Source organism: Anolis sagrei, chromosome 2 (genome assembly GCF_037176765.1).
Source record: "Anolis sagrei isolate rAnoSag1 chromosome 2, rAnoSag1.mat, whole genome shotgun sequence".
Taxonomy (NCBI): Eukaryota; Metazoa; Chordata; class Lepidosauria; order Squamata; family Dactyloidae; genus Anolis; species Anolis sagrei.
Window position 1 is genome coordinate 152,121,401 of NC_090022.1, and position 205,591 is coordinate 152,326,991.

Here is a 205,591-nt window from a genome sequence, read left to right on the forward strand (position 1 = left end):
TATTGCTTTTTAATTTCTATGCAGATTTTTTTTGGAGAGAGGCATAAATTAAATAGAAACAGCTTGGTGTAGTGATTTGAGTGTTGGACTGAATGTGGAGACCAGTTTTCGATTCCCTGCTCAGCCATGGAAACCAACTGGCTGACCTTGGGCAAGTCACACTCTCTCAGCCTCAGAGGAAGATAAAGGCAACCCCCATCTGAACAAACCTTACCAAGAACCCACCGTTTTAGAGTCACATTGGGTCACCAGAAGTCAGAAACAACTTGAAGGTACACATCAACAAATAAACAGCCTGATAGCATTATGTACAACAGATGGAACAAGCTACAATTTGCGTAATTTTAATTGGATGTTTTTATATTTGATATTTTAATTATTTGTTGTTGAAGGCTTTCATGGCCAGAATCACTGGGTTGTTGTAGGGTTTTCGGGATGTATGGCCATGTTCTGGAAGCATTATCTCCTGACGTTTCGTCGGCATCTGTGGCAAGCAACCTCTGAGGATGCTTGCCACAGATGCAGGCGAAAAGTCAAGAGATAATGCTTCCAGAACATGGCCATACAGCCCGAAAAAGCTACAACAGCCCTTTTAATTATTTGTTTATATGTAAACTGTTATTATAATTGTACTTGGGCATCTAATGTTTGCCAGTTGTGAGGCTGCCCTGAGTCCCTCTGGAGGGGTGAGAAGGATGGGATATAAATGGATAAAATAAATAATAAATAAATATTACACCCATATTACAGATCTGCTGGTTTTCAATAGACCTTAGATAATGTCGCAGCTCAGTTACAATGCTCTTAAGGGAATACACACATTCAAAAGGATTTGATAGACAAAAACCAAGGAATAGCAGATATAAGATGGAGCGTCCAAAAACAGATGGATCCCTGGCTGTCCATCTGTTTAAAAGGCCAGTTTCCTACAAGGGAACAGGTTGGAAGAAAATTCCCTAATGCCGGTGACCTTGATCACAAATCATCCGCTGAGTAGGTTGCCTGTACATCCCACTGTGATCACTGCTAGGTATCACAACAGGGGAATAATTCAATTGTGGCACAATATGGAATTCATTCCTGCTGCTTGTGATGGTAACACGATTAATGGAACAGCCATTCAGTCTGGCTTAAGTCAACATCTGTCATGCTGTGAGATGAAGCCTGCATTTCCTTTCAAAGGCAACACGTTTTAATTCATTTTAGCCTCCTATGCCATTCTCTGAAGAGCAATCACAACCGGCTGTTAGAAACAAAAATCCCAAAGTAACAGTTATAAGTTTTTGTGTTTACTTTTGGGCAATGAATGGTTTTGGGAGAAGCCATGAACCTCTAAGCCTACTATGTTCTCACTGGCGCAGTACTCAAGGTAGGATATAGATACCTGCCCCAATGTGCAACTTCAAGACCCCATCTCTCTCTCCATTCTTATAGTTTATTTATCTTTGAGTCCTTGAACTGACTTTGAGCCCCCGGTGGCGCAGTGGGTTAAACCGCTGAGCTGCTAACCAAAAGGTCACAGGTTCAAATCCGGGGAGCAGCGTGAGCTCTTGCTGTCATCTCCAGCTTCTGCCAACCTAGCACTTCGAAAACATGCAAATGTGAGTAGGTACCACTCCAGCAGGAAGGTAACAGCTCTTTATCCGGTCATGCCAGCCATATTACCTTGGAGGTGTCTAGAAACAACACCGGCTCTTCGGCTTAGAAACTGAGATGAGCACCAACCCCCAGAGTTGGACATGACTGGACTTGATGTCAAGGGGAAAATCTTTACTACCTTGAACTGCACAACTTTTTAAAGGGGTACAAATAGAGGGGGAAAGAGAAACATGGCAAGAGGAAGGAACATCGAGAAAACCCTTGTCTTTGCTTGATGTTCCATCGGGAATGTATGTCCTCACAGTAAAAGACCATGCAGATTCAGAATAGGTCTCTACAGTCATTTGCAGACCCACCACCAAGACTCTACTTTTAGAAGACAGCCTTACTTGGCCACAAGTGATAGCCTATGACGATAATAAAGAGAATCCTTCAAATGGAGACTGTAAAATAGTACCCATGATTACCCAAATGGGCCAAGATGGGAAAATAACACACCAGTCATATGTCCACTATCCCGTATGTTGTTTGTCCATGTGTAGAGCCAAAGAAGCTTCTCCCCACCCCACATATCTCCATCTTCAGGGACCCTCCAGAACTGGGACTGAAGTCATGGAAGTGCTTTGTCACTGCTGGGCATTAGACTTGGCCACTTACACAAGAAGTTAGATAAAGGCTGTCGAGTCTAGGGAGCAACGTTCACACACTGGCAATTAGCAGTTATCTATAATTCATGTTCACTCCTTTGGCTGGTAGAGGTTAGAAGTACTGCAGAGGCAGAGCCAAAGGCCTTGGAAGCAGCAGGTGGAGGGGCCAAGAGTATCTATAGGCAGCACTTGCACAGGCAGCACCAATGATGTCTAGGCAGGAAGTGTGGCTTAGCAAGAAAAGAGGAGTGAAAATGGGCCCAAACCCATTATTTTCCCAAAGGGAAAAACACTATTTATTTATTTATCATGTCAGAAGCGAATTGAGGATACTGTTATCATGCATTTAAAAACACCCACAAAATTAAAAACTTGGCATTATACTAAATGTTCCATTACACCCACTTGGCATCCCTCTGGTGTCACTGTAAGAAGGTTCTCCACTGTGTATGTGGCAGGGCTCAGACTGCATTGTAATAGGTGGATTTACGCTTCTCCACACTCACATGTCGTGGACTCTACTTTGTAGCCCCATTTCTGAAGATTGGTTCTGCACATGGTGGTGCCAGAGCACAGTCTGTTCAGCGCCTTCCATGTAACCCAGTCTTCTGTGTGCCCAGGAGGGAGTCTCTCATCCAGTATCAGCCTGCCACTTTTGGACTCTCACTTGCTGAGGTGTTCCTGTGATTATCTCTGTAGTTCTTAGGAAGCTATTTCTTGATTTAAGGCATTGGCATGCTGGCTGATATCCAAACAGAGGATGGGCCAGAGATGTCACTGCTTTAGTCCTTTCATTATTGGCTGCTACTTCCCAATGGATGTCAGGTGGTGCAATACCAGTTAAACAATATAATTTCTTCAGCAGATAATTGTGATAATACGGCATGTCTCATTAAGAGCCACATCCACTGTTTTAATGTGGTGGGATGTATTCTACACTTGGCATGCATATTCAGCAGCAGAGTAGCAAAGCGCAAGGGCAGATTCTTCACTGTGTCTGGTTGTGATCCCCAGGGTGTGCTAGTCAGCACAATCTGATATTATTTCTAGCACCCCCTTTTTGCTTGATAATCAAGCAGTGCTTCTTGTAAGTCAGACGGCCTGCCTCAAGGGAGTGTGCTTGCTCCATCAATGTTTAATATTTACACAAATGATCAGCCACTGCCAGAAGGGACAGAGTTTCGTCTATGCTGACGATCGTGCCATCACCACCCAAGCAGGGAGCTGTGAAATGGTTGAAAAGCTCTCTGAAGCTGAAGGGGCTCTTACTGCCTATTACAGGGAAAACCAGCTGATTCCTAATCCATCTAAAACACAGGCATGTGCTTTTCTCCTTAAGGAGAAAACACTAAACCATATTAATTGGGGCCTGTCTTTTCTGAAAGACAGAAAAAAAGAACAGAAAACAGTGAGGGGCCAACTAAAGAATTTTCAGCATAATAAAAGAGAATCTTGATGAGCTAAAGGTTTTGGAATGCTTTGCTCAGAAATCCCTTCGGTTTTTATTTCAAGTTGGTATGTATAGACCATATGGAATATGCACATATAACAAGGATGTTTATGCATTATGATGTCAAGTATTAATTTTCTTAAATTATGATATGTGTTTACAAAGAAATAATTGTAAGTACCATGATTATAGCCGGAATTGTCAGCCATGTAATTTTAGAGAAAAAAATAATGAATTTCCTTATGATTCCATGAAGCTTCCAAAGAGAGGTTGAAGTGTAACTAAGTAAGCAAAACTTTATTTCTATCCTGCCCTATCTCCCCATGGGGACTCAAGGTGATTCACAACATAAAAGGCAAACATTCAATGACATAAAATACAACAATAGACTAAAAAAATTCCAAATAAATAAAACAACATTTGACAATAAATCAAGTCACAAGAGGACAATAATAACCAATTGCACAATGTTAAAACAGGGTTAAAATGTTGTTCTTTTCAGCTGATGTAGACTACCTCCCAACATCTTGAGACATGTCTCCTTTTGCTCTTTTAATATTCCGCCAGGTACAATCTGTGAATTCATTTCTTGCTAGAATTGAAACTTCTATCTGTGCTTCCCCTTAGTGCTTTTATTATTATTTTCTGTAAGTCAGGAAAAGTTCTGCAATGGGCAGCCAAAAAGACAAATAGATCCAAGAACAAATCAAACATGAACTCTTCCCTAGAATTCACAATGATTACATTGAAACATTCATATTTTGGATATATTGCAAGATGACATAACTCATTAGAAAAGACCGTAATACTTGGTAAAACTCCAACCATTGGGGGGGGGGGGATCATGTCAGGAGTGACCTGAGGAACTGCAAGTTGCTTCTGGTGTGAGAGAAGTGGCCGTCTGTAAGGACGTTGACCAGGGGATGCCCGGATGTTTTGATGTTTTTGCCATCCTTGTGGGGGGCTTCAATTCACAATTACTACATTGAAACTTTCATATTTTGGATATATTGCAAGATGACATAACTCGTTAGAAAAGACCGTAATACTTGGTAAAACACCAACAATTGGGGGGAAATCATGTCAGGAGTGATTTGAGAAACTGCAAGTTGCTTCTGGTGTGAGAGAACTGGCCGTCTGTAAGGACATTGCCCAGGGGATGCCCGGATGTTTTGATGTTTTTGCCATCCTTGTGGGAGGCTTCTCTCATGCCCCCACATGGAGAACTGGAGCTGACAGAGGGAACTCATCCATGCTCTCCCCAGATTTGAACCTCCGAGCTGTCGGTCTTCAGTCCTGCCGACACAAGGGTTTAACCCATTGTGCCACCGGGGGCTCCTATCCATAGAAATGTAGTGCCATGGTGATAATTTATTTATTAGAAATTTTGGTACAGAAAATCTAACTTGCTAAGTCAAATTTATTTATTTTAAATATATTTCTAATTTTTAAAAAAAATAAAATAATAATAATTTAATTTTAATTTATTATTCTGTCATTTTGTCTTATTGGAGATGTGTTTTTAAAGCAAATTGTGTTCAGAATAAACCAACTTGTTTCAGCAGATCCCTCAAAGGATTAGGAAGTTGGATGTCTCAGGCCATACTGTTTCATAATGTAATTCCTCCTGAACAGTTTTCAGCTGATTTTCATCCTGCCTGGATCAGAACACTCGGAAATGAGGCAGCCCCCATTGAGTCAATGACTGCCTTACAAGCAAGGATCCGCTTTGGTTGCTTTCCAAATGTCAGGAGTCCATGTAAAGGGTTTTATAATCCGAGAAGACAATTTAATACTTCTTCTCTAATATGAAAGACACAAGCTTCTAAATATACCGGATATGGTATATAATCACAGTGGGACATGGTGTGCTATTAAACAGTAAAAGGCACCATGTGATTTCAGTGCTATTTACAGGACAGGGAAAATGCCTTAAAACATGCTGCAAATGCACAGGAGACATTGGGCAAAATGAACCTTGAACGTCCCTAAAAACACAATCTCCCCCATGCTCAATAAATTTAAAAAAGCATGAGCTTTGAGCTGTAGTCGTGCATTTATCTATCTATCTAAGACTGAACAATAATCACCTTTCTTTGAGCATTGTCCAAATAAATGTAAAACATAAACTACAAAATTCAATAAAACCAAAAGCAATGCGAGATTTTTTTTAAAAAAAAAAGCCAAGACAAGAGTAAACAAAATGCATCATTTTCAGGCATCACTGAAAATATTATAAAATAGATTTCATGTTCCTTTGTGTTGTCCCTATTGAAAAAGTACTTTCATTAGATTGGAGCATTTGGATGATAACCTTGGAGCCTGGGTATATAGTAATAGACAAGACACTTTTCCAGGTAACCTGGCATCCATTTAGACTAGAGCTTTGGAGGTTAAAATCAGCACATGAATAAAAAGAAAGCACTATCGTGGGCTTGGATTTGCTGGGATTCAGAGTCTTTGCGGTGAGTAAGAAATCTATTAGCGTGATTCACTCTAAGAGTCTATGGTATTGGGTTGTTGTAGGTTTTTCGGGCTGTATGGCCATGTTCTAGAAACATTCTCTCCTGACGTTTCACCTGCATCTATGGCAGGCATCCTCAGAGGTTGTGAGGTCACAACCTCTGAGGATGCTTGCCATAGATGGAGGCGAAACATCAGGAGAGAATGTTTCTAGAACATAGCCATATAGCCCGAAAAACCTACAACAACCCAGTGATTCCAGCCATGAAAGCCTTCGGCAATAGTCTACGGTATTGCTTGGCCATAAATTCAGGAATGTTTATAGATCAATACAACTACAGTCACTACAGCTGTGATTCTCAGCCTTTGGTTCTCCCCGAATTTCTAAGCATTGGCTATTCTAGCTGGAGTTTCTGGGGCTGAAGTCCAAAACATGTGGAAGACAAAGGTCAAGAACCACTGCACTAGAAAGCCTCAGAATGCTGGAAGGTTTTCCAGTCACTAGGACTGTTAATCTTGTCAAAGCCCTAAGAGGCTGCTGACATAATTTCATCTAAACCAAACTTCTGACTGCACAGCACTTTAGCAGCATTGTTTTCCAAGGAGCTTAGATCACTCAAGGTGCTACTGTGGCCCCATCTAAAATCCAGATTATCTACTTTGAACTGGATTATATGAGTCTTTACTGCCATATAATACAGTTCAAAGCAGACAGCCTGGATTTTATATAGCAGTGCAGATGGGGCCTGAGAGGGCTAAAATAAAAAGACCTGGAATGATCAAATAATACATCGGTTATTGTTATCTTCATGGCTCCTTCCATTAGCGGTATTGGCTGCAAGGAAGCTTTTCATCTCAGCTCTTTTTAAATAAGTATAGTATTTCTCAATGGAAGTGTCTTAGGTTAATATAGTCTGGATTTTTCAGTAACCAACCTACTGTGACGCAAAGCACTTTGCTGGAAAAAAATGTTCACATCTGCTCAGATTTTACATGGGAGGTAGATTGTATGGCTATGACTGAGTTATCCCATTTGGATGGACGAGCTTCATTTGGTTGAGCCTGAGGATAGGAACAAGGTAGGAGTATAGCCAACCACACTTTTAGTAGGACATTTTCTATCCTGATTGATAAGATCCTTGTCAACATGCATTGAATATTTCTTAGCCTTTTCAGTATGCATTGAATATATGCAATCTGCATTACATTTTCTCTTGTTACATTGTGTGATGTAATGATGATGCTCTTTAATTTTTCCCCACTTGTGACCACTTTCCACCTGATCCCAATTATAGATATATAAAATAAATATCAAAATTAAACATTTACTGATAATAAATCAGCATTTGCAAGGCTTGCTAAACAGACTGCTTTTCCTTTTTATGAAGTATAGCTGAAGCATTTTCTGCTGAGTCCACTGTAAACACTGCATAAGATTCATGTAAACATCTAAACCAGCCATTAGGTATCGTTCAGAAACCTTTTACTATTGTTCAATTTTTCATGACTCCAACATTGAGTGAAGGGTCGAGACCCACAGTTTAAGAAATCATGCTGTTTTTGTTATTTATCATTTATTTACTTCATTTATATACCAGTGGGGACCCAAAGCGGTTTCCAACATATTCATGGCAAAAATTTAATGCCTAACAAACATCTAAGAATCTAGCATAAGAACAGCAATGACATACAACTATTAATTAAAGTATTAAACCATATTAAATACAAACAAACAACATTTTATTTATTTACCATATTTATACCCCACCCTTCTCACCCCTTAGGGAACTCAGAGTGGCTTACATATACTGTATAGGCAGCAATTCAATGCCTCATGACCATACTTCAAATAAAACAAAACATATAAATTAAAATAATCACTAAAAACATATCAAACATTAAAATCACTTATTTAAAATTGCTCAATCCAATACCATAATCCGAGGCCATTCTATGTTCTCTTACTGCACTGTTACTAACCGAATGCTTGGTCCCACATCCACGCCTTTAGCTTTTCCCTGAAGGTCAGGAGGGAGAAGGCAGATCTGATTTCACTCGGGAGAGAGTTGTTGTTGACACCTCCCTCCCTCCTTCTAACCAGTCTTCTGACTGGGGAGTCCTGGCCCATGTTGACTAGAACATCCTGAGAACCTCATCTTTCTTCCCTCCTTCCCTCTTGCCAAGAATACTTGACATGGGTAGCAGACAAGGAGGGCGAGACCTTCCAAAATATCTACAATCTGCTAAAAGCTTGGGAAATGTATTCTTTTTATCTGCAGTTCCCAAGATGTCCCAGTCTGCTACAGTAAGTTGTAGCAGGACCGTGTGTGTGTGTGTTGAAGAAAAACCTTATGATGGTAATTATTATGTGCAGCTGGTAATGTAGGTCAACTAGCAAACTTGGGCCACATTCGATAGGGTATTACTGTATGGGTTTTTAGAATACAGTTCTGGAGAGCTTTTTCTCTGAGGAGGTCTATGCTCAAAGGCTCTGCTCTGAGGAGCAGGTTGGAAAGAAGCCATTATGCTGCTCTAAAGGAGGCTATGGTGGAATAGCTGTTTACTCAGGTTTTATGTTTTGCTCTCTCATTTGTCTTAAGATGAAGATGCCTTATTTTGTATGACTTACAAAGACTATGTAAGTTTCTTGCACTGTTTGTTTTTTGTATGCAACATTGCAAGTTTATGTTTACCTCTGCTATTAAGAGTAAAGATATTTCTGTTCATTTTTACTCTTGTCTGTGTGTCTTGTGCATGGGACGTGGGTAAGATCCGCTTGCTACACAACACAAGCAACATGGTCTGCCCTGGTTGGGGCAATTTTGCTAGTTATAATCCAGAATAAGTAATTTTTCCAAGCTCTGCTCTTTGTCCTCAAAACATTACTGCAGAACACCACTGTTACCTCTGGCATGTGTATTTATAGCTGGGACTGCAGCTGCTGAGTGAGCAAGTGAAAGTCCTGTGGTGCTGATGGTGTTGTGTGGTTTTGTGGTGTTTCCCCAAAACAAAATATGCAGGCAGATGCACTATTTTGTATCGCAATGTGGGGAAGGCAGTGGCAGGAGAAGGCACAAGAACAAAATCCTACCCAGAAAGATTTAAAAAACTGCTCTTAGATTAATATTATTTTAACAACCACAGGAGATGCTCTTAAAATACCTAAACATTTTGTCATATCCTCTTTTGTTCAAGGTTGAAAATGAAAAATAATGGGGTATTTTTGAGAGCATTTGTACTCTTTATCTTTCCGGGCTTGTCATAAATCTGGTAAGGATTCCAAAACAAATTAAACAACTAACATTCAATGACGTGTTTCTGATGCTTAAAATACCTCTAAACTAGGTTTAAAAATAAAGCCTCCTCTATATAGTTCCCTAAGTAAAATTTAAAAAATAAAGATTAAATTAATTAAACAACATTTAAAGTAACAGCAGTATAAAGAGGTCTGAAAAGGTTTAAGGACATTATTACACAAGGTAGGCAAATTGGCATTGTCACTGGCCAGATATGTGCAATTGAGATTGCACAATGCAATGGGTCTCTTCTGCTAGTAATTGCATGATTTCTTCTCCTCTCCCACCCCTTCCCCTTTGTTATTACCAAGCCACCCTCTTTCCTTTTAGTTTATATAGTTACTTGTTTCTTTTTCAAATAGGAATTGCAAAATTGCTCTAAAATAAAAATAAAAAACTAAGTCGCAGCAGCAGTGCAGGTTACACTGATATGTAGAAGTAAGATCATGGGACCATGAACTACTAATGAATCAACACAACTGCACAATTGAAGTGAGGTGCAATATCGAAGGTGCTCATTCTGGAATAAGTCCATTAGGGATGTGCATTTGGAGAAAATTGCTCCTGAATTTTGTGCCGTTTTCTAACACCCCTCTATCCAAATTCCAGGAACATTCATTTTTCGAAATGGGTGATATACCATTTTTTGGGGTGGCAGCCGGCTTTTTGGGAGCAATCTGACCATAGGTGGCAATGGGGAGGTTTCACAGGCTCCCCTTTCTGTCATTTTTAAGGCTATCAGGATGAAAGTGGCCACACTAGGAGGACACATTTACCACTGTAAGCCTCACAAGTTTCATAGCGTTTGGGTCATCCCACCATTTTTAGTGATTTTTTAAAGTTTCCTAAAATAAATTGTCATTATTAAAAAAAAAACAAATCTCCTCCTGAAATGTATCTACAGGGAGCAGCAGCAGGGCAGAGAAAGAGTGTGTGAGTGAGTCAAAGACGTGATCATTACAAACAACTTTCAAGAGCTTTGTTTATTTTTTTGTTTTGGTTTTTTAAATAAGTGTTTGAGGTGAGGAAGGCTGCTAATGCTAGACTGGTGCCGTGGGGCAGGTAGAAGCAACCCGAGGGTACACTTGTGTGTGCACACACACACAAGCCAGATGAACTGGGGCAGCAGGGGTACACAAGCCCAAACAGGCAGGGCAGGGGAGGGAAAGAAATAAGAGAGTAAAATAGGTGATAATTTTTTTAATGTATTTTTGTGGAAGAAGGAGGGTGCAGGGCAGAGTGCAAACAGCAAGATAGATAGATAGGCCTGGGGAGGGATGGAAAAGAGATTGAAAGAAATTATTTCATGGGGACTCAAGGGAGTCAGGTAATCACCTCTACCTTCCTTTTACCACTCCCAACAAAAAGTTAAGCCTTAAAGAAACAAGCAAAGAAGCCTTTTTGAAATAGCCCCCCACCCCACCCCCCCAACAACACATCCACCCTGAACTCCCTAGCGAAATAAGGGGGAAAAGGTGGACTGAAATGATGGCAAATGGCAATCCAAAGCAGCTAAAGCCCCTTCCACACAGCTGAATAAAATTGCACATTATCTGCTTTGAACTGGGATATATGGCAGCGTGGACTCAGATAACCCAATTCAAAGCACATATTGTGGGACTTTTTTGCTTTGATATTCTGGGTTATATGGCTGTGTGGAAGGCCCCCAAGTCAATGAAAGTGAGTGCAAGCCAAGCAAATAGCAACAGAAAAGCAGAGAGAGCAACAGAGCACAGGAACATGTAACCTCTCTCACACACAGCCAGGATGAGACTGGGAAATGGAGGAGCGTTCCCCAGTATTTATGGACCCAGCTTGGGAAAAAGACACAAGAAATGGTTCCTTCTTGCAATTCGCTTAGACAGCAGTGACCTGGCTGATGCTTTTGTGGACTTGCTGTTTTGCGGATTTAAAAAAATATTAATTTAAAATATATATCTTGGTATTTTCGCTGCTTTGTGGGACTTTGCCGCTGCTTATTGTGGACTTGCTGTTTCGCAGATTTCAAAAAATATTAATTTATAATTTAAATTATTAAAATATATACCTTTGTATTTTCACTGTTTTGTGGGACTTTGCCGCCGTTTATTGTGGATTCGCTTTTTCGCGGATTTCAAAAAATATTAATTAAAAATATATATCTTGCCGCCGCCGCTCTCCAAGGTGCTTTCTCTCCTCAGTTCTTCCTCCCTCCAGCCTTGAATGCCATCTTTTTGCTATCTCCATACAAACTTATCTCTATCTCTATACTGCTTCCTCTACCTGTCTGCACTCAATTCCCTATCTGCCTTCTGTCAAAAACAAATCTCAATTGGTTGGAATTGGTTGGCATCAACCAGGCTTGCTTAACTTCAACAATTCTTGTAATGTACCTTTAAGGCATTTCCAGCTTATGGCAACCTACAGTGAACCTGTTATGGGGAATTTTCTTTTGCAAGATTTTTTCAGAAAGGGGTTGCCACTGCCTTCCTCTTAGGCTGAGAGAGTGGGATTTGTCTATTTTTCCTATTTTGGTTTTCAAGCCCTGTATGACATTATTATTATTATTATTATTATTATTATTACTGACACAAAAACACAATATGTCACAGCAAACGAGATCTCTATGCTGGATTTCGTATCACAAAAGCACAAATCGAACACTTCCCAAGCGTCAAGGACTAGGTGATGTATTTTCGAATGATGTGTGCAGATCTAAGTAAGTTGGCCTTTTGCAGTTGACAGATCGTGATTTTGTCAATGTTTATTGTTTCCCAATGCCGGCTGAGACCTTCTGACATGGTTGATGACCACTGGGACCACCTGTACTGTTTATGGCAGAGGCTTTGAAGTTCAGTTTTGAGGTCCTGATAGCGGCTGAGTTTTTCCTGTTGTTTTTCCTCAATGCAACTGTTATCCGGTATGGCGACATCAATAATCCAAACTTTTTTCTTTTCCACAATCGTGATGTCTGGCGTATTGTGTTCCAAAACTTTGTCAGTCTGGATTCGAAAGTCCCACAGTATTTTTGTGTGTTCATTTTCTACTACCTTTGAAGGTTTATGATCCCACCAGTTCTTTACTACTGGAAAGTGGTAATTGCGACATAAATTCCAGTGAATCATATGGGCCACAGAGTTGTACCTCTGTTTGTAATCCATCTGTGCAATTTTCTTGCAAAGGCTGAGGATATGATCTATGGCTTCATCAGCTTCCTTGCACAGTCTGCATTTTGGGTCATCAGCTGATTTTTCAATCCTGGCCTTAATTGCATTTGTTCTGATGGCTTGCTCCTGGGCTGCAAGAATCAGGCCTTCTGTTTCCTTCTTCAGGGTTCCATTAGTGAGCCATAACCAGGTATTATTATTATTATTATTATTATTATTATTATTTATTCATTTTTATCCCCCTAGCTTCAAACTGCCCTCCATCTTTCTCTTTATTAGTCTTTATTTTTATTAGTCTCAAAGATTCTATGGCATTCCATTATTTACTGCAGACATACTCAACCCAATACTCTAGCCATCCTTCTCCACTGTCCTGGTGCTGACACTGCTAAAAAAATCTTCCAGCTAGACAGAGGATAAGGACAAGCTAGACAGGGTTAAATAGTCATTATAAAAAGGAGTTTCACTGCCAGAGGCTTTTAAATCTGGGATATGCCTATATTTTCTTTGTTTATATGATGCCTTTCCCTTCAAGCAAGGGCACTAAGTGACTCAACTGGAATGGAAGGCATCATTATGGCAATGTCCCCTTCCTTGCCTAAAACCTTGCTGCAGACCTTTTGCTTTTGCTTTTCTTATATATAATCCAGGCTCCACCATCCCACCCCACCTCCCTAGCTGGGACATCAAATTATAACTCGGCATGAGGGCCACTTATGCCTTTCCAAATGATAGCCAGTGCCATACCAATGGGAGGAAAGCTGGAAGCTGTATTCCAATAAGGAATTAACCTAAGTGCCTCCCTGCTACTATAATCAAACACCACCTTGAAGCATCTGCAATGAAAGACAGGTTGAACATCCATTGGGACCAGAAGTGCTTGGGATTGGGTTTTTTTTTTTTCAGATCTTGACATACCTGTATTTGCATGTATGTTCATAATGACGTAGCTTTGAAATGGGACCCAAATCTAAACACAAAATTAATTGACATTTCATATACACAGCTTAAAGATAATTTTACGCACTGTTTTTCATAATGTTGTGCATAAAGAAACATAGCCTACAGTGAACCACTAGTACCATGCCTCTGAAACATGGCCATACAGCCCAGAAAAATCACACAACCCAGTAACTCCAGCCATGAAAGCCTTCAACAACACATTCATTGACGTAGATCAAAATCCTTTGACGTAGATCAAAACCTATTTACCTTGTTGCTACCTCAATGAATTTATAAACTGCTATGCATGTCAGTTACCATGAAAAGGATGGTGGAAATTCTTAGTGATTCTGCCTTGGCCTAGCTCAGGCCTCTTCTGCCATATGAAATCCAGATTATCTGTTTTGAACTGGATTATATGGCAATGTAGACTCATACAATCCAGCTCAAAGGAGATAATGTGGATTATCTGCTTTGATAATCTGGATTATATGGCAGTGTAAATATCATTATGGCCAATTTTGTTTAAATGTTAACCAAAGGTATGTTTCGTGCACTATAATAATTGAGGTCTTCTAAATAGCTAACAAGAGTAAATATTGCAGATGGGCACATTCAGCAGTGGGATATGTTGCCTCGAAGTGTGATGGGGGCTGGATCCTTGCTGCCATTTAATCCAGTTTCTGAATCTGCTTTGAACTGAGTTATATGTTGTAACTCATAGTTATATCTTATAACTATGTAACAAATTTTGAAAAAAATGTTCCTGGTTTGAAACTCTTATTTTCTGTTTAATTGTGAGGTACTTACTTTGAGCCATTCCAGACAGGCCCTTTATCCCAGGATCTGATCCCAGGTGTGGACTCAGATAACCCAGTTAAAAGCAGATATTGTGAGATTTTCTGCCTTAATATGTGCGCATTCAGAAGAAGACCTACAAGTCACTCTAAACATCTTTGCAGAAGCATAGGAGAAGCTCTGCCTGTCATTGAACATCAAGAAAATCAAAGCGCTCTTCCAGCAGTCACCAGCCAATTCCTCTCCAATGGTGTAACATTAAAAAATGTTGACAATTTCCGCTACCTTGGCAGCCACCTCTCCACAAAAGTCAACATTGGCATTGAAACACAACACCGCCTGAACTCTGCGAGTGCAGCATTTTCCCAAATGAAGTAGAGAGTGTTTGAGGACCGGGACATCCGTAGGGATATCAAGATGCTTGTTTATAAAGCTATTGTCCCCCTAATCCTGCTATATGCCTGCGAAAGATGGACAGTCTACAGACGCCACATACAACTCCTGGAATGATTCCATAAGCGCTGCCTCTGGAAAATCCTGCAAATCTCTTGGGTGGACAAGTGGACAAATGTCAGCGTGCTGGAAGAAGCAAAGACCCCCAGCACTGAAATGATGGTCCTCGGCCATCAACTCCACTGGACCAGCCATGTTGTTTGGATGCCCAACCACCATCTCCCAAAGCAGTTGCTCTACTCCGAACTCAAGAACGGAAAATTGAATATTGCTGGGCAGGAAAAGAGATTCAAAGATGGGCTCAAAGCTAACCTTAAGAACTCTGGCATGGACACTGAGAACTGGGAAGCCCTGGCCCTTGAGTGCTCCAGTTGGAGGTCAGCTATGACCAGCAGTGCTGCAGAATTTGAAGAGGCACGAATGGAGGGCGAAAGAGAGAAATGTGCCAAGAGGAAGGCATGCCAAGCCAACCCCGACCGGGACCGCCTTCCACCTGGAAACCGAAACCCTCACTGTGGGAAAAGATGCAGATCAAGAATAGGGCTCCACAGTCACCTATGGACCCACCGTCAGGATACTACACTTGGACCATCATCCTCGGATTACGAGGAATCACCTAAGTAAGTAAGTAAGTAATATCCCTGAATATCAAGGCAGAAAATCCCACAGTATCTGAGTATGGATTCAAATAATCCAGTTCTAATCAGATAATGTGGGATTTTCTACCTTGATATTCTGGAATATAGGGCTGTGTGGAAGGGCCCTGAGTTATTTGAGTTCACACTGCCATATACTGTAGCTCAAAACAGATAATGTAGGATTTTATCCAGGTGTGTTAGGGCCCTAAGGGCCCTTCCACACAGCCCTGTAGCCCAGAATATCAAGGCAGAAAATCCCACAGTATCTGCTTTGAACTGGGTTATCCACACTCAGATAATGTGGGATTTCCTGCCTTGATAGCTTGGGATCTAGGGCTGTGTGGAAGGACCCTTAGGCCCTTAACACTCCTGAATAAAATCCCACATTTATCTGTTTTGATATTCTGGGATTTAGGGCTGAGTTTGCAATGAAGAGGACTTCCTAGAGGCGCCTCCCTTTCTTTAATCAAGGCAGGGACAGTCCATCCACGGGGCAGGGGCGTGGCTATCCCGAGGTGGGCGTGGCCTCCCCGCCCTGAAGCGTGGCCCCGCCCCCTTTCCCCGCGCAGCCGGCAACCTACCTGCCGCCAATCGGGGACGGAGGCTGCACAGCGGAGGGTGACCCTCTTCTCTCGCCTGCCCGCTTGCTTGCTTGCTTGCTTGCCGGTCCAGATCTGGGGGCATCCCTGGGGCCAAGGTCAAGGTAAGCGGGGCGGCTTTGGCTAGGTTCTTCCTCGGCCGGCTGGGAAGCTTGTTTGGTTGAAGAGAAGCCACCAGAGTTTGGTTTGAGCTTTTCATAGAATCATAGAGTTGGAAGATACCTCTTGAGCCATCCAGTCCAACCCCATTCTGCCAAGAAGCAGGAAAATCGCATTCAAAACACTCCCGACAGATGGCCATCCAGCCTCTGTTTAAAAGCTTCCAAAGAAGGAGCCTCCACCACACTCCGGGGCAGAGAGTTCCACTGCTGAACGGCTCTCACAGTCAGGAAATTCTTCCTCATGTTCAGGTGGAATCTCCTTTCTTGTAGTTTGAAGCCATTGTTCCATTGCGTCCTAGTCTTTTGCACTTTTCCAGGTCGGACTGGTAAACGGACTGGAAGGGGAAGGGAAGTGCATCTTCATTGCAGTTTGTCACCAATTTAATCCTCGATGCTCTCTATAGAGAGTTGGTGATGCACCTTGTAAAACCTTGTAAAACCTCATCTCTCATGACCCTATGGGGATGACAAACTGCACCAATGTATTGTTGTTCATGGCCGGAATCACTGGGTTGCTGTGAGTTTTCTGGATTTTATGCACATGTTCCAGAAGCATTCACTCCTGACGTTTCACCTACATCTATGGCAGGCATGCTCAGAGGCTGTGAGATCTGCTGGAAACTAGGCAAGTGGGGTTTACGTATCTGTGCAGGCATGTAGCTGGGTGATCCGTGAGAAGGCCTTAACTGGTACATTATTTAAACTGTTATTTGTTTGTTTGTTTATTTACGGCATTTATATGCCACCCTTCTCAGCCGAAGGGGACTCAGAGTGGCTTACAAGATATATTTTCATACAATACATTATATTATTAGCATAGTACAATATCAGTATTATATATTACTATATTGCACTATACCATTATATAAGTAATATTATTAGTAGTATTACATATAATGTAAATATATAATTATAATATTGTATCATTATTACTAGTATTATTATGTTTATATTATTATATTGTATTATTATTATATTGTATGTTGTGTTTATTCATATCATGATCTGATCACCGTGCTCAATATATCCCATATGCATGGGGGTATTGGGATAAACTATACAAAAGGTTTGCTAGGGTAGATCTTTAACCCCCCCCCCCCCCCAAATCAAGCAAAGCCCCCCCAACCGAAACAAACTCAGCCTCCCCCCCCCCCCCCCGAATCAAAATCTTTGCTATGGGTCTGTATCTGAGGAATGTTCAGCGTGGGAGAAAGGACTCATAAAGCCCATTTTCCTGGTTTCCAACAGACCTCACAACCTCTGAGGATGCTTGCCATAGATGCAGGCGAAACGTCAGGAGAGAATGCTTCTAGAACATGGCTACATAGCCCGAAAAACTTACAACAACCCAGTGACTCCAGCCATAAAAGCCTTAGACAATACATAGAACTCTTGTCTATTGGGTGCAAGTGTGAATGTTGCAATTGGCCAAATGTGGACAATTTCAACAGAAAGGAGGAAACCATGAAAATGAACAAAATCTGGCTACCAGTATTTTAAAAACTCTAAAATCTGGACAGTAAATAAAGAGCAAAATTAAAAAAAACAGGGAAATTCCAGACAAGAATCAATCAGGGCTAACTAATACCTCCCAACAAAGGATTCCCCCCAAGCAGGAATCAGCCAGGCTTTCAAGCTGCAAGGCTATTCAGTGCTAATCAAGCTGGCCAATTGCAACATTCACACTTACCTCCCGCCCTGGACTTTACACAGATATATAAACCTCACTTGCCTAGTTTCCAGCAGATCTCCCAACCTCTGAGGATGCCTGCCATAGATGCAGGCGAAACGTCAGGAGACAATTGTTTATTTGTTTATTTGAGACATTTGTATGCCACCCTTCTCACCCAAAAGGGGACTCAGAGCGGCTTACAAGTAATATGTAAATACAATATATTATATTATTACCATAGCACAATATTAGTATTATATATTACTATATTTACTATACCATTATACTGTGATATTATCAGTAGTATTACATGTAGTATAAAATATATAATTATAGTAGCATATTATTATTAGTATTGCATTGTATTGCATTATAATATTATCAGTATTATATGTATATAAATGTATTATATTATATTATATTATATTACATTATATTATTAGCACAGTGCAGGAGGCAAGATGGAACTGTCTTTCTGGCCCCTCTCTTCACTCTGGTCTAGAATGTTTTTGGAACATGGCCGTACAGCTCAGAAAACTCACAACAAACCCACAAACTGCACTGATTCTACAGTGGAGATATATGCTTAGGATGCACCAAGGCACCCTTCCTCAGGCCCTGGCAACACAGCCAAGTGACGCTTCTGTCACCACACTACACTTTAAAGCAGTGTTTCTCAACCTTGCTAATGCCGCGACCCCTTAATACAGTTCCTCATGTTGTGGTGATCTCCAACCATCAAATTATTTTTGTTGCTATTTCATAACTGTAATTTTGCTACTGTTATGAATTGTCCTGTAAATATCTGATAAACAGGATGTATTTTCATTCACTGGACCAAATTTGGCATAAATACCCGATATGACCACATTTGAAAACTGGTTTTGTCATTTGGGAGTTGTAGTTGCTCAGATTTATAGTTTACCTACAATCAAAGATCATTCTGAACTCCACCAATGATGGAATTGAACAAACTTGGCACGCAGAACTCCCATGACCAACAGAAAATACTGGAAGGGTTGGGTGGGCATTGACCTTGAGTTTTGGAGTTGTAGTAAACCTACACCCAGAGAGCACTGTGAACTCCAACAACGATGGATCTGGAGCAAATTTGGCACAAATGCCTAATATGCAAAAAATATGAACACTGGTGGCGTTTGGGGAAAATAGACTTGACATTTGGGAGTTGTAGTTATTGGGATTTATAGCTCACCTGCAATTGATGAGCATTCTGAACCCCACCAACCAAAGTATTGAGCCAAACTTCCCACACAGAACCCCTATGACCAACAAAAAATACTGTGTTTTCCGATGGTCTTTGGTGACACCCCCTCGCAAACCCCCACCCCAGGGTTCGCAACCCCCAGGTTGAGAAATGCTGCTTTAAAGAAATGGCATTTAGAATTAAATTAAATTAGAATTTAAATTCTTCTACAGAATTCTGGTGTTTGTAGTTTAAGGAGGGGGGGCTTCCACCTTCTTAGGCCCCTTCCACACAGCCCAGTATTCCAGAATATCAAGGCAGAAAATCCCACAATATCTGTTTTGAACTGGGTTATCTGAGTCCACACTCAGATATTGTGGGATTTTCTGCCTTGATATTCTGGGATATAGGGCTGTGTGGAAGGGCCCTAAAGTGTAGTGTTGTCGTGCAAAAGGTGTGCAGAAAGAGAAGTGAAACCCTAGATAATCTGGGATAAACAGGGCTTGGGGGCCCTTCCAGACAAGCCCTATATGCCAGGATCTGATCCAAGGTTTTCTGTTTATCCCAGATTATCTGGCAATGCAGACTCATATAATTCTGTTTAAAGCAGAAAACCTGGGATCAGATCCTGGGATATAGGGCCTGTCTGGAAGGGCCCTGGGTGTCACATGTCATTCTGCACTTTAAAAAAAAAAAACCCTATCCTTGAAAATGCCAGGGGCATGTTTGGTGATTGTTTTCCGGTGGCATTTCCCCCAGTTTCTAGAGTTTTGTGAGCTTAAGGATAGTCATTTGATCTAATGGATATAAGCTTCCCAGGAACCCACTTGGATAGTGATAGGGATCAGATAGCTGTCCAAGTGGTGCTGGAGTACAACTCCCATCAGCCCCAGGCAACATCCCCAATCAGCTAGTTGTCTAGTTTCTTTGGCCTTCCAGTTGTTGTTGGACTTCCTAGCCACCATAGTTAATGGTGAGGATGATGGGATTTACTAAATAACAGAGGACTGTAGCTCACCCAGCCTGTTATTTTGGGTTTTTTTTTAAGAATATAGTCTAAAATGACCTTTGATAGAGCGCCACCATCAGCTCAGTGTAGCTGAGTTGTATCTCCTTCGCTTGACAAAACTCTCCAGGATTTCAAATGGGAATTTTCTCCAGCCATATCTGGATGTATCAGAAATTTGGACCCAAGTCTTAACATGCTGTGCCCAAGAACTGCAGTTCCCCCTTGTGTGTGGCCCCAATTCTATTGAAACAGCATACTTTCCGGGTTGTTGTAGGTTTTTTCGGGCTATATGGCCATGGTCCTGAAGCATTCTCTCCTGACGTTTCACCTGCATCTATGGCAAGCATCCTCAGAGGTAGTGAGGATGGTTGCCATAGATGCAGGCGAAATGTCAGGAGAGAATGCCTCTAGACCATGGCCATATAGCCCGAAAAAACCTACAACAACCCAGTGATTCAGGCCATGAAAGCCTTCAACAAGAGCATACTTTCCCATTATTGCTTTCAAGGGCCCTTCCACACAGCCATATAGAATATCAAGGCAGAATAGCCCATAGTATCTGCTTTGAACTGGAATATCTGAGTCCACACTGCCATATATTCCAGTTCAAAGCAGAAAATGTGGAATTGTATTCTGTTGTGTGGAAGGGGCTCAAGGCAGAGTTTGGACAGTCAGACAGATTTGCCAAGCAGAAGGGAGGAAAGCTGTCCCCACACTCCAATTGAAGGTGATCTGTCTCTTAAATAAAATATCTGGCCAAGGTGTCGTGATTTCTGGATTTAGAGAAATATGATCCCAGGTGCGGATCTGAAAGTACTTTAGCTGTGCCTGTCTGCCAGCTGGGAGCAAGGGCATAAAATATTTACAAGCAAGTGATTTCAGTTTCACAAAGATGCAGCGACCAGGCCCGGCTTGTTTTTGTTTTAAATCCAGTTGTTTAGTAAAACCAGGACTTAACACCCTGCTTGCTCTTTAGCTATATATGTGTGTGTTTACGAGGTATTGTCCAAAAGCATGTATCTGCACGAGTGGAAATGTTCAAGGCCGACCCTGCCATTGTGCAGAGAGAAGCCGGTTGGCCAAGGTAGCAAAGTTGGGCTGCAATGAAAAGACATCAAATCCTTGCTTGTTTAATTTGTTATCATTGTATTACACAGTGAGCAAATGAGGGGGAATGGTATTTGTGGTATTTGGTTCTGGTGCCAAAATAACTTAGGCCCTTCCACGCATCTGAATAAAATCCCACATTATCTGCTTTGAACTGGAATATATGGCAGTGTGGACTCGGATAACCCAGTTCAGATATTTTGGATTTTCTGTCTTGATATTTTGAGGCATATGTCTGTGTGGAAGGGCCCTTAGAAGGCTTGAAAACTATGGGTTAAATCCATTTCTCCTCCTGATTAAACTTGCTACATTCATATAAATAGAAACTTATATAAGTGATGCTTTACAAGTCACATTTATTTCCATTCTATTCTAGTAAGATCTACCATGTCTCTTGATCTAGGGCAGTGGTTCCCAGCCTTTTTTTTGATCTGGGACCACTCTCCAACATTAGTACCAAAAGTTATCCAGCTGACAAAGGCATAGGAGCAAAGCTTTTCTAAATAGACAAGGGCGACTTTACATCTCAGGGCCCTTCCACACAGCCCTATAACCCAGAATACAGTATCAAGGCAGAAGATCCCACAATATCTGCTTTGAACTGAGTGATCTGAGTCCACACTGTCATATATTCCAGTTCAAAGCAGATAATATGGGATTTTATTTAGCTGTATGGAAGGGGCCTTAGCCCACTTTAAAATAAAATAATAATAAATAACACAGCATCATGGGAGCATTGTCTTTGGAATCACAATAGTGGCAACAATAAATGCTTCATCTTTCACAGTGGATTTTACAGGGAAGGTTATGTTCTCATTTTCCTACAAGGAGGAATAGATCTGGCACTTGGAGCTCCCTTAATAGTTGTGTTGATTGGCTAAATGCTTCTTGCAAAGCAAACACCTTGAGAGATATTTGAATTTACTATGCAATATGAACGGATTCATCAAAGGGTACCATTTCCCCTCTGCAGAAGAGCCATACCTCCAGGTTTTTTGGCTGGATCCTAGACAGGTTTAATCAGCATTAAGCTCCCTAGAATGATGTCTGAGATACACTTCCCTGGGGGCTTACTTTTAAGTAACTGTGGGCAGGATTTTACCTATGGTGAAGGGATGGGAATCATGCAGCCTTGCATATTTTGATAGGCTGCACCTCACAGCATTCCAAACCATTGGCCATATGGCTGGGGCTCATGTGAATTGTAGTTTTGCAACATTTGGACAGCCATCCATTTTCAAAGTCTGCCCCACTTGCAGTTTCATTGCTTGGTAACTGCAGCAGCAAATGGCAACTTGTATGATAATATCGCTTGGAAGGTTGTGAGATGATGAAGCCATCCTAAATTGGGTAGTGGTAGGAGGATGCTCTGGGTCCCACAGCATCATTCTACCATGGCTCAGTTCTATGTGTATTTAACATAATGTCATTATGTACTTTTCCTTGCAAGACCTTTTGTCCCCCCAATGACACCTTACAGCACCAACCTATTCTACTGAGACGGTTTATATATGCAGCAAGTGAGGACAAGACATAAAGGAATCCAGTATCACCTTTGAGACAAACTAGTTTATTTTGACATACGCAGCTACTGAATTGATCTGACCCACCACATTTGGCTGCAAGGAAGTTGGTGGGGGTTTGTCCATGGAAAGATGTCATGCTGGTTTTTCCAATTATGTATCCTCCAAATGTCTTGGGTTATAGCCGCCTCCCCTGCAATCAACAGGGCCTGTAAGATAGTGGGAATTATTTTGAGCAATGGTTCCCAACCTTTTTTTTTTTTTTTTTTTGACTAGGGACTACTTGACCAGGGACTACTCTCCAACATTAGTACCAATGTTTTCTGGGCACAGTGCCGCTCTATCTCTTTTTTCCATACCCTGAGGCATGCTCCGCCCTTCACTTACACCTTCCCGGTGAGGCACCCCCTTACCTCGTCATCGGGACCGCGTTTAATCACTTCTTTCTTGAATCCTAGTGAGTGGAATTTCTTCTACCATAGTTGTACAGCACGGCCCATGCTGCTTTCATATGGTCACCACATACGGCCATTTTTGAGTTCCCCCACCATATGCAGCGACCACAGATTCTCCAGTCCTGTAAGATGACCCCGACTTTTGAGATAATTTTCCTTGGTCAAAAACTAGTCTTATATGCCAGAAAAGACAGTAATCAGTTTTTGGTCAACTTTAGATTCGGTTTCGTTATTTGGAGTGCTGATTCAGAAAAGTGCATTGGATAGACCATGTCAGCTCTAGTTTCTGATACAGAACACATGCCATCCAGCAGTCACCATCTGCTCATCCACAGAAAACCATATTTAATAAGCCTCGGCACTATAAGAGGGTTTTGCTAAACCAGCCGCTCTTGTTGCAATGATGTAATGGTGAGGCCATGGACCATATTTTAGTTCTTGCAGACCACTGGTGGTCCACAGACCACAGGTTGGGAACCACTGTTCTAGGGTAACTGCTTAATGGATGGTTTGTTATAACCAGCCATGGAACAATTACAACAGATTGGTCACCATTCTTTTTCCAGACACAATTGGAAGAGCTGCTGGTTGCTTTTAAAGCTGGAAATGGCTTTAAATTTGATACTTATGGGACTCCTCCTTCCCCATCATCTTTAGAATCAGCTCTTTCATTCTGTTCTATCTAGGATTTGTGTTGGAAATGAGAGAAGGAAGATGGAGGCTTTCTCAGAAAATGTCTCTACGTTAGAGTGCCTTTTTCCACAAAAGATAGTTCATCCGTGTCCTTGCTGTTTTTCACTAGGTGTTGAAGAATGTTTTATTTCAGTAATCTTTTGTGGGTTTTGGATCTGGCAAACTGTATTTGTATCTTTTTGCTTGCGACGATTGTCCCTGTCTCCTAGGCTGGTGGTTTTATATTGCATTTATAGAACTGTAATTTAGAAACGATGTAGGCTATCTTATCTAGTACTTTTGTACTAGATCATTTCCAAATTCCAAACTTTTGCACCAGAGAGCTATCATTATAAAGGTGTAACTAAACAACATGAGATCACAAGTAGTGAATGGGATTGCTCAAGAGACAGTTGACAGCAGTTCCATTTGGGGGGAATTAAATGTTGCAATATAGAAACTCCATATTTCTTTCATTAAAGATGAACTAAAGTGAATATCAGTTAATGTTTTTACTCAATACCTTCCTTAAGGTTTGAGAGTCAGTTTCATCTTGCCATTTTTCCTGTGGTGTTATGCACACACATGCTCGTGCGCGCGCACACACACATACATAAATTTGCACACACATATGTGCCAATGGAGGATCAATTGATTTTCTTTAAGTGTCACAAGCTTTAACAACAGTGAAGAAGAGCATACATCAGCAAGTGCAGCTTGCATGGTAAAGTACATCTGCTGTCATACAACCAGTAACACAATAGGGTACAGACAACTAGTGTAAATGAGCTCTCCAAGGTACTGAACCCTATCCTCACACCTGCTTCAGCACCATTGAGAGCTCCTTTAAAGCTCCCACCAAACCTGATAGCACCTTCCCCTGCTCTCCATAGATTGTGAACCATTTTGTTGCAGAAGCTCTGCCTTCTTTATGCTACCTTTATCCTACCTTACTTTTGCATATACTAACCAAGGCAACACTTTTCTAGATTGTTTTCTGCATTCTCTGTAACAGAAGTTTCACAATGGCTTCTGTGGAGCCCTGAAGTTCCTTGGTGAGAAGTTCAGGAGCAGTGGACATATTTCTGTGGTACACAGTTTGTTTATCAAACCCATCATCCCCTGTAATGTGCAGCCATGGAAGTGTTGGTTTTGAGCAGAACTTAGGGCCCTTCCACACAGCCCTATATCCCAGAATATCAAGGCAGAAAATCCCATATTATCTGAGTGTGGACCCAGGTCCCATCCACAAAGCCCTATATCCCAGAATATCAAGGCAGAAAATCCCACAATATCTGCTTTGACCAGGGTTATCCGAGTCCACACTCAGATAATGTGGGATTTTCTGCCTTGATATTCTGGGATATAGGGCTATGTGGAAGGGCCTCAGATAACCCAGTTCAATGCAGATATTGTGGAATTTTCTGCCTTGATATTCTGGGTTATATGACTGTGTGGAAGGACCCTTAGGCTTTGGAGACCTGAATTTAGATCTCTGCTTGGCCATGGCAACCCACTGAGTGACCTTGGGCAAGTCACATACCTTCAACCTCAGAGGAAGGCATAGGCAAAACCTCTCTGAATAAAGCTTTCAAGAAAATCTCATGATAGATTTGCCTTAAGGCTGCTATAAGTCTCAAATAACTTGAATGTATACAACAACAACAACAACAACAACAACAACAACAACAACATCAACAACAACAACTCTCAAATGTAATATGTTACAACTGGAATGTTAGTAGTGATACAACATCCTTAGGGCCCTTCCACACAGCCCTATAACCCAGAATAGGGCTGTGTGGAAGGGCCCTAAGGATGCTGTATCACTACTAACATTCCAGTTGTAACACATTATATTTGAGAGTTGTTGTTGATGTTGTTGTATACATTCATGTTATTTGTGACTTATAGCAGCCTTAAGGCAAATATATCATGAGATTTTCTTGAAAGATTTATTCAGAGAGGTTTTGCCTTTGCCTTCCTCTGAGGCTGAAAGTATGTGACTTGCCCAAGGTCACTTAGTGTGTTGCCATGGCCAAGCAGGGATCTAAATTCAAGTCTTCGGAGCCTAAGGGTCCTTCCGCACAGTCATATAACCCAGAATATCAAGGCAGAAAATTCCACAATATCTGCATTGAACTAGGTTATCTGAGTCCACACTGCCATATATTCCAATTCAAAGTAGAACATGTGAGATTTTATTCAGCTGTGTGGAAGAGGCCCCAATCCAACACTCAGGCTTATAAATCCCACTGGCTGTCTCCATTTGGGAGAAATATAGGCACAACAGCATTGTTTTTAAATGCTGTTTGTAATAGTTATAATAAGAGAACAACTGATAACATTCATATTGTTTTAGTCTGATGAATCACATCTCCTCTTACTCCCAGCACATTGCTTTGGGGGAGTCATTTTCCAAGGATGATGTGACCCTGTTGGCTACTGAATTCTATAGACATCACAAAGTACCTTCCTGTCCTCTCTCATGCCGATTCTTGCACCTGGAGTGCTTTTCTAAATGCATAATAAATAAACAGATGTTTATATCCAAAAGCATTGATCTAACTTTGGCTGTGTGGGTTTTTTGTTTTCCAGCATAGCTAAGCAAGGTTCTTGTGGGGTGATTTAGACAAAAGAGAGCCAAGGTCACTGGCGTTGAGATTAGCTAAATGCTTCTTTGTGGCTTACCTCTGTTTTGGCATGGATTTTCAGAGTAAATGTAAGTTCCTGTATCTACCACAATATGTTCGTGATCTTGGAGAAATCTGGAGCTATTTTCAGTACTATCCCCACTAAAAAGTCCATTCTTTATTCTACTGGTGAATTGATTAAGCTTTGCATGACTATGCAATGAGGACTAATTAGAATCAGATCATGGGTTCTCCCATTTTCAGAGCAACACTGCTGAGGGGTGTCAGCTCTCTTCCAGCTGAACAAAGAGGCAATAATATGATGGGGTCACCTTCCTATAGACAGGGGTTACAAGAAACAATTGACCAATGTAGGTGACCAGCTTGTGAAAAGTCTGAAAGCTTTAAAATGCTATCAGGGTGAGAGGTTATAAACAGGGTGCTACAAGGAGGAATTGATGGAAAAGTAGAGGAAAGACTTCCTGCCTTACCATCCATAAGGAAGCTTGCCCATATACCATGCTATACCATGCTTCCGGTGTAAGATTAGTTACTATTTTCCAATTCCTTGCGATTATAATTCTTGCCACTGTGAGTAAAATAATCACCAATTCTTTCTTTTCCATTTCTAAATTCAACTTTGTGGTGTCCATTAGTAATGCTAATCTAGCCTCTGGAGTAATATTTAGTCCTATAATATTACCTATTCCGATAAATGTATAGTATGGTATAGGGAGGTATGGAATGTAGCCTTAAATGATAAACTAACAACGGAAATGAGGGTTGGTCTTTATTAAATATGCTTTAGAGAGTGAAAATGGAAAACAGTATAACCCTGTTGGTCAGGAATTTTGGATATGACATTTGATTAACAGTTGATTTATAAATATATGGCAAAGGAAAGGATACTTGTTCAGGCCTTGGTGGTGAGGCTATGTGTTTGTGAAATGTTTACTGTTTTGTGTTTTGTTTACACTATCAATTGTTTATGTAAATACAATCTTTTTAAAAGAAAGGAAGCTTTCCCATATTATGGACAAAGGATCCAGACTCCCATGATTATTCAGAGACCCAGAACACTATCCACATCATGAACACATTGGGAATTTTTAGCTAGTTGCATCAGAACTTATGTTTTGCTTCTAACCGTGGTGCTATAAGCTTGTAACTACTATTAAGTAATGCCCGAGGGATGGTGCAATGTAAGATGGCTTTCTTAGATTAAAACTATTCTTTCCCACTCTCTTTACCTATGGTATGTCTTGCTCAGTATTGGATGGGATTTTCATTTCCCATGGGAAGCACAAGGGATGTTTCTGCAAAGTGAGAGGTGGAGGAAAGGCAAATACATGAAATCTCTCTATCATTACTGATTAAGTCACTGAATCTTGGGGTGCAGAACATTAGCGGCAGCTGAATATTAGGCCCCTCTCTCCTATTCATGAGCACGAGTCCAAGCCCACAACAACAGGTGGAGCTCTGTGTTCAAATAAATGATTTTTTTGTATTAGTTATTATTATTATTATTATTATTATTATTATTATTATTATTAGTCGTGTCAGGAGCGACTTGAGAAACTGCAAGTCGCTTCTGGTGTGAGAGAATTGGCCGCCTGCAAGGGCGTTGCCCAGGAGACGCCCGGATGATTTGATGTTTTTATCATCCTTGTGGGAGGCTTTTCTCCCTGCATGAGGAGCTGGAGCTGATAGAGGGAGCTCATCCGCCTCTCCCCGAATTCGAACCTGCGATCTGTCGGTCTTCAGTCCTGCCGGCACAGGGGTTTAACCCACTGCGCCACCGGGGGCTCCTTATCCTGGCATGTTATGGAAATAGACCAGTGGTTCCCAACCTTTGGTCCTCCAGGTGTTTTGGACTTCAACTTCCAAAATTTCTAACATCTGAGATTTCTGGGAATTGAAGTCCAAAACACCCGGAGGACCAAAAATGGGGAACCACTGAAACAGTCAGTGGGGAAAATACTAACATCTGCCTTTCCTATCATTGATGAATAATAGTGGAGTTGAACTTGTTGATGTATTTCAAGTTCTCTAATTTACTTCTTTCACTCCTCTTCTGAAAAAAAAGGAATCTATATTGTGGTTTTGATCATAGACAGATTTACCTAAATTTAATTTGGCTAAAAGCCAGGTGATCCATCATTTCAGAGCCTTCAGTATGATTAAAAAGTGAGAACCAATTCCGACTTTATAGTTAAGCCCAGTGCACGTTTACGTGCCAAGATATACAAACAGTTCTGTCTGCATTTGCCTGCTCCTGCACGCTTATAGAAGCCTGACATACAGGTAAAGACTTCCTTAACTTGGAGATAAGCTTTGGCACATTAATTTCTGGCATGTTTAGACTGCCATTGAAGGCACAGGAGTGACATTGGCAATAAAGCGGCACCCCATGTCTCCAGCTGCTGAATTTCCTCTTTCATGAGTACACTGCCGAGTATCAGATCTGATAGACTTAATGCACTATAATTATGCTTTATGTAATTTCCTCCCACTTGCTCTGTTTTCTTCCTGCCTGGATGCCAGATTGCTTGTAGCTGTCTGCCCTATTCCTTTGCAGAAAGATGAGGGGGAGAAAGATGAAGCATTTGATATGCATGTCCTACTGGCCAGTAACTTCTGCAAAGGATGTAATTACTCCAAAGCCTTGCAATTGTGCTGGATGATTTCACCGAGGAGCTGCTATTGGATCTTCCAGGAGAGACTAAAGTCAGTCTTGGATTTTGTAGTCCAAAATTAGTACCTGCAGGGTTTTTATTTTTCATTTCAAACCCCATCATCTCAGAGCACTCAGAAATGTAGTCCAAAACATCTGGAAGGCATCAGGTTGAAGAGGACTACTGTAATTATATCTCTGGGTTGTGCTAGTAATTAAAGGCTTATGAGGAAGGAATGCTAACAAGAGACACAGGTTCAAGGAGAAGAACTAGATTTTACCTAAAATAACACTATGTAACAAAATTTGAAAAACTGTCTGTTCCTGGTTTGAAAGTGTTATTTCCTGTTTATTCTGCGGTATTTACTTTGAACGTAGTTGTTATACTCCAGGAACTTTGTTTTTGTGGCTGTCACAAACTAGGTTGAATTGGTTGAGACTCTATGAGATATTCCTTGAAAAAACTATTGCAAAATGTGCTGCAGGATGTTCCGCAAAAACAAACTTTTTGCAGTTTAATAAATTTTTTTCATGTTTTTATAATAGAACCAATTAGGAAATGGCATTTATAAACCAGGAACAAAAATGTGTTATATAGTGTAATCAGTGCTATGGAACACGAGAATGTCAAGGACTGGTGACCTTAAATGGAAGGGCTGACTATGGATGACATGTTACATTATTTGTATAATTAAATAATTTATATAAATAATTTATATAAATAAATAAATACATTATTGAAGCTTTGCAAAAAAAAGAAAAAAGAAAAGATATCATACTTGAACTGGACATTTTAACTGATGCAGACTAAAATATATTACAGTAACCCTCCACTTTTGCACGGGATAATAGTGCAGGACCCACCCAAAAGAGGGAAAATTACATTTAATTTTTTTTTTAAACCTGAGGGTACCTCAATGTAGTCCAGCACTTCCATTGGAACTTGACCACAAAGTGGGGTTAGCAAACTTCAGAAATTCCTAAAGAGGATATATGAAGCGAGAACATATCTATCAAACTAACAATTAATCAAATCCATAAAAATGAAACCTACATGTCTGGAGGACTAAGTGTACAGCTATGAAGACTTGTACTAGATCGGGGCTTGTTAAACATTTTGCACTTGCAACCAGATTCCACTGAGAAATGTTTATATGACACCAAGTATATAAAATAGGTATAAAAATCAAACATTGACTGAAAACACAATAATAATAATAATAATAATAATAATTATAATAATAATTATTATTATTATTTATTTATTTATTTATTTATATACCGCTCCATCTCCCCAAGGGGACTCAGAGCGGTTCCCAAGTAACATCACAAAACATACAGAGTAAAAACAACATAACCATAAGATTAATAGACAAAATATAAGCATAAAAATTGTTGCCAGAACTATGTAACAAAATTTGAAAAATGTTTTGTTCCAGGTTTGAAAGTGTTAACTCTTGTTTAATTGTGTGGTACTTACTTTGAAAGTAGTTGTTATTCTCCAGAAACTTCATTTTTGTGGCTGCCACAAAATATGTTGAATTGGGTGAGACTCGATGAGAAATTCATTGAAAAACAGTAGCAAAATGTGCTGCAGGGTGTCCTGTAAAAACAAAGTTTTTGCAGTTTAATAGCTTTCCCCCCATGTTTTTATGATAGAACCAATTCGGAAATGACATTTATAACCCAGGAACAAAAATTGTGTTACGTAGTGTAATAATTCGGTATTTGCGAGGCTTGCTAAGCAGGCTGATTTTCCTTTTTATGGAGTACAACTAAAGCATTTTCTGTAAAGTAAACTATAAACACTTGATATTTTTGCTAACAGACGTGTGTAAACAGATGGCATTCAAAATCCCTTTATTGTTGCCAAATTTTTCATGACCCCAACATTGAGCGAAGGGAGACCCATCTGGGGTTGGGACCCACAGTATATATAAGAAGCAGTGGTCTAGACTGAGGTGCTGCACCAGCTACCTGCCTAAAATGGCATGTATGCATGCACACAACAGCTTATGTTGGAAAAAGGTGTTTTCAAAACTACGTGTTTGCCAACAGTCTCGAACAAACATTATCAGAGTGGAAAACAAAAGGAAGGACGCAGTATATTTTCCACCAACAGTCTCCTCAACAGATGTACACAGGTTTTTTCATCTATTTTTAGTGTACATGACCTGATAGTTGTTCTTATGTTGTACTTTTATTTTTGTTTTAAAAAGTGAAGAGATGAAGCAAAGAACTGATGTTGTGAATCTAAGTGGGGATACCGATTTTTCCACCTTCAATACAGTTGATGTACTTCGTGGTTTGTTGGATTCCCGCTCTGAAGACTAGGATGAAATCCCTGCTCAAAAATGGAAATCCACTGGATAACCTGGTCAAGTCACACTTTCTCAGCCTCAGAGGAAGGCAAAGACAAAAACATCACAAATCTTGCCAAAAAAGCCCTATAACAGAATCAGCATAGGTTCGCCGTAAGTCCGACATGCTTCAAGACACACACTACAACCTGTGTATGTTCAAGTTGCTTGCGAATTTGTGGTCGCCCCATGAATGTCATAGGCAAGAAATACTCAGAAGTGATTTTGTCAGTTCCCTTCTTTTGAAATCTACCTATCATAGAATCATAGAATCAAAGAGTTGGAAGAGACCTCATAGGCCATCCAATCCAACCCCCTGCCAAGAAGCAGGAATGTTGCGTTCAAATCACCCCTGACAGATGGCCATCCAGCCTCTGTTTAAAAGCCTCCAAAGAAGGAACCTCCACCACACTCTGGGGCAGAGAGTTCCACTGCTGAATGGCTCTCACAGTCAGGAAGTTCTTCCTCGTGTTCAGATGGAATCTCCTTTCTTGTAGTTTGAAGCCATTGTTTCACGTCCTAGTCTCCAGGGAAGCAGAAAACAAGCTTGCTCCCTCCTCCCTGTGGCTTCCTCTCACATATTTATACATGGCTATCATATCTCCTCTCAGCCTTCTCTTCTTCAGGCTAAACATGCCCAGCTCCTTAAGCCGCTCCTCATAGGGCTTGTTCTCCAGACCCTTGATCATTTTAGCCGCCCTCCTCTGGACACATTCCAGCTTGTAAATATCTCTCTTGAATTGTGGTGCCCAGAATTGGACACAATATTCCAGGTGTGGTCTAACCAACGCGGAATAGAGGGGTAGCATGACTTCCCTAGATCTAGACACTATGCTCCTATTGATGCAGGCCAAAATCCCATTGGCTTTTTTTGCCGCCACATCACATTGTTGGCTCATGTTTAACTTGTTGTCCACGAGGACTCCAAGATCTTTTTCACACGTACTGCTCTCGAGCCAGGTGTCCCCCATTTTGTATCTTTGCATTTCGTTTTTCCTGCCAAAGTGGAGTATCATATGCATATGGTATGCATTGGTGGTCTCCCATCCAAATATTAACCAGGGCTTGGCTTCCAAGATCTGAGAGTATTCTATTTAGGTATATTTTTCATGCATGACTTTGGCCCTGCATCTTGGACTTAGGCAGAAACACACATGCATTTTCAAATATTTTAATGTTCACTTGGGAATTTTTTCATTTCTCTTAATGTGTATCACTACCAATTTCAAGTGATGTTTCCACCCCCATTTATATCTCATCTAATCTCTCTCTCTCTCTCTTTCTATCTCTATATCTCTCTCTCTGCCTCGAGGTAAGAGCTCCTTCCTTGGAGGCTTTTAAATAGAGGCTGGATGGACATCTGTCAGGTTACTTTGATTGTGCTTTTCCTGCATGGCAGCAGATTGGACTAGATGACCCATGTGGTGTCTTCCAACTCTATGATTCTATTAATCAATCAGATATATTCATTCTATGATGCTATAATTCTCCCTCTCTCACACACATACACACATATTGTTAGTGTAGAGGATGTCCTCTTAGTTGCTTATCATACATGGTGGCCTATATAACTCTGGCAATCGACTCTGAGAGATATGTATTGTGTTTCCTGTAAGTAACCAAAGGCACAGAAACAGGAAAGAGGTTGAAAATACGCAAAAAAGCCATTGCCAAATATATCCAATCTATGTGAGATACAGATCTTAAAAAGGGATTTTAGATAGAACACAGCTAACACAAAGCTGTTGTTTTGTGCCTTCAAGTCACAACTGACTGATGGCGACCTTATCATGGGGTTTTCTGAATCAAGGATTTGTCCAAGGGCTACTCTGTGAAATTCTACAGTGGGGATTTCTGATGTCCTGAATTGATCGTCCAACTCCAACCACTACTCCATGTTGGCTCTCCCACACAAATGACAGGAAAACTAACCTTAACAATAAGTATCAATCTAAAGCTTCATCCTGCAGGAAGAATCAAGGAGGAAGAACAGACAAAATAGTGGTGGATTGCAGCTTCTTGTTTTTCCCCAAGTGGAGTCACAGAGGATTCATTGGAACTGCTCCTGTCAAATAAGGGCAATTGGAGGAGATCACAGAGAGAGAGAGACATTTCTGCCATACAAAACTTTCCATTTCATTTTTTTAAAAATGATATAAGTGCCTTTAAAACCTGCTTCTGTTTTTGATATGCATATTGCCAGTAACAGACTCAGAATTACTCTAATTTAACCCACGCAGCCTTATTACTTAGCATCATGCTCCAAAACATTAAGAGGAAAAGGGTGGATAACCTTCACAATAGTTTTTGACTGAGAGTGGTAGGGACAAAACTAGAATAAGCCCACGGAGTTAGTGTAATTTACATCAGTATTGATTTACCAAGTTTCCATTAATTTAGCGAGTCTACTCCGGCTGAGTCTAATATTTTAGGCCTCTTATCATGAAGCACCCTTAGTTTTCCTTAATATTGTGTAGGATTGCATTCCAGCTTCAGGTGCCTTTTGGGAACAGAGGCAGGTGTAGAGGTATGCAACACTGGGCCTCTTCCTTGGCAAGTTATAGAAAGCCAAGACCTAAATACTTCTATTTGACTCAACAACAATAGGAACTTAAATACCGACTTTCCAAGTCTCCAGCGATTCAGTGGGATTTATTTTGGTTCTTTATTTTGGCAAAGCTACTACAATTTGCAAAGATTTTTTGAGAGTCTATGTATAGTAAACCTCCACATTTGCGGTTTTGATTTTTGTGCATTTGATTATTCACAAATTTGATTTAAAGGCGCTACCAAGCCATTGAATGCAAATCAAGGTGATCAGCTGAAACATCCACAGCTAGCCCCAGCAAACAAAAGTCCTTTGTCACACCCTGGTCATTCCACAGATATATAAACCTAGTTTTTCCTAGTTTCAACAGACCTCATTACCTCTGAGGATGCTTGCCATAAATGCAGGCGAAACATCAGGAGAAAAATTGCCTCCAGAACATGGCCATATAGCCCGGAAAAACCTACAACAACCCATTGATTTAAATGGCTTGTCTAAGAATCTGTAGCTCCTTCAGTACAATTATATGGTCATCTTCTATTGGAAGTTGTTGTTGTTATTGTTGTTGCTGGGTTTTTTTGTGTTTATTTATGGTAGAGTGAGTGAAGGTGCTGGTGAACTCCTCCTTATCACAAGGCAAAATGCCAATTGGCTTTAAGGAGACAGTAGTAAGACCTTTATTAAAGAAACTGGCACTGGACTCACTCAACGGAACAACTATTGACCAATGTCAAATCTCCCCTTCCTGGGCAAGGTTCTAGAGAAGGTGATGGCCTCTCAATTCCAAAGTTTCTTGGATGAAACGGATTATCTGGATCCATTTCAATCTGGTTTCAGATCCGGCTTCGGGCAGCATTGGGCACCTTGGTGGATGGTCTATGAAGAGAGCTAGACAATGGGAGTGTGTCCCTGTTGATTCTTCCAGACCTCTCAGTGGTGTTTGATACGATCAGCCATGATATCCTTCTGGGACATCTTTCTGGAATGGAGCTAGGAGGCACTGTTTTTCAGTGGCTGTGGTCCTTCCTAAAGAGTCAGACCCAGAAGGTGATGCTGGGAGACTCCTGTTTGACTCCCTGGCCCTCAGGGTTCCATCCCATCCCCCAAGCTGATTAATATCTACATGAAACCACTGGGTGAGATCATCTGGAGTTTTGGAGCTCGGTGTCAAATATATGCAGATGACACCCAACTCTATTACTCCTTTCCCCCTAAAGCCAAAGATGCTTTCCTGGTCCTAAACTGGTGTCTGTCATCAGTCATGGACTGGATGAGAGCTAACAAGTTGAAACTAAAACCAGACAAGACAGAGATGCTCCTGGTCAGTCAGAAGGCAGATCAGGGTATAGGGTGGCAACCTGTGTTGGATGGGGTTACACTCCCCCTGAAGACACAGATCTGCAGCTTGGGGGTGATCCTGGACTTATTGCTGACCCTGGAGCCTCAGGTGTCAGCGGTGGCCAGGAGCACCTTTGCATAATTAAAACTTGTGCACCAGCAGCGCCCGTATCTTGAGACGCCAGATCTGGCCATGGTAATCCATACCTTAGTCACATCCCATTTGGACTACTGCAACACTCTCTATGTGGAGCTGCCTTTCAAGATAGTTTGGAAGTTTCAGCTGGTTCAGAGATCGGCAGCTAGATTACTAAATGGGAGAGAACCACCTCCATGTTGTGTTGGCTCCACTGGCTGCCGGTCTGTTTCCGGGCTAAATACAAAGTGCTGGTTATTACCTTTAAAGCCCTACATAGTTAGGGGCCAAACTATTTGGCAAACTGCATCTCTACCTACAAATCTGCTCAAGAACTACAGTCAGTAGAGGAGGTCCTGTTCTCGGTCCCACCCCCGTCTCAAGCACGGTTGGTGGAAATGACAGAGGGGGCCTTCTCTGTGATTGCTCCCCCGACTTTGGAACTCTCTCCCTAAAGAAATAAAAATGGTCCCCTCTTTACTATCTTTTTAAAAACTGTCTAAAATGCCTCTGTGTTCCCTAGCATTTGGAGAGGAGGAGGGTTAGTAGTCAGACTTAAAAAGGCATTTTTCTTTAGTTCGGCTGGCTGCATAAATTTTTTTAAATAATTTTAACAATTTTATACATATTTTTAGACTTGGCTAGACTTAGGTTTGTGTTTAATGTTAGATATGTTGTGGTTGTCTGGTTATGTTATTATTTTATTTTATTTATCAGTTACTTTGTTATAGTTACAAATTTACTTTTGGGATTAGGTGGAGATGTTTATTTTGTCTTTGTTTAATGTATTATGGCATTGAATGTTTGCCATTTCTTGTTGGAAGCCACCCTGAGTCCCTTTGGGGAGATAGGGCAGAATATAAATATATTATTATTGCTATTATTATTACTATTATTATTACTATTATTACCATTATTATTATACCCCTCTTTTTCTCTCCACAAAAGAAACTCAAATTGGAAGTTGACCATAGAATTGTGCTGGAGGACTTGGCCGTTCCTGAGAAGGTATTCTCTCATGTAATTTTTTTTAAAAAAAATTATGTTATTGACCAACAGTCAAGAAGCACAATTAAAATTAGTATTCACTTTGACAGAGGTCCTGTGTTCCTAACATGGAGTGCTGACAATATTTACTTAATGATCTTCCTTTTCCCCTCTCATTCATTATGGCATCAGGGCTCACCCTCCATTCTGCTCTGACTCTACTTTCAGAAGCAAATAAACTAGATTAAATGTACCCCCATCCCATTTTCCCAAGCAGCTGGGAAGGCATAATCTCATTTTGTGTTGATATGGGAACAATAACAATAATAATAACTTTATTCTTGTATCCTGCCACTATCTTCCTGAAGGGACTTGGAGCAGCTTACACACGACACAAGGTGCCTAAGAACAGAACATAAAATGAAAACAATTTAAAAATACAATTAAAAAAATAAAGACATATAAAACAACAATTAACATGCAATTAAAACAGCACTCATCAACCAATAGCAGAAAACGACTATAAATATGGCCAGACAGTAAACAATTGAGCTGGGAATAGGATAAATATTAAACTAATCCTTTTAGTCTAATTTCGAAATAGAAAAACACCTTGTGTGAATGTTTAAATGGCAAGCAGTGAGCAACTGTGGGTAATACTTAATGCATAACACTTAATTACACCAGCAAGGACCATGCCTAGATTTCAGGTTTCTACCCCAGAAACCTCAGGGCCTGGGACAATCCCAAACTGGCAACCCTAAATGAAAAGCACCTACTTAGGTCTGGATGGGCGTACTGTCCTTTATGTCTTTAATAATGAGGACTTATTATCTCTAGCAAATAACTATTATTTCTAAAGAAGGAGGGCAGTGGGGGGTGGGGATGGAATATGTATCTAGAGGAAAATATTAAATCTGGACCGGGTTGCTTGTGACAACAATCCCTTTGTGTTCTTTTTAGTGTTTGCCCACGCTAGCATTCTTCTTCCCTCTCCATTTTCATTTGGGGAGGATTGTGCATTACTGGGTTTCATTCCAAGCTCCTTTCAGGAATTTACATTGAATGGCATTGTAACACAGTCCTCTTGAAGAAGAATGATTCCAAAAAGCCAAGAAGTAATATTTGTAGGCTTGCAGCATAGTAGCCCTTCAGAAATCATCTAGAGTGCCCATGAAATAACTTTATAACTATTTTTATTTTCTTGCAAACATCTATCTTTTTGAGCTTGATTCTAAAGCCTCCTTTGAAGTTGACAATTTGAAGCAATTGAATTACAGTGTTCCTTCGCTACCTCGCGGTTCACTTTCTGCGGACTCACTGTTTCATGGGTTTTTCCTCCTGGCAATGATGGAGTGTGAAAGGGGGCTTCACCCTCCACCTTGGGAGAGAGGCAGCCAAAAGAGAGAGTGGAGAAACACAGCAATATGTAAATCATTGGTCTTATAGCCCTTTTCTTATAGCTAGCGGGGGGGGGGGGGGGGGGGAAGGTGTGCAATGCCTTTAAATCTCTCCTTGCTTCTGCCTCACCCTCTGAACATGATGTGTGTGTGTGTGTGTGTGTGTGTGTGTGTGTGTATATATATATAGCTGTACCCGCCACGCATTGCTGTGGCCAACCTTCCCTGCCTCTTTCTCTCCTTCTGTCTTTCTCTCCTTTCTTCCCTCCCTCTTTCCTTCCTTCCCTCTTTTTCTTTCCCTTCTTCTTTCTTCCTTCTCTACCTGTTTCTTTTTTCGCTTCCTTTGCTCTTTGGTTCCATCCTTCCTTGTCTCTTTCCTTCCTTCCTTCCCTCCCTCCCTCTTTCTCTCTTTCGTTCCTTCTCTCCTTCCTTCCCTCTTTCACTTTTTTATTTCCTTCTCTCCTTCCTTCCTTCTCTACCTTTCTTTCTTTGCTTCTCTCCTTCCCTATTCTTTCCCTCATTATCTCCCTCCTTCTCTCCTTCCTTCCTTCTCTCCTTCCTTCCTTCCTTCCTTCCTTCCTTCCTTCCTTCCTTCCCCCTTTCTGTGTATGTGTTTTGTGTGTGCATATGTGTGTGTATATATTTTTGTATATATTTGTGTATATGTGTATATGTGTGTGTCTGTGTACATATGTGGTTTTGCGCATGCGCTGTAATGTATTTTTTGTTTTTTTTTGGCTTTTTAAGTCTCTTCTGCTGTGTTTTTTAGTGTTTTAATGAGTGATGGTGAGCTGTTGTCCTGTTATGTGTATTGTGTACAAATTTGGTGTCATTTCGTCCAGTCGTTTTTGAGTTATGTTAATCCCACAAATGAACATTACATTTAGAGAGAGAGAGAGAGAGAGAGAGAGAGAGACCAACCAACCCCGTCCCTACTTCGCGGATTTTCACTTTTCACGGGTGATCCTGGAACGTAACACCTGCGATAAGTGAGGGAACACTGTATACCTAAAATGGACAATCTTGCTTTGAAAACCTACTCTGTGTATTTACTCACCTTGGGAATATGACTTGATCAGCACATACCAGCCTATTCAAAGAAGGTTTCCAACTTATAATCTCCATACCAGTAAACATTTTACTTCTGGACTTTCTTTTTGAATTATGTTGGGTTTTGTATGTTAATTGACATTACAACAAAATATGCATAATGTGTGAAGCTGTTGTGTGGAAAGGGTCACAAAATGATTGAAACTTTTCTAAAGGTGATACATATCCTTTGAGTTTTCATTCGTCAGTCCATCCCTTGCCTGGATCTAAATATATAAATTAGGTTGATCTTCTTCCCATTCAGAGGAGACTTTGCCAAAAAAGTAGACACTGTTAAAAGGCGTGGAGCTGTCTGCTACAGTTTGCCCCAGATGTACTTGTATAAACCTTGCTTGCTTGTGAGTCATACAGACTGTATAATAAGGGAATGCCTGTTGCCTAGAATTAATCTTGTCCACTCCCACAATGGGATTTCCTCAGAGGTTCATACCTCAGCAAGACTTGCAAACGAAAGCACTATTTAACTTCCAGTGACCAATTATACAACAAAGTATGCTCAGTGCAATTCCAAATTATTTCTGCGTGCAAGTGCATGCCTATTTTTATATGCACTTGTAACCTGGTCACCATCCTTCGAAAACATCTACAAGTAACTCTTTAAATCATCAGACAGATTGGACTATTATATTTATCTAAATGAATATGGACATTTATCCATGACTAAGAGAAGTTGTTCCTCTTTATTGTGTTTATAAGTAATAAATCTGTCATATGACAGATTTATTTGAAGTTTCAACAACAATAACATGATACTTTGTGTATTTTTATATGCTAACAAATAGTCATCAGAGTTTTTCAGTAAAAATACTTTGTTTATTCGAATCTAATGCTCACCTTCCCAAAATTAGGGTGTGCTGTCGCTCGCTGGGCCTATAGCAATTGGCTTTTGAACAGGACGTGCTCTTTGTGCCCAGCGGGAAGCCGGGGTGCCTCGGATGAGAGGCCCTATGGGTTTTCTTATACAAAGTCTTTAGAAGTCTTAAAAGTTTAACAAAGTTTCCCCTGGACTTTGTAAGAAACGAAGCTTCTCTACAGGTAGAAAACTTTCACGTCCTGTAGCTGAGCCTCCAACTGTAAGACTGTACTAAAATGGTTCCCTTTCCCTCCTGAACCTGGAAAAAATGGCGGAACTAAAATTTAACAATGATAGACAGGTGGCTAGCCCCATGACTGCAGCCTAGCAAGAACCATCCAACTGCAAAATGCATGGTCAGAACAAGCACATGCAAACGCTCAAAGAACGAAAGGGAGTTTAGAGCTCCTGGTACAACCGTACCAGCACATAGGGTGTGCATTATATCTGCGTAATATGGTAATCTTAGTGCTGAGCCAAAGCCAAAGGGGAAGCTACTTCAGGAGCAGCTAGAGCTCCCATTTGAGGGACATCGTTGCTACTTTAATTGCCATGGCTCAATGTTATGCAATCCTGAAATTTGTAGTTTGGTGAGGCATCAGCATTCTTTGGCAGCCCCCATGATCCCATACTACAGCCCCCCATGATCCCATAGCATTGAGCCAGGGCAGTTAAGGTGGGTTCATTCTACAGCAGAGATGTGTCCCAAGGTTTCCTTTTTTAGTGCGGAAAGCTTTAATATTCCAACACAGTGGTTCTCAACCTGTGGGTCCCCAGGTGTTTTGGTCTACAATTCCCAGAAATTCCAGTCAGTTTACCAGCTGTTAGGATTTCTGGGAGTTGAAGACCACTGTAATACTTTTGTTTTTAAAGAAAGAATTATAAGCAGGCAGCAACTGTAATGCACACCTTTTTTGGCCAAATGACAATGAGTGCCCTCTTTGTTGCTGCACATTACATTTTGCAACAAATACTTCTTTTTTGGTTTCAGGATTTTGAAAATTGAGATACACATTAGATTCAATGGTACATTAGACTCAAGTAAATATGGGTAAGATCTTTTATGTCATATGACTTCATTATGCAGATGGACTTTCTTTAAGTCATTCCTCCTAGTTGAGATGGGCTACTACTCCTATTCCCCGTTGGCTACTGGCAATTTTAACTGAAGTTGAGAAGAACTGATGTCCACCTAAAAAGGATAGGAATTGCTATTATAGACAGTGTGTAATTAGTCCCTCTTGCTGATCAAATGACTTCTTTCAGCAAAATGAAAATGGGAATTCAAGAACTGACCACAATGATGTCCAGGGAAGGGCAACCAAGAGAAGTTTAAGAGAGACCATGATAGCTATGTTTAAATATATTGTCGAAGGCTTTCATGGCTGGAATCACTAGGTTCTGGTGGGTTTTTTCGGGCTATAGAGCCATGTTCTAGAGGCATTTCTCCTGACGTTTCGCCTGCATCTATGGCAAGCATCCTCAGAGGTAGTGAGGTCTGTTGGAATTAGGACAATGGGTTTATATATCTATGTTTAAATATATGAAAGGATGTCATACTGAAGTCGGAACAGACTTGATTTCTGCTACTTTAGAGGCTAGGATGTGGAGCAGTGAATTTTAAATTGCAGGAAGAGAGATTCCACCTAAACGTTAAGAAAAACCTGATGATAAAGGCTGCTCAAAAGTGGGATGTGCTGCCCCAGAGTGTGGTGGACTCTCCTTCTCTGGAGGTTTTTCTAAACCAGAGGTGGGATGGCCGTATGTTGAGAGTTATTTGATTCTGTGCTTCACCAAACGGGATAGGACTGGATGTTCCTTGTGGTCTCTTCCAACTCTATAATTCTATGTTAATCTAGTAGTTATGCTGGTGTTAAGACAGCTCCATGCAATTGGGTTGATTCTATGAGCCTTCTTTGCCATTATAAAGACATTTTTAGCCTTTACAGTGGCAAAGAAGGCACATGGAATCAACCCAATTCCATGGAGCTATTTTAACACCAGCATAACTACTAGATCAATGTTTCTCAACCTTCCTAACGCCGCAGCCCCTTAATATAGCTCTTCACGTTGTGGTGACCCCCAACCATAAAATTGTTTTCATTGCTACTTCACAACTGTAGTTTTGCTACTGCTATGAATTGTAATATAAATATCTGATATGCAGGATGTATTTTCATTCACTTAACCAAATACGCCCAAATTTAAATAGTGGTGGGGATGGAGGAATTGATTTTGTCATTTGGAAGTTGCAGTTTCTGGGATGTATAGTTCACCAGCAATCAAAGAGCATTCTGAACTTCACCAACAATGGAATTGAGCCAAACGTGGCACACAGAACTCCCATGAGCAACAGAAAATACTGGAAGGGTTTGGTGGGCATTGACATTGAGTTTAGGAGTTGTAGTTCACCTACTTCCAGAGAGCCCTGTAGATTCAAACAATGATGGATCTGGACCAGGCTTGGCAGAAATAATATGCTCAAATGTGAACACTGGTGGAGTCTGGGGAAAATAGACCTTGACATTTGGGAGTTGTCGTTGCTGGGATTTATAGTTCACCTACAAAGAGCATTCTGAACCCCACCAACAATAGTATTGGTACTTTTCCCTCTGGTTTGAAGGGACTCACTGGTGTAAGCCTCACTCCATCCTTGCCCACTTTCTCTTGCATGGGCACCATGCTGTCATGCACCAAGCACGCCTGCTCTCCCCTCGCTGCTTGGAGTCTCCAAAATACACGGCAGGAGGAGGGCTTTTAGTGGGAGGATTCGTTGTCTGTTTCAAAAAAGCAAGAGAGATCTTCAGCCTTCTCTGCCAGAGGGGTTCCTAAGACCATCAGAAATATGTGTTTTCTGATGGTCTTTGGCAACCCACAGGTTGAGAAACACTGTACTAGATTGTCTTGAAGCAAAGGTTCTCAAGCAGCCAGACTCTTCTTACAGTATTACAGTAATGATTTGTGTTCCTGAAAAACTGTGGTGTGCAAAGGGCCAAGCTGCATTCCAATGGGAATGGCAGTGGATGATTGTGATGGTGGGACCTTAGACAAGGGGAATGAGTCAGTGAGAAAAGTGTATATGTATTGCAGGGCAATTGTTTTTTCTATCTCAGCCTCCCACTGTCTGAGGAACTGACGTCTGTTCCACACTTTGCTCAGGTGTATTTTTAGAACCAAAACCCTTTAAAAGGCAACCTATTGATTCCTTCCATCCTAGCTCTCACGTACTAGCCTTTCTGTTTCAGAATGATGCTCCGCTGTTCTGTAACATGACCCCAGCATCGATATTCCTATTATCTTCCGTGCGTGTGTTCTGAAATAAACCAGATCCTCCAGGGGCCACTTGCCACAGCCAAAGTGTGCCAAGTCCGGCTGCATTTTAGCATTTCAGAATATTGTCAGTGACAATTGCACCATGTCCCGCTTGCACGTAATACATGGAGGGAAGGACACAGCGCCAAAGGTATGGCGTGTGACTGGCTCCCTCAGGGGCATTCCAGTCCTCTTCCCCAAATTGCCAGCTTGTGTTTATTTAATTTTTCTTGTAAAAACATAGTCTCCAGTTCCTTTACCAAGAGACTACCATGTATTTTCATGTATAATTGGACCTCATGAAGTAGTCGAGGGCAGATTTGGAGGCCCAAATTATGTGACCCATGAATTAATAGAAGCAGTCTGTGGAGATTTCCTACCCAGGTCTTCAAAAAAGACCAGAACCTACATTGTGGTGGAGAAAGTAGAGGGAACCTATGCTTCTTTTGGGTGCTCCAGAACTCTAGCCTTTTACTACTCTACTCAGAGAAGTGGATAATAAAGACAGAGTTAAGATACAAAACTGATCCATTAATATGTTGACCCATTTTTAAGTCTATTTTTGACTAAATTCTAGACTTATACATAAGTATATACAGTCGTACTAAGAAAAATAATCTAGTACAATCCCATATCTGTGGTGGATAAACTCCAAGACCATCATCATCCCCATGGATACCTGAAACCATGATAATGGCAAATCCTATATTTTGACTATAAGTGGGTAGGAAGTATGCCATAGAATTGCACTGAAGGACTTAGAGTCAAACTTTGTGGAGGAGGGTATTTTTGGAATGTGGGTAAATGAAGCCATTAGGCTTGGTTGGTCCAAAAAAAATGGTTCTGAACTCAGTTCAGAAATTGAGGGTGCTGGTGATTCGATTCTAAGGTCATATCTGAATTCCCCCCTCCCAAAAAAATATTTGAAACTTTCCAAAACTTCCGAATCGATTTCATTAATGCAGATTCGCATACGCAGTAGGGAAAAACAGCACTGGCAATAGGGAGAATTCAGGGGATTCTCCCTTCCTCATTTTTAGACCAATCACGATGAAACTTGCTATAGTGGTAGAACACATGGACTACTGTTAGCTCAACAAATTTCATAACCTTTGACGTATCCATGGATTTTTGGTGAATTTTCAACGTTTTTATAAAAAACACTTTTAAAATATTAAAGAAAATCTGTTCCTGGTTTGAAATTATTATTCCCTGTTTCATTGGGTGGTCTTTACTTTGATAGTGGTTGTTGTACTCCAGAAACTTTGTTTGTGTGGCACAAACTGTGCTAAATTTGTAGAGAACAGTAGTCATAGTACAGACCCCAGCAAGGGACATCTAGACTGACCCCCTTCTTCTGCAGATCCAAACTCTTCTGACATCTATTTGTTTCCTCTACTGAGTTGGAGGGGACCCTCAAGACACATCCATCCGTTTATTCCTATTTGCAAATCATTTTATTTTATCATTACTTACCACAGCTGGCTGGCTGTGGCTGGTTGTCCCAGTGCCTTGTTCATGGAAATCAGGCCAAAGTAAAAGGCTCGGTTTTTTAAGCAGTTTATGTTCTCTTGGCTTTGTGAAAGTTGCTTATTGCTTTGCTACTTTCTTTAGATCTCTTTGTAGATTCCATCAGTTTATTTTATATTTAGATGAAGACTGCTACAGACAGCTATTTTTGGGTCCTTCAGTCATCATTTGGCTACTGAGCAGGTGTGCATTATGGGAAATGTAGTTTAAGAGCAGGACCTTTTGCAATCTCTACCATTAGGGGCCTGGCCTTCCCAAACTACAGTTAAGATGGCTGCGATTAGCCACACCTATCGCATCCCTTCTGGCAGCACCAGCCAAACGAATGATATTTCAAAAGTTCCCTTGCCTAATGGTTGTGAAAATTAAAATAACATTGGGAGACATCTTAACATTACAGAATAATTTTGAAAAAAAATGGGTAAGTGATTAAAAATCAGATTCCCCCCAGCCTTTCCTGCATGGTTCAAAACTCATTCGGATGTCCAAATTCATATGATTTCATCCAAATTTCAATAAATTCTGAATGTGTTTATCCAACCCTAGAAGCCATTGATGCATGGGAAGGTAGAAGGCAATAGACTCAATAAAGGAAACCACTGCCTTGATCACGCAAGACCTGAGATGGGCTGTTTATAATAGGAGGACCTGGAGGTCTCTCATTGTTAGAGTCACCATACGCTCAAGTCAACCTGATACCAGTTAACAACAACAAAAGAGAAAATATATGGGTAGTGGGTTGCTGTGAGTTTTCCGGGCTGTATGACCATGTTCCAGAAGCATTTTCTCCTGATGTTTTGCCCACATCTATGGCAGGCATCCTCAGAGGTTGTGAGGTCTGTTGAAAATCTCTGAGGAAGCCAGCCATAGATGTGGGCAAAACATCAGGAGAGAATGCTTCTGAAACATGACCATACAGCCCGGAAAACTCACAACAACCCAGTGGTTCCGGATATGGGTAATGTACTGCTAGGTTGCTCACTAAGAAGTAAAACATACGCCTATCTTCTCGTGTTCTGCTTAAAGGAAGATAAAAGCGTTGAGATTATCTCCTAACCCTGGAGCATCTTTTGTGAATTTTAAAATATATATATTAAACAACTTTAAACGAACAGGACAAGCCCTACTGTTAGGCTAGGGAAGCAGCTGTCATAGGCAGCAGTTTTAGATTGTCCTAAAGTCACAGCAGTTTATAAATTGTTAGTTATTTAATGTGTTATATTTCCCCCAGAAAATCCTGCAATAGGTTCATCATAGAGTCGCCATAAGACAGAAATGACTTGAAGGCACACAGTGATAATAATAATTTTTGCTCTTATGGAAACAAAGAGCGTGCAATTTCCTGCCAAAGTGCCCCCCTTGTTGAGGAGGGCACCATTTCTTCCTGTTCCTCAGGCAGAAAAAATGATTTGGGCTGGCCCTGTAAACAAACTGGACAGATTCAATTGGCCTTTAAGTTTATATTTTAAGATGAGTGGCATTTTAATTGTTAACACTGCCTTCTTTTGTCAGTCAGTTGAAAGAGCCTTCAGGACTGAAGTGCAGAATGTAAGAATGTTTAATAAAACAAAGATGTTTAATAAAATACATATCCTTGTTCCCCTTTCCGCTCGGAGTATGATTAAGGGCCTGGGGTAGTGACAAAAGTACAGGCATTTTTCTTCTAACAACATCTCCTTTTCACAAATCCTTTCTACACCTGCCCAGCTGGCTTGACGTTTTTGACAGCATCAGCATTGGGAGTATAGTAAAGGAGGACTAAAGGAACATATTCTGTTCTGTAAGGTGGCAGGAGCATGTTTGTAGTACAAAATGCAATAAAGCTTGAAGTGGGGAAAGAATAAGATTCTGCACTAGAGTTGATCCTATTGTCACTGTGTGCCTGTCTACAGCAGGCAAGATGAATAGCAGCTGCCCCCATAATTGCTTACTGAGCATGTCTGACAGCAAATAGAAAATAGAATCAAAAGTGTGCATTACCAACTATGCCCAGTATGTTTTTTTAATGAGTTCTGCAAGTTTGATCGCCAAAATGAAAATCATGAGAAAAGTGGAGATTGATAAAAGAAAAAGCCATGCTTATTTTGAAACAAACTTTCCATTAATCCCTTAAAAGATTAAATATGTTTTGGCTGACCTATACAAAGCTTATCTGATTAGAGGGGGACTTCCCTGGATCTAGACCCTGTACTCCTATTTATGCAGGTCAAAATCCCATTGGCATTTTAGCTGCTGCATCACATTGTTGGCTCATGTTTAACTTGTTGTCCATGAGGACTCTGAGTTCTTTTTCACACATACTGCTCTTGAGCCATGCGTCCCCCATTCTGTATCTTTGCATTTCATTTTTTCTGCCTAAGTAAAGTATTTTGCATTTGTCTCTGTTGAACTTCATTTTGTTAGTTTTGGCCCATCTCCCTAATTTGTTCATATCATTTCGAATTCTGCTCCTTTCTTCTGGAATATTAGCTATCCCTTCCAAGTTGGTGTTGTCTGCAAACTTGATGATCATGCTTTCTTTCCATGTTATTTCTGTTTCCAATACTAAATTTTGTATTAAAGAAGCAATGTTAAAGAATATATCTACTTTGTTATCTGAGTTACACCTGTATTGTTGCATTCTCATCTACCTAACTTCATTATATATATTTTTTTCTTTCAAGTATATCTTAATACATGTAGGAATACCATATATTTGTATGTGTCTTTGTAAAATATTTTATGCACACAGTGTGCTCCCTAGGGTTGTGGTCACGCTCCTCAGCAGGATGTTTGACATTCAGGAGGTGCTCAGTAGTTTGTTTAAGAAAGTTATATGCCAGTTAATAGAAAATGGACAGGTTTGTTTTTATTTCCTTTCCATAAGATCTTCCCCAGATATGGCATATGCTTCTCACTTGTTACCCAAAGTGTATGCCATCAAGACTCTTCAAAGTCAGTAGTAATGTTAACAATCAAAGAGTTACAGTTGTAGCAGAGATGGGGTTGGGATCACTTTCATTTTCCCTTCTGTGATATGTCTTGTACATCCAACTTTTGCACAATGAGTTTGGGTTATTGGACATCACTGTTAAGAGTGCTCTTGTTTGTGTACAAGTGACATTTATGTGCCATGGCAGGATTAAGTGGAATAACCAGATTGTCTAGGAGGGTCATGTAATGTCTGAAGCAGCATGGATCTATATTATATGTGGATTTTAAAGCCACAAGCTCTGTTCCAAAACTTGTTTTACCTAAAATTGGATTGTTATGTCCTTCAGAGGCCCCTACATACACACAACAGTTATATGAGAAGTCTCATCCAGGGACAGTTCTACATGGGACACCTTATCCTGGGACCGATCCAGAGTGAAGAACTCTGAATCAGTTCTGGGATTGGTTTTTCTGCCAGCCTCCTGGTTGATGTGAAGGCAGGAAGGAGATCCTTGGCCATTGTAGAGGTGGGAAGGAGTCCTGACCATCCAGTGGTGCTGAAGCCAGTTGCACACTGTTGGACCTTATTGTTCCCTTCCTGTTGTCATCATAACAGCAACTACCAGGCACAAAATGGCTGGTGTCTGTCCCTTGTCACCTGGAGTGACATTGGTTTGGACTCACAGATGAGGGGAAAGGAAAATCGATCCTTCCTTCCCCACCTTCCTTTCTCCAATCACCCTTGCACTCCAGCTCATGTCACTCCAGGCAGTAAGTTACCAGGGAGATGGCAAGTGCCATCCTGTATCCCTGGTCAGCATGGGATGGCTATGTAAACAGTTGTGGGTGGTTCTGTTTATATAAACCCAAAAATTGAGTTTGTTCCCAAGTTATGAGGAAACTGCAGAGAAACTCATGAATTTGTTAATGCGTTGACCTGACTCAGTTTACATGTCATGTAACACTGGATTGTTATGTCCTTCAGAAGCCCCTACATACACACAACAGTTATATGAGAAGTCTCATCTAGGGACAGTTCTACATGGGACACCTTATCCTGGGGCTGATCCAGAGTGAAGAACTCTGAATCAGTTCTGGGATTGGTTTTGCTGCCAGCCTTCTGGTTGCTGTGAAGGCAGGAAAGAGATCCTTGGTGCTGGCATTGGCCTATAAAGCCCTAAACGGTTCCGGCCCAAGATACCTAACTGACCGCCTCTCGGCCTATGAGCCCACGAGGACTTTGAGATCTTCCGGGGAGGCCCTGCTCTCGATCCCGCCTGCGTCACAGGCACGGCTGGTGGAGACGAGAGATAGGGCCTTCTCGGTGGTGGCTCCTTGGCTGTGGAACACCCTTCCCATGGACATCAGGCTAGCTCCCTCCCTGTTGATATTCCGCAGGAAGTTAAAGACCTGGCTGTTTAAGAAGGCATTTGAACAAGAAGTGCAATGACTGGTAATTTGACCATAGGAATGGAACAACGGAAATGATATCGGATTGTGGGTTTGACGATGAGACGACTCGGAATTGGCTTTTGTAGTAATGTTGATGTTTTGACAAGATGTTTTTCTGATAATGATGAATTGTGGATTATTTTACACTATGTTTTGTATTTTGCACCTGTTTTTCTATGTTGTACACCGCAATGAGTCGCCCTTGGGCTGAGAATTGCAGTATATAAGCGAAGTAAATAAATAAATAAATAATTGTAGAGGTGGGAAGGTGTCCTAACCATGGAGCTGGTTTTCCCCTTCTCCATTTTGGAATATTGTCTGTATAGTTGTTCCACAAAACTCCTTTCCATATTAATGCAGTTGACCCTCCACATTTGTGGTTTTAGATATGTTCTGGAAGTTGACCATAGAGTCATTCTGGAGTATCTACTCCCAGAGAGAAACCTTGCTATACATTTGTACGTTGTATAGCACAAATCTGTGCTCAGTTTTCTGTTCTCTTGGGTTTAAAAGGTGTTTTTTTTATTTTCAGGTTTTCTACTTTCACAGGGTTTCTGCATCCCTCATTCCATGATGTTACCCTTCATAATGTCACATATGGAAACCCAATATTTATCTTTCTCCTGTCATCGCATTCTGTCTATTCAGTTTCTCATGATCCCTCTCTCCCCGATCTTGTAGCACTGGCAAATAAGCAGGGAAGCTGCTATGTTTTTGTTTTGTTTTGCAGCCATGAGAAAGGGGATTCCTATAGGCTCCTGTATCAGCTGTTAATTGTCATCCTTTACAGTCACTCGTAGACTTCTCCTGTTTGAACAGGTCTAAGTATCACTCATACAAATATGGTACTCTCTGTTGTAATGCCACAATAACTATTATTAATAGAATTTTGAGAGGAGCAAACATGGTTCCATCAAAGACAGATGGTTTTGTTATGGCACCAAACCATTGCATGGATTGCCAAGCTGTTGGCGCAGATGACAGTAAACTGATGAGGTTCCATTAATTATCCTTCTTAATTGGGCTAATAGATCAGAAAGCCCTCATTTCCTCGGTATGAAGCTTCCTTATTGCAATGTTAAACTTGTCAAAATGTGCCAGAATAAAGCTGGGATTGCTTGAAATACACCCCACCCCACCCCAGAAATAACAATGATCACTCAACTGTTGCTTCCATTCTTTCTACCAGTAAATTTTCCCTAGTACCAAAGTAACCAAAATTAGGCCATTTGAGAGAAACGATCAGATAAGTAATTGACGCAATGTTGCACAGTGTAATCCTATTAAGGAGATTTGCAACGACGAAACCATGTGTTCCAGATAAAGTTGTTTTTCTTGGGTGCTGCGATGAAGAGAAAAAGAAGAAGAAAAACTAGTGTGGCGGGAATGAAGAATTGAGATGAGGTAGACCATCCATAGCAATGGTTCTCAACCTGTGGGTCCCCAGGTGTTTTGACCTACAACTTCCAGAAATCCCAGCCAGTTGTTTCCACCTCCCATGGGGTATGTGAAGGAAAGAATTTGAGGAAATGGATGCTACAATGATGGTAGTTTTCCCAGTCTAGGTGAAGACAATGCTCTCTGCTGGTGGAACAATGGATGCTAATCAGTTTGAATAGTTCCCAGGAAAAGGACAAAACATTTGGCCATTGGGCATCTTTTTGATCTCTGGTTTTCTCCATTGTTAGGTGAGTGGAGGCATTAATGTGGGAATTACAGTGATGTGGGGTATTGTTCCCTGGAGTCCAAGGTGTTGAAGCAATATTCCAATGAAATTCATGGAAGGTTACTTTTTAGGACAATTAGGAATTATCATACGGCTGGCTATATTTTCCAAGAAAGCCACGTCTTTATGATTTATATGATTTATACAATTCCTATTAGGGAAGAGTGAATCTGATTTCTTGATAACAATCACCTTTTGGGCTTCAAACCAGTTCTAGATCTCTCAATCTAATCACTTTGCCATGAAAATGGTTCCTTTTGAATTGGTTTCAAACTGAATTATAGTATCAGTGTCCTCTATCAAGGATTACAGTCCCAAGGAAATTCCTTTTACTATTCGTCTCCCATTCAAATCAGGACAACGGCAGTATTTTCCTTCCTTTCTTCTTTCTTTTGGAGTACAGTCAGCCCTCCACATTAGTTGGTGTGACTTTTGTGGATTTGATAATTCACAGATTTGATTAAAATTTTCTATCTAGGGATTTCTAGATTCTTCGGTAAAAATATATATCTTCTGGCATTTTTTAATTTGTGGCTTTGACTTTCACAAAGGTCCTGGACCCCTAATCCCAATGAATGTGGAGGGCTAGCTGTAGCAACAGAAGAAAAACCAATTTTATGCAATTAGTTTTGAGAAGAGGAAGTGCATGAAGAAAGAATTCCAGGAGAGTTCCCGACAACACAACTCCATGACAGCTTCTGTTTCTGACTTGGCCACAGTGGTACATGCTCTTGTCACATCCCGCCTGGATTACTGCAACGCTCTCTACGTGGGGCTGCTCTTAAAGACGGCCCGGAAGCTTCAGCTGGTTCAGCGCGCGGCAGCCATGCTACTAACTGGAGCGGGTGGCAGGGAGCACACAACGCCCTTGTTGTCCCAGCTCCACTGGCTGCCGATTTGCTACCGGACCCAATTTAAGGTGCTGGTTTTGGCCTACAAAGCCCTAAACGGTTCCGGCCCAAAATACCTTTCTGACCGCATCTTGGCCTACGAGCCCACGAGGACCTTGAGATCGTCTGGGGAGGCCCTTCTCTCGATCCCGCCGGCATCACAGGCACGGCTGGCGGGGACGAGGGAGAGGGCCTTCTCGGTGGTGGCCCCCCGGCTGTGGAACACTCTCCCCGCATACATCAGACAGGCGCCCTCCCTCATGTCCTTTCGAAAAAGCCTTAAGACATGGCTGTTCGAGAGGGCATTTAACTAAGTGCTAAACAACAAAGCTATATGGTAATGAGAACTGGAATGGAACAAGGAATATGAGACTGGCTATGATTCTACTAAGAGACGAAGCGGATTTTTAGTGTAGTCTGTAAATTGTTGTGTTGTTATATGTCGTTGAAACTGGCCTTTGTAATTGTCTTTTATGTGTACTGTACACCGCCATGAGTCGCCCTTATGGGCTGAGAATGGCGGTTAATAAGTGCATCAAATAATAATAAATAATAATAATATATACCTGGGATAAAAGGGAGTATTGTAGATAAACCACCAGAGGCTGATGGTTTAACTGATGATTTAGAGACGATTATGAGCTTTCTTATGGCACAAAGTGATGGGCTCTCAAGCCTGGGAAATTCAGGTCTGGAAATGATGGTTCACTGTGTTAGAAAACCAGCTCAGAAAGTGCAGGGCCTCAAGGGCATTCAGGGGAGTCAAAAGTAGCAACAGCAGATAAGGAATTGAGTGAAGATTGAAGTGATAAGGAGACTTCCCATGGGAACCCACCTGTAGCTATGAAGATCAACAAAGGTCTTCGTTTACAATTCAGAGCCGAAAATAGATTGTGTCATTCAGAGAGATTACGTGGGAAAGTTGTGAAAAAAAATTCACAGGAAATTGAATTATTTTATGGGGGTCTATTAAACAACTTTTTTTAAACCTTAAGGTCAGTTCAGACAACACTGTGTTGCCTGTGAGAAGCTAAGCCTGAGCTCTCTTGTTCCTGGTTCCTGGAAGTTTTCTATGCTCCTGTTCATGTAATCCTGTTCAAGTTTTACTAGCTAGGATTTCTTGGTTATATCTGATTTCTGGCTGTTCCTTGACTTTGTCACCTCTGGAACATTTTGAGACATTTGGATTATTGTCTGGATATCACCTGTTCCTAAACCTTTTTTGATCATATATCGTCTTTTCTTATTCCTGATTTTATACACTTTTTATATTTTTTTATAGTAAACTGTTTGCTTGGACTCTTGTGTGGTGCGGAGGTCATAAGTGCTTCCAGGCCTGAAATGTAAAGGGAGTTCAAGAAGCCTCTTGTTTTCATGTTATATTTTACTACACATTTTGCACATTGTATCCTTCCCAAAATCAAGTAAACAAATAGCACTCAAGGCAACTAACAAGCATCATTAAAATGATGTGGGAAAAGTAAGCAAAAAATCCATTTGAATCAACATCATACACAAAATAATGGAAATAATTCTAGTAAATATGAAAAAAGTGAACTGGGAGGGAAAAAACTCTACTAAAGCCCCTTTTACTCTTTGAGTTAGAAAATAACAGTTACACAACTCTTCACCCTCATCCCTAAATTAATGAGGAGAGTTGATTTTGTTGGCTCTCTTACCTTTATTTTATGCAGAGTAAGGCATCTTCACCATAGGGAAGACTGAGTGAAGGAAGATAGATGCTTTTGAATTCTGGTGTTGGAGGAAAGTGCTGAGAGTGCCTTGGACAGCGAGAAGATCCAACCTGTCCATACTTCAAGAAATAAAGCCCAACTGCTCATTGGAGGGAAGAATAGTAGAAGCCAAGATGAAGTACATTGGCCACATCATGAGAATAAAGGAAAGCTTAGAGAAGACAATGATGCTGGGGAAAATGGAAGGAAAAATGAAGAGGGGCCGACCAAGGGCAAGATGGATGAATGGCATCCTTGAAGTGACTGGATTGACCTTGAAGGAGCTGGGGGTGGTGACAATTGATAGGGAGCTCTGGCGTGGATTGGTCCATGAAGTCACGAAGAGTTGGAAACGACTGAACGAATGAACAACAACAACAAGACATCTGTAGAAAAAAATAACTGCTAAGCAGGGCACAGATGCATTGTCGTCATCTAATGTTTTATGCAAAATTTGCATTTTTACATTGTGAGAAGGAGCAAGTTATGGAACATCTTGATTTCAGATATGCAACTCTTGTTTAAAAATATAGTGTGTGGTCTAACATGTTCCATTTATATCATTATCTAACTCTTAAGATAAATAAGTCTGGATCCAGCCTGCAGCTAATTGTTATTTTTGTACTTCTTGGCCTACATTCTAAAATGACTGTATGAATGTGACCCATTACGCATTAAAAACATGTATATTGCTTCACAGCGTTCCTGAAGGAAGCATTTTCTTCAGGCACTCAAGGGGCAGAGGAAGCCACATTGTTTTGTACTGAACAGGCAGTTTTGTACTTTACTGCGGAGGCCAATCAGTCTTGTTCCTCCCATTATGGACAAACTGTGCCAGATTTTTTTCTTTCTTGGGGAGGAGAGGATTCTTGCTCTTTCATACAAAGAAGACTCCAGGCCGACCACAGGCCTGCGGTCTATTTTGCATGGATCTAGTATATAGAAAAGGTCTTCTCAGCAGCTGTAATTTGTCAAAGCTCAGCAGCACAACAATGCTCCTCTTTGTGGTTGTTGCCTGCCTTCAAGTCATTTCCAACTTATGACCAGCCTAAGACAAACCTGTCATGGGGCTTTCTTGGCAAGATTTGTGCAGAGAGAGGTTGCCTTTGCCGTCTTCTAGTCAGCTTTTATATTTTACTAGCTTGAGGACCCAGCGATGCCTGGGTTACTTGAGAAAGGCAGTTTGTTTTGGGAAGCCTGGTAATATCTCTGGATGCAGGATGAACTACAACTCCTGTGCGGGTGGGTCATCCCCTCCCCCAAAACCCCTCCAGTATGTTACGTTGGCCTGGGTTATTTGAAAAAGGCACTATTTGTTTTGGGGTGTTTGGTAATATCAGTTTGGTAATTGGTAGCTCTATTTCTTAGAAAGAAGCCAGTCTTTTCTGTTGTTTTTTTATGAATGCCCCCATTAGGAAATGCATAAGGATGTGGCTGAACTGCAATTCCCAAAATTGTGGGCCAATCACCCCAAAACCCACCACTATTCAAAGTTGGCCATGTTGGGACAGTGTGCCAGGTTTGATTCAGATCCATAGTCGACTGGGTTCAGTGCTCTCTAGATAAGGATGAACTACAATTCCCAGAGCCAAGGACAATCACCCCCAAACTCGGCCTGTAATGTACAGTTGACCATGTTGGCTTAATGTGCCAGGTTTGGTCCGGATCTATAGTTGGTGGGGTTCAGTGCTCTTTGGATAAGAGTGAACTACAACTCCCGTAGTCAAGGACAATCACCCCCAAACCAGAGATGTATGCACAGTTGACCATGTTGGGTCTTTTTGCCAAGTGTGATCCAGATGTGACATCGTCTGGGATCAGGGCACTGTGGATAAAGGTGAACTACAACTTCCAGAGCCAAGGATATTCACCCCCAAACCCCATCTGTATGCACAGTTGGCCATGTTAGGTCTGTGTACCAAGTTTGGTCCAGATCTAACGTCGGCTGGGTTCAAGGCTCTCTGGATAAGGGTGTTGGATGGAGTTAGATGGAAAACTATATCTAAGTTACACTAAGCAAAATATAATTCAAGAAGTTTCTTGATCTCTTGTTAAGAGGCCATGGCTCCACTGGACAGCTGTAAGGAGACTCCAGCAAGGGAAGAAGCTGAAGAAGGTTAGGATGCTTACCTGTAACCACCTTTATTTGAGTGGTCATCTGTGAAATTCATACCACGATGAATAAATAGAGAAACTGCCTTAAGTTTATTTGAAAATCATACTCACAATGTGAAACTCTGGGCATGATTTGCGGCAAACTTTGACCACAATTGAGGCATTGTTTTCCGATGCTTAATCATAGCAAAGTAAAATAAACCACCATTATTCATCGTGGTATCTGTGAAATGCATACCTGTGTGTGAATTTCACTGATGACCACTCAAATAAAGGCAGTTACAGGTAAGCAACCTGACTTTCTTCAGCTTCTTCAGCTTCTTCCCTTGCTGGAGTCTCCTTACAGCTGTCCAGTGGAGCCTCTTAACAAGAGTTCAAGAAACTTCTTGAATTATATTTTGCTTAGTGTAACTTAGATATAGTTTTCCATCCAACTCCATAATGTGAACCTGATGCGTTTTGTAGCAGATGCTTTCCTTTTGTTTATCCTTATTTAGCCATCAGATTTCAATGCTTAAGTACAGCTCAGGGGAGAAGGCAAGAGGGCAAGATGGAACATGGTTAAACATTTCCAAATTTTCCATTAGAGGAAATGAGGTTAACATTTGGGGTGTTTCTGTTCTTCTAAGCCAAGTGTGAGACCTGGGTTCCATCCTGGGGGAGAAAAACAAATAAACAGAAGTCGTTCCACCTTTTAAGCAGAAGAACTTTGGAAAGATCCTGACAGAGTGATCAATATGTACTGAAACGCTGAGCAATCTTCCATTGCAAGAGCATCCACTTACTTCAGCAGTTTGTTTGCAAGGGCTTGCACTTTGTAACCACGTTTGGCTTAATAAAGCACCTAGAAAACCTAAGTCAGTCAATGAGATAGTTCCAGGCAATGGGATGCACTATATTATATCCATAGGACTACTGATTGATCAATCACTTGAATGTGCTCCTTACATGGCTACTTTGCTATGTTCAGTGACCACCATTCGTTCTCAAATGTGATTTGCTGATGAAATATGTCAATTGATAAGGCAGGACCACCACATATGAAAAAATGTGGTTATCACGGGGCGGGGGGGGGGTCAAGATCTGTTCAGAAAGGGGTTTGTTTGCCTTTGCCTTCCTCTGAGGCTGAGAGAATGTGACATCCCCATTGGGTTTCTGTGATTGAATGGGAATTTCAACCATGGTCTCCAGGTTTATAGTCCATTATCAAACCCACAATCCAGGCTGTCTATTGGTATAACCCTTAAAAAATAAAAATTCAGACGAGAAAATGAATTGCTTTTGACACCATGGTCCCTTTGCCCTGAGTCCCCTCGGGAAGATAGGGCAGGATATAAATAAAGTATTATTATTATTATTATTATTATTATTATTATTATTATTGGAGTCCCCGGTGGCGCAGTGGGTTAAACCCCTGTGCCAGCAGGACTGAAGACCGACAGGTCGCAGGTTCGAATCCAGGGAGAGGCGGATGAGCTCCCTCTAGCAGCTCCAGCTCCTCATGCGGGGACATGAGAGAAGCCTCCCACAAGGATAAAACATCAAAAACCATCCAGGCGCCCCCTGGGCAACGTCGGTTTCCAGATGGAAGGCGGTCCTGGTCAGGGTTGGCTTGACGTGCCTCCCTCTTGGCACATTTTTCCCTTTCACCCTCCATTCATGCCGCTTCGAATTCTGCAGCACTGCTGGTCACAGCTGACCTCTAGTTAGAGTGCTCAAGGACCAGGGCTTCCCAGTTCTCGGTGTCGATGCTACAGTAGTAGTAGTAGTAGTAGTAGTAGTAGTTGTTGTTGTTGGACTAAGAGAGTATTTTTCAAAACTAGGTTGAGTGATGGCAACTTCCTAGTTTTAGTGTGCTTTTTCAGCATTTTTTTTTTGCAGTTTGTTAACTTCTCACTTAGCCAAGGGCCCCACAGTTGCTGTCCCATAACATAAATTATAGCTTATGTAGCTTGTGCACAAATCCAGTAAGAATTAGTGCTTTGTTGCAAGCCTGAATGCAGGAACCGCTCAGACAGTTGCCAAATGTGACAGTTTTTGCTGGGACATTTCCAGGGAGCAGTTGGCACACAGAGATCTTTAGAGGACCCATGTTCAACTTGTCAGATCCTTTATGCACCACAGTCTGGGAACAATGCTGTCACACTCTCACTGATAATAGGAGATTAAAGCTTTCAAGCCCCTTGGCTTTCGGCCAAAATGAGACTATTCACAACACCGGAAAAGTGTATAATGATCTCAGTCTGCTAAGCAAAGATTTCAGTTATTGGGCACTGTTCTTTCCCTGGCTCTCTGAAGTGCAATATTAACCAATCTGTTGTGCATAAGACAAAACACGAAGCCCAAAGGCAGACACACCTTTGTCTTTGAAAGAATAGTTGCTGAATTGTTTGTACTGTAGCAGAAGCTTGTCTCTTGGTGATCTTAAATGTCGTTTGGATGGTTTTGAACAGGGCTCTGTCAAAAGTGTCTTGCTTTGAAAGTAGCACATTTGGTGCGGCTAAACAGATTGCGAAAAATACCTTGTCTAGCTTTTCCCGATGCTTCGTTATCTCTCATCATCGTGCCACTCTTCAATGTCATATACTTCAGTCATCCCTCTTTTCTCTTGGTGGTATCAAAGTCAACCACCGATCGCAACACTCTTTCGTTGTTATATGCAGGAATCCACAGAGTCATCATATCAAACAGACTGTTTGATCATATCAAACAGACTTTTTTCTAGACTCTCATGTATAAGTCTAGAAAAAAAAATAACAAAAAGTCAACCTCAAAAATATTGGTCCATGTGAGTACTGTATCTTAGCTCTTATTTTAAAGGGGGGGAGCGATCCACTTCTCTGGGTAGAGAGACAAAAGGCAAGACCTTAGATTGCCCTGAGCAAACTGAAAAGAAGCAGCAACCACCACTATTGTGGCATCACTTCTGGCCTTTTGAATGTCTAGATGGGAAAATGACAGCAATCAGGGGCAGCTTTCCTCTCTCCACTGAATGACCCTTGACTTATCAACAGGTCATATCAAAATCTAGAATGCTGGGTCCGAAATGTGGTCTCATCTAATACACGAGATTGTTTTATACTGTACATGAGTAAATACAGAAGTATAATGATAGTTTTAATAAATCACATGGGTCACATCTAATAATTTATTATTTTATTATTTACAGAGCGGCTTACAGAACACACAGCAAACATTCAATGCTGATTATACAATTAACAAGGACAGACAACACAAACAGAGGTAAAGGTGGTTTTTCCATCTTATTTCTGGCATCTTGGAGGCTGTGCCCGATTCCGGCCATAGTGGGGAGAGGTGTGAGCTGTTGCTCCATCTTTCATGCCGAGGAGCTTTCCTCCGATCAATATCCTAAGGGCGCCTTTTTTACCTCCCTGCTAAATGTGGTACCTATTTTATCTACCTGCTTTTCTGCTTTTGACCTGCTAGGTGAGCTGGGGCTAACGGCGGGTGCTCACCCCAACCCAGGATCGAACTGCCTACCTTCTGATCAGTAAGATTTTTCTGCACCATAGCGGTTTAACCTGCTGTCTTAATCCCAGCCCCTTATAAGAATGAATCGTAATGAAAGAAAGGCAAATGACATACCAGTTTGAAAGGAACACTCCCAGTTGATTCTCTCTTGTCTTACTCTTTTATTTGCCTTTAAAATATTCCAGTTCCTGTCTCCTCATCTCCCCCCCCCCCCCGCTGTTTCTGCTTACTGCAAACAGAGGCTGGATCTACACTGCCATATGATGCAGTTTGGAACTTCATTATAAGAGGCAGCACTGACCATGCAGTTCAAACTGCATTATATGGCAGTCTAGATCCAGGCTTAGTTGAAAGTGTAAAAGTAGTCTAGGCTCTTTATGCATGACACCTTTTGCCATTTTGGCTACACTTTGTGGAAAAAAATTGAGTATAAAATTAGGGGGGAAATCATGATGTCTAAACATGACTTTTTGTCACATGTCCCCCTTAATAAAAAGCAGTAGAACATAAGGGAAGTTTTTAGTGTGAATGCCAATTCATCTCCAAAAGGGTCAGGCTTCCAAAAGGCAATGGAGATTCCTGGTTTTCCAAAACAGGTGTGCATTTCAATGCATATTTGAGTTCCTGATGTTCAGGTGGAATCTCCTTTCTTGTAGTTTGAAGTCATTGTTCTGCGTCCTAGACTCCAGGGCAGCAGAAAACAACCTTGCTCCTTCCTCCCTATGACTTCCTCTCACGTATTCATACTGTTCATGGCTGTCATGTCTCCTCTCAACCTTCTCTTCTTCAGGCTAAACATGCCCAGCTCTTTAAGCTGCTCCTCATAGGCCTTGTTCTCAAGACCCTTGATCATTTTAGTTACCCTTCTCTGGACACATTCCAGCTTGTCAACATCTCCCTTCAATTGCAGTGCCCAGAATTGGACACAGTATTCCAGATGTGGTCTAACCAAGGCAGAATAGAGCATGGGGAGCATGACACTAGACTCCTATTGATGCAAGCCAAAATCCCGTTGGCTTTTTTTGCCGCTGCATCACTTTGTTGGCTCATGATTAACTTGTTGTCCACAAGGACTCCAAGATCTTTTTCACACGTACTGTTCTCGAGCCAAGCGTTCCCCACTCTGAGACAAAAGATAGGTAGCCCTCGTTAAAAGAATCCCAGTTTATTTACTTACAAACTTCATGTATTCAGCATACAAGTACATTTCTTACTGGTTGATAGTTTAAAAAGTATAGAATCATAAAATCACAAAGTTGGAAGAGACCTTGTGGGCCATCCAGTCCAACCTCCTGCCAAGAAGCAAGAAAGTGGCATTCAAAGCTCCCCCAATAGATTCTGTTTTAGTAAGTTCTGTATAGGATTCTGTTTTAATCTCTTCTTTGTTACATACAGACTAACACTCTCTTCAGTCTAATACATTACTGAACATTGACTCAATAAAGACTGACTACTCACTGCAGCATGAGTACTGAGAATTACTGCATACTAATACTGCTGACTTCATGAACTGTACTGCTTCTGATGCAAATTCGGTCTAATGCATGCTGCACTGACTTCTAAAATGGAATCTCTAGTCTGAATAATCCCAGATCTGGTCACATGGTGTGCAGTCCCTCCCACAGCCTCAAACATAGAGTTAAGGGAAAACTGCATATCAATGATTACATACAATATAGTAAGCAATCACAAGTATATACATAACAAATAACTAGTATAGGAGGCTTGTAGAAGGCTGCTATTTCCGACAACCTGAATGCATTCTGTGCCCAAATTTCACAGTAACAGATAGATGCAAATTGGCTAGGAATGCGCATCCACATGCCCAGTGATGCCACATGCAGAAATATATTTCTACAGCCTTAAACTGAATGTGGACTTTGTGCATGGTGAAAATGTCTGACTTTTAGTGGTGGAATGTGCACATAGCTGACACAGTAGGAGGATTTCAGTTGTATTATAACTGAGGGTACATCTATACTGTAGAATTTATGCAGTTTGACGTAAGTTTTTTGCTATGGGTCAATGCTATGGGATCGTTGGAGTTGTAGTCAGGTGTACTCTTGGGCCAAAAAAGTCAAAGGCCTTGTGAAACTACAACTCATAGGATGCCGTAGCATTGAGCCATGGCAGTTAGATGAATGAATAGGTGGACTAGAAAAATAGGTGGCCATAATTTACAGACATTCAAAAATGTGTTCCTCCCCCTCCCTGCAATAAATCTAATCATCTTGTACATGGCACACTTATAGATTTATTCCCGTCATTAAAGGAAGTTTAGAAATATACATGTTAATTAAAATATTTCAGCACAAAATAGTCAAACTTTCCCCCCATTTTCTTTAGAAAGAAAGGGAGCTGCGACTATTATGCAAGGAAAAAATCAGCCCCAAGATCCTGTGGGTAGACACTCCTACCTACCTACCCACCCACCCACCCACCTATCCATCCACTAACCATTCCCTTCCAAGAACACTGCTTCAAGCAATGATTCTGGAGGGGGATGGTCAGCAAACGGATGGATGGACTGCCTGACTGACTGACAGGGTGGGTGGGCGGGCTTGTAGATGGGTTGACTGACTCGGCAAGCAGATGGGCAAGTGAGTAAGTGAAGCAGGCGGGTAGGTCTTTTGGGTGGGCAGGCAGATAGGTGAGCAGATAGAGCAGTAAATCAAGGGTGCGACTATTACATGAGGAAAACAGAAATACCTAAACTAGGACTCCAAAAATGTTGATGCCACTATTACGCAAGGGCTACCACAGGAAGTTGTTGTCTTGTGTCCTAGCAATCATTCCATATAAATGGTTATGAATACATTTAACAAGCTTCCTGTTCTAGATATCCATCTTTGTAACCATAGCAATCTTTAATGGCTGTATTTATTTGGTCTCTCTGCAGCTAGCAAGTCTCTCTTAATGTTCTAAATGGAACCTTGATTTGTGATGAATTTTTGGTTGTAAACAAATAAATGTGACTGTCTAAAACAAAACAAAAAATAACATCCTTGGGGAAAAACAATTAGCTCAAGCTCAGCAGCTCCATTCAACAAGATGTGATCAACCACTCCCAGTAGCCTGCCAGAGCAATGAATCTGCAAGTTAGATAGATTTAAATTGCTTCTGCAATATATGAAAGAAACTTTCCAGGACTGCCTCAAGAAAGAAAATCAAATCATAGCAGTTGCAAAACAGAAAGGGCTCTGTCCTTTCTAGCCACCATTCTTGGTCCAAAGAGTGAAGGCCTCCAAAAGAGATTCAAACAGCGATGTCAGTCTTGTGTTTATGAGTACATATAAAGTCACTTTTTTACTCAGAGGTATTTTGCCAGTTCCTTCACCTGAAATATTGTCAATATAATATAATATAATATAATATAATATAATATATATATAATATTGTATATTGTGTGTGTGTGTGTATATATATATATAATATTGTGTGTGTGTGTGTATGTATGTATATATATATATATATAATAGTGTATATACATGTAATAATAATATATTGTATATTGTATATACATATAATATTGATAATATAATGTAATACAATATACTACTAATAATAATAATAATATATTATACTTATATATATTATATTAAATGTAATATTACTAATAATATTACAGGATAATGTTATAGTACAATGTAATATATAATATTAATAGTGTGCTATGATAATAATATATTGTATTTACTTTTTACTTGTAAGCCGCTCTGAATCCCCTTCGGGGTACGGCATATGAATGTCGTAAATAATGCAGCACCTGGTATTTGTTGGAGGTCTCTCATCCAAGTGTCAACCAGGGTTGACCCTAATTAGCTTTCAACATCATATGGAATCTGACACCTTTAGGGTAATTCATATCTCAATAGTGTATGGGAGGTTTCTATATGGCTGAAAGAATTCTGCCTTCTATTACATAGCTCAGAAGTACCGTTTGCTATGTTGGCTGTTGATGATGGAGGTGGTCACCCAGCACAGTTCAAGGGCTTTGACCCACTGTGTGAGCCACCTTTCTCCAAACTAGTTTCTTCCAGATATGTTGGAACACAATTCCTATACTTGGCTAGTGACTGCAGTCTAGCATATCTGGATTGCATCAGATTTGAAAAGGTGGTATAAATCGAGATCTTGGACTGTCTCATATGTATAGTCAGTCTTGGACAAAAATTGGATGATTCCCTCAGACAAATGTAAACCTTGGGAGTCTCCCATTCATTTTAGTGGGGTTTTGGAACAAATGAGGTCCTATGTAATAGACCTGCATGAGTCACCTCTGTCTGCCCCTCTGCTCCCATAATGACACCATCTGAAGCAACGGCCTCCTGTCAGGGTCACCACTGCTAGTATTTATAATTATGATCCATTTATCCAGCATCTTTAATTAGCAAGAGTTTCCAAACTATAATTGGCTTTGTTTCCATTACATTATGCTCTGTGTCTTAGAACAAGAAAATTGTACTGAACATCCTTTTAAGGATCCGTTTCTTTTTCTCGTCACCCCAATAGCAAGCTCACCGACCCCCAGCTAGAAGAGACTAGACTAGAGGTATATAATATTTATGTTGAAAGAGAACAATTTGTCCCCAGATCCCCTGTATTGCAGTCTTTATAAACTTTTCTCTTTAAGTTTTGGACTTCTAAGTACCATACTCTTCTAATCCATTTTATGCATTCATAAAACTATTCTGCGAAGGCTTAAGAGGCCATTAACATCCAGCAGGGATTTTTGCTTTTTGAACTAAATTGTTCCCTCCTCCAAGCTCGTCCATTCCAGTCACACTGTGAACTCAGCCGGGAGATAAGCAAGTCTTGGAATAAACTGACCTTGCAAAGACATTTTCCAGCTGTGGGATGAAGGTAACAGCTGCATAACCTCAAACTAGTCCGAATTTTGCAAGGGACAACCCTGATTATTCCTGTGTTGTCCCCATGTTTTCAGCTTCATTAAAAAAAAATCTGTTTCTCTCTCCTACTCCCACTTCCCCCCTTTGTCCTTGGCCTACTTTAATTGTTGCAAACTGGTGCAAAATGCAAAAGTAGGAGAGAAAGGGAAGAAAGAAGGGTGTGGGAACCTGCCTTTCCCAGTAGGATCAGGCAAAAGTCAACTGCTGCCAGCTTGCCTTCCTTGTGCATTCTTCCTTATTCATCATTTTTGTCATCAAACCAACACTCTGATGTTACTCAACTCGTGTGCCCTGGTTCTCACTGAAACATTGAAGGGTACATAGTAGGCTTGTATATTTCGGCTGAACCTTGAGCCATTTCTGCTATCCAGATTTTGGTGGACCTGTAGATCTGTTTTTGTGTGTTTCCCAAAAATGGATATTTTTGGTCTGCAGCCAGAAAATGTGGTTAGATCCGGTCAATTGACAGCAACGGGTGGGGTGGTTCATAGGCTCCCCTTCCCATCATGTTTAGAGCTATCGGGATGAAAATTGCCACACACATCTACCACTGCTGGCTTGCCAAGTTTCATAACATTTGGACCATCCCCTGATTTTTAGGAACTTCTTTTCTTTCTAGAAATAAAATTTCCTTTAAAAATTCCCCTGTGGGCCCTGAGCTGTAACTTCTCCAGGAGCAGCAGAAGGGCACCAGTCCTTCTTGTCAAATGTCAAAGATGCACTTCCACATCACATAGCCCACGATTACACTTTCTTTACTAATTAAACAACAACAACAGCAACTTCTTGCAAAGCTTTTGCATTTCTTGACTTAGGAAAGTGGTGTTTTGCTGGTATAATTTGTATGAATGCAAATAATAACAATAGTCTTTAATTTCCTGAGGGAGGTTGAGGTTAGAGAGAAAGGATGGGTTCTGTTGGCTTGGCAAAGCTTCCATAGAAGCCCAAATCTTTTATTTTATTATTAGGCAGCAACAGCAAAAATATTATTATTAAATTAAATGAAGAAGGCAGAGAGCACAGAGAGAAATATAATAAAACAACAGAGAGAATTTGTGGCGAGATTGCAAAGGAAATAAATTATTAGGTATTAGTGGTAGCTATAGGTAGGTAGGTTTTTCTGAGAATGAGGCTTTTCTGTTTGCTGGAACTCTTATATTTATTAATAACAATCTTTTAAAAGTACTTTCTGAAAAAGAGGAGGGGGGGTAGATAAGAGAAGTAGCCACACTAAAAGAAAAGTACACCCACCCACAAGTCCCCAAATGCACCCATTCACCCACACTTTCCAACTCCCACTAAATAAAGAATCAATAAAATAAAGGAAAGTCAAAACGATTCAGTGCTAGAGAGAGACCAAGCCAAGCCAAAAGCTAAAGCTGAGAGTGAGCGGCAAGGCAATCAGACTGAAGCTCCTCTCTCTATAGCCAGGACACAGCTGAGCAATAGAGACACTCGCCCCATTAAATGGACACAGCTTGCATAAGACACGTCATGGCTTTCTTCTATTCTGATTGACCAGACAGGCATGGCTCACAGGGAAACCCTGTGCGAGCACACGATAGCCTTTCCACACGCCATGTGATCCTGAATAGAGCAGAAAATAGCTGCAACCAGCATCCACGTGGTCCGGCTCAGTTGAAACAAACATGGTGGCAGACAACTTGCCATTACGGGCATCTTAACAAGCCGAATAAACTGAAGAAGCTGAAGGCAAACGGCCCAAACGAATCCATGCACAGCATGTGAATACTGAGCACAAGTTTAAAAGTTCAGACTCTGCAATCTGTTGAAAAGACAGTAGGCAAACAGGGTTTGCCAGCTACCACAGTCACAAAGTTACAAGGAAGCATAAAGGGATCAGTGCTCCGCCATGCATTGTGGATTCAGATGGCTTTTGTCTTCTCTGTCCATGCGCTCCTTGTTCCCAGAAAAGCAAATAGCCTTTATTGTCATGTCAGCTGAGTCATATCCCTGACCTGAAAAATGTTGCCTGGCTCAAGGAGGAGTCCCTGCCAAAGTGACCTCAAAGCTAGTATTTATGACATACAGCACCACCTATCCAAATAGTATGTTCTCATCTATAATATTTATCTTTTGGCATACATGCCACGTCCATCCATGTCCAGATTGGTCTTAGAGAAAATCTCTATGTTATATCTCTATATTTAATCATTGCGAGCCCAAAATTACTCATAGTAGCATTTATTAAAATATAATTTGTGCTATTTCAGGACCTCTTTGGCCATCAGTTTAATTTGACTGAGTGGACTCTGGAAACTGATAGGCTTAGTTCTTACATTTTCTGTTCATACGGATATTGACACCAGATCACACTGTAAAAATCTTACAAATTGAAATAATTTTTTTGTTACAAACATATTCTCTTCCCGTGTCCTTGACTATTTCAAGGTAAACTGTGCCTGTTCTGTGGGACAAAATCGCATGTATGTCTTATATTGTTGTTGATATTGTAAATGCTTTCTGTCTGATGGCCTGGTATATTGTGATTATGTTACACGACAACACAGCTGCACTCTGAAGCTTGCATCATGGAACGATATGACCATCAGCACTTCAGCAGTAATGCAATAATGAACTATTAAGCCAATAAAACATATTAATATAGAAATGTGAGAGCAAAGACCCTGAATAGTGAGGAGAGCTATTCTGCCTTCCTTAACCATGAAGTTATCATTTGAACAAAGATTCACACCTAGCCCAGCTTACAAAAGCCTTTTGTCTCACCCTGGTCTTTTCCACAGATATATAAACCCCCTTTTTTTCCCAGCTCCAGACCTCACCCTCTGAGGATGCCTGCCATAGATGCAGGCGAAACGTCAGGAGAAATGCCTCTAGAACATGGCCATATAGCCCGAAAAAACCCACAAGAACTGAGTGATTCCGGCCATGAAAGCCTTCGACAATACATTGAACAAAGTGTGTTCCTAAGGCTTTCATTTGTATTTATATAGGTTTTTAAAAATGTTTTGAGCACATTTAAATTATCTCAATATTGGTTAAGTGATGTCTGTAGAGCTACACCAGGCAGTAAGTCAGGTTGAATAATTAGGAGCTCAAAGCGATTTACAGCAGATCAGCTTAAGCTATGTCTCCGTAGTTTTGTTTTATTTGCAAATCTATTTTTCCCCTCCCTCACTCATCCAAACAGATATTGAATAAAGCTGGGCACAGGACAGTATTTCTAAGCAATGCGCTTGCCACTTCTTTCCAAAATGATTAATTGAATAATACTCTTTGGGTTCAGTATTTGAAACTAGAGCCTGATTTTGTACCTGAGAACATGCTAAAGGAATAATATCTTTTTCCCTTCACAGATAAATGGAAGATCTAGAGATACGCAAAGCACGTCGGATAGAGCAGATGGTAGCAAAATGGCTGCGTCGGTCACGAGATAATTCAGCTAGGTAGGCATTTAATGAGAGACTGTCAACTTCAAGGTGGGATAGCACATTTTGGTATGATTACCTTCATAAACAGGCCCCTTTAAAAGAGTTTACTTTTAAAAATTAGTATTGTTAACTTCATAAATGCCTTGACGAGAACCCTATCATACGTACCAGTCAGTCCATAGATTTCCTTTGCTGAACATAACATGAATCTTGAGGAGAAATATAAATACTGTATCAGGAAAATCATGGGAAGGAAGCATTTTTTTTCATTTTTCTATTGAAAAACTTGAAATATTAGCACACTTTACAGATTGAAAGTCACTTGGTCACTTTAGGAACATGATCTTATATTCAACTTGGTTTGGCCTAAAACATTTATTGTATAAAACTACAGTTTATTTAGAATATAATCACAAACAAACTATTTAAACTTACTTTAAAAAAATCTTTTGCTACAAATGGAGCAAAAGTCCTGAATATAAAGAACACCACTTTAACTTCCATGGCTCAGTGCTATCGTATGAAGTGATTTGTGGTTAAGACTGGATCTACACTGCCATATAATCCAGATTATCAAAGCAGATAATCCACATTACCTGCTTTGAACTGGGTTATATGAGTCTACACTGCCAGATAATCCAGTTCCAAACAGATAATGTGCATTTTATATGGCAGTATAGATGGGGCCTGAGTGAGGCTTCAACAGTCTTTGGCAAAGAAGGCTTCAGACTTTGTAAAATTACAGCTCCCATGATTCCATAGCATTAAGCTATGCAAGTCAAAGTAGGATGAAACTGCATTAATTCTATAGTGTGGATACACCCTGAGACCAGGAATTAAAATGATCTGATAACCTAACCCTAACCCTAGCTGCCCTGAGTCCCCCCTTGGGGGTGAGAAGGGCAGGGTAGAAATGGTGTAAATAAATAAACAAACAAACATTTTCAGTCATGGAATCCCTTCAAAAGACATTTATCTTTCACGGAAGCCTAACTCTATCCCTAATATCATAGAATCATGGAATTATAGATTTGGAAGGTGCACCAAGGGCCATCCAGTCCAACTTCATTCTGTCTCACAGGAAGACACACTCAAAGCCTCCCAACAATGGCCATCTAGCCTCTGTTTACAAATCTCCAAGGAAGGTGACTCCACCAAACTCCAATATATTCTGGATTAGTTTATACTAATTCAAGTGTGTCTCCCAAATTCCTATATAATGCCCAATTTTAAGTAATTTTTACTCTTGATATTTTATGAAAAATATTGCAAATGTATTTTATCTCAAAAATTGTAGAAGAAAGAATTGTAAAAAGAAGCATGGCATCAACATGAAAAATTGACTACGCACGAATCATTCTTGTTGTTGAAATGTTAAGCCAGTAACTACATAATGGATAGCAATAGTTGTAGCACAAAATATTATCAAGACTGTAAATCAGATTGTTGGCCTCCTGTGGTTTAATTTCAAAATCCATTTTAAATTTGATTTTTTATGGAACCCATAACTTTTCCCTACAATGCTTTTCCGGAATCCTAGAATTCCATGGAACACAGCTGGTCAACATAATTGTACATAAAAGTCATCATCTTACATTGATTATTAGAAATGGTTTTTGACACTAAATATGTAAACAACATTTTTTTCCAAGAAAAAAAGACTTCAAAAATTGTTTTTGAAAGGTATCTCAGTGTATTTAGTGTTCTCTGGGCTTTCACATCTGTAATCCTGAAGCATGCTACTCCATGTTTACATAAACATGAGATGAGTATCTTTGTAAACAGCTTTCTGGTTATTCCAAGACTAAGTAGCAACTAAGCTTCTTGTCTGTGGCTGTGCTGTGTAGAAACACCATATATTATTTACAAAACAAACTAGGCCATGCTTTTCCACACCACGTAGTCAGTAATGACATCATACACTACGTTCAACTTGGTAGTCCTTTAATATGCCACCTAAATCTTTATGATGACAGAAAGGTTTCTTAAGAGCAGATGTTGTTTAGCAAATCTGGAAGGTCTGGACAACTCTTTCATATCTTCTTTTCCTTAATGTGCAGAGCGAGAGCGTCAGTGAGTGACAAGCCATCAGATGGTATTGGTCAACCTCCAAGTCGTGTGAAACTCACAGTAGAGCTCCAGAAAGATGTACTTCTTGGACATTATGGCTTTGAGGTTTCCCAAAACCTTCCTCTTCTTATCACAGCAGTTGCTGCAGGTGAGTAGGAGTATGTTTCCTCTGCTCTCCAATGTGGGGAGACTGTTATCAGCAAGGAAGATGATAACCAAGGGCATGGAAAGATTAAACTGAAGGGATATAGAACTTTGTCCTTCCAAAAGAAGTCTACTTAAGAATGTACTTGACTACAACCTGATGGCATGCATTTACCCTCCCAGTCCCAGCAGTATAATTACTGCAGCATATGCTCCAGTAGAGCTGCTCCAGGTCATTTGAGGAGCATGTTCTTGGTATTTGTATATCTGCATATTTGTGTATTTTAAATTATGTGGTTATAGTTTTAATTGTAAGTTGCTTTGAGTCTCCTTTAGGAGAGATAAAGCGGGATATAAATAAAAATAAGAATGTTGTAGAAGGCTTTCATGGCCGGAATCACTGGATTGGGTTACTGTTTTTCGGGCTGTATGGCCATGTTCCAGAAGCATTCTCTCCTGAAATCTTCACAACCTCTGAGGATGCCTGCCATAGATGCAGGTGAAACTTTAGGAGAGAATGCTTCTGGAACATGGCCATACAGCCCAAAAAACTTACAGCAACCCAGTGATTCCAGCCATGAAAGCCTTTGACAACACATAAACACTGGGTTGCTGTGAGTTTTCCGGGCTGTATGGCCATGTTCCAGAAGCATTCTCTCCCGACGTTTCACCCACCCATAGATGGTTTTCACCCTGCCATAGATGTGGGTGAAACATCAGGAGAGACATTCTGAAACATGGCCATATAGCCCAGAAAACTCACAGCAATCCAATAATCATCATCATCATCATCACCACCACCATCATCATCATCATACTCATAATTTTATTTATTTATTTCCTCTATTTATAATCATAATAATCCATTTCTCTGAATGGAGCCACCTAATTACTATATATGTAGCAGTCCCTTGACTTGACAGGCCCTATCTTTAGGCAGAGTAAGGCAGATGCATTCCGGCACATTTTGGGTGTAACAAAAGGGCTGCGAATTGCTAATAATTTTAGGTGCAGGGTGGAGAGAGGAGCTTCTGAGATCTTCTGTCTTGTTTGCCAAAACAACTTGCCTGACTTTGCACATTCCCTTACAGCAGTCAGGGGTCCCCAAACTAAGGCCCATGGGCCAGATGCAGCCCTTCTAGGAAAGAAATACTTGTTACTATGGGGACATTGTTCTCAGGATAAGCATGTCGCTGGTGGCCAAGGACCAGTCCCCCTTTCCCTCATCCCATGGACTGCACCTTGCCCAGCATATCAAAATTTTCCTGCAGATAATCATCCAGAATTTTCATGAAAGCCTTGTTGTTGTTGTTGTTACGCTGCTTTCTCTCTTGAGCAAGATTCCGAAGCAGCTCACAACTTTAAAAACAATACCATTTCAAACCTGCAAAATATAAATATTGAAACAGAATCAATCATACAATTGTTAAAATTGCATTAAATGAGTACAAACTGTTAAAACAGTTTTCAGAGGAGCTCAGATAAAAACCGAAATGTATTGGGGTGATGTGTTTTTGCACACGAGAGGACTTTCATTAAGGTTTTTAGACGACAAGTTCCCCCAGATTTCTAAGTTGGGGGGCTTTGAGGGTTTGTTCGGAGGTTGCAATTTCCCTATCCCTAATTAGGTGGGATAGTTCTGCTAACTTTGATTTGCTTGCTCGTGCCTTCAAAAGATTTTCAAATAGATATCATTGGGTTGTTGTAGGTTTTTTCAGGCTATATGGCCATGTTCTAGAGCAGTGGTTCTCAACCTGGGGTCCCCAGATGTTTTTGGCCTACAAGTCCCAGAAATCCCAGCTAGTTTACCAGCTGTTAGGATTTCTGGGAGTTGAAGGCCAAAAACATCTGGGGACCCCAGGTTGAGAACCACTGTTCTAGAGGCATTCTCTCCTTACGTTTCACCTGCATCTATGGCAAGCATCCTCAGAGGTTGCTTGCCATAGGTGCATTGCAGGTGAAACGTAAAGTGAGAATGCCCGAAAAAACCTACAACAACCCAGTGATTCCAGCCATGAAAGCCTTCGACAATACACTAGATATCATTGGCTTTGTAATTTGGGCTGATTTTAAAGAAGAAAAGGCTATAAACATAATTTACTCTAACAAAACCTTGATATTTGCAGGCAGCACTGCTGATGGGAAGCTTCTGCCAGGCGATCACATTCTTGCGGTGAACAACGAAGAAGTGGAAGATGTCACTGGTGAACTAGCTGCTGCTCTTTTAAGGTGCTGGGCAAAGAGGAGGGTTGAGGGGAAGTGTGCTTATGAGGGTAAATGTTATGGCCAGGCTCCAAAAAGTTGCTTAGATCCACACCAGGAAATTGTACTGGTCTATGGGGATTAAAGATCTTTCTTCTTCGTGTTGTTGACTGCCTTGTCAAATAATACACCTCTGTCTTTGCACTTTACATTACATCAAAATCCTATACATTTCTTTTAAATATTTAAACATGAACAATTTTCTTGTTTCAGCTTTGCATACATTTGAAAAGGTGTGTTGTGTGGTTTCCGGTCTGTATGGCTGTGTTCTAGCAGATTTGTTTGTTTCTTTATTATACGTGTCAGAAGTGAATTGAGAATACAGTTATAATGTATACAAAACCACAAAGTTAAAAAAAACCTTGGCATTAGACTAAATTTCTTTTGACCAGAAGCTGGCCACTTGGAGTGCCTCTGGCATCGCTGTGAGAAGGCCCTCCATTGTGCATGTGGCTGGGCTCAGGTTGCACTGTAATAGGAGGTCTGTGGTTTGCTCTTCTCCACACTCGTGTGTTGTGGACTCCACTTTGTAGCCTCATTTCTTAAGGTTGGCTTTGCATCTTATGGTGCCAGTGTGCAATTTGTTCAGCGCCTTCCAAGTCACTTAGTCTTCTGTGTGCCCAGGAGGGAGTTTTTCATCTGATCTCAGTTACTGATTGAGCTTCCAGGTTTTCACCTGCCACTTTTGGACTCTCACTTGCTGAGGCGTCCCTGTGAATATCTCTGTAGATCTTAGAAAACTGCTTGATTGAAGGCACTGGCTTGCTGGCTGATATCCGAAGAGAGGATGAGCCAGGGATGTCAATGCCTTGGTCGTTTCGTTACTGGCTGCTACTTCCCAATGATGATCAGGTGGTGCAATACCGGCTAGACAGTATTATTTCTCCAGTGGTGTAGGGCGTAGACATCCTGTGATAATGCAGCATGTCTCATTAAGAGCCACACCCACACAATGTATTCCACACTGGGCATGCATATTCAGCAGCAGAGTAGCAAAGCGGAGGGGCAGATTCTTCACTGTGTCTGGTTGTGATCCCCAGGTTGTGCCAGTCAGCTTTCGTATGATATTATATCTAGCACCCACTTTTTGCTTGATATTCAAGCAGTGTTTCTTATAAGTCAGAGCATGGTTCAGAGTCCGGGGCGCCCGGGGTATGGAAAAAAGAGATAGAGTGGCTCTGGACCCAGAAATACACACCTCTTTTACCTGTCTGGCCTACCCTTGTATCCTATTACCATACCTCCTCCTCTGCCTCTCAGATCTTGCTCCTGAAGACTGCAGTGAAGCGGTGCAGGTGCAAATGTGCGAGATCTGAGAGGCAGAGAAAGAGGTACAATAATAGGAAAATTGCCAAATTGAAATCAAAACTGGTTTTTTAAATTTTATTTGGTGTGCTTAGAAGAGGTGTGGTCTTATACAGCGAATATATCCCAAACTCTATATTTTAACTGGAAAAGTTGGGGGTCGTCTTATATGACCAGTCGTCTTATATGCCGGAATATGTGATAAGTATTTGAGAATCAGTTGGAGAAGGAGGACTGAAGTTAGGGAAATAGTACAGGTATAGAAAGATAGAACTAGATATCATCTGTACAGAGATATAAGGGAGGGATGGGATGCCATTCATAACCCATGTCCCCCATCCTGCCCCATCCTGCCTAAATTCTATGTCAGGGATTATTAGAAGGCCACTTACAACATTTTCTGAAGTTAAATTCCATGGTGGTGATGCTGGTAATGCTGCAAAAATAAGCTTGTACTATGTGTTGCTCATCATGTGATTTTAATGCATGCCATTGCTTATTTTATGTATGCAGATGAAGTATATTTTGCTACAGATTATTAAATAAAATGTTCTCCCATGGTGAAAACAGCTATGATTCATTTTTTTCATTTTGATTTTACAGGGAATCACAAGACACTCTCCAGCTTACAGTTCTCCGATGTACCTCGGTAAATTACCCTCATATACCACTGGTGTTTGAATTGTTCCTTGGAGGGTAAGGGTTTGGTATGCACATGAGATCACAAATGAGACATTCCAGGAGGTAACCATAATGGGAGGCTTGGCAAGATGTGTACCAGCTAGAGAAACTGTACTGTCAAGCTCTCATATCCATGGATTTTGTATCCATAGATTCAACCATATTTGGCTTGAAAATACTAAAATCAATTTTAAAAACAAGTTTTGATTATATATAAGGGACACCATTTTACTATTCTATTGTATATAATGGGACTTGAGTACCCACATATTGGGAGTGGGGGACTGGAACCAAACCCCAGTAGATACCAAAGATCCACTGTGATCTGCAAAGGAAGTCCTTGTGTTAGATGTATGCTAGTGAGAATGAGGCCATTCATTGCCATAAGAATGAATATTTTGTCCTCATAATGTTGTCGCTAAGAATAATATGGTGTCTTTGTGGGGTATCAGACAGAGAGTACTGGACTCAGGTCAGAGCAACACATTCAGCCTATTTAGAGCCAGAAAAGCTGGTTCTGGACCAGTTTGGAATGGAAGCTGAAAGCCGAAGGGGCTTCTTCACCCTTGGCCATCTATTGTTTTCTTCTTCCATGGCTATCTTCCAAACATGGTTTCTCTGTATTCAAAATGATATAGTGAGGCAAAACATTGTAATCAAGACAGGAGAGGTAGATTTGAAGCTTGCAGTGAGCAAGGGACACTGAATTTATTTCTTTCAGTTTCCCAATTCCCACCACTCCCACATATTAATCTAAACAGGCCATTTACACTAAAATACTTTGAAAATGTAGGCTCTGGGCTAAATAGACACAGAGTAGATTTAATTATAAATATTACTTATCACCTTGGGTTGGTCATTTTAATGTACAACCCTAACTTTTATCAAGCCAGAGTCTGGATCATCTTATGGAAAAGCATTACTGTATTGTGATGTTTGAGATATTCTGAAATTTCACTCCCATAAACTTTGACTATTGGTTGAACTTGTTAAGATTTCTGGGGGTTAAAGCCCAGACATTTCTCATTACTCCAAGTTTTTGCCTCACACGCTGCTAATTTTAAAAGATCGCTTGGTTAGAATGTATTTGAACCATCTCCCTGCTTAATGCCTCCATTGCACACAACTGCTGTTTTTCTGTGACCACTGGCTGTGCCAATAGAGTAGCTCTGTCTCTCATGTGAAAAAGAAAGCTTTGAAAATATGGAGTTATTTTTGTTTAGTGTGCATATGACTTTATTCACCACACATGACTTGACTCTTTGATCTAACTTAATCCTTTATGAAACCTCTTAAAACAATCTGGGCCCATAACCCATTAGAGGGCATGCAACAGTTAGAGATTAAGGAGCAAACATGTGGATGATTTGGAGAAACAAACTACAATTTATTATAAGAACTTCATTTTAGATAGAAAAGTAACTCAGAGTGATGATCAAATCTAGCTGCAACTTGAGGCTCATATAATGGAGCTAATTGATGTAAGTTTGAATGAAAAATAATAGCATACAGTTCTACACTTAAGACAAAATTCCAAATAATAAGATATACATTAAGATGTTGCTTGATACTAACCAAGACAGGCAATAGAAATATATGCTGGAAGTTGCTATCCAATAACACTTGCAGGACAACATGATACTCTCCACTGCTGTTGTCCAATACATTTGCAAAGCGCACTGTTGAAGATGGTTGTGCACAACATCATCTTTGTGATTTCTTCTACATGCTTTCAGAGGAATCAGGCTGGCTGCTGTAGGAAAAAATACTGAGCTTGATGGACCTTAGGTGCAATCCAAGAAGAGGCTTCTTTGCATCTGATGCCCTTAGTTTCTCATATTCTGGATCAATCCCTATTCTGCAGCAGAGTTTGCATAAATCAAAAGTGGAAAATCTTTTACACTCCAGATGTTTTGGAATACTGTTCCCACCGTCCCTCATCATAGACCACATTGGTGAAGGATTTGGGGAACTGTAATCTAGGACATCTGGAGGACCCAGGTTTGCCATTCCTAACATATAACATTGTGAGATTGAGCTACTGGTAAGTCTTTTCATGTTATGCGATAATTTGCAAACTTAAATGCCATTGTTTTCCAGGGTGGCCCTAAATCATCCTTTCTTACAGCGGAGAAGAGAGCCAGGTTAAAGACAAATCCTGTTAAGGTTCGCTTTGCAGAAGAAGTAGTAGTGAACGGCCATGCTCAGGTCAGTGCAAATGCACATGAGGCTGAGAGGGGGGTGTTGATGATAACATTTTAGATTTTCTTTCAAATTTACCAAAATAATATGCTGCACAAATACACTTAGAGTTCGACAAAAACAAATTTCCATCCTGATTGAATCTGATATTATGACAAGGACTGGCAGCTATTGAGCTTAGTTGGCTTGCCATCCGGTCTTTAAACTTTCATCTATTGAATATCCAGGTTGAGGATCCCTTATCCAGAATTCCAAAATCTGAAATATTCCAAAATCATCTATATGTGTGACTCACATTGTGATCACTGTTTTCCGATGGTTCAGTGTACACAAGCTTTGTTTCCTGCACAAAAGTATTTGAAATATTGTTTATAAAATGACCCTCAGGTTATGTGTATAAGGTGTCTATGAAACATTTATGAATTTGGTGTTTTGACTTGGGTCCCATCTCCAAGACATTTCATTAAGCCCCTAAATACAAATATAGGTATTCCAACAATCCAAAGCACTTCTGGTCCCAAGCATTTTGGAGAAGAAATGTCCAACATGTATGACTATTGCCCAAAACTGTGTATGCCAATGACAACTAGTGTCTTCCATGTCAGTGGGGTGCTGAATCTGCCTGGGTTTTGTCCGAACTTTAAAAGAGGTAGCTATGGTGCTGAATTTGAATTGATCAGGGCCTCTTCAATATTCATACTAGAATGTCACAGGTTTGCTTCCATTCCTTGCGCAGAAAATAATGGTTGAGTCAAGAAATCAACCACCTCAGCATTCTTTTTTAAAAGTTTATTCATTCAATTATTTTAATTTATATCTTCCCTTTCTCCTGAATGGGAGTCAAAGCAGCTTACGATATAAAGTAAAAGATGACATTTAAAACAATATGAAGTATAAAAGCCTTCGACAATACATATAAAAGTTTAAATGATACATGGTGAGAGGTTTGAGGCTCTATGGTTCTTCAGAGCTTATATAAGTAACTTTTTGGATTACAGCTCTAGTTTCTGGAGGACTCCATATGCTGTAGTTCAAAACATTCACATCTCCTGGAAGGAACAGAGGTGTCACAAACCTTTCTCCAAAACCATTAAATGTTATATCATGGGAGGTATCCCCATAAATTCCTTTTCAAGTGCACATTGCTTCTTATGTCTGGATATGCTAGAAATTGAAGTCAAACATTTCTACACTATTCTGAAATGAGGAAATGTGACACCGAGCAAAGACAGAAATTGTTTTATCCCCCCACCAAATCATCGCATGTTCAAAAACACATATATATAGGAGCTGCAAACATGTGGGAAGCTTATATATATACCACCCATGCCTTCACCAACCTTGTCTTTTCTTCTCTGTCCAAAATTATAAGCACATATGGATACGCAAAGATTAGAAATGGAAGATAATTTTCACTTGTGAGTATCCCGCTAAACCAGTGGTTCCCAATTTGTGGCCCACGGCCCACTGGTGGGCCGTGAGGCCTAAAATAAGGTCCGTGGCTCTAGATTATTAAATATGGTTTTCTGTGGGTGAGCAGATGGCGACTACTGGATGGCATATGTCCTGTATCAGAATCTAGAACTGATGTGTTCCATCCAATGTAATTTTCTGAATCAGCACTCCAAATAACCAAACTGAATCTAAAGTTGACCAAAAACTGATTCGTAACCCTTTTGGTACGAATGTTGGAGAGTGGTCCCTGGTTAAGTGGTCCCTGGTCAAAAAGAGGATGGGAACCACTGCTCCAAACACAGCTACTGTGCCAATACTGCAAAGGAGCATTCCTGGGAATTTTTAGTAGTTTCCAGAAACTGCGTAATAATCTGCTTGAAAGAACCCATCACTATGGCCATTTCAAAGGGAGCATTGCTTGGAAAGAGAGTTTTATTTGGAAAAGGCCCAGGAGTGCTTTCACAGAGCAGAAATATCAACTCTTGAACTGAAGGCATAAATTGTTGATGAGGCCAAATGCTTTTCAGCCTTAATTTTCCAGGGTAATTCTTGTTCATTGTCTTGTGGCAAAATTATACGTGAGGGTTGGGTCATCTAAGGTTGTTTGCAGGATAAACAATAAGCTCTGGATGGGTGTACTGTGTCACGCCCATGAGACTGCAGTGCATCTCCTGGATCTCTATTTAGCTGGGGATGTTCTGTTTGCCATTCAGCTATGGATTTGTCAGTTGCTTCCCTGTCTACCAGATTCCAAGAGACACCATCAAAAAACAATAAAACCAGATTTTATCTAAATGTGGTTTGACAGCTTAATCTAAAACACAACAGAACAGAATTTGCAACAGCCCCATAGCCACCCTGACTGGAGATTTGTGGGAGTAGTAGCACCAAAAAGTTACTTCTTCAGACTTCACAACTGGTGGCCCCTCGGCTATGGAATGCCCTACCCGTAGACATCAGGCAGGCCCCTTCGTTGCTGGAGTTCCAGAGGAGGGTCAAGACGTGGCTCTATGAACAGGCGTTCGGTCAACAAGGCAGCTGAACTCATGAAGACGGTATAAATGAACAAAGGAATGTTAGAAGGATTATGAGAACGGAATCTGATTTTACTGAGGCGTTGATGACCACGTTGTTTTGTCTTGTATTGTCTGTCGTGTATGTTGTGTTTTAACCTAATTGTTATTGTTATATAAATTGCATTGTAAACCGCATTGAGTCACTGATTTAGGCTGAAAAATGCGGTATAAAAATAAAGCAAATAAATAAATAAATACTGTTGGAAAACTTATTTTCTGCTGTGCACCAGGACTGTGACGCACCGGGGCTGGGAGTCAGCCGCATTAAGATCACTACTGACCGAAAGATCATGAGTTCAAAGCCAGCCCGGGTCGGAGTGAGCTTCCGACCAATTTGTGTAGCTTGCTGTCGACCTTTGCAGCCCGAAAGACAGTTGTATCTGTCAAGTAGGAAATTTAGGTACCGCCTATGCGGAGAGGCTAATTTAACTAATTTACGATGCCATAAAAATCTCCAGCAAGCCTGCAAAGAATGAGGAAGTACCTCATCAGTGTCACAAATGGACGGTGAAGCAACAGCTCCCCTGGTGGCCAGAATACCCTCATGAAAGCTGGAATGTTAAATGGCCTCTGTATGTTTGTCTATATATGTTGTGTGTCTGTGGCATTGAATGTTTGCCATGTATATGCACATTGTAATCTTCTCTGAGTCCCCTGTGGAGTGAGAAGGGAGGAATATAAATACTGTAAATAAATAAATAAAATAATTGTGACACAAATTCCCAGATTTATGCCCAGCATGAGCAAAGTATGTCTTAGAGCCACAGATTATGACAGATTACTGTCTCTTAATCAGCATAGATTATGACATTATAATTTTATCCAGGGGGTATGGAGATCTTTATTGGTCTTCTGAAATTACATTTCTAGAAGGAATGACATCTAGAAGTTGAACAGAATGCGAGAGCCAGATATCCTGCATACTAACTAGATGGGTTTTTGTTTGTTTGTTTTGTTTTGTTTTCCAGGGCAGTTCTCTCCTGTGCATGCCTAACGTTCTCAAGGTGTACTTGGAAAACGGGCAGACTAAAGCTTTCAAATTTGAAACCAGCACAACTGTCAAAGTATGTTGAGTTTGAATCTACAATTGTATCTACTCCCTCTTTCTGTATATATGTATGTTTGTATATCAAAGGCCCCTACATGAGGTGTATTATGGGGTGGAGGGGATGAAGAGAGAGCTTTACTGAAAACCTGCTGCACAAGTTAGTGCTTGGCTGAGAAGGGGAAAAAAGAGGGAATGAATGACAGTCTTTTTGGCAGGGACTTTTTGGCTTTATGACAGGTGAGATTTTCCTATAGCAAATAGACAATGCATTTTAATATTTATCTCATGACTGCATTGCAGTATACAAATATGCACACAATTATGTTTTATTAAGGATCCCTCTATGCTGCTGAAAATGCAGAGAAAATGACATTTAAAATGGGTTGTAGGTTTTTCGGGCTATATGGCCATGTTCTAGAAGCATTCTCTCCTGATGTTTCGCCTGCATCTATGGCAAGCATCCTCAGAGGTTGTGACCTCACAAGCTCCGAGGATGCTTGCCATAGATGCAGGCAAAACATCAGGAGAGAATGCTTCTAGAACATGGCCATATAGCCCAAAAAACGTACAACAACCCAGTGATTCCAGCCATGAAAGCCTTCAACAATACACTGACATTTATTGAATAGCTTTATTGTCATTGTGCTATTGCATGATAAAATTAAATGCTTTCCCATCCCTCCGCACCTCAACCACCACCGCACCGCCCCCAGTGTCACATCAGTGTGAAACCACAGAGTTCAATATAGTTATAACTCTAAGATAAAAACTATCTCTCAGTCTGTCCTTGTCTTTGTCTCCCTGTATCGTCTGCCAGATGGCAATTAAAAAAAAAAAAAAGAATATACTGTGTGAGATTGATCCCCAAGAATGCTCTGAGCTTTTTTAAGGCTGCAGGGCCCATAAAGTTCTTCCAAAGAGGGGAGAGGGCAACCAATTATTCTCTGTGCAGAAGTGGTGACCCTTTGGAGCACCTTCCTATCTGCCACTGTATACTCTGTATTTCTTGGCCACACAGGGGGATAAAAGTACACCATTTTGGCTGGTGGGTGGCCAGATACCCACATAAGCTTTGGAGGGGGAAATCCCCCTTACCCTGTCCAAAACTCTGTAATTTCAGTTTGAACCCCCAGGAAGATAAAGCCAAGTGTCATGCCGCCATATGGAGGGTTTGTCTCTATTTTAAAATGGGAGACAGGTAAGGAAGACTAGCACTGCCATCCCTCCTTCCCAATTTGCCTGAGACTGAGGAGGAGGGATGCCTGTGAGAACTGTCTCTTGGGATCACAAATGGTGATCCCAGGCAACAGTCTTTGTTGCCTTCATACCAACAAAGGCTTCGATCTTCCAGTAAGGTGTTTTTTTAAAAAACTAGAAAAACCCAGGATAATCAGGTTTCTTACAGGTTGAATCAGATTGGCTTGGTGTGTTATTTGGACACTCCAGGTTAATCTGTTTCCTACACTGCATTGAATGGAGCCCCCGGTGACACATGGGTTAAACCCCTGTGCCGGCAGGACTGAAGACCAACAGGTCACAGGTTCAAATCCAGGGAGAGCATGGATGAGCTCCCTCTGTCAGCTCTGGTTCCCCATGTGGGGACATAAGAGAAGCCTCCCACAAGGATGATAAAACATCAGGGCGTCCCCTGGGCAACGTCCTTGCAGACGGCCAATTCTCTCACACCAGAAGCGACTTGCAGATTCTCAAGTCGCTCCTGACATGAACACTCCCCCCCCCCCCCCCGCATTGAATGGCATTAGGGATGGGGCCTGAGATTATTCTTAAACATACAACTTTCTCCCTCAAATTGTACTCCCAAGTTTATTTTAATTCAAATCTCCCTGCACCTGCATTTTGCTGTCATCATCAGTTGTCCTTGAAATTTTTGGACTGGAATCGTTGAGCAGCTCCTGGAATTAGTAGTCAGAGTAGCTGAAACAGACAAACTTTACACTCTCACTCAGCTTGTGGAAACTGGAATAAATATTGCATGCTTGGAATAGCTCTCCAGTGGATTCTACAATACGGGTGAGATCGACTTCTCTACTCTCTACTTATGTGACCCTACATATCACATAAGATGAAACAGACAGTCCTTTTGGCGAGGCTGCACCTGATGCCTCGCCAAAAGGACTGTCTGTTTCATCTTATGTGATATGTAGGGTCACCTCTGTGAAAAACTGAGAATTTCAATTATATTGTACAGGCACTTAGACAATTCTCTCAGTGTATTTACATTATTTAATTTGTTATTTTTTCCATCAATGATTTGCAGGACATAATTCTTACCTTGAAAGAAAAGCTTTCCATTCGGAGCATTGACCATTTTGCCTTGGTGCTGGAAGAGCAGTATAATATTTTAAAGATGTTTCTTCTCCATGAGGATGAACTCATTGAACAGGTCAGTCTCAATGCTCTGAAGGCATCTATCAATGTCTTCTTTAGCAGTTTTGCTAGTTTAGGGGTTTGAATATCTGGCTATTCAGATGTTATTAGATTTCAGATCCTTTTAGGTCCTGTCCAGATGACCTCTTGGTACGAGATGATGATCCAACATCTGGAGGACTTCAAGTTTTCCACGTGTGTAGAAAGATAGTCGATTCCCTGAGGAATAAAAGCCACTTTGATGTGGACATTGTTTGGGAAAATGAGTGTCTGGTTGATTGACCTTTTCATTTGAGGCACTCCCCATCTGCAAAGCCTGATATATAGATTTTTAAGACACTCAAGAAAATTCCTGTACCTGTGTATTTAGAAGAGAGAATTTCAGCATGTCACAAAATGAGGTATCAATCAATACCTGCTAAAATTCTTTTTTTATTCTACACAACCATTAAATGTAAAGGAGTCCTCTGCCAGCCCTGGTAGTATAGTAGTGTGACTAGGACTCTAGAAGACCAAGGTTCAAATTGTTGGAGGTTGTAAATGTAAATAAACAGAAGCTTTACCACAGTTTCTGAACCAAAATATACCCTGCATTATAATAATGTGTCACTCAGATTTGTGTAATGAGTAAGTATCTTTACTGCATTTCAAAAGGTCAAATGGAGCAACAATATATATAGCAGTCTCTGATTTCTTACAGAAAACATAGGGAATAAACAGCCCTTTTAAACAGTATTTACAATATGCTTCATGCCTCAGAAATGATCAGGGTTCAGAGAGTTGGTAGCCATTTCCTTCTTGACTGTTTCCAGTCAGCACTCTCTTCACTCTCTGAGGTGAAAATGGCAGTTAAAACCATTTCTCTCAGCATCAAGCTAAAGATAGTAGCCAATCCGAATTCTGGCTCCTGGCATTTTCAGCCAATCAGCTGCCATCACATACCTTTCCAGTCAACCCATTACATCATGGTGACTTTTTACAAATCCCCACATAAATCCCCACCCGACATTGAAAACCCATTGGCTGACTTGGGACAACTCACAGCATCTCAGCCTGGGGTTTATAGACTAGCGAGGCACTAGAGTTCTATGGCTGAGAATTATCAGTTCCCCTCCCTAAACAGTCTCATGGGATATTGCTATAATTCTGAGGTGTGAATAGGGCCCTTGTGAAACTGACAGGGCCTTTTCAGTGGTGGCTCCTCGGCTATGGAACTCCCTCCCCAATGATATTTGATCAGCCCCTTCCCTCGTGACTTTCAGAAAAAAAGTGAAAACATGGCTTTGTGACCAAGCCTTCGGCAACTAATACAGTGCAATAGATGACTTGGATTTATGTGAAACAATCATTGGAATGGCCCGAGCTTGATTGTGAATAATGTGATTTTATAGCTGTAAGTAGTATTGTTTATGTTTCAATTGCTTTTAACCTCATTTAGATTTTAAACTAAATGTTATTTAATTGTTGAATTGTTTAAGGCATTGAATTTGCCTCTGCTGTAAGCCACCTTTAGTTCCCTTCGGGGTCGAGAAGGGTGGGATATAGATGTAGTAAATAAATGAATCTATATAAATAAAAAATGAAATGTTTGTTTGCGGGATTAACATAACTCAAAAACCACTGGACAGATTGACACCAAATTTGGACACAAAACACCTATCAGGCCAACAAGTGACCATCACTCACAAAAACACTGAAAAGCACAATAGAAGAGACTTAAAAAGCCAGAAAATTAAAAATTTATTACAACGCATGTGCAAAACCACATATATACACAAATATATACACACACATATATATATACACAAAACACATATACACAGACTGGGCCAGAACAAGGCTTGGCAGGGGACAGCTAGTAAATAATAAACGGTCTATTTATTTCCAGTATTTCTATACTGCTTTTCTCACTCCTAGGGGCTAGAAATACTAGAAACCTTTTTTAGTATTTTATTTAAAATAATAGAGAAGTTTAAGGGAATGTGCAGCTGTTCCATGCCAGTGTATTATTGTATATAGCTCCTAGTTTTGGGGAAACTGCTAGATCCATCTCCTAGAATAGATAATTACATAGCTTTGCTTCTGTGGGTAGTCTATAGCTTAGGCTTTTATTATCACAATGGCCTAAAGTTCCACTAGACGTAGGGAAACATTGACAGTTTTTAAGGAGGACTCAACAACCTATTTCCCATGCTTTTGGCTCTCAAAATTAGGAATATATATTATATATATGGGCAGATCAATAAGTAACTGGAGGTGATGTTTGGCAGAGCAATATTGCTCGGTTTTTCTGTGATACAAAATGCATTCCTGTTCCGTTTTCTTCTTAGCACTTCCCAACTGAAGCTTACAACAGCATAAAATATCCTGGCGTGCAGTGTATTTGTATTTGTTTGCTTCAAGCATTTACAACCTGTCTTCAACCCCAAGAGGCTCCCACATCACCCATTATTGTGGCCATATTGTTTTTAGCATCTCAACATACTAAAAACAATATGGCTACTTTTAAAAATAGAGAGAGATCACGTGGAACTGCTCTTAGTATTTACGTTTTCATTCTGAAATATCTGCTCTTCCAAGTACATCATTCACAGAGGGAAGAATGTGCCACTTGATTAACTAGTTGAAATCTTATTATACAATTTTTCTATCTTCTCGATTTTTCTTGGGAATTAGCCATGCTTTTTCCAAACAACTTTCTTATGCAACCATACGAAAATTCCTTTTTTTAAAAAAATCAAATATTCTTAAGCCAAATTCTGGACCAAATGGCCACATCATAGTCCTCATTCTCTTTCTTTTTCAGGTAGTTCAAAGAAAAGAGTCTCATGATTATCGGTGCCTCTTCAGAATCTGCTTTATGCCCAAGGATCCCTTGCATCTTTTTCAACAAGATCCAGTTGCCTTCGAGTATCTCTTTTTACAGGTGATGTGGTAACACATTATATATCACACAACAGTCCTCTTTGCCTTGGCCAGGATTTCAGCATGAGTGACAAAAAAAATCTTCAGAGATTTTGTATGTATAGTTCGCAGAGCCAATGAAAATAATAAATTATTTTTAAATTATTTAATTTTTTAAATGATACAAATGTAGAGTTTTGGGAACGCTTATGAAATCAGTTCACATTCTAATCAAATTCAGAAAATCTAACTTACATTTTATTTACGTGACTAGGTTAGGTCCCCAGTGATGGCCCGGGTTAGGGATTTTGTAAGAATAAACATTAGAAGCAGCCATTGTTTGGTTTTCGGTTTTATGAAGGAACCCATTAGAAAAGGCATAAGAATGTGGGTAAACCCTAACTCCCGCAATCCTGTATCATTGCCCCCAAACAGTGCTAGCATTTGCTCATAATGGGTATGTGTGCCAAGTTTGGTCCAGGTCTATCATCAGTGGATATTGCAGCGTTATCTGGATGTGATTTAAGTATAACTCCCATAATCACAGTTCAACCCCCTCCCTCCAAGCCTGTCAGTAATTAGTCATGATGGATATGTGTACAAAGTTTGGTCCAGATATATCAGTAGTTCTCAACCTGGGGTTCCCAGATGTTTTTGGCCTACAACTCCCAGAAATCCCAGCCAGTTAACCAGCTGTTAGGATTTCTGGGAGTTGAAGGCCAAAAACATCTGAGGACCCCAGGTTGAGTACCACTGAGATATATGAACTGTCATGTTCACAGTGCAGTTCACAAGTGGGTGAACTATAACTCCCATCATCCTCTGTCATTGCCCCCCCAAACCCCACCTGATGGTCATGTGAGCAAGGTTTGGTTCAGATCCGCTGTTGATGGAAGTCAATAGAAAATAATTGATATAAAAAGATTGAGAAAATAATTTATAACGTCAAATAGAATCAAGAAAAATGGTTTAGTATTACACATTAAAGAAACTTGACCACCCCAACTAATCAAAGAAGACAAAGAAGGAAGATATCAAATGCTGATGATGCAAGTAGTAGACAAAAAAGGTTTTGATAGTCAATGTATATGACCAATGCAGATAAATAAAAAAATTGATAAAATAAATCACAAGTTAAAAGAAGTAGAATACTCACTTACTATTCCTAGGTGACTTCAATGCAGTTGTTGATCCATTCTTGGATAGAAGATGAGGGAAGATCCTGCAAAAAGTGGAAGAAGAATTCTCAAAAACCTTTTGGAGTTTGCAGAAAGAATATGGAATAAAATACCCGTGGCGAGAAATGAAGAGAAACGAAAAGGACTATACCTTCTACTCATATAGATACAAGGCATATTCAAGGATTGATAGAATATGGATTTCAAATGGGACTAGTGAAAAATACAGAAATACATCTGAAAATAATTTCAGACCATTCTCTAATTTCAAATGAGATTAAACATTTTGTTTGGAAAGTAAATGAATATCTATTTTTTAAAAATAGAAAATGTGTAAAAAAATAAATAAAAGTAGAAATGAAAGAATTGCTTAAGACTAACGAAATGAAAGGAGTGTCTACTAATATAAAATGGATACATTAAAAGCTTATATAAGAGGAAGATGAATACAATTTAATACACAAGAAAATAAACAAAATCAAGAAAAGATTGATCAAATCCAAGAAGGAATTAAAGAAAAAGAGGTGGAAAGTAAAATTCAACCAACCAATGTTAAAATAATTCGAGACTTGAAACAATTAGGACTTCAAGCATAAATGATATTAACACATCAAATGAAAATAAAACTGAAATTTGCTAAACAAAAGCACTTTGAATTTGCCAGCAAACCAGAGAAGTGGTTGGCAGCTACATTTTAAAAAGGCAAGACAAAGGAAATGTGGTGAAGAGAAAAGGTCAAGAAATCAAAATTATACAGAAGTTTTATATGCTTTTTTTCAAGATTTATACACTAAGAGAAGAATACCTCTATAAGAAATTATAGACTACTTATAGAGAGAAAGATTACCAAGGTTAGCAAAGGAAGAATGAGATATCCTGAATAATCCTGTCATGATACAGGAAGTCACTACAGCAATAAGAAATTTAAAGGATAATAACGCCCAGGACCAGACGGATATACAGCACTATTTTATAAAACATTTGGGGATGAATTAGCCCTTTAGCTACATATGATAATGAACTCAGTTATACAAACAAAGGAGATAAAAGAATCTTGGAAAGAAGCTACGATAACACTGATTCGAGAAGAAGATAGAGAGATCATCACTGTGGACCAATTTCATTGTTAAACGTGGACTATAAAATTTATTCAAATATACTGGCTGGTAGACTTTAAAAAGATATTTAAAACCTGGATCCATGAAGCTAAATCAGGATTTCTTCCTGGTAGATAAATTAAAGATAATATGAGAATACCCCTTGTGCTTTTCTTTTGTGACATATTTGCCGTATTTACTCGAGTCTAACGCACCATTAAATCTAATGCGCAATTCAAAACTTAAAACCCTGAAGCCAAAACAAAAAAAAAGGATTTGCTGCTGAATGTAATGCACACCGGCTTTTTGCCATTACAGTTGCTGCCTGCTTGGAATTCCTTCTTTAAAAACAAAAGTGTTGGAACATCAAAGTTTCAGCAATGAAAAATAAAACCTTGGAGTGCATCTGTGATGCTTTGGTTCAAGGCTATGGAATCATGGAGGCTGTGGTTTGACAAGGTCTTGAGCCTTCTCTGCTGGAAAATGCAGGTGCTTCACCAAACTATGAATCCCAGAATGCCATACCATTGAGCCATGACAATCAAATTAGAGATAATGTCCTTCAAATAGGATCGCCAGCTGCTCTTGAAGCAGCTTCCCTTTTCACTTTGACTAAGATAGGAGCCCCTAGTGTCACAATGGGTTAAACCCTTGTGCCGGCAGGACTGCTGACCAAAAGGTCAGCGATTCAAATCCGGGGACCGGGGTGAGCTGTCTGCCAGCTCCATCTTCCTATGCGGGGGCATGAGAGAATCCTCCCACAAGGATGGTAAAACATAAATCACCCAGATATCCCTTGGGCAACATCCTTGCAGACAGCCAATTCTCTCACACCAGAAGTGACTTGCAATTTCTCAAATCACTCCTTATATAAAACACATACATAAAGATGACTGAATGATGCAAATCAAATGTGCACTGTAGTTTTTGCAAGATAATTTAGCCAAAAAAAGAGGTGAGCATTAGATTTGAGTAAATAAGGTTAATATTTGTCACGGTTTAATCTACTAACAATATTTCCATCTACCCTTTTTTATTTTTTCCTCTTCCCTGTTTTCCCTTTCGCCTTTTTTGTTGTATAAATTGAAAATTAATTTTTTTCAAAAGACTACAAAGGGAACCCTGCTGTATATGACCCAAAGCCTATCTCGTTCATCATTCTGTCCACACAGTTGCCAACTGGTTTCCTGTGAGAAGTCACTAAGCATTATTTTCATGTATCCATCCATCAGAGAAAAAGTTGGATGAAATCTTTGGGCTGGTTTCATACATGCATAAACCTTCCCATTTTTTATTATCATTACCATCACCACCATCACCATCTACCAATGGCTATGTAAAGACTCCACTGAAGAATATTATTCTTGCAGTGATGTGGAAGCTCTATGTATCTGCTTGATCTGTGAAGCCCATTCACACAGGCAGGTTGGCGCTTGGTGCTGTAATCCATAAGTGAAGGACATGCATGTGTGACCCAGCCCCGAATTCCACCACAATGCAAGGAAGGTAAGCAACCTAGTTACTCAATGCTGTCAAGAGTCAAACTGTTGACCCGTCATGATATGGTGGGAAGTGGGGAGAGTTTAGCCTGGGACAAATAACTGCCTGCTTCTCTGCTCTTGCTAACTTGGTCCTGTCTATTTCAGAGCTGCAGTGATGTGCTTCAGGAAAGATTTGCTGTCGAGATGAAGTGCAGTGTCGCTTTGAGGCTGGCTGCGCTGCACATACAGGAACGCATCATCACTTGCGCTCAGCCACAGAAAGTCTCTCTGAAATATATAGAGTAAGTGGCAAAGTGTATTTTTGTAAATTCCACTAGATCGTGAAGAATGCAAGGCTTTCTTAGTGGCTATTCCCAGACTCTGGAACTCCCTGCCAAAGGAAGCAAGGCCAGTCTTTGTTGATACTTTTTATTGTGGTAGCAATTATCATCGGACAGGTGTAACTTTTGTATCAACAAAGAGTTAAAACACCATTAAAACACATACAACAAGATACACAGAGTTGAAATACAAGTTAAAATCCATTGGTGAAATGCAAATTACAATTCACTTCCAGATTTGATTAATATATTGTATCACTGAATTTCTAAGTCCCCTTCCACACAGCTGAATAAATCTGCTTTGACTTGGAATATATGGCAGAAGGGACTCGGATAACTTAATTCAATATCATACGAAAGCTGACTGGCACAACCTGGGAATCACAACCAGATACAGTGAAGACATCTGCCCTTGCGCTATGCTACTCTGCTGCTGAGTATGCATGCCCAGTGTGGAAACACATCTCACCACACTAAAACAGTGGATGTTGCTCTTAATGAGACATGCCACATTATCACGGGGTGTCTGCGCCCTATACCACTGGAGAAATTACACTGCTTAGCCGTTATTGCACCACCTGACATCCGCCGGGAAGTAGCAGCCAATAGTGAAAGGACCAAGGCAGCGACATCTCCAGCTCATCCCTTGTTTGGGTATCAGCCAGCACGTAAACGACTTAAATCAAGAAATAGTTTTCTAAGATCTACAGAGACACTCGCTAGAACACCTCAGCAAGCGAGAGTCCAAAAGTGGCAGGCTCAAATCCAGAAGCTCAATCAGTGGCTGATACCAAATGAGAGACTCCCTCCTGGGCACACAGAAAACTGGGCGACTTCGAACAGACTGCACTCTGGCACCACGAGATGCAGAGCCAACCTTAAGAAATGGGGCCACAAAGTGGAATCCATGACATGGGAGTGTGGAGAAGAGCAGACCACAGACCTATTACAGTGCAACCTGAGCCCTGCCACATGCACAATGGAGCAACACTAGAGGCACTCCAAGTGACCAGCTACTTACTGGGCATTTAATAGAATACCAAGTCTGCAAACTTTGTGTTTTGTTTGTTTGTTTTTAATGAAATACAACTGTTTTGGTTCGCTCATGACACGATAAATAAATATCCAGTTCAAAGCAGATATTGTGGGATAGTATGACTTGGTATTCTGGGTTATATGGCTGTGTGGAAGGGCCTCAAATCTGCTGCTGCTTATCCTACATTTGTTGTGCTTCTCATTGTCATTAAAGTGGAGGTCCTACTATACGTTTTTTCATGTTTTTTCCCAGTTGTGCTATTTATTATTTAACTTGTGTTCATGGCTTGATTATATTATGGTTGTTGGTCATGCATGTCTCTTAATTGTATCTAAATTATAGCCATATTTTATCTAATATTTTATCTAATATTGAGGAGAAAGGTATGATCGAAATTCAATAAATAGTTTTTACTGAATCTGGCTACCAGTATTTTTTAAAAAGTCTAAACTTATAACAATAAAACAACCCTCAAACACAGGGGAACTCCAGAGAGGAAACAATCAGGGACAGCTAATCACCTCTGAACAAAATAATTCCCCAAGCAGGAACAAGCCACACCTAAAAACTGCCAGGCCATCAAATGCTAAACAAGGTGGCCAATTGAAACATTCACACCTAGCTCCAACAGGTAAGAATTCTTTCTCCCACCCTGGACTTCACACAGATATATAAACCCGATTTTCCTGGTTTCCAACAGACCTCACAACCTCTGGGGATGCCTGCCATAGATGCAGGCAAAATGTCAGAAGAGAATGCTTCTAGAACATGGCCATTCAGCCCAAAAACCCTACAACAACCCTGTTTTTAAAAAGCAAACAAGCCTAAATAAATAAGGCTATTAATTCATTTAATGAATTTGTAGAGCAGGTCAAATAGGGCAAATGACCTAGTTAGATAGGAAAAAAGATAGCCGAGCTAGTCCATGAATAGAAACAAAATCAATGAGATCTACAGATTTTAGAGTTTTATCGAATTCTTGACCAGGCTACATGACCAGGCTACATGAACATTAGGAAGAACTTCCTGACTGTGAGAGCTATTCAGCAGTGGAACTCTCTGCCCCAGAGTGTGGTAGAGGCTCCTTCTTTGGAAGCTTTTAAACAGGCTGGATGGCCATCTGTCGGGGGTGCTTTGAATGCAATTTTCCTGCTTCTTGGCAGGGGGTTGGGCTAGATGGCCCACGAAGTCTCTTCCAACTCTATGATTATATGATACAAAAAATAGGGGGTGAAAGTCGTGACCTTATTTTAGACGTTTCCATTTCTTTTCCCAACAAGAACAAATAAATATGTGCTCCTGCATGACAGGGGGTTGGACTGGATGGGCTTAGCCCATCTATGATTCTATAAATATTTCTTGTTTAAGACAGACCTGCTATTTCCTCTTTCAAAACTTATTACACATGTTAATTTGATTAACATAACAGTGATAACAGTGAACTCTCTATTTTGACTATACTTTGACTAGCATACCATAGAATAATGCTGAACCTAGAGAGGCTCACAAACACTAGCATGACTAAGTGAAATTGTAATTATCAAATCCATGGATATTGTACTTTAAATATAAGGAATTCTGCAGAAATATCCCCTTAGGATTCCTTTTCCCTTCTATTTCTTTTTTGCTTCAGGAAAGACTGGGGCATAGAAAACTTTATCTCCCCAACACTGCTCCGAAACATGAGAGGCAAGGACATCAAAAAAGCCATTAGCTTTCACATGAAGAGGAATCAACTTTTGCTGGATCCAAGACAAAAGGTATATGGGTTTAGTACAAAGGTGAAAGGCTACCTAAGGAAGTAACATTGCTGGGTTAACCATGTATGCCACATTCTTTGATATGGTTGTCCTGTATAGGATGCATTCTGAAATTGGAATTTTATAAGCACATTCCCACATTCAAGGTTTCCACATACGAGGGTTGAGTGAAAAGTAATGCCTCCACCTTTGTAACTCCTCAACAGGTGGCAGTACTGGTATGCGGCAGGTACTGGCTTGTTCAGTAGACTCTCCTCTATAGTTCCATTTTGGCAGGAAGCCTTAGCATTGAACACTTGTGTTGTTAATGTGCGAAGTATGGAACCCTGCACAGATCGTCGGTCAATGCTACTTAAGCGATGTGCAGTCACTGAATCCTGTGTCACCCCACAGGAGATTCATCAGCGAAAGCAAGCTGTTTATGGTGATTGTGTTGATGTGAGTACTGTGTGTTGTTGGGCGAGTAAGTTTAAAGATGTTGAGGTAACACCTTTTGCTGTCAGTTCAATGACTGCATGTTGCTTAAGTCACATTGACCGACTGTCTGCGCAGGGTTCCATACTTTGCACTTTAACAACACAGCCATTCAATTCTAAGACTTCCCTCCAAAATGGAACTGTAGAGGAGAGTCTACTGAACAAGCCAGTACCTGCTGCATATCAGTACTGCCATCTCTTGAGTTACAAAGGTGGAGGCATTACTTTTTTTTCAACCTTCGTAATATGGGAGAGACATGGAACAACCACTCCACTGGACATTTACCATTGCTGTCCAAAGCTTTGCTTTGTCAAAACATCAGGAGAGCCTAAGTCAGTGGTTCTCAATCTGTGGGTCCCCAGATGTTTTGGCCTTCAGTTCCCGGAAATCCTAACATCTGTTAAACTTCCTGGGATTTCTGGGAATTGTAGGCCAAAAACATCTGGGGACCCCAGGTTAAGAACCACTGGCCTAAGTTCTCCAGCAACTCCCAACATCCTTTCCTTAAACAGTATCTGCTTATGTTAATGTTTTTCTTCAATTTCTGTTCAACATTTCAGCACCTCCTTTCAGCAGCACAAGTGAGACTGTGTTATCTCCAGATTCTCGGAGACCTCAAACTTTATGGAGGGAAAACTTTCAATGCAACACTCATGGTAAGGTTATTCTTTGGCTTATGTTATAAAACAATACTCTTTTAAAACTATCTCAAGTGTATTTTCTCTGTTGTGTTTACTGCATAAACTTCTAACACTGCAAATTTGTCCTAATGGGACACAAGTCAGAACTTGGCAGTGATTCTTGAGGTCTTTCTGTAAGTAATCAAAAATGCGTGGAAATACATTGGATTCTACATTTGGGCATGCCAGAGCCTTCTATACCACTACACAAAGTTAGATATCTGTTCATTAGCAAATACCAGGAGATGGCAGCGAGGTGTTGGAAGAAATGGCTATGACTTTGGGACATGGATTGGAGTACAATTTCTCTGTCACTACAGTTCAATGTGGGAGTAAAGAGAAAAGCTTTCGTGGCCAGAATCACTGGGTTTTTGTAGGTTTTTTGGGCTGTATGGCCATGTTCTAGAAGCATTCTCTCCTGACATTTTGCCTGCATCTGTGGCAGGCATCCTCAGAGGTTGTGAGGACCTCACAGCCTCTGAGAATGCCTGCCACAGATGCAGACAAAACGTCAGGAGAGAATGCTTCTAGAACATGGCCATACAGCCGAAAAACCTACAACACCCCAAGAGAAAAGCTGGTTTCAGAGGCTCCAAAACTGGCATCACTCTTTCTGGGTGTAGAAGGAGCAAAGGATTATCCACATGACCCAATATTTGTCTTTGTGATCCATGAGCCCAGAAGGGAATAGTGGTCACAGATAAGACAGCAGCTCAGGTCACCATCTTAGCCCCCCACCCCCTATGAAATCTGCCCCAGCTTTCGGGATGGATGAATTTCAAGAAAAAATACCCTTCCATTAATAAAAATAAATCAACTTAAAAACAAGGTAAACATTGGGAACCACCTCAATTTAAGGCAGTGGTTCTCAACCTGTCGGTCCCCAGATGTTTTGGCCTTCAACTCCCAGAAATCCTAACAGCTGGTAAGCTAGCTAGGATTTCTGGGAGTTGTAGGCCAAAACACCTAGGGACCCACAGGTTAAGAACCACTGGTTTAAAGCAAAACTTTTTGCTTCTCAGTTATCTCTGTCTAAACTTAACTAGAAGATTTAAGAACAAGCTTTCTAGCTAGCTAACACTTGCTCCTCTGTCCTTTTTTTTTTTCAATGTTGAAAGTAGGACTTTCATTTTTCTCTGCTGGAAGTGGATAAAGACTGAGCCAGCCACAAGTTAGCAATTGGATAACATTTCTAGGCAACCCCAAAGCTAAGTCAGTCTGAACAATAAAGATTGTAATCAAAACTTCCAAGAAGAGATAACTAGACAGAAAATGGATTCCCTGAATCACAAAAACAACAAGAAGAGATAAGCCAGTTGCAACATAATTTACAACATTTACTGGTGGAAACTAAAATTCTACTACCTTCTCATGTTGCTTTACTGCCTGTGAAAAACACTGAAGATGTCAGAACATCAAATGTTTTCATTGTTACTGTGATTCAAGGAAGAACTAACTCAAACTGCAGCTAGAGTTAGACAGGTCTTTAAGGATACTTACTTACTTAGGACAATCCCTCATTGTCTGAGTAAGATTGTCCTCCAAGGTCGGTGTCCTGGCGGTGAGTCCGTAGGTGACTGTGGAGCCCTATTCTTGATCTGCATGTTTTCCCGCAGTGAGGGCATTGGTTTCCAGCTGGAAGGCCTTCCCAGTCGGGGTTGGCTTGACATGCCTTTCTCTTGGCACACTTCTCTCTTTCGCCCTACATTCGTGCCTCTTCAAATTCTACAGCACTGCTGCTCATAGCTGACCTCCAGCTGGAGCGCTCAAGGGCCAGGGCTTCCCAGTTCTCGGTATCTATGCCAGAGTTTTTAAGTTGGCTTTGAGCGCATCTTTAAATCTCTTTTCCTGCCCACCAACATTCCGCTTTCCGTTCTTGAGTTCGGAGTAGAGCAACTGCTTTGGGAGATGGTGGTCAAGCATCCGGACAACCTGGCCGGTCCAGCGGAGTTGATGGCGGAGGACCATCGCTTCAGTGCTGGTGGTCTTTGCTTCTTCCAGCACGCTGACATTTGTCTGCTTGTCTTCCCAAGAGATTTGGAGGATTTTTCAGAGGCAACGCTGATGGAATCGTTCCAGGAGTTGTATGTGACATTATCTTTAAGGATATAAATGATTAATAATAGAATCCACACAAATATTGGGAATCACAGTACAGCAGATTGGTCAAGGGAGAAAGCTAACTGGTTGCCAGTGTTAAAGATGGTACAGTCTTCTTTTCTATATGGAATGAAAAGGAGTGCCGTCTTGCTCTGAGCACTAGGGAAGAGCTAAGACAATACAGAATATTGAAGCTGTGAAGCAGTATTTGAAAATAAAGTTAGTACAGAATATCATACTTCTCATTATTGACTGATTAAAAACTTTTTATACTACTTTTCATTTTACAACAACAACTTGGTGTTCAAAATATAATAAGAGATCCTTGTATCATATGCAGCAGCCAACTGTTTCCATCAATCAGTTAAATACATTTGTTTAAACTGTTTGGATAAACATGTAAATTTTCACCTAGGGCTAAACAGGGCATAGTGCTAAGGAGTGTAAACATACCTCAATGGGAAGGTGCCCATATAATATAATGGCTACTTAGTGATAGACTCTGGTAAGGCATCCTGGAAATGAGTATTAGACTGTTTTCTCCCATGTAGTTACAGGACAGAGAGTCATGTGTCACCCTCTTGGTGGGAGCCAAATATGGAATCAGCCAAGTTGTTAACAACAAACTCAACATCATTACCATGCTGGCAGAATTTGCTAACATTAGCAAACTGGAACTTACTGAAGAGTCTGAAAAAGTAAGCATGGTAAAAATCTACCTCCAAGATATAAAGGTAATTATAACTTCATTCCCTCTTTCAACAATAGCTGGGTGTGAGAAGAATATTATATAATTTTCTAAAATGCACAGTACTGTAACTGGAAAAAGAGTGTACATTGCTATCTTACACTCAGAGAGACCAGGATTCCAGAGAAACTGATGATATCAGATCTTAGAAACCAAACATTATTTCTAGCATTATTTTAAAATGGGAACTGTGCAGCCTTTCAGATGTTGTTGGACTGCAACTCATACCAGTTGTTGTATTCAGGCACTGAATGTTTGCCTTTTTGTGGTTGGAATCCTCCCTGAGTCCCTTCCTCCAATAGGGCGGAATATAAATAAAGTATTATTATTATTATTACTACTACTACTACTACTACTACTACTACTAGATGTCCCCTGCCACGCGTTGCTGTGGCCCAGTCTGTGGATATGTGTTTTGTGTGTGTGTGTATGTGCGTGTATATCTTTGTGTATATGTGGTTTTGCACATGCATTGTAATGTGTTTTTTATTTTATTTTTTTGGCTTTTTAAGTGTCTTACACTGTGTTTTTCAGTGCTTTTAGGAGTGATGGTCACTTGTTGGCCTCATAGGTGTATTATGTCCAAATTTGGTGTCAATTCACCCAGTGGTTTTTGAGTTATATTAATCCCACAAACGAACATTACATTTTTATTTATATAGATGATGATGATGATGATGATGATGATGATTATTATTATTATTATTATTATTAACTGTTGTCCATTTTAAACTTTACCCCACATCTACTTCTATTTTAAAACATTTTGGAATAATTAAAGTACATTAACTTACCTTCCTTTTATGTTCTTTACATTTCTGTCTGTGTCAAGTATATTTATGCCAGACTATAGAGATTGTATAAGATGATAGGACAATCAAGATAATTTCTTACTCTTCCTTTAAATTTACAATGGGGTGGACACACATCAAGAGTAAAAAGAGCATGTAATGCATATAATATACAGTAAGTCCTCGTATTATGCAAGGGATCCATTTTGGGATCCTTAGTTTAAAGTTATTTTCACATACAATCTGAGCCGAGATTTCCTATGTGGGTTAAAACCTTGTGCCGGCAGGACTGAAGACTGACAGGTCACAGGTTCAAATCTGGAGAGAGCTCGGATGAGCTCCCTCTAAGCTCCAGCTCCTCATGCGGGGACATGAGAGAAGCCTCCCACAGGATGATAAAACATCAATACATCCGGGCGTCCCCTGGGCAACATCCTTGCAGATGGCCAATTCTCTCACATCAGAAGCAACTTGCAGTTTCTCAAGTTGCTCCTGACACGACAAAAAAAAATCTGCACACTGAAACCACTTTCTTCAATACCATTTTGAAACTGTATTAAATGGTCAGTGTATGTTTTTGGGGCATTAGCCCCCAATTGTTATGGTGCTTCTGAATTTCATTTGCTGCCACATCCTGTTCACCCTTCTTGTGCTAAGTGGATGACATGAAGAGTCAAGGAACTCTAAGATTGCAGGTTACATCAGAAACTATATTGAGGAAGGAACCCATGGCAAATGGAGGGGAAGAAGAGCATGGCTATCTGAGCATCACCAGTGTTTGCAGGTTCTAACTGAGCTGTGCATGGAGAAGTGGGGATTGCAGTCAGTGGGGAGTATGATTTAGCTCTTTTCTGTCCTGCTTCAGTTCGAGAAGAAGCCCTCCTCAGAAGTAGCTGCTGGTAGCTGCAGTCCCTGAGTAGCACTGAGGACAGCTTTCTTTCCAGTACTTGCTCCTGCCTTTCTCATGTTTCACACTGATATCTGAATCTCTGTTTGCCCCTCCTTAAAAGGTGCTGACCCTGATGCTGGAATCCAACAGTGCCAAAGATCTGGCTTGTCTCATCAGTGGCTACTACAGGATGTTTGTCGATTCAACCCATTCCCTATTTATCTGGGGGGAGAAAAAGCCCCAAACACACCGCTTCTCAGCTGAGGAAGGTGAATACCAAGAGGAATCTTACTAGCTAAGTGGATAGTTGTGACTGTGGCAATGATGAAAAATATCCGCAAGGGAAAGCTTTCCAAGGCATCACAGAGCCCTCATGTGTAACACTTCCCTCCCCCTCCCAACCCCGCCATAAACATGAGTGGCAGCCATTCACATGAACTCTATCCACATAACATATATACCCGAGTATAAGCCGACCCAAATATAAGCTGAGGCATCTAATTTTACCACAAAAAACTGGGAAAACATATTGACTCGAGTATAAGCCGAGAGTGGGAAATGCAGCAACTTCTGGTAACTGTATTGTTGTAGGTTTTTCGGGTTGTATGGCCATGTTCTAGAAGCATTCTCTCCTGACGTTTTGCCTGCATCTGTGGCAAGCATCCTCAGAGGTTGTGAGCATCTGGTAAATTTCAAAATAAAAATAGATACCAATAAAATTACATTAATTGAGACATCGGTAGGTTAAATGTTTTTGAATATTTACATAAAACTGTAATTTAAGATAAGATGGTCCAACTCTGATGAAACCATTATTCTAACCTTCGATGTAAATGTGCTTATGTGTCCTTCCAATAATAATAAAGAGAATAAAATAATAAATTTAATAAAAATAATAGAGTAAAATAATGGAAATATAATACTAACAGTAATCATAGTGTAAAATGATAAATGTAATAACAATAAAGAGAGTAAAATGATAAATGTAATAATAATAGAGTAAAATAATAAATGTAATAATGATGATGGAGTAAAATAATAAAGGTAATAAAATAATTAAAGAGTACAATAATAAAAATGTAATAATAATAATAATAATAAATAGTAGGCCTGTTCAATGCATGGTTCTAAATGGTTTTAAAGTACTTACAAAACTAAAGTTCTGGCAGTGAAAATTTCAGAACTCTAATAAAACTCTCAAAATTTGATAAATGTAATAATAATAAAGAGAGTAAAATAATAAATGTAATAATAATGATAGAGTAAAATAATAATAATAAGTAGAGTAAAATAATAAATGTAATAAAATAATATAAGAGTACAATAATAAAAATGTAATAATAGTAATAATAAATAGTAGGCCTGTTCAATGCATGGTTCTAAAGTACTTACAAAACTAAAGTTCTGGTGGTGTAAATTTCAGAACTCTAACAAAACTCTCAAAATTTCATTATAAATGGCAGTTCCTAATTGGTTCTGTCATAAAAATCACCAATAATTAAATAATAATTAAATTTTGAAAGAGTTCTGAAATTTTCACCACCAGAACTTTAGTTTTGTAAGTACTTTAGAACCATTTAGAACCATGCATTGAACTCTAATAAATAGAGTAAAATAATAAATGTAATAATAATAATAATAGAGTAAAATAATAAATAACTTTCACTTGGCTTATAAGCCAAGGTGGGCTTTTCAGCCTAAAACAAAAGGCGGAAAAATTGGCTTATACTCAAGTATATACAGTACTAGCATTCACATATAGTTCATTTGCACCTCCAGGAGGCACCTGGCATATAAGGCAGGAGTGTCATCTTGAAAAAGAGAAGACAGGAGAGGAAGGGATGCCCTAGTTCCCTTTAATTTAGGCAGCAAAGTACCTTGAGTTGTGCCCATTCACTTTCTTGTAGGCATCCTGATCCCTAGGAACTGAAGCATGACATGTCTGCTACAGTCTTGGTAGCCCTAAGTGGGGGATTGCCATCAGAGGACCATACTCTTTGTGTCTGTTTGACTTACAGGATATGAATCTAGAACCGGCAGTGACTCGGAAGACTCTTCTGAACCGGACTCTTCCTTGGACCATTTTTCAAACACACACTCCCCCAGACTCAGGCGTCTTGGGCCTCAACCTAAGGAAGATGGAGATCCAGAGGACTTAGAGCAAGAAACAATGACTCTCGGAGGTGAAGGTGAGGGCTTTTGCAACGGATACGACAACACAAATGACAGCTTGTCAGAAGCCTCTGACTCAGCCAACTCAGAAAGCCGAGGGCTTAAGACGAGCTGCTCAAGTGACTCTATGGATGCCTTGGAGGAGGATGATTTTGAAACATGCTCATCAAGCAGGCCAGAGTTTTACCACTTTTACGTCCCCACTCTTCAGGAGCTGACGAGCAATAGCAAGGCTTTCTTGGGGGCAAACTCAGAAGAGGCACAGGATTCTTTCTTTTCCTTCCTCCTGCCACCCAGCATCCCCACTTCTGAACCTGTACAGCCAGAAGCAGAATCCAGAAGAGAAAATGAAACAAATGGTTCAGCACTGGCATCGAAGCTAGCGGAGAACAACATCATGGAGTATTACAGTCTCTGTGCCAACATCTCCCCAGCCAGCAGTGGGGAGAAGAACCCCCAAAGCAACAGCTCAGAGGCCAGCTCCTTAAATGAGCAGGAGGAAGATGAAGGCATCCACGAAGGGGAGAGGCAGAGATTCCTCTTGGCTCCTCCCCCTGGGTTTGGAGACACCAGTTCAGATGAAGAGTTTTATGATGCCGCAGAACGGATGACGCCAACAGAGAGAAAAGCAGGTGAGTCAGAAGGAAGTCCTCAGCAGTCGGGTTGAAAGGATACCTCCTGAGGCGGGTCTAAAACCAAGGGAGCATTTTGAGCATATGTACCACTGTGGATAAGGCTTAGTAGAACCATAGCTAATACCATTCATAGGTTTGATGAATGACTGATGACGCACTGGTTTAGGGTCAGGACAGCTTCCTTGGGATTAGGTGGAAATTAGTAGTAGAGTTGGGTGTCATCCGCATACATGTGACACTATAATCCAAAACTTCAGATGGCTACTCCCAGCTGTTTTATGTTTATGATATTTATTTATTGATTTATTTATTTGACCAGTCATATGACCATTTCAAAATACAACACAAATAAAAGACAAGACAAAAAGGAGAGGACAGCAGCTGATCTTCTATGTCAGTGGTTCTCAACCTGGGGTCCCCAGATGTTTTTGGCCTACAACTCCCAGAAATCCCAGCCAGTTTACCAGCTGTTAGGATTTCTGGGAGTTGAAGGCCAAAAACATCTGGGGACCCCATGTTAAGAACCACTGTTTTATGTATTTACAGTCAGAGTCTTATTTTCCTAGTTCTTCTTTCAGGAAATGTTCTCTTTTCTTGATAGCTTTCAGAATAAAAAAGTTTACTCTGATTATGGCGGATCTTTCTTGTCCTTGCAAAAGGAATGTCAGAAGATCATTTCTGTTGGGGGACCTGCAGTTGGATAATATTGGATGTAAATATCTGTATCGCAGTTCAGTATATGCTGGACTACCAACTAAGAAATGTTCAATATCTTCCACTGTTTGTTCTCCCCAAATGCAGAATCTCTCACTTCTTGGGATGTTACAGTAACGTCCAGTTTGCATCATAATACTGAGTTATTCAAACCTAGCCCTAATATATATTCGTCTTAAGGGTAGCGGAAGTGGAATAGTCAGATAGTGTTCTAAATGAATATTCCTTTTGTGGGAAGCTAAAAGATTTATGTATATGTTAAACAGCATGGGGAGACAAAACAAAACCCCACAGGTCAATGGCTGGGGGTTCAAACAGAAGTCCCGCAGCACCATATTCTAGGAATGACCTCCAAGAAGGGTAACACAATGTCTCCCAGTCCCATCCCAGCGAGATGACTCAGAAAGATACCATGGTTAATGGTATCAAAAGCCGCTGAGAGATCAAGGAGAACTAACAGAGACCCACTCCCCCTGTTTAGCTCTCTTCACAAGTCATCCACCAAGGTGACCAAAGCTGTGTGTTCCATAACCAGAACTGAAATCAGATTAAAATGGATCTTAAAAATCTGTTTCATCCAGAAATCCCTGGAGTTGGGAGACCACCACACGCTCCAGAACCTTGTTCAGAAATGGAAGATTGGATCCTGATTGATAACACTGGCATAAAATCTTCCTCTGATATGTAGAGCCAGTCTCCTTTACTCTCAATATCATTCTGCAATGTTAGCTCCCTCTTGTGGCTCTTTTTCTACTTGCTCTATATTCTGTTCTAATCTTTGATGAACAGAATCAGGCACTTTTGCCCCCTGGCCCACCTCTTTGGCTTGCCTTAAGCCCAGCTGTTTAAGGGCAAACCAAGTGTCTGCTATTTCTTCTGTCTGATTCTCATCCTGGGGCAACCTTGACAAACTCAGCAAAAAAAAATTCCCTTGAAAGTATTTTAGTTTAAAATTGAATTAGTAAAATAATTTAGTCCAACAAACCGGTTTTGGACTGAATTTTTCTAGGACTTCCAAATTGTAATGGTCAGTACAAACTTTGAATTTAGGAAATTTCTCTATGCCTCTGAAGTGAATTCTTTAGCTGCAGCCTCTTTCTCCCAAATAGGCCAAGTATGCTCAGTAGCTGTACATTTGCTTTGACATGTAAAGTTCATGCTCGCAATCGCCCCCTTTCATCTTTTGCAGCAATGTTGCTCCAATTGCACAAATGCCTGATTGGGATCGGGGTGTTTCAGAATGAGCTTTGAACTAAAAAGCATTTTAAATACTCTAAAACCCTGTGCTTTTCCTATTTATCATTTTATCTTGAGCAAGTGACTCAAGGCAATGCTACTTTATGAAAATTTGGAATGAATTACCTGTAAAAATTTACAAATACCAAAACACTTTACAGTTGTTTGTGGGTTTATTGAGATCCCCAGCCCATCATGGCTTGTACTTTGGCTGGATTCATTTTAATACCATCAGTGGAAATACAGCCTACATTTGATTGTCTTGGCATACTCTTTTGTCTTTGGAAGTTTGGTAGTCTTCTCTGGGCAAATTTCACTTTCTCCAGCCAGTGGAACCACCTCATCTGAGTATCTGGGTTGTTTCTTAATAAGTTTACACCAAACTGCCTGATCTCAGCCCATCTCGGTAGTATCTTTGTTGCTTCTGTGTACTTGGAGATCTGGACTGCCTGCTATCTAAACATCTCTGCATACTGGATCACTGATTTAACACCCTGTCTGAGGGTCATTAATCTGGTGCATACTTTTTCTTTGTGGTACAGATCCTCAAAACAAGCACAAACACTGGTCATAAAAATCCCAGCCATTCAGCTCAATGCAGTCAGATTTCACCTTCAGGGTGTCATCAGGGAAAATCTCTGCCCACTCATCCAGCTATGTGGGAGAGAAAAAAATGGGAGTTTCTCTGGATTCCCATTGCACATAATCCTTAGCTGCCTGTCCCTCTGCATTTGGAGAGGTACTGCCTGCTACTGGCTCTTCCTAATGAGATCTGGCTCCATGATTCACCTGGTCACCATCAAAGGATTTATTTGTTTGTTTCTGACATCTTGGAACATGGAGTTCTGCCTCCATTCCTTCTGCCTCTCTGCCAAAGAAAGTTTCTACAAGATGGGCATCCTATTCAGTCAGGCACCCCACTTTTTGTCTCCCCTTGACATCAAAAAGCATGGACTTGCGGTGGCACAATGAGTTAACCCTATATGCCAGCTGAACTGCTGACCTGAAGGCCTGAGGATCAGTTATTCAAATCTGTGAGATGGGGTGAGCTCTGTGTCAGCCTCAGCTTCCCATGTGGGGACATGAGAGAAGCCTCCCACAAGGTGGTAATACATCTGGGCGTACCCTGGGCAACGTCTCTGTAGATGGCTGATTCTTTCACACTAGAAGCGACTTGCAGTATATCCTCAATTTGCTTCTGACATGATAAAAAAATCAAAACGTGGCTTCTCGTATGACCTCGCTTGCCCTCTGTCCACTGGAGTAGACTCCCAGCAACCACTAGTTGAGCCCAAACAGAATGGGTTCTTGCAGGGTGGGCATTCCTTCCAAAGCGCCTTTCTCTGTTTCTTCTCCAAAGCTTGGCCTTGATCCCTCACATCCAGTTTGGAAATGAAAAGAGGTCCTTCCCTTTCCAACTGTATCTCACGGTGGCAAAAGGTTATTAAAAAGGCATCCTGACAGCCTTTCAGATACAGGCTTCCTTAGTTCAAAAACTAAACTCACTTTGAGGTAGTAAAGCTATTTAAGAAAATTTAAGCATTCTATATCGTTGTTGTCAGGCCTGGCAAGCTTCACAAGTATCATATTTTCACAGGTATGTTATACTTATTGCTGTCTTTTCCTTTTAATTAAAACATGCTTAGTTCCTCCACCCACTCGCCCTCCTGCTGTCTTTCACACAAGAAAGGCTTGACTTATCAGGTTCCCATAAGAGTTTCATAGTATAAGATAGGTAGGCATTGCTAACAGATGAGGCCTTGCCATACCAGCCTGTAGCCAAGCCAGCTGTTTTCTACTAAGCGTAACCAAGCTTAACCCATTTCCCTTTTATATATGTACAATATAGTGTGACATACATGTGATGTGGTTATAAACATCAAAGGCATCAAAGCACCAAAGAAGCATAAGATCTTGATTAAGTGAACCCTTAAGGCTGTTCCTGCAGCTCTTCACTCTGCATACTCCCCAGGCCATCCTTGCTGCTCCGTGAATAGTAATTAATATGTAACAGGGCTAACTGTATATTTTTCATAAGCAAAAATATCCCAGCCATTTCCCCCATTATATTTATATTTTGTTATTTGTTACATTGATTACTTTCCCATTCTCTAGCTAAGCAAAGAACTGGAGATGCTAATACAACAACTTTGGCACATAATATCCAATTCTTCCAGCCTGTTCATAACCATTTGCTCTTCTTTTCACATGTCCTCATGTCTCCCACAGCTCGTCATGGAGTGGAGGCAAGCACCTAATCCTGGGGGGAGATACTTGCCCTTTCCGATATTGAGGAATGACTATATTCATCATCCTTCACCAGAGCCCCCGGTGGCACAATGGGTTAAACCCTTGTGCAGCAGGACTGCTGACTGAGAGGTCAGCAATTTGAATCTGAGGAGAGCAAATTAAGCTCCCTCTGTCAGCTCCAGCTCCCCATGCGGGGACATGAGAGAAGCCTCCCACAAGAGTGGTAAAACATCAAACATCTGGGTGTCCCCTGGGCAACATGCTTGCAGATGGGCAATTCTCTCACACCAGAAGCAACTTGCAGTTTTTCAGATAGCTCCTGACACCAAAAAAAAAATCGTATTTCACTAGCTAGACTAAAATGAAATAATGATGTGCTCTACTGTCCGAATGTATCTCTCCTTATGAACTAGCTAGGAACTTAAGATCTTCTGGGGAGGCCCTGCTCTCAATCCCACCTTTGTTGCAGGTACACCTGGTGGGGACAAGAGACAGGGCCTTCTCAGTGGTGGCCCCTCAGCTATGGAACTCCCTCCCTAGGGATTTTAATTGCCCCCTCCCTCCTGACATTCCGAAAAAAGTAAAAACCTGGCTCTTCGAACAAGCCTTTGGAAATGCAGTGCAATTAGATAAACATAGAACTAGGAAAGAGTGAACATGGAAAGGCTTAGACAGTGCCCCTGGAAAATGAGTTAATCAGAAAGTCACTGGTGATTTTTACATGGTTTTTATAATGTGTACTAAATGTTTTGATTCTGTTTTATAACTGTTGTAACATCTAATTGCCGCCTTGAGTCGACTTAAGACTGAGAAAGGCAGCATAGAAATATCCTAAATAATAATAATAATAATAATAATAATAATAATAATAATAATAGGTTTTTCGAGAGGGAGGGAGGAACTGAGCTGTGGTTCTAAGTAACAGACATTTATCCACAGAAGGTAAACATCATTTTCTCACATTCTTCCTCTTCTTTATTTGTAGTTTTTGGCGCTCTATCCCCAAAAACTGTGCAAGATTTGAACTCCTCAAAGACCCTGTCCTGTGACAGTTCAGATGAAAACTTTCTGCCAAGACAAAGCAGAAGGGCAAGATATAGACCTGAAAAGGAGCCCCAGGATGTCAACAATCTGAGGAAGAGGAGGTCTTTTCTGCAGACTAATTTCACTTCACAGGTTACTTTCCCTTTTGCTCCACCTCACTCCCTGGAGAACATTGATCATACTTGCTGTGATGGAGAACCTGTCCTTCCAGGTGCACTGTCTTCCCCTGCTGCAATCTCCTCCAAGGGACCTAAAAGTGATTCTGATCTTTTGGAAACCCAACCAACTGGTGATACGATAGCTTCATCTGACTCTGTAGATGTGAAGCCAGGTTCATTGGAAAGGGAGTCATCCACGGACTCAAGTGTGTATCCTTTATATGTCATTCATCCCATGAAAAGCAGAGAATGTTCAGATGTCTCCTTCAGCTCTGCTTCCACAGAAACGGAGGACAATTCTTTTACCTCCGCAACTTCTGCTGGCCACCAGAGTAATTGTCTGAATGTGTCCAAAAGCCCTGTTCACTTTGAAGTTCTTAATACCACATGCGAAGAAAAATCAGATCTTAGAGACACAGTTGGTGGGCTTGAGGAGCATTGTTCTGCAGATACAGAGCATCGTGTACTAAATGGAAGCTTAGGAACAGCAAAAGCCTCGCCTGAAACAGGAGTCAGTTATGTATTGATTGAGGAAATAATACAGACAACTACCAAATCTTCCCAGTTCCTTAACAACCAACCAGACAGACAGTTGCCTTGTGTATCTGCTTCAGACCAGGATCTTCTTCCTGCTGAGAAAGTGGAAAAACAGGAAGAACCTGAGCAAGATCCTCACCAAATGAAACCCATCGTGTGTGAGCCAAGGCAACCACTGGGCAACTCAGTGCTCCGTAACGATACCAGCAGAGTGCCAAGAGAAAACTCCTCACCTGAAGGCAACAAACAGTTCGATTTCTCAAATACAACTGAGCCATTTTCTAACATTGGTGGTGGTTTGGGTTCAGTAACACGTCTCTCCTGGCCCTCTTTTAGGTCAGTGGTTGATCATGCAGAAATAGGCCAGGCTAATGCTGACCCAAGTACCTCATTGGCAAATCAGGATCCACCTAATTTGTCAACCATGTCTATTCCTCGGAACAGATATCTTTGTACAGAAATGACTGGTGACCAGGCACTTGAGAAGAAAAATTGCACAAGTGATACTCTTAAAATGGATTATAATTATAAATTGCCTAGTCTGGTAACTGTTGCCAAAGAAGATACTATGGAGCAGAGAAAAGCTGGCAGTTCAAATGGACTCAGTTACTTTTCATTTAATGTTCCATGTAAGTCTGGAGGGACCAATGAGGAAAGCAGTATTTCAGATCAGTCATTTCTTTGTTCTGAGAACATCACAAAAAATGCTACGGCATCTAACAATTTCAGTTCTCCAATTGTAATGAACGAGAAGGAATCAATTTCATCAAAACCTAAGAGGGACATGTGTAGTTGCCAGTTGACTTACACAAGTTGTTTCCACGGTCAAGACAATGAGGCAGAACTAGACTGCACCAAACCCACTACTTGCAGTGGGTCTGAGCGGCCATTAACAACCCCACCATCGACAAGAAGCCCTCTGCCTCTAGGCTTTCATTCTACAAGACTTACTCAAAAACATAACTATGTTAATGGTAACTCCAGAGAATGCAGAAATAACACGTGGGTTGCAGACTCGCATATCAAAGCACTGAGATACATAAAGGAGAAAATGTGTGCCACACCATTTGATTTTAGACATTTGCTAGACAATGTGGTGGAACTACAGGGAATTTTAGGACAGTTTTGGGGAAACCGAGTAAAACATCCTCGAGATAAGTGCTCCTCTCACTTTTCAGAACACAAGACCATCTTGTACATGGAATCACAAAGGTTGATGTCAAGCTGCCAGAAAGTTATCAGAACACATGGGTGTTTCTCAGAAACATACAGAGCGCTTCAGGAGACCTTCCAGACCCTTCTCCAACTCACAGAAGTGTGCTTTCAGTTTACAAACTGTGGCCTGTGCAGTAGGAGGCACAAAGACCTGATAATCAATCTGAAGGATGTTGTATATAGCTATCATCAGTTTGTCCAGGCAGCTAAGCAAGCCTGTGATAGAGACTCTCCCAATGTGTGCAGGAGACTCCTGGTGTGCCAGTACACTGCTTTGAGTGCGGCCCTCTTCTGCCTTGTCCAACAGTTCAGAGCTTTGTCCTCTGTATGAGATGGAAATACTGTCCAGGTGCTTCTCCAGCATGCTACTATCTTGCCCTTTGGTGGGAAAGATCAAGCCAAGTTGTCTGCTGTTTGTTCAACCCATGCTCCATGTAAACATAGTGGGTGTCTAAGACATATGCAGAACCATATGACTCAGTGGGTTGTACCCCTTCTCTAGTGGATATTTACATTGCTCAAATGAGGCGACATCAACAGGATGGGCCAGAGAAACATGCCTTATGATACCATTGTACAAGTAACATAGTGTTGTCAATTTCCTAGAGCAGTGGTTCTCAACTTGTGGGTCACAAGATAGTTTGACCTTCAACTCCCAGAAATTCTAACAGCTGGGATTTCTGGAAGTTGTAGGCCAAAACACCTGGAGACCCACAGGTTGAGAACCACTGCCCTAGAGTTCCAAGTTGGATTTTTTTTTCATAGTTCTGGTGGCCTTCCATCCAAATATTAATCAGGCCCAACTGTTTAGCTTTTGAAATTTGACAAGATGAATTGAAATCAGGGCAGTAAGCTCACATTGCATCCTCCTTTGGTGCATGCTCAACATGCTTTGCTCCTGTGCTATTGTTAAGGAGCACAAGAGATTCATCTCTTTTGCATGACTCAGGGTCCCTTTCAGTGTGAACAGCTGCAATTGATACATGCATGCAATAGCAAATGCCAATTTGTCACTAATCATTAATGCTTTCTCAATCTGAGCGAATGCCGTCTCAAAATAGCTTTGGTGTGTGACTGCTCATGGGAATAATTAATTATGTTTAAAGAAAGCCCTTTGCACTGAAACCTGGCTCCTAATGTATAAGCCAGTGTTTCTCAAACTCTGTTCCTCCGGGCGTATTGGACTTTAGCTCCCAGAAATCCCATTTAGGAATTTTGGGGGCTGAAGTCCAAGTCATCTGGAGGAGCAGAGTTTGAGAAACACTGGTATAAGCAATGTACAGTAAATGGAAGATGTCCAGAGACAGCCTGGCAGATCATGGTGGCTCTAATACAGGGGACTAGGTGTGCCTTTTAGGTCAATTGCTCTCCAAACCAACTGTTCTCCATATCATTGTCTTCTCAGTCCTGAGACTTACAGATGCCATGTAGGAGAAGTGCTTGCAGTGCAGATCCCAAGATGATTTTGAATTTCAGCCCATCTTTAAGTGCCACAACAGGCAGCACAGAAAGTTTAAATCTGGGCATGATTTCTCATTAGACTTAGGTCCTTTCTTTTGAAATGTGTTTGGTTTGCAAGAACTGTTCCCAAAGCAACAAGCAAACAGTGTGTTCAATGGCCTGCCTTTTCTGTTCTCGTTCCACAAGCTGTGGAGGTGCTGAAAAGCCAGACCCACAGGATATCGGATCGGTTTATCCAGTGGTGGGTCTAAAGTGAATGTAATCTTAACAGCTTTTCTCTCTCCTTCCTGCCTCAGGTATGGAGTAAGTTGTTGTCTGTCAAAGTCTGTGCCACAATAAACCAGTTAGTTTTGCCATACTGAGTCCCCTTCAGGGTGAGAAGGGCGGCATATAAATGTTGTAAATAAATAAATAAATAAATCTGTTCTTGTCTTAAATTTTAATTGGGAAGAAAGCTGATTTTAAACAGATTTTGCCTCCTACTTAAATCTAAATTAACAAATAGATGAAATTTGAATAATCAGTGTAACAGATAAGGATCCAATATTACCAAAATATACAACTTTATTATCCAATATTATCCAAAATATACAACTTTAACACATCAGAAACAGTCAGTGTGTCTTATCAAGATAAAAACCATGTTGAATGTAGTGGGGCACAATTGTTGGTGAAAGTGTATATTACAGTGTTTCTCAGCCGGGGGTCGGGACACCTGGGCGTGGTCACGAGAGGGTGTCAGAGAGGTCGCCAAAGACCATTAGAAAGCACAGTATTTTCTGTTGGTCATGGGGGTTCTGTGTGGGAAGTCACAGAATCATAGAGTTGGAAGAGACTTCGTGGTCCATCCAGTCCAACCCCCTGCCAAGAAGCAGGAAAATCACATTCAAAGCACCCGACAGATGGCCATCCAGCCTCTGTTTAAAGAAGAAAGAGCCTCCACCACATTCCGGGCAGAGAGTTCCACGGCTGAACGGAACCGGCTGTTAAGAATTGTGGGAGTTGGAGTCCAAAACACCTGGAGGGCCAAAGTTTGCCCATGTCTGGTACAGTGTATACTTCAAATGGTATACTCAAATCTCTAGTTATACCCTGTTGAGTGCAGCAAGAAAAATTACTTTCATCTACTAACCCATGCAACACACCTTCATGTGAACCCTTTCTTTCTTTACACATACATCTACCTTAAGCTTGGTGTTGATCCTTGCAAAAACTCACCCAGGTTTTTATATACCTTAAAACACATCAACATCAGCTTCCATCCCAATTTATTTGAAATGGCTTGCTTGATGAAATGATCGGTTTTGAAAGCTTTGACCTTTGGTGCTGTTTCAGATCCTGACAATCCTGCAGTATTGACTAGCCTTGCTTATTTTCAAATAATTGGGATTAAACGCTCCATCCAAGGACAACTATTGACCAGCTGGGTCAGAGCAACACTTGTCAATACACAGATAATTTAATGTCCTATTTAGATGGCTTCCACAGTGCTTCCTCCCTGAAACAACTAAAACAGCAAACACTCAGAATCAAGGCTGGAGTGATTTGGATTTACTGATACAAAAGTTGTGAATTGTTCTTCATGTTTCAAGGGAGGTGGTAGGATTCTCCCACTTTCGCCCCTTTTCTGGATAGCAATTATTTCCCTCCAGTCACCCATTAAGTAGTTCTTATTCTTCTGTGTTTGAACTGGATTCATATCTGTTTTGTATGAGACTCTGGAAACTTCTGAAAACTGGAAAAATCCTTGTTGGATAAGGTAAGTGAACCTAGCAAGAACTTTGCATCGAAGGAGATTGTGTAGACATGCTCCCTGCAAAAAGTTAAAGCTTTCCTCTCCCTCCATAGCCATTTGGGAAAAGGGATTCATAACCTTTGGGAAAACCACTGGTCACAGGACCTTTTGAAAAACAGAAATCTCCATAACCTTTTGGAGATTTTATGATCTTTAGAAAGGGATGTTGGTGAAAGTATGATAGCTGGGACCCAGTGCTAGTAGTGCTATGCTGGTTGTGTAACGTGGCTCAGAATTAGAGAAGGGAACACGTGCACCAGACGCAGCACCACGTGCGCGAGAGACTGCACACAGAGATGCAGCTACGACAGTCAACAAAGTAGTTCGGTAGAAAGTGACGGGGGGGACGGGGACGGGACAGCCAAGCATACTGATGTAGGCTATCCGGAGATATTCAAAAACGTTGCATTGGAAGGAAGCATAAAAAGGAGTGGTGAGAAATGAATCAAATCCAGCCACTCTTACATTACTTCACTGTTATCCTGTCCCACCTGCATTACATTACTTCACTGGTATCCTGTCGCAGCTGCGTCTCTCACTCGGTGCACTGTATCACTCACATGTTCCCTTCTCTAATTCAGAGCCGTGTTGCGCAACGAGCGTAGCACTACCAGCACTGGGTCCCAGCTATCGTACTTTTACCGGGATTACCTTGTTAGAAGTCACAACCTTTTGAAAAATGATGCCATAACCTCTTGGTAAAAAGCATGACCTCTTAAGAGTCATAACCCTTTGGGGAAATGGCATTCATTCATTCATACACACACACACACACACTCATACAGCAGAGTTTCAGAAGTGTTCTTTTAGTTGCCCAACTCATTACTCCTGTATTCTACAAATTCATATAAAAACAGCAGAATTACACCGAAACTGGAGATGGGTTACTCTTTCAGAAACTTTCCTGTCTTCAGATGCTTTAGAGGAGGAATGGGCAAACTTTCTAACTTGGACGCCACATGGTGGGCCAGAGTGGAATGGGGGGGGGGCGGGAAGGAGGGGGTTCTCCCCAAGTCCCCTCCCTGTCCTTTCCTCCCCTTCCTCTTCTCTTTCAGAAGGAAAGATGGGAAACCTTTGGATCCAAAAAGGGTTGGTCTTGGTCAGGATGAGATGGTGGATGGGAGAGAGAAAGTGTATCCATTAGACCCTGTATTGCCTACTCCTGATATAGAATCCTAGAGCTGGAAGAGAACCCCAAGGGCTAACCAGTCCAACCCCCTCCCATGCAAGAAGGCACAATCAAAGCACTCCCAATAGACATCTTCAGCAGAAAAGCCTCCAGAGGAGACTCCGCCACACTCCAAGGATGACTATGCCACTTTCCAACAGCTCTTACTCTCAGGAAGGTTCTTCCTAATCTTTTCAGTCAACTCTCTTTCCCTGCCATTTGAAACCATCACTCCCTTGTGCCCTGATCGCTAGAGCAGCAAAAAGTCAGTTTTCCCCCTCCCTTCTCAATGGACACTCTTTTAAATCTTAAAACATGGCTCTCATGTTCCCTTTCTGCCTTCTCTTCTCCCAGCTAAACACCCCTCAGGAGACTAGGACGCGGAACAATGGCTTCAAACTACAAGAAAGAAGATTCCACCTGAACATGAGGAAGAACTTCCTGACTGTGAGAGCTGTTCAGCAGTGGAGCTCTCTGCCCCAGAGTGTGGTGGAGGCTCCTTCTTTGGAGGCTTTTAAACAGAGGCTGGATGGCCATCTGTCGGGGGTACTTTGAATGCAATTTTCCTGCTTCTTGGCAGAATGGGGTTGGACTAGATGGCCCATGACGTGACTTCCAGCTCTATGATTCTATGATTCTAGAAGAAAAGGAGGAAGGAAAAAGAGAAGGAAGAAAGGGAGGAAGGATGGAAGGAAGGAAGGATGGAAGGGAATGGACAGAGGGAGGGCGGGAGGGTGTGAGGAAAGAGAGAAGGAAGGAAAGACAATAGGGAAGGAAGGATAAAGAGAGAGAGGGAAAGAGGGAGGAAAGAGGGGCAAAGAAAGAAAGAGAGAAGGAAGGAAGGAAGAATAGGATAGTGAGAGAGAGGAAGGCCTGAGAAGAATCCAGGGGGCTACATCCAGCCCCCAGGCCTGGGTTTGCCAATACCTGCTCTAGAGCAAGATTAGAAAGCATAACAATCCTAGAAGAAAAAGTGATCACTAGAGAGATAGCAATGAAGACCTGTATTTTTATTGTTGTCCAGCTGTTAAAAATTGTGTGCCCCGTATCTGTCCGTTACGATTTCTCTCCATTCGTCCCGGTCATCAGAAGGCAGCCTTGATATGGGGAGAGCTTATAACAAGTAGAGTATGGCTTTTCTCTAATTGTGTGTCAGCCTCCCAAATAGATGGACAAAGAGGTCCTTGTCATTTTAAAGGTATTAATGGTCATATCTCAAGATATACAAGGCTCCAACACTCCAGAATTAGGAATGCTGGGAGCTGCATCCCAACATTTAGAAAGCTACACAATTTATACTGCAGGGGGTTGGACTGGATAGCGCACAACGTCTCTTTCAACTCAATGATTCTATGATCCGTGAATAGATCTGTGATCTGCTGCTATTCAAGCCTAGCTGGCATTAAGAGCCAGGGATGACTTTCTTTTTTTACTTTTTGGTTTACTTTTTAGCACCGGGACTGTGGCTCAGCTGGCCGGGAGTCAGCTGCATTAAGATCACTACTGACCGAAAGGTCATGAGTTCAAAGCCAGCCCAGGTCGGAGTGAGTGTCCAACCAATTTGTGTAGCTTGCTGTCGACCTTTGCAGCCCGAAAGACAGTTGATTCGGTCAAGCAGGAAATGTAGGTACCACTTTGTGGGGAGGCTAATTTAACTGATTTACGAGGCCATAAAAATCTCCAGGAAGTATGCAAAGAATGAGGAAGTGACAGCTCCCCTGGTGGCCAGAAGCCAGAATGTTAAATAGCCTCTGTGTAACTGTCTATATATGTTGTGTGTCTATGGCATTGAATGTTTGCCATGTATATGTACATTGTAATCCGCCATGAGTCCCCTGCGGTGTGAGAAGTGCAGAATATAAATACTGTAAATAAATAAATAAATAGATAACTTTTGAGTAAAGTTGCAGTTTTCTTCTGCTACTTCTGAAAGTACTATACGTTCTTTCCCTGTCTTTCCTGCAATGAGGGAAAGAGGACTCTATGGGTGCATCTAGACTTAATGCAGTTTGACCCCACTTTAAATGCCATGTCTCAGTGCTATGGATTCATGGGGATATGTAGTTTGGTGAAGCCCCAGTACTCTTTTGCAGAGAAGGCAAAAGACCTAGCAATATTACAACTCTCATAATTCCATAGCATTTAGCCATGGCAGTTAACAGTGTAGATTCCCCCTGGTTTCACTGCTCTGAGCACTGAAGCCCTTTTGACCTTCTTGCTAAGCCTGAAAAGGGGAAGCAACTGGGATGACTTCTTCCCAATCCAACTGGTCTGCCTTCCAGCTGAGAAGCAAAATCTGACTGCAATGGTGACTGCAGGCAACAGGCGGTGCTCAAATTCTCTGCAAGTGAGCGCTCTCTAGTGCGGGCAAGGGAAAGGAAGGCTTGTGGCTTTGCTCTTTTCTTAGGGATGACATAGATAGGAACATGGTTGCCTTTAGGAGAGAAATTAAGGGAACCAAAGCACCTCAGGCATCTTTCTGCTAATTCTTATTTCGGCTACAATTATTTTGCATGTTGTCACCAGCTATACAGGCAATCTGCAAGTTACAAACAAGTTCGGTTCTGTAGGTTTGTTGGTGAGTTTGTTTATTTATTTATTTACTATTTTTGTATACAACCCTTCTCAGCCCTTAGCTGGCTCAGGGCGGTTTACAATGGCAACGATTCGATGCCCCAAAACACCATAAAACATTTTAAAACATTAAAACATAATATAAAACTATAATAAGAATACTAAAAGCATACATCATTTGCGTCTCCTAATAAAAACATTGTCCCATCTCGTCGTCCAGTCATTCCAATTCCTATGTCTTTTAATTTGCATTTTCAAGCGCTTGCTCAAACAACCAAGTCTTTACTCTCTTCCAAAATGTTAAGAGGGAGGAGGCTGATCTAACGTCCCCAGGAAGGGCTTTCCATAGCCGAGAGGCCACCACTGAGAAGGCCCTGTGTCTTGTCCCCACCAAATGTGTTTGTGACGCAGGCGGGATCGAGAGCAGGGCCTCCCCTGATGATGTTAAAGTTGAATTTGTATGCAAATCAGAACAGGTACATTTTTAAGTGTAACTCCATCTCTCCCTCTCTCTCTCTCTATATATATATATACACACCCACACACACACACACACACTAGCTGTACCCACCATGCATTGCTGTGACCAACCTTCCCTCCCTCTCCCTCTCCTCCTTTCTTTCGCTCCTTCCTTCCCTCCCTTTTAGTCTTTCCTTCTCTCCTTCCTTCCTTCCTTCCCCCTTTTTCTTTCCCTTCCACTTTCTCTCATTTCCTCCTTCTCTACCTATTCTTGGACTGCAACTCCCAGCAGTCCTCCTGATCGATTTATCTAGCTACCTATATAGCTCTATCTAATCTATCTATCTTATCTTGCTGGGAGTTGCAGTCCAGGAATAGGAAATTGGAAATATGCAGGGATTGGGATGCTCTCGAAATCCAAGGAGAAGAAAACATGCAGCTTGGAAAAAAGGCATTTGGATCATCCTCCTCTCCTAAAGGGCCTGGTCTAGGGGATGCTGGGAGCTGTAGTACGGAAGATAGTGTGGATATGCTATTGTGTGTTTTGTTTGCCGGGGGAGTCGTTTTTGCATACGTGCTGTTGTGTCTTTTTGCTTTTTTAGCTTTTAAAATTCCTTCTGCTATGATTTTCAGTGTTTTTATGAATGATGGTCACTCGTTGGCCTGATAGGTGTCTTGTACTCGTTGGCCTGATAGGTGTCTTGTGTTCAAATTTGGTGTCAATTCGCCAGTGGTGTTTGAGTTATGTTAATCCCACAAACAAGCATTACACACACACACACATGTATATATATATATATAGGGAAGGGATAACACCCCTGTGGTGCTTGTGTTGCTTTCTGTGCCCCTGTTCAGAAGATTTCAGTTTCTGTCTCTGTGATAATGCAATTTGAAAAATTTGACTTGTTATGGAAACAAGGATTGGTGATAAAGCTTCTGTGGAGACACCCTTTCCTCATGATGACTCTTGACTCTCAGTCAACTAGAGACCCGTGAGGATTAGGCTGATGCTGCACAAATGTAATTTCTAGTTGCTTAAGAAATACAATTAAAATATGCCTAATACTACATACTATATCATGACTCCAGCGGCTGTACAAAAGGCCCTCCACATTCTGTAGATGTGATGATTTCTGGATTTGATCAATACACACACACTCTCTCAGAAACTCTAGGTCACCCAGGGACCTACCTCCAACTCCACCAGAAGTTGCCCACAGAATCACAACGGATGTCCTAGAGATTCCTAGAGAACTTTTCTATCAGTTTAAAAAAAAAAAAGTATTTTTTTAATTCACTGTTTCTTACCTTCACTTTGCTGCAGTGGCACAATGGGTTAAACTCTTGTGCCAGCTGGAATGCTGACCTGAAGGTTGGGCTGCTGACCTGAAGGTTGACAGTTTGAATCCGTGAGACAGGGTGAGCTTCCGTCTGTCAGCTCTAGCTTGCAGGGATACAAGAGAAGCCTCTCAGCAGGATGGTAACACATCCGGGTGTCCCCTGGGCAACATCTCTGTAGACAGCCAATTCTCTCGCACCAGAAGCGACTTGCAATATGTTCTCAAGTTGCTTCTGACATAATAAAAAAAGCTTTGCCCCTAATACCTTTGAAACTTTTTCTCGGGTTTGTTGTGCTTTCATTATTTTAAATTGTGTCTATGACTTGATTCTGTTATGATTGTTGTTCCTGCCTCTTTTAACTGTATCTTTCTTTTAAAATATAGTCTTTACTCGGTAGCCTAGGAAAAACTAAAAAACCATCAGAGAGGGAGTGAGAGGTCTGTAGATTAGTTAGATTCATTTTCACATTTCTTCTTTAGTTTTTGTATATTTTATGTATAGGCTTGACTTAGTAGTTTTGTTAGCTGTTGTAGTTTAGTGTTTCATATTAAGAAAAATGCTTGTTTGCTGTAATTTGCTTTGGTGCATATCTCATATGTGTGGTAGTATGCTTGTCTCATTGAATAAAAATTAAAATGTAATAAAAATAGTCTTTTTTTCTATAATTCTACAATGGGTTGATTCCCATTTTGAGGTGAAAAGTGAGTTGGCAACTCAATAAACAAACAAATAAGCCAAAATAATTTTTAAAGTTAATTATACATTTCATGTATTCATAGACTTGGTCAAAAAAGGCAGGGGTGACCTAGCTGGGTATAAAAAAGGTAGTCCGGCTGGTCCACAAATAGAAAGAAAATCTAACTTTGGAGTCAATCCAACAATGTGCAAGTTTCTTTGAACGTTATCCCACGTTTGCAGCTTGCATCTTTCAAATGGTCTCTTCCCGAAGGACATAACCTTTTCCAGGAGAAACTGCAACTCTGAGGGCTTCTTCCCAGCTCTTGGTCGCATAAAAACACAATAGGGCATCAAAAACTGCAAGACAAATGTATTTGTTATTGCAGAGGTTAATGGAACTTAGCATTGAATAAGATACAGTAATAGCATCATTTTGATTCAGACACTATCCCATCTTGGTCTCTAGCAGAGGGTTAGAATATCAGTAGAGAACAAGGCCAAGACTTGCTATTTTTAGTCATTGTGGTTTGAAACAGACTACCTCCTTTTGGAGGCCTTCCATATATTGGACCAGGAGTGGGACACCTCCGCTTCTCCGCATGCTGTTGGGATGCAGCTTCCATCAACTCTAGCTAGCATAGTCAATATAAGAGGCTTTGTAGTTTTGTGGGCCACTAGAAGAGCTTTTGGCTAAAAATTCATAAATAGCAAATCTCATAACACTGCCATGGCAGTCAAAGTGGAAGCATAGTACACTGGAATAATGTTAGTGGCAGGTTGCATGAACCATGCACTTCAGTGAGTTTTTGCCAAACAGTGCTAACACACCCACCTTGGTTAACTGCCAGTGTCGTTGAGTGATAGTTCTTTGCATTGGTGTTCTTTACCATGTACTCTTGGATCGGCAGCCGTACTGTCTGCAGATGCTCTCTTTGGGCTTTGTGCAAGGTAAGGCTCTAAAAGGGCAAATCAGATCAAACGAAAAAAATACATAAAATGCTCATGCAGGGCACTTCCTACAGGTTCCAACAAATGCAATAATAGTAATAATAGTAATAGTAATAATAGTAATAATAGTAATAATAATAATTTGGCACAAGCCAGTCAAGGTGGTCCCTAAACACCGGGTGCAGTGCCTAAAGACCTTGGCCTGCACTTAAACACAATCAGCTCTGACAAAATTACCATATGTCAGCTGCAAAAAGCCACCCTACTGGGATCTGCACACATTATTTGCCAATACATCACACAGTCCTAGACACTTGGGAAGTGTCCGATGTGTGATCCAATATAACAACCAGCATAGTGATCTAATTGGTGTGTATTAATATTGTTGTGTTTCAGAGATAATAATAATCATCATCATCATCATCATCATCTTTATTTGTATCCTGCCACAATCTCCAAAAGGGACTTGGGGTGGCTTACAAGACACTGCGGTGCAGTATATAACATAAACTACACATGAGTATAAAACAATATAACTTAAAAATTATGAAACAATCACTATCAACACATAAAATAAAATAACACAAATAAAGTAAAATAGCACAGACTGAAGCCTTCTCATGGCCATATCAGCTGTAAGAATGAACATAATATGGTTGTCTCATTTCCAGCTCTAGTTCAGGACAGTAGAAGCAAAGATGAAGTACTTTGGCTACATCATGAGAAGACAGGAAAGCTTGGAGAAAATAATGAGGCTGGGGAAAATGGAAGGAAAAAAGAAGAGGGGCCGACCAAGGGCAAGATGGATGGATGGCATCCTTGAAGTGACTGGATTGACCTTGAACGAACTTGGGGTGGCCACAGCCAACAGGGAGCTCTGGCGTGGGCTGGTCCATGAGGTCACGAATTGTCGGAAGTGACTGAACGAATAAACAACAAGTTATTAAAGAGACAGGAGTCACTCAACATAAAAGCATGGGTTCAACATTATTTTTGAAAAGTGTAGCACTTAAAGCATTGATAACAACTACAGTCAGACTTACCTTATATTTGGTAACATTGAAAGATTTGTATTAAAAATATAAACTCTTATGTAAAAGATACTTGCCTTTTGAATGCTTTCATCCACCAAGCCTCCAAGGATATATACTTTGTGCGGATCCACCTCCTCAAGAGCTGGAACACAAAAGGTGTATGAATATGTAGAATCAGTGATATGCGTATACAAAAGTATCAGCCACAGTAATGGAGAAATCAGTAATGTTTTCTTCCAAGCATGGTTCACGGTAAACTTAGCACAGGTAATCTACTATCTGGTCCAGATACTTCTCTGTGTTATTTTCTGCAGGAGATATTGATACTCATTTTTTTTTGAGAGCGATAAAGGAAGGCAAAGTACAGCCCTCCAGGTGAAGATGACCTACAATTTTCAACAGGTCAAGCCTCCATGATCAGGTTGTAGTTCAGCAAAATCCAGAGGTTCAAGTTTAGAGGACAGTCTTTATTTTGTTAGAACACAGCCCGGGAGGTGGAACCATACACTGCAGAAAATCCTGTTTGGTTGTGATAAAACCATATTGAATCAGCACATGAAGGAATGTTTGTTTGTTCTGTGCTTTTCAAGATCAGGAGGGGAGAGTTTGGTGCTTTATGCAAAAGATCGGAACATAGGACACAAAATAGCTACAATGGTTGGTGCAGGTTTGACTTGTAATGCACTCCAAGAAAGGATCTAAATCTCTAGGACCACTATGACTCCTTTCAAATAAGCAAAAGCCTTTATGAGAGTCTATTACACCAAAGCTGAAACATACCATTCTCAGCATCTGGAGTGAGGTAAACAATTGTTTCTGAAGGAAACAGGTCCAGATAACTCTCTGGAGTAACATCCATCTGAAAAATAATGGGAGAAACATTAACTGGAACGGGAGAAATCATTCAGGACTGTGCTAGTTAGAAAGGCGCAGAGCTTCGGAATATTATTTGAAAATAAGATTTTAGGAAAAGTATTTTTTTATTTCAATGCCCAGCACAGAAATCCACTGGCAGAGATCTCAAAAGTTATCTAGTCCAGGCTTCTGTTACTTCACATACATTGTTCTGGAACCGTTCCCAATTGGAAGCCACTCAGCCTTTGCTTTAAAATCCAAAGAAAGGAGAATTCACTACCTTCCAATGTAATCTGTCTCACTGTGCAATAGCTCATACAGTTAAAGCAATCTGGGACTACTATTTCCATAATACAGACATAACTCAGTCAACAAATTCTGTCAAAAAAGCTCCTTTTTACAAAATATTTTTAGGAGAGTTAAGGGCAGTCCCACTTCTTTTTTTGTCTTCTGTCTAATTTTCTGAATCAGTGCACCAAATAACCCCAGAAAAAACCTAAAAACCAAGACATCAAGAATTTTCCTTTTGCTGGGCTGTGCTATGCTACCAACTGATACTGCCTGCTGTATCAGCAACACCAGTCACACTGGCCATGTGAGCCCTAAATGGTGTAAGACAGCACACTCCTATGCATGTGAACTCAGAAGTAATCCTCATTGATTTTAATGGAAGTATGCATAGGTTTTTGGAAGTATGCATAGGTTTTTGACTAAAACTTGTGGAGGGAGATCAGCCACTTCAGATTGCTGCCACATCATCTGTTATTAAGCAGATTTACTTAAGTATCAAGCTAAAGCAATGGGACACAAAGCATCCAAATGGTATCATTTTGGCTTAGATAGATAGGTTCCCACATTAGAATATGACATGCTTGTTTTGTGCAGGGGAAGGGGGTACTTACAAGATAATTAGCAAATCCATCATTCATCCTTAGGCATGCTTCATAAATTGGGCTGTTTTCTACAAACCCTGTGAGGGAGACCCAAAAAGGCCTCTCAGATTTCTTGTTAGACCCATAGAGCCGCCTTATCTGGGTGGCAAGTCGGCTTGTTTCCTTCCATGAGGACAAAAAAGGAAAGAAAAAGAAATCTGTTTAGAAGCAGTCTCAGCACTCCCTGGCCTAAATATCTTATATAAAGCCAGATTCACTACTAACCCAAGGACACGGATATGTTTGATGCAAAGACAGAATTCAGTTCAATAGAGTCTCATACTGTTGGGTTTGTTTTGTACGAAATAAAAATTATTTTATCAAAATAATGTCCCGCACCACCAGCCACATCCAGCAGCAAGGCTGACACTTTGGTACAAGTTTCTGTGATAAGGCCTATCTGCTCAGTTTGACTGTTCCCTTCTGGTGGGCCATTAGCAAAACAATTTGCTTCTCAGCTATTCCAAGAAGTACAAGCTGCTGTCCGCTGTACAGAAGAACCAGCCAATATTTGAGTGCTGTTAGTGATAGAGGGGTGAACCATGTAATTGCAGCAGCAGGCCGTAGTGTTCTAAAGAAGGGAGGTTGGCAGGAGGCTGTGGCAGCTGCCACATAAAGGGCAGAAAGTCCTCCGACATGCCTGAGATTCGTGCTATCCTATCCCTCTCTCTTGAAAACTCAGCCAAAGATCGTGAGCAACAGGCTCATGTGATCTCTCCCTAGCCTATACTGTTTCAAACACAGCAATATTTGTATGCTTTCTTCAGATTACAAGAAATTATCCTATTTACACAGGTTGAGCATCCCTTATCTGGAAAAAAAGAAGCCTCTGGTGGCACAATAGGTTAAACCTTTGTGCCGGCAGGAATGCTGCCCAAAACAACAACGGTTCAAATCTGGAGAGTGGGGCGAGCTCCTTTTGTCAGCTCCATCTTCCCATGCAGGAACATGAGAGAAGGCTTCCACAGGATGGTAAAACATCCGGACATCCCCTGGGCAACGTCCTTGCATCTGGCCAATTTTCTCATACCAGAAGCGACTTGCAGTTTCACAAGTCAATTCTGACGCACACAAAAATCTGGAGGAAAAAATCCAAAATATTCCAAAACCCAAAATGGTCCACACATGGGTAACTGAAATAGTGACCCTTTTGCTTTATGGGGATTCAATATACACAACTTTTCTTTCACATACAAAAATATTTTGAAAACATTGTATAAAATTACCTTCCAGCTATGTGTATAAAGTGACATCAAACAGAAATGACGTTCATGTTTAGACTTGGATCCCATCACCAAGATGTATGCATGTATGTATATGCAAATACAGATATTCCAAAATCCACCCAAAATATGAAATTCCAAACATTTCTTATAAATAATGGCCCCAGGCATTAATATCATTAATATTTAATCATTCTAATTTAATGTCTGTATGTTTTTCAGGTTATAAATTGTATAGGTTTTACTGTAATCCACTTTGAGTCTCTTTTTTGGAGAGAAAAAGTGAGGTATAAATAATGATAGTTTTAGTAGTAATTCTGATAATTCTGATAACAAACGTAGTGTGGCTCTAATGTGGAATGTGAAGGTGGGTTTATTACTGTTGCTTTCCAATCAAAGGAACCATTCAGCCTAGATACTACCTACCCAACAGCAGGTTCAGCACCTAATGCTTCTGAATGCACCTTTGTGGCTTGCAGCTTTCTAAAGGTGCAGCTCCACAGAAGGGCAGAGACTCATAAGAACCAAATCTGAAAGGCCGGGGGTAAGATTTAAACAGTTGGATCAGTGGGAACAACTACCTTATGAGTCATGTTAGTGGTCATACTCAAATCAATACACAGCCAAGGGCCCGTTTCTCTGGCACTCAGAAGGCGCTCTTTTGCAATCAGTTTTAGTTCCCGCTTACTGAGCTGTTGAGCAGAACCTAAAAAGCAGACAAAATGGGAACTGGATGAAAGAGGTACACATGAAAATCCAGTCCTCATCAGGAGCCCAATTAAATGTGTTAACTTTAAAATGCTCATGGTATTTAAAAATACTCATATCCCAAGATCTCACTGGGCAGGGAAAGAAACTACATGACACAGCCTTGCCCCATCAGAGCTCCCTATATGTGTTTTAGCCCAATTCCTATGCAAATAACTGTGTATCTTACAAAAGATTACAAAACATAAATGCATTACATCTTCTTGAGGTCCAATCTGTTGGAACTCAACCACATCCTGTCCAAGTTTATAATCCTCATCAAGAAAATAGGCAGTTGAGGGAGGTAGGAGGGAAAGCCCTTCTTTCATTGCCCTTTGTCTGCATCTCTTTTTCTCTCCTGCCATCTCCTGTTTGTTAGACTGGCACTTCTCAGGGACACGCATGTTTTTCTTCAAAGTTTTATGACCGCACTAGCCGCTCCCTGCCACGCATTGCTGTGCCCCAGTCTGTGTATATGTGTTTCACAGTATTTCACCACATAATAGTGACTATAGTGTAACAGTTGCACCCCCCTTTTTTGGGTCCCAAATTTGGTATTTTAGGATTCCTCGCATAATAGTCGAACCCTTGATTTAGGCAGCCTCTGTGATGTAAACAGTCTAGCATTCCCTTCCACATATCTTGCTGCACTGCCTTGCAGAGTTTTACTCACTTGCTCACCCCCTTTTAGCAAGAGCACATCACTCACTCAGTCACTCACCCACCCAATCGCCCACCCATTCGCCAAAAGATCTACCCATCCACCGCTTCACTCGCTCACTCTCCAATAATTTTAACACAAGTGTAAAAAAAGTTATTGTTTTGATACAAAAACCAGACACTTTTTTCCTTGCATAATAGTCGCATCTCCCTTTTTCACTTTAAAAAAGGGGGATAAAAAGTGTTACTATTATGCAATGAAATATAGTATTTAGGACCAGGTTATTCGCCAGACTGGATTCCCTCATGTGGTTTTGTGCCACTTTAGGGATTGGGGGCGGGGGGGGGGGTCTCCAAGTTACATCACTACAGAAAAACATCTGGTGTAAACATCAGAGAGTGCCTCTTGGAGCTGCTTCCAGGACAGGCAACCCCAAGCGAGGAAAGACTGGCCTTCTGCCAGCAGCTAAAGACCTTCGTTCCCATTCTGCAGAGCTTTCTGCAAAGGATTAAGAAGGACCCAATGCAAGATGGATAGGTGCTGGTTTCTGAACTATTCCTCAGTGTTTTAATTTATAGGCTTTTAATCAGTTTTTAACTCAACTGTTCTGTAATGTATCTTAATCATATAACATTGCATCTTGAGAGTCGGCAGGATATAAATCATATACATACAATACCTTTTTCTTCTGCATGTTTTGCTTTTCGCCTTTCTCGCTCAAGTTTTCTTTTGCTCTTCTTTGCTGAAACAATCTTCTCCCAGTGCCTCTGTTTCCTCAAAACATTTCTCTTAATATGAATAAAAGAAAAAAAATTAAGTCATATTAATGCAGAGGAGGGAATAATATTCAGGAGTGATCCAATCAATCTTATTGTCAAAAATGAACATTGTACATTTACACTTATACTTATTTTAAAGGTTTGATAATTTAGCACCAGTCCATCTAAAAGACATGTCTTGTGTCTGTGAAAATTAAGTGGGTTAAGATCGGTTTTCCCCAGTTACGTCCCTTTTACCACAATCTTAGGAGTAATAATTTCCCTATACAGAGGAGTTATTTCTACAACTATTTTTAAATAGTTGTGAATGTTGAATGTATTAAATACAATACTTTTGTATTAAAACTTTTGCACAACTTTGGGAACAAGAGCTTACTTGTGCTTCAATGCAAAAGAACAGCCCATGTGTGCTGGGAGAACATTGAAAAATTGTATGTCGTTTTTGTTATTTTATTTTGCTTAATAAGTTGCTGTATATTCTATTTTAATCATAATATACTGATATATGCAATGGTATTCTATTCATGTATTTGTATGAAGAGTTTTCTTTCATTTATCTGGAATCTTTTTTAATGAAGTATAATTGAAAATATTTTAAATGAAAACAGCTACTGCAAAGGGTTGTTTGTTTGTTTTTATTTGTTTGTTTGTTTCGCTGCTACAGCCAGCCCTCTACATTCACTAGGGTTAGGGGTGGAGAAGGCTTACAGAAGTAGGAACAATGTAAATTATTTAAAAACACTTTTTAAACTCAAGAGAACACCTCCCTAGGAATTACAATCCACTAGTGTGACTCTATGGCAGGGGTCCCCAAACTTAGGGTTGCCCTAAGTCTGAAATTACTTGAAGGCACACAACAACAATAATCCTAATTAATTTGACTATCTCTTCAGCCAAAAGCTAGCCCACAGTTACCATTGAAATACTGGTAAAAATTGTTAAAATTATTCTTCATTTTAAATATTGTATTGTTCTTTCATGGTTTTCTTTTTTTTTTTTCTTTTCTTTTTTTTTCTTTTTTTTTTTTTTTTGGAACTATAGTCTGGGTCAACAGTCTGAGGGACCCTGAACTGGCCCTCATCTTAAAAAGTCTACGGACCTCTGCTCTACAGTGTGATTCTCTCTAGGAATCGCTAAGTTCTCCAGCATGAGTTTATGATCAAATTCTAGCAAAAGTTGATCACACAGTCATACCAGAAGACCCCAAGATTCCCAGAGACACCATTATAATCAAATCCACGAATAATCAACTCTGCAAAATTGAAACCTGCAAATGTGGAGGGCCAGCTGGATTGGCAAAAAGGGATTGTGTCTTGATTTGTATGAGTCACAAGGCCAACAATTCCAGCCTTACAGTTCAAAGCAAAACAGGATCCCTGTTAAAATGTGTTTGCTAGCTAATAATGACCAGAGATAAGCCCATACGGCTGGATTTATTCATCCTGTTCCCAAAACAGGCCTAACTTTAGTACTGTACATACCGAACATCCGTTTTCGTTTGAAGCAACTTGGTCCCTTGAGCTTTCACAACCCACATCGATCTGTAGGAGCTGAAAAGTGTCCCACAAGTTTCCCCCATTTGGGTCTTCCTGGCAAGTGACTCCTTGGGTCTGCAGTGGATCGGGCTTGCCTCCACAGGCGCTTTTTCCAGCTGCATTCTCAGAAGAGGACATCACTTCTGGATGAAGCAGTCTAATAAAGGAAGAGGGCAGAGAGACAGAAATTGTGAGCCACAGAACTGAACTGCATACGACACAATTATGCTGTCTGCTGGATCACTGATTCCTAAACTATGGGTCTGAACCCCAAATGGGGTCCATTTCGCTCAGTATTGGGGTCATGAAATATTGGGCAACAATAAAAGATTTCTGAATGCCACCTGTTTACTCCAATCTGTTAACAATGTTTTGGGGAAATGAGTTAATAGGAAGTCACTGGTGATTATATGTTTTTAATGGTTTTTACATGGTTTTTATAATGTGCACTAAATGTTTTTAATTGTGTTTTATTAATATTGTGGCATCTAATTGTGCCAGTTGTAAGCCACCTTGAGTCACCTCTGGGCTGGGAAAGGTGGCATAGAAATGCCATAAATAAATAAATAAACTGGGTACTGTTCACAGTGGATTCTACAGAAAATGTCTTTGCTGTACTGCACTAAAAGGAAAATCAGCCTGGTCAGGAAGTCTTGCAAATGCTGGTTGATTATTAGTAAATGTGTTTGATTCTTATACCTATTTTATATACCTATATACAGACAGTCCCCATGTTACAAACATCTAAATGACAAATAACTCATAGTTACAATTGGGGGATGAGACAACAGGTGAGAGAAATTTACCACTAAGAAGGAAAATTCACTCCTGAGAGTTATAATGGGGAAAAGGTGTCTTCATGAAGATTTCTCACCAATCCTTGTTCCCAAATTTTTCAAAATCCAATTATCACAGGGATAGAAAGTGAAGTGAAATCTTCTAAACAGGGGCACAGACAGCAAAACAAAAATCATAGTGGTGTTAATGCTTTCCTATGCTCTCCAAAGATAAGTAAGTGTGTGTGTGTGTGTATTTGGCTGGAGTTATACTTTAAAAATGTCCCTGTTCTGGCTTACATACAAATTTGGCTGAAGAACAAACATACACAACCTATCTTGTTCGTAACTTGGGGATTGCCTGTGCTTGGGGTTATGTAAAAGATTCTAAGGCGGAAAGGGGCCTGTGGCAACCCACTCAACAGCTAATCCAGGCGCCCTTCGTACTGAGTATTTGGTGCAGATTGGCCTCATGTGTTTATGTACCTCTATCACAGAGGCAAGCCATACTACCTGGAAGGCTTTGTCACCTGAAAGTTTAAAAGGTGCCACTGCCTACCTTTATAAACAAAATTTCTGTGGATGCAAGTCAGAGGACGTAAGAATACACACAGACAGGCCCTATATTCCAGGATGTGATCCTAGGTTTTCTGTTAATCCCAGATTATCTAGCAGTGTGGACTCATATAATCCAGTTTAAAGCAGAAAACATGGGATCAGAGCCTGAGATATAGGGCCTGTCTGGAAAGGCCCAGAGAGATGTGTTTGTCAAAGTCAAAGGAGGCAAGGTCCCCTCCTCCAGGGTGGGCTGGCTCCCCCTCTGCTTCCCTGCCCTTCAGTCCCCTTTAAGCCCCAATAGGGTCCCTAGGAGGCCCCTTCAAAGAGGCCTCCTCCAAAGTAGGGCAGAGGAATGGGGGCTCTTTGATGGGATCAATTATTTATTATTTTATTTATTTAAAACATTTATATTCCGCCCTTCTCACCCCAAAGGGGACTCAGGGCAGAGCACAGCATATATACGGCAAACATTCAATGCCGGGACAAGAATTTATATATGTATACATAAACATTAAAAACATTTATCTCAATATTAAAATACACCATTTAAAACCGCCTTGGTCATCAGCATCAAATCTAATTGGCCTGGTAATCTTTCCTATTGCTGCTTTATTGCCCTGTCCCGAAAGCTTGGTCCCACAGCCAATTTTTTGCCATCCTTCTGAAGAAGAGGAGGGAGGGGGCCGATCTGATCTCAGCAGGGAGTTCCATAGCTGGGGGGGGGGGGCAATTATGGAGAAGGCCCTGTCTCTCATCCCTACCAATTGCACCTGTGACAATGATGGGACGGAACGCAGAGCCTCTCTGGAGGATCTGAATCTCCGCGATGGTTCATAGGGGGAGATGTGTTCGGACAGGTAAATTGGGCCGGGGCCGTTTAGGGCTTTATAGGCCAAAGCCAGCACTTTGAATTGTGCCCAGTAGCAAACTGGCAGCCAATGGAGCTGGCGTAATATGGGATGCAACCCCAGTTATTAACATGGCTGCCTCTCGTTGGACTATCTGAAGCTTCTGAGCAGTCTTCAAAGGCAACCCCACGTAGAGGGTGTTGCAGTAGTCTATCCTGGATATAACGAGAGCGTGGACCACCGTGACCAAGTCTGAGTTTCTAAGATATGGATGGAGCCACTAGAGATTCCCCCCAACTAGGCGCTTTGGAGAGCCAGGTCTCCAGAGGGCCCCAAAAATGTGGATGTAGCCCTCGATCCAGGCCTGCACAACCTGTGGCCCTCCAGGTGTTTGTGACTCTAACTCCCAGAAGCCCTGACCAGCTTGTTGAAGGGTGAGTAACTCTGGGAGCTGAAGTCCAATATACCTGGAGGGCCACAGGTTGTGCAGGCCTGGGTCAAGGGCTGGAGCTGCCTTCACTGTGGCCCTTTGGAGTCCCAGGCCTCCAAGGCACCTAGTAGTTTTTGTCGCTGTTCCACGGTTCAACGACCTACATGGACTGCAACTCCCACCACTCTCCTCTGGTCCTTCTGAGGCTTTCTCTCCAGGATCAAGGGCCCTCTGCTGCTTTCCCTCCAAGAGAAATGTGCAGAGGATCCTCTTTCAGGAAGGAGTCCCTTCCAGCCACAGCAGCCGGCTCCCTCGCTGTGAAAAGTCCCTTCCTGATGACGTCACTGACTCAGGCTAGCCAGCTGCACTCTGGGAACTGTAGTTTCCTTGGTGGAGGAAGGGAGGGGGAGGGAAGGAGGAGAGGCAGAAGGAGGGCTGGCTCCATGGCATATGGCTGTGTGGGTGTTCCAGCTTTCCAAATCAAAGTCTCCAGTGAAACAGAAGTAATATGTTCTGTTCCTCTGGCCCCACTGCCACTGCCACATACAATCCAGATTATCTGCTTTGAACAGGATTATATGAGTCTAAACTGCCAAATAATCCAAGACAGATGATCTTGATTTTATATGGCAATGTAGATGGGGCCTTAATCCAAAATAGATAATCCCAATTATCTGCTTTGAATTGTGTGTCTAAACTGCCAAATAAACTACCAAATAATCCAGTTCAAAACAGAAAATCTGGATTTTATATGGCAGTGCAGATGGGGCCTTCTACATGCCATATAATCCAGATTATCAAAACAGATGTAATCCACATTGTCTGCTTTGAACTGGGTTATATGAGTCTAAACTGCCCAATAATCCAGTTCAGAACTGATAATCTGGATTTTATATGGCAGTGCAGATGGGGCCTTCTACGCTGCCATATAATCCAGATTATCAAAACAGATGTAATCCACATTGTCTGCTTTGAACTGGGTTATATGAGTCTAAACTGCCAAATAATCCAGTTCAAAACTGATAATCTGGATTTTATATGGCAGTGCAGATGAGGCCTTCTACACTGCCATATAATCCAGATTATCAAAACAGATGTAATCCACATTGTCTGCTTTGAACTGGGTTATATGAGTCTAAACTGCCAAATAATCCAGTTCAAAACAGATAATCTGGATTTTATATGGCAGTGCAGATGGGGCCTTCTACACTGCCATATAATCCAGATTATCAAAACAGATGTGATCCACATCGTCTGCTTTGAACTGGGTTATATGAGTCTAAACTGCCAAATAATCCAGTTCAAAACAGATAATCTGGATTTTATATGGCAGTGCAAATGGGGCCTCAGAGGCAACATGGGGTTTTAGTGATGTTAACAATACCACAAATTTTACTTTTACTTTTGTTATGAATGGTGCATGATTCATGTAACTGTGTAGCACTACCTTCAGCCACTATGTATGTTCCCTTCAGGATCTACTTTTCAAGAGCACTGTCAGTAGACCACTTGCCTCCAATATTGAGCTTATTTTTTTATAAATAAGTAACACGTGTGTGTGTGTATATATATATACACACACATTTATAAGCTTGATGTTTCCAGTTGACAAACTATATGTGTGTATTAATAACATGTATTGTTTTAGACCCAACTACCTGAGAAAGACTTCTGTGAGTCCAAACTGGTTGAATGTTGGAGTCTACTCTTGTGTAATAAAGAAAATACAACATTTACTGTGCAAAGATTTAGTGTCTACTAGTCTGTAGTAAAGATACAAGTATTATTTCCACACACAAAAATTTTTTTCATCATTTGAGAAAAGAACAAATTATTTCTGTTAAATGTTAATGTAACAATCCTATGTTTTACTGACATTTTTATGTGTATGTATACATTGAACTTCTATGTGTTTAGATACATTTGCATCACTGCAATTAGTGGATACTGGTCTTTTTAGTTCTGAGGGAACCCATTTTTCTTTTCAGATAATCCACAATACCTCCTTTGAACTGGGTTATCTGAGTCCACACTGTCATATAATCCAGGTCAGTGTGGATTTTATACAGCTATGTGGAAGAGGCCAGCCTCAGGACCTTTCCAGACAGGCCGCTATATCCCAGGATCTGATCCCAGGTTTTCTGCTTTAAACTGGTTTATATGAGTCTGCACTCCCAGATAATCTGGGATAAACAGAAAACCTGGGATCAGATCCTGAGATATAGGGGTCTGTCTGGAAGGGCCCTTGGAGAAAGGCAATGGCAACCCCAAAGGGATCAAATCTTACCAATAAAACCCCTGTGATACGGTTAATTTTAGGGTAACCATTGTTCAGAAAGAACTTGAAGGCACAAAACAACAAAACATATTCTCATAGGCATCAAAAATGTGACAATTCACATAGCAAAAGGTTGTTATTTTCCTCGTTTCTGATCCTCATGCATCAGGTTTAATCAGAATACATTTAAATTAAAGTGATAGTGAGAAATATCTGAAAGAGCTGGTCATTACATAATGATAGTACTGAATTTAATTGAGTCGTGATTTAAAATATTTATTTAATGATAGTAAATGCTGTGATCCAAGGATAGGGGCACCTCTTGTGTGAAAAAGGTCTTTAAAGAGATCAGTGTAGATCTGCCCCATGTCAAAGTGTGTATTTCACACAGTTCTGGAGATCAAGGTTTGAATCCATACTCAGACACGGAACCCCAATGGGTGATCTTAGGAAAAGTCAAATCCTTCCAACCTCAGAGGAAGGCAAAGCCAAAGCCCCTCTGAACAAATATTTCCAAGAAAACCACACGACCTTAGGACTAAGTCAGAAACGAGTTGAAAGCACATCACAAGCAACCATAACTAGAATTTTCTGCCCCAATAATGTGAACTTACAGGATTTTTACCTCAAAAGAATGTGATCAGGCATGGTTACTGTGTATTTTGACAATGGATTGAGAAGATTGCTGTTTCTCCTCTGGCAACAGAAGACATTGGGCTCACCTTCCCTGAAGGATAGTGTGGGTGAATTTTTGTTGAGTTCCCCACAACTATGGGGTCTGGAAAGCTGGGAAAGTGAGGGGCATCTCCTGCTCTAGAGTGTTTTAAACAGAGGCTGAATGACTATCTATCAAGAGTGTTTTGATTGTGTATTCCTGCGTGGCAGAATTGGATTGGACTGGATGGCCCTTGGGGGTCTCTTCCAGTTCTATAATTCTATGATTCACAAACCACTCTCTAAATTTAAAAACACAGCATATTTATTGTTTGATTTTTAGTGGTAGTCATTTGAGTCTCCTTTGGGAGAGAGGAAGCTGGATATAAATTCATATAAATTCATATTAATAAATTCACATAAATACACTGGCTGCCGATCAGCTTCCAAGCACAATTCAAAGTGCTGGTTTTAACCTTTAAAGCCCTAAACGGTTCTGGCCCAGACTACTTGTCCGAACATATCTCCTGTTATGAACCATCACAAAATTTAAGATCATCCGGAGAGGCCTTTCTCTCGATCCCACTGCCATCGCAAACGTGATTGGTGTGGACGAGGGACAGGGCCTTCTCTGCATTTGCCCCTTTTCTGTGGAACTCCCTCCCCAGGGACATCAGAGTGGCCACTTCCCTCCTGTCTTTCAGAAGGAAACTTAAGACCTGGCTATGGGACCAAGTGTTCGACCAGTAATAACAGCAAGTGGAAGAAATTTTAAGATAATGAATTGACCCGGACTGGACTTTGGATTCTGGATTTTGGATTCTGATTTTAACAATCATGTTTTTAATAAATTGTCTAATTACTGTTTTTAATATTTTAATGTATTGATGATTGCTTTAATGATGCCGGCACCCTATGGTGCTTTTGTAAGGCCGCCCTAAGTCCCCCCTCGAGAGTGAGAAGGGCGGGGTAAAAATATAGGAAATAAATAAATAATAAATAAATTTGTTGTTGTATTGTTGAAGGATTTCATGGCCAGAATCACTGGGTTGCTGTAGGTTTTTTTGGGCTATATGGACATGTTCTACAGGCATTTTCTCCTGACGTTTCGCCTGCATCTATGGCAAGCATCCTCAGAGGTAGTGAGGTACCTCTGAGGATGCTTGCCATAGATGCAGATGAAATGTCAGGAGAGAATGCCTCTAGAACATGGCCATATAGCCCCAAAAAAACCTACAACAACCCTGTGTTGTTAAGTCGCTTCCGACTCTTCGTGACTTTATGGACCAGCCCATGCCAGAGCTCCCTATCAACCGTCGTTACCCCCAGCTCCTTCAAGGTCAAGCCAGTCACTTCAACGACAGCATTCATTCATCTTGTCCTTAGTGGGCTCCTCTTCCTTTTTCCTTCCATTTTCCCAGCATCATTCTCTTCTCCAAGCTTTCCTGTCTTCTCATGATGTCGCCAAAATACTTCATCTTTGCCTCTAATATCTTTCCCTGTGTAGCACCATGTGTTGCACATTGAAAATATATGCCATCTGCACACAGGCAGAAGAAGAAGACAAGAGAGCAGTGAATGGCACCAGAAAAGAAAAAGAGAGGGAGGGAGATTAAATAGAAACAGTGCCTCCGGACAAAAAAGCCATCAGGCATGTGGGTGGAAAAACCCAGAGAGACCTTTGGTACAGTAGAGAGAACCAGAATGTCTAAAGGAAATGCCTTAGAAGGAACATAAGTGTGTCATGGAAGCGTTCCAACTTGGATACTCCACACCAAAAAAGGTCCTCACATTGTTACAAGAAAGATGCAGACAGGATATATCCACACACAAGCCCATAGCCAGCCCGGGGGGGGGGGGGGGGGAGGGTGTTTACAGGTTTTACCCCCTTTTTTCAGGTTAAAAACAACCTAGTTTACTCATGAATTGTAAATGGTTAACTAAATCCCCATGCTAAGTCTATGAGAAGCAAAAAATAATAATTCCTCCAGAACTCCAAACACTATCTCAACCAAATTTTGATAATTTATTCTCACTATCCTTGCCTACCTTTCCGCCAATTTACATTGCAATAGCAACAATAGCCAATATAGTGGAAGTGACCTGAAAAGTCATCTTTAAACTGCAGCTGTGAATGCCTAGTACTAGTCCTCAAATACAAAACTAATAGACATTTGTGGTGACAAGATAGTCCAAAATTGTTGAAAGATGCAATGCATCACACTGTGTTTCTTTTAACGGATTAAATATGGATATGAGTATCTCAGAACAGTTATCATTCTCTGTAAGGTTTGTGCCCACATGGACCAGTGTCATTCACTGCTCTCTTGTTAACGTGACAGGAATAAGAGAAGACCTTGTAGGCTTTGTAAAGGTAAGTGACTTGCAGGCATTATTTTGGAAACACTGGAAAAAAAACCAGACTGAATTTGCAGTACTTGTGTGGACAGGGTTATACTTACTTAAGCGATCCCTCGTTATCCGAGTAGGATTGTCTGCCAAAGTCGGTGTTCTGGTGGCAGGTCCGTAGGTGACTGTGGAGCTCTATTCTTGACCTGTGTCTTAACCCGCAGTGAGGGCATAGGTTTCCAGGTGGGAGGCAGTCTCAGTCGGGGTTGGCTTGATGCGCCTTCCTCTGGGCACATTTATCTCTTTCACCCTCCATTCGTGCCTCTTCAAATTCTACAGCACTGCTGGTCACAGGTGACCTCCAGCTGGAGCACTCAAGGGCCAGAGTTTTTAAGGTTGGCTTTGAGCCCATCTTTAAATCTCTTTTCCTGTCCTCCAACATTCCGCTTTCCATTCTTGAGTTCAGAGTAGAGCAACTGCTTTGGGAGATGGTGGTCGAGCATCCGGACAACCTGGCCGGTCCAGCGGAGTTGATGGCGGAGGACCATCGCTTCAGTGCTGGTGGTCTTTGCTTCTTCCAGCACGCTGATGTTTGTCCGCTTGTCTTCCCAAGAGATTTGCAGGATTTTGTGGAGGCAGCGCTGATGGAATAGTTCCAGAAGTTGAGTGTGACGTCTGTAGACAGTCCACGTTGTGCAGGCGTTGGGAGGACAATAGCTTTATAAACAAGCACTTTGGTATCCCTACGGATGTCCTGGTCCTCAAACACTCTCTGCTTCATTTGGAAAAAAGCTGCACTCGCAGAGCTCAGGCAGTGTTGTATTTCAGTGTCAATGTTGACTTTTGTGGAGAGATGGCTGCCAAGGTAGTGGAAATGGTCAACATTTTCTAACGTTACACCATTAAGCTGTATCTCTGGCATTGGAGAAGAATTGGCTGGTGACTGCTGGAAGAGCACTTTGGTTTCCTCAATGTTCGATGACAGACCGAGCTTCTCGCATGCTTCCGCAAAGGTGTTTAGAGTGGCTTGTATGTCTTATTCTGAATGTGCACAGACGACGTTATCATCAGCATACTGGAGTTCTATACCAGATGTTGTTGTAACCTTGGCTTTGGCTTTCAGTCTGCTGAGGTTAAACAGCTTGCCATGTGTCCAATAGATGATTTCCACGTCAACAAGATGAAGTATCATAGCGATGAGGATGGAAAATAAGGTTGGGGCAATAACACATCCCTGACTTGCAGGGATTATTTTGGAAACACTGGAAAGAACTAGGCTGAATGTGCAATACTTGTGTGTGGGCAGGATTATAATGAACTGCTAATATGAGTGGTCATATTGGTAATTATATCACAGAAGTATCCACCCTGAAGCTTTGGAGAGCAGCTGCCATTCCAACCATAGGATGCGCCTACACTGTAGAACGAACGCGGTGTGGCACCGCTTTGATTGCCCTGGAATGCTGGGGTCATGGCCTGGACGGAGCCAAGGGGAGTCACACTGTGAGTGGTTCTACAGCGGGGCTGGCGAGGAGGGGCGTGTTCCGCGCATGCGCACTCCACCTCCTCCGCCCCAGCCCCTGCTCTTTTTCCTTCCTCGTTCGCTCCTTGCCTCCAGAAAGCAGCCCCATGAAGCGCCTTCTCCTCGCCGGGCTCCTCCAGCTCCGCCACCCCCGTCCCCTGCCTGTGAGTAGACCCCATTGCCCTCTCCTTGGGAAGCAGGCAGGGAGGGGGCACCCCATCTGTCACTGCCATGGCTCAGTGGCACTTGAGTGTAGCTGGGTGCACCAAAGACCTTGCAAAACTACAACTCCAGTGGCCCTAGGGCAGTGAAAGTGGTGTCAAAAGTGCATTCATGCTACAGGACTGGCTGGATCTAGACTATCATAGGATACACTTTGATACACATTACATGGCCCATGTAATGCAGATTGAGCTGGTGGTGCAGCGGGTTAAACTGCTGAGCTGCTGAACTTGCTGGGTGGTTCGAATCCTCGGGATGAGGTGAGCTCCCACTGTTAGCCCCAGCTTCTGCCAACCTAGCAGTTTCAAAACATGCAAATGTGAGTAGTGGGAAGGTAACGGCACTCCATGCAGTCATGCCAGTGGCCACATAACCTTGGAGATGTTTATGGACAACGCTGGCTCTTCGGCATAGAAATGGAGATAGTGGTGTGAGCTCCCGCTGTTAGACACAGTTTCTGCCAACCTAGCAGTTTGAAAACATGCAAATGTGAGTAGATCAATAGGTACCGTTTCAGTGGGAAGGTAACAGCACTCCATGCAGTCATGCTGACCACACGTCCTAGGAGGTGTCTATGGACAATGCTGGCTCTGCAGCTTAGAAATGGAGATGACGGTGTGAGCTGGAAAAAAAAAAGTATGGATTGTTGATGTTGCCATCCCAGGTGATAGCAGAATTGACAAGAAGCAACTGGAAAAGCTGACACGATATGAGGATTTAAAGATCAAACTGCAAAGACTCTGGCACAAGGCAGTCAAGGTGGTCCCAGTGGTGATTGGCACACTGGGTGCAGTGCCTGAAGACCTTGGCCTGCACTTAAACACAATCGGCGCTGACAAAATTACCAGCTGCCAGCTGAGGAAGGCCACGTTACTGGGATCTGCATGCATTATTCGCCGACACATCACACAGTCCTAGACACTTGGAAAGTGTCCGACGTGTGATCCAATACAACAGCCAGCAGAGTGATCTTGTCTGCTGTGGACTCATCTTGTTGTGTTTCAAATAACAACAACAACATATTATGTATTTAGATTGCATACGGAAGGGTTTACACCCCTGTGGTGTTTGTTTTGCTGTTTGTGCCCTTGTTTAGAAGATTTACCACACTTTCTATCCCTGTGATAATTGCATTTTGGAAAATGTGGCTTGTTATGGAAACAAGGATTGGTGATAAAGGTTCAGTGGAGACTCCTTTTCCCCATGACAACTCTTTCCCTTCTGAAATTCACTTCCTGATGTCTCAGCCCTGGTCTTAACCAAGAGTCATTTGTAGGTGGGATGTTTGTAAGTCAAGGATTGCATGTAATGGAGGGGACTGCTCAGGCGGATCATTGCTGGCCTTCTTGCCCCTGGCAACTGCTGCTAGTCTATGGGCTCACATTCCTTCCTGATAGAACCGGATTACCTTCCAGAAAACACCTAACCCCATCCTTACTTATGCATACATCTGCATTAGAGCTTTCCAAACTGTTGTGACACGTTAGTACAGCACATGTGTCAAACTCAAGCCCCATTGGACAAATCTCTTATAAGGGGTTGGTTTAACCTCTGGTTTGCTGGTAAAACTGACTAAAAAGGTGTGTCACCAACATGAAATGTTTGGAAAGCTCTGGTCTACATTGTAGAACTAATGCAATTGCACACTAGTTAGCATTATGGAATCCTTGGGATTGTAGTTTGAAATCAACCTGAGACTATACCTTGACAAATGGGACTTTTTTCTTTCATTTTGTCTCCTAGCTTCATTCTCAGAATCCATCAGGGACTTTATGGGGAAGGCCTCAAAGAGTGGTCTTGAACCATGCGTACAGCACCGAGAGAGGAAACACAGACAAGTCTGTTGGGCGCTATCCAATACCCAATAAGAAGGATTTGCCATATGATATTGCAGAGCTCATGGAGGAAGTAGAAGTAAAGGTAGGAATGTCTCTCTTCGTGGGTTGACAAAAACAACAAACTTATCGTTTCTCAGCATCTGGCTAGGACTGAGTCCAGAGTTTGTTCTTTTCACTTCAAAGTGGTTTACATAGCACATGTTTGAAGCCAAAAGAAAACACTGCGAACAAAAGTGAATGTTTTTGTTTTGAAGTCATGTGGCACATCACAAATAGACCAGATCTGAGTAACTTCTGGATTTTCTGTTTTCAAATACCTGGGAGCAGCCCTTGTTTATATACCTCCATCTTTGCAGGAACCTTTGGGAGAGTCTAACAGCACTGCTTCTTAAACTGCGGGTCCTGACCCCTTCAATGTTGGGGTCACAAAAATATTAGCAAGACTTCAAAGGTTTCTGAATGACACCCTTTTACACAAATCTGCTAGAATCATAGAAACTTAGTGTTGGAAGAGACCACATGGGCAATCTAGTCCAACCCCCTGCCATGCAACATGTAGTGTTTACAGTGGACTCTGCAGAAAAGGCTTCCGCTGCACTCCAGAAAAAAGGAAAGTCGCCCTGCCTGTTTAGCAAGCCTTGTGAATGCTGACTTATTACCAGTTAACGTTCAATTTGTATACCCTACAGTATATGCCCAGGAGCATGTAAAAATTTCACAAGTCGAAGGAGTCACAAATAAAAAAGTTTAAGAAGCCATGTGTGATTTGGTGTTTTGCTGGAGACAATTGCGTACCTTTCCTTGGTGGATGACAGAGTAAAATGGCTGCATGATAATTTTCATTTGATCCTAGAACTTACATTTGTCTCATTTAAGGAATTCTGATCCTGTGTTTCCAAAGCCGCCTAGCAAGGCTTTGGTAAATAGTATTAGCATTGTATGGTAATTCAATGTAGGGTTCCTCTAGAATGTCCAAAGGATTGGTGGCTTGGTCAGAGTTGTCTTTGTATTTATTGGGAGAAATTAAATAAACGAAAGCTAAGAACAAAATTCTGCCCCACTCTTATTTTCTTTTGAATTTTGGGGACTAGCTAGGACTTTTAAAACTCGGGTTGAGGGGAGTCCGTATCCAGTCGTGGCAAGGGTAAAAGTCACATTTGTATTCATCTCTTTTTGCATTCCTCCTTCTGGGCAGTCCCGTTGATGGCATGTTCTATGACTGTTTGATCTGTACCGTGAAGCTTTTCTTTGAACCTTCTTTCTCTCACATTATTTCTAGTTACTATGCAAATTCCATTGCATTCAGAGCATTATACTTTCTTCTCTTTTTTCTTCCTCTAGTGCTAAGCGTTAAAGCAATTTAGCTCTATGGCCACTGTGTGAATATGATCCTTCAAGGAATCTGTCAGTATATTACAACCTCATGAATTTCATAGGGTTTTCTTTCTTTCACAAGGTGTAAAATCTTTCACAAGGTGTAGAAGCAGGGAGGTCTTGCTCTCGGTTTCACCTCCTTCCCAGGTGCGATTGATGGGGATAAGGGACAGGGCCTTCTCAGTGGTGGCCCCTTGGCTATGGAACTCTCCTCCCCCAGCAAAATCAAGTCAACTCCCTTCTGTCCTTTAGAAAGCAAGTAAAAACTGGGACCAAGCCTTTGGCCAGTAGTGCTATGAAATACGTGAAGATGGAAAATGTGCAATAAAATCTGGAATGGCTTTTTGCCCATGATCTCAGCTTGTGTGATTTTAATAATGTGCTTTAATTTTTGTATCTATGTTTTAAATCTATGTTTGTTTTATATTTGTTAATGATATGGCATTGAATTGTTGCCTTTTGTAAGGCCACTCTGAGTCCCCTACAGGGGAGAAGGGTGGGATAGAAATACTGTAAATCAGTGGTTCTCAATCTGGAGTCTCCAGATGTTTTCGGCCTACAACTCCCAGAAATCCCAACCAGTTTATCAGCAGTTAGGATTTCTGGGAGCTGAAGGCCAAAAACATCTGGGGACCCCGGCAGTTGAGAACCACTGCTGTAAATAAATAATAAATGAATAAAATCCTGAAACATAATATCCCAACTCTTACCAGAAGTATTGGCCCATCCATAAGAGCTTTTAGTTGTGAATTTCAAGTGTCTTATTGTGTTTTTTATTAATTCACAGAGTGGTTTTTTACCTAATGTGTTTAAAGTGATGTCTCATCGACCAGCTGAATTCAGAGCCTTCTTTGCTTACTACAATGCCATCATGAACAAGGAATCAGGTAAGAAAAGGAACCAGATGTGGAGACTGTGAAAATATATTTCCTAATATCACTGTAATAAACCACTGGTGGTTGATGGAATTATATGGCACTAACAAACTGGTATCCTTTCTTGAGCCTATCAGTAGGAGTAAAAAGGAGCAACCATCTATTTCCATTGATTTTACATTCTTGCCACATATTGCATTGGTCCTCTTGGTACAAAAATAATTCATCTTCTAGAATGCTCCATTTTTTCCTTCTTGTCACATGACATGCTGCATGTCAATGGTTTACTGCAGACAACTGACTGGATGACCATGGTGAAAAGAAGAGGACTCTATAGCATTTTCTGCATGTATCAAATCAGCAAGGCACTTTCCAGTGTGAGAACCGAAGATGAGAAAAGACTTGTCCCCTGATGCATCAAATCAGGGGTATCAGACTCATTATAACCAAGAGCCACATTAGCCTTATGGTTGCCTTCAAAGGGTCATTGAATCCATGGATGGAGAATCTGTAGATATAGAAGGGTAACTATATATTTTTACATAGCTGTCAGTGTTCATTAGTTCTTACCCAATTTGCTATTGAATGGCAGTTCCCATCACTTTTAATTATCTGCCATGTGGACTGGGGACAATGAGAATTGCAGCCCAACAGGACTTGTGGCTCAGATGTTGGGCAAAGCTTAAAGGACATTTTAAAGTCAGGCACCCTTTACCCAAGCCTCGTATCTTAATCCTAACCTCACTATCCTGACTAAGCTGAAAAAAGGTAGCTTTCCAGATATCACTGTATCACAATTCCCATCTGCTCTAGTCATGATATCTAATGATGAGGAATACCGGAGTTGCAGTCCAGTATCTGGAGGGCCACATAAAATGACATGGTAGCCTGGATTCAGCCCACATAGGCCTTGAGTCTGAGACATGTGCATTAGATATTTCAAAGTCATTTTTCATCCATCACTTGAGCACATTGATCTTCTACATGCATGCAAATAATATTATTGAACTATGGGGCCAGATGAGAAATCTATATAAATAAAAATGTAATCTTCATTTGTGGGATTAACATAACTCAAAAACCACCGGACGAATTGACACCAAATTTGGACACAATACACCTATCAGGCCAATGAGTGACCATCACTCATAAAAACACTGAAAAACACAGAAGAGACTTAAAAAGCCAAAAACCAAAAAATACATTACAATGCATGTGCAAAACCACATATATACACAAACACACAGATACACACATATTCACAAATATATGCACACACATATACGCATATATACACATACAAAACACATAGACACAGACTGGACCACAGCAACGCATGGCAGGGAACGGCTAGTATAACTATGACAGCTTTTGGAGCTGACTAAAAACTGGTCTGTTGGACTATCCCTCTACCTTCATAGAGATGTTAAAGATCTCACGAGAGCATAAGCCTATTATCGTTAAACAAACTGTGAGATTACTCTAGGAATATGACTTGCCTTTTGCGTGTCTTTTGTCCCATAGGCAACCTAAGCACTGCAGATAAGGAGCTCATTATTGTGGCTACAAGCATTGTCAACAAGTGTCCTTACTGCGTCACCGCGCATGGTGCTTTGCATCGGATATATTCCAAGAAACCAACTCTAGCTGATCAGGTCAGGTCACAAATCTTTCTTACTTTGCTCTTTCCCTCTTTTCTTTCTTTACTTTTTTTGGAGGGGGTTGTGTTTTTGACATCTGTACTGCTTAATGCAGCAAAGAACTGATTGCGCAACAGACAGCTGTCAGTGCAAGGCTGAAGTGGAGTGGTGCACCAGCAAGAAAAAGCAGTGTGATGTGGCAGTATAAACAAGGCATATGGATTGCCCCTTGAAGCACTGATCAGCCTTGAAAATCATTCACACACTCCACATGCACCCTTAAATCTTTTAGAACGAGTCAGCTTTTTCTGTTTGGTCTCATTGTAGTACCCTGCCTTATCTCTCTAACAAAAAAGACTCAAAGTAGCTAACAGTAAAAGCAATACAATATGTTGTCAAAGGCTTTCATGGCCAAAATCACTGGGTTGCTGTGAATTTTCCGGGTTGTATGGCCATGTTCCAAAAGCATTCTCTCCTGACGTTTCGCCTGCATGTATGGCAAGCATCAACCTCTGAGGATGCCTGCCATAGATGTGGGTAAAATGTCAGGAGAGAATGCTTCTGGACAGGGCTTTAAGGGTTCTAACACCACCACCCCCAAACCTGGTTTACTCAATTGTAACTGGTTAATCAAGTTATGAGTAAACCAGGTTTCTTTTTTAACCTGACACATTTCAGGGCAGGGTTGAATTTTTAACACCCCCCCCCCCCCCCCGAGCTACAGCCCTGTTTCTGGAACATGGCCAAACAATCCGGAAAACTCACAACAACCTAGAAATACAATAGTTTAAAACTTAAGAAAACATACAAACATTGAAATAGAATTCAAATATAGAAAGTATTAAAATAAACAGTTAAAACCATTAACATCAATTGAAAACATATTCACATAGAGAAAACACTTCACAGCATGCCTGCTTTAAAACCTGCCTGAAAATAAAGGTTGTAGACTGCCGCCAGAAAGGCAGCAAGGAAGGGAATTCCAGAGGCCAGTTAATAATAATAATAATAATAATAATAATAATAATATTCAAGTGTTGTATTGCCTAGGTCAGAGTGTGTAATATGCTGTAGCTTTGCTCGTTTTGTGTGCAGGTCATCGTGAATTGGAAGATGGCTGACCTCGATGCTCGAGAGCAGGCCATGATTGAATTTGCGCTAGCTGTCTGTCGAGCAGAGAATATCACCGAAGAGCATTTTCAGAAGTTAGAGGCTCAGGGATTTGACCGAGATGATGCCTGGGATATCGCCACCATTACAGCCTTCTTTGCCATGGCAAATCGCGTCGCTCACTTCACAGACATGAAGCCAAACCCAGAATTCTTCTCTATGGGAAGAGTACCAAAGGAAAAACAGGACACTAAATCATCCTAGTTAAGCTTGCTGGCAACCAGATCTTTGCAGGGATACTGGACTCACAACATGGAGGCCAATCTGGGCGCATTGTGGTATAAAAGTTGCAAAGACAGAAAAAGAAAAGATATAGGTTGGAAATGAGAAGGAAGTCTACTTAGCTTTCATCTGTATTTCTGAGTGGCTTTCCAGTAGGGAACCAACTGAAATGAAGTACTCTGAAGATCAGACACTGGCTGCTCAGCTTGTTTTGATTGTAATTTTACTATAATTTACCAGTTACTACAGGGTTTGCCCATATAAAATCTAACTGGCCCAGCACTTACCTGTAGCAGAAAACCTTTTATTGACCAAAACCTGGGGACGATTTTTTTACTCAAACACTGGAAAAGATATTTAGGACGACATCTTTCTCATTTCCTCCAAAAGCAGGTGCCCACTTGATTGATTGAAGCTGGGACAAATATTTTGTACATTTTCATGCATTTTAGAAGAAATTTTAATCATTCTGTCTGTTATTGTATAGCTTAATAATTTAAAATTATGTATTTACATGTTAATTGTTTTGCTTCCTTTAAACCTGTTCTGGTGATACAAATAAAGGAGGGTGCAAAATAAATAGGAATATAATCTCTGCTTTGTTGGTCTTGTCGTAAATCTTCACACAAGCATTTCCATCTGAATGGTTCCAGACCATAAATATAGTAAAACTAAACAGATATGAAGGCTGACATTGCTAACATTAAGGTCTACATATTTCATGACACTTGTAAGGAAAGGTGAATGTGCAAGCCTTGCTTTTTAAAATGATGTACCATACTCTTGTCCAATGTATTGAATGCTACATATGGAAACATTAATTTCGATTGCCAGTAAAATCCACACAAACATCATCATTAGGTAAAGGTAAAGGTAGTCCCCTGACATTAAGTCCAGTCATGTCTGACTCTGGGGTGTGGTGCTCATCTCCATTTCTAAGCCAAAGAACCAGCATTGTCCGTAGACACCTCCAAGGTCATGTGGCCGGCATGACTGCATGGAGCGCCGTTACCTTCCCGCCGGAGCATTACCTATTGATCTACTCACATTGGCATGTTTTCGAACTGCTAGGTTGGCAGAAGCTAGGGCTGACAGCGGAAGCTCATGCCGCTCCCCGGAATCGAACCTGCGACCTTTCGATCAACAAGCTCAGCAGCTCAGTGCTTTAACCCACTGCGCCACCGGGGGCTTCCAACAGCATCATTACCATTTTCAATAATGTACTTTTGTTCTTACATCTGCTTTTCACCTCATATCTCTCAGTTTGTTTTAATGCAGTTTTTCAATGGGTTGGTCTGATATTGTTGAGCCTGCCTACTGTTCAGAACTCAGAGAGACTTGAGCTGCCTAGAGGCAGGTACTACATGCATAAGCTACTTCATTCTTTAATTCTGTCCCAAATCTTGCATTTTTCATCAACACCAGTAAAGTCAACCTTGTTTAGTCCATACTTTGCACAACTGATATATTATTAGTTGTTGTTAGTCAATTCTTCATAGAGTACCTATTAATGTAACATATAAACGAATCTAGCCTTTAAGAAGTCTATATTTGGATGTAATGTGAAAGTAGACTTTCATTGCAAAAGGTTCCATGGTATAGTATTCTATACTAATAAATACATAAAACAGTAATACAAGGCAGAAGTAGTGTGTTCAATACGCTTGCCAACAACGTGATGCGGTGGCAAAAAAAAAAAAGCCAATGGGATTTTAGCCTGCATCAATAGTATATTGTCTAAATCCAGGGAAGTCATGCTACCCCTCTATTCTGCCTTGGTCAGACCACACCTAGAATCACACTGTGTCCTATTCTGAGCACCGCAATCGAAGGGAGATGTTGACAAGCTGGAATGTGTCCAGAGGAGGGTTACTAAAATGTTCAAGGGTCTGGAGAACAAGCCCTATGAGGAGCAGCTTAAAGAGCTAGGCATGTTTAGTCTGAAGCAGAGACGGCTGAGAGGAGATATGAAGACCATGTATAAAAATGTGAGAGGAAGTTATAAGGAGGAAGGAGCAAGCTTGTTTTCTGCTTCCCTGGAGACTAGGATGCAGAACAATGGCTTCAAGCTACAAGAAAGGAGATTCCACCTGAACATGAGGAAGAACTTCCTGACTGTGAGAGCTGTTCTGCAGTGGAACTCTCTGCCCCGGAGTGTGGTGGAGGCTCCTTCTTTGGAGGCTTTTAAACAGAGGCTGGATGGCCATCTGTCGGGGTTGCTTTGAATGCAATTTTCCTGCTTCTTGGCAGAGGGTTGGGTGGCCCATGAGTTCTCTTCCAACTCTACGATTCTATTATTCCAATGACTTTGAGAATAGTGAATTCTTCCGGCAGTTCCTCCTCAGTCCTTTGCTGTAACAGCAAACAAGAAACAAGGCTAGTTGGATGAGTAATGAAAGGCCATCCATACAGTGGGATCCCATTGAAAACCCTTAAGAGAAGTGAGCAAACTTCTGTTTTTGGGGAACAGAGTTTCAAGAGATTTTTGTGGACTCCACCCTGATAGGATAAAGATACGTATTTCCCAATATCCTCTCTCAGGCTGTCAAGAATATGGGAAGAGAGGGGAGGATGGGAAGTGCAGAGTAAATGGCTGCTTTATTTCATATCCCTCCTTTTTAATGCTGGCCTCCTACAATTGTGGCCCTCCAGTTGTTTGGGCCTTCAATCCCAGAATTCCTGACAATTGAACAAATCTGTTAGGGCTTCTGGGAGTTGGAGGCCCAAACAGCTGGAGGGCCAGAGTTTGTGGTTGCCTGTTTTAATGTTTCCATTTGATGGTGCAGATTGGGTCCTTCAGGCCATTGCTATCTTCCTCCTTTCTCCTTTCCTGTCTTTTCCTTCTTTTTTCCCTCCCTCTCATGCACGTCTCTTTTCTTTCTTTCGCTGTGACATCACATATACACACAGTGGGGGGGGGGGGGATTGCTGTACACTTCTGCCTCTGCTGCTTCATCTTCTTCTGTTGTTGTTGTTGCTGCTGCTTCTGTTTCTTCTTGTGCTTCTGCATCTGCTCCTTCTTCTGGTGCTGCTACTTCTTCTGCTTCTTCTTCTGGTGCTGCTGCTTATTTATTTATTTATTTGGGGTTCTTTTACCCCGCCCTTCTCACCCCGAAGGGGACTCAGGGCGGCTTACAAAAGCAAGGCACAATTTGAGGCCTGCATCATAAAAACAATCAAACACAAAATTACATCAACACACAGTTAACACCAAATATACATTATAACCATAAAATCAATAAAATCAATAAAACCAAATACAAACCCAGTTTCTCCTCTTACATGGTCAGCGTTCGCTACTCATAGATCTAGTTTTACGTTCCACTTCATCAATCCTGCTGGTCTTACTCGCCTGGTTGTCTAATTTAATTGCTGGAGTGCCCAAAGGCCTGGTCCCATAACCAAGTCTTCACCCTTCTCCTAAAGGCGAGGAGGGATGATGATGCCCTGATTTCCCCCGGGGAGTGAGTTCCACAGGTGAGGGGCCACCACTGAGAAATCCCTGCTCCTCGTCCCCACCAGCCTCGCTTGTGACAGTGGTGGGGTCGACAGCAGGGCCTCCCCAGATGATCTCAGACTCCGAGGTGGGACGTAGAGGGAGATACGTTCGGACAGATACACTGGACCGGAACTGTACAGGGTTTTGTAGGTCAAAACCAGCACCTTGAATTGTGCTCGGAACTGAATCGGCAGCCAGTAGAGCTGGCACAGCAGGGGGGTGGTATGCTCCCTGTATGTCGCTCCGGTGAGCAATCTGGCTGCCGCTCGCTGGACTAGTTGAAGTTTCAGAACAGTCTTCAAGGGCAACCCCACGTAGAGCGCATTGCAGTAGTCTAGTCTATTCATAGAGCGCATTGCAGTAGTCTATACTTCTGCTTCTCCTTCTTCTGCTGCTCCTTCTTCTGGTGCTGCTGCTTCTTCTTCTTCTGGTGCTGTTTCTTCTTCTTCTGGTGTTGCTGCTTCTGCTTCTCCTTCTCCTTCTGCTGCTCCTTCTTGTGCTGCTACTTCTTCTGGTGCTCCTTCTTCTGCTGCTGCTCCTTCTTCTCCTCCTCGCCAAAGGGGGCGCTGTTCTCCCACCTGGTAGGGCAGGAATGGCGACGGACCCTTAGCGGCGAGCGCCTGTTTCCGCCCGGCGCCTCTTGGCGGGCGCTCTCGGCACCGGAAGTGTGGAAGGCGGCGGCGGGGGGCCGGAGGAATGCGGCGCGGAGAGGCGGCGCCGGGCTCGGGATGAGCTGGAGGGCGCGCAGGGGCGCGGGGCGCGGGCGGGCGCCGCTGGCCCAGGGCTCCGGGGGCCCGTCCTTGTCCTTGCCGCCGCCCTCGCCGCCGCCCTCCCCGCGGCCCCCCTCGCCCCCGCCGCCCGCCGCCTCCGCCCCCCTGGACTCCCTGCCCGCCGGCACTGCTGCCGCCGCCTCCTCCTCCTCCGCCGCCGGCTCCTGCTCGGGCTCCTCGTCCTCGTCGTGGTCGGGCGGGGAGGGCCTGTTCGGCTGGGTGCGCGGGCGGCAGCTGGGCCGCGGGGGGCGCTGCGTGGAGCCGGCCAGGGAGACCTTCGGGGCCATGACGGGCCTCTACGGCGCCATCCAGCCCGCCGACTCCGTCTCCCCCATCACCCGCACCCACGGCGCCGTCTTCAACCTCGAGTACTCCCCCGGAGGGTAAGGGCTGGCGTAGCACCCACCCGAGAGGTGGGAAGGGCACCATCAAAGCACCCCCGGCAGATGGCCACCCAGCCTCTGTTCCAAAGCCTCCCAAGAAGGAGCCTCTAACAGACTCCGGGGCAGTGAGTTCCACTGCTGAACAGCTCCCACAGCCAGGAAGTTCTTTCTAATGCTCAAGTGGAATCTCTTTCCAGTCACTTCAACCCATTGCTCCATTGAGCCCTAGTCTCCAAGGCAGCAGAAATAAACAAGACTGCTCCTTCCTCATTATTGAAATCCTATAATAATAATAATCTATTTATACCCCGCCACCATCTCCCCAAATGGGACTCGGAGGCCAAGCCCAGTGATACGTTACAGCAAAAGTCCTCAAACTTCTTAAACAGAGGTCCAGGTCACAGTCAGGCCTGTAGCGAGGGGGTGGTTTTAGGGGTTTAACCCCCCCCCCCGAAATGTTTCAGATTTTTTTAAAAAACCTGGTTTACTCATGAATTTTAACTGGTTAACCAAATCCCCATGCTAAGTCTATGAGATGCAAAAAATTACTGTAAGCACTATCTCAAGCAAATATTGACAATTTATTCACACTGTCATTACTTGCAGCAATAGCCGATGTAGTGAAGCAACCAAGTTGGGGTGTGTGTGTTGAATGCTCTCATTAAGGAGGCCAGACTTGGTGGAGGTGGTTGACAGGGGTGGAGCTGCAGGCTATTGATGGTTGCTCTGCCCCCTGCAGGTGTGCTCTTTGCTTCAGCGTGAGCTAGGAGGCAGGTTTCAACCCCCCCCTGAAATTTTCAAACCCCCCCCCCCCAAAATTGTCAACCCTCCCCGAAATTTTTTTCTGGCTACGGCCCTGGTCACAGTCACCCAAGTGTTGGAGGGCCGGATTATAATTTGAAAAAATATGAATGAATTCCTATGCACAATGCACATATTTTATTTGTAGTGCAAAAAAAAAAAAAACACTTCAAAGCAATACAATAATTAAAATGAAGAACAATTCTAACAAATATAAACTTATTAGTAGTGTGGGCCTGCTTTTGGCTGATGAGATAGGATTGTTGTTGTTGTATGCTTTCAAGTCATTTCAGGCTTAGGTTGACCCTGAGTGAGGACCGGGTAAATTACCTTGGAGGGTCATATCCAGCCCCCGGGCTTAGTTTGAGGACCCCTGCATTACAGCAACATAAAATATAAACAACAAAATAACATCACAATAAAATAAATAAACCAATCAAGTAAAATAAACAGTACAAAATAACATAATGGAAAATAAAATACAGTGGGTGGGCCAAATGCACGACAAAATAATAAAACACTGGATGAGATAACAATGAAAATATACATGGTTATCATGTCTCCTCTCTGCCTCCTCTTCTGCAGGCTACACATATCTTTAATGAGTGTATTCCGACACTATACACACAGTCTCCAAGTTACAAACATCTGATTTACAAACATCTCACAGTTAAAAACAAGGGTGAGACAACAGGAAAGGAGAGAAATCTACCCCTCGGAAGGGAAATTATAGGGCACTGTAGATGGCTCTTGCAAATGGCGTTATAGGACTTTATAGATGACACTTTCAAACTGCTTAACTGTATATGTCACTGAAAATAGGTGTTTCAGAATGCATTATATGGCACTGAAGATGACTCAATCTGCATTATAAGACTCTTTCAAACGATGTTATAAGGCACTGTTCATTTGTTCAGTCGTTTCCGACTCTTCATGACTTCATGGACCAGCCCACGCCAGAGTTCCCTGTTGGCTGTCACCATCCCCAGCTCCTTCAAGGTCAATCCAGTCACTTCAAGGATACCATCCATCCATCTTGCCCTTGGTTGGCCCCTCTTCCTTTTTCCTTCCATTTTCCCCAGCATCATTGTCTTCTCTAAGCTTTCCTGTCTCCTCATGATGTGGCCAAAGTACTTCATCTTGGCCTCTACTATTTTTCCCTCCAATGAATAGTCAGGCTTTATTTCTTGAAGTATGGACTGGTTGGATCTTCTTGCTGTCCAAGGCACTCTCAGCACTTTCCTCCAGCACCACAGTTCAGCTGTCTTTTAGGTTGTTGGAAGAGAGTTTGTTATGCACTGTAGGTGGTTCTTGCAAATTGCATTATGTAGCACTGAAGATAACTCTTTCAAACTGCATTATATGGCACTGTAGGTGGGTCTTACAAATTGCGTTATAGGGCACTGTAAAGCATTATATGTCACTGAAGATAGGTCTTGCAGAATGCATTATAGGGTACTGTCGTTGGCTCTTTCAGACTTCATTATAGGGCAGTATAGGTGGCTCTTTCAAATGGCATTGTATGAAATAGCCGGTGTCTCTTTCAAACTACATTATAGGGCATTATAGATGGCTCTTTCAAACTGCAGTATAGGGCACTGAAAATGGGGCCTAAGCCAGTCATTTCCAAACTGTGTTCCATGAGACCCAAGGTTCCACTTAAGTATCATAGGGATTCCTCCAAAAAATGTTCTTTCAAATAAAATTGAAAACTCTTTTAAAAATAAAACCATATAAGGTCAACTATGTACAACTGGAATGGTTCTTACATTGTCAATTTTTACATTGATTCCCCATTTCCTTTTTGAGTATTTCTCTTGTACAGATTGTGAGATTAAAAAAACAAAACATTTTGGAGTATTTTTTTTCCAAAAAGGTACTAAATCCAAAAAATTGAAAAATGAGTTGTAGATGGCAGCACATTGTTGACTCCAAGTAGAATATTATGTACAGCTGAAAACTATCAAAATGTTTCAAATTGCCTCAGCATAGGTATTGGAAAATGGCATCTTATAGCAAAAAGATACATATCTGTAATACTTTTTTTTCGATCCCTGTAAAATTCGTTCAGATGAACTTGGTATCTTCTGGAAACAAGCTCCACATTTGGGATGTTGGGATTTTATTCATAAAACTTCTGAACAAAATTTATTCGAACACTAGAAGTCATATTGGAAATTGTGAGATTTATTTGAATTAGTATAAAATGATTCAGAATATATGTTGATTAAAGAAACAGGGGTAGGGTTCTGTGGAAAATAAATGTCTTCTGAAGGGTTCCACAACTGAAAAGGTTTGGGAAACACTATTCTAAGCAACTTTCATTTCAGTACAGTGGGCCCTTGCTATCAGCTGAGGTTTGGTTTCAAGACCACCTATGGATATCCAATCCTATTGCCCATTATATAAAAAAGCATTTTTTTTCTTTGAGGAAATTTGGGAGGGAGGGGTTTTTCAAACCATGGGTAGTTAAATTGTGGTTAACTGATCCATGCATACAGGGGGTGATCTGTATGCTATATGTAAACTCGTTGGACACAGGAAATCCACTTTGGTGCTGTTGATTGTGGCATATAATTTTTAATATAATTTCATCATCATTTTAAACTTTGATGGCATTGTAATTTATTGAGATTTTATCATGATGTGACTGTGAATGATGAGACCTTAAGTAAGTATTTATTTGTTTGATTAGTTATTATATGTTCACATTGATGTTTATTTTATGTATCATTTGATTATGTATTTGGTTCATTGTTATTATGACATTGAATGTTTGCCACCTTTTTTCTGGAAACCACTCTGAGTCCCCCTAAGGGAGATAGGGTGGGTTCCAATCAAGTTTATTATATTATATTACTATATTATATTCTTTTCCCCCAAAATGAAGTTATTAGCAAATGATATTATTGTTAATATTTTTATTTGTATCCCACTTTTATCTCTTAAAAGAGTTAACAAAAGCAGTGAATAATGCTAAAAGCAGAGGGATCTTGTAGCACATTGGGAGACTAATTGAGGCCCATCCAGACAGGCCCTATATCCCAGGATCTGATCCCAAGTTTTCTGCTTTAAACTGGATTATATGAGTCCCCATTGCCAGATAATCTGGGATAAACAGAAAACCTGGGACCTGATCCTGGGATATAGGGCCTATCTGGAAGGGCCCTGAAAGAACAGATTTGGTAGGATAAGCTTTCCTAAACTAAATGTGCACCTACCCTGTAGAATGAATGCAGTTTGATACCACCTTAACTGCCAGGGTTCAGTGCTAAGGAATCACGGGAGTTGTTGCCTTTAGCCTTCTCTGCCAAAGAGTTCTGGTGCTTCAGTGAACTACAAATCCCATAATCCTGTAGCATTGAGCCATGACTGTGCTCCTAAACAAATTAAGGTGACAGCACCCAAGTTATAGTTGCATGCATGTGTCAGACACCGAGGCAGTTTTGGAAGATCTTGTACTGGGGTTTAAATTGTAATGGTGGTGGATTTGGAGAAATGGGTTTTTTAGCTGCTATTGCCCCCTTTGCTCTGGATTTAAGTTTGTCTACAGGCTTAAGATTCCCCACTATTTTTACTTGAACAGTGAAAGAGTTTCTGTAGAAATATTTCCAGGGAAGAGGTCAAGTCTTTTCCATTATAGTTTCCATACATTTCTTTTAAGGCATGCACAATATTACAGGTTGTGAAACTTTCCAGTATGAATGATCTTCTGCTGTAGGTGTTTCACCTACTTGAGAGGGGGGCTTCAAACCCCTTGTTAACTCCACTAGTTACAAATTGCTGCATTGGTTTCATTGGTTTTCTGCAGCATTCTTGTCTACTAGTGAACTTGTGTAAGGTGTTTTCAATCCACTTGCATTTAATGTGATCTCTAAGCACCATGAAAAAGACTGTGTATCTTGTATATCTTCCTGCGGGGGTTTCGGTGGTTTGGGCTGTGGGTGGAAACCCTCTGTATGACCTTGGAGACAGCCCCAGAGACAGTCAAATCCCCTCTGAAGAAAGCTTGCCGAGAAAACCCCATGAGGGTCTCTTTACAATCACCATAACTGGAAACAACTTGAATGCACACAAGCAAATCCCTCTGAGAATATTTTTTTCCACAATGCACACTGTATCCAATAAACATGGGCATTAGAATAATCCAGGATTCTTGACTACAGTACTGGAAGTACACTGCCTACTTCAATAATTGAACCAGCTGGGTTATTTTAACCATGCAGTGACTTGTATGTCTCACCTGTAAACAAATATGTTCTGAAATAGGGCATTACTTAAAATATCTATGCATGGAAGTGTCTTTTGTATTGTTTCTAAAAGTTGTTTAATATTTTTGGAATTGTGTCACTGTCATGCTTTTGCATTCTTAATGCTTTAAGTTCTCCTGCAGCAACCTGGGATGTATCTACACTGTAGAATTAATGCAATTTGACACCACTTCAACTGCCATGGCTAAAATCTGCAGACTTGTTTTTAGTGAGGCACCAGCACTTTTTGACAGAAAAGGCTCAAGATTTTGCAAAAGTACAAAATCTATTATTCGATAACATTATGTGATGGCTGTTAAAGTGGTGTCAAACTGCATTAATTCTACAGGGCAGATGCATCCTTGGGTGCCAAGAAGCTTTAAGGCTGGAAAGGGGTTGAAAAAGTAGCATGGCACATTCAGCAGAAGAAAGGAGCATGCCTGCAATGCACTTATTATTACAGGTTGAGCATCCCTTATCTTTCTGACGGTTCAGTGTACATTAACTTCATTTCATACACAAAAGCACGCAAATCCTAAAAGCATGCAAATCCTAACTCCAAACCACTTCTGATTCAAGCATTTCTGATAAGGGATACTCAACTTATACCTTTGCTTTTCAGAGGATCATCCCTTATTTACTGCCTTTAAAAGTAAAATCAAAGAAGACAGAAAGGTTCCTTGTCTTCTCTGCCAGCTCTCAAATGGCTGCATTACTGCCAATTAGTTGCCTGTGTTTCTCTCTCGGCCCCTGTCCCCTATTTCCTAGTATTTTTAAGATGGCTATGTTTTTATACAGCTTCATACATGTAGTAATTTTCCAGTTTGTTAAAAACAAGGATCACTCGCCAAGTGAAGTTCCATAGCTGCAAAGGGGGCAAGTGCGTAGGTGAGTGAATGAAGGGTGCAACTATTATGCGAGGAACAGCAAAATTGAGACTATTGGGCCATGTGAGGGTGTATGGTTTTGATACCATCGACCATGGTAACTTTCTGGGCCAGCTCTCCAGAATGGGTCTTGGGGGCACTGCTCTGCGGTGACTCCACTCCTTCCTGGGGGATTGTACCCAGATGGTGATGCTGGGGGACACCTGCTCGGACCCTTGCGGACTTGTAGTTTAGTGAGGCACCAGCACTTTTTGACAGACCCCCCCCCCTTCTCCAGCTTTGGAGAGATTAGACAAGCTCCCACTCTGTAAGGTTGACTTGAAAACTTGGCTTTTCAAACAAGTCTTTGATAATGGCTAGGATAATTGCTAACCAGATGATCAAACAATACTGATACGACTATGGAACTTTAACGCTTTTATCTTGTATTGTGGCTGGGGTGTTAAACTTAATTGTATTACCCATTTTAAATTAGCAGCTATTTCTATGTTTTATTGAGTGTTTTCTTGAATTTGAGTGAGGTTGTTGGAATTTTTGTAAGTTATTTATGTTCTTGACATTGTAATTATTATTATGGATATGTTATGGCACGATATGTGCTATTTTGTAAGCCACCTTGAGTCCCTTTTTGGGAGATGGTGGTGGGATACAAATACAATTTTATTATTACTATTATTATTATCTATATGATTTGGTTGAAAGCCCACTTGCTTTTCTATATGATCCCACTGTTTGTAAAGGGTGATTGTGGTAGTCATGCAATGCTTCCAGAAAGATTGCTCCTTACTATGGCCTTTTATTCCACATTGATTCATATCACATCAAAGTACATCATGAGATCTGATCATAAGAAAATGGGGTGTACATTATAAGCAAATTTGTGATGGATTGGAATTGACAGGTTAATACAGGGGTCCTCAAACTTTTTAAACAGAGGGCCAGGTCACAGTCTTTCAAACTGTTGGAGGGCCAGATTATAATCTGAAAAAAACATGAACGAATTCCTATGCACACTGCACATATCTTATTTGTAGTGCAATAAACAAATACAATAATTAAAATGAAGAGCAATTTTAACAAATATAAAGTTATTAGTATTTCAATGGAAAGCGTGGACCTGCTTTTGGCTGATGAGATAGGATTGTTGTTGTGTGCTTTCGTTTCAGACTTAGGTTGACCTTGTGCGAGGGCTGGGTAAATGACCTTGGAGGGCCGCATCCAGCCCCCAGGCCTTGGTTTAAGGACCCCTGGGTTAATACATAGTGTTTTACATTTATATATTTCTTGGTTTTCTTCTCTCCCCAGTATGCCCAAGAGAAACCAGCTTTTTAATTTCTGAGCAAATGTTGGCATTTCTGAGTGAATGTTTGCATTTATAGAAAAAAAATGCTCTGAAATGCCTCAAAGTGGTACTTTTTGTCTCATTAAATGGGCTGGTTTTACTATTTGGTACAAAAAGCTGACATACAAATCTGTTGATTGTCATTCAGGAATACGTCTGCCCACATTTAGAGGCTTTGTGACTCTTTGTAACATAAATGAAGTATTGCTTGGTCCCACTTGATGTAGCAGTGGGATTGTTTTACTTTTGCATGAATTCCTATTCCTGTTTGTTTAGAATACTTGGCTAGTTGAAATCATATATTTTACTGCTTGCCTTTATCATATGATTGTCGGAAATAAAGTTGAGTCTGTTGTCTGCTTGACTCTCAAACGACAGTGTTGGGTATAAATGAACCAACAAGTTTTGCTTCTTGTTAGAATGTCTAGTACAGGGGTCCTCAAACTAAGGCTCGGGGGCCGGATATGGCCCTCCGAGGTCATTTATCCGGCTCTCACTCAGGGTCAACCTAAGTCTGAAATGACTTTAAAGCACACAACAACAATAGCAATCCCAACTCATCAGCCAAAAGCAGGCCCACACTTCCCATTGAAATACTAATAAGTTTATATTTGTTAAAATTGTTCTTCATTTTAATTATTGTATTGTCTTAGGTGTTTTTTGCACTACAAATAAGATATGTGCAGTGTGCATAGGAATTAATTCATGTTTTTTTTTTCAAATTATAATCCGGCCCTCCAACAGGTGGATGGACTGTGACCTGGCCCTCTGTTTAAAAAGTTTGAGGACCCCTGGTCTAGTATACAGATATGCCTCAGTTAGCCAAATTGATGTGTTGCTAAGTGTAACAGAAAATGTGATACCAGAGAAAGGATTAAAATTGAAAGAATAAGAATAGGTTCCTGCACCACAATAAAAGAAAGATAATATTATGCACATGTGAAACAGAACAACCAGGTACAAATCAACATTGCATAAATAAAAACATTTTGAACTTCCCAGAGACCACTTCAAAGCTTCATTGAAATAGCTGATGATTTTTTTCTTTCTTTCACAGCCCCTGCTTGGCTTATGATTTCAATTTTGGTGACTTCTAGATGTATGCTTTTCTTTTTAATACACTGGGGGGTAACTATTGAGGCAAGCTTATCTGCTCTCCCCATGTTTCTCTATTATGCTGACCATGCATATTCAGTAAAGGATTATGGAGGCAGCTTCTGCTCACTTTTCCTGTTTTAGGCAGACACACATGGCTATGGCAGACCCAGCAAAAGTAGAAACCCACCTTTTCCCAGCATAACTTTTATTGCATTGCAGAAGTATTGTAGGTGGGCTAGATGGCCATAACAAGACTTTGTAAAAGGAGCTTCTCAGCCAGAGGTGTGTGCCTCTGTAGAAATTCTACGGACTATTCTCTAGGGAGTGTCCCTGTCCTTAAAGCATTTCTTCTTCGGTTAGATCCAGATTTAGGCTGGCTGAAGCAAGTGTCCTTACACAGCCCCAGAGAACAAACTACTCAGGAAGCTGGGAAATGTAAGCTCCTGGATGTCTTAAGCTTGGTGCAATGACAGTGGGAGGAAAATGTCTTGAAAACTGATCAGATACAACTTCCATGAGTAAAGCCTTTATGCACATGTAAGGAAGATCCCTGATCCAGTACCTTGTTCTCACCTCCATATATGTGTATGCCTTTCAGTCTTAGGAGAGGGTGAGAGGGTGTTGAGTTTCTTTGTGCATAACACCCTGCTGCATTTTCTTTCCTATCCAGGTCAGTACTAACAGTGGCTTGTGAACAGACGGAAGTCCTACTCTTTGATCCTATCTCTTCAAAGCACATCAAAACTCTCTCGACGGCTCATGAGGACTGTGTAAATAATATCAGGTTAGTTTGCTGGCCAATGAAAACCAAGGACAGAAGTCGAAAATTTCAGTAACAGTTTTCTTCGGTTCTGAAAATGCCGATGGGGAGGCTGGAACTTATAATGACATCCAAATAAGTCCTTTTGTTGTTGCTGCTCCCCTCAGTAGGAAATATGATCCATCATACTACGGTCAGCCCTCTTTCTCCATGTGGGATTGGTTCTTGAATCTTGTGTGGGTAAAAAGTCCCTCATAATGGGGAGGGAGCTTGAACGCCATCCGCCACCCCCCACATGGGCACTCCAAAGACAACAAAGACACACCGGGATTGTGGCGCAGCTGGCTGAGTGTCAGCTGCATTAAGATCACTCTGACCAAAAGGTCATGAGTTTGAAGCCAGCCTGGGCTGGAGTGGGTGTCAAGCCATTGTGTAGCCCGTTGTCGACCTTTGCAACCCGAAAGACAGTTGCATCTGTCAAGTAGGAAAATAAGGTACCACCTTGTGTGGGAGGCTAAATTTAACTAATTTATGAGGCCATAAAGAAAAAAGACTCCGGGGAATGTGGAATGCAGAAGAACTTCATTGGTGTCGTTGATGGACGATGAAAAGCAGCAGCTCCCCTGGCGGCCAGAAAAAAAGTTAAATAGCTTCGGTGTATTTGTCTGTTAAATGTTGTTTGTCAAACTGGCATTGAATGTTTGCCATATATGTGTTTACTGTAATCCGCCCTGAGTCCCCTGCGGGGTGAGAAGGGCGGAATATAAGAACTGTAAATAAATAAACTGCCATGTGCTCGAGTTCCATCATCCCCGGCCCACAGAAATTCTGTGCCTTGGGAGGAAAGATGGGGTAGACAGTTTCACTCCCTAAACTCACCCCTCTTTCTCTGAGCTTGAGCCTGTACTGGATTTCAGTCCTTTCTCTGACTGGCGGGAGCACTTTTTCCTCTTTGCTTTGGTATCTTGAGGAATATCAAAAGGTTTATATGGCTCCGGTCTAACTTACCTGTCCGAACATATCTCCCTCTATGAACCAGTTCGTAGATTAAGATCTTCTGGGGAGGTCCTGCTCTCGGCCCCACCGGCCTCACAGGTGCAGTTACTGGGAACGAGGGACAGGGCCTTCTCAGTGGTGGCCCCATGGCTGTGGAACTCGCTCCCGAGTGAGATCAGATTGGCCCTCTCCCTCCTGACCTTTAGGAGACAGCTAAAGACCTGGCTGTGGAACCAAGCATTCAGCCCATCATAGAAATATTTAAACTGAAAGTCTAATGACTCAGGACTGTTTACGGACAATGGCTATGTCTCTGTGTGATTGGTTTTAAGTTGATAAATTCCTATATATTTGTATTCTATTTTAATAGGACCAGATGTATGCTGTATGTTGTGTTTGCACTGTCTGTTTTTGATAAGGCCAACTGGCTAATCAATAAAAAATGTTGTTGTTGATAGGTGATGTCATTTTACGTAATGTGTTTCATAATGTTTAATATTTTACCTGGAAGGGTCAATTTTAATGTTTTATGCGGTTTTTATCGATGGCATTGAATTGTGGCCAACACTGTGAAATACCCTGAATGCCCTTCAGAGTTGAGAAGGGGGGATATATAAATATCACAAATAAATAAATAAATAATACCTGAAGGGTGTTGTGGTTTTTAGAAAAGTTTTGAAGTACTATAAGGCAGAAGTTGTTGCTGTGTATAGTTGCTGCAGTAGAAACATGCATCTATTCCTCTGAGATTTTTTCTTGAAACTCTGAAGTTGTCTATGGTATGCATGTCTGCTAATGAGCTCTTTGGTATTTGGTGTCACATTTCCACAGTGAGTCTTAGAGATAACAGCTCTCCCATCCAACTATTTAAGCTACTTAGGTATTCTGGGTTTTTGCTCAGGACCTTGAGATTATCAGGGTGAATCAGTATCGCTTTGAGAGAATTAATGGCAGGATTTCCCTGTAGGTGGAAGAAAGATGGCTTTTGAAAGTCTGAAATAAGGATAGTAAAACTATGCACAGGGAACTAAAAATTCTACATTTCACATAAACTTGGGGACCATTAAAATGTTCTGTAGTTTTATCTCTTTGTCATAAGTATGTGTGTGTGCCTGAGAAAGAATTGCAAATTCATAATTTAATATTTAGGCCCCCCTGGTGGCGCAGCAGATTAAACCACTGAGCTGCTGAACTTGCTGACCAAAAGGTCAGCTGTTCGAATCCAGGGAATGGAGTGAGTTCCTGCTGTTAGCCCCAGCTTCTGCAACCTAACAGTTCGAAAATATGCAAATGTGAGTAGATCAATAGGTGCTGCTTCTGTGGGAAGGTAATGGTGCTCCATGCAGTCATGCTGACCACATGACCTTGGAGGTGTCTATGGATAACACTGGCTCTTTGGCTTGGAAATGAAGATGAGCACCACCCTTCAGAGTCGGACACAACTAGATTTAAGGTCAGGGGAAAACTTTTTAATTAATTCTTAAATCTGTATCTGCAGGGCTTTTTGTTGGTTTGTTAAGATCACTTTTCCTACTTTATCCCAGTTATCCTTATAAAATATATTAAGTTTTTTAAGTACTTTTAGCATATTTAATTCTTTTTTAGTGTTTTGTAAAATAACTATCCTGTAAGGCAGGGGTGCTCAAACTAAGGCTCGAGGGCCGGATACGGCCCTTCAAGGTCATTTACCTGGCCCTTGCTCAGGGTCAACCTAAGTCTGAAACAACTTGAAAGCACACAACAACAACAACAGCAATCCTATCTTATCAGCCAAAAGCATGCCCACACTTCCCATTGAAACACTAATAAGTTTATATTTGTTAAAATTGCCCTTCATTTTAATTATTGTATTGTTTTAAAGAGTTTTTTGCACTACAAATAAGATATGTGCAGTTTGCATAGGAATCCATTCATGTTTTTTTCAAATCATAATCTGACCCTCCAACAGTTTAAGGGACTGTGACCTGGCCCTCTGTTTAAAAATTTGAAGACCCCTGTTGTAAGGTATCTTTATAAACTTATTCCTTGCCTCCTTGAATCCCATTCTGGAAAAAAGGCAGGATGCAAATGCAAACAATAAACAAATAAATACCTTAAAATTAGATCAATATTATCATTGCCACATAGTAAATGGTATGGAAAGATGAGGTATCTGAGACAAGCATAAAACTTACCTAAGCTCATGGCTATAGCTAAGTGAGATCTGAACCCTGGTCTTAAAATTTAGAACATAAACTACTGTGTGGTTGTAGCACCTGGCCTTTTCATCCAATTCCTGTCCACATTTCTGTTGAGGAAAAACCTGAAGCCTTAAGACAGGCTCTATTTTGGGTTCAGTGTATGTCAGGTCACTCCAAATCATCCTAGTTACAGATCAGGTAAGTTTTGAATATGTGGGATTCTTTTATTAACATTCAAAATATATGACCATGAATACTTGTTTTAGAGTTTAGTAATGAACACACATTGACAAAATTGTGAAACCCTTCCAAATGTAGGAGAATGGCAAATGCGTAAATGTTTCACCTGAATTTCTTTTCAACTGCTTGCTCCCAAATATTCCATCTCGATCACAGCAACATCAGTCTTTGTGTCCACTTCTTTTATTTCATAGTTAGCATTCTTCAGAAATGCCCTGTCACTGTAGATATCCGTTGGTGTCACCCAAGAGCTGCATTTTGATTTGGTCTGAATTTCAGTATGCGATGTGTCCTCTCATCCTTCCTATTTTATTTACAGGTTTCTTGATAACAGGCTGTTTGCAACATGTTCTGACGACACTACCATAGCACTTTGGGATCTGAGAAAGTTGGATTCAAAAGTGTGCACTTTACATGGTCACACCAGCTGGGTCAAGAACATTGAATATGACACTAACACAAGATTGCTAGTCACATCTGGATTTGATGGGAACGTTATCATTTGGGATACCAACAGGTAACAAACTTTGGCACTGTGTGCCTTTCTCAAACTAAAATTTTGAAGATGCCCATTCCTCTTTATTTTATTTCCAAACTTTCCAGCTGCGTGCAGGCATGATATTTATAGTACTTGGGCTGTACAGACTTGGTTCTGAATAGGTACCTGAGATCCAAGGACCATGCAGACCCCTTACTAGACTATGCTGCCTTCAGCGTGGAAGGGGAAATTACGCTGTGTTTTGCACACACAACTATTTTAAGACCAGTAGGGCCCTTTTCCAAACTAGGAAATAAAATCAAATTTTACTTCTAGGTTTGAAGAACGACCTCTCTTGAATCCAAAACAGTTCACTGGATACAAAAATATGGTGGAATTACCCTCATAACATTCCCTCAAGAGGGTGAGGAGATATTTTGAATTGTGAAAAATGTCCTGTGTGTTACCAATTCTATGGTTACTTGCAAGGTTTCTCTCTTCACCTTGACAACAATGAAAGTTTGTGCTCAACTTGTTGGAGTTGACTGTCATGCAAATTCACTAAATAATTTTATCTTTAATCTTACATTGTATCTTAATGCTATTGAATTTTAATAGGCAATATTTTTATGCACATTGTTTTGTGCGGTACCGTCATGTTTAATATTGTTGCTCTTTTATATTCTTTTATATTGTTGCCTTTTTACATATTGTATGTATTTGTGCAAGTGTCAAACTTGTGGACCTCCAGATGTTTGGGCCTCTAACTTCCAGAAGCCTTAGCCGGCTTGTCCAATGGCCAGGAATTCTAGGAACTGAAGTCCAAAACACCAGGAGGGCCACAAGTTTGACACCTCTGGTCTAGGCATTAATAAATGAATAATTGTAAAAAAAAGTGTATTTGTAACAATAATTTTTTAAAAACGCAGTAGGTTTGGAAAACCTTGAGGGAAACAGTACCCACCCTACTACCATTGCCAAAATATAAACCATTCTTTTGATATATTTCTTGAGGTGGAGACAGAGGTGACAGCACAGGCATTTATACATGTTTTAAATGCCACCTTCAGCATAGGTCTGGGAATGAGATTCTTAGAAATAAAGTGTGACTGGGGTCATGGTTTGATATGTCTCGGTCTGCAGGTGCACAGAAGATGGCTGCCCCCATAAGAAGTTCTTTCACACCCGCTTTCTCATGCGCATGAGATTGACCCCAGATTGTTCCAAAATGCTGATCTCAACTTCCTCTGGGTATCTCCTGATCCTTCATGACCTTGATTTAACCAAATCTTTAGAGGTTGTCAGTTACCCCATTTTGAGAGCCAGGAGAACCACATCCAATTCAGGTGAGTCCATGCATCAGAGTTAAAGACCATTATCACATGGACTATTTTGTGTGTAGCAAAAGATAGCTACAGTTGGGAATCCATGCTGCTTGTGATGAATCAATTCGCCAGCCCTAAGAGCCACCAACCTTCTGCCAACCTAGCAGTTTGAAAACATGCAAATGTGAGTAGATCAATAGGTACCGCTCCGGCGGGAAGGTAACGGCGCTCCATGCAGTCATGCCGGCCACATGACCTTGGAGGTGTCTACGGACAACGCTGGCTCTTCGGCTTAGAAATGGAGATGAGCACCACACCCCAGAGTCAGACATGACTGGACTTAATGTCAGGGGACTACCTTTACCTTTACCTTTACCTTTTAAGAGCCACCAAAAGTTGCAAAAGAATTAGGAGAACATTCAAGGTGCACTTGTGCTCCCAGTTTGTGGCTCTCCATGACTGCAAAATCAACTGGATATGCTTCATGCATCTGGTGGTTTCTATTGGCACTTATTGGAGGAAAAAGACAGTGGTAATGATGCGTCAAAGTCCCTTTCAGGAATGTTTTGCCAAATCTTTTCTTTAAAGCTCTGCTTCTGGGTGTTTGGGAATCCTTCAAGCACAATCAGTCACATTGCTGCTTTGTAAATGTTTGTAGCCTTTAAAATCTCTACGCTGTTCCTGCTCTAAGGCTAACTAGAACAAGTAATTATTTCAGTGAACAATGTGATTTAAAATATGTAATGACTGTTGGGGGTGAAATTTTCATAAAAGAAAAAGCATTCAAAATGGTAACACAGCAACAACAGCAGAAGCAACTAGAGTTGGACCTGAATCACTGTTAATTAAATGGTAGTTTTCAGATGGCCATTTTCGTGTAATTTTTAAAAACAGAAAGGGGAGGAGTGTGAGGAAAAGACCAGTGAAACGAATTCAGAGATGATATTTTTTGGAAAGAGTTAAGTCCACAAAATACCTGAGGCAGGGGGATCTGCAGCGTCTTTTTCTCTCTCCGGCAGAAGAAGCCTCCTCCATTTTTTCTTAGAAAGTTTCCTTCTCCTCCGGAGAGGGCCCTTAGAACTCACTTTCCCAGTGTCACTTGCATAGGGTGGCCATAGGGAACATGATGGGAGTTGAAGTTTATTCTCCCTGTGTGTCTCTCAGCCAATAAAAAGCCTGGTGGTGTCCATGATCTGGCTGAGAATAGACACAACTGGTGACTACAATTCCCAGAACCCTCTCTTGCGGGTTGTCTTATTTTTTAAAATGTTATGTTTAAAACTTAAAATAATTCTTTAAAAAATCAGTAGAGTGGTGAATTGTTTTGAAACTTGGCAGGTCTACTGTTGTAAATGAGGCCTACAGATAGACTTTAAAATGGCAGAGGATTGATCCTTTAAAATTTCCTATTGTAGCCCATGGGCCGAATCTCTACTGAATGAAACAGAAAACAAAACACCCCTCCACTTTTGGGTAACTTTTTAGTAAACAAAATGAGGGATCAGATGGAAACGGACCCAAAAAACGGTATGCCTTTTGGCCCGAATGCAAATGACTAGTAGCAGCAGTTCATTAGATCAGAAGCTTCTAGGGCCAGCAGTAGAGAGATTGAGTTTAAGCAATTCAGGAGTAGAGCCAAACTTTAAAAGTTAATAAAAGACTTTATTCAAAAAACTACAAATCTAGACAGGAAAGGTAACAGGGATCAGCTATCTTAACTCACAGCAGACATAACCAAATAAGAACAAAAAAAAAATGGAGGGCTTAGGCTTGCTGCGTGCTCAGAAAAGGAGGTGTGTCCCTGAGATGGATCAGTCTAACAGGAAAGGAGGAGAAAAGGGAGGCAGGCAAAGGGCTTTTCCTTACCAACTAGCTCATTTGCCTGTCTAGTCCTTGATGGGGACTACAAGCTTGTGCAGGATGTGGTTGAATCCCCACTATGACATTATTGTCAAATATTGCAAGAAGAAGAAAACTCTTAAAGAAGATCATTAGATTATGACATTAGGAGACCTCTGCAGAAAAGAAATGAAATCCTTTTAGCTAATACACTATTGTAGGGATGTACATAATACTGCTTTTCCATTCTCAGATCTGACATCTGCCACCTCATCTGGACCTAGGAGTTCCGGGTCACCAGGTCATCAGGGAGATTCAAGCTCCATGTCTGAGAAACACACGGTACGAGCCACCCAGCGAGAAGGTGCGTTAAAACACAAATTAGAAGCAAGTTGGTATTGCAAACAGGGTATCCGACATACTGGAGAGAGGGAGGGGGAGAGAGAGATTTGTCATGTTTTCTGGTAAAATAAAATTAATCTAGTCATGCCTGTTTAGCATTCGGTAGGCTGATTCATTGATATCCATGTTCATTGTTTGATGACCTCAGTTATGTGACTGAGTAATTGCAACTCACCCCCTGGTGCTTCTGTTCCCTCACTTCCTCAGATTGTTATGCAAATTGGGTCTGGAGAGAAGACAGTTATTGTCAATGGTACTTTCCCTCCTCACAGGTGGATCTCCACGCAATAGCCTTGAGGTTTTAACTCCAGAGGTTCCTGGAGAGAGGGATCGGGGAAACTGCATCACTTCGCTGCAGCTGCACCCCAAAGGATGGGCTGCACTTCTCCGATGCTCGAGTAACACTGATGACCAAGAGGTAAACCATAGTGGGAGTAGAGGGCACCAGATTGTTCTCCTGAAGAGACATTGGAGTTTCCTTTTGCTGTTAAGTTCCTTGGAGGGATAGCAGTGAACTGTTGCTCTGCTGATAAGTTATTAGAAATGTAATTTTATGGTTTTGTGTGATCTACCATAACTTTGTGACTGTATCTATAGATCTAAATTTGAGCAATAGCCACAGCCAGTTGAAACAACACATGCATACTTGGTCTGCATATTCAGTCGTGATGTTTGCTTTTTGTTCCTCCAAAGAGAACAGGTGGCATTACTATCCTCGCAACAGACCTGTGAGGTTTAATAGGCTTAGAGGTAGTGACTGGTCTGAGGTCACTGAGTGAACTTTATGGCCAAACCTTTGTCTTCCCAGTCTTTGTCTGAACTGTTGCAGTACCCAGTGCATGTTGAAAGATAATACGAGTCCATGGGTTGTGGCAATAGCCATCATATTATGGGTTTTAAATATGGGTGAAAAATATTTTAAATGTATGTTATATATATATATATATATATATATATATATATATATATATATATATATATATATGATCAGTCATATGACCATTTCATTTCATATCATGCCTTTCTCTCAATATGGAATCTAAGGCAGTATACAAACAAATGAATCTTTAAATAGAAATGTATTTACTTGCTGGTTAAAAGACCACATGGATGCTTTTTTTAAAAAAAATTTAGTGTTTCAAGTGAGCACTCAGATTTCCCATAGAATGGAGTTTTTCCAGTTCAGCCATGATATTTGTTTTTTGTTACATTTACCATTTTCCATCACAAAAGAGTTGCACTTTATCGCTTTTTTGACCCCCAAAAGCTAAATATTAAAAGCTAAATATTTCCCCCCTGAACAATTAAGTCTAGTTGAGTTACTCTGGGAGGTGGTGCTCATCTCCATGTCTAAGCTGAAGAGCCGGCGTTGTCCGTAGATACCTCCAAGGTCATGTGGCCTGCATAGAGCACCATTACCTTCCTGCCAAAGCAGTGCCCATTGATCCACTCACATTTGTATCTTTTCAAATTGTTAGGTTGGCAGAAACTAGGGCTAGTGGCGGGAGCTCACCCCACTTCCCGGATTTGAAACCGCCAACCTTTCAGCCAGCAAGTTCAGCAGCTCAGTGGTTTAACCTGCTGCAAATATTACCCAATGAAAAAAAGTTTTTGATTCTCCCATTTGTGTGTTTTTTTTACTTTAAAATCTGTTTCTTTAGAAAAAGAAAAAGAAACTGCCTCACCTTCAGACAGGAGGAGGAGGACTCATATTGAGCCTCAAACAAACAGTTCCCTTTCTGTTTTTTTTTTTTTTAACTGCCTTGCCTGGAAGAAAGGAGGAAGGAATAGATTTCTCCTCTCTTCCTTCTTTCTCCAAAGGCAAGGCAGTTTACAAAATCCGAAATGGAGCTCTTTGGAGAAAGGAGGGGAGATCTAAGTTCCAGAGACCTATATTTCAGTTTTTTAAAACTTTTGCTTTTGGAGAAGGAAGGACAGAAGGAAGGAAGGAATCAGCCACTTTGCAAAGAAAGATTGGAAGTAAATTTTTGGAGCCAAAAAAAAGAGAGGTGCACTGATTATGCGATAGTGACAACTACACGGCAAATGATGGTATATTCTTTTGTTATACTTGCGTTCTTATATTTTATATTTTGTGAAAGTGAGTTCTGCAATTTGGGAGCAGCCAAGAAGACTCTCTTCTGTGTATTAGGTTAGGAATCCAAGGAGGGTATTCTGTGGCCTTGATAAATAAATGAAACCTGAGTGTTCACCTGAAATATTTAAAAAAACACAAATTTACAGAAGGGGAGGGCAGTTGCTGCTCTCACAGGGAACTGTTTGGTTCTTTCTGAGAAAAGCTTTCTGTCTTCTATCAAGGCATCACTTGTTTCCTTACAGTTGTGATCTTGTGCAGAGATGTGTGTGGTGAATTGATCATGCTGGTCTGGATTGACTTTTGTTTTTCTCTCCACTTTGTGCAGTGGACTTGTGTCTATGAATTCCAAGAGGGAGCCCCTGTGCGACCAATTTCCCCTCGCTGTTCCCTCCGATTGACTCATTGCATTGAGGAAGCCAACGTGGGCCGGGGCTATATCAAAGAACTCTGTTTCAGCCCCGACGGCAGGATGATTGCCTCCCCACATGGCTACGGAATCCGCTTGTTGGGGTTTGACACCCAGTGCAGCGAACTGGTGGACTGCTTGCCGAAAGAAGCGGCACCCTTGCAAGAGATCCGCTCGCTCTATTCACATGGCGATGTGGTCCTGACCACCAAGTTTTCTCCAACACACTGTCAGATTGCCTCTGGGTGCCTTAGTGGTCGCGTCTCTTTGTATCAGCCAAAGTTCTAGGCACCTCTGGCCTTGAAAGGAACATCCGGTGTTTGTTTTTTAAATTACTTCAGTTTAGTTGGAGTGTTCTTTTTTTAAAGAAAAAATCTTGTAAATTTGGAGTTCCTCTAATTCCTGAAAAGATTGAAAGGTCCAGTCCCGCCCTTTACATGAGTGTGTATTTGTTTGTTGTGACTCTGAATTTGCACATCATACTTTGGTGCATTCTCCCCTTTTGCTCCTACTGATGCCACTGTTGCTGTCTGGATCAAGCACGGTGGCACTCATAAGCCTGTCTTTCTATATGACTATTTGTGGGAAAGAATAGCTTGGGAGGAATTGATGGGCGTCTTTCCCTGAACTGGACTTCAGCACCCTTGTCTCTTCTTGGGTTCTAGATTTTGCTGTATCTTCTTCTTCTCTACCTAGATAATGAAACAGTTCTCTTGCACACTACCTTAGCTACATACCACAGAGACATTTATTGTTTTTGTGAACAACACAACAAAATGGTTTAATCACATTTGCTGTTCTGTAGTTTTGTTAGCTGATCTAGAAATTGTACCCTTGTGCATTGCGAAGCCATCACCCAAGACTGGAGGCACATTTTCTTTTCCTTGGTTGCTAAAGAAAAACTGGAGAACTTAATGCTTTGTCCTCACAGGTCTTGTATAGGAGCACCTTTGTAATTGCATTGTTTGATCTCTTAGCAAGTGCCCGAACACTTAGGTTCACAATCTAGCAGGACGTTCTCTACGTAAGAAAATAAATAAGAGCTTTGGAAGTGTCAAAGCTCTGGAAGAGGCTCACGGTTCAGTGAGGCCTGTGCAAGAGAACATGCTGCTGAATTATGTGGTAAACCTCTGATGGATCTTTGTTATTGCAAAAGTCTTGGGGAGTGAATAAAATTTTTTGTTTCAGACTATCAAATTGAATGTTGCTCAGTGCTCTTCTAATTTACAGAGGGACTAGTGTTAGTTGGCTTTTAACTGATGTGCCTTGAAAGTCACAAAATTATGCTACTCCATCTATGAGCAGGCCTAGTGCATATAGGCCCTGCTGTAAGTTGCACAGCTTACCAGCCGTGTATATAAAGTTCAGCCAAAAAATTGTTGAAAAGATAAGTTTTCTCCTCTGACAGTAACAACATAATGGCACATCCTTTGGAATTGTTCCTGCAGCTATTCATTGAAAACACTTTTTACCATGTTTTACCACTGCAGATACTTATGTGAAATAAACCAAGTAATCATCAACCTGTTTTGCTTTGTTCTTGATGGAAGGTGTACATAGCACACCTATTCACCAAGACCTGTTGTTGAATGTGTTTGTGGTGACTTTGCTCCATCATTGCCCTCAGTCAAACATTAAGAGGCTGAGTTCAGAAAATTGGCTGTGGAAAAAGATGCAGGAAGTGGCGGGCTTTGACTCTCAAAATTAAAAACAAGAAAGTGATCAAACTCTGAATCCAGCCCCCTGAGCTTCCATTGAAGTATAGTGGTCAAACTGAGCATTCGAGATGGATCACTCATTGCAGTGTGATGTGATCAGCGGCCCATAAAAAAGGTATCAGTTTGCTGAGTTCTTTGATTGTTTGTAAATGTTTTATAATCTGTTTTGGAAAAGTTTGCAAAAGATCGAAGCAACTTCAATAAAATCACTGCTATAGATAAATGTGGAATCCTTTCTATAATAGAACCAACAAAGAGCCAGCAGGGAATGTATGATGCCTCAATCCCACTGTGTTTAGCATCCTGAAATCATCTAGGAAGGTGATTCGTTTTAATTGGAATAATAGTCATGATATTTGCCTTGCTGATTTGGACAAGGGAAGGGAGCTGCAGGTTTAAGAGAATGTTGCAGAGATTTTGGGAAAGAAGCACTTTGATCTTTTGACTTGTGATGATGTAGCAGTGTACACAAGTGCACCAGCAACTCAAAGAGCCACTGCTGTTTGAGATTAGAAATTGTTTGGAGCCTTCCTGTCTGAAAAAATAAAACCTCATCTTCATGAGAAATGCTTATGTATCAACAAAACTCTGAAAAGTCTGGAGACCCAGAAAATGGCTCTTATTGAGGATTCTTTTTTTTTTAGAAAAATAAAAAATTGATTTCAGCAATAATTAAGTGCCATAGGTAAACAAAAATGGTAAACTTTTAAAATCAGTTCAAAGATGCTAGTTCTGTAGTCCACAACATAACAAGGAATATTAACTCTTATGTACAATTTGACTAATAAATATATTGGCAAGTATAGTTCAGGGTTGGTTTTTTTTAAGATCACTATTTCTTAAAACAACACCCAACTAAATGAATATCCCCCTTTTAATACTGGATGATGTCAAACAAGAAAGATACGCATTTCCTTCCTTTCCTGCCCAAAATGGAATCACCTTCAGTCAATGCTTGAAAAGTTATACTCACTTGTTCTATCAAAATGTATCCTTGTAGTTTTCAAAAGTTGGGTAATTACTTTATTTTTAATATGCCGGTTTCGCTGGGATCAAATATGTGTTTTGACCTCTCACTTCCTCCTCTTCAGTCCCATCTTACACTAAATGTTGCCCTCTCTTTACTTTCCATACAGCAGTTGTTCTCAACCTGTGGGTCCCCGGGAGTTTTGGCCTACAACTCCCAGAAATTCAAGCCAGTTTAGCAACTGTTAGGATTTCTGGGAGTTGAAGGGCAAAACATCTGGGGACCCACAGGTTGGGAACCACTGCCATACAGGATCAGTGCTGAGTGGGAGTAAACCCATACATTGCCAGTGTAATGTTGGGAGAGGATGGAATATACTAAATGCTCACCCCTGGAAAAAATACTATAATATATTTGTACGTCCTTCTTGGGGAAAAGATATTTCTGGGTGGAACTTCACCTAGAGCTGGGCATCTGCATATGTTTGTATGTGCTTCATCTTCTTGGACTACATGAGAGCTGAGGAGTGTCTTACAGTGCTGTACAACTAAGCATTCCTCTTTCAGCATCTGCTCCCTGTGTAATAGGCAACGTGTCTCCATCTCATTCTTGCTTCTTTGCATCCACACCAGTAAAATCTATCACTATCCGTTTGTGACCTTCATGTATCCCAGTCTTCAGAAAACATTGACATCTAATAAGAAAGAAGGCTATGATGGGCTTCATGGCTAAAAGTCTGATTGTGTGGTGGTAGAGCTCAATTTTACAAAACTGAGCTCACTTTCGTGGTAGGCAGGAGAAGCCATCGGACTATTTTATATAAAGGGGATTCCAGCAAAAAACAACCCGGCATCTGTGCATTGTATTTTTCCCTGTGTACTGACAACTGGGTTTGACATTCTGTATCCATGTTTTCTTTTTCCTGCATCTGACATTTCTTCATAAAATTTTTCATTTTGTCGTGAATTACATTTCCAGTTTTTCAAACACTTGATAACTAGTGAGGTAATTATGTGGGCACTGATTCATGTTTTTTATACAAACTCCAAATATATATATATATATATTGTGCTAAAGGGGAAACCACCATGAAAAACATACCCAAATGCTTATTTCTTGGAGAAAATAGCTAGAAATTGGCTTTTTCTAAGGTTATATTTGAGATGAACAATGCCTTTCAAAAGTGTTTGTGTATCTGCTTGCTGATGGCAGTCCAATTTTTTGGCATTTTAGTTGCTTTGCTGAGTTCAAACACTGTATTTTCCACACATAAAGTCATTTGAAAGCTCAGTAATTTTGCTAAGAGTCTTTGTGGGTTTTTTTTTTTAAAGATGGTGCTACTGAGTCAAGAATGAAACGATAGACTCTTACAAAGAGTCCTTACAATGCAAAATCATCAGAGCATAGCCATTTCTCAAACTCCAGGGTGATAGTGGAATTGAGTTGGGTTTCATAATACATTTTTTTTCATGTCAGAAGCGACTTGAGAAACTGCAAGCTGCTTTCACACCAGAAGCAGCTTGCAGTTTCTCAAGTCGCTTCTGACATGAAAAAAAATGTATTTTGATGCCCACTCAATTCTACTACCACCCTGGAGTTTGAAAGGGCTATACTCCGAAGATTTTGCATTGTAAGGACTCTTTGTAAGAGTCTATCCTTACAAAGAGTCCTTGGCCGTCTGCATAGACGTTGCCCAGAGAATTGGCTGTCTGCAGAGACGTTGCCCTGCGGAAGCCATTATGTTTTCCCATCCTGTGGGAGACTTCTCATGTCTCTGCATGGGAAGCTGGAGTTTACAGGAGTTCACCCCCTCTTGCAGATATGAACCGCCGACATTTAGGTCAGCAGTTCAGCCGGCACAAGGATTTAATCCATTGCGCCACTGTGACTTCTTATAATACATGTATGTATTATATAATTTGTAATACACACAATGGTTGGGAAAAAAAGATTCCAAACTTGTAAAAATAGATTACATGTAACTTTCCTGTCAATAAGTAATGCTTCAGGATGGTAGGCTCTTAAAATAGCATTTATGCTCTGTGACTTAGCGATATGAGAAAAGCTTTTTATATGGAAATGTCTGTCTATATGATTTCCAATATGCAGACCACAGTTTTCAAGCACTTCTAAAACAGTAAACTTTGTACTCCTTGTATAACATGCAATAAAGTAGATTTCTGCACTCAAGTGGTATTTTACAACCTGTCTAAATTATGCAAATCGAATAAATCTGCGGAATTGATTTCCTTGCATAATTCAGATGTGAATCGAACTGTCGCTTGTAAATTAAGCTTGATGTTTTGCATGCAAACTGTTCTAGGCATACCCCACACATTACTCACTGAAGGACTTTGGGTAGTAAGTGATGTGAAATACTTCACCCTCAGACCTTGGCACAAAATAATGTGCTGCTTCAGTGTTTCTCAACCTGTGGTTCCCCAGATGTTTTGGCCTTCAACTCCCAGAAATCCTAAGAGCTGGTAAACTGGCTGGGATTTCTGAGAGTTGTAGGCCAAAAACATCTGGGGACCCACAGGTTGAGAACCACTGTGCTACATGGACAAATGGAGAAGGCATTTTCAAATGTTCAGATAGCACTGGAAGCACCAGAGCTCTGAACCCTGTTCCCAACAACTTGACAATCAGCTTCCTCACTGACTTCTGAGGTTTTGCCTGCTGCCCACTCTCCTTGTTGCAACCATTAAATGCTAGAAACATGACCATTTTAAAAGCAGAAGCAACCAGAAAGTTGAATTATCTACCCACACAACAGCATTCTGCATTTTGCCTATTCCCTAAAGAACTCTTGTATGCCTAGATATGAAGTCTTTCAAGAAAAGTCAGAGACATTATTCAAAATGCAGGTGGAAAACAATCATGGCTTCTCTTTTCTAGCAGAGTCCATTACTGTATTTCAGAACTCATCTTAAATTCACTCTGGTCTGTTAATATGCACTGATTTGTTTAAAAAATTCTACCTCATTACATGCTCTTTCAAAAAAAAATTCATTGTTGTGATGTCAGTCATGAATCTGTATAAGTACAAAACGCATCCCATTTTGTAATGCATACAGATCCTTTTGAAATTGCATGGCAACGTCATCATTGTTAGACAATATAGAGCTGCCCCTGGAGGCAAAGACTAGTGAACACACCGTGTTTGTGACACTTCATAGTGTAGTGTAAAAAATCACCTTTTGTATTAGATATATTCTTGCATAACTTTTCTGATTTATATTTACAGTAAGCACTATTGTATTATTAGATGCATATTTACAAATGTTGTTAGATTCAGATTTTAATCGTGTTTTGAATGCTTTCAAGGTAATTTATAAAAAAAATGCAGAGGTGTTCGTTGAGATTTTATTAATCAAAATCTTTGCATTAGAATATGAAATGCCACCCCACCTTGCCTTTTCAATTGAGCAGCCAAGTGTTACAGTGTGACTCTTTGAAGATTAATTTTAATATTTATTCCAGTCTAATAGGAATGAAGCTGCTAAAATAGCTGATAAAAATATAATACCTTAACTGTATGCATGGATGTTCCACATAGATATACGTGATGTCAGTCCTGGGTAAATATATATGGAATCTGACTGTAGAATAAACTATTGCAGTGGTTCTCAACCTGTGGGTCCCCAGATGTTTTGGCCTCCAACTCTCAGAAATCCCAACACCTGGTAAGCTGGCTGGGGTTTCTTGGAGTTGGAGACCAAAACACCTGGAAACCCACAGGTTGAGAACCACGGAGCTATTGGTTCAGACCCCTTACTTTTCTCTTCGCATCAAGCCCTGGGAAACATGTAGCTCAGTGAATGTGTCTGGTAGTCAGGCTCAGTCTTGCTGCCCTGTAGTTCATATTGAGCCACACAACTAAAGTTTTAACAATTGTGACCATGTTTTAGATGCTTTAAATGCATGATTTTGTCACATGTGATTCCTTTAGTGTACCATAACCTTCCAAAGTAGTGACATAGCACCAGAAACTTCTGAACAAGCACTCTTGAAGACAGCAAATAATTCTTAACTCTATATTAAAAATTGCCATTTTTTGTGTTGTCAAAGGTTTTCATGTCCGAGATCACTGGGTTGCTGTGGATTTTCCAGATATGTTTCAAAAGCATTCTCTCCTGATGCTTCACCCACATCGATGGGAGGCACCCTCAGAGATTGTGAGGTCTGTTGGAAACTAGGCAAGTGGGTTTTATAACTCTGTGGAATTTCCAGGGTGGGAGAAAGAACCTTGATTAGCCACCTTGATTAGCACTGGATAGCCTTGCAGCTTCAAATCCTGGCTGTTTCTTGTCTGGGGAAATCCTTTGTTGGGAGGTGTTAGCTGGCCCTGATTATTTCCTGTCTGGAATTCCTGTTTTCTGAGTGTTGTTCATTGCTTACTGTCCTGATTTTAGAGTTGTTAAAATACTGGTAGCCAGATTTTGTTCATTTTCAAGAAATCCTTTCTGTTGAAATTGTCCACATGCTTGTGGATTTCAATGGCTTCTCTGTTTCATGTGACATGGTGGTTGTTAAAATGGTCAAGCATTCCTGTGTTCTCAAATAATACGCTGTGTCCAGGTTGGCTCATCAAGTGCTCTGCTATGGCAGACTTCTCTGGCTGAATTAGCTTGCAGTGCCTTTCATGTTCCTTGATTCGTGTTTGGGCAATGCTGCGTTTGGTGGCCTCCTGAAAGTACTTTTATTAATGAGTTTTATAAAGTTGAAAGAGAGATAGAATTGTTACAATGAAAGTGGGAGAACATTGTTGTAGATAAGACAACAGTAGGAAAAGAAGAATTGGTGTTGGAAAGGAGAAAAAGAAAGAAAGAAAAAAGAAACCCCGAAAAAGAACTAGGAAAAATAAGATAAAAAAGAAACCAAAAAAAAGTTGACTTCCCTCTAGTCTTCGTTGGTCTTTAGTATCTTTTATTTCTATATTTGTAAAAAGTAGTCCACTCCCCCGCTGTTTATTCTTTGATTGTAGTTCACCTTTTTCCTCATAACAATCTCTATTTTAGATTGTCGGTAATCCTTTGTTGTTGTTCATTCTTTCAGTCGTTTCTGACTCTTTGTGACCTTTACCGGGTCCCAATTGGTATGTTTCTTTGGTGATCCTTGGTTTGACCTTATGCTCCAAGATTTTCTTATGCCATTCTTCCCTTTGGGGTGTTTCTTTCATTTGCCATTTCCTAGCGAATACGATTCTAGCTGCGGTTTTTAGATAGTTAAATAGTTTTTACTTATTTTTCCTTATTTTTTTCTCCTTCAAAGTCAAGCAAGCCTAGCAGAAAGAACTCTGGCTCTTTTTTTGATTTGTATTTTAAGGATTTTTTGGATATCTATCTGAATAATGTTCCAAATCTCTTTAGCTTTGGGGCAAGTCCACCAGGTATGGAAGAAGGTACCTACTTGTTGGTTGCACTTCCAACATTTATTAGATGCATTTTTATAATATTTTGAATTTTTCTGGGGAGTAATGTACTATCTATGTACCATTTTAAGTATATTTTCCTTTAAATCATAAGAGTAGGTATATTTGATTTTTTGGTTCCAAATTTTGGTGGTCTCTATGTAAACTTGTCCTCAGCTGCATGGTTTATGGTAGACTCCTGCAGAGGTGAGAGGGTCCCTCTTGTCTTTTGTTGAATATAGCAAAAATTTGTCTACCAGTATGGGAAAAAACTCCAAAATCAGTCACTAAATAAAGAGCAACACTCAAAAATGGGAATGACATGAAACAATCAGGAATTCCCAACAAAGGATTCCCCAGGCAGGAAGCAGCCAGGCTTTGAAGCTGCAAGGTCATTCAGTGCTAATCAAGGGGGCAAATTGCAACATGCACTCTTGCCTCAAACAGACAAGAGTTCTTTCTCCCACCCAAGACATTCCACAGATGTATAAATCCCACTTGCCTGGTTTCCAACAGACCTCACAACCTCTGAAGATGCTTGCCATAGATATGGGTGAAACATCAGGAGAGAATGCTTCTGGAACATGACCATACAGCCTGGAAAACTCACTTCAACCCAATCAATTTGTTGGCCATTTCACAAACATCCCACTAGAGGTCAGGCTGAATTGCCAGAACTGCCAGATCAGGGCAAGGAATTTAGAGGCAAAATAATGGAAGCTCTTTATTCAATCATAAAATGGATTTCTGTCTTCGAAATGGAGCATCCACCCTTACTATCCTTCTTTGGCCTAGCAGGCCATTCTAGTTGAAAGTTGTTATGGTTCGGTCTCCTGTTTAAAAAACGTTATGTTCCTAGTTGAGAGAGTCAGTCCTGGTTCAGTTCCATTGAAACAAGTGAGCCTATTCATGGTGATTTCAGAGACTGTATCACCAGAGCCAACATGAGTGTAAATGTTGCAAATGTCCCATTCTGTCTCATGTGAGACAGAATTGTAAAAAAGATCCATAGTGGTGGGCAAGAGTCCTTCAAAAAAACACTTGACAACCGCTGTGATCTTTCTTTGCAATGCAAAACCACAGAAGATGGTTGTGCCAGAAATTGCACTTTCCATTCATAATGGTGAAGCCCAACTGTGCCTTGTGTGAACTGAGTATTCATCGCTAACAAAGCCCAGAAGTCCCTGCGTTATGCAGAAGTTCTCTGACAAAGATGCCAAAGGCCTTGGCAGGCAAACCCATGTAAAAAGGCAGAAAGTTTGAAAGGAACAGTGGCTTATTCATACCAGCACTGCAACAGCTATTAATACTATTAGCTACTAAATACCTTTGCACGTCTGTTATCAAATATCAATAATCTCTGGAATATTCAATCTGTCTTGACATTCTGATGTGGGATTGGAAAAACAAATTATTTTCAGCTTTAGGTATGATAAAAACTACAATCTTAAACACACTTATTCAGCAATAATCCCTGAATGGAGGTGTGTTTTGTTTATTATTTTGGTATATCCTTAAACAACGGGTGTTAAGGGGAGAAAGAAAAATTCTCAAATGTGGCCGGTCTTACCATCTACAAAAGCCGATATTCCTTCATATATTTTTGGAGAATAGGTGCCCAAAAGTCTGCATACAGGTCCAACCTCCACTTTCAGTTAATCTATAATTGATGCATGTATTTCATTGGTTAAATGGCACATAAAAGTGTGAAAATGTCTCTGTGCACTTACTGTGGAGTAAGATCTGTTGAATTCAGCAAGATGCCCATTGAATCATGCCATGTCTAGGAATTGGCATTATCATTTGAAAGGGAGTAGGAGCAAAAGGCCTCTATTTCCACCCTTTCCGGAACTACTACTACTACTACTACTACTACTATTGGGCTGTTGTGAGTTTTCTGGGCTGTATGGCCATGTTCCAGAAGCATTCTCTCCTGACATTTCACCCACGTCTATGGCAGGCATCCTCATAGGTCATGAGGTCTGTTGGAAACTAGAGAAGTGAGGTTTATATATATCTGTGGAATGTTCAGGGTGGGAGAAAGAACTCTTGTCTGCTTGAGGCAAGTGTTAATGTTCAAATTGGCCGACTTGATTAGCACTGAATAGCCTTGCAGCTTCAAAGCCTGGCTGCTTCCTGCCTGGAGGAATCCTTTGTTGGGTGGTGTTGGCTGGCCCTGATTGTTTCCTGTCTGGAATTCCCCTGTTTTCTAAGTGTTGTTCTTTATTTACTGTCCTGATTTTACAGATTTATAAACCCCACTTGTCCAGTTTCCAACAAACCTCATAACCTCTAAAGATGCCTGCCATAGATGTGGGCAAAACATCAGGAGAGAATGCTTCTGGAACATGGCCATACAGCCCAGAAAACTCACAGCAACCCAGTGATTTCAACCATGAAAGCTTTTGACAACACATTATTATTATTATTATTATTATTATTATTATTATTATAACATTTATTATTATATTTATACCTGACCTTTCCTCTCCACAACAAATATAAAAACATTAATTCTGTTTCAATGTCTGTATATTTGTAGATTTTAAATTGTATTGAAATGCTTTCAATGTAAGCCGCTTTGAATCAGCTCGTGGAGAGAGAAAACGTGGTACAAAGAAACATAATAAACATAGTAATAATAATAATAATCCTGGTTCAGAAAGAGATAAGAGGCCCTTTGCCCCTACTCCCTTTTAAATGATAATCATAGAATAGCGTTGGGTGCAATTTGGAGACCACTATAAGATTTACATCCTAAAATCTCCCAAAGGAATTAGGTTGAAGAAGCGGCTAGGGAGTTGAAAGACACACTGCTGAGGCATCTGTTAACCTCTATCTTCAGTTTGATTGATTTTTGTCTTTATTTGGAAACTGATTTGCTGCAGCCGCTTATTAGAACACCATCTCTTTTTATCCAATTCATTAACAAAATAGAGAAGTTCAAATGAGTGCATGTAATATTTACAAATTTTGAGATTTCATAATAAAGGATGTAAGTTTGACATACAGTACACTAGTGAGATATGTCTAAATAATGTATTTACCTGTGTAAGAGTGACTATAATGTTTGAACAATTTATCCTCCTTGTATAATAAACACTACAACTTCACTTGGAATTCATTTGCAGTTGTCTCTTTTAGTCTTCAAAATGGTGTGAACATTTTGTGTATAATGCTTTTTGCACTACAGCTTTGAGAATAAACTCAATCCACAGCACAACACCACTACATGGCAATTTCTGTGTGGGGGTATCCGGCAGGAATTGAGATATTAAGGCAGGGGTCCTCAAACGTTTTAAGTCAAGGGCTGGTCCCGGACTATAGTTTGAAAAAATGAACAAATTCCTTTGCGCACTGCACATACCATATTTTTTTAAAAAAATGAAAGAACAACACAATATTTAAAATTAAGAACAATTTTAACCAACATAAACTTACTAGTATTGCAATAGGAAGTGTGGGCCTGCTTTTGACTGATGAGATAGTCAAGTTAATTAGGATTGTTGTGTGCCTTCAAGTCATTTCTGACTTAGGGTAAGTCTAAAGTTCAGGATAGAGGCCAGGTAAATGACCGTGGAGGGCCGCATCCAGCCCACAAATGTGTTTGGAGGCTCAGGTTTTGGGGGTGATCTTTGTCTTAACACTGGTGGAGTGTTCCCTGGTGGTACTTTCTGGTTGCCCAACGGCATTTACATGAGACCTCTGGGAGAGATCTTCTGGAAGAATGGGGTAGGGTGCTATCAGTACATTTGTGACACCCCAATATGCCTTAGCAAAGGATAGTGTGTCTCCCCTAAATGAATGCCAGGAGGAGGTGATTGGCTGAAGAAAAACACATTGAAACTGAATCCAGATAAGCTTGCTGTTGAAAGTCCTAATCTGGGGGGTGGAGGTATGTCAACAAATTCTGGAGAGAGGTTACATTCTCCCTGAAACACTTGCGTTCAGTGCATGGAAGTTAATTTCAATGGTGTAAGATGGACCTATGCTATTGCAACTCACTTCTTTGGGTCTGACCACACAGTGACCAAAATCCACTCTAAAACCTACCTTGAGAGTCAATGTTTTTAGAACTGAATATGGTAGAAACATCATAACTGACTGATTTGGCTGTTGTTGTCATATGTGGAAGTTGTAGCCAAACTAGTAATTTGTCATATTCAGTTGACCTAACAGCTACGCTCCTGGAAGAAATAACTCTGTGCCACCATTGTACACTGTAGCCCCCGGTGGTGCAGTGGGTTGCTGGCAGGACTGAAGACTGACAGGTCACAGGTTCGAATCCGGGGAGAGCGTGGATGAGCTCCCTCTATCAGCTACAGCTATCCATGTGGGGACATGAGAGAAGCCTCCCACAAGCATGGTAATACATCAAAACAATCGGGCATCCCCTGGGCAACGTCTTTGCAGATGGCCAATTCTCTCACAACAGAAGCAACTTGCAGTTTCTCAAGTTGCTCCTGACACACAAAAAAACAAAACAAAACAAAACATACACATCCTAAGGACCTTGTCACTAAAGTGTTATACCAGCCCATTTAAAAAAATTCAGGAAAGAATTTCGTCAAGAATATGACAATCTCACTAACTGCTACACATAGCAAACTAGAAACAAACAAGAATTCAATGGGTAACACTTTGTTTTCAAGAAAATTAAATATGCTTTTTTCTTATGTTTATGGTCTCGTTGAAAGTTCACTTTCTCTTCTATATAATCCCAGTGTCTGTAGAGGAAGATTCTGATAGTCATGCTACTTTTCTGAAAGGGGAAGTGGTTCCTCAGCACCTGCCTTGTGTTGACTTATATTTGATCAATAGCTCAGGCCAATCACCGTTTCCTGAGCCTCCGTTATTACCTCCCCACTTTATAAAGAAATTATCCTTCCCCATCTTAGAGTGATTGTTACAAGGATTGGTGAGATAATATTAACAAATGGATAAAATATATGAAAATGTTTCAGAAATGGTTAGGAAAAAATGGTTCTTTAGCATTAAGAAACTGACAAGAAGAATCCTGGGCTAATAAAAATATTTGCAATTGAGGACTATTATGCACAAACTTAACATGTGGGTATTTTGCATATAAATCAGCATTTTCTGTGCTGGAAACAGCCTATGCTGCATTCAGTGCTGGTGAAAGTGACCTTCTGCACATTAAACTTGCATTTTGCCACATGACTGCTCCAATTCTGAGAGTAAACCCTGATTTTTGTATGTCCAAATTTTTCTTTTACAAGATTTTTAGTCATACAAAGATGGTACAGAAAAACAGTTACAAGTAACATATAATTAGGAGCAACCTGTACTCAGGGGCTACTATTAGGCAGACTATAGGGAAATGGAACGGTTTCAATTGGCAGGAGGGTCAGGCAAGGTTACATTTAATTTGTACACTGAACGTACCATAGGTACCGCAGGGTTAGATTTAGCAGAAGTGGAACATGGGAGAAGGAACCTCAACAATTTAATATATGCAGATGACACCATACTACTAACAAAAAGTATCAGAAATGTGGAGTGATTACTGAAGGAAATCAAGGAAAAAAGTACAAAGGTTTATAGTTGAACGAATGAACAACAAATAGTTTAATTTTATAATACTTTATTTTAATAGTTTATTTTATTTTATTTTAAAATATTTATTTTATTTTAAAATATTTAATTACTTAATACTTTGTTTTTAAAATAATTATTTAATTTAAAAATATTTAATTTTAATGTTTTAATTTTAAAATATTTAATTGTTTAACTTTACCACATTTAAATCTAAAAATATTTAATTAACTTTAAAATATTTTACTGTTAGTATTTTAATTTAAAAAAGTATTTAGTTGTTTACTTTTGAAATATTTTCCACATCACCAGGCTGGGTCACAGCAGGGGAGGGAGGGGGATCGCCTCGGGAAAGGCCCTTTGATGCCACGCACGGAAGGACGGGTGCGGGAAACCCTTTGGGGTATAGGAAGGGGCCTCATAGGCCATCCAGTCCAACCTCATTTTCCAGTAAGGGAAGACACCATCAAAGCTCACCCAACAGATGGTCAACCAATTGGAAGGGAGTCCCAGAGGCCATCCAGTCCAACCCCTTTTAGCTGTAAAGCTGTCTGTCCGTCCATCAATCACTCCATCCATCAATCAATCACTCCATCTACCACTCTATCTATCTACCTTCTGTTCCATCTGTCAATGTTCCTTCCATCTGTCCCTTCTGTCTATTGCTTCAACTGGAATTCCTGTTTTCTGAGGGCCACAGCAACGCGTCTATATAAATAAAAATGTAATGTTCATTTGTGGGATTAAATAACTCAAAAACCACTGGGCAAACGGACACTAAATTTTGACACAATATACCTATCAGGCCAACAAATAACCATCACTCATAAAAATACTGAAAAACACAGCGGAAGAGACTTAAAAAGCCAAAAAATAAAAATTACATTACAATGCATGCACAAAACCACATATATACAAATATACACATAGATATGAACACAAAACACATATACACAGACTGGGCCACAGCAACACGTGGCAGGAGACAGCTAGTAAATAAATAAAAAGGTGTTTTCCTGCCCCAATTCTATTTACATCACAGATCATGGAGTGGGGAGATTCAGACACAAATGGACAGAGCAAAATACTAGTCTAATCTATTCCAGGAAATTAAATTTACTTTGTTTATTCCTTCAAAGCAACTTACAAAAAAACCCCACTGGTAAAACCCAATTTTACCAGCTTAACATTCAACAGACATTTTATTGAAATGCATATAGTTACAACATTCAAAATATCAAACATTCTTGCATTTTGTGCTTGGCAATATGACTGGGACTACATAGCATATACGAGCACTGTATAAGTATCAAGAAATGAGTGAAGGCAGACTACAATTAATGGATGCTTTGGAGTAATTTTTCAGGTAAACCATAGGCAAGGTAAAATAAAAATCAGACCATTTTACTGCTGAAAAGTCAATTACACTTTGAAAAAAACCCACTCTAACACTTGAAGGATCATCATATCGGTTTGGAAAAGCTTTTCTGTACATTACAAATAAGAAAATATAAACACTTATTTATATTTTTTAAAATTACCAAAAATGCCAATTCCATAACGAGCATTATTACAAGAGTTGCTCTTCCCTTGATAAGTGACAAGAACTTGGGTTGTTCCTGTCCATATTTCATTTTTTTGCCTGAATTCCTATGTACACAGAAATATTTGTCAGCATGATTAAATGAACACAGAACGTCAGCTCTATGCTGTGGTTGCGAATTTTCCTTTCCTTCCTGTTATACCCATGCAGTTGTACATCTACTATGGCACCAGTTGGCAGCCTGGATGTAGGCTATAAACAATGTGTCCTTTTCCCCTACAGACAATTCAACTACTGAGAAAATAATTTGAGGGATTTCGTACACCCGGCCTGTTTGGATAGATATCCCTTCACATTAAAGGAGGCAAGGCAGGTCTCCATTCCCCCAATAAATGACATGCCAGAACAGTGTGAAACAATTCCATAAATGCCTTTTCACCAGTGTGGAATAAGTTAAAAATGGCACCAGGAAGACTCCCAGATATGTGCTTGGGTGCACTAAAATCTTCCTTAACATCACTGCTAAATTTTAAAAGGGTACATACACCACTTAAATGTTTCCAAAAATGCTTTTAGGTTTTGTGACGGATTGCATCTGTTGTGACTTTTAATGATACTCCTTAAAACTAAAAATCCTCATGCTACTCAGCATATCCACTTGCACCAAAACAGCAAGGGAACCAAACACACATTCACATTGAAAATTTGTGTGGCAGTGTAATATGAAGGACACTTTAATTGTTTTCCAATCCTAAACCCTTTGGCCACCAGCTATTTCAATTTTAAACAGATACATCCACCACTGAGCTCAGGGTGATTTCTGACATTTAATATTAAGCCTTGACAAGATGCAATGTATATCGAGAGTCTAACAAAAACTATTAAAGACGTTTCACAGAATCCTATTTGTTAGAACTATTTTCCAAATTTGGCAATCTCTTTCCAATGAGTTTTTTTAATGCATGTATGATTTGAGCATTATGGAAACTTAAGGCCCACTCAGTAAAAACATCCAACCAAAGGCCTAAGAAAGAAATTCAATATTAGTCTTATGTCCAGTCACGTTCCTTCAAAGTGCATTGTTTGAGTCGCTAGGAGTGTCGAGGAAAGCTGGAGGCGATCTGGAACAAACCGTTTACAGGCTAACATAAAATTCAGTTTACCAGGCTTTGGGTGAAACCACCTTCTGATCTTATGTTTCAGCCAATTCTTTTAGCTGTACAGCTGACACATCCACAGACTGAAAGGCCATCAATACAAGTGAATTCAGTGATACTTCGAGGAAAGCACGCACTGATTAAAATAAATGACACCTTTGCCTACTAAAGAAGAATTATTTTGCAATTATGCTTCCAAGTGTTAATGGAGTCCAGTGTTACCAGTTGAAGTATAATTACTCCCTGGAAATTGCTCTGATGCCCACCTGAGGGGGGGGGACCCCAAGCAGTAAAATCTTTCATAGTAATTTGAGCAAAAATTCATATGTTGCATTGATTATGCCCCAGGAAATTAGGGAGCGATGATAATTCAGATGGGCGCCACGAAAGAGATGTGTCACTTTCCTGTCACGCTCCAACCAGATCTTCATGAAGACCTTAGAAAAAGACTGGAATTCCCCACCAATTTGCGACTGCATGCGGGCTTTGACAACGTTCAATGGGAAAAACAGGAATCCCAGCATAGCTCCCAACACCCCTCCACAGATAAAATCATTGATCAAATGAGTACTGTACGTCGTGGCTTCTGGCAAGCACTGTTTGATGGGTCCCCTCAGGCCAAAGAAAAGGGCGTTGCTAGGGCCATTCCGAAGGAGGATAGGCACCAGGCCTCGGTAGTATTCCCGGACCCCGTGCTCTCTGAGGAGCCTGAACGCTTGGAAAGTGTTTGTAAATTTGTCGTGATGTTTGTAGTCCTGGAGAAGTGTCTGGACGCGTTCAAAAGGGGTCAGGACAGCTTCTGTGGTGCCAGCAAGCACCGCTGCTAAGCTCCGGGTCAAAATCTCAGGGGCACTCATGTGCCTTAGGAGTATGGAAGACAAGTCCTCGTACAGGCCAAACATTAACGCCAGGGTCGTGCTCTTCTGCATCAGTGGAGGGAGGATTCCTCGGTACAGATTCCTGAGGCCATCCTTCTGCAGCTGGCTGATGGCATCCCTGGTGCGGATGCCGTACAACTGCTGCCGAAAGAGGACTTTCTGGATGGGGAAGGTGACGGTAACATTTGTTATAGCTGCACAATAACCACAAATGTAATGTTTGCCTGAGCCAACTTTTACAATCCGGTGACTGATTTGGTCTGTTTTTGACTTTTTTAGAACAAGGTCTTCTGAATCCATCATGCTGTTTGTGCTGTCCTCATAGGAGTGTTCCCTTCTAGGAAAAGAAGAAGAAGAAAATGAGTGAACAAATTGCACACTGCTCATTACAGCTTTATGTTTTAAAAAAAGTGGGCAAGAGGTATGAATGCTTGGGGGGGGGGGGGGGTTCTTTCTGCCTAAAAAGTCTAACCCAACCCCAAAACTGGAAAAAATAGGTTATGAAATATTTAATTTTACAATGATTAAAAAATGTTTCAAAACAAAGTGTTTATATTTGCATGGTTGTGTGCCCTATAGTCATTTCCAATGTATGGCATTCCTATCCTCATTTGTTCAGAGCACAGACGGGACCCTTGTCTCCCAGAGTCTTAATCCAATAGCCAAGCCACCACACAACACTGGCTGCTGTTTATATTTATTCCCCCATTTCCCCTCCAAAATATATAATCAAAAAGATTTGCATGGAAAACATTGTACAATATATCATTATTGCAATTCCTCATCCTGGTATTATTTTAAAGGAGTGGATATTATTGTGTTTGCCTGCTCCTAATAAAATGGCAAAATCAAAAGGTGCTCTTTACTATTCAGGACCTTGTGGTTCCATTTGGAACAAAAAAGAAGTCTAAAAAGGGCATTCACTTTGCAATTTTTGCCTGCCTGTATTTTTTACATACTAAACATGAGAAAGTAAAGCCAAACAATACTGTGCAATTGTACTGTGTGTAAGTGTATCATCAAGTCAAGTATCAAATTATGAGTTTCAAAGCGCCGGGGGGGGGGGGGGGGCTTTAAATGCAAGGAATCCTCAGAGGTGATTCTACCAGTTCCTTCCTCTGAGATAGGAGCCACCAGTGGCGCAGCAGGTTAAACTGCTGAGCTGTTGAACTTGCTGATCGAAATGTCAGTGGTTCAAATTTGGGGAGTGGGGGTAAGCTCTCACTGTTAGCCCCAGCTTCTGCCAACCTATCAGTTCGAAAAAAATGCAAATATGAGTAGATCAATAGGTAGCGCTTCTGTGGGAAGGTAACAGTGCTCCGGGGAAGTCACGCTGGCCACATGATCTTGGAGGCGTCTTCGGACAATACTGTTTTTTTGGTTTAGAAATGGGATGAGCACCACCACTTAAGAGTCAGACACAACTAGACTTAATGTCGAGGGGGAAACCTTTACCTTTATCTTTTACCTGGTATTTCTTGGTGGTCTTCCATCACCACTCTTTTAGTGCCAACATTTCCAGAAGCTTTATGCCTCTATTGAGGCACAAAATGAGTCCCTTACTATTGTTATTCTTGTTTATAATGGCTTCTAATTGCCCCTAAATAGGGGTCCCCAAACAGAGGCCTGTGGGCCAGATGCGGCCCTCCAAGGTAATTTACCTGGCCCTCTCCCTAAACTTTAGATTAGGACTGGCCTAAGTCTAAAACGACTTGAAGGCACACAACAGCAATCCTAATTAAATTGACTATCTCATCAGCCAAAAGCAGGCCCAGACTTCCCATTGAAATACTGGTAAGTTTATGTTTGTCAAAATTGTAGTCTGGCCCCCAACCATCTGGGAGACCTTGAACTGGCCCTCAGCTTAAAAAGTTTGAGGACTCCTGCTCTAAATTTCAAGGAACATCTACGTTCAAAACAATGGTGGTAGTCGCGGTGGCGGAAGAAAATGAGGATGATTACTACTATTATTATGGTAACAGTATGAACTACCCAGATAATATTTTTACTGAAGGCACTACAGGCACCCAAAATTAAATAATTAGCAGTCTTATGATCAACTTATGCAATCGATCCGAACTGACATTCTATCCATGGAATTTCAGTGTGGAAGTTATTACTAAGAGACTAAAATTAATGTATTGGGACAAGTATCATAGTGTTTCTTGTCATAGCAACTGTTCTGCTCCTGCTCCTCTGCTAACTATTTCACTTCTTCCACACCCTCTACCAATGTTTTTAAAAGTTATTTCACAAATCTAAGTCCCACAGGCCTGGAAACACCCCACTCTGGTCTCCTTTAAGTACTGGTATATGTTCAGATGTATCTGTGCATGTATGACTTTTAAAAAATTTAACAATCCTAAAGTTCAAGGCACTATTCCTGAGAAGAAGAAAGGTGCACCAAAAAGAAAAGTAATTCACAGCAACCCAGAAAAGCAGCTATCGTCTAAATACATGTAAATTAGCGAATAAAACAATGTAAAGAAAAGCACCTGTAAATATGCTTGTTTTGGCTTTTCACAACATGTATTCTATTCTCCTATTCAAAGTCAAATTTTATTCTGGCAAGATTATTTCCTTCACTAAATAAATGTATTCTGGAAGTAACAGAAAGTATGAGGAGTGTCTGCATTTATTTAAAGCCTACTTTCAGAAAAATGTCAACTTGGCAGAACATACAAGAAATCAAAGAGAGCAAATATGGCTTCTTTTAAAATTAACCATAATAAAGAACAGTGTAAAAGTCACTACCAATGAATCTCATTTTGCCTAGTTCATCTAACACTGATTTCAAACTCCTCCATCATATTTCACTCATAATTACTCAACATGGGACAGAGAGAATTAAGGGAAAGTATATAGTCAGCTCTCCATATTTGCTGTGGTTCCAGATACAAGATCTTTGTGAAAGAAAAAACTGTAAATGAAAAAAAATGCTTTTGTCATGGGTGATTTGAATGCAATATTCCTGCTTCTTGGCAGGGGGTTGGACTGGATGGCCCATGAGGTCTCTTCCAACTCTTTGATTCTATGATTCTATGATCTTAGAAATTTCTAGTTCCTCTAACATGACAACTTTCATTGGAAATGAACTGTTAAAAAGTGAAGGGGGAGTCACACAAACAAAGTTTCTTTTTCAAATTGTTTGCCATCTTAATTCACTTCACTCAGATAAACAAACAGATAAATTGCTTCAAGTTTCACCTTTGCTCCCAAGCACTTTTGTTTTCTGATTCTTCTCCAGGGCCCTGGGTAAACATCTACTTTCTCCAGAGACAGCAAAGAGCCCTGTGACACCTGAAAGGCTAAACATTTTAAAAAGTAACATTAGCTTTTGTAAAACTGGCAATCGTCCATGAAATTTTATGCTATAATAACTGCGCTAGTCTTTAAGATGGTCACAGATATCTTCTTGTTTTTGCTTCAAACGAATGTTTAGAAAGTGAACTGAGCAATCGATGGATCTTTAAACATAATTAACAGAATGACCTTTTTCACGCATGAATACGACTTCTACCATTATACTTGCTGTTTAATATGCAAGGTGGCAGCCAATGGAGGGGAAAGGACGAAGAGATCATTAGCCAACTTAATGCCAGTGTTTGCCCTGTTTTAGAAGATGAGCTGGCACCTTATTACCCAACAGGATGAATCTGGCCCTGTGTAAAACTGCAGTCCCAATGATGCAGCTTGGCTGAATGGAAGGGACATTGTTCAAACTCACACAGCTGCAATGACTTTCCAGATATATCCCTTAGAATATAAACCATATCAGTGACTCCACAGCAAACTTTCTAGTTCATTTCAGTTGTCCCTAAGTGATTCCTCCTTATTTTTAAAAAAATGTATAACTAAATCTAGATAAATATGTTCAAAAAACACCAAAAACAAGACTAATAAAACAGAAAGTGATAACTAACACTGATTCATCCTTAATCTTCTTCTATGTTGAATTTCTAAGTATTAGCAACCACCTCAGTGGGTTGTTATTTGATCTAGTGGACTAAATGGACTAAATGGTATTATGGCAAGGGCAGGAAGGAGGTGGCTACATCTGATTGGTCAATGCATCACCATGGTTGTCTAGCCTCTGCAGTAGAAATGTATCCATTTTATAGTGGCTAGCAAGAAAAAGGGGCGGAGCTAGCTGAGACGAAAACGAGGGAACATTTTGAAAATTATTCAGTCTCTAGCTAAAGTGAAAAGGTTCCTAGTTTAAGTCTGCATCTACAGTTGTGATACTGAAGTGAAAAAGGGACCACTTTGAGTCAGACTCTAGTCTGAGAGCTAGAGGGAAGAAGATCCTTGTATAAGTTTGTGTCTTCAGTTGTGGTACTGAAGTAAAAAAGAGACTAATTTGAATCTAAGTCCTCAGTCAGGTGGAACTGAGAGACAGAGAGTCCTTTGAGACTAAGTTTACAGTCAGGCTATTGATGGGGGAAAAGTGACTTTAAGATATGTTATCCAGTCTGAAGGTTGAGGAGAAATTATATTTGAAAGAGAAGGAAGTTGCCTAACCAAGCTGACATAAGTTAAACTGTTCTGAAAATTATATAATAAGTTTCATGTATTCTCAAGGGTAAAAGACAGATGTAACAATATCCAAGTGGAACTGAAGTAAAGTACTGTGTAACAAATACGCTTTATGTCAAGAATTCATAAATAAACATTTCTTTGTTTCAACTAATATATTAAAGTCTCGTGTCAAGTTACAGGACTGAAGTTACATTTCTGGAAGTCGGCTGGAGATTATAATAATGTAACCTGTGAGGAGAAGTTGGAAGCTACATACTGACTACAGTATTGGGCTACACATTAAAGAGACATATACAGACATTTAAAATCAAATCCTGTAACAAACATATAAAGAAAGGGTCTCTGGCTTTGCACACTTCTATCGCTTTTTAGAAGCTATGCCTCAAGAAAATAATTCACATATGATGATGAGCCTACATACAATGACTTTCTTTACCTGTTATCTGTGTGTATCATAGAAAGGAACATAACGAGTCTTTGTCATTAATAACATCTTCTAAACAAATACACTAAGAAACACTTCACAATAACTGGTGGACATCTCTGTCATGCCACTTGAAATATTATTAAAGATTTTCTAATGTTCTCCTAAACCCAGCCTGAATGTTACATTAAAATCACAATAGCCAACTTTACAAAGTATCTTGGTCGGTTATGACCAAGTTCAAATATTTAAAGATTAATATGTGTGTGTCTTTTTGCAGTACACAAATCAACCAACCCTTCTACTTAATTCATGCATGCTGCAATCAGAAATGCTTCAAAGATGTGCTCTTTATAACAAAAATCAACAGACCTTTTGGGCAATAATCTGAGCATCACATCACAAAGCTGGGTTACTTCAATGTAAGATGATCTGGACACTGCATGCAGTTGCTAAGTACTATCTGAGGACAGTCACTGGGAACATCTGTTGCTTTCTGAAAGAACTCTTTTGACATTGCACAATTTCTGACCCCAGTTCAACGGGTTACTGCGCAATTTTAAAGCTTTACCCATTTGAGACTTGAGTATCTGAAGGAATTTCTATTTCTGCATCAGAAGTGGGGATCCTATAGCTGTACAAATGTTACTGGACTACATGTCCCAGTATTAACCACCACTGGCTATGCTGGCCTGGGCTGACGGGACATGCAGTCCAACAAAATCTGAATAGACACATAATTCCTATCTCCATTATACATTCGTATGGTCTTGTGCTGCAGTTATCTATAGAGACCTTTCTCCAGATGCTTTCATCAGGGAAGGGTTCAACTGACCTTCACATTTCCTCTGTGCCAGGAAAAAACCCAGGTTCCTTCCCTACATTTTTATTCTCTGAGTTTATCATCCTAGTAGTTCACAAACAGTTGTCAAGACAACCAAACATTTATATCTAGCAAATAGAGCTGGGGTGTAGTCCCCAAGAAGAAGTCACAGTGTTTGGCTCTTTTGCTTGTAAAACTGCAAGCATTTCTCCTATCAAGCAGCTCAACGTCACTGCAAAAAATGCAAAAAAAAAAAAACAAAACAAACCAAACAAAACATACTGCTACTGTATTTTTATATGTACCCCCTTCCCTGACTTCCTCTACTTGACTGACTAAGCAGCAGTGTGCAGCCAATCTTCCTTTTGCTTTCTTCCAGGGCTTCTAGGAGTTACAAATTAAAACATCTGGAGGGTAATATAATTCCCAATCTTGATTTAGTGCCAACTTCCTTATAGGCCTTCGCCTGCCCGCTGCGTTCTTTTCTGCTCTCTTTCTGGCATGTGACCATATTATGGCTGCCCTATAACTCTATTCCTCCCTCTACAAGTGTAACTTGGCCACCCTCATTTTAGTCTGCTTAAAGGTAACGAACAAGTATTCATCGGAGCTGTTGAAAGACAGGGAGGAACATCTTGTGCACTACTTTTGTGAATCATTTTCATTACTATTTCTAGTCCTGGTTTTGAAAAAAGAAGTTTATTAGGTTACGCTCAAATATGTGCTCTTTGTGAGAATTGATGAAAGGAAGCTAAATTGTTAAGGAAAAGAAAGGAAAGTATTTTTACTGCGATGAGCAGCTATATTAGGATTTGAGGGGAAAAGAAAGAGTATTTGGATGGAAGACAGTGTGCCCCAAAATGCCATAGAACATTCTCTAAAAGAACCAGATTCTACCTGATCTCAGAAATTAAGCAGGGTCAGCCTTAGTTAGTACTTGGATGGGATACCACCAAAGACTACCAGGAACTGTATGCCATATTTAGTGGAAGGAGCTGGAAAAACTATCTATTTCTTGCCTAAGAAACCCTTATGAAATTCATGGAGTTACTATAAGTAAGTCGATCGGGATTTGAAGACACATACACTGTTGAGTAAGTTCAGTAGTAAAGTTTAACTTTGTGGGTGCCTTTGTTTCCTACTATGTAGGTAAAGCTCCATGTGAAAGTCTAGCTGTGAGTTTCTGAAGCAGCCCGACATACTTCTCTTTTAGAAGCTCCTGAATATGCTAATAGATTATGAAAACCTCTCTTTTGGTTTGTAACCTCAGAATTTAACCACCATTTCTTTCAGATAAAGTTGCTCAGACTAAAAACAAAAACAAGCACACAGCACTATTATAAGAGGATTCTGCATGACTTCCTATGATGACTCATCTGTTAGGGTGGGTAACTGCTCACTCACTGTACTGAGACTCCACAATTAAGTATTCAACCTCATAAATTGTGTTTCTCCATTTCAGGCCAACCTACAGACTCTTGTACATAGAATAAAGAAACTGATTTACTTAGGAATGTCGAGTTTGGGACTTTTCATGGTATTATAAGTCTTGGCAAAAATGTTAAAGAATCATAAAATGAGTGCAGGAATTTTCCAGCAACAGCAGCCATGACAAATAAAAGTCCAGTCAAGCAGCTCTTGTCGTTAAGATATTTCTCTAATCCTCAACCCAAATCTGCTTCCTTGCAATTTCTCCCATTTAGTTTCCTCCCCCCCAAAAAAGAGTGAGAAACAAATACTGAAAAAGATTTCATTGTTGATTGCCATCGTGTTGGCCTAAACCTATCTATGAATAAGAGACCTCTAAAGACCCTTCTACACTGCCATATAATCCAGAATATTGAGGCAGATAATCCACAAGATATATATACATATAATATATTATATTATTAGCATAGTACAATATCAGTATGATATATTACTATATTTTACTATACCATTATATTGTAATATTATTAGTAATATTACATGTAATATAAAATTTTATTTATTTATTTATTTATTTATTTATTTCAAAGTTTTATATACCGAGCTTCTCACCTCATAAGAGGGACTCAGCCCGGTTTCCAACCATAAAAACACATACAATCAGTAAAATATCAAAATACACATTACAATAAAACATTTAAAAAGCACATATATTTAAAACTACAGTGGTCAGTCGTCATACTAAAATTGAATATACACTGTCTTCCATCCAGATCATTGACTCATTCTTCGAAAGCCTGTCTCCATAACAACGACTTCACCTGTTTCCTGAATGTCAGGATTGTTGGGGCGGTTCTAACCTTTGGCGGGAGAGAGTTCCAGAGTCGCGGGGCCACTACCGAGAAGGCCCTGTCCCTCGTCCCCGCGCTTGTGAGGCCGGCAGGACCGAGAGCAGGGCCCCTCCAGATGATCTTAGTAATCTTGATGGTTCATAGGGGAGAATACGTTATATTATTATATTATTATGATTAGAGAAAAAAACATTTGGTTGTGCCATCATAGGGCCATTCCAGACAGCCTTATATCCCAGGATCTGATCCCAGACTTTCTTTTTATCCCAGCCTTTCTGGCAGTACGGACTCATATAATCCAATGTATTGTCGAAGGCTTTCATGGCTTTCATGGCCGGAATCACTGGGTTGTTGTAGGGGGGTTTTTTGGGCTATATGGCATGTTCTAGAAATGCTGGACCACTCTAACAACCACCATCAAATGCTAATCAAAGTGGTCAGTTGAAACATTCACACCTAACTCCCACAGACAGGAGTCCTTTGTCCCACCGTGGACCTTCCACAGATATATAAACCCTTTTTCGTAGTTCCAACAGACCTCACTACCTCTGAGGATGCCTAGCGAAACGTCAGGTGAGAATGCCTCTAGAACAGTGGTTCTCAACATGGGGTCCCCAGATGTTTTTGGCCTTCAACTCCCAGAAATCCTAACACCTGGTAAACTGGCTGGGATTTCTGGGAGTTGTAGGCCAAAAACATCTGGGGACCCCAGGTTGAGAACCACTGCTCTAGAACATGGCCATATAGCCTGAAAAAACCTACAACTCATATAATCCATTTTAAAGCAGCAAACCTGGGATTAGATCCTGGGATATAGGGCCTGCCTGGAAGGGCCTATAGCTGTGCATTTCAAGAAGCTGTCTTCCAGGCCTCCTCAACCTGCGGCCTTCCAGCTGTTTGGGCCTCCAACTCCCAGAAGCCCTCGCCAGCTTGTTCAATGAGCAGGAATTCTGGGAGTTTGAGGAGACCTCCTGTATACACTCTGCAGCTCTACTGAAGGCCTTGACCCTCGCCTTGCCCTTCTGCGGAGGCCAGCACTGCGGGGGGAGAGGCACCTGCAGAAAGGCCCGGCCTTGTATGTCGCCGCCTCCTCTTCCTGCTTCCCAGCCCCACTTCGCCCTCCCTCTTCTCCTCTTCTCCCTTCCTTCCTGGCCCGCCAGACTGACTCACCGCCGGCGGGGGCTTCACGCGACCGCCGGAACTCCTGCGCCTCGCGCGCCTTCCGCCATCCAGGCAAAGCGCGCGCGCCTCAGGGACCCACCCGCCCGCGCTGCTGACAGGAGAGACTCCCCCCCCTCCCCTTCGCGCCGGCCGGGGCGCGCAGCCCTTAGCCACGCCCACCTCGACGACGACGCGGCGTAGGGGCGCGTGACGTCAGCGGGAGGCCCGTCACGTGGGTGGGTCCCTCCTCTTCCCCTCCTCTTCCCCGCCCCTCCACACCCGAGGGTTAGAAAGATTAGATAGATTAGATAGATTAGATAGATTAGATAGATTAGATAGGATAGATAGATAGATAGATAGATAGATAAGATAAGATAAGATAAGATAAGATAAGATAAGATAGATTAGATAGATAGATAGATAGATAGATAGGATAGATAGGAAATAAAGAACAAAATTCAAACTCGGAGGAACTCCAGACAAGAAACAATCAGGAACAGCTAATCACCTCTCAAGAAATGATTCCCCCAGGCAGGCATGTAGCGGGGGGGGGGGGGGGGGGTTTGAGGGGCTTCAGCCCCCCCCCCCCCCAAATTCTCATGGTGGTCCGCGAGAAGGCCTTACTGGTGCATTATTTAAACTGTTGAATAAACATAACAGTTTAAATAATGCACCAGTAAGGCCTTCTCATGATCTGATCACCATACTCAATATATCCCATATGCATGGGGGTATTGGGGTAATGATACAAAAGGTTTGCTAGGCTAGACCCTCTTTCACTCAGACTCAGCCCCCCCCCCCCCGAATCGAAATTCTGGCTATGGGCCTGCCCCCAGGCAGTAACAAGCTACCCCTAAAAACTGTCAGACCATCAAATGCTAATCAAGGTGGCCAATTGAAACATTCACACCTGCCTCCAACAGACAAGATTAGATAGATGGATCAATAGTAAATAAAGAACAACATTCAGACACAGAGGAACTCCAGACAAGAAACAATCAGGAACAGCTAATCACCTCTCAAGAAAGGATTCCCCCAGGCAGTAACAAGCTACCCCTAAAAACTGTCAGACCATCAAATGCTAATCAAGGTGGCCAGTTGAAACATTCACATCTGCCTCCAACAGACAAGATTAGATACATGGATCGATAGTAAATAAAGAACAAAATTCAGACACAGAGGAACTCCAGACAACAAACAATCAGGACCAGCTAATCACCTTTCAACAACAAGCTACACCTTAAAACTGTCAGGCCATCAAATGTTAATCAAGGTGGCCAACTGAAACAATTGAGTCATCTTCGGGCTGAGAAAGGCGGCAAAGAAACACCGCAAATAAATAAATAAATAAATTCACAGCTGGCTCCAACAGACAAGAGTTCTTTCTCCCCCCCCCCTCCCCAGACTTTCCACAGATATATAAACCCAATTTTCCTAGTTTCCAACAGAACTCACAACCTCTGAGGATGCCTGCCATCGATGCAGGCAAAACATCAGGAGAGAATGCTTCTGGAACATGGCCATACAGCCTGGAAAACCAACAACCCAGTAATTCCAGCCATTAAAGGCTTCGAAAATACATTAGATCAGGGGTCCTCAAACTAAGGCCCGAGGGCCAGATACGGCCCTCCAAGGTCATTTAACCCAACCCTAACACTGAAACGACTTGAAAGCACACAACAACATTTCTATCTCATCAGCCAAAAGCAGGCCCACACTTCTCATTGAAATACTAATAAGTTTATATTTGTTAAAATTGTTCTTCATTTCAATTATTGTATTGCCTTAAGTGTTTTTGCTCTACAAATAAGATGTGTGCAGTGTGCATAGGAATTCATTCATGCTTTTTTAAAATTATAATCTGGCCCTCCAACAGTTTTGAGGGACTGTGACCTGGCCCTCTGTTTAAAAAGTGAGGTCCCCTGCATTAGACACATAAATAGATAAGGAAGATAGATAGATAGATAGATAGGGAAGATAGATATATGAGAAAGAGGATAGATTGATAAGAGGCAGAAAGAACAGATAGCTAGATAAGAGAGAGAGGATAGATAGATAGATAGATAAGTAAGATAGATAAATGAGAGGAATAGATAGATAAGAGAGAGGGTAGACTCAAAGATTAGATCAATAAGAGAGGATAGATTGAAAGATTAGATAGATAGATAGATAGATAGATAGATAGATAGGGGGGATGGATCTGCTTTCAACTGGATAATATGCCAGTGTAGACTCATATAATTCAGTTCAAAGCAGATAATATGGATCTGGAAATGATTATATAGCAGTGTAGATCCAGGCTAAGTCTTTGTGTTCTTTGTTTGTAGTGTGTGTTTGGACATATAATATGAAATATGGAGGAAATGTAGAGTTCCTGAAATAATATACAGCTGCAAAAAGGAGAGATGAACTAAACACGTTAAACATTTATGAAGAATAGGCTGTGTGCATCAGCAATTTGAGTGGAAATAGAAAAAGCCTTGTTTTTTTTAAAAAAAACTCATTTTGGTTGCATAGAATTGATGAAGAAGCAAAAATGTTTTTTATAGTGGTGTGTTACTAAGTTGGGATTTACACAAATCTGTGAACTGCTGAATTGCCCTATTACCGAACGAAGGCAAATTTATAAACAAATTAGTGCTATATAGTAGATAACAGTTGCTGATCCCTGCCCAGAAACTGCCAATGATACAAAGGACAAAGTTTACTTTGTGTGTGTCTGGCTCTTTTCCCTAGTATGCGGGAAATTGTGCAGATGAATATCTTGTTTAGACTTAGAATACAATAACTGACACCAAACTTTGGCCAATGGTTTCATTCAAGGAAGGAAAGGCTCATTATTACTTTTGAACAGCTTTCAGGCCCTGTAGATTCATAGAATTGGAAAAGACCTCGTGGGCAATCCAATCCAACCCCCTGCCAAGAAGCAGTCTCCAAAGACACTCTGTAACCCCAAAGTAACTATCCTCAAGTATAAAGAAACAAAAGCAAAATAATTTCAGAGATAGATTCAAATGAGAACAGTTCAACAAGAGGTTCATCTCTTTTTTTTTATGGCATGAGTAAAGCTCCATATGTTAATCAGCTCTGTTATACAGACCTCCATCTGCTAAGGTCATACTATGCATGTGTCTATGCAACTCCTATCTAACAGACCAGTTAGATATGATCTCACTAACATTCCTAGCGAATATACAGTGGAAGTGAAGAACAGATTTGAAGGACTAGATTTAGTAAACAGAGTCCCAGAAGAACTATGGACAGAAGTCCGCGACATTGTTCAGGAGGCGGCAACAAAGTACGTCCCAAAGAAAAAGAAAACCAAGAAGGCAAAATGGTTGTCTGCTGAGACACTGGAAGTAGCCCAAGAAAGGAGGAAAGCAAAAGGAAACAGTGAAAAGGGGAGATATGCCCAGTTAAATGCGCAATTCCAGAGGTTAGCCAGAAGAGATAAGGAACTATTTTTAAATAAGCAATGCATGGAAGTGGAAGAAGACAACAGAATAGGAAGGACAAGAGACCTCTTCCAGAAAATTAGAAACATTGGAGGTAAATTTCAGGCAAAAATTGGTATGATAAGAAACAAAGATGGCAGGGACCTAACAGAAGCTGAAGAGATCAAGAGAAGGTGGCGAGACTATACAGAAGATCTGTATAGGAAGGATAATAATATTGAGGATAGTTTTGACGGTGTGGTGAACGAATTAGAACCAGACATCCTGAGGAGTGAGGTTGAATGGGCCTTAAGAAGCATTGCTAACAACAAGGCAGCAGGAGACGACGGGATCCCAGCTGAACTGTTTAAAATCTTAAAAGATTATGCTGTCAAGGTGATGCATGCCATTTGCCAGCAAATATGGAAAACACAAGAATGGCCATCAGACTGGAAAAAATCAACTTATATCCCAATACCAAAAAAGGGAAATGCGAAAGACTGCTCCAACTTCCGTACAGTGGCCCTTATTTCTCATGCCAGTAAGGTAATGCTCAAGATCCTGCAAGGAAGACTCCAGCAATACATGGAGCGAGAGTTGCCAGATGTTCAAGCTGGGTTTAGAAAAGGTAGAGGAACGAGAGACCAGATTGCCAATATCCGCTGGATAATGGAGAAAGGCAGGGAGTTTCAGAAAAACATCTACTTCTGCTTCATTGACTATTCTAAAGCCTTTGACTGTGTGGATCATAATAAATTGTGGCAAGTTCTTAGTGGGATGGGCATCCCAAGCCACCTTGTCTCTCTCCTGAGGAATCTGTACAAGGACCAAGTAGCAACAGTCAGAACTGACCACGGAACAACAGACTGGTTCAAGATTGGGAAAGGCGTATGGCAAGGCTGCATCCTCTCACCCAACCTTTTTAACTTGTATGCAGAACACATCATGCGATGTGCAGGGCTTGATGAATGCAAGGCTGGGGTGAAAATTGCTGGAAGAAACATTAACAACCTCAGATATGCAGATGACACTACCCTGATGGCCGAAAGCAAGGAGGAGCTGAGGAGCCTTCTAATCAAGGTGAAAGAAGAAAGCGCAAAAGCCGGGTTGCAGCTAAACGTCAAAAAAACCAAGATTATGGCAACAAGAATGATTGACAACTGGAAAATAGAAGGAGAAACCGTGGAGGCCGTGACAGACTTTGTATTTCTAGGGGCAAAGATTACTGCAGATGCAGACTGTAGCCAGGAAATCAGAAGACGCTTACTTCTTGGGAGGAGAGCAATGTCCAGTCTCGATAAAATAGTGAAGAGTAGAGACATCAGACTGACAACAAAGATCCGCCTAGTCAAAGCCATGGTATTCCCTGTAGTCACCTACGGATGTGAGAGCTGGACCTTAGGGAAGGCTGAGCGAAGGAAGATCGATGCTTTTGAGCTGTGGTGTTGGAGGAAAGTGCTGAGAGTGCCTTGGACTGCGAGAAGATCCAACCAGTCCATCCTCCAGGAAATAAAGCCTGACTGCTCACTGGAGGGAAGGATACTAGAGACAAAGTTGAAGTACTTTGGCCACATCATGAGGAGACAGGAAAGCCTAGAGAAGACAATTATGCTGGGGAAAGTGGAAGGCAGAAGGAAGAGGGGCCGACCAAGGGCAAGATGGATGGATGGCATCCTTGAAGTGACTGGACTGACCTTGAGGGAGCTGGGGGTGGTAACGGCCGACAGGGAGCTCTGGTGTGGGCTTGTCCATGAGGTCACGAAGAGTCGGAGACGACTGAACGAATGAACATGCAACTCCTGGAACGATTCCATCAGCTCTGCCTCTGGAAAATCCTGCAAATCTCTTGGGAAGACAGGCGGACAAATGTCAGCGTGCTGGAAGAAGCAAAGACCACCAGCATTGAAGCCATGGTCCTCCTCCATCAACTCCGCTGACCGGCCACGTTGTCCGGATGCCTGACCACAGTCTCCCAAAGCAGTTGCTCTACTCCAAACTCAGGAATGGAAAACTGAATGTTGGTGGGCAGGAAAAGAGATTTAAAGATGGGCTCAAAGCCAACCTTAAAAACTCTGGCATAGACACTGAGAATTAGGAAGCCCTGGCCCTTGAGTGCTCCAGCTGGAGGTCAGCTGTGACCAGCAATGCTGTAGAATTTGAAGAGGCACGAATGGAGGGCGAAAGAGAGAAATGTGCCAAGAGGAAGGCGCGTCAAGCCATCCCTGACTGGGATCGCCTTCCACCTGGAAACCAATGCCCTCACTGCGGGAGAAGATGCAGATCAAGAACAGGGCTCCACGGTCATCTACGAACCCACCGCCAGGACACATCTTGGAAGACTATCCTACTCGGCCAATGAAGGATTGTCTAAGTAATAAGTAAACATCATACTATTATTTGTTAATAATAGTATTCTTAATAATATTATTGTCCATTCTTAAGGAGAGGATTTAGTAGATATCAAAGTCAGAAGCATTTCTGATTTCTAGGTATGGTTGTCATGGCTCGTCAGTGAAGAATGCCGAAAAGGAATAATATCAATTCATTTGAAACATGGTCCTGGAGAAGAATGCCATGGACACCATGAACTGCTAAAAAGAAAAATAAATGAGGCGCAGAGCAAATCAAACCTGAATGCTCACTAGATACTAAATGGAAGTAGTTGTACTTTGGGCAAAGCATTAGACAAAATGACTCATTGGAAAAGATGATAAGGCTTGGTAAATTGGAAGTGGAAGAGGGGGAAAGGGAGACAGCACTAGTAGTGGTGTGATGCATTTATGGAGGCTACAGCTGTCTTAGCAAGCCCTGGCAAGATCTTTAATAAACTGTTTTCTTTAGTTTGAAGTTTGTGGCTGTTTTCTGGGCCTGCCTTCAGTGACTGTGTGGGGAAAGGAATGTGGGCAGGGTTTGGGTGGATGGCTTTAATCCTGACAGCGTGGGTTGGACAAAGGGTCCAGGCTAGGGAAACAATGGCTGTTGACATACCTGGATGGGTTCTCAGGGAGAGACAAAGGCAGGGCATTGGGTGACTCTGGGATCTTTCAGGCTGCCCAGCGATTAGTTCATTGCTCGGTGTATAGTTGTCTAGGAAGGGATGGTCACCAAGTGATTGTGCCACCTGACTGAAGGAGTACAGGCAGTTCCTGAGTTACAAACATCTGACTTTCAAATGACTCTTAGTTAAGAACAGGGGTGAGAAAACAGGAAGTGTGAGAAAGTGAGAAAAATCTAACCCTTGGAAGAGAAATTCATTCCTAGAAGAGTTATTATGGAGAAAAGGTGTCTCCACTGAAGCTTTATCATCAATCCTTTCCACAACCAGCCGAATTTTTAAAAAACCCAATTATCACAGGGACAGAAAGTGATATGAAATCTTCTGAGCAGGGGCACAGACAACAAAGGAAACCCCACATGGGGTGTTAACCATTCCTTATGTTATCCGAAGATAGGCAGGCAGGCAGACAGGCAGATGGATAGATATCGGCTGGAGCTACATTAAAAATATACCTGTTCCGACCTACATAAAAATTCAACTTAAGAACAAACCTACAGAACCTATCTTGTTTATAACTTGAGGACTGCCTATAATGGGATTACCTCTGTATTCCTCCCTGATGTGTGCTTGTGCAACTATGGTTGTGAAACAAAAGTGTTAGCCGGGTTGTGCTACTGGAGTAAAAGTCTTCCTCAGACTTTATTTATTTATTTATTTGCTTCATTTTTATACCGCATTTTTCAGCCTAATTCGGCGACTCAATGCGGTTTACAGTACAATTTATTACAATAACAATTAGTTAAAACACAGCATACACGACAGACAATACAAGACAACACAACATAGTCATCAACGCCTCAGTGAAAATCAGATTCTGTTCTCATAATCCTTCTACCGTTCCTTTGTTCATTTATACCGTCTTCATGGGTTCAGTTGCCTTGTTGACCGAATGCCTGTTCATAGAGCCACGTCTTGACCTTCCTCCGGAACTCCAGCAACGAAGGGGCCTGCCTGATGTCTACGGGTAGGGCATTCCATAGCCGAGGGGCCACCACCGAGAAGACCCTGTCCCTCGTCCCTACCAGCTGCGCCTGCGACGCAGGCGGGACCGAGAGCAGGGCCTCCCCGGACGATCTTAACGTCCTCGTCAGTTCATAGGTGGAGATGTGTTCGGAGAGGTAAGCAGGGCCAGAACCGTTTAGGGCTTTATAGGCCAAAGCCAGCACCTTGAATTGTGCCCGGTAGCGGATTGGCAGCCAGTGGAGCTGGCTCAACAGAGGAGTGATATGCTCCCTGAGTGCCGCTCCCGTTAGTAACCTGGCCGCTGAGCGCTGGACCATCTGAAGCTTCCGGGCAGTCTTCAAGGGCAACCCCACATAGAGCGCGTTGCAGTAATCAATCCGGGATGTAACCAGAGCGTGGACTACCATGGCCAAGTCAGACTTCCCAAGGTACGGGCGCAACTGGCGCACAAGTTTGAGTTGTGCAAATGCTCCCCTGGACACCGCCGAAACCTGGGGTTCCAAGCTTAGCGAGGAGTCCAGGATCACACCCAAGCTGGGAACCTGCGTCTTCAGGGGGAGTGTAACCCCGTCTAACACAGGCTGTAACCCTATACCCTGTTCGGCCTTTTGACTGACCAGGAGTGCCTCTGTCTTATCCGGATTCAATTTCAATTTGTTAGCCCTCATCCAGTCCGACACAGCGGCCAAGCAGTGGTTCAGGACCTCGACAGCCTCCTTAGTAGCAGGTGAAAAGGAGTGACAGAGTTGGACGTCATCTGCGTACAGATAACACTGCACTCCGAAACTCCAGATGATCTCTCCCAACGGCTTCATGTAGATGTTAAATAACATGGGGGACAATATTGAGCCCTGCGGAACCCCACAAGACAATGGTTGTGAGGTAGAGCAGTTGTCCCCCAGCAACACTTTCTGAGTACGATCCTCTAGGAAGGACCTGAGCCACTGCAAAACAGTGCCACCAAGGCCCATTCCCGTGAGGCGTCTCAGAAGAATACCGTGGTCAACGGTATCGAAGGCCGCTGAGAGGTCCAGCAGAACTAACAGGGACACACTCCCTCTGTCTAGCTCCCTACGCAGATCATCCACTAAGACGACCAAGGCTGTCTCGGTACCATGTCCCGGCCTGAAACCAGACTGTGCCGGATCTAGATAATCAGTGTCTACCAAGAATACCTGGAGTTGTGAGGCCACCACATGTTCCAGGACTTTGCCCAAAACAGGAAGATTGGAAACAGGCCGATAGTTGACAAATTGAGTGGGATCCAGTGATGGTTTTTTCAACAGCGGTTTTATCACAGCTTGTTTTAAGCTGGCTGATATTTTGCCTTCCCGAAGGGAGGCATTAACCACCACCTTCACCCACTCGGCCAATCCCCCTCTGGCCTCCTTTAGAAGCCAGGATGGGCAGGGGTCTAGGATGCATGTGGTTGCCCTCATTCCTCCAAGTATCTTGTCCACATCCTCAGGTTTCACCAATTGAAATGAATCCAACGAAATCGGATAAGCAGATGCTTTAGCAGTAGGTCTCTTCATGGTATCTCCCTTGGCTGTGGGTTTTGGGGTCCTTCAAGGGCCCAGGATTTTGACAACACTTTCTCAATGTTGAGTACATTATAATAATAAATAATAAATAATAAATAAATTAACTGCCCACCTAAACATGTGTGCACACTAGTATTGATAATGGCTTTCACATCCAGAATCACTGGGATGTTGTGTGGCTGTATGGCTGCGTTCTATCGGTATTTTCTCCTGACATTTTGCCTGCATCTGTGGATCCTCTGAAGATGCCAGCTACAGATGCAGACAAAATGTCAGGAGAAAATGCTGCTGGAACACAGCCATACAGCCCAGAAACTACACACACCCTATGTATTCACAATTTGCCAACTCAGGTAGTATTCCTTTTGCCTGAAGAAGTGGCCTGCAGGAAAAAAAACCAACAAAAACATGGACTATAATCTAAATGAAATATAGCAATTTTTATGGTGCTGCAAGCCCTTTTGTTGTTTACTAAGCTATTGCAAAAAAAAAAAAACCCATTAGGAACTGCCACAACAAAGACAAGAATCTGAAGATTGAAGATAGCTACATTGCACCTTTTGTTCTATTGCCTTCCACTGAGCATGTTTCACTTCTCTCAGGCCTGTTAAACTGGCTAAACCAGATTGTACTTCCAGCTGCAAAATGCTTTGGTAAAACACAAATGCAAAGATCTCCACACAAGTTTGAGCAGTCTCTGGGTTACAAACAAAATAGGTTCTGTACATTTGTTCTTAAGGTGAAGTTGTATGTAAGTCGGAACAGGTACATTTTCTAAGTGCAACTCCATATATATCTATTTCTATGAACACATATTTGGATAGCATATGAAAGGGTTAACACCCCTGTGTGTTTGTTTTACTGTCTCTACCCCTGTTCAGAAGATTTTACTTCAGTCTGTCCCTGTGACAAGTGCATGTTGGAAATTTTGGGTTGTCATGAAAACAAGGATTGGAGATAAAGCTTCAGTGGAGACACACTTTCCCCATGACAACTCTTCCAGGAGTGAATTTCCCTTCTGAGGGTAGATTTCCTCTCACTTCCCGTTGTCTCCTACTCCTTTGTAGTTATATACATTTATGCTCAAAAGTAAGAGCATTTACATGGATTTATGCTCAGGAACAAGTCTAACTGTATTCAGTAAGGTTTACTCCTAGGAAAAGAAGGCATAAGTTGTTGCTGTGTACCTTCAACTTGTTTCCAAGTTATGGAAACCCTGTCATGAGGTTTTCCTGGTAGGATTTGTACAGAAATGGTTTTCCATTGACTTCCTCTGAGGGTTTGTTTGTTTTGTTTTGTGTCAGGAGTGACTTGAGAAACTGCAAGCCACTTCTGGTGTGAGAGAATTGAACGTCTGCAAGGATGTTGTACAGGGAACACCCGGATGTTTTACCATCCTTGTGGGAGGCTTCTCTCATGTCCCCGCATGGGGAACTGGAGCTGACAGAGGGAGCTCATCTGCGCTCTCCCCAGATTCGAACCTCTGACCTGTCGGTCTTCAGTCCTGCCAGCACAAGGGTTTAACTCAATAGTTCTCAACCTTCCTAATGTCGCGACCCCTTAATACAGTTTCTCATGTTGTGGTGACCCCCAAGCATAAAATTATTTTCGTTGCTACTTCATAATTGTAATTTTGCTACTGTTATGAATTGTAATGTAAATATCTCCCATAACTGACAGTAAATACTGGAAGGGTTTGGTGGGCTTTGACCTTGAGTTTTGGAGTTGTAGTTGACCTACATCCAGTGAGCACTGTGGACTCAAACAATGATGGATCTGGACCAAATTTGGCACAAATACTCAATCTGCCTAAATGTGTACACTGGTGGAGTTTGAGGAAAATAGACCCGTGACATTTGGGAGATGTAGTTGTTGGGATTTATAGTTCATCTCCAATCAAAGCACATTCTCACAAATGATAGAATTGGGCCAAACTTCCCACACAGAACCCCCATGACCAACAGAAAATACTGTGTTTTTTTTTTATGGTTTTTGGCGACCTGTCTGACATCCCTTCACGACCCCTCCCCCCCAGGTTGAGAAACGCTGGTAACCCATTGAATCTTAATCCAATTCCCAAACCGCAAGAAACACTGTAACTTAAGTCTTTTTGACACTGCCATATTGTGCAGTTTGAAACTATGTTATATGGTCAGTATAAACTCATCTAATGCAGTTTAACTGTACAGAATTGCAGTTTCAAATGGCAATGCAGATAGGAATGAAGTAATACTGCCATCTGGTGGCTATGCCCCAGACTGCTATTCAGGAAATGAGTACTGTCTTTAGTGTTGACTGGTTAGATGTAGGAGTTGTCTTGTTACTATACAAATATTAGTCTCTACTGTCTCACTAGAGCAGAGGTCCTCAAATTTTTTAAACAGAGGGCCAGGTCACAGTCCCGCAAACTGTTGGAGGGCCAGATTATAATTTGAAAAAGAATGAATTCCTATGCACACTGCACATATCTTATTTGTAGTGCAAAAACCACTTCAAAACAATACAAAAAGTAAAATGAACAATTTTAACATGTATAAACTTATTAGTATTTCAATGGGAAGTGTGGGCCTGCTTTTGGCTGATGAGACAGGATTGTTGTTGTGTGCTTTCAAGTAATTTCAAACTTAGGATGACCCTGAGCGAGGGCCGGGTAAATGACCTTGGAGGGCCGTATCTGGCCCCTGGGCCTTAGTTTGAGGACCCCTGCTCTAGAGAAATATTGATTTTGCAATGCTCGGATTTTAGCTATGGGGGAAGAATAGATACTGAAAGTCCAAAGCAAGTTCCTTAATATCTCTGGTAAAAGGCTCTCTGCTACATTTTCTCTTGAAGGCGTAAGTTGTCTGGCTGAGTCATGAGCCTTATCAATTGCAAGTTGATAAGTTGACAGTGTTCTTTTCTTTGGAGGCCCAGTTACACCAGTTTTGAAAAGATTTATGTTGGCAAGTGACAAAGTCTTCTTTGTTTTGCAAAGCCTTTATCTTGATTTGAGAAGTTCATGACTGGTGGTGGATATTTTTAATTGGCTGCATGCTTTTTTTTTCTTTTTTTTCTTTTTTCTTTTTTTTTTTTTTTTGCCAAAGAGCCAACATGGGAGCCGACATGGTATAATGGCTTGAGCATTGAATTCAAACTCCAGCACTAAAGGGTTCGGATCACTACTTGACTGTGGAAGCCCACTAGGTAAGCTTGGACAAATAAATAGTAGATGGCATTTTGGTTTGGATATTTACAGTTTCGCAGACAAAACAAACCCAGTATTGGGTTGCGAGATCTGTTTCCACATGCAGTGAGCCCTCAAAATGAGGGCTCTAGAGTTTGATTCCAGGACCACCATGAGTTCCAAAATCAGTGGGTACTGAAGTCCCATCATATAAAATGACATAGTAAAATAGTATGCCTTATATAAAATGACAAAATCAAGGTTAGCTTTTGGGAATTTAATTTTTTGAAGCATTTTCAAGTTGTGTATGGTTGGATCCATTAATTCAAAATCACTGGATATGGAGGGCCAACTGTATCCAAAATACATCCCTTGGGCAACATCCTTGCTGACAGTCAATTCTCTCACACCAGAAGTGACTTGCAGTTTCTCAAGTCACTCCTGACATGAAAAAAAATCTGGGTGAAGTCCAAAAGGGGGCCTAGACGGAGAAGGATAGTCCATTTCCTTTGCAGATGCTCCAGTCCACTAGATTGAATGTCTATCTGTCGGGAATGCTTTGATTGTGCTTTTCCTGCATGGCAGAAGGGGTTTACACTGGATGGCCCTTTTGGGGGTCTTTTCCAACCATATGATTCTGATGTTCCAGTTCTCTCAGGGATGCTTTCCTTTGCAGATGGTCCAATCCTCTATACTGGATGGCCATCTGTCAAGAATGCTTTGATTGTGCTTTTCCTGCATGGCAGAAGGGGTTTGCACTGGATGGCCCTTTTGGGGGTCTCTTCCAACTCTATGATTCTATGATGCCCCAGTTTTCTTAGGAATGCTCTCCTTTGCA

General features: G+C 41.1%; 5 protein-coding genes and 1 non-coding gene across 10 annotated transcripts; 3 read left to right on the forward strand and 3 right to left on the reverse strand.

The window, feature by feature from the left end:
- Positions 1-16,026: 16,026 nt before the first annotated feature.
- FRMPD1 (FERM and PDZ domain containing 1) lies at positions 16,027-109,284 on the forward strand. Its single transcript, XM_060763759.2, has 17 exons — positions 16,027-16,135; positions 58,714-58,787; positions 67,285-67,374; positions 69,420-69,577; positions 71,700-71,802; positions 73,744-73,789; positions 75,922-76,029; positions 79,523-79,618; positions 81,881-82,006; positions 84,797-84,916; positions 88,816-88,952; positions 91,661-91,787; positions 92,825-92,920; positions 95,596-95,778; positions 97,594-97,741; positions 99,491-100,276; positions 105,465-109,284. Exons 3-17 carry the CDS (start codon positions 67,289-67,291, stop codon positions 107,762-107,764), a joined length of 4,620 nt encoding a protein of 1,539 aa, XP_060619742.2. The 5' UTR covers positions 16,027-16,135; positions 58,714-58,787; positions 67,285-67,288; the 3' UTR covers positions 107,765-109,284.
- Positions 109,285-112,889: 3,605 nt separating this feature from the next.
- On the reverse strand, positions 112,890-113,020 carry LOC132769556 (small Cajal body-specific RNA 8). The gene has a single exon (XR_009630881.2). It is a non-coding gene; the product is annotated as a small Cajal body-specific RNA 8 (non-coding RNA).
- Positions 113,021-116,961: 3,941 nt separating this feature from the next.
- TRMT10B (tRNA methyltransferase 10B) lies at positions 116,962-128,553 on the reverse strand. 3 transcript variants are annotated; one of them, XM_060763757.2, is made up of 9 exons: positions 128,400-128,553; positions 125,570-125,780; positions 123,989-124,097; positions 122,483-122,607; positions 120,649-120,801; positions 119,672-119,750; positions 118,966-119,033; positions 117,742-117,865; positions 116,962-117,266 (listed from the first exon to the last, which is right to left on the reverse strand). In XM_060763757.2, the coding sequence occupies exons 2-9, from the start codon at positions 125,759-125,761 to the stop codon at positions 117,160-117,162; spliced, it is 957 nt and encodes a 318-aa protein (XP_060619740.2). In that variant the 5' UTR covers positions 125,762-125,780; positions 128,400-128,553; the 3' UTR covers positions 116,962-117,159. The 3 variants fall into 3 exon arrangements, with proteins under 3 accessions (XP_060619740.2, XP_067320067.1, XP_067320068.1); XM_067463966.1 differs by lacking the exon at positions 128,400-128,553 and adding an exon at positions 128,273-128,335; XM_067463967.1 differs by lacking the exon at positions 120,649-120,801.
- Positions 128,554-135,079: 6,526 nt separating this feature from the next.
- LOC132768125 (uncharacterized) lies at positions 135,080-142,976 on the forward strand. The gene is made up of 5 exons (XM_060763756.2): positions 135,080-135,202; positions 137,004-137,180; positions 139,260-139,359; positions 140,872-141,002; positions 142,083-142,976. The coding sequence occupies exons 1-5, from the start codon at positions 135,146-135,148 to the stop codon at positions 142,359-142,361; spliced, it is 744 nt and encodes a 247-aa protein (XP_060619739.2). The 5' UTR covers positions 135,080-135,145; the 3' UTR covers positions 142,362-142,976.
- A 3,562-nt stretch (positions 142,977-146,538) lies between these two features.
- DCAF10 (DDB1 and CUL4 associated factor 10) lies at positions 146,539-168,489 on the forward strand. Its single transcript, XM_060763754.2, has 7 exons — positions 146,539-147,031; positions 156,080-156,193; positions 159,905-160,102; positions 161,207-161,409; positions 163,481-163,591; positions 163,902-164,047; positions 166,053-168,489. Exons 1-7 carry the CDS (start codon positions 146,607-146,609, stop codon positions 166,419-166,421), a joined length of 1,566 nt encoding a protein of 521 aa, XP_060619737.2. The 5' UTR covers positions 146,539-146,606; the 3' UTR covers positions 166,422-168,489.
- A 12,410-nt stretch (positions 168,490-180,899) lies between these two features.
- Positions 180,900-192,731, reverse strand: SLC25A51 (solute carrier family 25 member 51). 3 transcript variants are annotated; one of them, XM_060763751.2, is made up of 3 exons: positions 192,601-192,731; positions 186,573-186,673; positions 180,900-183,699 (listed from the first exon to the last, which is right to left on the reverse strand). In XM_060763751.2, the coding sequence occupies exons 2-3, from the start codon at positions 186,626-186,628 to the stop codon at positions 182,787-182,789; spliced, it is 969 nt and encodes a 322-aa protein (XP_060619734.1). In that variant the 5' UTR covers positions 186,629-186,673; positions 192,601-192,731; the 3' UTR covers positions 180,900-182,786. The 3 variants fall into 3 exon arrangements, with proteins under 3 accessions (XP_060619734.1, XP_060619733.1, XP_060619735.1); XM_060763750.2 differs by having other exon boundaries at positions 180,900-183,702; XM_060763752.2 differs by lacking the exon at positions 186,573-186,673 and having other exon boundaries at positions 180,900-183,702.
- Positions 192,732-205,591: the final 12,860 nt, after the last annotated feature.

Bases quoted from the DNA above. Each gene is read 5' to 3' on its own strand.
- LOC132768125 (XM_060763756.2), top strand. From the start codon at position 135,146: ATGAAGCGCCTTCTCCTCGCCGGGCTCCTCCAGCTCCGCCACCCCCGT. The intron at 137,181-139,259 runs GTAGGAATGTCT...ATTAATTCACAG, and splicing joins TGGAGGAAGTAGAAGTAAAG to AGTGGTTTTTTACCTAATGT. The intron at 139,360-140,871 runs GTAAGAAAAGGA...TTTGTCCCATAG, and splicing joins CATCATGAACAAGGAATCAG to GCAACCTAAGCACTGCAGAT.
- TRMT10B (XM_060763757.2), bottom strand. From the start codon at position 125,761: ATGTCCTCTTCTGAGAATGCAGCTGGAAAAAGCGCCTGTGGAGGCAAG. The intron at 119,751-120,648 runs GTAAGTACCCCC...ATTATTTTTCAG, and splicing joins ATGGATTTGCTAATTATCTT to ATGGATGTTACTCCAGAGAG. The intron at 117,866-118,965 runs GCAAGTATCTTT...TTGCCCTTTTAG, and splicing joins TGGATGAAAGCATTCAAAAG to AGCCTTACCTTGCACAAAGC.
- SLC25A51 (XM_060763750.2), bottom strand. From the start codon at position 186,628: ATGTTTACCCAGGGCCCTGGAGAAGAATCAGAAAACAAAAGTGCTTGG. The intron at 183,703-186,572 runs GTGAAACTTGAA...TTCTTTTCCTAG, and splicing joins AAAAGTGCTTGGGAGCAAAG to AAGGGAACACTCCTATGAGG.
- FRMPD1 (XM_060763759.2), top strand. From the start codon at position 67,289: ATGGAAGATCTAGAGATACGCAAAGCACGTCGGATAGAGCAGATGGTA. The intron at 82,007-84,796 runs GTCAGTCTCAAT...TTTCTTTTTCAG, and splicing joins AGGATGAACTCATTGAACAG to GTAGTTCAAAGAAAAGAGTC. The intron at 88,953-91,660 runs GTAAGTGGCAAA...TTTTTGCTTCAG, and splicing joins GTCTCTCTGAAATATATAGA to GAAAGACTGGGGCATAGAAA.
- DCAF10 (XM_060763754.2), top strand. From the start codon at position 146,607: ATGAGCTGGAGGGCGCGCAGGGGCGCGGGGCGCGGGCGGGCGCCGCTG. The intron at 147,032-156,079 runs GTAAGGGCTGGC...TTTCCTATCCAG, and splicing joins CTCGAGTACTCCCCCGGAGG to GTCAGTACTAACAGTGGCTT. The intron at 156,194-159,904 runs GTTAGTTTGCTG...TTTTATTTACAG, and splicing joins GACTGTGTAAATAATATCAG to GTTTCTTGATAACAGGCTGT.